General features: G+C 40.5%; 2 protein-coding genes across 4 annotated transcripts; both read right to left on the reverse strand.

The window, feature by feature from the left end:
* Nucleotides 1-4,127: 4,127 nt before the first annotated feature.
* Nucleotides 4,128-206,443, reverse strand: LOC124554956 (WD and tetratricopeptide repeats protein 1-like). Of its 3 annotated transcripts, XM_047128660.1 has the most exons (16): nucleotides 206,195-206,443; nucleotides 198,354-198,498; nucleotides 191,553-191,683; nucleotides 191,362-191,473; nucleotides 164,643-164,830; nucleotides 137,873-138,071; nucleotides 137,683-137,770; nucleotides 107,882-108,085; nucleotides 96,633-96,796; nucleotides 91,543-91,670; nucleotides 80,094-80,174; nucleotides 74,322-74,482; nucleotides 53,085-53,250; nucleotides 41,485-41,677; nucleotides 25,815-25,917; nucleotides 5,123-5,253 (listed from the first exon to the last, which is right to left on the reverse strand). In XM_047128660.1, exons 2-15 carry the CDS (start codon nucleotides 198,414-198,416, stop codon nucleotides 25,834-25,836), a joined length of 1,962 nt encoding a protein of 653 aa, XP_046984616.1. In that variant the 5' UTR covers nucleotides 198,417-198,498; nucleotides 206,195-206,443; the 3' UTR covers nucleotides 5,123-5,253; nucleotides 25,815-25,833. The 3 variants fall into 3 exon arrangements, with proteins under 3 accessions (XP_046984617.1, XP_046984615.1, XP_046984616.1); XM_047128661.1 differs by lacking the exons at nucleotides 5,123-5,253; nucleotides 25,815-25,917 and adding an exon at nucleotides 4,128-4,512; XM_047128659.1 differs by lacking the exon at nucleotides 25,815-25,917 and having other exon boundaries at nucleotides 4,749-5,253.
* On the reverse strand, nucleotides 198,585-224,387 carry LOC124556223 (vegetative cell wall protein gp1-like). Its single transcript, XM_047130214.1, has 3 exons — nucleotides 224,330-224,387; nucleotides 208,902-209,317; nucleotides 198,585-198,611 (listed from the first exon to the last, which is right to left on the reverse strand). Exons 1-3 carry the CDS (start codon nucleotides 224,385-224,387, stop codon nucleotides 198,585-198,587), a joined length of 501 nt encoding a protein of 166 aa, XP_046986170.1.
* Nucleotides 224,388-288,358: the final 63,971 nt, after the last annotated feature.

A 288,358-nucleotide genomic window follows, 5' to 3' on the forward strand; every position in this document is an offset into this window, starting at 1 on the left:
TTCTACTCACTGTCCATTTGTTCATTATTCATGTATGTGTGTTATAGTACCAGTAAGGTTGGATGCTTCAAACTGTGCAGATTGTGAGCTGATTAGTGACATCTCATAAGTTATATCTGCTGTCATTACATGTGTTGCTACTGATATTTCTGCTGCGCATTTAATCGCTGAGCTGCCATGATCTATCTGTTCCACTTCTGTAAAAGCCGGGACAGTCTGGACATTTGATATTATAGACATGTGGTTCCTCTTTAATGTATCCAGTCTCCTGCTCCACTGGGAAAAGATTTATTTTATTTTTTGTGAAGTCTGCTTTTATGCCTTATCTTTTAAAATCATCAGTAATTTTGTAGGTGCTTTTCTGATAAGGGAATATTAAAATAGGCTAGTTCTTTTTTATGTCAGTTTCTACCAAACGTGTAATATCACATTTGTATCATTTGTTATTTGCGACAATGTACATAATTTACTGTGAATGGCAGATACAGATTGTTTGTTGCTATCTATTTCATGAAATTTATTTCATACTCTTGATGTTTTTGCACCTACTGCCTATGTTCACTACTGTGCTTATCATGCTTCTATTCATTGCTAGCTAATGTATTGAGAGCTAGAATGAGTGTGGCACACACAAAACCAACCACATAAAATATTTTAATAATTTGGAAGAACCTCCAAAAAAATGGCTATGAGTTTTGAAGACATGGAACAAAAATGAATGCTTCACAAACAATAAAGGAAAACAAGTCTTGCCTCACACACAGTAGCAACACTGAATAAATGTAAGCAATCAGGTGAAAAATTGTGTCTGGAGAAGGTGTTTCATAATCACATACGTTCACTTGAAGTAACAGTCACAGTTGTCTAATAAAGATACATTTAATAAGTTATGCATGGTTCTTTTATTCTTGTTCTCTGAGTACTGACTTATTTCATTATCATCAGGCAAGCACAGTCAGTAACCATTCACTGTCATATTATAACAGTTTTCCCCCCAACACGTACAGTATTTTGTCAGCCACGTGACGTACTTCTTTCAACAGGTTAAAAATGTGACTCAGGAAATTTGATGTGCACCTGTACTGTTTCAGAACTTACATGCAATTTCTAAACATAAAGTTGCAATTAAAATCCCATTACTAATTTATTGGATTTTAAGCTCACTTGCCTTTTGCAACATGTTATAGTACGTAGGGTATGGATGAAACAAAAATATTTCAGATTGTTAATTAAATTAGTTGGCCTTAAAAGTATTAAAAATCAAATGGCACTGCTATGATGTGTCCTTCATGGTGCAAGAACAATTATGTTACCAATGTTTATATGACCACTATACCCTGAAAATTGCAAATCATATCACAATTATCAAATCTGTATTGCCTAAGGCATATTAAAAAATCAAATCAATTGTATTTTATCTCTTTGTCATATGATTTGCAGACTATGAAAGTGATTATTAGCTGTTATCAAAAGAGAAAGTAAAGCAAGAATAAAAAAGAAAAACTCACTTTTGACCAATATCAATCCCCCATCTCACAGTGCAAATTTGGACCTTATGCGCTGGGCGATAATATTTCAAGGATAAAACCTGCTTTAATGGATGGCAAACTTATCCAATTTTCAAGGATAACTTTTCTGAACATAGGTCCACCGGTGTGCACTACAATCAGATAACCGGTACCTTAAAACAACAACACTACTCAGTCTGTTCTCTGATGCACATCCCCCACCACGTCATCCCCTTGTCAGTTGTTTAATAGCTAAAGTTCATTTTATCTGTCATTTCCTTTCCAGTTTTCTCTTCTCTATAAAAAAGCAAACACGAACAGCAGCTACAGAAACAAAATGCCTCTATGTTCACAACTACAGCATAGCTTTATGCTTCTTACTTTTTAAATTTGTTTTGAAGAAGGATTCTCCCTTGAGCAAACACAATTTTTCTTGTTTTTCAACCACATTTGTTCTGATGAAGTTTCACTATATTCAGCAATTTTATTGTATTTTCTTAATGGGACATATTGTTGCTCATATAGGTGTCTCCTCATTTGCTGCACAGCTGACATTTTGGTATAGTCTGTAATTTGCAATTTTTGTTGTTTCATGCTTTTATGATTCTGTGAAACTGCACTCATTAAACACACACTGTATTACTGCTTACAAAAAATTTCATAAACAGTTCTCACATGGTCCCCCATGGAACTGTAATCGTACATGAACACAGCGTCACTGTTTATGAAACATGAAAACCTGGAATCCAAAAAATTTCAAAAACTGCAGATGACAAACAGTATCAAAATATCAGTTGTACTTCAGATGACCAATGGCTACATTAGCAACAATATAATCAACCCACTGAAAATACATATATGGAGGAGGAGGAGGGGGGAGGGGGTTTGGGGGGGGGGGGGGGGCAGAAAATTCAAATGGCTCTGAGCACTATGGGACTTAACGACTGAGGGCATCAGTCCCCTAGAACTTAGAACTACTTAAACCGAACTAACCTCCTTATGTGCACCGAGGCAGGATTCGAAGCTGAGACCATAGTGGTCGCGCGGTTCCAGACTGTAGCACCTAGAACTGCTCGGCCACTCCGGCCGGCAGGGAAGAAAATGATGTTTGCTTAAAGCAGAATCAATCTCATAATGTTCAAATAAAATATTAGTGGTGCACTTGCTTGACACTGTCATATCAATTAAATATTTAGGGATAACACTGCAAAGTGACATCAAATGGAATGAGTATGTAATGTATGTTGTAGGGAAGACAGATGTTGATTTCAGTCTACAGGGAGAATTCTACTAATGTATGACTCATCTACAAAGGAGGCAGAGAACAGAGCACTTCTGTGACACATTCTCAAGTGTTTGGGATCACCAATAGGTCAAATAAAAAGATGATATCAAAGCAATTTATACGTGTGCAACTGGACTTGTTACCAATAGCTTCAATCAACATGCAAGCATTTAAAAAATATTCCTTAAACTCAAATTGGAATCTCAGGAGGGAAGAGTAAGTTCTTTTCATGAGGAAGTTTAGAGAACCAGCATTTGTGACACAGTGGAGATAAATCCTACTACCATCAACATACATCCTGTTTAAGGACCATAGAGTCGATATATAAGAAACCAGGGCCCATATGGAAGCATATACAGAGTGGGTTTTTCCGTTGTTCCATTTGCAAGAGGAACAAGAAATGGAATGAACAGCAGTGATACATGGTACACTCCACCATGTACTGTATGGTGGCTTGCGGAATATGTATGCTGATGTAGAATCCTTCACCAAAACAATTTTTGTTTGAAAGCAAACATATAAAAAGTGATATTTAACCTCACAATGAATATACTTTGGAAAAGTCACCCAGAACATAATCTTAGGGGGGACTTACCATGTGGCAAGTCTCTGCTGAGCCGGGGTTCTGGGTGACTTTTCTGAACTCTCCTAATTTCCTACGCCTTATCAGTCCTTTTACTTCATCCCTCATCCTCCCCCTTCAACCCTTCTGTCAGAAGGAGCCAGTGGCTCAAGCTTGCATGTTCTTTAACCCGAGTTTTCTTCTGCTGCAGCTAGGTGAGTAGATTGTTTGATCTATCCAATAATAATATATTCTCAAAAATTGATTATTTTTGGTGACAAATCATTAACTGGGTCACATAACAAGAATACTATGAAATACTTGGTTTCGACACTGTTTCAGTGCAGTAATGCAATACGTATAAGTAATACTTTTAACCTTTTTTGTTTCAACAATGCTTGGCTATAATAGCCTAAAATCTGTCTTATTTACACATTCAAATGTTTGTGGTATGATTTTTAAATTATGTCCAATTTTTTTAATCATCCTGCAGGACCACCTCATGTATTATCTGTGGAAATATTATCATGTAGTGTTTTGTAAATGTGTACTATATATATTTTTTACTGATATGTTACACGTACATGAAGATCTCCTCGCACTGGATGCGTATAACATAACTGGGTGTATGTGTCATAATTTACACAACACAATAAAACACAGTGTATCAAAATTATACCTGACACCTGTTTTTGGGTGCTGATGACAATGACAACACAAAATAATAGAAACAGTAAGTAGAGAATTCAAGGACAACATATTTTGATCAGTATTCTTACATGTTTTCCTCAGCAAACAGAAAAAACATATACACAAATAATAAATAAAAACATCACATACATGTTCAGTCTTCTAGAGTACAGTTACACATAAAGGTATTTTGCACCTAGTAATTGACAAGATCTGGTAAAGACCTAGTAACAACTTATTAAATTTACCTGATATATTTATGGCCAAGAATTTTTAAGGCAGTTTAAAATTTTTCCATGTTCCTTGTATGCGTTTGTGACCCCAAATCCAAAATTACCCATTCTGTATAACTGCAAATAATACTGTAATCCTCACTGCATCGATCTGTCTTGGTTATAACTTCACCAACTCCTTTGCTTCTTGTAGGTGAATTAAATCATTAATTTCCACAACAGGTTTTCCGCCAGCTGCATTGGGGAGAAAATGATTTTTTTTATGAAATTATGAGCTATCATATGCAAGAGATGGCTAGAAAACAGGAACTCCTGATGCTCTCTCTGTCATTCATGAAGTATCAATTACCTTTAATGAAACAACAACATATACATATCTACAGGGTTTGTGCTAACATATTTTCAATGAAATTTCTGAATTTCAGACAACTTTACATCAAGCACACAAAAATATTAAAAGAAATCGCTTGTTCATTTCTCAAACATTTTTAATAAATATTTTTATGTAGATATGAACACTCATGATACCTCTTCAAAATATTCTCAAGCATAAACGCCACAATGCAAAATGTAGACTCTCAAAAGTCTATACAAATACACACTTTATATCATTACACTATTCGTGCAATTAAATATCTCACAAATATTAAAAATATGTGCATAATGTACAATACAATTCTATCAATTTAGTATAAGTTCAGCTTTTCCAACAGTTCCCAACAACTAATACTTTGGTTTGAGGGAACATTCAATCATTACACTGCCACATGTGATCTACTACTGTTAACTTGGCCGGCAATTAATTGTGGGATGATCTCCCTCATTACTAGACTCTGAATTTCCACCCCGCATCGCCTGGATACGATAACCCATATTTATAAGCATTACTTCAAATGGATCTGCATTCATTCGTTTTTGGTTTGCAGATGCAGCATCATATAGGTTTAACACCTCTCTATCATTTTTGGAACCATCCTGTAAAAGATGAAATATAAGAAATTTAGCTACAGTATTTTGCTGGAAAAAAAAACCATATGTTAGTACGTAACAGCTTCACACTGCAGGACTAATTATGTCTATTTATCTTTACTTCCCATGCTCGTTGGCTGATCCACCTTAAAAATTTGTACTTTTGTGGGACTGTGCTTTCAGTGGTCTAACGTGTGGCAAAAATGTAACTTTTAGATTTTTATGAAATCAAAGAGGCAGATACTTCAAAAAATTATTAGTATTATTACCACTTTAAATTCAGAGCAACTGCCATTTTTCTAAGTAGCAGAATATTAAAAACACATGCATTACGAAAAATACACAGAACTGAATCACTCAAAAATTTGAAACCAGTTTTGTCTGGTCACTTGTCAAGTCTCCCATATATCAGCTAACTGAAACACCACTATTACAATAAAAAATATTCCGAACTCTTACCACAGAGATTAATTCTCCGTGGAAATTATGAAGACATCACATGTTGAAGACTACCTTCAGGAGATTGCTCCCACGCTCAAAATAGGTCAACAAGACATCAATGACACAAAATGCAGTATACTGGCACAAGAGAAATGAGACTGCTCTTGCTAACAAGAAACTATTTGCCATGGAGTATTTGTGTGTGACTATTTGTTGATCTTGGGTTGAGCCTTTCTCTGTGACAAGTTTCATAAAAATTTTCTCAATGGTAGCAGATGAGTAGTTTACAACAGCTGTGTTCTTGCACTCCACCTGAGAGTGACAGAGAGTTCCTCAACAGCATAATGGAAAACATCATGTAGAAATCATGTAGAAATATTTTGAGCAGTGAAAGGAATTAATGCAGAGATCTGTCAATTTAAATCGGTCCCATTTTGATCACAACTACTACTACCTGGATGTATTTGGTAAGTACACAAATTTACATCATCAGTCTAGTTTATTTTGTGTCAGAACTTCCATATGACATTTTCTGACAAAGTACAAGAACACGCCTACAGTAAGCTGCTTGGCCACTGATACTGAGTTCATTGATTATGAAGAAATTTGTAACAAAGATTAAAGAAGTCATGTACTAATACACTATGACAAATAGTTCCTTACTAATGTACGCAGTATTGTTCAGTTTGTGCGAAGATAGTAAAATGACAGTGGGAAGAGGGAAATTGTGCAAAGCCTGAAAGAAGTGCTTGGGGTGGTGGGTGAGGGGTGGGAGGGGTGGGGGATGGGGGGGTGGACACCCATGGCCTTCTCAAAAGATGTGCCTCCAAATACAATTACTAGGTGATGGGTGCAACAGTTGAGAGACTGGCACCTCACTGTAATACACAGGCCTCAAATCTCAGACTAACTGTCCTCATATATACACACATTAAGAAAAGTGTTTCATCAGCCCATTACACTGTTCAGGTGTGTTGCTATTTTACCTGTTCCTGTACCGATAGGAAGGCCACTCCTGACACTGTTTGTAAAAAAAAAGCACGCGCGTGTGCGCACACACACACACACACACACACACAGTGTTACCATAAGCATTATCTACAAGTAAAATGCCAAATTAAAATTAATTGGAGCATCGCAGTTGAAAGTAAAGCACCAGAAGGGATGTATTAAAGATGTCTGCGGAACAGTGGAGTGAACATCCACCACATCATGAAGGACAATCGATCATCAGGTCAACTTCTTCACATTATGCGCAGAATGATTGTTAACCAGGGAATTTTCTTGACATGGTGCAGTCACAGAGTCAGTTCCACATTTGACAGGTGCATGGGATGACTGATATCTACAACTTTAAAGTCAGCGGAACTGCAGGCTGAGTGCTCTAGAACTGAATTTGGCATTCAGAGAGGCTACAGGATGTCATGTATCACATCAAACTATTAGGAGACAAATGCATGATGAGAATCTCCATTCCCAAAGACCATGGCGGGCACACATTGCACACCACAACTGGGTGATGTTTATGGGGTAAATTATGATGTATTTGTACACTGACAATATGTTTGAAGGCAACCTGGTAGATTGAACACCAGCAATACTGTATATCACATGTGCAACAAGGTGGTAGTGGAGTGATGTTCTAGGATAGCACTAAATGGGGCCACTGTACCATATCTCTCATGTTTGAGGGCAATTCCTCTGCTCTACAGCACAGGAACAAGGTTCTGCGACCAACATTTTGGTGAAAATTTCATCTTGACAGTTGATAACTTGTGTGCTAATCATGGTTGTTTTCATGAACACGACCTGTCAGCATGCAAGAATCAACAGATTGGAGTAGCCTACCTGTTCCCCGAACATGAGATAAACGAACCTGTGTGGGACTGATTGAAACAAATTATTTTTAAGGGTCGACAATGATCATGAACTCTGCATGACTTACACCGAATCACCATTGAAGATAGGGACAATTTGGACATTGTGTAATGGATCTGAATATGATCCAGTGTTTTGTCTCGAGCTGCAAACAGTGTCAAATCCATTTCCCACATCTAAGAGGGGCCAATTGAATGTATCACAATTTATACCAGTTCCATCTCACTGATGGTATGCCACGACAGAGTCAAGCCTATATCTGTGCAGTGGCACATTCTACCATGTTCGTTTCTTCAAAAAGACTGGTTACTTTCGTTGGCCTTGAACAAATAAAAATTTAATATGCCTGTGAGGACTGCATTACTGCAGAGATGTTACATTGTATTCTTTTTTCTTGTTTCCTTCCTTCCTAGTAGAATTTAAACCTTATCAAAACTGGAAGAGATTCTTATAAGGTGATATCAGCATAAGATAATCTTGTGTATAACAAGAGTTCAGTTATTAATGACAGAATGGTATCTTCTTAACCTACACCGAAAGTGACTAAGAAGCTCTCAAGAAATGAGAACATACACAACTATTCACAATTTACTCCAAGGATTTCAATAAACTCTGAGTGAAGCCAACATTAGATGAACAGCAACAACTTGAAAAGTGGAAGGAGGGTGTTGTTTAGAGCTAACTGTCAAGTACCATAACATTGTGTAAAGGATCTTAATGTGATCAGGTACTGTGTCTCAGCTGCAAACTATCTTAGATCCACTTCCCATGGGGCCAACTGAAATATCATAGTTTAAGCCAGTTCCATCTGTCCTCCTTAGTAATCAGCACTCAAACAACGACAATGGTATGTTCACAGTCATACCTCAAAAATACACCTTTGCCCGAGTTATGTCTTATTGATGAGTCTAGACATATTCACTCCTCATTAGTGATCTTGGACCAATCACACACTGTGTTTAGTACATAGCATCTTACTTTGAGATGCATGAAGAACAGTAATGGGTTCTGAGGTCCTAGTGTTCTAAACATCAGAGAGAACAATGCTCACTTTATCAACTTGCTGCTCACAGTTTTCATTTTATTTTTAACATCATTTCACCTAAAAATCAAACACTTTAAGATACTTCTTATTTGAAAGTTCAGGTGTGGAGCTTGGTGGTCTGTCGGAAAGTAGTTGTTCCTAAAATGAGGATCCTGCCTTGTACTCTTCTGGTTGGATACAATGTACCAGGTTTACCTCAGAATTTTTCCGAATACAGAGTGACAGCTTATGAAAATAGCCCACCATCAAATTCAACAATAAGAAACATATATGTTGCCAGTAAGGCATTGTTTTTCAGAGTTGTTTTCTCAGGACTACAAAAATGAACTATTTCTGTTGGTTGGTTCTTAATACTCCCTGCAAACTCACCATACTTGGTAGAAATTTTAGCAGGTTTTTTGTATCCCCAGATGCTAGGAAGAAAAGAGTGTGTCCAAGAAAGCTTGTGTACACCTAATACAACCGGGATGCAGCAAAAAGAACACCTTGATATTGAGTGTTTCTACAGCTCTGTACTTTCCTCACAACTGGAGTGGGTAAGTCCAGATCTCCACACACTGATGATGTGATGGTCCATTGTTATGTTTCAAGATTGTAGTAAAAGAGCACTTGTGACACTGATGTGCCAATATCTGAGAAGCCTATTTTCTCTACACCAAAATGCATTCAGCAGTGACCACATCCCTTAAACGTTCACTATTTGGCAGCAACAAAGTGCCCAGTGGACCAAGTCCACATTGGTGAATTCTGTAAGTGTGGTGCACATTATTCATATTAATCTTTATCATGTTGGGTGCCTTTTCTGAACTTCTTTATCCTTACAGATGCGTGAGCTAACTGTAAATGTTTTCAATCCAATAGCCTACAAATCTACATATGGAAATGATGATGTCAAATATGTAAAAATCATGAAGACACGATTAAAGAAAAACGGTAAGAAAAATGTATACTAATGTCAAAGACAGAAACAATCTATAGTCAGTGGTAATTTCAATGTAAATTTCCCCTATACTCATTGCAGAAAGAACAAATGTGCAATTAAAACTTACACTATGTAAATAGGATCATTTTCTGGGGACCCTCAACACAAAGCTCTATGAACAATTTGTGGCCTTAATAGATGGAGTCCTGTTAATCTCATTTTACTGGCTTGGTGTTCTCAATGTTCCAAGCTTGCTCATTTATGGAACTATCCTGTTCACTAGGGACTACCTCTTGAAAACAGGGAAATTACTACAAAACAAAAATGTACCCAACTATTGTACCAGAGGGAAATCAAATATTCATCAAAAATATCACAGAACTGCAGTGTCTCAGAGGAGCATAATTAACACTGGTGTAATACTACACAAGATGATACCAGAGGAAAAAAAACTTGCTACTTATCCAGAATTTAAAATTGAACAAAAGGGATTTCTAAGAAAGCACTGTTTCTATTCTGTAAAAGAATTCATGAATACGTAACAAAACAAGTTATTTAAAAATTAAATTGTAGGAATATGTACCTAACTTTAATTTGCTATTATTTGTTGTCCGCCCTCGGTAGCTGAGTGGTCAGCGTGACAGACTATCAATCCTAAGGGCCCGGGTTCGATTCCCGGCTGGGTCAGAGATTCTCTCTGCTCAGGGACTGGGTGTTGTGTTGTCCTAATCATCATCATTTCATCCCCATCGACGCGCAGGTCGCCGAAGTGGCGTCAAATCGAAAGACCTGCACCAGGCGAACGGTCTACCTGACGGGAGGCCCTAGCCACACGACATTTCATTTTGCTATTATTTGTTAAGATTATGTACTGCATCAACTTTTCTTTGGTCTGTCCAATATCAATTGTACAATTTGTGCTGTATGATATAACTGGACCAATAAAAAAAAAAATCAACCAATCAATCAAAATAACTCTTTACTTGTGATGCGAGGTAGGTATAATTTCTTGTAAAACACAATACACTAGTTTAGTTCTCAGGATACATTAACTCTGAACTAGCAATGTATAACAAAGTATCAGCCGGGCACAACTGTTGGCTAAGTATGTGCTCATACAATCGGGTTAAACTTTACCAGCCTACTGTTTTGGTTTTTTCCCCTCTTGTAACATATAAAATATCTTGGCATCATAAACGCTAAAACTAATTCATTCAAACATAGTAAAAACTTCACCATGTTTAACAAAATATGATAGTCTGTGCCATTAAATATTAAGCCACAGCTTACTTTATAACTGAAGCCGCCTTCCGATATTCATCTACCAGTTAGTATTACAGACCACGGTTAGCTTTTAAGTTGAAGTTTCGGTTTCAGATTTCTGTCAGAACTGATAATTTCATTTGCACATAATACTTCAACAACTTACTGCCGCACACATCTTCGGGTATACTAAGCAATGGTCTTACGCCCTCTGACACTCAGATCCCCTCCAAACCCCATATCCCTTCAGTGTTTAGAGGTTCTAGTAGATGACAAGACGGGTGAGCTTTTATTGAACTATTGGATCAGTGGTGGCTTTGGCTGAAAACTAAATATGTAACAGTCTTTTTGTTGTGACTATCTGCAACTCAACATTTCATCTTTACGAGTTTCTATCCGTTCTTTCTCTAATATACTTGATATTTCGATCTGGAGTTTCCATTGTTTTATTTCACTTGTTTCCATAGCCCACGTGACTGTTTTTGGTTGCCATGCCGTTTATTAGTGACTGTTACTACTTCAGCTAGGCTTTACAGTTTCGTCAACAATTCAGTGTGTTATAAACTCTTGCCACACCTGGAAATTTCTGCATTACCATCATCTTCCACAATTCCATCCCATCATATGATAACCTCAAGTCTATGAGAAATCCTCATAGGAACATTCGTCTAACTCTTGTCATTGGAATGTAATACCAAAAGACTTTGATACCAACCGTGTATTGTGTTTCACATGGTATACGCTTCACACAACTGTCATTGTTAATATGTAGCACGACACTGTGAGGAAGAAAGCAAAATATGACCCTCCGTTGCAACTGGCAACAAAGAACTGAAGCCTTAATATTAAAAGCTGGTCTAAATCCATGAATGTTCAAATATTTCAAAACAGTTCTCAAGACTTAAGGTTAAGAGACGGCTTTGTATCATTCAGCAATGATTATTTCACAGTAAAGGTAATTTCCATCCACAAGTCCTGACAGGCCCATCAGTACTGACCGACCACCACGTCATTCTCAGCCAATGGTATCACTGGGTGCAGTACGGAGGGACATGGGGTCAGCACACAACTATCCCATCCAATGTCAGTTTTTGTGAGTTACTACTCGGTCAAGTAGCTCCTCAATTGGAATCACAAGATTGAGTGCACCCTGTTCCACTCCTCCCACCAAGGAAAAATCACTAACAGAACCAGTTTTCAAACATGGGTTCTCCACCTGACAGTCAACAGTGCCCGTCACTCACCTATGGAGAATGACATCGTTTCACGGTACTGGAGAATAATTACCAGGTAATTTCTAACCAATTATCAAGTATGGGAAACATGATGATGATGATGATGATGATGATGATGATGATGATGATAGTTAGGTTGGGAGGGGGAGGCCTCAACTGTACGGTCATCAGTGCCCATATGAAGTCCCAATTTTTTCACAGTCCAATTTTTACACAATCCAATCTAGCCAGGGGCTCAACTGTGCCGTCATCAGTGCCCATATGAAGTCCCAATTTTTACACACTCCAATCTAGCTACTGTCACGAATGATGATGATGATGAAGAAGAAGAAGAAGAAGAAGAAGAAGAAGAAGAAGAAGAAGAAGAAATGATGAGAACAACACAAACACTCAGCCCCCAGGCAGAGAAAAATCCCCCACCCGGCAGGGAATCGAACCCGGTACCCCATGATCTGGAGGCAGCAACGCTAGCCACTAGATGGGAAACTGATATAATAAATGATTAGGATGAGAAGTTGGCAGTCATGAGTAAATACAACAAATTAATGATGTATACAAAGTGTACAGTTGTACGTAAATCAATAGAAAGAGTGTTAAAATATCTGGTCAACAAGTTGCTGGCACTTTGGGGAGTGTAAAATAGATCCTCTTCACTTGAAACAATGGATATGACTGTGAGGAAGAAAATGATGAAGTGAAGGAAGAATATTTTGTTTTGTAATACATGCATGCAGTCCTGCAGGTGTACAACTTTGCTTCCGCCGTTTGCCAATGGGTGGTGACAACGGTAAATAGTGGTCGAAAGAAACAGATCGCAGATGTCAGGCAGTTAGCTAGGATCTTGGTCAACATAACCCCATTCAAACATTAGTTGATTTGTGTATGCATCATAAAGTTGTTCTCGATTGAAAATGTCAGTTTACAAGCCTAATTCTCGTCATTTGTGGGAGCTGTTAGTATTTTGTTTCAGTATGAAGAAAACAGCGGCTGAGTCTCTTCGAATGCCCTCAAAGCTATGGGCATGATTCAGAAAGAAGGAACTTGGGTCCCGTGTGAGCTGAAACCAAGAGACATTGAACGGCATTTGTGTGTTTGAGAACAGTTGCTTCAGAGGCAAAAATGGAAGGGATTTCTATTTCGCATTGTGACCGGGAACAAAAAATGGGTTCATTATGGTAACCCTAAATGCAAAAAATATGGGGATATCCCAGCCATGCTTCCACGTCAACAGCCAAACCAAATATTCGTGGCTCCAAGATCATGCTCTGCATTTGGTGCGACCAGCTCAGCGTCATGTACCACGAGGTTTTAAAACCAAGTGAAACAATCACAGGTGCTCGTTATCAAATGCAATTAATGTGTTTGAGCATAGCACTAAAATACAAATGACCGCAATACAGCAAGAGGCATGACAAAACGATTTTGCAGCATGACAATGCTCGACCCCATGTTGCAAAAGAGGTCAAAACATACATGGAAACTTTAAAATGGGAAGTCCTACTCCACCCACCATATTCTCCAGACACTGCTCCCTCTCACTATCACCAGTTTAGATCAATGGCGCATGGCCTGGCTGACCAACATTTCCGATCTCCTGAAGAAAGTCACAAATTGGATCGATTCATGGATCACTTCAAAAGATGAACAATTTTTTTGACGCAGGATTCGTGCACTGCCTGAAAGATAGGAGGAATTACTGTCCAGCGATGGAAAATACTTTGAATGATACATGTGTAACCAATTTGTTTCATTAAAGCCTCAAATTTTGGGCAAAAAACGGCGGAAGCAAAGTTGTACACCTTGTATATACAGAGAAAAACGTATTAATATGGTCTTAAAATGGGAAGTCTGTAAAAAAAGAAGCAAGATGCAAATTTAAAAGCTGCAGCTGTGGAGAAAGACAAGCGTGCAATGGAATGATTACCAATGATTCAATTTTACCCACAGAAGGTATTCCAAGTGTTTTGGATAAGTACCTATAGAAGGGCAGCTTGACAAATGAGACTGCAATAATAATGAAAGATTGCTAGAGCACAAAAAGCATGATAAAACTGAAAAACACACCTGAAAATCAGTGGGGAAGTAAGGGAAATGAAACATCAGAACATGGACACAACAGGCAAACCACAGGGAATACAAGATACTGAACATATGTGAAATGATAGAACGTACCCAGTTCAATACAAGAAGAGAAATGAGCATCATTCAAATAGACCATGAATTTCTAGTTATACCTAATTTGTATGTCAATATTATACTGAGGACTGACTGACTGAGAAAATACCGGGAAAAAATAGACTGAGTGGAATATAAAGTGAATTTGATCCATGGTACAGTTGAATTTAATGAAAAAGTTATTAGTAGAGGTGAAACTGTAAAATATGGGTACAATTATGTAGGAATGAGAGCACAAATATTTCTGTGCCTTGTAAAGAAAGAAATAAGTTTAGAGAAGGCAGAGAGAGAGAGAGAGAGAGAGAGAGAGAGAGAGAGAGAGAGAGAGAGAGAGAACAGCAGGTATTGTCGGAAAGTCGATCACGATGTGAAGTTATGGGACACAGATATCTTTATTACAGACCATGTGTAAGAAAAATCACATGAAGGATCCCATGAAGTCATTGTAAAAATGTCTAAAGAAGTAATATAGGTTTGTTTGAAGTTGCAGGTATACTACATTAAGCTAATACTACATGTATTCAAAACCAAGGAAAAAGTTTCATTGAAGACTAATGTGAATTTAAAGTTATGTAATTGTTCCTTTAAAACACATGTGTTGGGCCACAGCACCTACAGCTTTCGTTTGCACATTAATAACAATAAGGGGCTTAGTTCCGCAGATTGTCATGTTGAAGGAATGAATTACCAATCATTCTGGTTCACTATCACTGGTCACTACGCATTTTAAAAAAAAAACTTATGGAGAACTGTATCAGTTTTTAATATGTCCCTAGTCCTAACCACACCACCAAATCTGTCTCAATAGCAACGATTGAGCAGTATTGTAGCCATGCCCAAAAGTTGGTTCTCTGTTCTACCCAGTATATTTGGGCAATTTCAGACAGTATTTGAACTGCTTTGTTAAATGATCCCTGGTCTCAGATAAAGAGCTTATCCAAGTGAGACATTATTGATTCAACTGTTGAGGCCAGTTAATTAATGATATACCAAACAGAAATATGCACATAATTTTAAGGGCGAAGATAAGTGTTCAAAATGAAACTCGCAATTTTACATGGATTACAGAAAAATGGATCCAATGATAAAATCTGTCTGCTATATTTGTAATAGCTTATTTTATTAAGCAATGTACAATTTGAAGCACAGCTTTATCTTTTGGAGTCAGCTGACTGCTTAAAGAGCTGGCTTTTTTTAAGGAGTTCCTTGCGGGCTGGGGGAGTGGCCATGTACGTAAAAAACAGTATTCCATTTGACTCCGTAAATGTATCACAGCACTGCATTGAACAGATATTTGAATGTTGTGCAGGGGCAGTTGAATTTAGTGAAACTAAACTTCTAATTGTCGTTGTCATTTATAGGTCTCCTAACTCTGCTTCAGAGCATTTCTGCTCAAGCTAGAGAGGGTTCTTGGTTCACTTTATAGGAAGTACCAGAAATTAGTTGTGTGTGGTGACTTCAATATTAATTTTGTATACGACTGTGCAAGAACAAGGATGTTAGCAGACCTCCTAAACTCATATGATCTCATGTAGATTGTGTTTTTCCCAACCAGGGTGCAAGGGAACAGTAGCACAGCCATAGACAATATTTTTATTCATTCCTCACTGCTAGATGAGCATTCTGTTAGTTAAAGCGTGAATGGCCTTTCAGACCATGATGCACAAATTTTAACACTAAAAGGCTTTTGTATTCAAACAAATGTCACATATAATGACAAACTATGTAGGAAAGCTAATCCAATGGCAATAGAGAGTTTTTTAAACCTTGTGAAGGAACAAGAGTCACAGGATATTTATAGTGCCAATAACGTAGATGACAAATATAACACGTATCATACAGTATTTAACAATCATGTTCAGAGCATTGCTGGTGAATTAAATAAAAACTTAAGTTTCTACAGGGAATCATATAACTCTCTTGGAAAATGCGTTTTTGAGATTAATGTCTGAAATAATACTCTGTGATACTGACAAGGTGGAGATTGAGTCAATAATTAAATCACTGAAGACTAAGGACTCTCATGGATATGATGGCATGACTAGCAGAATATTAAAGTACTGTGCTGCACATGTTAGCCCTATACTTAGCCATATTTGTAATTTTTCCTTTAAGAATGGTCAGTTTCCTGAGTGATTACAGCATTCAGTAGTGAAGCCACTTTATAAAAAGGGAGAAAGGGATAATGTAGACAATTTTAGACCTATTTTTATGCCATCAGTGTTTGCTAAAGTTATTGAAAAGGCTGTGTATTTAAGTATAATTGACCATTTTATATCATACAATTGCTATCAAATGTACAGTTCAGCTTTAGAAGTCATTTAACAACTGAAAATGCTATATTCTCTCTTCTCCGTGAGTTACTGGATGGATTAAACAAAATGTTTCGAATGCTAGGCACATTTTTTGATTTAACTAAGGTGTTTGATTGGGTTGATCACAAAATATTGCTCCAGAAGTTGGACCATTACGGAATATGGGGAGCAGCTCACAATTGGTTCACTTCTTACTTTAACAACAGACAGCAAAATGTCGATCACAGTGATGAGAATGGCTGTGATGCAGGGTCTGAGTGGGGTACGGTCAAATGGGGGGTGCCCCAGGAATCAGTTTTGGGGCCACTCCTGTTCGTTATATATAAATAATATGCCCTCTAGTATTATGGGGCATTCTAAAATATTTCCATTTGCTGATGACGCTAACATGGTAGTAAAGAATGTTATGTGTAACACTGGCTCTGTTTCAAATAGCATGACATAAGTTCATGGCTTGTAGAAAATAAACTAACCCTAAATCACAGTAAGACTCAGTTTTTACAGTTTTTAACACACAATTGAACAAAACCCACTGTTTTAACTTCACAGAACGGACATACGGTTAGTGAAACTGAACAGTTCGAATTTCTAGGTGTTCAGATAGATAGTAAAATTCTGTCGAAAACCCACGTTCAGTATCTTGTTCAAATACTTCATGCTGCCATTTTTACTATTCAAACAATATTTGAAGTAAATGATTGTTTGACACAAAAATTAGTCTACTTTGCTTATTTTCATTCACTTATGTCATATGATACATATTTTGGAGTAACACTTCCCATTCTAAATGGATATTTTTGGCTCAGAAACAGGCAGTTTATATAGAGGGCAATGTCAAAATACCCAGACTACTGAACAGGGGTCAACAAGAGATTTGCGAACTTACACTAGTTATTTGTTGAACTGCCTGTTTCTGAGCATATATATATATATATATATCCCAAGAATTAGCAGCTTTCACTCAGTTAACACTCGGCAGAAATCCAGTTTACATTTGGATCACACTTCCTTAACTTTTGTGCAGAAAGGTGTGCAGTATACTGCTGTATCCATTTTCAATAATCTACCATAAGAATTGAAAAATCTTAGCAGCAATCCACATGCTTTCAAATCAAAACTGGAGAGTTTCCTCATAGGTCACTCCTTCTATTCTGTTGAGGAGTTCCTTGAAAAATTAAGCTGACTTATGTTATATTGTTGACTGTGTTTACTTAAAAACTTATGGCTTGACTTTCTTTCAGTTAATAAACACTTTATTTTATCTGTTATTACTTTTATGTTGTAATTTCATGTACTGACACGTTCCATGACCTTTGAGATTTGCTCCTCAATTTGGTCCTACAGTAAATAAATAAATAAAAATAAAAAAGCTGCACTGAGACATCAATGATATTAATGTGTATCTGCATATGTTGTTTTCTAGCATATGACATCACAGTGAAGTTTCTTCCTCTGGAAAGATGGAGTGAAAGACAAAACAGTTGTAAGAGTGCTCTGATATTAGGAAAACATGTATATTGTGTAAGAAGCTCAGTTAATTTGATAAAAGGCTGGAATGCATCTGTCTTGCTATGTGTTTTGAGTCTGCTTTAGGTGATTTTTTTATTTCATGCTTTAATGTGCTACATATGTAGAGATTATGACAAAAATGATCGTTTTAGAGATCTCAATAGCAGGCTTATTACTGCCCTTCTGTATATGAATGAATGAATGAATGAATGGGGAGTGTGAAAGACAACCTCAGTTTGCAGAAGGCCAGGGTACACACTGAGGCGACTAAAGTCATGGAATACCTCATATTGTGTCAGACCTCCTTTTGCACAGTGTAGTGCAGCAACTCGACGTAGCATGGACTCCACAAGTCATTGGAAGTCCACTGCAAAAATAATGAGCCATGTGAATTGTTCAGCACATTCTTCAAACCAATTATGAATGTTTGTGGCCTGGTGACATGGCAACTGTCATCCATAAAAATTCCTTGTTGTTTGGGAACACGATGTTCATGATTTACTGCAAACGGTCCCCAAGTAGCTGAACTCACCCATTTCCACTCAATCATCAGTTCATTCCATACAAACACAGCCCACACCATTATCGAGCCACCACCAGCTTGCACAGTGCGTTGTTAACAACTTAGGTCCATGCCTTTATGGGGTCTGCACCACACACTAATCCTACCACCAGCTCTTACCAACTGTGATCACGACTTATCTGATCAGGCCACAGATTTCAAGTCATCTAGGGTCCTACCAATATGGTCATGAGTGCAGGAGAGACACTGCAGGCAATGTCGTTCTGTTAGCAAAGGCACTCGTGTCAGTCGTTTGTTGCCAAAGCCCACCAACACCAAATTTTGTGACAATGTCCTAATCAATATGTTCGTCGTATGACTCACATTTATTTCTGTGGTTATTTCAAGCAGGTATTGCTTGTATGTTAGTACTGACAACTCTACGCAAATGCTGCTGTTCTCAGTCATATAGAGAAGGCCGTTAATCACTGTGTTGTCTGTGGTGAGAGGTAATGCCTGAAATTTGGTATTCTTGGCTCACTCTTGATGCTGTGGATCTTTGAGTATTGAATTCCCTAATAATCACCGAAATGAAATGTCCCAGGCATGTAGCTTCAAATAACATTCGGAGTTCAAGCTCTGGTAATTCCCATCGTGCTGCCATAATCATGTCGGAAAGCTTATCACATGTATCACCTGAGCACAAATGACAAATGCACCAAAGCACTGCCCTTTTACATCTTGTGTACACGATACTACCACCATCTGTAGATGTGCACATCGCTACCCCACAACTTTTGTCACCTCAGTGTATCAAATCCCATGCGAATGTGACAAGATAAATATTGGACAAACAATGCATACCAATGAGATCGATGCTGAGAACACCAGAGACACACTCAAATAATGAACCCCAACAAGTTGGTACTCACAGAGCACTGACTGTCAGAGAATCATGTGATGGAATATAAATGTACCAGGGTTTTAGTGCTGACTTCCAAATATTGAGACAGTGTCATTACAGATGCTATCAAAATTTTCTATCGGGGATAATTAGCAACAGGAATTGTGGCTATAACCTCAGCAAGGCTTGGAAAGCAGCACTGAGTCTAATTAAGAAGATGCTCAGGAAACATAACAATCTGGCAACCAAGGTGGACAGAGCAACTACACTGATGCTACCACAGATGCCGACACAAGTGTCTCTGTGATTGCCAACACCCACTCTCGGCCATGGACTGTGGGAGGAATAGGTTGTGATGGAAGGGAATATAAGTTGGTTGTGCACCCTCAGGGGCTCAGTTCGTCAATGCACCTGATGATGGCCACATATCCGAGTGCTGAAATATTGTGCCAATTGGACACTATGGACCGGCAGTACACCCGTGGACTGTTTGCTGAATGTATGTGGTTTGTGAACTTAGCATAGAAGTCTTCCATTATAAAAAAATTAATGTTATGGTGCACATCGCGAAAATACATCGGCAGGCTTTTTTGAGAACGTGTGACAATGTCACCATTTTCGAGGCTGCATGGGGCCATCCCTCCAGGTAAAACTTGTGGGAACAGCCAACTCCTGTAGCCCCCAAAAATGCCAAAATTGCCTGAATCAATACTCTCTTGGGTATAAAATGAGCCTAAAACATACAAAAGGTTATTTTTTAGTAAGTAAAATTATAATTTAAAAATAATAAGTATATGAATGTAAAATATAGAAATATGCATATCTCTCTCTCTCTCTCTCTCTCTCTCTCTCTCTATCTCTCTCTGTGTGTGTGTGTGTGTGTGTGTGTGTGTGTGTGTGTGTGTGTCATCCCGAATGCTCAAGCACATGTCCTCACATTCTGACAGCTCTTCATGACACAGTAGGTAGCCTTGAGTTAAAAGGCAATGTCTTGTATGAAGCCAAGTTAAAATTATCTTCCCCCATCTGAGGGACTGTATAGAAGTATGCCATATAGATGGGTCACTTGCTTACAGCCACTCTCTTTCCCACATACCCACGACTGTTCTTTTCACCAGAGAACTCACATAATGCTACTGAATTCTCAACACAAACCTACTTGGCTGCTGTGTCTGCAATATTATTACTGTGAATTCCAAAGTGCCTGCACCCAACAAAATGACACCTGTTAAATCCACTTCTGCAGAGAAAATAGTGCATAATGTTGGTTTGGACAAGATTCTCTACTAGAAATAGTTGCTGCAAGACACACTGAGTGTCTGACGAGATGAAGAAACTATTCATATGACCACATTTAATCTGCTTGAGAACCATGAAGACTGAATATAACTCAGCATCAATGATGCTGGTAGAAGACTCAATAGGGTGTTGTCTGGCAAATCAACTGAACAGCCAGTTAGTCCCCATACAGCAAACTGTGTACATCACTATGTCATTACAGTGCTCATTTAAAACACTAATAATAATAATTATTATTATTTATTTGCTATTTTCTTTTAGTCTGTCATCTATATAAAATGACAGACCAAATGTTGAACATTATTTGGTAAGAATATAGCACATAATATTTAACATAATTTCACAAGTGTCAGAAAAAACTAAGCATTATGCTGTTTAAGTGAGGAAAACATCTACACAGAATACCTACATAAAAATTAATAATAATAATACTAAAAAAAATTAAAAAATAAAAAAGTCTACATATTACCATTTGGCCATCTGGCGTACAGATATCCGTTCATCTGGAATACATAAGGCACACACTACTGGTCTATTAGACTATGCAGCATTGGTGATTACAAATTTTGTATTTTATAATTATGGACTACACTACTATACAACACAACACTACACTACACAGCACTACGCTACACTACGCTACACTACACTACACTACACAAACTACACTACATTAAACTACTATACTTGGTATCAGAAGCAAACTGGATTTCTCATTGTCTGGATGGTTAGCCCCCACTGCTTTGAAATGCAACTCAGGATTCACAGGAACTGCGCTGCTGTGCCAGCGAAGTTGTAGAGATTGGGAGATGATTGTCAGCGTCTCAGGAAATCCTTCCTGGTCCTCCATGAGGCTCATCTCCTGACTGCTTCCAGAAGGTGGGTGTAGGTGGATGTTCTGCCATGGCACGCCTCGTTATCATGATGTATAGCCTCTTGTCTGTCTCTAGACCATGTAGGCTTGTAGTTCATAAGCTGGTAACTTAGCTGTTAGTGAATTCAGTTTATGCCACATTTCCTCATTCCTTATTATAAACAGTTGCATTTTCAAATGTGTTCCTGTCCTAGTCTGTAGCGCCTTGTCTAATGGCACATTCCCAGATAAGGTGATCTGTGGTGTCGACTGCTCTACATTTACACTGGTGTCCAAAATTAAAGTAACAAATGGAAAGTTTGCAAGGCTGCATTTATTTTGCCACAAAAACAGTATGAACAGGTCATAGTAAAGTAGAAATAATGTAAATAATACAAAATGTAAACAACTGCAACATGCATAATGATACACAAAACTGTCCTTTCTTTTTTCCACCTTAATGGATTTGCACACACACTTCCACAACTGGTTAATGTGGTCAGTATAGGGTATGAGTTCTTCTGGCAACAAAATAGGCCTGATGGCAGGGAATGCTGTAAATGATGTCATCAATCTCACATTGACGCCAAAACACCCATTGTTCCTGCAGAGCTTCTCACAAAGCTTGGAGAGTGGTTGGTGGATGCTGACGTGATGCAACACGTCTCCCAAGTGCATCCCAGGCATGCTCTATGGGATTCAAGTCAGGAGAGCATGCAAGCCATGCCATGTGTGCAATATCTTCCATTTCCAAGAGAACATCAAAAATCCGTGCTCTATGAGACTGATCATTATCATCCATCAATACAAAGTCTGGGGCCACAGCACCTCGCAGCAACCACACATGAGGTCCCAATATCTCGGCATGAAACCTGACAGCAGTTAGACCTTGCTGATTCACCCATACAATTTCATGAACAGGTGTTCGTGTGGTCAACAGATTCCCTGCCCACACCATTAGGGATCCTCCTCGATACTGCTCTCTTTCCACAATGTTTGGGTCCGAAAATTGTGTTCCACGTTCCCTCCAGATGCAGATCTATCGAGAATCACTCTCCAGACCAAATCGAGACTCACTGTGAAAAGAACATTAGCCTACTGTTCAACTGTCCAGGAGGCATGTTGATGACTGCATTCTAGATATTCCCTTATGTGAAGATGCGTCAGAGGTACACATACAGCAGATCTCCAACAATAAAGGTCACTCTACTGAAGCCTTCTGTACCCGTTTGCCTTCATACAACATATCCAGTGGATGCAGTGAGATCAGATGCCAGTTGCCGTGCAATACTACGGCAGTTCCATCGTGCACTTGCAGTCAAATAACTGTTGTCAATTTCTGACGTCACACATGGTTGGCCCTGCTCTGGTATTCAGCATACAGTTTCGGTCTCTCTAAACTGTTGACACATCCAAAAAACAAAAGAATGATTCACATTAAGCTATCAGACCACATCAGTTTGTGACTGCCCTGCTTCCATTCTTCTTATGGCCCTGCACTGCAGAGAATCTGGTAAGCGTCTTCTCTATGCCATACTGCACCGTCTGCGGCTGTGTACACGGCGATTGTGGTAGTGGAACTACCCAACAAACACTACCCCGTTTGACAGAACCCTGATGTTACCATTGGCATAGTTGTCTGTTTACCGGAATGTCATCTTCCGTGCAAAAGATGATCATACAAACATTTGTTGACAGTTTTATGATTATACTGTAAATTAGCGAAAGGGAAATAGCAGTTTGTTGCTTTAATTTTGGACAACAGTGTACCAATATCTGTGGTGTGGTGCTGTATTTTTAGTAAGTAGCTGGGATACTGACAATGTTCAGACAGGTACTGTACAGATACCTTGGTCGGAAGGAAGTATGTCATTCTTGTTCTTTCTTGTATGTTAGAAAGGAGCTGGTAGGTTGTCCTCCCTGTTTCTGTCCTGTACCAGATTTCTTGCCATTCTCAATCAATGCATGCCTTTTTTTCCTTACTCATTACAGTTCTTGTGCCCAGTATCTCCTTTACCTTGTCATGTTCACACTTTCCTACTGCTCTCCCTTCACTCTTTCCTACTGCTAGGTCTAGAGGTAGCAAGCCTAATTCCATCAGCAGCACCTCAGTGTTGTTCTACATGTGCCTGTCAGATACCAGAGAACACTTCTCTGTGCTTACCATACAGCCTGTGCTGTTTTTACCTTTCTGGCTCTATGAGCACAAGCTCCTAACAGCAAGTAAGATTGTGTCGTGGTACTTTTTATTGCACTTTGTGGCAGATGAAAACTTCTTTAGCCAATTGTTGCTACTGTATTTTGGATTTTAGTGCCTCTCTGGCACATGATTTCTATATGTGCATGAAAGTTTTGCTTTATAACTTATTTTCTTTTCATAGGCTGGTAATTTATTCTGACTGTGGGATTTCTCATTCTTGATAATGTTCCTTTTAGTAAAATAAACTGTACTGTGCACTGCTATCATTAGTTTGTTTTCTACGCACCAGCTGCTTAGCTGTCAAGAACTACCCACCTGTTTTCCTCTAATAAATTAAACACAAAGTAATATGAGCTTATACATGAAATCTAACGTATTCAACTATATCTACACAGGTAAATTAAAATTTTATCCTGGGTCTCTGTATCAGCCGAGGTGACTGCTTGCTCCAACACTGGGCACTTGTTGTTCCCTGTTACAAGTTGTTTTGGCCACATCCCTAATAGCTTTGTGACTTGTGGGCAGTTCTAGAATAGTCACTCTGCCAGAGTGTGAGCAATGATGATGGACACTGAAGCCTCTTTGACAAATTTCCTTTTAATGGTGTGCTGTAACATTAGCAGCTGCTATACTATAGTGCGTGGTTGCTAACTAGCTTTGGCACAAAGGCTACAAATAGGGCTTGTTCTGAAAGCTCCCCTTGCCAGTCTGATAAATAAAAATTGTGTGAGTGCTGACTAATATAAACATTTTAGGCAAATTTACTTTTGGCTGAATCATGAATGGTACACACACATTCTAGACAGGACCATGTGAACGCTTTCTAAAATTGCTGTAGACAAGACCTGTCTGTATACCATGCCTTTCCATAGATTCACTTTGAAACATCTAGAGCTTTAAGGGCTCCTATTCTAGTATTCCACAAATATAGCCATGTGAGCCTTTGATCAAATATGAGATGATGATTAAAATGGAAAATGGTGCTGTTAAAATGCAGTTCCAGTTCACTAATATTGTGTAATTGATAATCTCTGGATAAAAGATAGGAGGAGTAGTAGTAGTAAATAATCTAATTATCAGCACAGTGAAGTCTTTACTGGTCTCTTCACCATGCCAGTTATGCTTTTTGTAACCATGGAGAGGAGGGTAAAACTTAAAATGCTGCCTGAAGGGCCACCAATTTCCTGCGCAAAACTGTCTGAGAGCACGTCTCCTATTCAATGACTGCTCTGTAAGGAAATATTTTAATAAAATCGGCAACCTTCCATGGAGGACCTAGTTGTGAAGTTGTCTGAGTATGTTGTGGTCCCACACATTAAGAGTCAAAGAGAACAGACTTATTGCTTGTTCAGCCACGAAGGATCCTACAGTCCTCAAGTCATATAATGGGCTTCTTTGCAGCGTGACAAGTGTCCACATGGGCAGTGTGACATTATCTGGAGCAGCATGGATGATCAGCAGAATGGTTATTGTTGTCACTTCCCTCGACACAGCAGCAGACAGAGGCATGCCGACAGTGGTGCGCTGAATAATACAGTCTTTACAGAGCAGTTCCAGTTCTGTGTACAGCATCATGTTGGATATATCCATGTGTGGAGGCTCCGAGGAGACTGAACATTGCCAGATTGGATTTGTCATTGTAATAACAGGCCTAACACCTTCTGCAGTGGTATGTGGTGTCAACGTGTACGTAACATGATCACCTCTGGTTCACTTAAATAGTAATTTGGAGATTAAATATTATATCTAAGATGTTTTAGAGCCCATGGCTGTGGCCTACTTATGATGTCTCTGTGACATTATCCTTCAATGAGATAATGCTAGATTGTGGGTTGCACATGCTCTCCTGACCTACCTCAATACGGAGGATATTTGACTGTTGTCCTCGCCAGCAAATTCTCCAGATCTCTCACCCATTGAAAATATCTCATCGTGGGTTGCCAAAAGACTGGCACACAACCATTCATCAGTACAACTGATGACCTCTAGCATAGAGTTGAAGCAACACGGAATGACATACTCGTACCTGTCATCCAAGCTCAGTTTTAACGGAGGCCCATCCAGGTTAGAGCCATTGCTGCCGACAGGGGATGCAGCTCTTCATACAAAGTGTTCCACCCTGTATACCCCTATATCACCCAAAATTTTAATCATTCATGCTTCCTACTAAACTGCATACATACAAAATGTAAACTTTTGTTATTTGCTATTCTCCCGTGTATTGCAGTTTTAATGGACAATAGTATAGCTGATAATCCTTCCACAACCATCATGTTATCAGGTGGAATTATTTTTATACCAGGTCTAATAAGGAGAAAATGATTTTAATTGACTTATCATTAAGAATATTTGATGTTAAATGAATTGAACAGTATATTTACCATCTCATATTTGTTGAATTCATTATGATGGAAAACATTTCTTTCCAGTTTTTTTACAAAAAACAATCTCAACATGCACATTAAATGACCATAAGTAATTGAACTGTCATTGGTGTACCAAAGTTAGTTCCCGCTCCATCATTTCACCCACAAAAGACTTCTTGAGCTACTAGATCAGTCTTAAAAAAATATTTAATTTTAAAAACAGTTTAAGAACGTGGTCTTTCACCAAAGTATACCACTAATCTTAGTACTGGAATAAATAACAATAAAGACAACTTCCACTAAGGGAAAACATCAAACTGCAAAGTTAAGCCCCTTTAGCAACACAGTTTCATTAGTGAGAGAAATAATTAAATTTTACTGAACAAACCTTTCATGGGTGATAAGTTACCTTCTGTATATATGGTTCTCGGGCAAGACGTCGGCTGTCATAGTGAAAACTCCACAATATTTCATCAGCGCAACTGGCCGACATCTTCAGGTGCGACGAACACACTGCTACACAATGAGTAGAGCCCCCTATTTATGCCAGTCTTAGGCAGGAAATGCGCATGCGTGGAAGGTGCCAAATTCGATGGCCAATAGCGACAATATCAACCGATAGTTGGAAGGACAGCAATGACACCTACAAGATGAAGAACCAAAGACTTCGGCACACACATGTGGAGGCTACCGCTGCTGCTCTGCACTGCCAACGGCCACCCCAGCGACCTCTGTCAGAAGCCGCGAGCAAAAATGCGCGTCCACGCAAGACGCGTGACTATCCTCCCGTTGTCAACAGAATATTTATGTTGCTGCGAATCGTCATCCGTCGTATGACCGATAGTACTCCTCTCTGCTCGATGCGACTATAATATGGCCACTGCTGGATCCCAAGCTGTACTGAGCTGAAAGCCCGTGTGTCTGTTTACAAAGATTCATCAAACTACGTATTTCCACTGTTTCCTTACCGTGTCTCTGTTTACAAAGATTCATCGAGCTACGTATTTCCACTGCTTCCTTAATAACACTGTCCCAGTACGAACTCGTCGATGCGAGAATTTTGGTGTGTTGATAACTCATAGAATGGCCTGTACTGAGACAATGCTCGGCCACTGCAGACTTCTCTGGCTACTTCAGATGAGTGTAGTGTCGGTGTTCAGTACATCTCTCTTCTACAGTGCGACAAGTTTGTCTGATGTATGACATGCCGCAGCTAAAAGGAATCTCGTAAATGCCGGGTCTTCTTAGGCCAAGGCTGTCCTTAGATGAGCCCAAGAGAGCTCCGAGTTTTGCCGGCGGACAAAAGACACATTTAACTTTATGTCTCTTCTATAATCTTCCTATTTTTGAAGAGACACCGCCGATGTATGGCAAGATGACCATTCCCCTCTGTTCTTCGACTTCTTCCAGTTCCTCACATTGGGTAACCCGCTTCGGGTGTAAGGCATGATGAATTTCCCGTTTGGAATATCCATTTTGTTGGAAAGTGCTACGCAGATGGGGTAGCTCATTAGATGAGCTGTCTGAGTCTGATATGGCTGGTGCTCTGTGAACCAACGTCCTAAGCATGCCACTTCTTTGCGAAGGATGGTGACAACTGGTGGCCTGTAGGTATAAGTCCATGTGTGTTGGTTTATGGTACACTGCATGACCTAATGTGTCATCTTCTTTTCTCCGTACCAACACATCCAGGAATGCAAGTTCGCCATTTTTCTCCATCTGCATAGTGAACTTGATGTTGGGATGAAGCAAGTTAAGATGCTCAAGAAATACATTCAGCGACACAGTGCCATGAGGGCAGATAAAAAAGTTGTCGTCCGCATATCACCAAAAACACATAGGTTTCAAATCCAACAACTGGAGTGCTCTCTCCTCGAAGTCTTCGGAGTGCTCTCTCCTCGAAGTCTTCCATAAAAAGATTAGCCGCAATGGGTTACAAGGGACTACTCATTACGACAGCGCCAGTCTGTTCCAAGTATTGTCCATTGAATAAAAAGTACGTCAAGGTGAGCGCATGTTGGAATAAGTCTAAAAGTTCCCCATCCAGCTTCTCACTAATGAGCAACAACGATTCCTGCAATGGTACTCGAGTAAAAAGTGAGACTACGTCGAAACTTACAAGTATATCTGCTGGTGCGAGTTGTAAGTTCTTGAGCCGACGAATAAAGTCTTGTGAGTTACAGATATGATGGTCACACTTTCCTACTAAAGGGCTTAGTTGCGCTGCCAGATGTTTCGCGAGATTATACGTTGGTGCCCCAATATTACTCACAATAGGCCACTGTCGCACACTATCCTTGTGAATTTTGGGCAATCCATATAGCCTGGGAGGTACGGGCGCCTGTGTACGTAGTCTCTTAGCAACCACATCAGAGATCGTGCTGTTCTTGAGGAGCTCCAAAGTTTTTCACTGAATTTTGGCTGTGGGATCCTTATTTAGCATGCGATATGCGGAGTCGTTCAAAAGCTGGTGCACCTTGCTCAGATACATTGACGTGGAGAGGGTAACAGTCGCATTTTCCTTATCCGTCGGTAAAATCACAATATCAGGATCTTCTCGTAGGAACCGAACCACTGACCTCTTTGCAGCAGAACAGCACGATCTCCAATGTGGTTGCTAAGAGACTATGTACACAGGAGCCCGTACCTCCCAGGCTATATGGATTGCCCAAAATTCTCAAGGACAATGGGCCACTGTGGCCTATTGTGAGTAATACTGGGGCACCAACGTATAATCTCACGAAACATCTGGCAGCGCAACTGAGCCCTTTAGTAGGAAAGTGTGACCACCATATCTGTAACTCACAAGACTTTATTCATCAGCTCAAGAACTTACGACTAGCACCATCAGATATACTCGTAAGTTTTGACATAGTCTCACATTTTACTGAAGTACCATTGCAGGAATCGTTGCTCATTAGCGAGAAGCTGGATGGGTAACTTTTAGACTTATTCCAACATGTGGTCACCTCGATTTACTTTTTATTCAATGGACAATACTTTGAACAGACTGACGCCATCGCAATCGGTAGTCCCTTGTAACCCATTGCGGCTAATCTTTTTATGGAAGACTTCGAGGAGAGAGCACGCCAGTCATCGGATTTGGAACCTACGTGTTTTTGGCGATATGTGGACAACACCTTTGTTATCTGGCCTCACTGCATCGCTGAACGTATTTCTTGAGCATCTTAACTCACTTCATCCTAACATCAAGTTCACTATGGAGATGGAGAAAAACGGCAAACTTGCATTCCTGGATGTGTTGGTATGGAGAAAAGAAGATGGCATATTAGGTCACGCAGTGTACCGTAAACCAACACACACGGACGTATACTTACAGGCCACCAGTTGTCACCGTTCTTCGCAACGAAATGGCGTACTTAGGACGTTGGTTCACAGAGCACCAGCCATATCAGACTCAGACAGCTCATCTAATGAGCTACCCCATCTGCGTAGCACTTTCCAACAAAATGGATATTCCAAACGGGAGATTCACCGTGCCTTACACCCGAAGCGGGTTATCCAACGTGAGGAACTGGAAGAAGGCGAAGAACAAAGGGGAATGGTCATCTTGCCGTACATCAGCGGTGTCTCTTCAAAAATAGGAAGATTATTGAAGAGGCATTAAGTTAAATGTGTCTTTCGTCCGCCGGCAAAAGCTCACGAGCTCTCTTGGGCTTATCTAAGGACAGCCTTGGCCTAAGAACACCCGGTGTTTACGAGATTCCTTGTAGCTGCGACATGTCGTACATCGGACAAACTTGTCGCACTGTAGAATAGAGATGTACTGAACACAGACACTACACTCATCTGAAGCAACCAGAGTAGTCTGCAGTGGCCGAGCATTGTCTCAGTACAGGCCATTCTATTAATTATCAACACATCAAAATTCTCGCATTGACGAGTTCGTACTGGGACAGTGTTATTAAGGAAGCACTGGAAATACGTAGCTCGATGAATCTTGTAAAACACAGACATGGGCTTTCAGCTCAGTACAGTTTGGAATCCAGCAGTGGCCATATTGAAGTCGCATCGAGCAGAGAGGAGTACTATTGGTCATACGACAGATGACGATTCGGCAGCAACATAAATATTCTGCTGACAACGGGAGGATAGTCACATGCCTTTCATGGATGCGCATTTTTGCTTGCGGCTTCTGACAGAGGTCACTGGGGCGACCGACGGCAGCGCAGAGCAGCAGCGGCAGCCTCTGCGTGTGTGCCGAGGTCTTTGATTCTTCATCTTGTAGGTGTCATTGCTGTCCTTCAGCTATCGGTTGATATTGTTACTATTGGCCACCGAATTTTGCGCCTTCCTCAGATGCGCACTTCCTGCCTAAGACTGGCATAAATAGGGGGCTCTAGTCATGCCTTAGCAGTGTGTTTGTCGCTCCTTAAGATGTCGGCCAGTTGCGCTGATGAAATATTGTGGAGTTTTCACTATGACATCCAACGTCTCGCCCGAGAACCATATATACAACATGTCTGTTGGGAAAGCCTCAAGCAACACAAGTTACCTTCTCATTAAACAAATTATGCTGCTGTATGTCATGTCACTGATGTTCCTTGCTCTTTTTCCTAACTTTCCTGATCATCTGTCCAACATGAGTCATCCCCACTAAGTGGGCCAATGATCCCCACCTGACCCTCTTCGTTCTGAATGTAATTTTGTACAGATGCTCCTTACAGACGAAAAAATAAACTGTGCAAAATTTGATCTCAATGTACAAAAAATTCAAGATACAATAGGGAGCTGCAAAATACCATACAAGCTTTACTACAGTTTTTGTCGTATTTAGGATGAATTAAAATTGCAACTAGTAGAAATCCAAAGCAGATATTTGGATCACATGTACATTATTTGTGCTCAACATGATGTTAACTGCCATTCAGCTTTTTCGTGCTACATAAGATCAGAGCTGGGGTGGAGTCAATGTAAATTTCCACACATACATGCCACTGAAGGGTATGTAAATGATTAGAATTGCAATTCTCTGTGACACATAGAACGAAAACCAGAGTGCATCAGTGTTGTTGGTTTTTAGTGCTGTTATTAGGCCTGATACGTTACATAAGTAGTGCAAACAGTGTCAGATGTTGAGTGTCTACTGTGAAGGACACAAAGACATCACATGTTCGTGTGAGACAACGTTATCGGCACCTGACAAGAGTCTGAAAGGGGCCTCCTTGTGGGTCTCAGTTTGGCTGGGTCAAATCGAGGTCAAACCGTGCACTATCCCGATTTGTGGGAAATTAGGATTTAACATTGGACTGCACGGGAACATGAGGGCAGTACTTCTCTTCATCAGGATTCTGGTCCACTACATCTGCCACAACAAGCAAGGATTTGTGTATTGTGTACAAACTGTATTGTAATCCTTTCACATCTATGCCTGCCATTCAACAACAAATAATAGACTCCACCATTCTGTGTCATACTGCACCCACTGGTTGGAGACTAGCAGCAGCCTGACTGGAGAATTAATGTCCCATGCATAGGCTGTCATTAACACCACAACAAAAACAGCTGCATTTGTTGTATTTTCACAACTGGGAAGCATTGACAGCTAACAAGTCACGTTGCACTATGTTCAGCAATGAATCGCAGTTCCACGGACGACTATCATCGACAAGTATGGCAGTGACCTAGGGAAACTTCCCATTCTTCCAACATTCCGGAGAGGCATGGCGTTGTTACAACTTATGTAATGGTGTGGGGAGGCACCAGGTATGATTTCAGGTCATGGCTGTTAGTGACTGAGTGAACTTGGATGGCACAGTGGTACATCACAGACATCCTGCACTCTCATGAGTTACATCTCATGTGACAGTATCATGGTGCCATTTTTCAACAAGACAATGTTCATCTACACATGGCATGTGTCTATGAACAGTCTGCATGATACTGGGGTACTCCCATGGCCAGAAAAATCTCCAAATCAGTCCCTGATAGAACATGTGTGGAACCAGCTCAGATGTCAACTCCATGCCAGTGCCAACATTCAGGATATCAACAGCCCGTTACAAAATTTTTTTTGTGGGCCAGTTTGCCTCTGGAGAGGATACAACAACCTGATCACACCCTTCCCGACTCGGTCAGTGCATGCACCCAGGCCAGAGGAGATGCAGTATCATACTGGTAAGTGGGATCATATTACCAAGTTCTTTGTAAATCTGACTTAAATTTTGTAATCAATGAAATACAATTATATAACATCTCAGCCCATTAAGTTTAATTTTGTTTCCTCCTGCCTTTATGTGTGCTTCACTTTATTGGCAGGCAGTGTATACTGAGTACCCTTTAGTGCTTCCACAGTGAAGTTACTTGTATCTTGCTTCAACCTGCCATAAACAGCAACCTGTCTACTAATTTCATTTTATACTAGACAAATATTGTGCTTTATGTCTAACAGTGAACTTTTTTTTTTTTTTTTGAAACTTTTTGACATTTTAGAGGAGAACTGTCATTACATGACAAAATTGATTTGATCCTTACAGCAGTTTCCATTTGTTCGTCACCACGATCAGCATCTGAAGCCTTTGTAAGATAACAGAGCAGCAAATTTCTTGTGAATCTCACTCTGGTCTATTGGGCACAATTTTTGTGGTCTTCCTTAATTCAGCATCTCTTACTTTATCAAGAGCATGTAACACCTTTTTCATGACACTTATTTTGACAAAAGGATTGCAGCAGTGCTTTTACAGAGATTCAAACTAAGATGCAAGGCTTGTTGATCAGGTTGAAATTTGTTCAGTGGCACAAGTCTTATTTTTACCATTACTAAGAAGAACTTGATGGCACTTTGAACTGTCGAAACTACTAATAGTACAAGTTGACAAGTCTGTCCTAAGAAAATAATTTTAATTGGATGCCCTCATGTTACAGCAACTTGAAGCTGCTTAGTTTACGAGAATTACTCTTTATTTAAACTTAACAACTGTGATGGAAATACACAGCTCACTGTGTTCTTGAATCAAAAGTATTTAAGTTCTTTGTTTGCAGTTTTTAATGAGAAAAGGCTACCACTCACCTATAGACGATTTGTACAAATGTACTACTTCAAGTAGTACACATATCCACACAGACTCATTTCCAGACACACATATAGGATAATGTACACTATGTTTTAGGTGGTTGCAACCACTAACTATTGTCACGTATATTGTCTTTCGGAAGCACAGAGGACACACTTAATTTAAAAAATGTACTTCAGCCTTAAGTGTCATCAGCTTAATAATCAGGCAGTCACCAACAATGAAAATGCAGCATAATAATTGTGTGCCTGGCAACAATTATATTTGGACATGTCTTGCACTTTAAGTATATTCATAAAATCATCTACTGGTGAGTGGTAGCCTGCTCCTTTTTCATTATTTCCATCCCAGATTTCCAATGTGATAAAACTTTCTTGGTTGTGATTAGATATATATAAGTAGTAAATATATCAGAAAATGTACAAAATTACAGCACCTATAAATAACAGAAATGTATCAAACATTACATATAACAGTAGTTTGTGAAAGTCTGATGATAATATTTTCATGTTCATATTTAAACCTTATCTAGAGGATCTCCAAAACAAACAAAATGTTTCCAAGCACAAAAACATATGTTCTTTGAAATAAATATGAAGAAAATATGGGGCTATAATATTTAACAACATGATATCAGAGTATGCACATATTTGATGTTGAAGTTTTGATGGCATGTTTACACATTAATAACTTCCAGAATACTCACAAACTGCTGCAGTTTGGTAGAACTGGCAGTAAGTAAACATTCTGCAAAATCTACTAAAGGGCACTCAGTGTACTTCATTCTAAGATTACTGCAGACACAAAATACATAATTGAAAAACTGTTGTAATTGGTTTTTCCCCAACTCTGAGCTCCTGTAGAACAAAAACTTTGAATGATTCAGCTTTCTTTCTCAGTCTCAATTTCTTCCACAGATAATATTTTCTTCCACCGCAACCCCCTTTCAAAGTATTGATAAAAACTCCAATTTCTTTTGAACATTATTAAGAGAGTCTTATTTATCAGTTAAGGTTTCCTTTGTTTCATGTTGTATACAAACTCTGTGAGGAACAGTCCTCAGACTTTTTTTTTGTGACGTATGGTACAGATGGTGATAGCTCGAGTCATGGAGATAGAGGCTGGTGTATGTGGATTTTCCTACATACCATGCCTCAGACATCCTTAAGCATTTCCCTCAATACATCACGGAAAGGTAGTTGGTTTCTTTTAAGTTCCATCATAAATTTCATATTAGGAATATTGTCTTGAACTTAGCAGACTCTAATGCTTTTCTCTCAAAATATTTCATGTATAGGTACAATACAACCAGTAATAAGGCACTATCCAGTGCTATCCAATTAGATTGTTGATAATTTTTGCCATCAAAAATGAAGCTGATAATGCACAACGTCTGAATAGTTCTGCAAAACAATCATTTAACTTTTCACAAATTGCTTCCAGGGATTCCAGACTTCCCACCAAGAGGAAGACACCTCAAAACTAATCTTAAATATTCATATCCTGAAGACTCAATCATCTGAGGTACTGGACAAATTCAGAAGAGATGTGAATTTTGTGTCCCCACTTCCTTATGTACTCACTGAGAAAACATTTCAACTTTTTGTCAACTGCTATGTGGGTTTGGCAGTGTTACTAGTAAGTGATTTCAGAGGATGCTTCCTTATGTACCTAAGGAAGCCCATTCAATCCTGGTCCCACAGCTGTTAAAGATCAAAAATCTTTAAGGACTATGTGGCAAGCTTAACGTACTGAAAAGAGTGCTCACCACCACCACCACCACCACCTTCTTTTCCTTCTTCCTCTCCATTTTATTGTTGGTGGTTGAGACTGCCTGCAAGCATCATCATTGAACAGATTGAAAATTTTCTTTCTGTAGTCCACACATTATATTATGACCTTGTGTTGCCTTCCAGGCAAGTAAGATTACAGTTAATTTGTCCTCACACATATTTCTAGATATCATTCCAATTTTCTTGAAGACATGGAATTTAAACATTGACACACTGGTGAGTATTTTAGATGTTTCGTGGCAGCACTATGCTGAGAGTTCTGGTGTGAGTGAGGCAGCTATATGCTCCAGAGAGCTGAGATAATCTGTTATTGGTAGAATTCAGCCCTTTGCTAAGGACTTCTGCACTACCCCCTGTCCACATATTTCTTAGTGAAGTTAATTTCTGTAGACATCCTACTTCCTTTTTGGATTTTTCTGTGAGTGATCGGATTTGCCTCCTGCTGTCCAAACTCCTTCACAACTGCTATCTTCAGCTTGTCATGGTGTTGATTTGTCAACCCATTCCCAAGACTAGCAGAGATGATATATGACGTTGACGATGGAGGTGAAGAAGCTACTTTAAATTGATATCTTCCATTCTTTAGATGTCATGAAGCTTTTCTCATGCTGGTACCAGGTGTGTATGGTGTTTAATCCTCTGTGGCATGTTAATATGGTGTTTGAGTTTGGTGAACAAAGGTACAACTTTTTCGACCTAAAATCTTGTCAGTAAGATCAGGGGTCTCAGAATTCTTCATTTCTTCTCAAGGAGCTTATCCAACTTCTGTACGTAACAGAACATCTTATACTTAGACAGTAAGGTAATATGACTCCTGAAATTTTATCAACATATGAGGTGCTATTCAAAATTTTCAGGACTGGTGCTGCCCTCTGTTGAAAACGTTACCTTTGGACTAATGGTCACCATCACCCTCGAAGTAGTTTCCATTCGCACATACACACCAGTGCCAGCACTTCTGCCACTGGTCAAACATTTTCCGGAAGTCCTGTTCTTTGAGGGTGTTTATCACCGCCAGCGATGCTTCTTGAATCCTCTCTAGTGTCGAACCAGTGGCCTTTCAACTTGAGTTTCAGTTTTGGGAATAGCACGAAGTTGCAAGTTGCAAATCTGGCGAGTATGGTGGGTGGGGTACAACCGCCATGTTGTTTTTTGCCAAAAAGGTCCTGTTGAGCAAGGATTGTCATGATGCAGCAGCCAGTTCCCTTGATGCCCAAGTTCGGGCCATTGTTGGCGCACGTTTTCACGGAGCTGTCTCAAAACGTCAAAGTAGTACGCACAATTCACTGTTCGGTTGGGTGGGATGAATTCTTTGTGCACAATTCCCTTGGTATCAAAGAAAATGATGATCATGCTCTTCACCTGTCTTGCTTTTTTGGGTCTTGGAGAGCCCGGGCTCTTCCACTCAAACACACGCGTACGGCTCATGCTCTGTCCCCCAAACACTTGTTGAATCACTGCAAAGGTCTACGTAGCACTTTTCCCAAGATTCGCACAGAATTTTATACACAAGCGCTGATCTGTTCGCAGATCCATTGTAAAATCACCACACACCAAACAGAGCCTTACGGAAATCACTGTGGACACAGAACATGTCCTCCCAGCTGAATGCCACTCCGCACACTGACTCGTCAGATATGCAGCTCTCGTCACCTAGTGGTGCACAGATCTACTACTCCTCCTTTTCAGATGGCAGCACCAGTCCCGAAAATTTTGGATTCCACCTCATAAGCCATGTGTATCCTTCCTTCTTGGATGCCAATTAGACTTTAGAATTGTTGGCTTTGAAGTTATGAAAGCACAGCTCTATTTCTGGAACCTACAATGATCTTTTATGCACAATTATTTTCCCATGCCTGTACCATTATTCCACAAAACACACACCACTTCAGTGTTTTCCAGCTGTACCACATCTGAGACCTTTATAAACAAAGACACTGATTTCATTTTAAGCAATGCTTAGGATCAAACATTCCATTTATAATTATATCATCCCTCACCCCTTCACTCACAGTTGAAAAACACTAAGGACATTTCCATTTCACTGTAAAATGATGTTGGTGAAGGAAAACAACCTGGCTCCAAAGAACTGTAAGAGCAAAACCAACAACTCTTCACAGTCTAGTTGGAACTGAGGCATTGTGGGCATAAAAGATTATCAGATGAACAACCTGAAAATGATGACTAGACCAGTAGTTTAACTACTGTAAGCAAAATGGAACTGTTAACTTTGCCAGGAAATATTTCATTAATCAAGAATGCTGAGGAAACAAAAAAAATCACACAGTAAGTTTGCATACAATAATGCTAATCCTTGCTTTTCCGAAAGCTTACCTTCATGTCTGCTATGAACACATTCCTATAGGTTACATGTCTCATACTATTATATTAGGGAGTAGTGAGTGTGGCAGCTGGGAGGAGTAGGTCAGTTCTTTTACCCTTCATCTTCCCTCCATTTCTAAGTACCAATGAGAAGCCTTTGCCTTATTCTACCTTTGTCCAAGACTCTAAGCTTACACTGTTCCTACAGTTTCATTCCTGCCACAGGTGCCGCCAAGGTAGCATCACTAGAAGTAACAACTAAGAACTGAACATCTATCATTAACAGGGTTAATGTTGCAATACTGCAATTTATTCATCTTGTTACTGGCATAACTTCGTGTCTCCTGACTATAAAGAAAATGCTGATGTGTGTGCTGTATGGAAAAGTGCATCTACAAAGAGAGAGTAGTAACTTTCACCACATAATACATGACAGAGAAGTGATTTTCACCACATAATACTGTTATTTCTGTTCGCAAGTTAAAACAACTGAGTTCTGAGACACATGGAGCCAAACAAATGAAGTCATACATGACGTATGTCAATTTTTTCACAAGCTTAAAAATGATGCCAGAAGTGATAAAATTTTATTCACATCATACACTGCAACAGTAAAGGTGTAAGGTGTATTGCTGCGAAACTGTACAGAGAATAAATGCAGAAGCGCGAACAATGGAAGCCCGTGATCAAGAAATGATGTTTTTTCCATTTCTGAGAAAAGACATTAGTGGGAGAACCTCACTGATTTGGACGACTTCCAGGAAGACCTTATTCATCATAATGTATTGGAATTCTGTACACATAGTGAGTATCCTACAGGTTCAATCACATCCCAGATGTGTTCAATCGGGTTCAGATCTGGCAAGCTGAGGAGTCAGCCCTTCAATTGGAACTTGTCACTGTGGTCCTTGAACCACAACATCATACTTCTGGCCTTGTGACATGGTGCATTATCTTGCTGAAAACTTTCACTGCCGTCGGGAAACATGATCACCATGAAGGAGTGTACGTGGTCTACAACCAGTGTAAGATACTCCTTGGCTATCACAGTGCCTTGCATGAGCTACACTGGACCCATGGATGCCCACATGAATGTTTCTCAGAGCATAATGGATCAACCGCTGGCTTGTCTACGTCCCGCATTACAGGTGTCAAGAAGCTGTTCCCCTGGAAAACGATGCATTTGCACCCTCCCATCAGCATGATGAAGAAGGTATTAGGACTCATCAGACCATGCAACACACTGCCACTGTGTAAATGTCCAGTGTCGATGGTCACATGCCCATTTCAGCCATAGTTGGAGCTGTCGTGGTGTTAATATTAGTGGGTGCATGGCTCGTCAACTGCAGAGGCACATCGTTATGAGTGTTTGGTGCACTGTGTGTTCAGACATGCTTGTAATCTGCCCAGCATAAAAGTCTGATGTTAGTTTTGCCACAAGTTGCAGCCTGTCCTGTTTTACCAGTCAGCCCAGCCTACGACATCCGATATCTGTAATGAGGGGTGGCCTCTCAACCGCCCAATGTCTGGGAGTGGTTTCATCTTGGTTTCGTCACATGCTGAAGACACTCACCACATATTGGTCAAACTCAAACAGATCGCACACCTTCCTCATTCTACAACGCGGACAGCACACTCACTGATACTACACACATTGTGCATGTGTCTGACTAGCTGTCATTCGTCACCAGGTGACGCTGCTATTACCTGGACGGGTTTATATCGATAGTAGGTTGGTAAATGATGTTTCACATGACAAGATTGCTTTCACAGGGAGCCACCACTGGAGTTGAAAAATTCTGCTTTGTGATTCAGGTACAGAACATGTAATGATGGAAGATGCATTCTGTTGGAGAGATTCAATACTGTTGTGGATAGGACTACTTTCCTACAAAAAAATCCACAATATCAGGAAAGAAAATCATTGTTGCCCTATTATTAATCTCTATGAGACCTGGCTCAGTGAAAACCACACCAGAAAGCACATTCGGCTGCACTCTAAAAGCAATGGCGGGTTGAAAGTACCAACAGGCAAAGGAAACAGACCAAATTGAGTGATTACCATGAAGAAATGAATAGTAATGTATTTAAACACTGGTTTTTAGATTTGTTCCATGGTTCAGAAGAGAGTTGTGTGATCGTCAAGGATAACTCAACTTATCATTCAAGAAAAATGGAGAAAATTTCTAATTCGGATACAAAGAAGGAAGAAACTGTACATTGGCTAAGTGGCTAGAAGAGAAAACTATTTCAGTTTCAAACTGCTATAAAAAAGATGTTAAGTAAGTCAGGTGTCACAGGCACCTTAAAAATCAATTTTAACTTAATAGCTCAGCATTGTAAACAGGCTACAAAGTTGTGTAGCTGCCTTCTATCACTGCCAATATAACATGACAGAAAAAGTGTTGGTCCTAATGAAAGGAAAGATCACATGAAGTTACTTCTTGAGGAAGTAATTGATGTCACAGCGGAAAACTCAAATAAGCGTTTACGCTAAACTGAAAATCTGCAACAAAAGATTTTCTGAAGGAAGGCATCCAAGAAAAGTTCATTGAAAGCATCTTCACTGCTTTAAATGACATTTTCTTGGCATATGGCTTTTCACCTAATGAACTGTTGTTTAAAATAAGTTATTTCTGCTTCTCATCATAAAACCTTTACTGAAATGTGCTACCTGACAATTTCAGGTATCATATCATTTTCAAGCAAGCACCTTCTACCCTTGTCTCTCCAGCAACCACTTCCACTGCTCCCTAGTATAGTATATGGGTGCCCTTTATAACATTAAATAAAAATGTTTCATAGCCAGTCAATGCCTCTTGTAGGAACTCAAAATGACATACAATATTTGTTACTTTCATGTTTTGGAAGAGAAAGATATTGCATAGACCCACTTCTGAGTTGTAAGGCAGGTGCACAAGTGTGTCACTTTAGTGTTAATCGAGAAATCGTTATACTTCAAAAACCCTGTGAGCTGTAATATTTTAGCAGGCACACCTTTGCTTGCTGAAAGATTTCTTCTATGAGTTTAATAAAGGCACAGAGCAGTGAATCACTTCCAGAGAATAAAGTTCCTATCCATCTTTTACCCATACTGCTTTCTATAGTCAGTTTTGTTTGACTAGCAGTATTAGGGAGTAGCCAGTACATCTGAAACTTCACCTTTGAGAGAAACTGTAACAACTACATTCGTCAATAGGTATGGTGATTGATATTAATTCTGAATCACCATAACGGAATGGCCTACATCTGTTGACAACTCTAAACCTGGAATTGCCTGTTCCTTGGTTACACAGTGCAGTGTCTGCTAATGGAAAACCCCCCTCAACATAAACACTTACGGAAGTTCTTAGAAGACAACTGCCAATAAAATGCTAAGGTTTCACTAAACGTCCTGATTTATTCACTGTACATCCTCTTCCATCACTATCTGAACAGGACCTGCATCTTCTTCAACAAATTTCCATTTTGTTCAATCAACTGAAACATGTAGCCATGAAACAATAAGTTCCAAGTGTGAGTATTCCGAATCCAAACAAATGCGCTTTGAAATTTTAGCGAATCAGCATATGTAAAATTTCTCATTTCAGCTCCATGATTGATAATGACATTACACCCTGTAGAGTACAGCAATGGAGGCCACTCTATCATTTATAATAATCACTTGTAGTCAAAACTTGGAACTGTAGATGAGATGGATGCTGCCCTTGCATTCCTTTCCTGGATATATATAAAGTGATTTTTCCACCACTAATGTTATGCTCCACTACAGTAGACAATTTTATATATAATCAGGCATCCTCACACTGTTGGTGCCTTTAGAGTTGTAATAGATTCTGACTAGATTTCCTTCAAAATCTCATTCAACTTTTTTCAAGAACCACTTCATTGCTTTAGTTCACTTCCTACATTTTTCCTTCTGCACTAAAAGTTCTATCTACTTGTTTCTTTCTAGTTGTTTTACTTTCCCCATTTCTGTTTACATGTCACTAGCAACATATTAGAGAATTTCATCTCTCGCATCTAAAAATTGTGGGATTATATTATTCTTAAAGCTAAAGCACTTTCTCCTTAATTCACTAAATGTTCTGGAGTACTCCAGATGTACAACTACACAAGAAAACTGTTTATGGATAGCACAAGCAGCAAATCATGTGGTACAGAGGGGATATCAAACATACCTCAGGCTTAGGAGCCCACAACCTGACAACCGGATCAATTCCACTGGTAGCCAAAAGACAGTAGGTTGGATGAGGCTGCAAACAATTCACAATTGAGTCATCCCCACGCAGGATTCTAATGATATTTGTTGTTCGTCTATCCCATATAAAGAAAGATCCATCATCAGAACCTGCTACAACAAACTGGCCATCACTGGAAAAGAAAATAAATTAAAAATAATATCACATAATGGTGATGGAATCTACATTACAGGGAACTCTCAATCAGAAGAAATCAAATCTAATAAATCCAGAAATTGCAGTAAAATAATGTTTAGATAACAATTGGGTGCCTTTTCACATAAGACACAGATCTCACACTGTCTCCTAATATATGCCTTTACTTGCAATTTCTTTTGTGTCAACTCCTCAGATTTTCACTTCATTTTAAGTAAAAATCATGTTTATAATAAAGTAATACAATATGACAAAACAGACGATTTTATAAATGATTAGCTGAGTACCCTGCATTGCCTGGCTATATATTTACTCCAGTCCTGTTTTAGTCCTTCTCCTCCTCCCCCTCTCTCAGTGCTTATCCTGCTCCCCCCCCCCCCACCCCCCCACCCCTGTCCATCTCCTCCCTCTTTCCTCTCTCTGCCCCCTCAGCCTCATATACTGGATGGATAAAGTCTGGGCATTTGCACATTGTGGGTTACACCCCTTTGATAGGTAGGTGGTTCTTACTCCCACATGGATTCTTTCCAGACAGTAAATGATATGTCTATCAAGTTTGGTTTGAAATCAGTCCACCTGTTTTGAAGGAGATGAGGAACATAAATATATACACTGCAGTGACAAACCTCACAGGGTATCTCCCAATAGCATGTTGGACTGCCTTTTGCATGGCACAGAGCAGCAACTCGACATGGCATGAACTCCACAAATCGTTGGATGTCCACCACAGAAATAATGAGCCATGTTGCCTCTATAGCCGTCCATAATTGCAAAAGTGCTGATGGTGCAGGATTTTGTGCACAAACTGGCCTCTCAATTAAGTCTCATTAATGTTTAGTGGGATTCGTGTGGGGAGATCTGGCTGACTAAATCAATCATTCTTATCGTCTAGAATGTACTTCAAACCAATCGCAAATAACTGTGGCCTGGTGACATGGCACATCGTTATCCATAAAAATTTCATCATTGTTTCAGATCATGACGACCATGATTGGTTGCAAATGGTCACCAAACAGCTGAACACAACCATTTCCACACAATGATCAGTTCCGGAAGATCAGAGGACCCAGTCCATTTCACGCAATCACAGCCCACACCATTACGGAGCCACCACCAGCTTGCACAGTGCCTTATGACAACTTAGGTCCATTTCTTTGTGGGGTCTGCACCACACTGGAACCCTGCCATCAGCCCTTACCAGCTGAAATTGGGTCTCATCTGATCAGGCCACAGTTTTCCAGTCATCTCCAACCAATAAGTCACGAGCCCAGGACAGGCACTGTAGCAGAGTGTATATGTGGACAATTAAAAAAAAATCCCAGGTTTCCCGGTTAAAAAAGCACTTTTTCCCATGTCAAAATACACTTCTTCCAGAATGAAAAGTACACTTTTTCCATGATGAGTGGCAGTATACTTTCCCTTGGAGCTGTAAAAATATCAATCCTTTGAATGGTAAAGGTTTTATACACCAGCATAGAACTTCCCGGCACTTCAGAGAATGAAAAAAAAAACTACGAAAAACATTTTTTTTTTGGGAAGATGTTTGATCTGCAGCAACATTTATGCTGCATATTTTCGTATTCGTATTACGAAAGTATAGATTCAAATTCAACAAAACACAGTAAGTTAGTTTCTGAAGCACTGAAATCGAGAGGGAAATGTGCTTTTGTAAGCCAATCGTAGCCCACATCATGTGATATCGCCAGCCAATGACAGCAGATATCCAGAGCATAGGACACTTGAAGTCAGCCAATAGCAACATCACTGTTAAGTAGCATCAACAAACAAATAGGAAAAGTTAATGATTTAAATTAATGTACATAGTGGAGTTACAAGAAAAGTTAAGCTTTTGCATATAATATTGGCCTTTTTGTGTGTATTACACTTTATGGTACACCCCACAAATGTGCCAGTAAAATTTTAAATAATGATATTAATGTCTCATCTTCTGGGCTCAAAAATCTTCTAAGTAGATGGTCCTCAATATGTTAAGTTTTAAATGGGAGTCAAACGCTCTGTGATTTAAGAAATTCAGTGCACATTCACACACATAACATAGTTCATCCTGCATGAAAGGAAATTTGCTCTGAAAGTAACGTTTTTCAAAGCACCATTCACAGTATTTTCCCGCAACCTGTTAGAAGTAGTTCATTTCAGCAGTTGCCAGAAAGTGCCAAAAAACAGGTGTTACTGCACATGGGCAGCTATGATGATGCAAGAAGCTCGTATGTTCGTAAATATGTATACAGTATTAAGAGATCTTACATGATGTCATGAAAGACAGCTTAAAGTGCACATTCATGTGTCCAGATTCACAATGGAGTATGCCCAACCTGGTATTAAGTTTTTTGATGCTGTTTTTGGGATGCAAATTTTCTTGGAGTTCCAGTTCTGTATTATCTCATATTTGGTTCTTTATTATGGCACAGTGCCATACATGCACTTGAAATTCAGTGAATAGTGGAAACCAGCCAACAGTGTAGAATGAAATAAACTGACTGCCTCTGCCGGACAGATTAATAAAAGCCACATTTACTTAGCACACTAATAAAAATAACTTTATTGTTATGCAAGGAGATTAAAGCCTGACTGCCAAAAATGTGGAAATAAAATAAAATCAGAACACAGAAACTAATAACATATTTTAGCTTTCCGTAATTATGTGAACAGGGTGTATACGCAGACGAGGAAAAAAAATTCCCGGATACCCTGTTTAAAAAATATGCTTTATCCCAGGTGAAAATACACATTTTCCGTGCAAAGTAACAGGAGGTTTTCTGTAGATTTTCCCCTTGGAACTGTAAAACTTCTCAATCCTTTGAATGGTTAATGTTTTATACACTGGCCTAGAACTGCCCGAGAAGAGGGGGGGGGGGGGGGGGGGGGGGGGGGGGGGGGGGAAGTTTTGGAAAGACTTTTGAGGAAGAAAAAGGAGAGAAGTTTTGGAAAGACCTTTGATGTGTACCAGCATATACGCTGCATATTTTCGTATTACGAAAGTATAAATTTGAATTGCACCAAACAAATGACGTTAGTTTCTGGAGCGTTGAAATCGAGATTGCGATGTCCTTTTGTAAGCCAGTCGTATCTCATGCCACGTGATCTCGCCAGCCGATGACAGCAGCTATTCAGAGCATAGGACACGTGTTATAGTCAGCCAATAGCAAGATCACTGTTAAGCAGTGTGAACACACAAAGAGGAAAAGTTAATGGCTTACATTAATATACATAGTATAACTACAAGAAAAGCTAAGCTTTCACATATAATATTGGTCTCGAAGATTAATAAGCTACAAGAGAAACAAAGCTTTCACATGTAATATTGATCTTTTTGTGAGTGTTATACTTTAAGATACATCTGGTCTTCTGGGCACAAAATTCTTGTAAGTGCCTGGCCCTCAAAGTGTTCAGTTTTATACACTGTGTGATTTAAGAAATTCATCCCACTTTCTCACACGCAACATAATTCATCTTGCATAAAAAGAAATTTACTATGAAAGCAATGCTCTTCGAACCAACGTTCGGAATACTATCCCGAGACTGTTAGAAATAAGTACGATTTAGCAGTTGCCAGAGAGCACCAGAAGACAGGCATTATTGTGCGTGCGCAGTTGCAGTGGTTTAGGAAGCCCACACGTTCGTATGTATAAAGCACTAACAAAGCTTACATTATGCCATAAAAGAAACAGGATATCAGAGCATACTCCAAAAGCATCGGAATTCCGGAAACCATGCTTAAATGCATAATACAGCTTGAAGTGGACATTGGTTTTTTCGAGATTCACAATGAAGTAGGTCCCATCTGATATTAAGCTTTTCAGTGTGATTTTTGGGATGTAAATTTTCTTAGCGTACCAGTACTGTACTATCTCATATTTCGTCCTTTTTTATGGCACAATGCCATACATGGCAGAAGATGAAACCGTGCACTTGAAATTCGGTGAACAGTAGGAACTAGCCAATACTGTGGAATGAAACTCTTCGTTTCAAATAAATTGATTGCCCCAGCCAAAAAACTAATAAAGCCAAATCTCTTTAGCAAACTGACAAAAATAACTTCACTCTTCTGTAAGGTGATTAATGCTCAACTGCTAATAACTTGGAAATAAAATAAAACCATAAAACTGAAACTAATAATATATTTTTGCCCTCTGTAATTAAGTGAATGTACTTTAATTCGCTTGATAGCTCCCGGCCACAGAAACCAGTTTTGTTTTCATTTGACATGGGAGCTGTAAACGAAGAGGAAACAGCGAAATCACTTAACGCAAACATGGGTGACGTGGAGACTAACCCCCTCCCAACTACAACTCAAGACAACCATGTGCATGCGCGAATCTGGCAGCTAGGGCACGTGAGAAAAATTTTTCTCGTTAGTATTTGGCTGCTTGCCGCTACTGCTGATATAGCTAATAGCCACAATTCAAGTAGCGGGAAGCGCGAGAAGGTACTGCTCATACACGAGTCAACCGCGCATGCACATGAGCTCGCTGGCAACTGGTTAAATGAATCTAATGTAAATAGTTGTGACATCACGCTCATAGAAAGCAGTTTATTGCTACTAACTATTACATAGCCTTCGCCCTAAGGCCTTTGACATATTTTTACTGTTTGCAGACACTTGTGAATGCATGGTGTTTTTTTGTTGTAAATGGCTCATTTCCCCCAGGTTTTTCCCGGATTTCCCGGTTGTCCCTGGTCATATACACCCTGGTGAATGTATTTCAATTCACTTGACAGCTCCCAGCCACAGAAATCCATTTTGTTTTCATTTGACTTGAGAACTGTAAACGAAGAGGAAACAGCAAGATCACTAAACATAAACATGGCTCAGAGGGAGACTAGACCCCTCCCCACTACAACCTAGACTGCTCTGCGCATGAGCGAATCTGGCAGCATGGGCACGCCAGAAAAATTTTTCTGGGTAGCATCTGGATGCTTTTAACTACTGCTGATACAGCTAACAGCCATACTTCAAGTAGCCGGAAGCAAGGAAAGGTATTGCCCCTACGCAACTCAACTGCACATGCACGTGAGCCTACTGGCAACAGCTCAGATGAACTTAATGTAAACAGTTGTGATGTCATGCTTATCAGCAGCAGTTTATTGTTTCGAAGTACTCCATAGTCTTCGTCTTAAAGGCCTTTCACACATTTTGCTGTTTGTCAGTTCTTACCAGTCAAAATCACAAAAATTTAACTGAAGAATAAAAAAATGTGAAATTCCAGGAATTCTAAAAAGTTCCCAGGTTTTTCCCGGTTTTCTCCCAGATGAAAAAATTTCCGGGTTGTTCTCAGATTTCCTGGTTGTCCTGGAGTGTACACATCCTGTGTAACCAATGTCGTGTTGTTAGCAAAGCCATTCCCATCAGTTGTCTGTTCCAATAGCCCATTAACACCAAATTACACCGCACTGTCGTAACAGATAGGTTCATTGTACATCCCACACTGACTTCTGCAGTTATTTCACACAGTGTTGCTTGATTGTTCGCACTGATAACTCTACACATAGGCCACTTCTCTCGGCCATTAAGTGAAAGCCGTCAGCCATTGCATTGTCCATAGTGGGAGGTAATGCATGAAATTTGGTATTCTCAGCATTCGCTTGACACTGTGGATCTCAGAATATTGAATTCCCTAACAATTTCTGGAACAGAATGTCCCCCGTTTGTGCCTCCGGCTACCATTCCACATTCAACGTCTGTTAATTGCCATTATGCAGCTGTAATCAGGCTGGAAATCTTTTCACATGAATCTCTTATGTACAAATGACAGCTCTGCCAGTGCACTGCCCTTTTATATCTCGTGTACGCGACACTACCACCATCTGGATATGTGCATATCGCTACCCTGTAATTTTTGTCACCCCAATGTACATTTTTACAATGTGTCTGGGTAATTAAAAAGAATCTCCCCCCCCCACACACACACACGGAATGAAGTACATATAAATGCTTGTTATGAAAAAGCTTCATGAATTACTGTAATTTGTTAAGTCATATTTATGCATAGAAGGGCATTTCCCTCTGTCAGAGCATATTTTCACAAGTAAATGGTCATCTTCATCATATTGATCTTTCAAGAACTAAAGAAATTTTCTCATACTATTTTCTTTCTTCCGTGTTACATTTTTCATAATTGGGCATTTCATTTTGTTTCATGAGAAAGGGCATATATCTACATCCTTCCCTACTGTATTTGAATTTACAATATGGACTTCCCTCTCACACAACAGTGAGTTTGTGCAGTCCATTCTTACTGTATGAGAAGACAGTGGCTTATGCCATTCTGGACCCTGTACTGCAAAAAGTGTCACATTGTGCTATTCAATCTTGTTGAAGTCTGAAGTACGTTCAGTCTACTTCAGGAAAAATGCCTGAAATGAAGCAAAGTAGTCAAGTAAATTACAACAGTTCATGTCTTGATATGGTGAGAGAGTATTTAAGACAGATGGTAAAATACTATATTGGAAACCGTGCAATGTAATAGTAACTGCACAGAAGTCATGTAACACTCAGGAGCATATTGCAACAGGAAACCACAAACATGTAGTACAATGGATTGTAAATGGAAAAACACTACAAATAATCCCAGAGGAATCCCACGAATCTTGTTCATTCACTCTTTGGAGAACTTTGTGCAGCTTTCCTATGTGCTGACATTCCCTCAAGTAAATTGAACCATCCAAAATTTTGTGAATTCTTAGAAAAATACACGGGTGAATCTCTCCCTAATTATTTTGAAGCAAAAAAGGACTATTTAAACCAAAGCTACAAAAAAAAACAGTGCAACAAAATTGACAAGTTACAAATAAAAAAATATGTTTTCTATCCTACTCCGTGCAGATAGAACACAGTTTACGATAACTAATACTGTTGACATGGAGGGCAGTGAATCAATACAGGTGGTTCTGGAGGTACATGACAGCAAAGTTCACAAAACGAATGAATAACCAAAGACAACTGAGTTAACAAAGTGAATGAATTACCAAAGAAAGTCTAGAGTGTAGGAAAGTTGTCTTAATCGAATATAACAATCCTCGAAGCAATCCATATCACAAATGTAAATCAGGCAAAGTTACAGCGCATAACCGGAAACTTCAGAGATTAACAAGAGAGTGGCTAACAAACAATAGCCACGCAGTGGTATTTAGCAGTAAACACTCATCAGAGGGCAGCACCACTTCATGTGTTTGCCGTGGCTACAGCGTCTCACATGGGTGCAAGCTGCAGCTGTTATCTGTAGACCTAGTATCTCTGATGTGTCCTCCCTATCAATACTTGGTTAGGTGCGGAGTCCAAATCGCCACCGGATGGTAAAAAAATGACTCTAGGGGAAGATATATTGCAAATGTCACTGTGGAAACTTTGGAAGATGGTCCAGGAGAAAAGTTTCTAGTAACTATGAACATTTAGAAAAAGTAATTTTTTCTACCGTTAGTGAATTGTTCAACAATCTACACATGACATGTGGCCCAAAGACATTGAGCACGACAATGTGCTACTTTTCTTAACGGATGCTGTACCTTCTGTGGTGAAAGCTGCCAATTCACTAAAAGCATTATTCATACGCTCAAATGTTTCAGGTGACTTTGTTAGCTCACAACGTACACAGAGTTGCAGAAGAGATTTGTAGTAAATTCAGTGATGTTGATAAATTTACTGAGTGTATGAGAAAGGTATTTTTGAAAGCCTCTTCCTGTGTTGCAGCATTTAAGTTGTCAGCACTACACATTTCCTTACCATCATCTCCCATTTTGACAGGATGAGGTCCTGGATTGATGCCTGCAACTATTACTGCCACAGCTTCAATGATGGGAAAGCATCATTGATTCATTCAATAGCAGTGAAGCTGCTTCAATTGGAATAGCCCAAGAATTAATACGTAATGCTGAAATTCCAGGTAAACTTTCATATATAAAATCAAATTTTGTATTTATTCCTGTTGCCACAACTGCTTTGGAGCATTCACAAATGCCACTAGTGAACCATACAGAACAAGTGAGGGAAAAAAAAAAAACAGAATAAAATAGAAGCTGTTTGTGTTAAAGTGGGAGAAGAAGTGTCAACGAAAATGGAAACTGTGTTAGAAAAAAAGAAGGCTATCATACACTGAGTTCCATTTCAATGATATTTTGGGTGAAAAATTCTCTTTTAATCAGGTTCAAATAATACTGTGCATTTTAAACATGACACTCTTGTATCAGCTGGAGTAAAAAGAAGTTTTTCGAAGTACAAGGATTTGTTGAGTGGCAATAGGAAATCCGTTTTACTTTAAAATTTACACAAGGTATTCACTGTATATGCCAACTCACAAGGGGACCCTCCATACTGTAAATCACGGATTTTGATGAGCTTCAAATATGTTGTAGAGGCACTTACCCTGAGTACCCGGCCATACTGTTTTTTAGCGACGGGCCTTGGTATTTGAGAAAATTTGTTTTGAAGTTCGTTGCGTGATTTCTATGTCCATAACATTACGTACATTTCGAGCAAATCAGCGTAGCGCAGCAGTAAAAAGGTTCACTGCTACCACGCTGGAGGTACTGTGTTCCGTCCCGTCGCTAAAAAACCAGATAGCCAAGTACTCAGGGTAAGTACCTCTACAACATATTTGAAGCGCATCAAAATCCGTGACTTACAGTATTGAGGGCCCCCTTTTCAGACCTGAAAGAGGGAAGTAAAAATGAGGGTGTAAAAAAAAATATGGACATCACAAATTAACTATGTTCTAATCACGTTAATGGAGATCAGGAAAGAAATACTGTGGGGGTTAAGAACCACCAGAGTCCAATCAGGGTGAGAGTGACGAGATGGACAAGCATCATGGGGGAAGAGGTTGATGGACACAGACAGGTGGGAGGAGGAGACGTACAGAGAGCGGGGGGAGGAGGAAATGGACAGAGACAGACAGGGGGGGAGGAGGAAGAGATGGACAAACAGGGGGGAGGAGGAGGAGACGGACGGAGATGGAGGGGGGCGGAGGAGGAGACGGACAGAGATGGAGGGGGAGGAGGAGGAGACGGACAGAGATGGAGGGGGAGGAGGAGGAGACGGACAGAGATGGAGGGGGAGGAGGAGGAGACGGACAGAGATGGAGGAGGAGACGGACAGAGATGGAGGAGGAGACGGACAGAGATGGAGGGGGAGGAGGAGGAGAGGGACAGAGATGGGGGGGGGGGGGGAGGAGGAGGAGATGGACAGAGACAGGGGGGAGGAGGAGGAGGAGGAGATGGACAGAGACAGGGGGGAGGAGGAGGAGGAGGAGACGGACAGAGACGGAGGGGGAGGAGGAGGAGAGGGACAGTGACAGGGGGGGAGGAAGAGCAGACGGACAGAGATGTGGGGGGGGGAGGAGGAAATGGACAGGGAGGAGGGGGGAAGAGGAGATGGACAGACAGATGGGGGGAGGATACAGACAGGGAGTAGGGGGAAGGTGATGGACAGACAGATGGGGGGGAGGATACAGACAAGCAGAAGGGGGGAGGAGGAGACAGAGGAGGAGGAGGAGGAGGAGGAGGGGGAGGGGGAGGAGGGGTTGAGAGGAGGGAGAAGAAGAGGAGGATGAAATTGACAGAGTGGGAGGGGGAAGTGGAGGAAATTGACAGGGGGGGGGGGGAGTGGATGAGGAGGAGGAGGAGGAGGAGGAGGAGGAAACACACAGAGAGGGGGAGGAGAAGTGGACGAGGAGGAAATTGACAGCGAGGGGGAGAAGCAGACTAGGAGGAAATTGACAGAGAGGGGGGGTGCGGGGGGTGGGGGGGGGGGCGAGGGAGGTTGAGAAGGGCTAATAGAAGATTCAGACAAGTACATACCTGGGCAGTGCCGGGTACTCAGCTTGTAATGTTAATAAAAAGCATACAACATCAAATTCCACAGTTTCACTTGCTTCTCATGTGCATTTATTCTTAAATAGTTTATCATACACTGGCTTACTGCTTTATTTTATAACAGAATTTGAACCTTAGTTTAATAGCTATAGATCATACTTTTTCAAATGTTTGCTTGTGTCTGTGTATGTGTGTGTGTGTGTGTGTGTGTGTGCGCGCGCGTGTATACCTGTCCTTTTTTCCCCCTAAGGTAAGTCTTTCCGCTTCCGGGATTGGAATGACTCCTTACCCTCTCCCTTAAAACCCACATCCTTTCGTCTTTCCTGATGAAGCATCCGTTGGTTGCGAAAGCTTGAATTTTGTGTGTATGTTTGTGTGTCTATCGACCGGCCAGTACTTTCGTTCGGTAAGTCACACCATCTTTGTTTTTAGATATACTTTTATGTTATTGTGCATACTTTTGCAAATTTTTGGTTATACGATATTTCTGTTCATATAGTGGTGATGGAATGTAGTCAAATTAAATTGGGTGATGCTGAGGGGATTAGATTAGGAAATGAGACACTTAAAGTAGTAAAGGAGTTTTGCTATTTAGGGAGTAAAATAACTGATGATGGTCGAAGTAGAGAGGATATAAAATGCAGACTGGCAATGGCAAGGAAATCGTTTCTGAAGAAGAGAAATTTGTTAACATCGAGTATAGATTTAAGTGTCAGGAAGTCGTTTCTGAAAGTATTTGTATGGAGTGTAGCCATGTATGGAAGTGAAACATGGAAGACAACTAGTTTGGACAAGAAGAGAATAGAAGCTTTCGAAATGTGGTGCTACAGAAGAATGCTGAAGATAAGGTGGGTAGATCACATAACTAATGAGGAGGTATTGAATAGGATTGGGGAGAAGAGAAGTTTGTGGCACAACTTGACTAGAAGAAGGGATCGGTTGGTAGGACATGTTTTGAGGCATCAAGGGATCACAAATTTAGCATTGGAGGGCAGCGTGGAGGGTAAAAATCGTAGAGGGAGACCAAGAGATCAATACACTAAGCAGATTCAGAAGGATGTAGGTTGCAGTAGGTACTGGGAGATGAAGAAGCTTGCACAGGATAGAGTAGCATGGAGAGCTGCATCAAACCAGTCTCAGGACTGAAGACCACAACAACATCAACAGTGGTGATTTTCAGGCCATAAAAATTCTATTCTCTAAGAATAATTATAAACGTAGTTGTCACATGACACTCACTGGAATGTAATAATTTCAGTGAACATTATCCACAGTTTACACAAGCGCTACACAAAACACAAGATGTTTCAAACAGGGAATGGTATCACAAAAGAAATAAAACAGTACATACTTAAGAAATATCCTAATTGCCCTAATAGCAGTCTCCTCAGTCAAAATACGATATTAACGACAGCTTTGAAGTTGCTGTGTTAGACACACACACACACACACACACACACACACACACACACACACACACACACACAAGAACACACAAGAAAAAGCCAGCTAATTCTGTAATTTCAGAGTATAATATGAACTGAGTATGAAAGTACCTTCCAAAAAAGTTGGCCTCCTTAATATCTGTTGTCGTATTACAATGCCCACAAAATCTTGTTTCATAGTCATAGGCATTCTCTCTCCAGAACTTCTCTAATGGAGATATATTATCAGTTGATGGTATAGATGGGCCTGATGAATCATCGTCTGATGAGCCACTATCTGAAATAATTAATGTAATTTCATTGTTCATTAAAGTTGGAAACATCATGCAGTAGTACATGCATATTTGTGAACTACAATTGTTAATGCGTCCATAAGGAGTAATGGACGACTCTTACAATGATTATCAGAGTTTAAATTTATCCACAACAGGCCACAGCAGTCAATTTTTTGTTGTACACGACACTTTTGTCATCACAAAAAAAGAGCAAATGATGAAGGAAAGGCACTGTAGCAAAATTTCTTCCTAAATTAACTTAGTATTACTCATGTAAATGAATAGTTGAACAGTGCATAGTTCACAAATAAAAGAACTGCCAATTCTTAACTTACAAATCATTAGTCCTGCAGGGCAGCAAAGATACAATTTGTAATAAAGACACATTTTTATGATACAAAGAGTTATTCCTGGAAAATTCTTGTCTCTGTTTACACATTTCAAGTTTAATTTAGTTACAACACTCTGCCACAATTCATTATAAAATGATACAGTGTTTAAGACAGGCTGTTAGTATGACTTCATTATTTGTAATTAGTTTTGATTATGTCAATCACTGCAGAAATGTGTTTTTCATTGGCTGGTGGGTAGCTGATATGAACCAGTGCCCAGAAGCACACAGCTTGCCTTTATATATCTGTTTTTCTGGAAGTAGCTTGTAGCTGGCAGCCAAATTGAGGTGTGTGAAGATTATAAGACTGCAAAACATGAAAGTCACAGACTGAGATGACACTGATGTGATACACCTAAGCAAAAAAAATTATTGCTGGGAACTCCACCAGATGTACATCACGAGTATCAGCCAGATGAAGTTTTACAATACAGTAAAACACAAGAGAAAAGACAAAAAGTACGAAAGTTATTAATTTTTGAAATATTTTGGCTCTATGGAAATAAAAACAAAGGTAATGGCCACACCACTAAAGGTGTATCTCACACCAGATAGAAATTTTACACGTAGATGAGCAAGGCATAAAATCACACCAGCTAAATCGAAGTACTCTGTCAGGAAACCTACAGCTCCAAATTTTATCAAAGACCTGAATGGCACATTTTTATCCTCTCAGCTCCACCTCAATAAGTACTATCCTTGAAGTATTTGAGGACACTTGCCATTTATTTTCAAAGATAACTGCTGCAACTATATTTATTTATTAAAGCACTGAAACAGGAAAAGGGTCACAGAATCTAATGGAAACATATCTTTCCAAGCCATGAAGATTGACACGATTGCAAAATTGTGTTTTAGGTAACTTATTAAGCCCTAAGACATGTAACAGCACCTATCGAAAAGTTATAAAATTACACTAACAGTTCTCTTTCCATTCTTCCTGATAGTTTTTGTGCTGCTACTCAGCATAACATACAACTTTGTCCATTTACAATAAGATAACATGACAATATGAGACACTACATAAGTTAGGACACTGGCTTCTTACGTAAAACAGCTTCAGTTGTTCCTGAGAGGAACAATGCACAGACTTTCTGCCATTGTTAGAATGCTGGTGAAATATGAGTTATCTATGGAGATCTTTAGAGATCTACTGTGGAACAATGCTCCAGTGTGTGTCACTGCTGCAAATTTAAATCAATGGAGGCTTCTGAATGGAAAAGGAACAGTAATGTGCTTCAATTTGTTCAGTTTATATGAGAATGTTCTAAAATTGGTCTAAATAAATTTTAAGAGTGATGCAAATCATCTGACAATATAATTATATAATCATCTTCTACTGAATGTTCTTGAGTAACATGTTAGTGACCTGCATATTGCTCATTTTTGAATCTTAGAGGCAAAATTTGTTTATATTTGTACAATTTTTGTGTCAATAAGCCATCATTTTTCTCCACATGCACTCCATTAATGAAGAAGATCATCAACTGACACTATTCATACAATAAGAACAACACACTTCCCTACATTCCCCCAGGATTGCATCGGTTGTGCATTACAACAAGCATCTTGTGGTATTTGATACTGGTTGTTATGCTGTTTCTTATGGATCTCATCACTAAACTGTAATATACAGAAAAAAAAACTTGTAAACAGGCATATTTATGGGAAATATATATTAATCTTGCAAGATGACATGTTGACAACATATGACATTATGTTGAAATGAATTCACTAAATTCTCTGAAGCAATAGAAATAACTTATTCATTTAAAAAAATCATAAGCAATGATTACGACAATAAGAGGACTGTACTTCTGTACTTCATTGAACGGAAAACTCACAACATGAAAGCAGCAGAAACAAAGGTCACGAAGTATGGCAGCAAAAATGTACCTGCTCTACAGACAAAAAGCATATTCTCGTAATGCAACACAATATGCAGAGGTGTCTGATAAACAGAGGGCAGTTAACTTTAACAGTTAAAGGTGAGACAGCACTAACTGTTAAAGGACTGTGTGTAAATGTTTTAGAAAGTGAAAACAAATGATTGTGACAATGTACATAGTTTAGCAGTGTATATGTTTGTAAAACAAAGAAACAAATTTCGTATCTTATTATAATAAAAAGAAAACAGTGTGCTATCGACTGAGAAACACCAGTAGTGCCACTGCAGTCTCAAAGAAAAAGAACAAACTGTCAGGAAAAAGTCAACAGCAATTAGATATTCCCACCTGAATGTATGGAATCAATTTACAACAATAAAACTTTAAACTGTCAGCTTTATTTTAGTTCATGTGATAATGGCAGCTTCTTCAAATACCTGCTTGTACAGCACAAGGCACAGCGTGATAGCTTGCAAGGCAAGAAAGTGGACCAGGCCCGCATCGGATTAATGACTGTGGGCTTGTATTCTGGTCACATGGGCAGTTTCTATGGTTGTTTGGACAAACGCAGGCTGGTCCCCAAATTCTAGCTCACGATAGGCAAACAGTTAAAATATGATAAAATACAGACCAAAGTTTACACGCTTCACAGGCAGATGGTGTACACAACTTCCCTCCCTTAGATTACTACAGGAATTCCCATTTGAGTTCACGAAGCATCTCCGTAATACTTGGGTGCTGATCAAACCTACTGACAACAATTTAGCTACACACCTTTGGACTGCTTTAGTGTCTTCCTTTAATCTGAACTGGTGGAGATCCCACACTCTCTTGCTGTACTCAAGATGGTTTGCACTAGTGTTCTATACACTGTCTCCTTTATAGATGAGCCACAATTTCCTAAAATTTTCCCAGAAAAATCAAAGTTTACCATTCACCTTTATCAAAGTTTATCATTCACCTTCCATATTACCATCCTCCTACATGCTTGTCCCATTTCATATTGCTCTGCAACATTGTGCACAAGTATTTAATTGACATGACTGTGCCAAGCAGCACACTACTAATGCTGTATTCCAGCATTATGGAATTACCGTTCCTACTTATCTGTAATAACCTGCATTTTTCTACATTTAGAGCAAGCTGCCATTCATGTGGGTGTGATGACAGCAAAGGCATTCAGCCATGAACTTAAATAAAAAAAATAAAAATTTGCCAAATCCTCAAAACGTGGACCATACAATAAATGGGATAAATGTTAGGGACAAAACAAAGAAAATGGTAGCTTCTTTGAGCTCTGGTTTGCTCATTGGTGTAAATATTTGGCAAGCTTAAAAACTGTACATAAACAGAAGTGTACATTTATCATTTTAACATGGTCTCTGAGGCTAAAAGCAGCCAATCGCTGTATATCAATAAATTTTAATTTTCGACAAAAATTATTTAAAAACAGTCTTGAGCACATGGCTGCGATCAAGAATGTTTCTAAATAATTTTATGACAATAAAGATTGCTGTTCTCCAACAATGTCATATAAAATTATTTTTGCAAAAAGTTTACATTCACGCTGGAACAACACTTTTAACCTTTAGCAAGTCCATATTGATAGTAAACCTATCTTATAGTAATTTATTTCACCGCATTAAGTTTAATTTAACTGACTGTTCAGGAAATGTCCACAGAAATTAGTAAGCCAGGTGATCTAGCCCCACTGTTAGTAATTCCAGAATTAAAATTGAAACACTCTGCCTTCTGATAAACACACTGATCTTCTGAGCAAATGCAAGCAGTGTGGTAAGCCCTGTTTTGACTCACTGACAGACACTAGTGAAGATGCTCACTGGGAATGAAAACTGATACTGCCACTACAGAAGTAACACAAGAAAAGACTAGAAATTAAACATTATGGTCCCATCAACAAACAGGTTATCAGAGATTGAATATGTAACACACTTAGTTGCCCTGAAGGCACACAGTTAGCATCACAAGGAGAAAACAAGAGTAAGTGCAAGTTTTCTATGGGCAATGTCAATTTGAATAAAATTCTATTGGACATTAGGCCACATTATTTTGAAACTAAAACCACTATTAAACAGTCCCAAGATCAAGATGGGAAACTATTGTATATTGAGATAATACAGCAAAAACTGATCAGCTTGATGATGAATAATATTCAAAAAGTAAAGAAATAAATGAATAGTCAGGTCAGTACCAGCTCACACCACCTATAACAGAAGACTGAGAAATAAATCTATATGAAATTTCTCCATGAAACTGATGCAAAATGAAATGCCACATTGTGAAGTGGATAACAGCCACCACAAAACTATAATGGCATGACCAGATACATGTACAAGATGCAACAAAGAATGTTAAAACTCTTGGGCATGCCAATAAAGGGAATACATCAAAATTTGAGATTCCTGTTGCAACTGAAACAGACGTGGTGTCAGTTCACTGGATACCTTTTCATGCACACAAAAGTGATAGAACCTATTATGCTATTTCATTTGATGTATTAATGATGCTGAAGAAATGAAGTAATGTAAAATATTTGATTATCACCAGCTTAGAAAATAAGATTATTTATAATTTCACTTCTCTTCATTCATTCACAAAATTTACCGGAATATATTCTTAATGATCATATATTTAAATACAATTAGTTTTGAAGTTGCTAAAGTCCATAACTGGGATGCTACAATACACAAACATTCTTTATCAAGATCACTGATTTTTTATTTATTTACTTATTTATTTATCAATTTCGTGAGAACATGTGAGCCAAAGCTCTTTCCTCATGGAGAAAATCAGCACACAATTTCCAGAATGCTCATTAGAAAATTTGTACATAATCAAAGGAAAAATTGTGGTTGAGTAAACAAATAAAAAACACATTACAGAAAAAAGGTCTCAGCTACTGCGAGCAACTCCTGTAAAGTACCCAATGAGTGTGCCACAAACAAACCTTTTAACATGGATTTGGCTACTTTATGTTTATCACTACTTTTTTTCAGTTCTACTGGAAGCCCACTGAAAATGAAAGCAGCTCAATAATGCAAACCTTCTTGTACGGCACCTAAGGAAGTTTTATCAAAGTGCACCTAAGGAAGTTTTATCAAAGTGCATACAATTTTTCTGTATAGTGTTCACTGAACGGATATTGCAGTATATTCTTCAAGTCAATATTGTCAACTACAAATCCCAAGATGGAATGTGCGTGCAGGGTTGGCACAGTTTGATCCTCAGACACCTGAAACCTACAAGAAGTTTACAAATTGACACTGCAGATCAATCCGACTGCCCTTTTCTCGACTAAGAATGTTCTTGTTGAGCGCACAGTGTTGCCCCAAAATATAACACCATTACAGAAAATAACAGTTAAAGTAATTAAAGTAAACAAGCTTTTGTATTTCAGTGTGAGACACAGTACAGATCCCTCTTATAGTGAAGACAGAAACATTCTGTTTCTGCACACGACCTCGAGCATGATACCTTTGAAAAAGCCTTCTGTCTAACCTCTGTCCTAGGAATTCAAAATGCTCAACTTCGCTGAATGGTCACCTTGGGACAATAAAATTTCACTTCTACAATGACTCCATGACAGAAACTTCTGACTACTTTTTGTTGCAGTTAAACATTAATGGCCAAAAGCTTTATTTGTGGCAGTCTTTTTGTTGAGCCTATTTACGACTCAGCATCTCCGCTATATGGTGAGTAGCAACTTTCCTTCTCATAGTATTGTTACATTTCATCCTGGATTTTCCATTGTTTGATTTTGACCAAAAACACATGATTGGATGAAATATAACTTTGTATAGACGCGCGCGCGCGCGCGCGCGCACGCACACACACACACACACACACACACACACACACACACACACACACACAAATCAGCTTGCAATTCTCTGTGACAGGTAGAATGACCACCAGAATGCATTAGTTTTGTTCTGTTTAGCATTGTTATCAGACCAGGTAAGGTATCAGAGGGCAGTGTCAAATGTTGAGTGGTCAATATGATGAACACAGAGAAGCTGTATACTCGTATGAGACATCAATATAAGAAACTGACCGAGTTTGAAAGTGGTCTCACTGTGGGTCTCCACTTGGCCAACTGATCAAATCATGCAACATGCAGATTTGTGAAGCATTCAGATGTGACAGTGACCCAATGTTGAGTTGCATGTGAACATGAGGGCAGACATACTTGTCTTTCTGGCCTATCAAGTCTGACCACCACAAGGGAGGATCACCTTACTGTGCATCCCTTCACATCCGCACCTGCCATCCAAGAACAAATAAATGTGTGTTATCCAAGGTGTGGCTATTGCTCATGATTGTGACTGAGCCTACCTACTTTTTGTCACTCAGGCATGTGGTGACATGACCAACAGCCCACCGTGGCTGCTGCTGTTTCACAAAGCATGGCCTCAGCTGCATTTTGCAGCCACTCCAGGCAGTCAGCAATGGGATGGAGAGAAGCATCGCCAAATTGGGTTTTACTTTCAACTACTCAGATATTTTACTACAAGAAGAAGAGGATGACACAGTAATGTTATTTTTGTTCCTCAACAACAGAAAGTAGAAGAAGATTAATAATATTTTTGCAGTACATGACATTGATGACTGTTACAACATTTTGACTAACAGGCCCCTTCCAAACGACAATAAAATTCAGACCGTATTTTAGATTAAATGTCAGTCAGTTACCACACGTTTTACAACTTACAGAAAGTGATATATAGCAGAAAAAATATGTAATTGGTTGAAGAATCCCATTAGTGCAGCTGAAAAACACATAGGGACACTAATTTCCTTCTCAGTTCCACAAATTTTTTGCTAAAATTATTTTTCGCACTCGTAATAGTGTAACAACTCTTAACATTTTTACACATCATGGAACATTAAGTAATTCCTCAATTCTTATTAAGAGCAAATGTTTTGTGATGGTAACTAAAACCTTCCCAGAACATGGTCTCATATTTCTCCTTTAAGGTGAAGATGGTGAAACGTTTGGAAGCTTGCTATATATTGACACTCTTGCATATTATTTAGGTATTAAATTTTACACAGCACTGAATCACTGCAATAAAAGTCCTTAGTCATTCTCCCACCACTGACAGGTTCACAGCAATAAAGAGTGAAAGAGTATGACATAAATAGTATTCATTAAAATCCCCCAGCTGTTTTTAGGAAACTTGCAAAATGTAGTAAAAAATTATCCAGACACAGTAGAAATAAATGTACAAGGGGCAGCCAATAAGTAATGCAACACCTTTTTTTCTGAAAGCAGGTTGCTTTCATTCAGAATTCCAATACACCATATTATTCACCACTCTTCTGACCATGAAACCCTAGTTTCAAACATAACCTCTATTCAATGCAACAGCATTATGCCACCTTACTGGTCAACATTGGAGCCAACATCTTGCTTTATCAATAATCTCCTCATCATCCACGTACTGCTTCTTGTGGAATGCTTCCTTCACTGGGCCAAACAGATGAAAGTCACAAGGTGTGAGGTCCAGGTTGTAGCAGGCAGCAGTAACCGGCCGCGACACAAGCAGCAACATGGAAGTAACCGATTTTGTGACTTTTATGAGTTACAAACCAGGAGTGAATTTTATAAAATCATCTGTGTGCATTAATAGTTTAGTTTCTTGTATTTCTGTGTGTTTATTTAATATCTAATAGCCACAGTTCTTGCATTTTCGTTTGTGCCGGAAAGTAAATCGATTTTGTGACATATTACAAGTCCCTAATCAGGGGCAAATTATTTAGTTTCACCTGAGTGCTTAGGTAGTTATCTTTTTAAATCTCTGCATGTTAATCTAATTTAATAGACACAGTTCCTGCGTTTTCATCAGGGTCTACAGTAGAGTTGTGCAGCACATGCCGATAGTGCGTTTATCTGCATAATTTAGTTTTCCACGGTCTTTAGGATGGACAGGGACTGCAACTGTTGTGTACGGATGCGAGCTGAGTTGGTGACACTTCACTCTCAGCTTCAGGCTGTGATGGCTTCGTTAACACAGCTTGAGGCTGCAGTGGATAGGCACCATTGTTATGGGCCAGCCATGGGGACCTAACAGACATGCAGCACGGCCAAGTCCTCTGATTGTTCCTCACCGGTGGACAGCCAGTTACTGCTCGCACTGAGGTTTATCTCTCATCTGTGGTCAAGTGGGAGGTCGCCCCGTGGTGTAGCAGGTGGTGAAAGACTTCCCAGGCGGACGCACGTAACGCCTCCCCGGTTTGTTGGACAAACAGGTTCCAGGCGATGTCTGGCTGATGCTGAGCCAGTCGCCTGCCACGTTTCAGAGGAAACCTCTCAGGCTCCAAGATCCGGGCAATCACAGGGGGTGGGTGGAATTATGGATAATTGGGAGCTCCAAAGTGAGGCATGTTATGGGGCTCCTTAGGAACATGGCTGCCAAGAAGGGAAAGAAAACCAATGTAAACTCCGTGTGCATGCCGGTTGGAGTCATTCCAGATGTGGAACGGGTCCTCCCGAATGCCATGAAGAGCACAGGGTGCAGCCAACTGCAGGTAGTTGCTCACATCGGTACCAATGATGTGTGTCACATTGGATCAGAAGAAATTCTCTCTGATTTCGAGCAGCTAACAGAAGTGGTAAAGGCTGCCAGTCTTGCTTTCAAGATGAAAGCAGAGCTGACCTTTTGCAGCATAGTCGACAGGACCAATTGTGGGCCTCTGGTACAGAGCCGAGTGGAGGGTCTGAATCAGAGGTTCAGATGGTTCTGCACCCGTGTATGCTGCAGATTCCTCGACTTGCGCCAAAAGGTGATTGGTTTCCCGGTTCCTCTGAATAGATCAGCTGTCCACAATACTCAGCAGGCGGCTACACAGGAGGCAGGGACTGTGTGGCGTAGATTGGGCAGTTTTTTAGGTTAGAGGGTATCGGGAAAACACAAGAAGGGCTTTAGTCACAAGGAGTGCAGGCCGAACACAGGAAGAACACAGATACAGGAACCATTGGTTTAACAGTTGTAAATTGTCGTAGCTGTGTTGGGAAAGTACCTGAGCTCCAAGCACTAATAGAAAGCACTGATGCTCAAATTGTTATAGGCACTGAAAGCTGGCTGAAGCCAGAGATAAGCTCAGCTGAAATTTTTGCGAAGAACTTAATGGTGTTCCAAAAGGATAGGTTAAACACGGTTGGCGGTGGCATGACTGTTAATGTTATAAGTAGTTTATCTTGTCGCGAAATTGAAGTAGATAGTTCCTGTGAGTTAGTATGGGCAGAGGTCATTGTTGGCAACCAGAATAAAATAATAATTGGATCCTTTTACTGACCTTCCAATTCAGATGGCTGAAAGGTTCAAAGAAAATTTGAGTTTGATTTCAAACATGTACCCGACTCATATGATTATAGGTGGTGGTGGTGGTGACTAATTTACCCTTGATATGATAGCGAAAATACATGTTTAATTCCAGAGGTACACATAAAACATCATCCAAAATTGTGCTAAACACATTCTTTGAAAATTATTTCGAGCAGTTAGTTCATGAGCCCACGTGAATAGTAAACTATTGTGAAAACACACTTGACCTCTTAGCAACAAATTATCCTGAGTTAATATGACCATCAAAATGGATACAGGCATCAGTGAACACAGGGCTGTCATAGCGAGACTGAATATTGAGTATTGTAACCCCCCCAATCCTACAAAAATAAACGAAAAATATACCCATTCAAGAAAGCAGATAAAAATTCACTTGACACCTTCCTGAGAGACAATCTCCACTCATTCCAAATTAATAATATAAGTGTAGACCAGATGTGGCTTCAATTCCAAGAAACAGTATCGGCAGCAATTGAGAGATTTATACCAAATAAATTAACAAACGACAGAGCTGATCCTCCTCGGTACACAAAACGGGTTAGAACACTGTTGCAGAAACAAATTTAAACAGACGCAAAATCCCCAAGATTGACGATCCTTTACAGAAGCTTGAAATTTAGCACGGACTTCAAAGCGAGATGCTTATAACAGTTTCCACAACAAAACTTTGTCTAGAAACCTGGCAGAAAATCCCAAGAGATTCTGGTTGTATGTGAAGTATATTAGCAGCAAGAAACAATCAATGCCTTCTCTGCGAGAAAGCAATGGAGATACTATCGAAGACAGTGCTGCCAAAGCAGAGTTCCTAAACATAGCCTTCCAAAACGCCTTCACAAAAGAAGACGAAGTAAATATTCCAGAATTCGAATCAAGAACAGCTGCCAACATGAGTAACGTAGAAGTAAATATCCACGTAGTAGTGAACCAACTTAAATCACTTCATAAAAGCAAGTCTTCTGGTCTAGACTGTATACCAATTAATTCCTTTCAGAGTATGCCGATGCATTAGCTCCATACTTGACAATCTTATACAACCATCCCCTCGAGGAAAGATCCGTACCCAAAGACTGGAAAGTTGCACAGATCACACCAATCTTCAAGGAAGGTAGTAGGAGCAATCCACTTAATTACAGGCCCATATCATTAACGTTGATATGCAGCAGGATTCTGGATCATATACTGTGTTCGAACATTATGAATCACCTCAAAGAATACGTTCTATTAAGACACAGTCAATATGGGTTTAGAAAACATCGTTCTTGTGAAACACAACTAGTTTATATGAAGTGTTGAGTGCTATTGACGAGGGATTTCAGATCGATTCCGTATTTCTGGATTTCCGGAAGGCTTTTGACACTGTACTACACAAGCAGCTTATAGTGAAATTGCGTGCTTATGGAATATCGTCTCAGTTATGTTACTGGATTTGTGATTTCCTGTCAGAGAGGTCACAGTTCGTAGTAATTGACAAAGTCAACGAGTAAAACAGAAGAGATTTCTGGCATTCCCCAAGCTAGTGTTATAGGCCCTTTGCTGCTCCTTATCTATATAAATGATTTAGGAAACAATCTGAGGAGCCGTCTTAGGTTGTTTGCAGATCATGCTGTCATTTATTGACTAATAAAGTCATCATAAGATCAAAACAAATTGCAAAACGATTTAGAAAAAATATCCGAATAGTGCGAAAATTGGTAGTTGAACCTAAATAACGAAAAGTGTCAGGTCATCCACATGAGTGCTAAAAGGAATCAATTAAACTTCAGTTACACAATAATGATGATGTGGTGATGATGATGATGATGATGATGATTTGTGGTTTGTGGGGCGCTCAACTGCACGGTTATCAGCGCCCATACAAATTCCCAAGCTTTGCACAGTTCAAACTCACCACTTTCATGAATGATGATGAAATGATGAGGACAACACAAACACCCAGTCATCTCGAGGTATGTTACACAATAAATCAGTCATATATAAAGGCCATAAATTCAACTGAACACCTAGGTATTACAATTACAACCAACTTAAATTGGTAGGAACACACTGAAAATGTTGTGGGGAAGGCTAACCAAAGACTGTGTTTCATTGGCAGGACACTTAGAAAATATAACAGATCTATTAAGGAGACTGCCTACACTACACTTGTCCGTCCTCTTTTAGTATACTGCTGCGGATTGTGGGACCCTTACCAGATAGGACTGATGGAGTACATCAAAAAAGTTCAAAGAAGGGCAGAACGTTTTGTATTATTGTGAAATATGGGAGAGAGTGTCACTGAAATGACACAGGATTTGGGCTGGACATCATTAAAAGAAAGGCATTTTTCATTGCGACGGAATCTTCTCATGAAATTCCAATCACAAACTTTCTCCTCCAAATGCAAAAATATTTTGTTGACACCCACCTACATATGAAGAAATCATCACCAGGATAAAATAAGGGAAATCAGAGCTTGTAGGGAAAGATATATGTGTTCGTTCTTTCCACACGCTATATGAGATTGGAATAATAGCGAATTGTGAAGGTGGATTCAATGAACCCTGTGCCAGGCACTTAAATGTGATTTGCAGAGTATCCACATAGAAGTAGATATGGATGAGGAAGAACAGTGCAATGAAGACTTTGTGTGAGGCCTTGAGTTGTCACTAAGAAGGAGAAGTTTGTTTGCATTTTGGTGGTGATGAACACACGAAAGTCGTTTCTTCAATTTCCTGAGGCTACCACAATACCCTTCAGAGTTGATTGCTGCACCACGTGGGAGGACACCAAACAGAATACCCCTTCAGAGTCCTAGAAGGCTGTCATGACTTTACTGGCTGATAGTTTGGCTCTCAACATTTTCTTCAGAGGGGAGGCAGTGTAGCACCGCTCCACAGTTTGCTGTTTTGTCTCTAGTTCGAAGTTTGAACCCATGTTTCATCACCTGTGATGATGTTCAACAAAAAATTGTCATGATCAGCCTCGTAATGTGCAAGCAATTTTGAACAGTCTTCTGTTAGGCGGCAAGGAACCCAGAGTGCAGACACCTTCAAGTATACCAACTGGTGGACGAGTATGTCAGCACTTCTAACAGAGAGATCCAGCTGAACAGCAAAGTGTTTGATTGTGATTCATTGATCACGTCGAATGTGTGTGTCTGCAAGTTCCAACACTGCAGGAGTCACAGCTGCGTGCGGTCAGCTGGCATGCAATAGAGTGGACAGGTTTACACAATCATGTTGTGATGACAACAGATGTCTCATCCAACAACTCACCGTGCTTTTGTTCGCTGTCAGGTCTCTGCTGAGATTCTGCAAGTGCGTATGAATATCTGTGAGGCTCTGGTTTGCCTCCAAAAGAAACTCAATTACAGCTCTCTGTTTGGAAAGCACCTAACGCCATTTTGAAGACTATATATAGAGCCATCACCTATTCAAACTTCACGAAACTATAGGGGGCTGAAGGAAGAATACTCCATGATGTACGACGACAAATTCTTCATTTTTTCAACCAAAATTGGCCGAGAAAGAAAAGTATGTTGCATTACTTATTGAATGCTCTTCGTACATCATCTTCCTTCCCAGCTGCCTCTAGGTACTTTATTTTGAATTCTGCCTATGCTTTCTCCCTTTCCGTCTATCTTTTTTTCAGCAGAAGATACATCTTGCCCTCAGTACTCATTTCTTCCTCTTACATAAATTTGTGCTGCTGGCATTAGGAACTTCGCTTATCTGCGTGGAAGTTGTATGTTCATCTGATACATTTGATGGAACTTGCATGTCTTTCATCTCATGCTCTTCCAGATAAAATGATATGGATTCAGTCTCCGCATTGTCTCTGAAATCAGTCACAATGTCTGAAACAATACTGTCCGTCTATTCTTCCAACAGAAACAGTCAAATATTGGAGACAGATCTGCAACAAAATATTTACTGTTGCACGGCATAGCCCTGCTTTTACATTCCCAGAATTAACATTTTCCCACCGTTTACAACATTTTTTATCACTCCTGTCAAATTTCCTATGTCCACACTGGTAATCTGCACCAAATTTATAATTTACTCACAATTCACACTTTATGAAAAAATGTTTGTGGAGAAAAAAAATGATGTAAAATGACACCGGCATAGCACTGACCATCAAGTAGTGTTTACCAAGATTACATGGTTAAGTTTCTTGAAACCACAGCATTCTACTTAGTGGATCTGAACTGGGAGACATATAAAACTTCGCGTGGTGCCTGATGGGAGTAACTAAGTTCATTCGAATAAAGATATCATGACCAATCAGAACCATTTCCAAACTGTCTCTACTGCACACGTGCTGCTTTATGATTGTTGTGATCATCACGACACCTTTGTTAAACCATATTTAGCGTGTTTCGTCGTTTGGCCACTTGTAGCACTAGTTAATATCTTCACTCATTTTGCATTGCTCAAATGTTTTTTGGTTTAAACACAGTGCCAATTACATATATTTTCAGCTGAGCAAAACATGTCTGAGAATTTATCCTCATTCCCAAGTGCAGGATTTACATGTGTATTTTTTTGTGATGTACACAAACAAACAGTGTAAGTGATAAGTTGCATGTGTGTGCAAGAGGTGCAGAACAACACATATGCAAACACCGCACAACACACTATTGCAAATATTCGACTTGAGAAAGAGAAAAAAACTCTGTAAACATGTCATGCTAAGCATGAAAAAATATGTAACTGGTGCAGTATTTCATTACTTAAATAATGAATGACAGCTGCAGGCTTTCCAAAAACACCGATTACGATGTATGAAACTGAGTCAAAGATTTCTACTTCCCACACAGATGGTGTATGAAACTGAGTCAAAGATTTCTACTTCCCACACAGTTGTCAGTTCCTGTTACATTAGCGGTTTTTATTAGACAATAAATCTTTGTGTGGTTCAGCATGGGTCAATACCCAGTACCTCAAAACCACTTGCACTACTGATTTGTAAATGTAATCATTTCATATACACCATATGCACTGTTGCAACAATAAATCTCGAGCGAATTTTAAACCTATAAAAAGGGTGCACTAATTTTTCCCCTAGCAGTGCATTTAAGAATTCACGTCATTTTTGAGTTAACGATTGTTGTTCCTAGTTGATTAAAATAAGCTCACACCTTCATACCTCTTACAGGTGCCCTGTGACAAAAAAATTCCTGGTTAGGCAACATTTATAAACAGCTGATCATAGAAATGACATTAACAAAAATATGTCCATGATCCCAACAACCTTACCACCAATATTTCCTGCAGAAAGAAATGGAAATGACGGTAATAAACATCTCTTTGTGTAAATTAAATAATGCGGAATTTCAAATGTTCCTGGAAAAATTTCCGAACAAAAAGGTCCTGATGAATCAACAATCAAGAAAAACTACCATGCCAAAGTTCAAGAAGAGCAAGTTTAAAAATCTATTTATTGAAATTAATTTGTGTGCCAACTACCCCCCCTCCCCCTCCCCGCCCTTTTAGAGCGTTCTAAAAACTGATCAATTGTTTAATACTTTTAAACGCATCACAAAAAACATAAAATAGAAATATAAAATTATATATGGCCTGTAGTGCCATGGAGTTTTATTTGGTTTAGTTTATGATCAAGAAACACAATTTTTTATAAACGTTTTTAAGTTTCTCCTCCCAGAAGTGAGACCCTGATCTATGCCTCAATCTGTACTTATTTTCAATAAAATAATGCTGAAGTAATACAAAGAAAAGAAAGAGAGAATATCGGTGACTCAAACATGTGGTTATCTGTAGGTGAAACAATAGTCATGAAGGAGATTAACTGCCAACATCGTCGTGGGAAAACTGACGGAATCTGAACCAGGAACATACAACCTAAATGTCTCGAGGCTACTGTAAGAACCAAACATTGAGTGAGTGCTAGGGTAGTTCATGATGCATTACGTGTTCCGTGGCCTGCTCAAGAAAATGAGGGAAAAAATCTTGCTGATACTTATAGATGCAGCAGCATACATGCTTAATGTTGCTATAGCTTTGTAGTTATTTCATCCTAAGGCAGTTCACATGACTTGTTTAGTATATGTCTTTACTGGTTGGCAGAGGGAATTTGAGTGAACTTTCCAGAAGCAAATGCCATGATTTCCTCTGTGAAAAGTGTGTTTGTGAAGGCACCATCAAGAACAAAATTATTTACTGATATGAAGCAAGATAGTCATTTACCCTCAGAGCCAATCTTCACGAGACGGAGAACATGAATTAAGACAGCTCTAGATTACAGTGATCATTTAGAAAATGTGAAAAAGGTGCTAGACGTGATGGACAAAGCTGAAGCAGCAAATACCCTTGCTGCATGTAGCGCTTGCAATGGGATGAGTCTCCAGAGTAAATTAGTGTTTAAGATCTGTTTAAGTGAACTCCCAGCCACAACCACACATTTGGAAGAAAAAAGGATGCCTCTTATCTTCTGCCTTGCAGGTATACAGAAAGCTGTTGCCAGACACATACCAGGAGAAATAGGAAAGAGTCTTCACAATACAACTGAGAAAACTGAAGCAAAAATCCACATTTAATGTTTCTTCAGGATGTGAATAAAGTGCTACAAAGAGAATCTTAAAAATACAACTTAAGGTTTTTTTGGTATGTGACATAGCATCTTTCTCATACTGTTCTGTGACTTCAGGTGAAGAGAACTATATTTCTCTTCATAAAAAAAAAATAATAATAATAAAAATAAAAAATAAAAACATTTAAGCAACAGAAAAAAATCATTTCTTTGAGAAAACTGAGAAATACACTGACGGAAAAAGATCTTAGAGTAAGGAAATTTCAGGAATATATTTGGCTAGGCAACATATTCAAGTGATTAACATTTGAAGACCACAGGTTAATGTTAGTGCAACGTAAGCCTTTGCAAAATAGAATGTGAATTGCTCATACATTAATAACTGTTGTAACCACCAGATGGTTGAATGCAAGTATGCAAACATGCATGCACTGTGTTGTGCATGTGCCAGATGTCAGTTGTTGGGCTGTAGTTCCATGCCTGTTGCACATGGTCAGTCATTACAGGGATGGTTAAAGCTGTTTGTGGCTGATGCTGGAGTTGTCATCCAATGATGTCCCATATGTGCTCAAATGGAGACAGATCAGATCTGGTGATCGAGTAGGCCAAGGCAACATGTTGACACACTGCTGAGTTACAACAGAGTATGTGGGCAAGCATTATCTTGTAGGAAAACACCCCCTGTAATACTTTTCACAAATGGCAGCTCAACAAGTTGAATCACTATTTTGCAGTCAGGGTGTGTGGGATAATCACAACAGTGCTCCTGCTGTCATACAAAATCACACTCGCGACCCCAGCTCCAGATTTAAGTCCAATGTGTCTAGCAAGCAGGCATATTGGTTGCAAGCTCTCAATGGGTCTCCTCCTAATCAACACACAACCATCACTGGCATCAAGGCAGAACCAACTTTCATAAGTAAACACAAAAGACCTCCACCCTGCCCTCCAATCAGCTCTTGCTCGACACCACTGAAGTCGCAAACAGCGGTGGTTTTGAGTCGGGGGGGAATGCATGCTACAGGGCATCTGTCTCTGAGCTATGCTTGAAATAACTGGTTTGTAACAGTTCGTAGTGTCACTGTGGTGCCAACTGCTGCTCAAATTGCTCCTGCAGATGCAGTATGATGCACCAGAGCCACACGATGAATACCATTCTCATGACCACTGCTGCCAGCAACATTTACAGTGGCTACATTCCTACCAAGTCTTTCTGCAATATCACAGAAGGAACATCACTCTTTCACGGACCTATTACATGATCTCGTTCAAACTCAGTGAGGTGTTGATAATGGCATCTTTGTCACCTCAAAGGCATTCTTGAGTAACATCAACTCACCACACCCAATCTCATAGTAACTAATGCTCACAATCATTATGGAGTGTATTTAAAGCAAACCGGATTTGCATCTTCATAGTGGCGTTACTAGCATCACTAATGCAACTCGCATGGAATTTGAATAGAAATCATATTTCAGATGTAGAAACATGACTAACAACTTTTGTTTATATAGCAAAAGACTCCTTCTTGGAGTTGCAAACTTTTTCCCCATCAGTATATTTAACTATTTATTGCAATAAGCACGTGCAAACCCCCCCCCCCTCCCCACACACACACACACACACACACACACACACACACACAGAGAGAGAGAGAGAGAGAGAGAGAGAGAGAGAGAGAGAGAGAGAGAGAGAGTGGGGGGGGGGGGGGGGGGGGGGGGGGAGTTAATATTAATTTTGTTGATGGCTCAGTTTAAAAATAAATTTACAATTTGATTACTTCATCAAAGTTAAAACATTATGAGAAAGTTGAAATAATATATTTTATTTTTTAAGCATATATCAAAGTTTTTAGAGCATATTTACCAAATTTTTACTGCATTGATGCATGCATATATAAACACTTTAGGGCGCATATAAATCCTACCTTTCGTAATAATGCACAATGTATGGAATGTTGCACAACATTACATATTACTTACCAGTGACATTTTCTCCACTGGCTACCAGTCGTGGGGCATGTATAGAGTACATACTTTTAGTGGCTCTTGCTGGCTGCATTTCTCTCATTTTCTTTTAAATTTTATACTGCATGTTTTTTACTTTTTACAATATACCATTGCATTTTAGCTCAATACTTTCTGACTTTAAATTTCCTTTCTTACCATTTGGAGGCAATTACATTTTGTGTGAGCTTTGTGTTGTCACATCACAATTTCTCACTAGGTTTTGAACACTGTCTTTGCGCATTACTGATACGTGGTTTGACTCCATTTACACAGCCATTCCAATGTACAAACTACATGTATGTTGAAATTGTGACTGATCTTTCATTGGGGACATTGAGTGCTCATATGCAATATATTTTTTCAGAAGTGTAGCCTACAATTACCAACTCATATGAATAGATGATACATGGGACATCAGTGCTGACAGTTCCTTTTTCCATTTTGTTGTATGTTACTGTATGCCTCTTTTTCTTTGCTCCCAATTGGTGGGTGGATTGTGTAGGCATTGCTAGTCTGCTAACATCTTTGTTCAGATTCAGCAAGCTGCAGTTCTGTTGTTTCTAATTACCAATTGCATTGCATAGTAGTACTGTTAATTTTTGTAACATATTTAGCATTATATTTTCAATAAAGTCTCCTTCCTCATTACAATTTGTTTCTTCTGTAGTTCATATGTATAGGTGGTATGTGTGATAATAGTGGTGATTATGTACAAAGAAAATCATTTTTTCCATTTCGTGACACGTATTTGTGAACCATTTTGTGTGCCGATTTGGTAGGCAGTTAGTATGAGCACAGTATGTGCATTGAGAAAGTAGTAATTTCTGTTGTGCTCTATTAGCAAGCTGCAGACCTTTTGTTAATGAACAGTTACAGTGCACATTGGTACTGTACACTTTTTGTTGGCTAGTGAAAACCATACTTTTAATACACCCTCCTTCCTCTTTACTTTTCATTGATCTGTGGGCTATAACAGATGAAAGACAAATAATGCTGTTTATTTCTGATGACATTCATTCATTTTGTTTCATTTCATTGCCTGTAACTGAGCAGGTTATAGGTTCCTGTTTAGGGGACAGATTGCTTGAGCTGTGATGTATGTGCTTGAAGAGTGTTTTTTGTTCTGTTTCATTAAAGAGCTGCAGATTTTTTATTTTAATGACTAACTGTATTGTGCAATGATACTGTTTTGTAACATTTCAATTTTAGTTAACATTTTCATATAATATGTACACACAAGCATCTATGCTTTGGTATTTATTTGCACCAAATTCCACAGGAAAGAGAGTGTGTAACTAATTATAAAAAATATTTTTATTGAACTTAGGTGAACTGACATGTAGCAGTGACATACAACATGCCAGAATACACACCTGTCACTCGTTGCTGCCCAACAGTATAACCTGTTTCCTCAGAGTGCCAACATATACATTGCAATGGGTGTTCATTGTACTCAAAATGGTAAACTTATGACAAAGGTTATATGTATAATTATTGTGACTGTACCATCTCTACATGCAATGACACAATGTGTCTCATATACTTCATCCACTCAGGTCTGGTAACGTTGTCATATTTGCTTAAAATAATTTCTGAATCTGTATTTGAGTAGTTTGGAAATATTTGTAGGTCATGCTATCATCTTTATGCTTATTTTAGGTCTGATGATGTTCATCCTTGACCAACATCAATAACCTGATTGATAAACATTTGCTGTCTATGACTGGATTTACAATAAAAGAAAAAAAGTTTTGAATTGTATGCTTCCTCCATAGATTTTGTAATTTTTGGAGGAATCAATTTTTAATGTAATGAATGTTACAACTCTTAATCGCTGTTTACATTCATAAGAGAATCCAGGGAAACAGGAAGGTATGAAACTCCAGATGACACCGGTTCTGAAGTAGTTGCTCACCCCTGGCTCATCAGTCATATTTGAGGTAGTTGATTGGCAACTAGAATATAACATTCATTTCAGCAAAATGTATTCTTCTCAGTGTCACAATTTTCACAAATGTTAGCATTCAAGGCTATACAATAAGGACACGAATTCTTTCCCAAGTTGCCCTGCTCGTACAAAGATTGAATATACAAGTGTCTTACAGCAACAGGATGTGTTGCATGGATGCATATGACAGGTATCTAACATGATCCTTTCCTAAAAGGAACTGCAAGGTATGCACTTGTTAGCAAGAAAGGGATGGGGTGGACAGTGGTATCGAACAGGAAGAAACTGATTGCTAAATGATATTATGTTAGTAAGTATTACGTCTGCATCTCCTAATTATATGGAAAATGCTAGATATGTAAGCAGGCAATATCAGTCATCAGCTATGCTTTATTACTTTACTTATTGTGTCCTAACCAAACAGTAGCAACAAAATTTCAAAGCTCATGATCAAATAGTCTGAATGATGCCTCATATTAAAACATTAGTGGAGTGGAACACATTCTGTCCTAAAAAAACACCATGTTCCAAGTCATCCGATGATGAACTGTGGAACTCTGAAACCAATTCTGATTTCTGTGGCAAGAAAACACACAAACAAATAGATACAGTGTAACTTCAAAACATTATAATGGCAGGGGGAGGGGTTGGAGGTGGAGGCACTCATATGATAAAGATTATAAATCTTGAAGAAAAATAATAATGATATAATATTGTGGAAATTTAAACTACAGGTTAAAGCATGCATTAAACAAATTGAGTCTAATCAAGATGATTCATTGTGCAAAAACTAATATGGTAGTCTGGAAATGAGAGAAAAACATTCCCCTGTAATTTAAACATACTCATCAAGAAAAAAGAGAGATATAATCATAAATCACAAATGTAAGATATAAAATGTTAAAAAATACATAAAACTGAAAAACTAGCAGTATTACCTTCTTCTAAATCCCGCATGTAGCCTTTGGCAAGAATGACGTCTTTTGTAAGAGCTTTGCATGCTGGTTGATCTGAGTGTTCTGGGTATTTCACTTTAAATGCTTTTAAACACTTTGAAGCTTCGTTTATCCACTGTAGTTCATACAAGCACCTTGCAAGCCTGCAATATCACAATACAATGCAAAGTTTAATAAAAATATGAAAATGGTCACAACCAATTCTATTACGATATGTTTTTAAAAATGTATGAAAACTTAAAGAAAATCAAAGATGTAATATCACCTCACATTGGGAAACAATGGAGAAGGAAATCAATCATGTCCTTTCCAAGGTGGCTCATGAACAGATGAGAGAGAAATAGCACTGTTTTTATCCGATGACACTCATTCATTTCATTTCATTTCATTGCCTCTGACTATGAGTACATTGTAGGCTCCTTTTTAGGGGATGGATTGCATGGGCTGTGATGTATGTGCTCAAAGGAGTACCCTAAGTGAATAATCGATTACAAACACCTACTTCTGGTGGATATCATAATGCCGGCCTTCTGGAAGATTCCAAGATTCCAGTAAGTAATGGTTCACAGCAACTGGCGGGGAGTCTCCCATAACATCATGCACACTTGGGCCGATGCAGAAGTAGTAGTTCAGTCAGGGACTAGTGGCCAATGATGACAGTCGAGGAGTGACTTCAGTGATGGAACAGTTATGCTAATCCGAAGAAATGTCCACACGATTAAGATTTTGATGAGTTCAGTGGACAGATTAAGTAATTTCATAATTTTAAAAGACATTTTGCTAATGCATTGGCAAGGAATCTGAAGTCATAAGTGGAACTGAAATTTCTGAACACTATGTGTGTTGCCACAATTAATGGCACATGGGTGTTTCAACATTAATAAAGTGACCACTGATATTATCAGTTCTTGGAAGAAGTTATACTGTGTTTCTCTATGCCAGTTTAACCCTTCACGATGTACTTTCCAAGTTCAATTTTACATTGGAGCTAGACATAATGACTGCTGTGAATTTGCATCCGAGTCAGTCCAAAATTAACAAACTATATTTCCATTAAGAGACCTTTATCACTTCAAATATCATTAAATATAGATCCCTATAATCTTAGGAAACAGTGCAAAGGTTGGTTTCAGGCATACGGTAGAGTTCAACAACCGTCTACATATCTGGATATAATAGCCAACTATTAAATAACAAAGGGGGTGGTTAAAAAGGCAACCATCCTGGCATCTGAAACTGTTTTAGGAAAACCAAGGAAAACCTAAATCTGGATAGGTGTATGGGGATTTGAATCCCCATCCTTCCAAATGCAAGTCCAAAGTATTAAATATTGTGACATCTCATTCAGTAGGGCAGTTACACATAAGATCTTCAGTCGATGTTCATATGTCATATTAGTGATATTAACTGTTTGACGTAACCTGGTTGTTGGTAGTAGTATTGTGTAGACCCAAATGGATTCTATTTCGTAGCTAACCACCATTCGTTTAGTTTATTTGGTAAACAAGTAGATTTCTGCATAAACATATTTGTACTAAATTCCTCATCTAGTGTTCCTGAGTTCAATGATTTAATTAATTGAACTTGCAACTGCATAATGACCACCTTAAGGTTAAAAACCAGTTGCACTTTAATATGCCATAACGAATTGCAAACTGGAGGTGCAGCTCTCAAACGTCTCTCTGAGCATTCTGAAAATAATGTGTGCTATATTGAATTGTACTTTAAAATTTAGTATTTTATTCTAATTTCTTCACACACACACACACACACACACACACACACACACACACACACACACAAATGCAAAACATGGAATGTCTTCAAAAATTTCTTGCATGAATATAGTTACTATAAATTTGTGCTAGTATGAAATTTGTATATTTTAGCTACAGTTCTGAAGAGTGATTGACCTCACATCACCAACATGAGAATACATAACAGAAGGCACAATACATGGTGAGGCTCATTTAAATATCATCAGAAAAAAAAGACTAAGTGAAACTACAGGACTACATTATGAACAAAAAGAATGCCTCATTCAGTATCAGTTCATGAACAACACAATAAATTCACTGAGTAGTTTTAAGCAGCATATACCGCACAGAGTGCCCAACAAAGAGTATTGGAAGCACATCAAGTTTTATTGACTGATGCAAAAATAGTAGTTTCAATATGTACTTCTATGATTATAATATGACTCATACACTTATCAGTTCATCTGTGGCCGTAATTATGTAATTTAATTGTAAAATGACCTCATCGGCACCCTGTATTCATTTGTATTTAACATCACAGTTTGAATCAAAGGTCACACATATTCAGTAATAATGATTATTTTAGCTTTCAGAGCCACAAATGATATGCGCATGCAGGTTTTGCATAGAAATGCATGGCCTCATATTATAAAAATTAAGTTAAAATTCTATTTTACTTCTCAGAAGCTTTTGGTACAGTTTTGTAGCCTTTATTTTATAAGATGCGAAATATTGCCAAGAACCTCATATGCCTGCTGTGCTAGGGCATGTAGCAAACATTGTAATTCTGAAGCCCGTTTAAATTTATATGTACACAGTGTAGCAGAATGAACACCTTGATTTTTGAAAAGCCATACATATATACATACATCTGGAATATGCATGGTGCCCCCCCCCCTCCAAACTGCCCAAGTTCAACACTATTTCACAGATCATATGTAATGAAATGTACTTAAGACTGTGAAGAACAGTTTTTTATTTAAAAAATGTGAAAAAGGTCACTATGATGAATTAACATTATACAAATATGCATACAAAAAATTAATGTAATCTTCAGCACAAAAATATTATGTTCTTGTGTTCTAAATGTATACCTGTACTCAGATACTTCCACTTGCAGAATTCAAGAATGATTACCTTACTGCAGATGGAAGAACTGGATTTGCAGTTCGGTTCACTACTGAGGACTACAAATAATGTGATATTCTTGTTGTGTACAAATAAGACTTCGCAGAAAGGACTTGACAGCTCTTTTATTATTATTATTATTATTATTATTATTATTATTATTTCTGACATACCTTACTATCCAGTCTGGTTATGTTCCTCACATTCAATCCTTACATGCAGCAGGATCTTTGTTCAAGAATTTTTTAGCAATTCACTTTCTTAACGTCATTTCCCAGCTTTTAGAGTGGAAAGCTTGCTTTTGCAAAACATTTAATGGTTCTTTTTCCAAAATAAACTTTGTCCTATTTTCCTTTTTTTCTTTTAGCATTGCTTAAGTTTCTGATGTGACATTTTTTATCTTGAGAAGAAGCAGCATTTTCTTGCCAGAACACAGAACTTCTCCAATTTATATTTTTTCTCATCATATTTTTTCTTCCAATTATTTCAACAGTTACAAATTCTGCAGAACAGTGTTTTCAGTTCTGTGCCATATAAGCCCTGAGTAAGCAATGCTCAGATGTAACATATGTATTCATACCTGTGCAACTCACACATTTACAAATAACACCACAGATAACACCAAATCGATTTGAGCACATTTCTTTCTCTTATGGTGCCAGGTCCCACTGCCAAGTTGCCATATGAGTAAGGCAACTAAATAAGGTGACCAGACAGCCCATATTAAGTAGGACAGTCCCTAGTCCCTTTTTTCTTGTCTCTCCCTCTCCCTCTCTCTCTCTCACTCTCTCTCTCTCTCTCTCTCTCTCTCTCTCTCTCTCTCCCTCTCTCCCCCCCCCTCTCTCTCCCCCCCCCTCTCTCTCCCTCTCCCCCCCCTCTCTCTCTCCCTCTCCCCCCCCTCTCTCTCTCTTTCCCTCTCTCCCCCCCTTCTCTCTCTCTCTCTCTCCCTCTCTCCCTTTCTGTTTGTTTTTTGTTTTGTTTGTTTTTAAAGGTAGAATGGGATGCAAAAATATCCCTTGTTTGTGGCAATGACTTATAAGCATAAAATGCTGTTAACAATAGTACTCAAAATTTCAAAATGTCCTGTATTGCATCAGTTTGATGAATAGTTTAAAGATACCAACAACTGATAAAGAAAGGCAATTTTTATATTATGGGTCTACAATAATTATACACTCGATACCATGTGGAAACTTCACTTGGAACAGTACAGTTGCGGATGGCAACTGAACTGTGCCGGTATGTGCTATTAACTAACAAATCATAATTACTCATGTTTGATGTGAATGCCACCAACAATAATGACAACTTATTGATTGGCGACTCCATGGAGTTGTTTCAGTTATTGTGATCACTTCTCAGTTTTGGTTATTGATAACTTGATACCAGTGACTGGGTTTAATTTGTACAGCACTGAAAATGATCACTATGTGATCGAAAATAGATTCTGCTACCAATAAAACATCAATATTACAGCCAACGCTGACCTTCCTTTTAATTTTAATAATGAAAACTATAAACACACACACATGAGTGTGAGTTAAATGAAATTCATTACATTTATGAATTTGGTAGAGGTTAGTATTGTGCTCTGCATTTGTGAAATAATAAAATACAGTGAACTTCAAATACTGCAGACGATACTGGTCCATTCGATGAGTACGCGCACATTAAACAACATATATCACTGAAAATATTAGAAACATGGAAAGTGGAAAAAACATAACCCAGTGACTGTTGCACAGCCAAGTTTTTAAAATATTAGAATCCCTTCTTTGTTTACCTGAAACTAATGAACCCACAGAATGAGTGTTTTGTCATGTGAATGGTCTTGGACAAATGACAAGAACATTCCTTCAGTACAGACTTCAAATGCTATGTTGAGTGATAAGATGAACTTTATTCACACTTGTGCACATTTTTCAAACATCATATGTGGTAAAGCACTTACTGAAGAAGATCCATTCATCAGCAAAATATAAATGAGGAATGACTCTTGCACTAATAATTCTACAACATTATTGGCTTGGAGTGAATTCAGAGCTACTAAATATGTAAGTTACACATTATTTATTTATTTATTTATTATTTTCAAAACCTTCGTCTTTATGACTAAACAGTTTTATGTATCCCCTTTTGCCCTTGTTTCACTGAGAAAAATTTTAACTGTCACTTTACAACTGATGTGACACAAGAGCATAATTTATTAATTTACTGATACACTATTGGATTTATGCCAGTGATCTCTGATCCATGCAGAGGTACACTGTTTACTTGCAATTGTGTTACCAAAAATTGGTTAATTTGTTGATATTTACACCCATAAACTAAAGCTATTTAAAGCTATCAGTGGTACAATATTTCATTTAGATGTAATATCCTAAAAAATGGTATTCATTAGATACTTTCATATATAAGGCCAGAATTTGCATCTATGTCTTTATTGCAACTGTGAATTTTGTTTGTTCTCCAGCAATTACTCAGCAAGTTGGGTGTTTATTTAAATATTGTTTTTCTTAGTCAATTCAGTGACCATTTTCTGGCACCCAGAATATCAATATTTTATAAATAAATTACTTGAAGTCTGTTTATCAATCTTCTATATAATATTGACATCACTTAATTGAAAATAAATAGTGAAACCCAGTATATAAATTAAATAACAATGCTCGCTACAAGGACTTTGTCACAGAAATTATTTACTATAACAAATTATTCTGGAAACAATGTACATATCATAAACATTATGAATCAGAATATCACAACACTATCTCAATGTCTACACATTTATAAAAGGTAATTAAATGTAACTCTATTTCCACTTTGAGTTCTTGGCATAGTGTAACACCTACCAGACTTAATTACATACCTGAAATGTGCTTTAACATAATTTGGATCCAACTGAAGAGCAATATGGCAGTCTCGCATAGCAGCATACATGTCACCATCCCTAAAATACAATGAACTACTCATACAATGAATCTCTGAGCTGTCTTCAGATCTATATAAAATTAATACTGCAGGACAGTGATACAATAATAAGACCAGCAAACGTTTTTCAATTGTATAACAAATTTTCTGATCACCTCAGAGCATCATACCAATAAAAATAATATATAAGGCTGTCATATCTGGAACAGATAACAGCACTTCAACACACACAAAATTTAAAGCTAATTAGTAGCCAGTTACTTCTTTCTTGTTACATTTCTTATAAATGAAGTGGTAACTGATGAACAGATGACAACAGCAGTGAATTCAGTCAAATATATACACTGCTGTGATCAACTGGAAATTTTGACTTTTATTAGAATGGTATAAACTGTGGTAAGGATAAAATTTGCGTGTCACACTGAATAGATGCTTTCATCAGACACACGTCCTACCAAAACTCACCAACACGACATATATCCTATCAAAACCAACCAACACAGTCAATGAAACACAGCCCACATTAAATTAAAAAACAATTAGAAATAGGATATACAATGTTAGAAGAGCTGAAATCAAATATAATTTTTGCAGGAAACAGCATTTTATGATACTGGTTGCAAAAGAGGTCAAAACAAAAATACGAAAAAAAATATCTGAGGCACAAACTAACTGCATTTAATGAGTGAACACAGTAATGCAATGTCTCACTGCATGCCATTAAACAGACTAATCAAGTAATCAGTATATGAATACGTTTTCATTACAAAAAATTGTTCTATACTTTGGGGAGGCAATATAAGGCCAGCTACTCATCAAATCATGAAAACCAAACACAAGCTCCACAAGATTACGGTCTTATTAACTTGCTTACCATACCACACACTGGATATGGCCCTCCTCAAATACTGACTTAACACACATGTTGTTAATGCACAGGCATTGTTGTACTGGTTAATATCTATCCTATTTTTTTCGTGATGGACATTCTAACAAGAAGATTCCATCTCACTTCCCACCTCAGAATGATTCTGTCACCGTCGCTGTACATTTTGTGTTAGGATCATGAAGACAAGATAAGAGAAATTAGGGCTTCTATAGAGGAATACAGACTCATTTTTCACTTTGCTCCATTTGCAAATGAAACAGGAGAGGAAATGACTAGTATTGGTGCAAGATACCCTCACCATACACCATATAGTGGCTTGCGGAGTCTGAATGCAGATGCAGATATGCAATCCTAGTTACTCACAAATGCCCCAATATGTGTGTGTGTGTGTTTCTCATGGATTCCACTCTACATGGGCACATTTTCACCTCTATATGAGGCCTTTTCAACATTATCAAGTGGATAATGTTACATACTTTATTTTCTCCAATTCAGCGTGCTTCATGACCCCCTGTTCCAAGAAAACTGAAGACATGTGGAGAGGATTGACTCACTTTGTCAACAATATAATATTGCATGTATTCCATCCTACTGCAAAAGGTCAGCCAATCCTCTTCACATATGTTTTCAGTTTTCTTGGGGAAATGGTTCTTGAGACACAGAGAATCGGACAGAATAAAGCATGTAGTATTATCTACTTGATATTGTTGAAAAGGACTAATATAGATGTGAAGATGTGCTCATTTGGAAAGAAATCTCTGGGGATCAAACCAGTCTCTGAGTATTTATGTGGAACTAACACTGCATATGGGAAGTGGAATGAGATTGTGGATTTTCTTATCAGCATACCCACCAAAACTACTATCTACATGTGTTAATGATATCCTGTTTATATGCTGAGCTGAATCTTCCAAGTCAAGCCATTGTAATACATTCCATTATTATGACATATCCTACATCATTATCAGATAATGCCTGGATGAATAAATAATAATCATTTTAAAAGAATGCTGTTAGACAGCCAACATCTATGGTTTCCATTCATCTTTGTTAACCCAAGCACAAAAACTGATAACCTCTACTGTGGTATCCAAATCATTATGCAGTACAGAAACAATATTACAATACTTGGTACTGAGTTGTACACTGTGTGTGCTTCTTGATTGGTCAATCAAACATACAAAAATATTGTGGTGGAGGGGAGTGGGGAGGAGGGGCCAGGAGGGGAGTGGGAGGGAGAACCCAAAATATTAAGAAACAATTTTTTATCAGGTGAGAAAAGCAAAGAAAAATATATTCTGAAGGATTTGTTCAACTTGCTGAAGAAAGAAACAATTTACTGTTTGGCTTAGACAGAGGATATCATCAGTATTTTGTAACCATCTGAGGATTTCTGAGCTGGAAATAAAAGTGATTTCTTTGTGTCTCCAATATGCTCCCTGACCTCCTCCAGACCTGGGAATGACTTAAATTTTCTCAGTCACATTATTGTTAAGAGAGCTGACTGTGTCTTTTGAAAGACCATGTGACACATTTAGCCTTACAGGATGAGGTTACAATAGAACTGAATCGCTTCAAGGAGTTAAACGGTTCAAATGGCCTAACCTAAGGACATCACACACATCCATGCCCGATGCAGGATTCGAACATGCAACTATAGTGGTCACGCGGTTCCAGACTGTAGCGCCTAGAACTGCTCGGCCACCCCAGCCAGCTTTGAGGAGTAGAAAATGCTATCTTTATGAGGACTTAAAAAACACAGCAAATAATCAGTCAATCGTGGATTCATACCCCTTCTGGGTCCTGATGAATTATTTTCAAAATTGATGGTTGTTAGTATTCATATAAGATCAGTCTTTGAGAAGCATATTTTCAACTTCTGTTGAACAAAGCTTCCAAAGTCATTCTGGTATTAAATACTCATTTTGGGCTCTATTAACACAACAGGTCATCTCTTGGCATTGATAGTGCACCAGTAATTGTTCTGAGATTTAATCCCAACATTCCACAATGCATCAATTATCTGAATGATATTGTAGTGACAGGAAGAACTCCATGGCCAAGTTGGGCATTTTCTCTGCCCGAGGACTAGGATTTTGTGTTGTCCTCATCATTTCATCATCATGCATGAAAGTGGCTAGACTGGACTGTGTCAAAATTGGGACTTTGTACAGGCACTGATGACTGCACAGTTGAGTGCCCCACAAACCAAACATCACCACAGAAAGAACTCGTAAGGCGCATATGTCTCACGTCCAGCAAGTATTTTCAGTCTTTTTGAAAGCTGGGTTATAATGTACCTCATCAAAATGCTCATTTTTTAAGTGTTCTGTTAAGTACATAAAATATAATCATACCCTTGAAGGCCTTACACCATTGTCAGAGAATTTGGAAGCCATTTGCCATATTCCAATACCAAAGAATGTAAAGGACCTTTTTTATATGCAAGGTTACATACTATGCCCGATTCATTCAGTAGGTATAAGAGTTTCCCATTTCTACAAGATACGTCACAGATGTTAAGGATCCCCTCTTGGGACAGGTTTATCAGTTCGTACAAACCAGGTGGCTGCAGGCCCTTCCTTTGGCAGTCTCTTTAGAACTTCATTGTTTCTTTTCACAATGTCATGCCCTCCATCATTTTACAGGTGTCCTATTATTGAATCAAAATGACAGTCACTATCGAGCAGTGATTTCAGAGATTCTGCACTCTCATATACCATATTTATCCGATTATAAGACAAGGTTTTTCCCAGATTCATCATTTGGAAAATACAGCATCATCTTATATTCACAGAGTATGCAATTGCTGATGAGGTCAACATTTTTACATTCTTTAACAGATTAATATGGGGACACTCTTACATTAACAGATGAAGCTCTGGCTATAGAGGTTCATTCAATCCTGAAGGATAGGGCACAGCAAAGAATGCTTGAACTTAAATGTGCTTGAGATTTCCATACACGCTGAAGTGCTTGATAAAATGTCGACCTTGCTCGACCAGTCATGTGAAATTTGACTCAAGGCACTAGCGCGAGGGATACGTGAGATGCTATATATTAGCCACTATAAGAATCTCATGCTCTGCTTAAAAATTGATAGTTCTGTGTAACACTGGAAGAAATAACATTAAATTCTCTCAACTTACATACTTTTGTTGTATTTGAACAGGTCTCTAATGAAAGTTCTCATACATATGGATACCCATATACATACATTTATGTCCCTTTTTAAGTCAGCTTAACATACATGGCGAAGATCTTGATTCTGAACCCAAGTCAGTATTTTATTTGTTTACGAGAAACTGTAATGATTTTCCACTTGAGTTGTAAATGAGAAGTTTTGTCACTGTTCACATATTAGAATACTGTGGGAAAATGTTACCAGCATTTAATTAGCTTTGGAGAAAGTTGAGGACATTCAGATGAAATGAGAAAGAAAATTAATGTAGAATTAAATGTCTAACAATCTAAATAAATCACATTAAACTGATTGCAATTATTATCGGAAGAATAAATTACAGCGGAAAGACCTGTTTTGGAGATAGTATCAACAGACGTAACTACACCACAGGTTCAAGAGTTGGACTGAGTTGTGATTGCAGTCTTTTATTTACAGATTAGTTGCTGCTGTTATATATATAATTTGCAACCTGGAAGATATTACTGCCCAAGTTACTGCTCAAGAACACTACGGAATGTTGGATGGGGCACAGTGAAACAAGCTTGGCTGTGAGCGGGCAGAAATTACATCTTGTTGACCACCATGGGAATGTATAATGCATACTTTGGCTTTTTATGAACATCTATTATGTTTAAACTGCAGTTTGTCTGAATCCACTTGCATTTGGAATCGAACTGGCTTTAAAATTGAACAAATACTAAACAATAGTATACATTTCTGCAGGATACGCTTAAAGTCTAGGTTGGGGCCAGTGGCATACTTAGATATTTTGTGCAGCCATGTTGTCGACACTCACTGTGAGGTACGAGGGGAACAATTGGGAGTGTGTCAGCTGCTCGTTCCATAAGTGAAATTCACTGTTTTCAGGAGGAGGAGGGGTGAGGGGGAGGCTGTGTTCTCAGATCCCATTGGACTTGCAACCTCAGAAATTGCAACATATTCAGAAGAAACAACCAAATTTTTGTGACAATGATGATGACAAAAAATAGTGATACAACATGATACCACGAATGACTGTCTAAGTAAACAAAAAAAGGCAATGTAGATAAAAATTAGTGCAAACGGTTTCTTTTTGTTTATTTTATTTCTCTTCATATTATCAAAATGCAGACAATAAACAACTGGCATAAGATTAGAATAGGTGCATGTTAACTATTTAAGTAGAGAAAGTTTGCAATTTTGATTAATCAGAATATGTTAAAAAATAAATTTTTCTGAAGGAGCCTCTTAGAAAAAGGGAGCTCTTTTATATTCAGGGTTGTCTTATAATTGGGTAAATATGTTATTGTGACTACTTCATCAGTCCCAATGGGCCATTTTCAGAATGAAGAACTGGTCCAGCAACCTGTGTATTCACCATGGGTCAACCTGGATATTGCATTTGGGCCTCAACAATGCCAAGCTTGTCAGAACAGCAACTTGTACCATATTAGTTGTAACCTACACCAACCCAGTCACAAGTTTGGGTGCATGTGGACTTTGTAGGTCCATACCATGGGGTCATGTGGCTGATTTTAATAGAGGCTTATTCTCATTTCTCATACATCATCAAAATTCATTATCCACGACAGGAAATACCGTTATTGTCCTTGTCTCCATTTTTTCTACTGAAGTAGCCCCATCAACTCTGGATAGTGATAATGGACCCCAGTTTACTTCTGTTAGTTTTCAACAATTTTTCACCTGCATCAACCATATTAGTGCATTTTCTGTTCACACTGCCTCAACTGTCATGGCCAAATGTTCCCATTTAAAAAACAGATGGAAGAACTATAAACATCCAAGCCTATCAATTCAGCACTGCTTTTCTTTTTAACCTCTTACTACGTGATGCTGATCCACAATTGAGACCAGTAGAGCCCTTGTATGCACGCCCTCATCGATCCTCATTACATCCGTTGCAGCCTCCATTGGAAGAAGAAGAAATGACAATTTTAAGGTGGATGACCCCATCTGGGAGTGTATGATTCAACATATATCTGGCTGGGTATGGGGACCCCATAGCCAACGGACGCCACCAGCTGGTCCTGGTACCCACAACTCAAGGGATCCTTCACCAGCAAAGGAACCAGCTCCATTTGCGCCATCTGGGGGCAATGACACAATGGTCAAGGCACTGCACCTCACCCACCCTCAGGACCAACGGCAGTTGATTTGGGGGGGGGGGGGGGGGTCTGGGTCTAGGATGACATCTCAGGTGGTGGGCACCTTTCTCCAGCCACTGTCCATCACCTTTATGGATCTGAACCCAGATGATAAACAAGAGGGCTTTCAGTCTGTGCCAGGTCTGATGTAAGACCCATAGACCTGCACCAAGCCACGAGTCCAAACCACTGTCACCTCCAACATATCCAGGAGCAGCTCTTCTCCACTGACAGCATCTGAAGTCACATCCCCAGCCTTGGCAACAGAATACTCCCACATCACCTTCCACTGTACCGGCCAGGATGCTTCTGACCTTATCAGCTAACTCAAGGGGGGAGTGATCCTGTAATCCCATCAGTCATATTGACGGCTCACTCACTATAATTATATACACATCTGGTAAGGCACCTAGGCACGACACAGAATGATACATCTGCCAGCGCCAGCCAGGTCGCAGCAGGTGAAGGGCTGCCACATCTAACTTGGCAACCAGGCAATGATTACAAGCTCTCCAGTGTATGTATTGACAATGACCCTACACTACATGGTTTCTTCATGGATTGTGATTTGGACTTTGTTGTTATCTACCAACAGTGTTTGGCTGGCACATGGATTAGCCTGTCTGTTTAATGCAGGACTGTCTTTGCTTCCTGTTCAACTGATCCTTGGTTTTCAATGAACAAACTGATGTTATATGGGTGCACCAAGAGAATGGTTCATATTTGAGTGTTTCCTAGTTGAACCTACAGTGATCTCCTGCACTCAAGTGTGAATTATTCAGCTAACATTCAGAGTACCGTGTTGAACATGTGGTATCCACCTCCAGAAGTCTTTTGTTTTGTGTATTTCCAGATGAGTCAGGAACTATTACTTCCTGTGATTTTATTTTAAATATGTTGCACTTAACAAAATCTGTGTTGCTGAAGAAACAGAAATATGTTTGTAGTGTTAATTGAACCCATCCTTTTGCTCTTTCCTCTTCTCCTTCCCTCACTATTTCCTTTTCATGTACCCCACTGATCATTTTCCCGTTATCCCCCAATAAGTCATCTTACAACTTCTACATATTCTTCTACACCTCAAACTTTGTTCATTAATACATCATCCTTCCTGTTTAACACATTCTATACATTGTACCATGTATCAGAATCAAACATGCATTCTTCATATATGAAATCAGTGTACCCCTTTCCACAAGTGTACTCCACTTAGGGATAACTGGGTGCACATGACCCCAGTTGTTTTTGTGCCCTAAAACAAAACAAAACTTTGGGATGAACCTTTTTGTGTGCAAAAGTGTTGTATAAATAGGTACAGAAAGTTCTGGCAGAATGCAAATAATTTAAGAGTGAAGGTAACAACTCAACAAATAGTTGAATCACAAACAAGCACGTTAAAAAGGATGAAATCTTTGTGTACAGCTACATTGTGCCAGGTGATTACACAATGCCAATATAGCAGACATCCTTACGGAAGCAAATATCTCACCAAATCTGAGACATAATAATATGTGCTGCTTCCAAAGTAGTGATAGTAATTTCAGTCCCTCACATTGGCACGACTAGTAAGTAAAGGGGGGATGAATACTGTGTAATAAAATTTAAATATTTAAGTGTCAAAGACCTAAAAACGATTGTTCCACAGAAAACTTCCACAAAAGTTTTTCTTTATAATGAGATCTTGGCTGATTAAGTTAATGGAATAAAGGAACACATACTTTTACAGTTGAAAGGTCCTTAATGCATTACCTCCTATCGTGAAAAATGTAACGTCCATCAATAAGAAATTGCCTAAATACACAGCAATATATCAACTCCGCCAGTAACGCAAATCATTGAAAGAAAGCAGGAACTGACACGAGTGAAGAGATCTTATACTCTGTCCAATTTACCAAAACTGCTCTGAAGAGTACCATTACTCATTAAAGCAGTTACTGGGCACCTGAAACATTTGCCTGAAATTCTCCTCATGGTCTCTCGTACGACTGGCGGCTTAGCTGAATAATTAACAGAGTTAAGGAATTACTACCATTATCTCTTTTTGCTCTCTTCTATGGTGGAATTACCCTTTCATTACATGAAAAGCTGCAAGATTTCCAACTGATTATCTACACTTCAAGTTCTGCAGAGCCAACTGCTTGTTCCTGTTTGCAGAGTGGCACACTCTGCTCCACCAGACACCATGTTGTCTTCTACACTGTCCTGAAGACTTTGGTGTGCATGAATCAGTGGCATGGTGCACCACGTAAGAAACACTTTACAGTCAGGGCAACCACACCCCAGATAAATCATGATGAGAAATAAAACTGCTTCAGCTGTAAAATCATTTTATCCTTAGGTACTACCAGTTTCACAGCACTTACAGTTGCATCTTCTTGTGCAAACTGAAGTCAAGTCATGATATACGTAACATATTACAAGATGACCCAGCGTTCATAGTCAGTCCCATGGAATAGTTATCTGCAAAAAATTCATATGTCCTAAAAGAAATAAGATATGGTCAGGCTGTGCCACACTATGTAAGGACTTATCTCATTGCACTGCCGTTCTGCAAGAGGCAGCTGCACAGCCAACTGCATTGAACAGAACTACTGAGCCATGCTGCACTATGGACGTCACCGACATGCACAGAACTGTGCTACTGTTTTCCAGAGCATCATTAACATAGAAACAACGTGTGGCACTGAAGTGGGTATAACAAAAAATAAAGTGAAAGGAGTTGCTTCAACTTCTATTCTTGATGGCCCTTGTGTATTTGTTGGTTGTAATTTTAATTTTAGTACTGTCAATAATGATACCTTCAGTCATTGTAATGGTTGGTTTACTATTGCCACTGTAAGAAGTGGTAGTAGTGGTCCTGCCACTGTTGGGTTGGAGAGCTTGGATTCACATAATGTGATTCCTTACTGTCATGTCATATTGGTGAGGTAGCTAATAAGGATTTTGTAAGGGATATGTCCTCGAAGAAACAAGACATGATGCAGCTTTCTTTACAATATCTTTGTTTCTTTTAGGACATCTGCCTTGTTTCTGGATATCTATTCCATGGGACTGACTGTGGATGCTGGGTCTTCCTGTAATATGTTACACATATCATGACTTGACTCCAATTTGCACCTGAAGATGCAGCTTTAAGTGCTGTGAAATAAAGGAATTTTGCAGCTGAAGTGGTTTTATTCTCAACATTGTGGATCATGCTGCTGACATGAACAAACAATTCCTGGATGCTGCCTATACATTCTAACACAGCCAGCTGACTATTCAGCATCCAGCTTGCCTTGCTGAGCACTCATCTTGGCAGTTTGCTTAACAGCACTGCTCTGTTGGTAGATGTATCTAGACTGGAAGGTGGTCACTGGAATGTAGATCAACAGCAGTGTGTGTGAGAATGGAGAACATAACAAAATATTTGTTTTGGAGAAGAACTCTCTAGCTTTGCAGAAGCATGTGCTCTGTCCCATATTCAGAAGACACCAATCTTGATTCACATTTCACAGAAGAATTTATGACAAGAGCATATTAGTTCATCAACAGTAAATAAGTTAGAACTCCATGAGAAAGATTGGTTCTACAAGCAGGAGCAGTTCCTCATTTATATACCAGTTTACGGAAACATCAATTCCAAATATGACACAAAAGAAAATCACTGGTAAGACTTTTTGCAAAGGAGAAGATGTGGCAGAGAAGACGGTAACTCAGAAGAAGAATCTACCATGTCTGCCAGTATTTCTTCTGCCTGAGAAAATGCAGGAAATGAATCATTACCAGACACGGTAATAGTTCCATTAAAAACAACATTGAAGGAAGGAAAGGAATTCAGCAATCACTCACAAATTCAAATTTTATTTTTATTGCACATCTAGATTTCAGCTATTGAATAGCCAATTTGTGAATAGAGTGTTTATGTTGAGTTAATGTGGACTTGTAAAGCTTGTGACAACACATGATACTATGACTTTAAGACTTACATGGCCAGATTACAACTGGCATGTTAGAATCTGGCCATGTCCATCTTAAAAGTCATGTAGCATCTTGTACCTTCACAATCATGACAAGTCTGTATGACCCAATTTAAATGCACTGAAGACAGCTATCCAATAGCTGAACTCTAGATCTGCAATAAAAATACACATTGGATTTGCAACTAATTGCTGAATTCATTTTCCATTTTTGAAATATATTACACTCACTGCGAGCAACTGTTCCGATGCAATCAAATTTGGTTATAACATTGAAGGGGATGAAACTATGAGTAGTGCAATCACAATAAATACCAAAATCAATCTATTGTGAAAGCAGATCCCATATGAAAAGTGAAAAATTCTTTAGGGAAATAAAAGCTATAGGATTGGAGGGTATTGGCTCAATGGAATCATTCACAATTGATATCATCAACTTAGTGGACATAGATAAGTATTCTTTTACTAATGGTGCTTTGTATAAAAACTCAGACAAACATGAAATGTTAATGAAATCTAGAAACATTCTTGCCTAGAAAAGTAATGCCTCTGCTTTTAAAACATCTTTACAATCCATAAGAATAACTGTTGAATGTAACCTGTGTTATCTAGATCCTCCCCCCAACACCAGCTTCTCTGAATTATGAGGATGGGAGATGTCCTTGCAACGCATCCTTCAATGCCGTAATCCTCCCAACCTCGATATCTGCTAGCTCCTGCCTCACACCCACCTCCCCTTCCATTATGTGACCTTAATTTCACTTTGCCTGCACTCCCACAATCTTTCCCATGGTCTCCCTCCTTCCTCTGATTTATCTTCATCTCCCAATCTGCTTCTCTACACCGCCACGCACTACATTCAACTTTCCCAGCCTGCAGTCAGATCATCGAGGTCACCAGTGCCACAAACCTGCTGCCTCTCCCTCCCAGCTGTCAGACGCCACTCCCCAACCCTTTCTCCTACTGCCCACTTCACACAACACAACCCATCACCCCAGCTAATCTGCAGCGCTGGCATAATGCAGCCAGCTGGGCCAAGGTAGCCATACAGGAGGGTTTATGTGCCAACTGACAACTCCGTGCCTCCAGTATTTGAGTTGTTACTTTTATTCCTTAAACTATTTATATTCCACAAAGAAATTGCAATTACCATAATTCTCATTATTAGTTTTGCATCACAACAACATAGAATAATACAAAGAGAGACTTACCAGTCTCTCCTCATATAGGCAGCTGCCCTGTTCCCATATAAGAATGCATATTCAGGACACTGACTGATGGCCTCATTGTACATACTGATTGCCTGAGTGTACTGCTTTGCATCGTAAGCCCCATTTGCCTAGAAAATAAAAATGAGAAATCAATGATTTTTACAACTGATCCACATCCGAACACTTGTAAATGATTCATATTCCTCATAAATATGCCAAATTACTTGAACACAGTCGTTACACTCAGTGTACAAAGAATGTGTGGAAAATGGTTTTGTTTCATTTTGTTTGTATTTTCTTACAGTTTCTGAAATGCATGATTTTATTAAAAGTGAATGCACAGTAGTTACCTAAACAATTTTCCTTAAGAAAAAGAGTATGTCTATGTCCAATATTATAACAACAGAAACACTGTCATACAAATTACTGTTCACTCTTAGGATCACTATCTGGATGAAAATTTCAGAAGACTACAAATGATTACATTACCAACAAAACTTTATTTGTTTGGTTATCATTTGTTATATGCCAAAATATCTGAGCATTTGAGATGGTGTACTGAATATTTCACAATAGTATGATCACTTCATACACCTTATTAAAGATGTTTCCCTTTGGTGTTCATTGTTTCTGACAATAATTATCACAACAAAGCCAATCTTTTGGGATACTTTTATGTCAAATAAGCCATGAGTAACCTGTGTAAGGCTGACAGAAACAAAAAATCTGAATATTGAATCAGTTTTCCTCAAGAGAATTGACAACATGTGAGGTCCAGGTAAACGGAAGAGCAATGAAACATGGGGCGTTACCAAAGGCCACAACAAGTGACATGGGAACTGCTTGTTATGATCTACAGTAATAGAAAAAATGCATGAACATATTAAAACACTATTCTAGATGAGACCACCTGATGTAATCATGCTCTCTGATTAGAGAATCTAAGCAATTTTTACTAACTTGTAATGTAAGTTGACTTTTAGTAACAGCTCAACTTTGCTTTACCTTACCACGGCAGTACATTCATTCTGGATACAAAACCAGACTTCGAACACTCCAGTATTATATCAAAATACAAAAAAGTAAGCACTTGGTGTGTCAAAGTGTCCATGAAATTTAGGGCTTGTAGATAGCTTACAGCAAAATGGCGCAGGCGACAACTGCTTGGTTGAGGGAATCCAGAGTCCCCACAAAGAGTGTGCGGCTCTGCATGTTTTGTCCGCAATGGGTAACATCAGTTACAAGGCAGATTTGACAGAACAGAGAACAAGAGTATAAATTTTTACATTCAGTGGCAAACATCTCAATCTACACGAGATTCCCGTTAGAATGGTAGCCAAAGGAAGATGATGATTAACTGGAATCACCACCTTTTTTTCTGCCTAGGGGCTAAAAACTGCTTTCCTGTAGGAACTGCTACAGGACATGAACACAGCTCAGGGAACCTTCACTAAAGCTGTGTGGAGAAGTTGAAAAATCTTGCAGGCAGACCTATGCTGTATAGCGAGCTACTCCAATACTGCCCCACAGGGCATGTGCACCCATCAGCTCGCCCACTGGCAGAGACATAGTGTGGGTCACCAGCCAGGTGGGCCTACTGCAGGCTTTTTGCACACACGGACGAGCCACTGAGCCACTCTTGCCAGTGTCTATGCTCAGTACGGGCAGTAATACTGTGCATACTACTACAGCCCAGCAGCCTGACTGCCTGCCCATCAGTTGCTTGTCCAGCTGTCCGGGCCCAAGCATTCAAGCTCGAACAACCTATTGCACAGAGTGTTATTTACTGCAATATGTCCCTTCATGAAGGAAAACTAGTATTGTTTATTGCATCTTTTTTTCCTTTTTTCTATCCACTCAGCTATATTTATTGATTTCATTTTTACGCGGTATCGATTTCAGAGCCACTTGGTTCCATCTTCATGCACCTTATGAGAATGTAGGAACTGAACTAAATCTACAATCTATGTCATCTAATAGAGATCGAAACAATACTATTTTCCATTTATCAACAAGCCAGAATACACCTCAACTGACTGACACAATTTATTTATTTTATTTATTTATTTATTGTTCCGTGGGACCACATTTAGGAGAAGTCTCCATGGTCATGGAACGAGTCAATACATGAAATTATAACACGATTGTAGAACACATAAAATGAAACAAGTCGTTAGTTTAAATAAAGAAAATCAAGAATGTAACACTGGAATTTGCTTAATTTTTTATCTCTTCCAGGAGCTCCTCGACAGAATAGAAGGAGTGAGCCATGAGGAAACTCTTCAGTTTAGACTTAAAAGTGTTTGGGCTACTGCTAAGATTTTTGAGTTCTTGTGGTAGCTTATTGAAAATGGATGCAGCAGAATACTGCACTCCTTTCTGCACAAGAGTCAAGGAAGTGCATTCCACATGCAGATTTGATTTCTGCCTAGTATTAACTGAGTGAAAGCTGCTAACTCTTGGGAATAAGCTAATATTGCTAACAACAAACGACATTAAAGAAAATACATACTGTGAGGGCAATGTCAAAATTCCCAGACTATTGAATAGGGGTCGACAAGAGGTTTTCGAACTTACACCATACATAGCTCGAACAGCCCGTTTTTGAGCCAAAAATACCCTTTTTGAATCAGAAGAATTACCCCAAAAAATAATACCATATGACATAAGCGTATGAAAATATGCGAAGTATACTACTTTTCGTGTTGAAATGTCACTTATTTCAGATACTGTTCTAATGGTAAATAAAGCGGCATTTAGTTTCTGAACAAGATCCTGAACATGGGCTTTCCACAACAGCTTACTATCTATCCGTACGCCTAGGAACTTGAACTGTTCCGTCTCGCTTATAACATGCCCATTCTGTCTGATTAAAATGTCAGTTCTTGTTGAATTGTGGGTTAGAAACTGTAAAAACTGAGTCTTACTGTGATTTAGCATCAAATTATTTTCCACAAGCCACGAACTTACTTCATGAACTACATTATTTGATAATGTTTCAATATTACACACAAGATCCTTCACTACCAAGGTGGTGTCATCAGCAAACAGAAATATTTTTGAATCACCTGTAATACTAGAAGGCATATCATTTACATAAATAAGGAACAGCAGTGGCCCCAGCACCGACCCTTGGGGAACGCCCCATTTAACAGTGCCCCATTGGGACTGAACATCATTACCACTCTCAATATTGTGGAGGATTACCTTCTGCTTTCTGTTCTTAAAGTAGGAGGCGAACCAATTGTAAGCTACTCCCCTTACTCCATAATGTTCCAACTTCTGCAGTAATATTTTGTGGTCAACACAGTCAAAAGCCTTCGTTAAATCAAAGAAAACACCTAACGTTCTCAACCTTTTATTTAATCCGTCCAAAACCTCACAGAGAAAAGAGAATATAGCATTTTCAGTTGTTAAGCCATTTCTAAAACCAAACTGTACATTTGACAGCAAATTATGTGAATTTAAATGCTGCAGTAACCTTGTATATACAAGCCTCTCGATAACTTTAGCAAACACCGATGGCATAGAAATAGGTCTATAATTGTCAACATTATCCCTGTCTCCCTTTTTATAAAGTGGCTTCACTACCGAGTACTTTAATCGGTCAGGAAACCGACCACTGCTAAAGGAAAAGTTACAGATATGGCTAAGTACTGAGCTAATATACGTGGAACAATACTTCAGTATTCTGCTAGATACCCCGTCATATCCATGAGAGTTCTTGGTCTTTAGTGATTTAATTATTAACTCAATCTCCCTCTTGTCAGTATCATGGAGGAGCATTTCAGGTAACAGTCTCGGAACACTTTTTTCTAAGAGCGCTATATGATTCCCTGTTGGGACTAGGTTTCTATTTAGTTCACTTGCTATATTCAGAAAGTGATTATTAAGTACTGTACATATATGCGACTTATCAGCAATACGGACATCCCCACTACGCACTGATTCTATATCCTCGACCTGTCTCTGCAGACCAGCCACTTCCTTTACGACTGACCATATGGTTTTAATTTTATCCTGAGACTTAGCTATTCTATCTGCATACCACATACTTTTTGCCTTCCTAATAACTTTTTTAAGCACCTTACAATACTGTTTGTAATGGGCTGCTGCATTTAGATTTTGACTGTTTCTAACGTTTTGATATAATTGCCACTTTGTTCTACAAGATATTCTTATCCCTTTAGTCAGTCTGGATTGATAGTCAAACCAGAATATTTATTTTCCTCCAAAAAGTCTTTTTCAGCTGACATTCCCACCGTCCTCAGTCACCATGGGAGCTAAAAGATTTGGCATACGTAAAAATGTATCTTTAATCAAAATGGATGCATCCAATTTTTGAATAACCAAGTTTTGCTGCATTCTTTCACCCTGACAAGGACCATCCAGTCCTAAAACATACTCCTCTTGTCCAACAAGTTATAACTGTGGCTTCTTGTTTTGAATAACATTCAAGAACAATGACTCATCTGAACTAATATCCTATGCAACCTGAATTAAACCTCACCAAACACCTCTCGGAGCTCCTTTAACAATGAGCCAAACTTCATGATAGCCTTCACACAATTTGAGCAATCTTTGTTCATTGTTATGGCACAACTAGTTGCACAGAGTCATCTCCTACATTCATAATCTTGTCCACACCACACTGCATAAAATCTCAGGTACCATCATGACTTGAGGTGGCATTAACACACATTTTGAAAGAACAAACATGGTAATAAAAATTACAACTGACTTCATGGAAAGACACAAGACAGATGACCTGCTAAAATCAGGCTGAAACAACTATAAAGATTTTATCTCATGGAATTACATTTTCCTTGAGACCTGTCTAGAAAAATTATATCCCAGGATGTCACACAACAACCTCTCAGCTTTCTATGATGCCTCATCAGCGGAATTTCCATGTTCTCATCAGAACAAAAAGTTAAAGATTATAAGTAAACTCAAATAATAAAATTTAATTTAAATAATTCATAACTATCATCACTCATTTATATGATTAATTAAATATCTCAACAATTCTGCTACATAGAAACAGTTTAACATTTAATACAAATTTAAGCAGTTAATAATGAACTAACAATCATCTTTAGAGACTCTATCCTATGAGGTGGTGTAAAGCCTTTCTGCGTTGGAGCTGTTTGAAAGGAGAACCCGTTTGTGCGGTTGAATTCTTTGCATTCTTCCCCATATGCGTAAACGTCAAGATGCATCAAATCCTCTGTGAGGCGCTCACAGCCTTCATCTGTAAAGTGAAAACAAATAAATATATACCATAAAAAGACCAAATGAGAACAGCAGCTCTATAAGTCTTCTTTACATGTAGTACATGTAAATTTATAATACACACTAAAATTCTGACAGGGGAGATATTAGTCTTTAAAGTTAAGCATAATCAAGAAATGATTGCATATTTTCTCAACAGGATGTCAAAAGGCTTACACAGCACAATAAAGCTTAATCAAAAGATATTTAGTATCCAACAGTGTCCAAAACCGTTACGAGAGATTCTAAAAGTGAACACAAACATGTCTTGTATGATCACCAGAAGAATCTCTTCCATGGCATCAAAACAGTGAATACCAGACACAGGTGCCATAAGTGCTTGGCAGCAATGTGGTATGTTCTACATAAACACAATTGCCAATCAAGCTCATTCTTGATAATTATGTGCAGAAATATGGAAGAGCCCTCAGTGGTGGCTCAGTGGTGCAATCCATCTCCCCATTTCATTCCACAAATTCTCAACAGGATTCAGATCCACACACTTCACTTCACTAGCCAGTCCATGGCATTGATACCTTTACCTGTCAGAAATTCAAATTGATTAGACATTATCATCCACTAAAATGACGTTTGGAGCCAACAATATCTGTAAGAAGTTGTACATGTAGTTTTGGTACTTCAGCTCTGTACACCTACATGTTAACAGTATTCCTTTGGCCACCAATGAAGACTTGAAGCTCCACAAACTATCCAAAATGTTGCTCTTTAGATCCAGACCCACCATTACTACACTGATTTCTTTTTAAAATGTTCCTCTGACTGCACTAGCTACCACTTTTGATCCAGATGAATGAGCACAAGACACATTCTGCAAACTGACGTCAAACTCACGTGTAATGAGCATATTTCCTGCACTCATTTGTGGTCCCATCTTGATGCTGCCGACTTCACAATAAACATATCCATCGCTACACTGCTACGAGTGGGATCTACACGGCTGAATATAGACGCACTGCTTCGACCCTCATTGTATTGGTCTTTTATGAACATTTCTTGTGTTCCACAACTGTCAACTGAGTTTTGAGATGACTTTGGGATGTTGAACATTGCAGACATCTTATCAAAGTGGTTGGAAATAAAAAGAAGGGTGCTGGGCATGGCAGACATTTTATCAAAGCATTAAGGGACTTCAGGGAAATGTCAATGGACTGAAAGTACACTTTTGATCCTCAAATATTCTCTCTCTCTCTCTCTGACCACCATATTTGAAGGAAAGATATATTAAGACTACTACTGTGGTGATACATGTGAGTCAATTTTTTATCTAGGCATTCTTGGCTGATAGGAGGAGTTGCCATTTATGATAGAGCCAACACTTCCTTCTAACAATCTGATGTTTCATAATTTTGTTATGAAGAAGTGTTACAGTGATGTGTACCACAGTCTAAATTTGCTGGTGCAGAACTTCTAGACAGAATGATTTAGAGAACACCAATTCTAGCTTCAGGCAATTACAAGAGTCTCCATTTCCATGCATGATCACTAAAATTACAATACCAAACAATTCAAGATTTTGTATTTACACCATCTGGGCTGAAATGAGCAGATGACAAACAAATTAGTCTGACAAATAATGCAGAGTTTCGAGGCATATTATTATGCTTGACACTTGTAAAAATTCTGAAGTTATTTTGATAGGAAAGTTCTCATCTGCTAATAAGCAGCAGTATTTTATTTCATTACTACTTAATGTAAACATATCTTAATACATAAAAATTCCCTTTATGTTTTCAAGGTTTTTTTCTGAGATTAAAACTGTGAATGATAACATCAACTCTCTTGATCATCAAGAAACTTCTTTAAATCTATGGCGAAACAAACACTTATGACAGATAAAAAAGAGAATATGCCTTCTGCAGGCAGTGTTTGACTCCAGAACAATTTTTGTAGATCTCACAGCAACACAGCTCCACTAAAGACCTCCTAATAACCAATAATACAATATATGTGAAGTTTGCAATAGTACAGTAAAGACAGTAAGATCCCAAAACTTAACATGCAACCTTGGGGTGTACTCACACAGCAGAATGCCAGCAGTTAATGTTTATGTCTAACCGTGGCATAGAGGCTCAAATCAATTAATAAACCAATTTCTGCAAGTTTCATTGTTCTGGTGGAGCTTCGTTGCTATCTTTACAACTCTAAACGGGTATCTATGGCCATTCCTTTACCATTAAACACTTTTGATGCACAACTACCATGATTCTATAAAACAGATTTACAGTGACTATTAGAAGCATTTTCTAGTCTGAACATACTGTTTCATCCAACAGACACAATCACAGTTCTCCCTTTATCAGCTGTTTGCCGTATATTCTGAAAGATGTTATTCTGTGGTCTTATACAATTTTTGACGACACTAATCAAATCCTGGGTTGAAATTCAAAAATGTCAGACTCATCAACTGAGTAACATCCATCTCACTCACTTCATTCATGGGATGAAGAGCACCACAAACAACAGCATTCAGATAATGTGTTTCTGGGTTTTCAGATGGTGGATTAAACAAGTATGTAGAACCGTACTAAACGCCAAGAACATACATACAAAATATGTAATCTAGTGCATTTCCCAATCTTGAATGGTTTTCTTCTTATCTTTGTTCATAGTTTGAATTATTAACACAGCATATCTTATTACTATAAGTACTGAAAATGTTAAGGTACTGTCCAATCAGCTAAACCTATAAATATTTTAAAAGAAGAGTTATCAAAACCATATCATCACAGGCATCCCAGTACAGGCAAAGTTTAAATTTCAAGAGCTACAAGTGATTATGTTAGTTCTGTGTCATCAAGATAAGAATTTGAAATAATTTTAACGTTGAATCAATTCACATAGAAATTATGAAACACATATTTAAGCAATGGGATACCGAGTGTAAGAGAAATGGATTTAGAGCACAGATTACTGGTAATATCATGGAATAAGTTGTTTGAAATAGTTAAAACAAAGCAACTAAAAGGGCAAATAATTATGATAGCCCACACTCACTCTTACACACAAATTCATTTAATTCTTTTGCAATCTTACACAGTGGTGGCTGGTTATCATGTGCTAATGTGCCACAACACACTGTGAATGCATTAACATTACGCCATTTCACATCGAATGCAAGCTGGAAACCACACTAAAATTACACCATTTCTCTTCAAATGCATGCTGGTATGCAAACAAACTGGAGGAAAACATGTTTTGTAGCACTCACTCTGCAATAATTAGAAACGTGTGTCAGGTGCTGAAATGATGGTCAGCCAAGCTACAATCAACTCAGGTAAGTGACACAGCTGTCTGTTTTCTACTGCTCATGCTCTGATGTGACAATATCCCTTCCGGTGCTATTTTGCTCACAGCATCTGGTCAGTATTTTTCTTTGAAACTACATGTAGCATATTGTCCAGGCATTCAGTATAAAGAATTTATAATGTGCTGTTGTCGTGATGGCACTGTGGTCAAGGGCTCTAAACAACAAACTGGTAACTCTCCTATCCAGGTTCAGTTCCTGCTGTCGCCAACTTTTTCCTTCTTTCGCATTTCTACTCGCAGTGTTTATCTATTAATTACAAAATTTAAATATATTTAAAAAGTTCAAATTATTTATGTAAAATTAATATATTCAAAAAAGTTACAATTACTACCCTTGTAAGTCAAAAGGCTATAGACTTGATGGTGGTAAATCAAGGGAGTATATGTTTGGTTGGTTGGTTGGTTGGTTCGTGGGATTGAAGGGGGCCAGACTACTAGGGCCATCAGTCCCTTTTTCCACAAACTTGAAAGACCCACAAAGAATAAAAACAAACAATGGAGATGACAAGAGATGACACAGGACAAGAAACACACAGACGGAGACCAGAAAAAAGGAATTAAAATCACACCAAGTGTGACAATAGTTGGCCGACCACAGAAACAAAAGGAAAAGTCAACCACCTAGAAACACACTAAAAACCCCAGTCTAAAATCGTAGGCCAAAGGCCAGACTCAACACAAAACGACAAACACTTACCAAGCAATAAAAACCCCCCTGCACGAATAAAACTCAAAACTAAATCTGCCATCGCAACGTCATCTGATAAAAGTGCAGGAAGCGTATCAGACAGCGCAAAACATCTGCCTGAGCGGAGTTAAAAGCGGGCAGTCCAACAAGATGTGGACCACCGTCGAAGCTGACCCGCAGCGACATAAAGGTGGGTCCTTGCAGTGCACTAAATAGCTGTGTATCATCCACGTGTGGCCAGTGCACAGCTGGCAGCAGACAACAGAGTCCTTGCGAGAGACCCGCAATGAGGAGCGCCATGCACCGGTAGCCTCCTTGATGGCCCGAAGTTTGTTCGGTGAAGGAAGGGTACGCCATTCTTCACCCCAGGTGCGAAGTACCTTCTGCTGCAAAACTGACCTGAGGTCACTCTCCCAAAGGTCAATCTCCAAGGCTGGTGCACTGACAGCCTGTTTAGCCAGCGTGTCAACACATTCACTTCCTGGGATGCCGACATGATCCAGGGACCACACAAAGACCACAGAGTGGCCACAACAGGCAAGAGGATGGAGGGACTCCTGGATAGCCATCACCAGATAAGAGCAAACGAAACACTAATCGATAGCTCGTAAACCACTCAGGGAGTCACTACAGATAACCTGAGCAGGAGCGGATATACTCTAGGGCATGAGAGATGGCGACCAGCTTGGCAGTGAAAACACTGCAGCCAGCCAGCAATGAGTGTTGTTCATAATAATCCCCTAGATTATGACCATAACCGACATGACCAGCAACCATTGAGCCATCAGTATAGACAACGTCAGAGCCTTGAAACGCGGCAAGGATTGAAAGAAAGTGGCGGCAGAGGGCCCAGGAGGGACTGAGTACTTTGGGCCCTGTGCCAAATCGAGCCAAAGGCATGGGCGGGGCACACACCATGGGGGTAAATGCAGAGAGGCCAAGAAAAGAGTTGGAAAAGGAAAAACCTCAAGCCCAGAGAGAAGAGCTCTGACGCGAACCGCGATCGTACACCCTGACCGGGGCTGCCGTTCCAGGAGATGGACGACCGACTGAGGAAACAGGAAACGATAACTGGGATGCCCGGGCAAGCTACAAATGTGTGTAGCATAAGCGGCCAGTAATCGTTGGCGCTGGAACGGCAATGGAGGGACACCTGCCTCCACAAGTATGCTGTTGACTGGGCTTGTCTGGAAAGCTCCAGTGGCGAGTCGGATCCCGCTGTGAAGGATGGGGTCCAACAACCGCAATGCGGAAGGAGATGCTGAACCGTAAGCCAGGCTCCCATAATCTAGATGGGACTGAATTCACGCCTGGTACAGCTGGTGCGACTCAAGCAACAAATAGCGTTAAGATGCCGCCAGCACATCTGTTTAAGCTGCCGAATATGAGAGACCCAAGTCAACCGGGTATCAAAAACCAATCCCAAAAACCGATGCGTCTCCACCACAGCAAGAGGTTGGCCGTCAAGATAAAGCCATGGCTCAGGGTGAACAGTGCGTCGCCGGTAGAAATGCATAACGCAGGTCTTGGCAGGTGACAACTGGAAGCCATGCGCTACAGCCCAAGACTGGATAGCGCCCTGCAGCTGCCATTCAGCAGCTGCAATGGCAGTGGAGCTAAAGTATAGGCAGAAGTCGTCAGCATACAAGGAAGCTGAGACAGACATTCCCACTGCCGCAGCGAGCCCATTAATTGCAATTAAAAAGAGGCACACACTTAAGACAGATCCTTCCAGTACCCCATTCTCCTGAACTCAGGAGGAACTATGAGAGGCTGCAACTTGCACGCAGAAGGAACGAAGCGACAGAAAATTTTGTATGAAAATCGGGAGCAGACCCCATCCATGAAGTGTAGAGAGGATATGATGTCGCCATGTTGTATCGTATGCCTTCCGCATGTCAAAAAAGACGGTGACCAGATGCTGACTGTGGGCACAGGCCGTACGGATGGCAGACTCCAGGCACACCAGATAAGGGCAAGCAGCTACGGCACTTTGGAATTCCCACTCACTGAATGGAGCATTACATGATTCAGGGTGTCGCGTGTGAAATGAAAGGCTCCAATGTTCCAACCGCTCTTTCAGGGAGCGGAAGGCCAGTGGGTAATTCGCAGAAGCGGAACACTGGGCAAAACGCTCTGCTAAGCGGTTTGCAATTGTGTCAGAGTCAGTACAGACTGCTCCATTCAGTGAAAGCACAGATACACTGACAGGGGTCTGATAGCCATAGAGTCACCTAATCTTGGCCCAAACTTGCAATGGAGAGGTACAGAGGCCAATGGTGGAGACATACCTTTCCCAGCACTCCTCCTTGCATTGGCAAATGAGGCAGCAGGCTTGCACACAGAGCCGTTTAAAGGCGATGAGGTGTGCCAATGAGGGTTGCAGCTTGTGACGCTAGAGTGCTCGCCTGCGATCTTTAATCACTTCAGGGATCTCAGGCGACCACCAAGGAATAGTCCTCCACCGAGGAGACCCAGAAGAACAGGGCATGGCAGATTCTGCAGCAGTATCGATGCCGGTGGTGACCGAGTGAACCACCGAATCAATGACGTCAGTGGAAAGAGGCTCTATAGTGGCAATGGAGGTGAACAAGTCCCAGTCAGCCTTATTCATAGCCCATCTGCAGGGGCACCCAGAAGAGTGACGCTGTGGCAGTGGCAGAAAGATCAGAAAGTGGTCACTACCGTACAAGCCGTCATGCACACTCCATTGGACAGATGGTAATAGGCTACGGGTGCAGATCGAAAGGTCAATGGCTGAGTATGTGCCATGCGCCACACTGAACTGTGTGAAGGCACCAGTATTTAAAAGAGAAAGGTCGAGCTGTGCCAAGACTTGCTCAACGATGCTGCCTCGGCCTGTTGCCACTGATCCACTCCACAGAGGGTTATGGGCGTTGAAGTCGCCCAGTAACAAAAAAGGTGGCGGTAATTGGGCTATCAGTGCAGCCAGGACATGCTGCGGGACATCACCATCTGGTGGAAGATAGAGACTGCAGACAGTAACAGCCTGAGGCGTCCAGATCTGAATAGCGACACCCTCTAAAGGTGTTTGTAGAGGGACAGGCTCGCTGTAAAGAGAGTGAAGGACAAAGATGCAGACCCCACCAGATACCCTCTCATAAGTTGCCCTGTTCTTACAATAACCCCGATAGCCATGGAGGATGGGGGTTTGCATTACCAGAAACCTAGTTTCCTGAAGAGCAATACAGAGGGAAGAGTGAAGGCTGAGAAGTTGTCAGAGCTCAGCAAGATGGTGGAAAAACCCATTGCAGTTCCACTGCAGGATGACATTGCCCATGGCCGAGAAAGGTGTGAAGGGACCGAGGAGGCAGTTACGCCACTGGGTCACCTGATGCCACCAATTGGGTACCGACAGGAGCAACATTCATCATGTCTGAGGGACCGGCGAGATCTAGGTCCTCAGAGGACGCCAGAATCTGCAATGCATTCTCAGATGCAGAGTTTGTAGGTAGCGGTGGAGTGGGTGGCACCACAATTTCCTTGGTCTTAGGGGTCTTCAATTTCGATTTCTCATGCTGTTCCTTTGTTTGCCCTTGCTGGGAGAGCTTCATTGATTCAGTCTCCGGGACTACACAGAGTACGCGAAAGAACTTGCCCCCCTTCTAACAGCCGTGTACCACAAGTCTCTGCCGTGTACCACAAGTCTCTAGAGGAACGGAAGGTTCCAAATGACTGGAAAAGAGCACAGGTAGTTCCAGTCTTCAAGAAGAGTCATCGAGCAGATGCGCAAAACTATAGACCTATATCTCTGACGTTGATCTGTTGTAGAATTTTAGAACATGTTTTTTGCTCGCGTATCATGTCGTTTTTGCAAACCCAGAATCTACTCTGTAGGAATCAACATGGATTCCGGAAACAGCGATCGTGTGAGACCCAACTCACTTTATTTGTTCATGAGACCCAGAAAATATTAGATACAGGCTCCCAGGTAGATGCTATTTTCCTTGACTTCCGGAAGGCGTTCGATACAGTTCTGCACTGTCGCCTGATAAAGTAAGAGCCTACGGAATATCAGATCTGCTGTGTGGCTGGATTGAAGAGTTTTTAGCAAACAGAACACAGCATGTTGTTATCAATGGAGAGACGTCTACAGACATTAAAGTAACCTCTGGCGTGCCACAGGGGACCATTGCTTTTCACAATATATATAAATGACCTAGTAGATAGTGTCGGAAGTTCCATGCGGCTTTTTGCGGATGATGCTGTAGTATACGGAGAAGTTGCAGCATTAGAAAATTGTAGCGAAATGCAGGCAGATCTGCAGCGGATAGGCACTTGGTGCAGGGAGTGACAACTGACCCTTAACATAGACAAATGTAATGTATTGCGAATACATAGAAAGAAGGATCCTTTATTGTACGATTATATGATAGCGGAACAAACACTGGTAGCAGTTACTCCTGTAAAATATCTGGGAGTATGTGTGCGGAACGATTTGAAGTGGAATGATCATACAAAATTAATTGTTGGTAAGGCGGGTACCAGGTTGAGATTCATTGGGAGAGTCCCTAGAAAATGTAGTTCATCAACAAAGGAGGTGGCTTAAAAACACTCGTTCGACCTACACTTGAGTATTGCTCATCAGTATGGGATCCGTACCAGATCGGGTTGATGGAGGAGATAGAGAAGCTCCAAAGAAGAGCGGCGCATTTCGTCACAGGGTCATTTGGTAACCGTGATAGCGTTACGGAGATGCTTAGCAAACTCAAGTGGCAGACTCTGCAAGAGAGGCGCTCTGCATCGCGGTGTAGCTCGCTCGCCAGGTTTCGAGAGGGTGCGTTTCTGGATGAGGTATCGAATATATTGCTTCCCCCTACTTATACCTCCCGAGGAGATCACGAATGTAAAATTAGAGAGATTCGAGCAAGCACGGTGGCTTTCAGACAGTCGTTCTTCCCGCAAACCATACGTGACTGGAACAGAAAAGGGAGGTAATGACAGTGGCACGTAAAGTGCCCTCCGCCACACACCGTTGGGTGGCTTGCGGAGTATAAATGTAGATGTAGACTGAAGAGGACTCCAAAGCCTTATGACCAGCTACCTGGGGCTTCTTCAGCCCCTGGCGGGTGTCTAGTTTGCCACTGGTAGGAACCTGGGAAGGGAGTGACCCAAGAGATCCCTTCCTAGCGACAGAAGCCAAAGAAGACTTACGCTTCTAAGGCTTAGAAGTGGGGGTGGGGATGTGCTGCTCCGAGGTAGGTGGTGCGGGATCAACAGGGAGGGAAGTGTCCCCCACCATCAAGGTGGCAGGTGTGGTCCTTAGGCCCTGAGAGCTGACTGTATGTGGTGCAACGGATGGAGCTGTAACAGGAGTGACAGTGGCGGCCTAACATGACGTCATGCGCACGGGATGAATCCGTTCAAATTTCCGTTTAGCCTCAGTGTAGGTCCAGGGTCTTGTATTCCATTATTTTCTGTTCCTTTTGTAGAATCTTCAGTCCGGCGAGCACGAGGGATGGTTCTCTCCGCAGTTGACACAGATGGGAGGCAGGGCACATGGAGTATCAGGATGGGATGGACGACCACAATCACGACATATGGGGCTGGAAGCACAACGGGAAGACATATGGCCGAACTTCCAACACTTGAAGCACCGCATGGGGGGGATGGATATATGGCTTGACATCACAGCGGTAGAACATCACCTTCACCTTCTCGGGTAATGTGTCACCCTCAAAGGCCAAGATGAAGGCGCCAGTGGCAACCAGATTATCCCTCAGACCCCGGTGGACGCATCTGACGAAATGGACACCTCGTCGCTCTAAGTTGGCGCACAGCTCGTCATCGGACTGTAAAAGGAGGTGCCTGTGGAAGATAATGCCCTGGACCATATGTAAGCTATTATGGGGCATGATAGTAACTGAAACATCCCCCAGCTTCTTGCATTCGAGTAATGCCCGTGACTGGGCAGAGGATGCTCTTTTTATCAGGACTGACCCGAACCGCATTTTTGACAAGCCCTTCACCTCCCCGAACTTCTCCTCTAAATACTCTACAAAGGATTCCCCATCAGCTCTTGTACAGACTAGATACCAGGGCGAATACGTCTCGCTGTCATTCATAGCTTTCCGTTCCTCCCATGGTGCGGCCAGGGAGGGGAAAGATTTGGGGTCATACATTTTTGCATTAAAGTGAGCCTTCGAAAGCGTAGAGACTGCCAGGGGTTCGCCACCAGTAAGAGAAGATGTGCCACTCTTCATTGCATGTCATCCACCCTGCTGCCACCTACTTCGACCAAGGGCCCTCCCCACGGGCACCACCCAGCCACAGCAAGGGCCACCTGGCAGGATGGCCATTGCCGGCAGTCCCGATGCCCCAGGGAGATAGGCATCAGTAGAGTGAACCCTGTGTTGTCAGAGGGCTACAACCAACCGGGTACATGGCGGCCCCACCACAATGGACTGGCTACCGTGCTGGATATTAGGTGGCAAGTGATCCATGGTCGTCGTCAGCGCAGAAAGCGACACTGCAGAGTACATGGCAGAAATCGCACCCAATTGTAATTGAAGGTACTTGAAAATGGCGATTAAGCCAAAAGAGACTGTTATAAATAAAGATTACTTATTATAAACAGCTATTTGGTGTATCTACTCTAACAATCATGTCACTATCAATTTGAGTAGATTACATAATGCAGTCTAAAATAGGGTATAGCTGCCCAATTGTCCACCACTTTCTGTCAGAAAACGAAAGTTTGAAAACATGTAGCAATGTGAGCAGCATATCAATCATACCCTATGCAAGACAACTATTCTGTCCTTCATGAACCACTCCCTTGCACGAGGACTGATCCACCTTCCTTTATCAGAAAACTTGGAGCACTAAAATAATACTCCCTGCATATTTATCTTAGCAGTATTATTTGAATTACCAAATATCATTAAGAGAATAAAGCATTCTCAATGAAATGAATATCAGCAGTGTAACATTAAGTTCATGTAGGTTTTCTTCAAACCTACATGTCCTCAATAGTATTCATGCTTTTATAGATGACAAGTTAGTTTGATATACAATTAAGACGCTTACCATCATCTGGTTTCAATTCATCAAGTCCAACATCAGAAAATTCAAATCTCTTCGGACGTCTTTTGTTGCTAATATCAAATATGTAGACTTGTTCTCCTCCCATATTGGCCAATAAATCTCGTCCATTTGGTCCGAAAGTGATGTATGTTGATACTAGATTTCTATAATTCTTCCTGTAAAATCTTTGTATTGATGGGAGTTGACCTGAAACAGTACAGAAATGAATGAGCAAATGGATAACTGCACTAATCCAAAAACTGAATGAAAAATTTATTATATTTCTTTCTAATGCATAACTTCTACAGCTAGATCTAGACTCTGCAAACCACTGACAAGTGCAGAGCTGACATTCCATGTCTTTGTATGAACAACCAGCATTTCTTCTCATTCCATATGTGTATGGAGTGTGGGAAGAATGACTTTTTAATTGTCTCTTATCTTGTACATGTACTACCTAGGGCAGTAAAGCATAGGGGAAAGTGGGGAAAAGACAGAGGCCGCTGCATATTCCTAGAATCATGGCATAATACTGGTTCTTTAAACATTTTAAGTAGGCTTTTGCTGGATAGTGGATATCTTTGTTCAAGTGCTGCCAGTTCAGGTATATCAGCAGTTCCAAGACCCTCTCCCACTAGTCAAACAAACCTGTGACCATTCATACCGCCCATTTTTTTTTTTTTTTTTTTTTTTTTGTATTCATTCAGTATCTAATGTTAGTACTATATGGTATGGGTCCCACACACTTCACAATACTCTAGGAGCAGTAGCATGAATGTTCTTTGTAGACTGTTTGCATTTTCCCAGCACCCTTTCACCAAAAGATGCAAGATGACTTACACAAAATTTCTGGATGGTGTGATGAATGGCAGCTTGCTCTAAATGTAGAAAATGTAAGTCAATGCATATGAGCAGGAAAAACAATACCATAATGTTTGAATACAGCATTAGTAGTGTGCTGTTTGACACAGTCACATCGAATAAATACCTAATCGTGACGTTGCAAAGTGATATCAAATGAAACGAGCATATAAGGACGGTAGTAGGAAAGGTGAATGGTTGACTATTTTATTGAGAGAATTTTAGGAAAGTGTAGTTCATCTGCAAAACAGAACACAAATAGAACACTAGTGCAACCTATTCTTGAGTACAGCTCTAGTTTTGGTATCCCTACACCAGATTGGATTAAAGGAAGAATTGAAGCAATTCTGAGGCATGCTGCTAGATGTGTTACCAGTAGGTTCGATCATCACGTGAGTATTAAGAAGAAGATTTGTGAACTCAAATGGGAATTCCTGGAAGGAAAGCATTGTTCCTTTGGAGGAACTCTATTAAGAAAATTTAGAAAACCAACGTTTGAAGCCAACAGCAGAATGATTCTCCTCCTGCCTAGGTACATTTTGCAGAAGGACCATGTAGATAAAGTAAGAGAATTCGTACAGAGACTTATAGATAGTCATTTTTCTTCACTCTGTCTGTGAATGGAACAGGAAATGAAATGACTGTTAGTGGTACACAGTGCCTTCCACTATGTAAATGCAATGGCTTGCAGAGTGTATATGTATAAGCAGATGCAGAACCCAATTCTACTGTCAACTTTAGCTATGACTGAGCCTATGTTATCATTCCATTTCATATCTCTGCACAATTACATCCAAGTATTCGTACAAGCTGAATGATTCCATCTATGATCCATTAATACCGCAGCCATGGGATACTAGCTAGGTTTGTGTGTTTTGTGAAGTGTCAGTTTTACATTTCTAAACATTTCAAGCAGTTTGCCAACCTTGGCATTTTGAAATCTCAACAAGATCCAACTGAATATTTGTGCAGCTTTTATCAGAGAGTAGTTCATCATAGATAGCTACATCACTTGCAAAATGTCTAAGGTTATCTGTCATGTCATTAATACACAACATGAACAGTAAGTATCACAACACATTTTCCTGAGGGCACACCCATAGTACCTCTGGATCCATTGATTATTCTCCATCCGAAATAACACGCCACGTCCTCCCTTCCACATAATCCGTAATACAGCCACAAATTTAGTTTGAAACCCCAGAATTGCACTCAGTTTAATAAGTTTTGGTGTGGCACTCAGTCAAATGCTTTCTGGAAATCAAGAACTACTGCTTGACTAATGTTTTCAAAATCCATGTTGGTTGTCATCGAGAAGGTAATGATACTCAAGATACCTCATTACTCTCGCACCCAGCATATGTTCTAACATTCTACAACACACAGATGCTGATGATATTGGACACAAGTTTTGTGCGTCACTTCCACTACCCTTCTAGTAGATGGGTGCAACCTGTTCTTTCTTTCCCAGCACTGTTAACAAAGTTTACTGAATGCATGTATCTTTTTACTTGTTTTGATTGCCCTTTCTGCTTTGGTTACCATTGTTGTTATAACTGCTGCATGTTCACTTCACTGAGACAAATTTCAATAAAGACATTTCCTAAGACTGTAAGATCTATTTGTTGGTATTAGATCTAATATATTTCCATTATGAGTGAGCTTCTGAACTATCTGTTCCAAATAGTTTTCAGAGAAGGTATTTGGTACTGTTTTGCACAATGAATAATGAAAGTATGACTAAGGAAAATACTAGCAAGCTGAAAACTGAGGTTTTCTTTTTCTCTTTAAAGTTTTCAGTTGCATCTAAGATTTTTTTTTACAGTTTTAGGGTGCAAAACTGCTACGGTCATTAGCGCCCATTCTGTGGCTTAGGGAATGGTTTAAAAAAAAAAAAAAAAAACAGAAATCAGCCGCAATGGGAGTGAAACTCAGAAACTGGGGAAACTAAAAAACAGAAGGAAAGCTTAGAAAACCACTACAGAAGGGGGAGTTGTTTTCCCCAAAAAGAGCTTCAAATGACTGACGTCATCTCACTGACCCTGATTAACTCAAGGACGCGATCGGCTGAGCGCATGTCATCTGCCAACATGGAAGATATATCAGGCGACAGCTGTAAACGGGCATGTAACAGAGTAAAATAGGGGCACTGAAGTAAAAGGTGTCTCACCGTCCACAGTTGAGAGCAGTGGGGACAAGGCAGGGGAGGATCGCCACTTAGAAAATGTCGATGGCTAAAAAGACAGTGCCCTATCCGGAGTCTAGTTAAAATTACCTCCTCCCAACGACGAGTTCAGGAGGAAGAGGTCCAAGCACAGGGAAGAGCTTTCACATCCCACAATTTATTATCAAGAAGTGTAGACCAATGTGTGTGCCATACAAGAGCAACACCACGACATAAAACACACCGTAGATCGGTGAAGGGAACCATTCGAACAGCCGGCTGAGGAAGAGAGACTGCAGCCTTGGCCGCTATATTGGCTGCCTAGTTTCCACGGATACCAACGTGTCCTGGGATCCAGAGGAATGCCACATAGACACACCCCCCCCCTCCCCCCCAAGTGTAGCAAGTGGAGGCAGTCCCGAATCCGGTGGACCAGAGGGTGGACAGGATAACGAGCTTGGAGGCTGAGGAGGGAGCTGAGTGAATCTGAGCATATAATATACTGTATCTGCTGATGGCAACAGATGTATTGGACAGCCTGGAGAACAGCGTAAAGCTCCGCAGTAAAAACCGAACACTGGTCGGGAAGCCGAAATCTATTAGGGGTGTCGCCAACAATATAGGCACTCCCAACACCAAAAGATGTTTTTGAGTCGTCAGTGTAAATAAATGTGGCATCCTGTATTTGTGCACATAGACCAGCAAATGCCTGACGATAAACAAGAGAAGGGGTACCATCCTTGGGAAGCTGACAAAGGTCACGGAGCAGGCAGGTCCGGGGCTGAAGCCAATGTGGTGCTGTACCCCCAGCTGTCGAGAAAGTTTTAGGAAAGTGGAAGGAAAGAGAACGTAGCAGTTGACAGAAGCAGACTCCCGGTGGTAGTAGAGAGGAAGGGAGGCCTGCGTACCCTAAATCCAAGGAGGAGTTGAAAAAAAAAGTCATGGGCCGGATTAGCAGGCACGGAAGACAGACAGATAGCGTAACAACTCAGGACAGCTCGCCGATTGGACAGTGGAGGTTCAGCAGTCTCAGCATAAAAGCTTTCCACAGGGCTGGTGTAAAAAGCTCCAGATGCTAAACACAATCCATGGTGGTGTACAGAGTCGAGATGACGAAGAATAGATGGCCGAGCATATGATATAGGCAGAGAATGACCACTAGGTCTGCTCCCCAGGAGGTACCATTCAGAAGACGGAGGGTGTTGATGGATCACAGACAGTGAGCCAAAAGATAGGAAACATGAGAGGACCAGCTCAGTTTTCTGTCAAACATAAGTCCCAGGAATTTACCGACGTCCGTGAACGGAAGGTCGACAGGGCCTAGATGTAGGGAAGGCGGAAGAAACTCGTCTGACGCCAAAAATTTACACATACTGTCTTACTGGGAGGAAAGCGGAAGCCAGTTTCGATGCTCCAAGAGTGGAGGCGATCGAGACATCCTTGAAGACGTCATTCAGGAAGGCTGCTCCATTGTGAGCTGTGGTAGATCACAAAATCGTCAACAAAGAGGGAACCCGAGATATCAGGAAGGAGACAATCCATAATTGGATTTATGGCAATGGCAAACAGTACAACACTTAGCAAGGAGCCCTGGGGCACCCCGTTTTTTTTGGGAGAAAGTACAGGAGAGAGTAGTGTTCAACTGCACTTTATATGTGCGCTCTGTCATAAATTCATGAATGAAAAGGGGTAGACGACCTCGAAAGCCCCAAGAGAACAGTGTGCGGAGGATGCCTGTCCTCCAACAGGTATAGTATGCTCTCTCCAGATCAAAAAATATTGCTACTGTTTGGCGTTTCCTGAGAAAATTGTTCATGATAGAAGTGGAGAGAGCAACAAGATGGTCAACTGCAGGACGACGCTTTCAGAAACCCCATTAGGCCGGTGCTAAAAGGCTTCGGGACTCCAGCCACCAGGCTAAACGGCAATTCACCATACGCTCCAAAACCTTACATACACTACTTGTGAGAGATATGGGGCGATAGCTAGAGGGGAGATGTTTGTCCTTTCCAGGTTTCGGAACAGGAACACCAATAGCTTCCCACCATCTTCTGGGAAAGGTACTGTCAGTCCAAATTTGATTATAAAGGCGAAGGAGGTAACGCAGACTGCGGTATGATAAATACAGCGACATTTGAACGTGGACACCATCCAGTCCTGGGGCGGAAGAGCGAGAAGAAGAGAGTGCGTGTTGGAGTTCCCAGAAAACAGTAGTACAGCTTTCGCTATTTTGAGAGGAGTAAGCAAGAGGTCACATTCCACTGCACATTTCTTCGGGAGAAAGACTGGTGGGTAATTTGACGAGCTAGAAATCTCAGTGTTGACCCAATGAGTTAGAAACTGCGACTGGGCCCACTAAGGTATCATGCACAACAGTGACCCCAGAGATCGGGGAGAAACTAGATGCACCAGATAACCGTCAAATTCAACTCTAAACTAGTGGGGAGGGAGTGAAGGTGTTAAAGGAGTTAGTAAAGAAGTCCCAGCTTGCCTTCTCGCTAAAGCGGATGACGCGACGTCATCACACACGTAACTGCTTATAGCAGATACAATTGGCCAAAGTAGGATGGTGGTGGAATATGTGAAAAGCACGTCTCTACTTGCGTATTGCATCACGATATGCCTCGTTCCACCAAGGAACTGGGGGGCGCCGGGGCAAATCAGAGGTGCGAGGTCTTGAACGTTCTGCGGCTGTAAGAATAACTTCTGTAACATGAGTGAGCTGACGGTCATCGAATGTTGCTAGAGAGGAGAAAAGTTTCCAATTAGCTTGGGCAAACTTCCAGCGTCTAGGGCACATAGATGGCAGCTGTGGCTGCAATTGAAGTACACATGGAAAATGGTCACTCAAGTGTGTATCAGCAAGAGTGAACCGTTCAAAGCACCGAGCTAGCTGAACAGTACTGATCAAAAGGTCCAAATGAGAGAAATATGTCGTGGAGGCAGACAAAAATGTAGGTTCCCCAGTGTTGAGGCAAACAAGATCTGCTTGGTGGAAGAGGTCAACAGATAGAGAGTCTGGCGGACAAGGACGCGGAGATAACCCAAAACGGGTGGTGGGCATTGAAGTCCCCAATCAGCAAATAGGGGGGGCGGGAGCTGATCAAGGAGATGAATAACATCAGCTCTTGCCATCGGTGTGGATGATGGAATGTATATGGTATAAAGATAGAAGGTGTATCCAGAAGGGGAAAGATGGGCAGCGACAGCTTGGAAGGAACTGTTTAAGGGAATTGGGTGATAATGGACAGTATCATGGAGAAAAATCGGAAGTCCCCCGTGTGCTGATGTGCCACCAACAGAGGGGAGATCAAACCAGACCAACTAGAAATGAGGGAAAACAAAGCAATCGTGTGGATGCAGCTTTGTTTCCTGAAGGCAGAAGATGACCAGGGAGTAGGATCATAAGACGATCAACAATTCATCCCGATTGGCTCGAATGCCACGGATGGATAATTGACATAGGGTGGACAGAAAAGGGAAGAATCTTACCACGGTTGCTCTCAAGTCAACAACTGCTGAGAGCTGTTGGCCGACAGCGTGGAACGGCATTCAGCCAAAGGCAGAAGATCCTGATCCATTGGTTGTTCAGGGGTAGCTCCTGCCACCAGTGATCGGCTGGTTGATCAGCCGCCAGCAGTGCGCCTTGGCGACACGGAAGACAGTCGAGGGCAGGTGGCGCTGTAGATGAGACACCCCGTGGCGGAGAAGGAGAGGAATTTTGTTGCTTATGAGCCTTCTTGGAAACAAGATGATGAGATGAGGGAGGAATCGATGGTTGTGAAGTCAGGGTACGTAAAAAATCTTCGCAAGTAGGCTCTTTTTTGGAAGTCTTAGTGTCTGATTTTGGGGCTCGTGATTTAGCAGGAGCCAATGAAGGGTGAGTCGTAGAGTGAGCAGGTGATAGTGGGAAGGTTGAATGGGCGATCTTTGCACTGGCCACTAAAAGTGAGATCACAAGTCTGCGCGGCTGCCTCCTTAGTAGGCCAAGGAAATGCAAAGACAGTGCTATATTTACCTGCTGGGGGGAGGGGGGAGGGGGGGGGCACAGTGAGCTTTCGACTGGTGAATAACTTACGAGCAGCAAATGTAGATACCTTTTCCTTCACTCTGATTTCCCGAATAAGCCATTCATCTTTGAAAACGGGGCAATCTCTAGAGGAAGCAGCGAGGTCGCCCATACAGTTGATGCAACGAGGGGATGGAAGTGGACAAGCACCCTCATGGGCATCTTTGCCCCATGTAGTGCATTTGGCCGGATTGGAACACGACTGGCTGGTATGATTAAACCGCTGACACTGATAGCAACACATAGGTTTGGGGATGTAAGGGTAAACTGGAATTATCTCATAGCCCGCTTTAATGTTCGATGGAAGTTGAACTCCGTTAAATGTCAAGAAGATAGTACGGGTTGGTACCAAGTCCTTGTCAACCCTTTTCATGACTCTGTGAACAGCCTTTACGCCCTGGTCAGACAGGTAGTTTTGAATTTCCTCGTTGGACAATCCGTCGAGTGAGCATGTATAAACCACCCCACGTGATAAATTTAAAGTGCGTTGCGCTCCACCCGGACAGGGAAGGTGTGTAGCAGTGGAGTTTGCAGCAATTTTTGTGCCTGGAGGGCACTGACAATTTCTAACAACAAGGTGCCACTTCGTAATCGAGAACAAGACTTTACAGGACCTGCAATTGCGTTGACACCTTTCTGAATAATGAAACGGTTTACTGTGGAGAAGTCTTGACCTCCGTCTGACCAAAAAACGACATGGAGCTGTGGCACTGATGGAAGAATTTTCCATGGCTGAGACTCCTCTAACTTTCGCTCGTGAGCAGAAATTGTAGACGTAGAGGAAACCATTGCGAAAGTATCCCCCAGGATTACCGGCGTCTCCAATGGTGCGCTCCTTCCTCGTCGGGGCCCTCTCTGAGGGCACTCCTGCCTTAAATGATTGTTCACACCTCAGGTCACACCTCCCGAGAAACGGATGGAGGGACCAATCAACACATTCGGAAGGTACCAGCTCAGGTAATCACCCCTACCTTGGCCTGGCCGTTACCAGGGAGTACGTACATGTCCTACTTGTCCGAAGCGGGGAATTACACATTACCCCGTCACCGGCTATGCGTGCAAATGCGTGGGTTGGCCTTCAGAGATGCACAGGGAGGAAAGAAAGAGAAATAGAGGAACAAATAAAAGGAAAGAAGAGAGGTCTCAAACGCTGCAACAGAGAATAGGGTAAAGAGAAAAGGCAAGGAAAAGAGAAGGACGCATTTAAACTGTTTGGTTTTCCAATTTCCATGGAAGTTAAGGTAGTTTCCACAGCTGTGCTCTGCTTTTGTGTCGTCATTTGCAATGGATCTCAGATGTGCTACTGATTTTCAGGCATACATCACACTTCGGCCGGATGAGCAGCCTTGCTTTTTCCGGGCCTGACCCCTTCCGGCCAGCAGTCAAGCAGGAACTTGATCCGCTCCAGGCCGCTGGCATTCTGGAGCCTGTGACATACAGTACCTAGGCGACACCATTGGTGGTCATACGGAAACCCAATCGGCCTCTTTGGCTGTCTGGGGACTTCGGTGCTACTGTCAATGCTCAGTCCTTTGTAGACACTTACCCCATTCCCCAACAGGAAGATCTTCTCGCCAAGCTTGCCGGGGGAGAGTACTTTTCAAAGATCGATCTGGCTGAGGCATACCACCAGTTAACCTTGCATGCCGATTCCCAGAACTTCTTGGTTATCAATACACCTTTCAGATTGTACAAGTGCAAGCGCCTTCCATTTGGTGTCTCTTCGGCGCCGGCCATTTTTCAGTGGTTCCTGGAGCAGCTTACACAGCCTATCCCCTCCTGCATGAATTATCTGGATGACATCTTGGTCACTGGGCATTCCCGCCAGGAACATTTGCAAAACCTCAGTGCCTTATTTCACGCTCTGCAATCTGCAGGTTTACGCTGTTGGCTAGACAAGTGTTGTTTTTTTTCAACCGGAAGTGGAATACTTAGGCCATTGGCACAGCACAGCTGGCATTTGCCCTTTGGGTCATAATGCTGTGGCTATTTCTGGCCCTTCCTCATCCCAAGGACTTCTCTAAACTCCAGGTGTTTTTGGGCAAGGTTACTTATTACTCAAAGTTCTTAACCCAGGCTGCCTCCATATCTCAAACCCTCAATTATTTGCGTCACAAAGGGGTACCTTTTGATTGGACTCCTGCCTGTGACCAAGCTTTTCTACGTTTAAAGGCAATGCTGAAGTCCGCTCCTTGCCTTACTCCCTTCTCTCCGGACCGCCCCTTGGTTGTGGTGGTTGATGCGTCGACATACGGCATTGGGGCCGTCCTCGTGCATCGGAATTCCAATGGCTCAGAACAGTCCATCGCTTATGCATCTAAGACTTTGACCCCCACACATCGGAGCTGCTCCCAGACTGAAAAGTAGGCCCTGGCGATCGTTTTCACGGTCCAAAAATTTCACACCTATCTGTTTGGGGGCAAAGTTCAGCCTCCTGATGGACCATAAACCCTTATTTATGCTTTTTGGACCCCACTCTCACTTTCCAGAGCGGACGGCTCACCGTCTCCAACGCTGGGAATTATTTTTACGAAATTAAGCTTACACTATCCAGTATAAGCCCACCGGCCACCATGCTAACGCAGACGCTTTGTCACGTCTCCCAGCAGGTCCCGATTCTGCGTTTGACGAACAGGAGGTCCTCTCTTTTCACATTGATTCCGCCCGCCGCAATGTGCTGGACGATCTGCCTCTTATGACTGCTCACATTGCCACAGCTACACACCAAGACCCTATCTTACAGCAGGTTCTCCACTATGTAGTCCACATGTGGCCTTCCTATATTACTCGTCAGATGTGGACCGATTTCAGCCCCTGACGCCACCTGTCCCACAGGCTCTTAGTGGTCGATGATGTCCTTGTGTTGGCCACGGAGTCAGATGCCCATCAGATGGTCATCCCTCCGGATTTGTGGCATCAAGTGCTGGGTTTGCTACACTGCGGGCACTAGGGTATGTCCCACATGAAAGTTTTGTCTCGCTGGCACGTGTATTGGCCCAGAATCGATGGCGATATTGCCCGCCTGGTCCGCGGGTGTGCTGTGTATGTGTTTCACCAGTCAAGCCCCCCCAGTCATTCGCACCCTGGCCTGTGCATCGCCGGTCCTAGGATCACATCCATCTCGATTTTACGTGCCCGTTTTTGAGGTGCATGTGGTTACTTATCGTTGATGCCTGCTCCAAATACCCATATGTCATCCGCATAGTGTCCACCACCACAGAGCCCACACTCACAGCACTGGCCCAGGTCCTCGCCATAGAGGATCTGCCTAACACATTCATCTCCGATAATTGCTCCCAATTCATGGCATCCTCCTTCCACGACTTCTGTCAGGCCGACAGTATAAAACATATCCCTAGCCCGCATTTCCACCCTTCCTCCAATGGCATGGCGGAGAGGTTTGTCTGCACATTTAAACAACAGTTGACAAAGGCGGTCCACACATCACCAACCACGTCGGCCCTCTCCCTGTTTTTGAGCACCTATTGCATCACGTCAATTGACGGACGTAGTCCGGCAGAGCTCCTCCATGGCAGCGGACCCTGCTCCATTTGCTGATGCCGTCCCCCTCCCAGCCATTTCAGCGTTACGCCCCTGGCGCGCCCGTGTGGGCCTGCGTGTAAGGGAGTAAGGCAGGTTGTGCGCTCGCCATGGGCGGTGTGTGACGTCGGTGCAGATGTCGAAAGGGCTGGAGCCCCAAAATCATAACCAGCTCCGACCGCGTGCCCCCGCAGGACTCCTGCCACCACCTCCTCCTCTTCTACCGCCTTCAGGTTCAAATGTGGTCCCCGAGTCGAAGCCACTGCCCCTGGTTGCTGCCTCCCCACGGACCTGCCACCGGCCCTCCCCACCTCCAGGTGGATCGGCGGCTCCCTCCACCGTCCAGGCCTCTGGGTCAGCCATCATGGACACCTCGGACATCCCATCCTTCCCACCAATGGCAATTGGCGCGCCCGAGTCTTCTCCCATCTGCTGACCACCTCGGCATTGTCCGGGGCATTTCCGCCCCTACACGCAAGTTTCAGGGGGGAGGGATCTGGAACCGAGCACTGCGGGTTTCGAATCTGCACCTGACGGCATGGACCTCGATTACCACTAAATGTCCCTGCAGCCATCGCGCTGTAAGCACCTGCCTCTCGCTCAGCGAGGCAGTCTGATATTCACGTGAGTCTATCAACATCTCGCCTATAGACAGCGTGTTTACTTTACTTTGTTTCCGTGAGCGAGTGGACATTGTGGATTCGTTAGGTTGTCACTTGTGAACCCGTTGCTTCTTTCCTGTTGTTGTTCGTAAGGTCTTGCTCGGTCATCCGCCGTCATTCATTTCCGTCCTTTCCCATTCGTTCGTTTGTTCGCAGGTCGCTCTCGTTTGGTCCCACCACGCTTTCTTCTCGGCAACCCCGGGAGCAGAACGGTCGCAGTTACAATACCCACCATGACTATCCCTGGGTAGCAAAAGTGTTTTCAAATGGCTGTAGCATGAAAATGGTATGTTTCTGGGAATTGGTTCCAGTTCAAAATACTGCCTACCCTATAAAAGTCGTAAAAGTTTGTATGGGAAATTTTAGAGCAGCCTGTATACATTGTAAACAGTAATGGTCCTATCACACTTTCCTGGGTTACCCCAGAAATCACCTTTGCGTCTGTCAATATCGTTCCATTAAGAGCGGCGTGCCGAGTTCTACCTGCAAAGAAACCTTGAATCTAGTCACAAATTTGGTCTAATACTCAGTTAAGCTCGTATTTTTATCACTAAATGGCAGCACGGGATGATGTTGCATGCATTCCTGAACTCGAGGGACAGGTCATCAACCTGAGTGCCGATGTCTACCTCAGAGCCCAAATTACTGGCATTATTTGTTACAATGGGTGACACAATTTACTCCTGGTTGCACCCTGTTCCCTCAATGGCTGTCAGGCATATGCACTGTATACACAAGATGATTCGTTTTAAGCCTTGCTGCCATTTCTCAAGTGGTACCATTATTCACCATACGTTAGAACTGCCGACAATTAACAGACCCTTACCTTTTGGGTTTGATTCCCCTGACACAGGTCACAGCAGGCTTCCCAACATGTAAAGTGATCACACTAGCTCAATATTAGTTTCAGTGAGAAACAGCACCTCACACTTGCTTGTAATGAGGGTGTGTGTAGTACTCTTTAATTCTCCCTGGCCCCTGTCCTCTCTATACAGCGCCCCCTAGGCATACTACTGACATGCCACCCACAGTCAAATTGAAGTGTATTGAAAGTGGAGACTACCCAAAGGACAAAAGAGAGGATAGTACTTGTCATACCTTCAGTATCTCAGATACACGACCCTCAGCAGCAGCTGCCAAATGACTGACGGCAGTCAGGGTGATTTACAGCTGCTTACAAACAGTAACTAACTCATCCTGACTCCCTGAAGATTATTGGAAACTGTGCCTCAAAAGTTTCTTTTGTCAAGATTCTGATCACTAACAGACTTGCATAACAAACTCAAATATAGTGGGAATTTACAACAAACGTGGTCAATATACTCTGCTGTTGAAGGGTGAAGCACATCTCATCACAGTATGACAAATCTCATCACAGTATGACAATTATAATGTATGCGGAACACAATATCATTTTACAGAAGTTGACTTCTTAAGAGCTATGGCTATATAATGACTAAACTTCTGCACACTTCCTTATAATGAATTAGTCTATGAGTGGAAAAAGGCAGAAATACTGTACTAATTAGCTATGTACCTACATTGTAATTACAGGGAAATGATTTTCTGAATGCGATATTGCTGCCAAAATTAAAATCTTTAATTCTTGAAATAAAATAGATCAAAAATTTTCAATTTTAGTTTTTTGACTGAATATTATATTTAAGTTAATATCCAACTGTTTGGTACTGAAATGAAACATGTCATGGTCCCATAAATCGTAGAAATGAGGGTGCACTTTATGCTGTTTATTATTGAAATCAAATATGCCACTGCCTTATTTCATTTCAACACGTGTTGCTCATACATGCATGGAAACTGTTCGTTTCCAATACCACACAATGTTGAAAATTTGAAATTTGTGGTAAGTTCCTATGGGACCAAACTGCTGAGGTCATTGGTCCCTTGGCTTACACACTACTTAATCTAACTTAAACCATGTCCTCTTCTTTTCTTGTGGCACTAACAGCCATTGTTAGTGTTCATTGTCTTTCATTTTAGCAGCAGTTGAAATATTACTATGGCTCCAGAAAGGAAGAGTAACAATGCAGACTGTAATAGAAATAAGATAAAGGCAGATGTACAAATGGACTAAAGAAGATTACACTCCAGGGGAAGCAGTTCGAGAATCGCACAGGTAAATATTAATCTTACTTGAAACAACAGTACAGAAATGCAAGAGATATAAATAGGAGTAATATTCATTTTTATCTACAACACCATACTTTTATTATTAATTTCCTTTCAGCTGCAGACTGAAATGTTACAATGCTATTGACGTAAATTGATGTTATGATATTTTGGCAAAATTTCTTGATCTTCCTACCGAAGATGCCCATGACCTGCATCTTCAGTGCCTTATTGAAGTAAAGGAAGTCAAGCAGAGGCATCCACAGAAATCTGATTCCGAATGTGGTGAAAAGGGTAGGATGAAATATTTCTTTACCATGTGAAGCATGGAAGTAAAATGAAACACATTTACAAGAAAGCGTTTTTGGATGTACATGCAGTGATGAATTCAAATGTGTTTTGTATCTGTTACTACTTAACGAAAAGTCAACTGTTGATAAAAACAAGAAAAATCTGAATTCCAAAAGACACCAGTACAGAAACCATTTACTCATTTAAGAGCATATAATGTCTCTTCCCACAAAAACCTCACATTACTCAGAAAAGGAAGCAACATATTTAAACTCTGTTGTACGAATAATGCACAGTATGTTCAATGAGAAATATACAGATTGTAAAGCAAAGTATGATGTTTATCGTAATTATTAACAGGACAATTTTAATTATTCCTTTTACAGACCCCATGTGAATGTCTGTTGTAAATATGAAGAGCTTGAACTCAAACTGAAATGCCCACTTTTAAATGAAAAAGTGAAGCGTGTCATTAGAGCAGAATTACCTGTTCATAGCCCCCCCCCCCCCCCCGGTTGGCTGTGCAGTCTAACGCACGGCTTTCCGGGTGGGATTTGTGTCGAGGTCTGGTGAGCCGGCCAGCCTGTGGATGGTTTTTAGGCGGTTTTCCATCTGCCTCGGCAAATGCGGGCTGGTTCCCCTTATTCCACCTCAGCTACACTATGTCGGCGATTGCTGCGCAAACAAGTTTTCCACGTACACATACACCACCACGCAAACATCGGGGTTACACTCGTCTGGTGTGAGACATTCCCTGGGGGTCCACCGGGGGCCGAGCCGCACAATAACCCTGGGTTTGGTGTGGGGCAGCAGAGGGGTGAAGTGGACTGCGGTAGTCGTCGTGGGGTGCAGACCACTGCGGCTGTGGCGGGAACGGAGCCTCTCCGTCTTTTCTAGGTCCCCGGTCAACATAACATAACATAACATAACATAACATATCCTGTTCGTAAGTGCCTAAGTTGTAATTTTACAACTCACTTTGGGATGCCAAGAACATCAAAATCTGCTGATCCTTTGGGAGCCATTCTACCTGCACCAAATGTGGATATACTGTTTCATTATACGTGATTTTAAACTATACACTCCACTGTGTATTTGTATCAAGAGGGGTTAGGAAAGGCAGGTGCTAACAAAGTAGCAGCTACTGTTTCTCATTACACAGCAAAAGATCTCAGTAAAAGTGTGACTGAACTTCCTTTGTTCTCCAAAGACTGTCAGCCATAACAAAATTCACACACTTACATGAATGTGTATGGGCATGGTTCAAGCAGAATTACTCAAGATGATAACACACAAATTACCAGAAAGGTGCCACTCATTCCTCCCATGTGATCGCAATTTTGGGCAATGTAAGAGGAAAATAAAAACTCATGATCACATTTATACCCTCTATGACTGCATGGAACTAATAGTAACCACCAACATGAATGTGACAGTAAAATAAATTAATGGGAAGGAAATACTACATCTGGTGGCTCACATGTTTTAGAAAAGTGCTGCTTCGTACGTGACAGTGAGAGAACAACACAATAAAAAAATCTCATTTGCTTACAGTAGCTTCAAAGAAATACAATATCCTGAGAAAGGAGAAGTGGTTGGGATTCTGTTTATTGATGGATTAGTGAGAAATAACTTTTGTTTAAGCAAAAGACATGAGGCCAACATTCCAAGATTAGTGGACTGTGTTCCACAGGCCTATCCAACTTAACAAGTACTGCAGAGTCTTGATATTTTGAATCTTGATATTTCAAGTTTCCTAAAAATTAAAATCTATTGTACAGCTTATCAATCATCGATACCTTTCCCTCATCCACTAATAGCACACCACCTGTCGAACCACTCACTCCCCTTAGTTTTGTCTGTCTATGACACCACACATATACTTCTTTTTAATTTTTTACACAAGCAACCCTTTTGTGTTGTTGTGTTTTAGGTTTGTCATTGTCAGTACAGTACACTGTCTGTTTCGTTTTCTTTTTCACTGTTTTTGTTTGTACACTTGATAAAAATGAGTGATGCAACAAAGAAAAGGATGTTTGTACCTTTGAATGTAACAACGTGACAAAGGGGAAACAATAAAAGATCTTTCTGTCAAATAAAATGTCTGAGAAGTTACTGTTGGTGACTGGCAAAGAACCCAACACATTGGAACAGTTTTCTTCAGAGAAATGCCCAGAAGAATCTCTAAACCAAAAAATTATAGAAAAGATGTAGTTCAAAAAAACAAGTGAGACATCTGTTGTTCATGCGGTTTACCCAACAAAGTCAGGAGGGGGCTCCGATTTCTGACCTAATCTTGCACGAGAAAACCTTGTCTTTTAGAAACAAGCTCCAGGAGAGAGATGACAGTTTCACCGTTAGCATGAGCTGGCTCAACAAGTGGAAGAAGAGGTAAGGAGTGCCTCAATTAGGTGTATGTGGAGAAAAACTATCTGGTGACTCTGAGGGCATTTTGCAGTTTATTGTAAAGTTTAAAAAAATCATGACTGAACAAAATTTATTAATGAACAAATTTACAACAGCGAAGAAACCAGTTTAAATTTCAAAATTTTGCTGCCAAGAACACCTGCTTCTCATGAAGAAAAAGGTGCTCCTGGGCACAAAAATGTAATGAGCAGCAGACAGTTATGGCAACTTCAAATGCAACTGGAAACCACAAAGTAAGACTGGTTGTGAATGGGAAGCCTGCCAATCCAAGAGCATCCAAGACTATAACCACAGCAGCACTTCTGATTATCTACACACATCAAAACAATTCCTGGATGAATCGGGAAACCTTTAAGAACTAGTTTTTGAACTCATTTATACCAGAATGCAAAAAAAAAAAAAAAAAAAAAAAAAAAAAAAATGGACTGCCATGTAAAGCTATTTTGAAAATGGACAACGCGTCCTCACATCCAAGTGTATAACTAAAGTGCAATGGGATCTGCCCCTTATTTCTCTCACCAAAAGTTACCAGTTTCATTCAGCCAACCGATTAGGGCATTCGGGAATGCTTAAAGAAGAAGAATCTCGGCAATCGCTACAATCAGTCTTACATTCGGAACGTACCAAAATCATTGTACGAGCTATAAAGGAAGTGATTTCGAAGGACATTGTGTACTGGATGGCTGAATCTTTGAATGAGATAAAGTCAGATACAATTTCTAAGTCAAGGAGATCTCTATGGGAAAGTAAGCCTAACACAGAAACAAAATTTTCACAATGAGGATGATCATCTGTTGTGTGATTTAATCAGAAGGTTGACAGGCTGTGACAAGACATAAAATGTGGAAGTAACTGAGAAGTTAAATTCAGACAAGTAGTTGGAAGTTGCAGAGTTTTCTATAGTTGACATGGTTAACATCCCAACACAGTGCAAGACCGATGATGAGGCTGAGACTGTACCAATGACAAGTCACAACAAGGCTTACGCTATGTGTAATGCAGCCATGCACTGCATGGACCACCACCAACCGACATCCTGCTTGAGATTGTGGTATGATACTGCTATGCAGAAATGTTGCAGCTTCACCAAACGAAAGATACCCCACCATTATTTCATGAAGTAAATTGTTACCAGACTCAAGTTAAAACCTTATTCTACCAACGCAAATGCCTATGCAAACACATTGTTTTAATAAGTTCATATTTTGACACCTGTATTCTCTTCAACAGTGTTTTAATTCTCTTTGCCAGACAAACTTCAATAGTCTGAGTTTTCAATAGTTCAAAGGGGTTGCAGTCATGATAACCTTGAACTACCAAGACTCTAAGGTACCTATTTCCAGAATGAAGATTGAACATGTTAAAAAAGTCACTGAATATGTGCCTGCTACAATGACATTCTACGAAGAACTGCTTTCTTGGCCAGTGACAGACAAATGTCATACCTAAGGCACACTTAATTATTAATGTTGTTTAAAATAGTTTGTACTGTTTTATTACAGCATGCCTATATATTTTTAAGTGTTTCTGCAATTAAATCATTAAAAAAGAAAAAAGAATTGATGTGTTTGTATGGTATGTCAATTGCTGAAACGTAATAAGTTAACAAATTCCAGAACAATTAAAAATCGAAATGATGTACACTAAGTTGCTTATTTCTCTTCTAATAAAAGCAGAATAAAGTCAATTTCATTTTTAAAGATCCCAGTGAAAACTTAAATAATACAAATGGTAGTATATAGTTTTTTGTTCTTCCTGAAAAATAGAAAAATATGCCTTATTTGGTTACAACAATTAACGGTTCATTTCTAGATCACACAGCACCAATGCACAGCCATCAATTTATTATGAAATACGTTGTGTGTGACATTTATAAGCTTCTAAAAATTTTATTCCTAGCAGGAATAGTCAATATTCATGGATATGACAGGAATGACTATTCAAAACAAAAAGGTCTAGTAAACATGGTCTCTAAACCGCGCACATTAAGAGCCATGAGCACTTGTTCAAGAGAAGAGACGGTTTCATAGCAGCAAAGATGAAGAAGTGCTCATAGTTCTTGAAGTATGCTTACTGGACATTTTTTCTTTTTTGGGGTTTGAAAATGCTAGCCTGTTAAGAACCAAAATATCTGAAAGAGCCAAAAAAATTTAGAAGGTTTCTGATAATATAGGAAAATAAAATTACTAAAATCTTCCGTGAATGAGTTATCTTGTGGCAGATTATCAATGACCTACTGTTGAAATCTCATCATAGACAGGTAGAAGTGATGGGAGTGCTCAAAATGAAAGCTTCCAGCTAATTGCCCACACTTATGGTCACTAAGTTTCATAAAAATGTCTGGAGAGACATCTGTCTGCAATTTCTGAATCACTGCAAGAAAGAAAATACATTTTTAAACAAACCAATAACTTTGAAAGGGTCTGTGTTTACCACTTCACCATAGAGAACAAGAGGATTAGTATAATGTCCAGAAGGAGTGATTAAGCTGCACAGTTAAGACACCTACTCACTGCACAGCATGAGTAGTTCACAACTATGTTTTGATATTCAGAAATTAAGTTCCTCATTGATACCTTCACAGAAGGACAAGGACGAATGCAACATACTTTGCAAGCTTTCAACCAAAGTGAAGAACACTTATCAGAAAAAAAGCTATGCTGGAAACCTACTCATGATGGTAGCTTCTGTATGAAACGAAGATCTGCATTCATTAGCCTTAATCCATGAACAAATTAATGAATTTCTCTGAAAATTTCTAAAACCTCATTCCACTATGTGAATTTCACATACTCACGAACACAAAAGAAGTGTTAGATACAGTGAAGTCCAACAGTGAAATAGCAAGGAAGGAATATTAGAATTAAATGTTTCACTATCACTGTTTTCAATGGAGATTGAACACAAACTCAGATAAAAAGAAGATGGTAAATGAAATTGGTCATATTTGTTTCAAAGGAACCATTTTGACATTCACCTTACCCAGTTTAGGGAAAAAATGGATGATGGGACCGGAATTAGAACCCATCACTTCCAAATGGGACCTTAATCACTGTGCTGCTTCACCCAGTACTGACATATTCATTGAGCAATACATGTATAATAGGCTGTTTACGTACCTGTCTTCTGTTTTTGTTGTTGAGGCATCAAAAGCCTCCATATATGAAAAATAAATTCATTTCCATTAAAAGTGACAACATATAAATACTACATTTATTTGTAATTTTGTCTGTTTCCAATAAATTTCTAAAAGCAACAACAATACAGTTTATAGTTGAATGTCGATGTCTAATTATGTTGATCTTCATTTTTCGATGTGTCCTAAGCGACAGTTTCTTTTATGTTCAGCTAAGCGAGTGTTTACACTTCTTTTCATTGTTCCAATATATACTTGTCCACAACTGCATGGAATTTTGTATACCCCAGGTGTTGCTATGGGGTGTTGGGCGTCTTTTGCAGTTCTTAAATATTCCTTAATCTTCTTGGTGGGTCTGAAGATTGTTTCAATCCCATACTTAGCCAGAACTTTCCCGATACGGTCCGTGACTTTATTAATGAATGGTAGGAAAACTTTTCCAGTAGGTGACCGTTGTTGCTCTGGACTTTTGGCTTCTTTTCTTCTTTGATGGAGGGCTCGATCAATTTCTTTGTTGGTATATCCGTTTTTCATGAAGGCTGACTATAAGTGATTTAATTCATCTTGTAAGTAAGCTGGCTCACAGATTTTGTTGGCTCTGTCCACCAAGGTTTTCATGACACCTCTTTTTTACCTAGGATGATGGTGGTGGTGGTGGTTGGGATGGTTAAGGGGGACTAAACAGCTAAGGTCATCAGTCCCCCTCTTGGGATGATAGTTAGATTCCTTGTGGAGGTATCGATCTGTGTGAGTGTTCTTTCTATATACCTTGTGGCCCAGCATCCCATCCACCCATTTAATTACCGACACATCCAGGAAATTGAGTTGACCCTTGCTCTCTTTCTCCATCATAAACTTTATCTTCAGGTTAATACTGTTCAGATGCACCAAGAAGACATCCAACTCTTCTTCACCATGAGTCCATACAACAAATGTATCATCAACATAGTGGTACCATTTAGCTGGCTTCTTACTGGCAGTCTCCAGAGCTTGCTGTTCCAAGATCTCCATAAATAAATTGGCAACAGCTGGGCTGAGAGGGCTTCCCATCGCCACCCCGTTGATCTGTTCATAAAACTCGTTGTTATACTGGAAATAAGATGTCGTCAGGCAGTGTTTAAATAAAGCCACTAAGGACTTATAAACAGTGTTAACGAAATTTTTGTTTTTTTAGATGATCCACAAGAGATAAAGGATACCGATGTTTTACGCTTTAGTGAACACCACACGAGAAATGTTGAAATGTTACAGCTCAGTGGTTACTGTCTAGCAAAACATTACTGTAGATCTATCATGAAGAATGGTGGAGTAGTAATTTACATTAAAAAATAACATATCACATAGCACATTGAATTTAAAGAGTCACTGTATTGAACAAGATATTGAAATATGTGGTGTACAAATTATAGTCAGTGAAAGTACAGTTGTAGTGTTAGCACTATACAGAGGTCCCTCAGAGAACATAAAGGTGTTCCTGAGTTAGTTAGATTCTGTCTTATCACAAGTGTACTCAAAATACAAAGATCTAATAATTACAGGTGATTTCAACGTAGATTTCCTAAATGAAACCAATGGTAAAGCAGATCTAGAACATCTAGTTGATTCTTATAATCTGACGACAGTAGTAAATTTTCCAACTAGAGTTACCGAGAACTGTCAAAGTCTGATTGATAACATATTTATAGATAAGTCAAGAGTCAACAATATCAGTGTACATCCAATTCTTGGCCTTTATGATCATGGTGGTCAATTGCTTACTCTCACTGACATCCATCTGAGCAACAGTTCTGAAAAATCTTGGAAATCTTTTAGGATAATAAATGATGAAACCCTCCAAAATTTCAACACCAGCCAGCAAGAGATAGACTGGAGTCCAGTTTTCAATGAAACAGATGTGAACAAAAAGTATAATACATTTCTGAATGAATAAAAACATCCTGCAGAACAAAGAGAATGCTATATTATTTCCTCAGAACTTGTAATGATCCAAAGAAATGTCAGCACTACAAACTTTACTGTAGCATCCTAAAGACGGATAAATAAGTCAAAAAATATGTGCATTAAGTCTGAAATTGCTAAGTCTGACAACAAAATAAAAACAATTTGGAATGTAATAAAGTGGGAACTGGCAAAAAAATGGGGAACAGGACATCCATTGAAATTAAGCAAGGTACCAATATTGTAAAGAAACCTGAAATGGTTGCAGAAATCTACAACAGGCACTTTTTGTCAGCAGCAGAGAAGACAGGCTTAAAGTTTCTGTGGACGAGTCATTGGCTCTTCTACAGAAATCTATCAATAATAGACCCCCACAACTATCCTTACCTCATGTTACAGTAAAAGAGATTGGAAGAATTATTACCTCGTTAAAAAATATAAAAAGTCTGTTGGTATGGACAATATTTCCTGTAAAATTGTGAAATATTGCTATAAATACTTAAGTCCAGTATTACGCAACATATTCAATACATCTCTGCATGAAGGAATAGTCCCCAACAGGCTAAAACTAGCTGTAGTGATACCACTCTTTAAAAAAGGTGAGAAAAACAATGTTACAAACTATCACCCAATCTCCCACTTAACCATATTTTCAAAAATTCTTGAGAAACTCATGCACAGGTTGATTGTCAATCACCTTAGCTTCCACAATATCCTAAACAAGAGTCAGTTTGGATTTCGTGCTGGTCTTTCTACAGAACAAGCAGTATTCTGTTTCACCAACCAAGTTCTAGAAGGCATCAACAAAAAAATGTCTCCAGTAGCTATTTCTTGCGACCTCTCAAAAGCCTTTGATTGTGTAAACTATCTAATCCTTTTGAAAAAGGCAGAATGTTATGGTTTGGATGGTACCATTGGTTCGTGGCTCCAATGATACCCGAAGGAACGAAAGCAGACTGTAATGCTGAATGGCCAATCCAGAGAACCTGCCTCATCTGAGTGGGGCTCAGTTTAAATGGCTCTGAGCACTATGGGACTTAACTGCTATGGTCATCAGTCCCCCAGAACTTAGAACTACTTAAACCTAACTAACCTAAGGTCATCACACACATCCATGCCCGAGGCAGGATTCGAACCTGCGGCCATAGCGGTCGCGCAGTTCCAGACTGCAGCGCCTAGAACCGCTCGGCCACTCCGGCCGGCAGTGGGGCTCAGTACGTTGTGGTGTGCCACAAGGCTCTGTTTTGGGTCCACTGCTATTTGTCATCTTCATTAATGATCTACCACTTTGTTCTGATACAAACAGTAAGTTTACACTTTTTGCAGATGACACTACAATTCTAATTGACAATTTTACAGACAACAATCTTGTACAAACTACGAATAAAGTTTTCAATGATAGTGTAAACTGGTTTTCTTCAAATGGTCTCTCACTCAATACAGATAAAAAAGCACACATTCTTCATCTTTATAAAACACTTAGCTCAGCAATATTTGCACTACAGGTTATGGCTTCAGTGGATGACGTAGACACCATTAAGGCTTTGTGCTTCAATTATTTTCATTCATTAATGTCATGTGCTATCATATTCTGGGGGAACCAACCTCTTGCAAAGAAAATTTTCACTGTACAAAAAAAAAAGCCATTAGAATAATGAGTGGTGCCCATCACACGCACTCTTGCAGGTGCTTGTTTCGAAAGATGGGGATCCTTACCACCTCCTCACAATGTATCTTTTCTTTCTTGGCCTTTGTCTGTAAAAACCCTTCTATCTACAAAGATAACAGCCAATTTCATGACTATAACCCAAGAACCAGTAACAGTCTGCACACTGAACTGAAAAGCCTCCCTGCGGCTTAAAAAGGGAGCTTATTACTCCAGCATTAAGCTGTTTGATGCTCTCCCACCACACATAAAATGCCTTCACAAAAGATTGCCAGCATTCAAAAAAACTTTGAAGGTGTACCTGACAGAGAAATCTTTTTATACAGTTGATGAATATGTGAAAGAAAATGTATGTAATCACCAAATTTGTAAGTGTTGTAAACTTAGAATAATTAATTTTATTTTGAGTACTATCATAGGCATATGACAATGATTTATTGGTATTCCTGCATTTCCTTTGGAATATTTATTTTACCTTGACTCCTGTACACATCCTTAACATGTGAAATAAAAATGTTCTTTTAACTGAAGGTGCTGTTGTTTAGCTGATATCTTATTTACATTGTATCTTTTTATTGTATTTACACAAGTTATATTTGAACTATGTAGAATCTGACACGTTCCATATCCTTGCGATCCACTTGCTACCAGGATCTACGGAACATGAAATGAAATAATAAATACATTTCGGTGACAACTCTGCCAATACTGGAGAAGATAGAATATTCAAAATTAGGAACATTGATGATGAAACTTCCTGGCAGATTAAAACTGTGTGCCCGACCGAGACTCGAACTCGGGACCTTTGCCTTTCGCGGGCAAGTGCTCTACCAAATGAGCTACCGAAGCATGACTCACGCCCGGTACTCACAGCTTTACTTCTGCCAGTACCTCGTCTCCTACCTTCCAAACTTTACAGAAGCTCTCCTGCGAACCATGCAGAACTAGCACTCCTGAAAGAAAGGATATTGCGGAGACATGGCTTAGCCACAGCCTGGGGGATGTTTCCAGAATGAGATTTTCACTCTGCAGCGGAGTGTGCGCTGATATGAAACTTCCTGGCAGATTAAAACTGTGTGCCCGACCGAGACTCGAACTCGGGACCTTTGCCTTTCGCGGGCAAGTGCTCTACCAAATGAGCTACCGAAGCACGACTCACGCCCGGTACTCACAGCTTTACTTCTGCCAGTACCTCGTCTCCTACCTTCCAAACTTTACAGAAGCTCTCCTGCGAACCATGCATGGTTCGCAGGAGAGCTTCTGTAAAGTTTGGAAGGTAGGAGACGAGGTACTGGCAGAAGTAAAGCTGTGAGTACCGGGCGTGAGTCGTGCTTCGGTAGCTCATTTGGTAGAGCACTTGCCCGCGAAAGGCAAAGGTCCCGAGTTCGAGTCTCGGTCGGGCAAACAGTTTTAATCTGCCAGGAAGTTTCATATCAGCGCACACTCCGCTGCAGAGTGAAAATCTCATTCTGGATTGATGATGAAGTTTGTACAGCTTTCCATTGTGCATTTAATCCACATCAGAAACTCCGCATTGATGAAAGTTTGTTACTATCTTTCAGACAATTCACTCCATCGAAACGGAGTGGATACAGAATAAAAATATTTGTGTTACGTGATTGTAAGACTGACTATGTCTTCGATTTCATTGTTTATACAGGGACATCAACAGAAACTGAGTTCCACAATTTGAGGAACAGTGATGACATAGTGGCAATACTAATGAAGCCCTATTTAGAACGGGGACATACCCTCTAGCTCAGTAAGTGGTATTCAAGCCCAGACTTATTTTCCTGGTTTCACAGTCATCAGACTAATGCATGTGGTACTGTCCATAAGAACAGACATAACATCCTGAAATTTCAGAAGAACTGAAATGACATGATATTCATTTTATGTGTACTAATATTATACTTACTATAAAGTGGTGTGACAAAAAGGGAAGTGTGGATGTTGACCACATGTAACACCACATGAATGATTGACACGGGAAAGACTGACAAGAAAACTGGAGAGAAAATTGCGAGACCGCAAAGCATTGTAGATTATAACTTGAATATGGGAGCAGTTGCCCATCTGATGTGCTGCTTAGCTCTGTTGGATGTATAGGGAAAACAACAAAATGGTATAAGAAGTTCTTTCTTTGTGTTCTCGATCTGTGTGTTTTAAACACTCATGTCCTGCGCAGGTCACTAACACATCGTAAAATGTAGATAGCAGAGTTTCATCTGTCTCTGGTAAGAGAACTTACAGAAATGTATGGATCAGAGCACAGAAAAGCTGACAGGGGAAGGTGTTCTGATGATAATCCTCTAAGGTTTGTGGGAAGGCATTTTCCAAACATTATAACAAGTGAGCATTCCAAGAAAAGTACGCTAACACATACATGCATGGTTTGCTGGAAACGGAAAAGTGCATTGAGAAAGCAAGTATGAATGCAAAACTTGCAACGTACCATTGTGTGTCATCTCTTGTTTTGAAAATTACCACAAAAAAAAAAAAACAAATTACTAATCACAGCACAGAACAAATACAACAATGCTACCAGCAATTTAACTTTGCCAGTGCTGGTCCAAAGCCCGGATCAAAGAGAAGGATGGAACACACATTCACAAAGTGTAAAAGGAACTCCCAAATTTACAGTTCATGACTTTGAATCTATAAGTGAATTTAATGTGCTAACAAAAAGACAGAGATTTCACAGCTCTCAAAAGTTGGAAAATGTGTTGAATTCTTATGTGCAATGATTAAAAATAGAGCACAAGAAAAAAGATCTGTGGCAGACAATCAATCATTTCCTGCTATTCCAAATTATAAGAACACTGATTACCACCAGCAAAGGACAGCTGCATCTGTTCCTGGATGGAACACTTTACACAGTGTACCCACTACAGGTAAAGTGTCTGACTGCAGCCGAGTAAGCACTCAGTTTGTTGTATTCTCAGAAACAAATAGTAGGCCATATGAAATTTCTAAACACATCACAAAACAAGTTTAACAAAATGAAGTAAAATTGTTCTCACCGTTGCTCGCAGTAAATTCTGATGTTGTCGTGCGATATGAATCATCCTAGAAACGACGAAATACGTCATTTTGAACAACAAAAACAATGTACAGTAATCTGTAATCTATGGCTTATTTTATTCGTTCTTGAGTTTGTAGAGTGAGGGACCCATAGAGAAATGCAGATGTTTATTTAGGTATGTAAGAAAGAACAGCACAGTACTGAGGTAAATCTAACGATAACGTGGCTTTCGGCATAAGCTACAAAAATCATGTAAAAAAACTACAAGCAAGATATAATTCTTAGTAACGGAAAATAGTTTTAACAAATCAGTTTGATTCTGCAGTAATTCATCCACATAGAAGCATTTATTCTGTATCAGCCATGAGAGGACACAGTAGTGCTTCACCTGGAGTCGTAGTCACACCAGAAATATTTAGCACAGGGCAGGTGGGACAGCACAGGCCGCTCCGACTCAGGTTGCGGCTCGAGGAACAGGCACTTGGCACAGGTAGCCAAATAAGGGCGCAGGCTGCAGCGCGCCAAGCAGAGGGTGCACCTCCAGCAGTCAAAGGGTTAACAAAAACATAATCTAAACTTACGATTCAGTTTCAAAAAGGTGCGATAGGTGGATTTTCCTGGGTATCGACTCCTATATTACTATTTAGTTCATCTTCAAAAAAATAAAGACTTTTTCTTTTGCTGAATGAAATCACTCACCATGCTCTAACATTTTTTTGGAATGCAGCTAACTCTTACAATCTGCCTAGATTAGTTTTGATTTTCAAACAGTGCATTATATTCAAGGACCTACACACATAGAAATGAGGGTCACTGCGTGTTAATAACTTCATAACATTTCCATTAATTCCACAAATTCATGGCAAAGGTAATGTGCAACTGATGAACACACAACTAATAAGGGTGATTACATAAACTTTTGTGTAAAACCATAAGAAAACTGCTGTATACAAAGGGCATTCAGAAAGTTTTGCATAGTCATCTCTATTTTTTTATTTTTTGCAGGAGGAGAATGAAATTCTTTGTGAACATATTTGGAACATTTAGCTATAAGTTGGTATGTAAAAGTATTTCCTTTTATTTACAGGTGAGCCATAATGGGCCATGAAGTAGATGTCAGGTTGCGACAACGGTCGGGGATGGAGTTCCCCTTCAGGACCGGCGATGACTCTGCCACAGCGATTCACAGGAAGTTGCTCCCTGTTTATGGGGAGGACACAGTGGATCGTAGCAGTGTGCAGCGGTGGTTGGAGAGGTTTAAAGACAGTGATTTCTCTATACTGGGCAATCCACAATTCAGCAGACCATAGATGGCAGTGAGTGAGGTGAATGAGACCACTGATCAAATCATCCAAAATAACAGATGTGTGATGACACGACAGCTTGCTGAAGTGACTCGTTTGTCATTGGGTACTGTGGTATCACTGGTACAGTTACTAGAATACAGAAAAATCTTTGCACATTGGTTGCCTAGATTACTGACAAGAGAAAGGAAAACAATGAGGAAGAATGTGTGCGAGGGTCTCATGACTGAAGAGTGGAAACAGTGTTTTGACAGCGTCATTACCAAGGATGAAACATGGTTGGTTTTGTCTGAACCTGAGAGCAAAACCCAATCCATGGAGTGGTGTCATATGGGTTCCCCTCGTAAGAAGAAACCATGACTTTCACAAACAGCAGGCCGAAAGGTGACGGCCTCCTTCTTCTGGGATCAGTATGGTCTCATTTTCATTGACTTTTAGGAACCTGGCTCCACAATTAACTAGGACAGTTACTGTTTGTCACTGGACAAGCTGCGACATGCCATCAAGACCCACAAACCACAGCTTCAGGGTCAGCTCATCAGACTACACCATGACAATGCAAAACCCCATGCAACCCTTATGATGCAGGAGAAAATCAAGAAAATGGGTTGGAAAATTGTTCCTCATTCTCCCAACAGTCCGGACTTACCTCCATCTGATTTTTATCTCTTTGGTCGTCTGAAGGCCCACCAGCACGGTAAAACATTTGATAGTGAGACAGACCCTATTTCCTGTGTCAAGCGATGATGTAAAAGTCAATCCCCAGAATTTTACCGAAGTGCATTTACATCATGGAAAGAATGCTGCATCAAAGGTGATGGAGGCTACATTGAGTAGGCTCAATGTATAGCTACATGTTCCAAGTATGTTCACAAAAGATTTCATTTTCCTCCTGCAAAAAATAAAAAAACAGAGGCAACTGTGCAAAACTTTTTGAATGCCCTTTGTACAATACCCACAGCAACAGTGTAACGATCAGTTGGTTTTTAGAGTTACATAAGAGTGTGTTGATCGACAATTTACAAGAAATCTTGTTTCTACATCTACATCAATACTCCACAAGCCACCATTCCGTACCTAATTCCTCGTATCTTATCTTTGTGGTCCTTATGTGCTACGTATATTGGCGGCAGTACAATCATGTGGTAGACAGCTTCAAATGGCGGTTCTCTAAACCTTCTTGATAGTGTTTCTCGAAAAGAACATCACCTTGCTTCCAGAGATTTCAATTTGAGTCCCTGCAGCACCTCTGCAACACTTACATGTGGTTCGAACCTACCAGTAACAAAACTAGCAGCCCGCCTCTGAGTTGCTTCAAGGTCTTGATTCAATCTTACCTGGTACAGATCCCAAACACTTGAGCAGTACGCAAGGATAGGTCTCAGCAGCATCCTACATGCGATCTCCTTAACAGGTGAAACCACTCATTCCTGAAATTCTCCCAATAAAGCGAAGTTGACCATTTGCCTTCCCTAGCACAATTCTCACATGCTTGTTCCATATCATATTGCTTTGCAATGTTATGCCCAGATATTGAAATGACTTGACTGTGTCAAGCAGGACACTAGTAATACTGTACACGAACATCACAGGTTTGTTCTTCCTACTCATCCGCATTAACTTACATTTTTCCACATTTAGAACTAGCTGCCATTCATCTCACATTTTCCTACAGTCACTCAACTTCAACACCTTACTGTACACCACAGCATCATAAGCAAACAACCACAGATTGCTGCTCGCACCGTCTGCCCTCCTGATGATACCCTTGTCTGTGATGAACACTTGCCGTTAAGGACGACATACTGGGTTCTATTACTTAAGAAGTCTTTGAACCACTCACATAACTGTAAACTTACTTCACACACTCGTATCCTCATTACCAGCCTGCTATGGGGCACCATGTCAAATGCTCTCCAGAAATCTAGAAATATGGAACCAACCCATTGCCCTTCATCCACAATTCATAGAAAATCATTTGAGAAAAGGGCATGCTGAGTTTTGCATGAGTGATGTTTTCTACAACCATGCTGATTTGTGGACATAACCTTCTCAGTCTTAAGAAAGTTTAATATATTTGAACTGAGAATATGTTCAAGGATTCTGCAGCAAACCAAAGTTAGGGATATTGGTCTGTAATTTTGAGAGTCCATTCTTTTACCCTTCTTATATACTGGAGCCACCTGCACTTTTTTCTAGTCACTTGATATTTTGTGTTTGGTGAGAGATTCACGATAAATGCAGGCTAGGTAATGGGCCAATGCCATAGAGAAATCTTTGTAAAACCAAGTGGGATTCTGTGAAAATAGCAGAAAATGCAGACATTGTAAGACAATAGTCAGGCACTCAAACAGCAAAAAAGTGTTGGCATGTGTCTACCATTAGGCTAAGTGGTATTGTAAAATGTAGGCAGTAAAATGGAACAAGGGTAGTTAGAATTACTTGCTATGTTTACAGTTTCTTTCAGTTACAGCTTTCAAATCTAGCACCCAGTTGTAAAACACCATTAATTTAGTCATATGGTGTAACACATTTACTGATTCATTCAGTCATTGTATTAAATTTCCTTCATGTGCTGGTCTACAAATTACCTGCAACAAAGTACGTCACACATCCTTGTACAAGATTATCTGGAACCTCTGCACCTGGGGCCCGATTTCCCATCGGCACTCGAACATCCTGAAATTGTAATAGTTCATTTTTCTTTTTTTATACTTATCACAATGCAACTCACAGTAGAAAGCATGAGTACTTCAGAGAAAGTAGCAGAGGGAACCTGACCTTATTTAGCAATTTGATCATTCTGCGATCGTAGACTCTAATGAATGGATCATTTGCTCCTACAGCTAATAACTCTTCCCTCAGAGGATTGATAGCTACACATTTAGCTTCAGCTTCACGACCAACATGGTTGGCAAGATTGATTAACAGATTATTAACTGTGCCACTACAGGCATGAGATGTGCGAAGATCAAACTGCCTAGAAAATAAGAAAATAATATCAAAAAATCATTTCAATCTTTTGATTTCACAGCATTATGTTGTTACATATTCAAACAACTTTGAAGTTCAGGGTCTAATATTGTAATAGTGCTCATATCATTGTCACTAGTCCAATTTTGGTATAACTTATATTGTAATATACCAATCAGTTTGATGGCAGGCTGAAATACAAATTCTACAAGTTAACACTTAAAGTCCAAATCTGACAATTCTAACAGTTAGTGTTATTTTCTTAGGTCATTGAATCACAATTGGTTTACTAATTATGTATTAATATTCTAATATTTTTGAAATTATTAAAAAATTACCTATCTTACCACTATCTTTTTCTGTAATGCAGTCTAGCAGTAACAGCACTCATGGGGTTGACAATAAACTAAATGTAACACTTAAACTTAAATTGGATGAATTCTGTGCAGCTGTAGCCACCTATTCCCAAATGGTAGTTCTTGGTCCAAACTGACAATTCACAATTCTGTTAAATTTAAAATCTACTCACTCACATTTTACAGTGTAACCTGTGAAATATATTATTCAATAAGTCTCATAATATATTACTAAGTCTGTACATAATGGCACCAATATTGAAAATAATCATGAGTTTGAATATGTAAAAATAGCTAAAATTACTGACAAAAACTATTTACAAAGGGGAAGGGAAGGGAGGAGAACAGGAAGTGGTGTGAAGAAGTGCTTCAATCTCAGTGAATTTACCCTGGTTTAAGTCAAGCTATCCTAATCAAGGTATCCCGAAATTGCTTCAGGCAAATGTCACAATGGTTCTTCTTGTAATGTTGCATCAGACTTAATAAAGGGTGGCAAAGAGAAATGGGCAATTTTGAAATAATAAGATAAAATAAGGAAAAAAATTAAGGAACACTACAAAAATTTATTTGAAGTTCAAAATATGTTGAACAGGATTGGAAATTGCATTAGGTATCCTTTTTTTTTTTTCAAAAATTACATCAGTTAAATGCTGTCCATTTTGGTGTCGACATTCTGTAAGCCAAATCTGTAGGTTTTACAAAGAGTAGTGAAATGTGTTACCTGGGATAGTGGTGATATCCTCTTTAATCTGTGTCTTGATCTCATCTACTGTTCCCTATCTAATGTGGTAAATGACACTCTTCAGATACCTCCATGAAAGAAAATTACAGACTGAAAAGTAAGGAGACTGAGGCAACCAGACAATGTTAGCATTCCTTGAAATCACGTCATCCTCCAACAAATGTTTCCCTGCTGCCATAGAGAGCAGTTTGCAAATAACCCCATCTTGTTAAAACCAGGCGTGCTGGACGTCAAGTTTTGAAAATGTATGGAGTCTTGGAGCTGGAAATGTTTATTAACATGTTGATATAACATTCAGATATTACAGTGACAGCAGCACCTTGTTCATCATCAGAAATGTAAGGCACGAGACGTGAGATAGAAGTAGGCTGCCACTGGAGGTTCCTGTTGTTCCTTCTTACTACAGCTGACACGTGTCTTTCAACTCCTTCCCACAACAGATCAATGTCAGTATAGAGGTAAGCAAAGTGTTTACAACAGATGCTAAAGTATTAACTGTTCTGAATTTTACACATAACCCTTCACTATCCACAGTTCTTGAATTTGAAGATTGAAGTGTTCTAACATATGTCTGATCATTATTGAGATCACACAAGTCAAGATCAAAGGGGTACCAGAACTTGGCACATGTCAAATCAATTCCTAAGACAATATTGTTAACAAAAGTTAATGAAGAGAAACAGGAAAAACGTGATGGAAGCCAATGACCTGGCTCAGAAAACATGAAAATAACAAAACAGTTAACAACAGTGTTAATGTTGCACAAAGTATTTTCAACAGAAATGGTTGTGATTCAGGGAACACCATGCGAAAATAAAATGAAAGCATACCATATTTTGCAAAGTATCTGATATGCAACCTAGGAGAAACGCTGTAGAAGAAAGAAGAAAACTACATATTAGGTTTGGAGTTAATAGAAAGGTTGACAAGTCAATAAAACAACCCACAGTTTGTAGTAAATGAGAAGTACAGGGAAGATAACTTTGTTTTGGATGTCAGCAGTAACAACCAAATCTTAAAGGTGGAATGTGATGATTTGGAAATCTAATAAAAGATAGGGTAACATCTGGCAAGTTTAATTACTGCATACACAGATGACATCTGATTGTACTGGAACATGGGAAGAGAATCTGCAAACAATTATACAAGTATTAACAGATTGTGGTCGCAGTGAATCTAAAGAAATCTGAACCTAGGAGAAAAAAAGACAAACAACTTGGGTCTTATTATTACACAAGATGGAATAGTACCTAAACTTGATAAAATTAGTACCATTTGAGAATACTTTACATTAAACTGCCACAGCCAGTTGAGTTTTTCAGCCTGTGTGGTTTCTATAAGTATGAGTGACCAAACAATAAATATAAAAGTGTGATTTGTAGCATGGCAGCAGCAGCTGACCAAAACACAAGCAACAGCAGAGAAGTATCTGATTTTGTGACATTTTACGAGTTCCTAACCAGGAACGAATTATATAGTTTCATCTATGTACTCTGGTAGCGTAGTTTTAAATTTCAGCATGTTAATTTGATATTTAACAGACACAGTTTTCACACTTTCGTTTGTGTTGGAAAGTAAACCTATTTTGTGACATATTATAAGTTTCTAAATGGGAGCTAATTATTTAGTCTTTGTAGTGCTTTGGTAGTTTGGTTTCTGAGTCTCTGTGTGTTAATCTAATTTATCAGATACACTTCTTGCATTTTTGTGGGTGTCTACAGTAGAGTTCTGTACTGCATTTGATAATCCTTTGTTTGTCTCTGTGGTATAGTTTTCCACAGTCCTTAGTATGGATAGGTATTGTGATTGCTGTGTGCGGATGCTAGGTGAGTTGGTGAGACACTTTGCTCTCAGCTCCACATTGGTCACACAGCTTGAGGCTGCAGTGGATGGGCATCACTGTTGTGGGCCGACTGTGAGGATTCAACACACGTCCAGTACTACCCATGACTTTGCCGATCAGTCCACACTGGTTGCCAGCCCAGTAACTGCTTGCATTGAGGCTGATCCCTCACCTGTGGTTGAGTGGGAGGTTGCCTTAAGGCATGGCAAGCTGTGAAAAAATTCCCGAGGGGCCAATGTAAGGCCTCCCTGGTTAGTCTGACAAACAGGTTCCAGGTGCTAGCTGTGGTTGACACTGTCGCTCAGACAGATGCAGTCACTTGTCCTGCTTCAGAAGAAACCCCTCTCAGCCTGCAAGATCCAGGCAATCACAAAGCATGGGATTATTGGTCGTTGGGAGCATTGACAGTTAGGCACATTATGGGGCCCCTTAGGGACATGGCAGCTGAGGAGGAGAAGAAAGCCAATGTGCACTTCGTGTGCATATGGGTGGAGTCATTCCAGATGTGGAAGTGCAGCCAACTGCAGGTGGTGGCTCATGTCATAGCAATGACGTGTGTTGTTTTGGATCAGAAGAGATTCCCTCTAGTTTTGAGTGACTATCAGAAGGGGTAAAGGCTGCCCGTCCTGCTAGCGAGATGAAAGCAGAGCTCACCATTTGCAGCATAGTCGACAGGACTGCTTGCAGACCTCAGATACAGAGCCAAGTGGAGGGTCTGAATTGGAGACTCAGACAGTTCTGCGAATGTATAGGCTACAGATTCCTCGACTTATGCCATGGAGTGGTGGGGTTTCAGGTTCCACTAAATAGGACAGGAGTTCATTACATACAGGAGGTTGTGACCAGGGTGGAAGAGGCTGTGTGGTGTGGACTGGGTTAAGAGGGTCAAAATGGAACACATACTGGGCTTCAGTCTCAAAGGGTACTTACTGGTTGAACAGAGGAAGAACATACATCTAGGGGCCACTGGTATAACAGCTGTAAATTCTCGTAGCTGTGTTGGGAAAGTACTAGAGCTCCAGGCACTAATAGAAAGCACTGGTGCTCATATCGTAATAAGTACTAAAAACTGACTAAAGCCAGAGATAAGTTGAGCTGCAATTTTTGCAAAGGTCCTAACAGTGTTCATAAAGGATAGGCTAAATGCAGTTGGTGGCTTGTTTGTTGGTGTTAGAACTACTTTATCTTGTAGCAATAAGAACTAGATAGTTCCTGTAAGTTATTATGGGTAGAGATCATTCTCAACAACCAGAATAAAATAATAATTGGATCCTTTTACCATACTCCCAACTCAGATATAGAAATTGCTGAAAGGTTCAACGAAAACTTGTGTCTAATTCCAAACACGTACCCGACTCGTACAATTATAGTTGGTGGTGACTTGAATTTATTTACAGTATGTTGGTGAAAATACATATTTAAATACAGAAATATGCATAAAACAACTTCCAAATCTGCACTAAACGCATTCTCTGAAAATTATTTCAAACATTTAGATCATGGGCCCCCTCTAACAGTAAACGATTGTGAAAACACACTTGACCTCTAAGCAACAAATAATCCTGAGCCAATAACATGCATCAAAACAGATACAAGGATTAGTGAAACACAGTTGTCTAGCAAGACTGCATAACTTAACTCTGAAATCCTCCAAAAATAAATGAAAAATATATCTATTCAAAAAATTCAGATAAAAATTCACTTGATGTCTTCTTAAGAGACAATCTCAACTTGTTCCCACATTAACAAGGTAAGTGTAGACCACATGTGGCTTGAATTCAAAGAAACAGTAACAATAGCAACTGAGGGATTTATACCAAATAAATCAACAAACACAGGAGCTAATCCCTCTTGGTACATAAAACAGGTCAAAACACTATTGCGTAAACAATGAAAAAAGCATGCCAATTTAAGCTAATGTAAAATCCTCCTTGATTGGCAATTTTTTTTACAGAAGCTTGAAATTTTGCATGGACTTCAATGTGAGATGTTTATAATAGTTTCCACAAATAAACTTTGTCTCGAAATATCCACAGAGATTCTGATTGTACGTAAAGTATGCTAGTGGCAAGACACAGTCAATGCCTTCTCTGCATGACAGCAATGGAAATACTATCAATGCCAGTGCTGCTGGAGCAGAGTTACTAAGTCTTCCAGTCTAGGCTGTATACGAATTAGGTTCCTTTCAGAGTATGCGGATGCAACAGTTCCACAATTAACAATCATGTGCAACGGCTCACTCAATGAAAGAACTGTACCCAAAGACTGGAAAGTTGCACATGTCACACCAATATTCAAGAAAGGTGTAGGAGTAATCCACTAAATGACAGGCCCATATCATTAACAAAGATATGCAGCAGGATTTTGGAACATATACTGCGTTTGAACACTATGAATTGCCTCAAAGACAATGGTTCAGAGGAGTCACAGTTCATAGTAATTGACAAAAAGTCATCAAGTAAAACAGAAGTGGTTTCTGGAATTCCCCAAGGTAGTTTTACAGGCACTCTACAGAAATGATTTAGGAGACAATCTAGACAATCTGAACAGTCATCTTAGGTTTTTCGCAGATGATATTGTCATTTATTGTCTACTTAAGACATCACAAGATCAAAACAAATTGCAAAATGATTTAGAAAACTTATCTGCATGGTGTGAAAATTGGCAGTTGATCCTAAATGATTTAAGTGTGAGGTCACCCACACTAGTGCTACAAGGAACCCGTTAAACTTCGGTTACACAATAAGTCAATCAAATCTAAAGACAGTAAATTTAACAAAATACACTCCTGGAAATTGAAATAAGAACACCGTGAATTCATTGTCCCAGGAAGGGGAAACTTTATTGACACATTCCTGGGGTCAGATACATCACATGATCACACTGACAGAACCACAGGCACATAGACACAGGCAACAGAGCATGCACAATGTCAGCACTAGTACAGTGTATATCCACCTTTCGCAGCAATCCAGGCTGCTATTCTCCCATGGAGACGATCGTAGAGATGCTAGATGTAGTCCTGTGGAACGGCTTGCCATGCCATTTCCACCTGGCGCCTCAGTTGGACCAGCGTTCGTGCTGGACGTGCAGACCGCGTGAGACGACGCTTCATCCAGTCCCAAACATGCTCAATGGGGGACAGATCCGGAGATCTTGCTGGCCAGGGTAGTTGACTTCCACCTTCTAGAGCACGTTGGGTGGCACGGGACACATGCGGACGTGCATTGTCCTGTTGGAACAGCAAGTTCCCTTGCCGGTCTAGGAATGGTAGAACGATGGGTTCGATGACGGTTTGGATGTACCGTGCACTATTCAGTGTCCCCTCGACGATCACCAGTGGTGTACAGCCAGTGTAGGAGATCGCTCCCCACACCATGATGCCGGGTGTTGGCCCCTGTGTGCCTCAGTCGTATGCAGTCCTGATTGTGGCGCTCACCTGCACGGCGCCAAACATGCATACGACCATCATTGGCACCAAGGCAGAAGCGACTCTCATCGCTGAAGACGACACGTCTCCATTCGTCCCTCCATTCATGCCTGTCGCGACACCACTGGAAGCGGGCTGCACGATGTTGGGGCGTGAGCGGAAGACGGCCTAACGGTGTGCGGGACCGTAGCCCAGCTTCATGGAGACGGTTGCGAATGGTCCTCGCCGATACCCCAGGAGCAACAGTGTCCCTAATTTGCTGGGAAGTGGCGGTGCGGTCCCCTACGGCACTGCGTAGGATCCTACGGTCTTGGCGTGCATCCGTGCGTCGCTGCGGTCCGGTCCCAGGTCGACGGGCACGTGCACCTTCCGCCGACCACTGGCGACAACATCGATGTACTGTGGAGACCTCACGCCCCACGTGTTGAGCAATTCGGCGGTACATTTACCCGGCCTCCCGCATGCCCACTATACGCCCTCGCTCGAAGTCCGTCAACTGCACATACGGTTCACGTCCACGCTGTCGCGGCATGCTACCAGTGTTAAAGACTGCGATGGAGCTCCGTATGCCACGGCAAACTGGCTGACACTGACGGCGGCGGTGCACGAATGCTGCGCAGCTAGCGCCATTCGACGGCCAACACCGCGGTTCCTGGTGTGTCCGCTGTGCCGTGCGTGTGATCATTGCTTGTACAGCCCTCTCGCAGTGTCCGGAGCAAGTATGGTGGGTCTGACACACCAGTGTCAATGTGTTCTTTTTTCCATTTCCAGGAGTGTATCTAGGAGTTACAATTACAAACAACTCAAAGTGGAAAGAACACACAGCAATTATTGTGGGGAAGGTAAACCAAAAACTGTGTTTTATTGGCAGAATACATAAAAGATGCAACAGATCTACTAAAGAGACTGCCTTCACTACACCTGTCTGTACTCTTTTGGAATAATGCTGCATGAGGTGGAATCCTTACAAGACAGGACTAACGGAGTACATAGAGGAAGTTCAGAGAAGAGCAACACGTTTTCAATTATTGAGAAATAGGGGACGGGGAGAGTGTCAAGGACATAATAAAAGATATGGGGTATACATCATTAAAATAAAGCTGTTTCTCGTTGGGGCAGGATCTTTTCACAAAATTTCAATCACCAACTTTCTTCTCCAAGTATGAAAATATTTTGTTGGTGCCGACCTACACAGGGAGAAATGAGCCATCATAATAAAACAAGGGAAATCAGAGCTCACACGGAAATATATAGGTGCGAACATTTTAGATTAGGCTTTATCATGACTGTTATTGACATCGACTGAAACAACAAGTTTACTGTTACCAGACACTGTTTATTTATCTCCATGACACATTCTGGAGGTTTAACTGGATTTAAATTTGTTAGTATGACAAATGTGTGTGGTGTGATTTTTGGAGGAACTTGTGGCACTGTCTACAAAAAAACTATTTCAGAACACGTTTTGGGCAGCTTTTTCACTAAAAACAATACATATCTATCTAACAGTGAAACTAAAACAAGTACTATAGAATACCTCCAGGGGTCACAGCTTCCTTTCATTGTCTTAACATATCACGTGTAACCTGTCATATTTTGTAAACAAAGATGGCGTCTGGGTACTACTAAGTGCAAAGAGCATATAGCAAAAGAGAAGCATTATCAAAAAGTACAAAGAATATACATCATAACAACATTATTATTTTGGAATAAGTTTTGAAGGATTGTACAGATCTTTGTTTTGAGGTGCAAAATACATACATTGGAATAAACATTTCAGGTGGTGTATAAATCCAATTCTGTCATGTAAATAGAGCTTAAATTGCATACTCTTTTAGATAAATTTCAAACTTTAAGTACAATAATTATGTTGGCAAGAATGGTAAAATTATACATAAATAACAGTTTTGTTTGGAATTCAGAGATAAGGATGAAAGGCTCGAGGTGGAGGGAGAGGAAGAGAAAAAGAGAGAGACGTGGGTTAATGCTTTAAAATATGCAGATAGCTGTACAATTTGTGCTGTTGGTTGATGTACATTTAGTTTCAAGCTGACAGGGGGTCCAAACTGTTGCATGCTATTGGTGTGATCATATATTTGTAACATTAAGGTAGGTGCATATGTATATATAATGTATATATGTGTAAACAGATATGATACTATTGTAAATGTTGTCATTTTTGTCATTTAAGATGGATTCAAGTTATTTTCTTTGGTGTTTGTATATTTGGAGTGTTTCAAGGATGTCTAGTTTTTCGCCTTAAGGTTGGATGTGTAGGATGCTGATACTTGTGTTGTTAACATGGTGTATTGTTTCATACAAGTGGGTGGCTACTGATTATGTGTTTTTTAGTGCTGTCATGTGTTCTTTGAATCTAATCTCAAACGATTTCACTGTCTGATCTATGTGGAACAGTTGAGACCTTCAATGTTATAAACACCTATGTGATGAAGTGGGTTTTGTTTGTTGCTGTTGTGAGGTAACTTCTGTTCAATCTTCTTGTATGTTTATGCCTTTTTGTTTGAAGACACTGGCAATCTGATATGTCATTTTTAAGGTGCCTTCTATGGAGCTGTTATAGCCATTTGCAATAGCTGTTTGTTTTATTATTTCAATTTCTTGTTCACAAAAAACAAAAAGAAAGTAACATCTTTCATACAGTCCCATTTCTAGGTAATATTTCAAATCAGACAGCCAACTCTTCAAATGAAAAGGCATAAACATATCTCTTACCACAGACAACAAGACTGAACAGAAGTTACCTCACAACGGCAACACATGAAACCCACTTCATTACATGGGTGTGTACACGATTGAATGTTTGGACTGTTCCACATAAACCAGACAGATAGATAGATCATTTAATATTAAATTCAAGGAACACATGGCAGTACTATAAAAACAACAAATACCACACAACAATAAGTCACCCACCTGTATGAAACAATACACCATGTTTACAACAAGAATCAGCATTCAAGAATCAGCATTCAACATATACAACATAATGGCAAAAACCTCGACATTCTTGAAACACTGCAAATATACAAACACCAAAGAAAACAACCTGAATCCATCCTAAATGACAAAAATGACAACATTTACAATCTTATCGTCTCTGTTTTCAACAGCCTATGTTATTTAATTTGCAGTGTGCATGCACACATGGAAGCAGGCACAAGCACCTACCTTAATATTTACCATAAACATTTAGTTATGTTATCATGACATTCCCCAAATGCACAATGGACTGGACTCATTTACACCAACAGCTCATAACACCTGTCAGCTTGGAAGTATATGTACATCAACTAACAGCACAAACTGCACAACTATCTGCATATTTTAAAGGATTAAGCAATCTCTCTCTCTCTCTCTCTCTCTCTCTCTCTCTCTCTCTCTCTCTCTCTCTCTCCCCCCCCCCCCTCCCCCTCAATCTCCCTCTGCCTCCAGCCTTTCATCCTATCTCTGAATCCCAAACAAAAATGTTATTTATGTATAATTTTACCACTCTTGCCAATATATTTATTGTATTTAAGGTTTGCAATTTATAGAAAAAGAGTATGAAATTTAAGCTATATAAACAGACAGAATCGGATTTATATACAACCTGAAATACTTATTCCAGTGCATGTATTCATCATCATCAGTTATCTGCTATATTAGCAGGTCCCTCGCCTCTCCATTTTCTGCGATCCATTGCTTCCTTCTTAAGACTGCTGTGTGTTGTACCGTCTATCATGTCATCCAGTATCTGGAATCTCTTCCTTCCTCGCTTCCTTTTCCCTTCTACATAACCTTCTAAAACTGCATGTATTAAAGCACCTCAAAACAGAGAACTCCACAATCCTTCACAATCTATTCCAAAATAATAATGTTGTTGTGACGTATATTCTTTCTACTTTGTGATAATGTTTCACTTTTGCTACACTCATCAAAAAAAGTTTTGCATCACCTCAATTCTGATAGTTCTGGAACATGTAAAGAAAATTGAAATAGAGATCAATATAAACATCATTTCCGCCCTTTTTATTGATCGTCCATAAGCAGTTTTATTCAATCTACCCCAGACATGTTAGATAGGGTTCATTTCTGGAGAACATGCTGGCCACGCTAGTTGAACGATGTTGTTATCCTGAATGAAGTCATTCACAAGATGTGCACAATGGGGGCACGAATTGTCGTCCCTGAAGACGAATGCCTCGCCAATATGCTGCGAATATGGTTGCACTATCGGTCGCAGGATGGTATTCACGTATCGTACAGCCGTTACAGCGCCTTCTATGACCATCATCAGTGGTGTACGTTGGCCCCACATAATGCCACCCCAAAACAGCAGGGAACCTCCACCTTGCTGCACTCGCTGGACAGTGTATCTAAGGCATTTAGCCTGACCAGGTTGCCTCCAAAGATGTCTCCGAAATTGTCTGGTTGAAGGTACATGCGACACACATCGGTGAAGAGAACGTGATGCCAATCCTGAGCGGTCCATTCGGCATGTTGTTGGGACCATCTGTACTGCGCTGCATAGTGTCGTGGTTGCAAAGATGGACCTTGCCATAGGTGTCGGGAGTGAAGTTGTGCATCATGCAGCCTGTTGCGCAGAGTTTGGGTCGTAACACGATGTCCTGTGGCTGCACGAAAAGCATTCCTCAACATGGTGGTGTTGCTGTCAAGGTTCTTCCGAGCCATAGTCTGTAGGTAGCGATCATCCACTGCAGTAGTAGCCCTTGGGAGGCCTGAGTGAAGTATGTCATAGACAGTTCCTTCTCTCTCTGTATCTCCTCCATATCCGAACAACATCGCTTTGGTTCCCTCCGAGATGCCTGGACACTTACCTTGCTGAGAGCCCCTCCTGGCACAAAGTAACAATGCAGACACTATCAAACCGCAGGATTGATCATCTAGGCATGGATGAACTACAGACAACACAAGCTGTGTACCTCCTACCTGGTGGAATGACTGGAACTGATTGGCTGTCAGACCCCCTCCGTCTAATAGGTGTTGCTCATGCATGGTTGTTTACATCTTTGGGCGGGTTTAGTGACATCTCTGAACAGTCAAAGGGACTGTGTCTGTGATACAATATCCATAGTCAATGACGATCTTCAGGAGTTCTGGGAACCAGGGTGATGCAAAACTTTTTTTGATGTATGTATATGCTCTTTCCACCTAGTAGTTTCCAGACACCAGCTTTGTTTACAAAATATGACAGTTTACATGTGATGCATTACCCATGTTCTGAAATAGTGTTTTGTAGACAGTGTCACAAGTTCCTCCAAAACACACACACACACACACACACACACACACACACACACACACACACACACACACACACACATCATACTAACAAATGTAAATCCACCTGATGATGGAAGTTAGTTAGTTGGTTGGTTGGTTTGGAGAGAAAGGGACCAAACTACAGAGTCATCAGTCCCCTTCCCCACATTCAATGGCCCCCATTTCGTGTCCTCTGAGTTCGAAGCATTCTGTGCTGCTAATGGCATTCGCCATCTGACCTCAGCCCCGTTCCACCCCCAGTCAAACGGCGAGGCTGAACACTGTGTGTACATTTAAGTCACAGATGAGCAAGTTGCGCACCACGCACTCTTGCAAGCGTGCTCTCTGGACTTTCCTTGCTTCCTATCGCTCTCAGCCACGCGGCACCCATTCCCCAGCGGAATTGTTACACGGCCGCGCCCATCGGTTGCTCCTGCAGTTATTGCACCCACTGCCGCACACTCCCTTTGCTTCGCCTCGTTCTGGCTTGGCGCCACATGATTTGGTATTCTATCTGGGAGCAGGGGCGCATTCTTCGCGAGCTTGGCCGTGCCTTATTTCTCATTTCTTGTCCCTCCGGCACTGTCAAGCGACACCGGAACCAGATCCATTTGTGCCATCCCCGGCTTTCTGCTGCTGGTTGTTTTCCGGCAGAATTGGAGGCTTCGCAGCTTCCACCACCTGAGCCCACGTCTCCACCGACGGCGCCTCCGCCGCTTGCACCTCCGCGGGCACGCCTGCCGTCATCGCCGCTGCCGGTCTGGTCACCTGCACCGAACAGGGGCCTCTCGCCGCCACTGTAACGGCCCCACCTCCGGTTGCCGCCACCATGCTCCTCCGTGGTGGCAGAACCGATGGACACTGTGGCTGATGTCACACTGCTGCCGCCCATGGAGGTCGTTGTGCCGCCTCCTCATCCGAGCATACCCAGTAGTGGCGCGCGGCCTGAGCAGGTTTTCCATGGGGCGTTTTCCTCACGCCCTCGCAAGCAATTCGGGATCTTGGATGGACAGCTTGCCCCGGCAGTTCCGCTGTCCGCCCCCCCAACTGTGCAGCCCCTGGGTCTCTCCACCCACCGTCAGAAGCTATACTCAACGACAGTCCGTCGTTTCAGGGGGGAGGGATGTGGTATCAATAGCTCCGAAGCCACAGCGTAGGTTGGCACTACAACACCAACACCGACGACAGCGCCCTAGAGCAGGCGCTGTCCAGGTCTACGAGCTCCGTTACAGATGCAACCCATTTGATCAAGAGCAGACAGCCAGGACACTTAGCTTCAGCTTGAGACTGTGCTCATATGTACAAGTTATGTATGCCTCTGTATATGTATTCAGGCTCCAGTAAACCACTTTTACTTACGTGCAGTACCGACATATTTTTCCTGCTCCCCTGCTCCCATGCGCCGCCTTCCAGGCAGGATACAAAAAGGAATACCTCGAGCCTATTCTAACCCCCAAACCCCCATGGGGCAATGATGGAAGTTTAAACCTCAGAAATGTGTCGTGGAGATAAACAAACAGTATCTGGTAACAGTAAACTTGTTGTTTCATTTGAAGATATGGGTGTTCACTTTTTCCATGAGGTGTTCTAGAGTGGAATAATAGAGAATCATCGTGCAGATGGTTTGATAAACCCTCTGCCAGGCACTTAAGTAAGATTTGCAAAGTATCCATGTAGATGTAGCTGTAGATATAGAAAAGAAAAATGTGTGGCAATAGAATGAGGAATGCCATATTGGTTTTGGGTGGATCAGAGATCACCTGTGTGAGCCAAAGTGATTTGTGCACCTCAAATTGGACAAGGATTTTACCAGAGATGTACCAGATAATGAGGAAAGTCAAGGGAGTGGAGAGTAACACCATAGATTTTGTGAGTCGCATGTTAACAAATGGAATATAAAATTTAGTTCTTAAATATCTGGTCGGAAAACAGATTATTGGGTATTTATAAGTTTTAACTGTAAGTGAATTCTGGCCTTACATAATACAATTTTGAAGTGAACAACATTCAGGAATTGCCATCTGGAATAAGGACAGAAGCTAAAAGATAACCACAGTAGAAGGGAATTATGATCAGCATCTGTTGTCATATGACTCCATGTTCAGCCATCTGGTAGAGATGCATGATGTAATCAGCTTCTGCAAAATATATTTACTAAACTATTCCATTAACTTGTGATAAGACATTCATCAGTATCACTCTGCAATCATGAACTAGCTAAGTCAACTACAACTACAGAAAAGTATTCTCATTCACACCTAGTCAGCCCAAACTATTGCCTCAGCAGGAAAGAAAATAAAATAAATGTAGGGGTCAGGTAATTATACATAAAAACTGATTACACCACTCATTTGTAACAGTGGAGTCATATATATCCAAAATCAAAAAGTACTAAGTTAAATAAACAAATACAAAGAAAAGAAAACAAAACTAAACTAAACAATTTTTAGTACCAAACAGTGAAAAGTATAAGATAAAATAACAACAATATTATGAAAATGAGAGACTGCTATTCACCACCAACAGGATACGCCGAGTCACAGACAGGCACAACAAAAAACTGCTATACATTTAAGTACCACCGTCTCTGACCACTGTGGCCTGACTGCTGCCACAGCAGCCAGAGACAAGTAGTCAAACATGTGTGAGATGTGCTTGTGTGCATGTGTGTGTGCGTGTTTTCTACTTCAGAAGAAGACCTTTTGACCTAAAGCTCAAACGTATAGCAGTCTTTTTGTTGTGCCTGTCTGTGACTCAACATCATCTCTATATGCTGAGTAGTAATCTGTCCTTTTCATAATATAGCAATTTTTAATATGGACTTGATGATGAATCATGTACTTTCACACAATAGTAAACAATGGACCATTTGCATGATTTGTCACACAGGATTTATGGTTTTTTTTTTTAATTTTCTTTATTGTTTTTCACGTCTTCTTATTGTAATCTCTGCTATAATGTGGTGGTCACATTTAATCATTATTCTAATCAGTTTTATTGTGTAATTATTGTGTAAAATGATACTAGATGGTGTGCTTTACAAAGTACTGCACTTTGTCGTGTAAATTGTTACCAAAAACACTATGGTATATGGTAAGTCTCTTACAGATTGCATTTCGGTGTTCATCATAATTATGTGTAAATGTTTTTTCTTGTAATTCTTTATCATAAAAAACATACTTTATAGAAAACAATACAATTTTTGACAAGCCACCTGTCTGATAACTATCACTGAATGAAATTTTGCATTGTAATATGATAATTGAGATTTCCTTTTTAAGATGAGTGAACAAAGTTCTTCAAATAAAAGTGGAATGTGTAAATGTGTGAAGGGATAACTGAGTCTTAACTAACTCTCTGGAGACTAAAGCAGAAGTTGTAAATGTAAATGTTTCATTCATTTTTTATGGTTTTACAGAGAATTCTTAAAAAGTGGCCTGCGAGCTAAAAGTTTACAGCAACTTTGAAGTCATATGAGAATCATTTTATCCAGAAATTTCTGGTAGGTGGTTTCTTGAACATTCATGTTTCCCAGTAGCAGGCATTCAATTTTAGCCACTCTCAACACTACTTGGCAGATTGGGCATGTAAGTACACAGCACACCTAGCTCAGAAAGCAAGGTGCCAAGATGGCACCAAAAGGACAGTACAGTAACACTTTGATCTTCAAAAAAACATATGTAGTACAGCAGTGCACAAAAAGTGAGAGAAACGTGTGATAAAAGGGATACTGTGCGTCAAATGCAAGTTCTGCATGCATGAAAGATGTGCCAAAGCGAACCTTAAGTTCATAAATGACGATTCACCTTGATCATGTTGTGACTGTGTGGGTGACAAATGGGCATAACTGTTAAACACAATAAACTCAAAAAATGAAATAACAATAATGAAATAATAATAATATATAGTGACACTGAAGCACTTAAAGAGGAGATAGTTGCCTTAAATGGAGGAAACGCAAACCTTGCATGTGGTAAATGTGCACAGAAGTGCGGAATTAGTGTGTCTTTGAGTGAACAAAGCCATGACAATCGGCATGTTTCCTATTCCGAAAATGATGCAATAGAAGATATATCCGATGCTCCTGAAAAAGTGATAAATAATTCTAACTGCACAGAAACTACAAACCATTATAAATGAACTATCGTACAGCACAAGAAGAAAGACAGGCATCAAACAGGAGAAAAACGTAGGGTGGAAAATGACTTCCTAATAATCAGTGATTCAATGCTCAAAAACGTTATGATTCCAAACTGTGAAGTCAATGTGTGCCCAGGAATCAGAATGCATCAGTTAAATAAACATTTCAAGAATATTCTGCAGGTACAGCAAAACTCAAAAAACGTAATCAACAGTGAATACTACAAAAGTGTGTTTGTACATACCGGGAAAAATTCATTTCAAAGTTGCAGCAAAGAGGACCTCATTAACGCAACACGGAATGTGATTCTACCGGTGAAAAGCATTTATTCACATTCAAGAATCATAATAAGCTGCTTACTACATGGATGATCGGTGAGTGACAAATACATAGACAGAATAAACTGCAACCTCTGTGATCAGTGTAATGGACTAGGAGCAATATTTGTAGACTCAAACAAGTTGATCACCAAAAATTGTATAGCACAGGATGGTTTGCATCTAAATAGGTTAGGTTCCATAACTTTCAGCAAAATCTTTATTGATAAGTGCAAAATTATACGAAGCAACAGAAACTAATAGCCAGTGATGGGGGTGAAAAACAAAAAACACAGTAAAAAAAGAGAAACAGTGTTCAAGGAAAGATGTATTTAAAACTATACAAGTAAGTATTCATTCTTAATGCACTGGAACATGGACGGCCTCAATGCAATGTATCCACAGGATAAAATAACAAAAATTGACAAGCTTCAAATTATTCTTTCAGAAGGAAGAAACATCAAAGTCATTTGCTTACATGAACAATGGCTTAAGAAAGACTCAGTCATAGTTTTAAACAAATTAAAAAACTTTACAGTAGCTAACAGTTTTTGTAGGAAAAACAGAACCCATGTTGGCTCATGCATACTGGTTAACAGCTCTTTAGAATGTAAAGAAAGAGAAAATTTTAATTTTCTTAACAAAAAACTTATATTTGAAAGTTGCTGTGTAGAGCTAGAACACAACATGATGATGATAATATTACCTCAACATATAGGATTACTGCTAGTGTTGTGACTAAATTACTTTTACAGAAAGTCCAGTGTCTCCTACATAAAATCACAAAAGAAAAGAGGAAGGAAATAGTAACTGTTGCTGATTTTAACACAGATACGGCAAGTGAAACAAGCTTGTCAACTAAGATTGTTTAATTAATTCAAAAATATGGCTTTAGACTAAATTTCACCAGAGCAAATGAGCGAACTGCAATGTGTATGGAGAACATTTTAAGCAATTCTACATTTCATGACACTGTTAAATTCTCTTTAAACCTAGGTATCTCAGATCACTCTGCTTCGCTTATTGAATTACTAAAAGTAAGTAAAGATGTTTCATGAAAAGATAGTTCAGTGAAGAAAACATGCACTTGTTCTGTTGTAGACTGAGTGAGATAAATTGGTAACATTACAGCGTGAAAGCCCATGTTCAAAATTTTTGATAAGCTCTTAAACAGCTTTTTGGATGTTTTCAATTAAACTTTTCCATCTATAGTCTATCACAGAAAGGCAAGTACTAAACTACAGTGGATTACTAATGGCATAATAATACCTATTAATAGAAAGAGCCCCCCCATGAACCATGGACCTTGCCATTGGTGGGGAGGCTTGCGTGCCTCAGCGATACAGATAGCCGTACCGTAGGTGCAACCACAATGGAGGGGTATCTGTTGAGAGGCCAGACAAACGTGTGGTTCCTGAAGAGGAGCAAAAGCCTTTTCAGTAGTTGCAGAGGCAACAGTATGGATGATTGACTGATCTGGCCTTGTAACACTAACAAAAACAGCCTTGCTGTGCTCGTTCCGCGAACGGCTGAAAGCAAGGGGAAACTACTGCTGTAATTTTTCCCGAGGGCATGCAGCTTTACTGTACAGTTAAATGATGGTAGCGTCCTCTTGGGTAAAATATTCCGGAGGTAAAATAGTGCCCTATTCGGATCTCCGGGCGGGGAATACTCAGGAGGACGTTATCAGGAGAAAGAAAACTGGCGTTCTACGGATCGGAGTGTGGAATGTCAGATCCCTTAATCGGGCAGATAGGTTAGAAAATTTAGAAAGGGAAATGGCTAGGTTAAAGTTAGATATAGTGGGAATTAGTGAAGTTTGGTGGCAGGAGGAACAAGACTTCTGGTCAGGTGAATACAGGGTTATAAATACATAATCAAATAGGGGTAATGCAGGAGTAGGTTTAATAATGAATAGGAAAATAGGAATGCGGGTAAACTACTACAAACAGCATAGTGAACGCATTAGTGTGGCCAAGATAGACACAAAGCCCACGCCTACCACAGTAGTACAAGTTTATACGCCAACTAGCTCTGCAGATGACAAAGAGATTGATTAAATGTGTGATAAGATAAAAGAAATTATTCAGATACTGAAGGGAGACTAAAATTTACTAGTCATGGATGACTGGAAGTCAATAGTAGGAAAAGGAAGAGAAGGAAAAGTTGTAGGTGAATATGGAATGGGAGTAAGGAATGAAAGAGGAAGCCGCCTGGTGGAATTTTGCACAGAGCATAACTTAATCATAGCTAACACTAAGTTCAAGAATCATGAAAGAAGGTTGTATACATGGAAGAAGCTTGGAGATACTGGAAGGTCTCAGACAGATTATATAATGGTAAGACAGAGGTTCAGGAACCAGGTTTTAAATTGTAAGACACTTCCAAGGGCAGATGTGGACTCTGACCACAATCAATTGTTTATGAACTGTAGATTAAAACTGAAGAAACTGCAAAAAGGTGGGAATTTGAGGAGATGGGACCTGGATAAACTGAAAGAACCAGAGGTTGTAGAGAGCTTCAGGGAGAGCATTAGGGAATGATTGACAAGAATGGGGGAAAGAAATAAAGCAGAAGAAGAATGGGTAGCTTTGAGAGATGAAATAGTGAAGGTAGCAGAGGATCAAGTAGGTAAAAAGACGAGGGCTAATAGAAATCTTTGGGTAACAGAAGAGATATTGAATTTAATTGATGAAAGGAGAAAACACAAAAATGCAGTAAATGAAGCAGGCAAAAAGGGATACAAACGTCTCAAAAATGAGATTGACAGGAAGTGCAAAATGACTAAGCAGGGATGGCTAGAGGACAAATGTAAGGATGTAGAGGCGCAAATCAGTATGGGTAAGATTGATACCGCCTACAGGAAAATTAAAGAGACCTTTGGAGAAAAGAGAACCACTTGCATGAATATCAAAAGCTCCGCTGGAAACCCAGTTCTAAGCAAAGAAGGGAAAGCAGAAAGGTGGAAGGAGTATATGAAGGGTCTATACAAGGACGATGTTCTTGAGGACAATATTATGGAAATGGAAGAGAATGTAGATGAAGATGAAATGGGAGATATGATACTGCATGAAGAGTTTGACAGAGCACTGAAATACCTGAGTCGAAACAAGGCCACGGAAATAGACCACATTCCATTAGAACTAATGACGGCATTGGGAGAGCCACTTCTGACAAAACTCTACCATCTGGGGAGCAAAATGTATAAGAGAGACGAAATACCTTCAGACTTCAAGAAGAATATAATAATTCCAATACCAAAGAAGCCAGGTGTTGACAGATGTGACAATTTCCGAACTATCAGTTTAATAAGCCATGGCTGCAAAATACTGACACAAATTCTTTACAGACGAATGGAAAAACTGGTAGAAGCCAACCTCAGGGAAGATCAGTTTGGATTCTGTAGAAATGTTGGAACACGTGGGGCAATACCGACCCTACGACTTACCTTAGAAAATAGATTAAGGAAAGGCAAACCTACGTTTCTAGCATTTGTAGACTTAGAGAAAGCTTTTGACAATGTTGACTGGAATAATCTCTTTCAAATTCTGAAGTTGGCAGGGGTAAAATACAGGGAGCAAAAGGCTATTTACAATATGTACAGAAACCAGACGGCAGTTATAAGAGTTGAGAGGCATGAAAGGGAAGCGGTGGTTGGTAAGGGAGTGAGACAGGGTTGTAGCCTGCCCCAATGTTATTCAATCTGTATATTGAGCAAGCAGTAAAGGAAACAAAAGAAAAATTCGGAGTAGGAATTAAAATCCATGGAGAAGAAATAAAAACTTTTGAGGTTCGCCGATGACATTGTAATTCTGGCAGAGACAGCAAAGGACCTGGAAGAGCAGCAGAACGGAATGGACAGTGTCTTGATAGGAGGATACAAGATGAACATCAACAAAAGCAAAACGAGGATAACGGAATGTAGTGAAATTAAATCAGATGATGCTGAGGGAATTAGATTAGGAAATGAGATGCTTAAAGTAGTAAACGAGCTTTGCTATTTGGGGAGCAAAATAACTGATGATGGTCGAAGTAGAGAAGATATAAAATGTAGACTGGCAATGGCAAGGAAAGCGTTTCTGAAGAAGAGAAATTTGTTAACATTGAGTACAGATTTAAGTGTCAGGACGTCATTTCTGAAAGCATTCGTATGGAGTGTAGCCATGTATGGAAGTGAAACGTGGACAATAAATAGTTTAGACAAGAAGAGAATAGAAGCTTTCGAAATGTGGTGCTACAGAAGAATGCTGAAGATTAGATGGGTAGATCACGTAACTAATGAGGGGGTATTGACTAGAATTGGAGATAAGAGAAATTTGTGGCACAACTTGACTAGAAGAAGGGATCGGTTGGTAGGGCATATTCTGAGGCATCAAGGGATCACCAATTTAGTATTGGAGGGCAGCGTGGAGGGTAAAAATCATAGAGGGAGACCAAGAGGTGAATACACTAAACAGATTCAGGACGAAGGTTGCAGTAGGTACTGGGAGATGAGATGAAGCTTGCACAGGATAGAGTAGCATGGAGAGCTGCATCAAACCAGTCCCTGGACTGAAGACGACGACGACGACGACGACGACGACAACAACAACAACAACAACAACAACAACAACAACAATAGAAAGAGACAGCTACATACTGAGCTGAAATCCAATAACGGTCTTGAGTTCATTAACTATGTTAAATCATATAAAAAATATTTAGGAAGGCTGTACAAGCAGCAAAGAAAATGGTAAATACTAAATTATCAACAAGCACAGAAATAAATCCAAGGTTGTTTGGGCAGTTTTCAAGTCTGAACCTGGAATCAATCCTAGCCACCAGGAAATTTATTAAATAAACATACAAGACAAAATAATTGTAAATCCTGCTCAAACATCAGAAAATTTTAACAATTTTTTTATAACAGGCTAACATTTTTTTTATAATGGTAGCAAAATGTGATGTCAATGTAGATGCAGATTCCTATCAAGATAGCATAAATTTATTTGTATCAAGTCCGAGTGTTCAGAGTATAATTAAATGTGACAAAATAACAGTAAAACATGTAGAAAAAGCTATACTAAACCTAAAAAATAAAATTCTATGGGATGGCCTGAAATACTTGTGAAAGTCATCAAACCAGTCTCAAATATAATAGCACACTCACTGTCTGAAATAATTAATAAGCCACTTGAAGGAGGTTACTTTCCAGACATTCTAAACTAAGTGGAAGTGAAACTATTATTTAAAAAAGGCTCTCTTTATATGGGAAAATGCCGTCCAATTTCCCTTCTTCCTCTGTTTTCTAAAATATCTAAAATGATTGTTGCAATCCAGATTCACAATATTTGTCACAGGTTTAACACAATCTCAAAAAATCAATATGACTTCCAAAAAAGTAAAAATACAATTTACGCAATTAACAAATTCATGAATAAAGTTAGTTCCACCTTTGATAAATCACAAAAAGCTGCAGGAATCTTCTGTGACTTATCCAAAGCGTTCAACTATGTGAGCCACTCACTATTATTACCTAAAATGCAAAAATACCGAATTACAGCAGTGCCTTAGAGTGGTGTAAGTGATATTTGACAAAGAGAGAGCAAAGGGTAGTCACTACATCACACAAAGGAAAATATTCATCAAAATGGAGAACTATCTCACAGTAGGCACCACAAGGTTCAATTCTGGGCACTATACTGTTTTTTCTTTTTACATAAATGACTTACCCATAAACATAAATCATCATTCATTTTTATTCACTGATGACACATCAGTACTGATAGAATATGAAAATGCAGAAGGAATTCTCAGAAATGTCATAAAAACTCTAGAAAATCTAGATGTGGTGTTCCATCTAAATAGCCTAGAACTAAATATTTAAAAAACACAGCTTATGCAGTGTAAGACAAAACAGTCAAAAATAAATGATATTCAAATTATGCAAGGAAGTCTGGAACTAAACGAGGCAGAATGTGTTAAATTCTTAGGAATGCAGTTGGATAGAAATCTGTCATGGTCTTGACATACAGACTATTTAAAAAACAAACTGAACAGACTGGCATTTGCTATGTCAATCATAGCCAGTGTCACTGTAATAGACACGAAAAAGATAGTGTACCATTGCTACTTCGAGGAAATAGTGAGATACGGCATGGTCTTTTGGGGAAACACCAGCAATTTTACACAAATATTAACTTTACAGAAAAAGATTATAAGGAACAAGTGTAGCGCAAAGTCAAGAGAATCTTGTCTGCCACTATTAAGTGTTCCCTCACTGTATTTATATGTAATAATTCTTTTCACAAATAATAATCCGAATTTGTTTGCTCCAAATATCTTCTGACAGGGATATTAAACCAGAAACAAAGAAAGATTCATGCTTCCTACACATAGACTCAATCTTTTTGCGCAGACTCCACAATATATGGGGACGAAAATATACAGGGCTATTACAAATGATTGAAGCGATTTCATAAATTCACTGTAGCTCCATTCATTGACATATGGTCACGACCCACTACAGATACGTAGAAAAACTCATAAAGTTTTGTTCGGCTGAAGCCGCACTTCAGGTTTCTGCCGCCAGGGCGCTCTCGAGCGCAGTGAGACAAAATGGCGACAGGAGCCGAGAAAGCGTATGCCGTGCTTGAAATGCGCTCACATCAGTCAGTCATAACAGTGCAACGACACTTCAGGACGAAGTTCAACAAAGATCCACCGACTGCTAACTCCATTCGGCAATGGTATGCACAGTTTAAAGCTTCGGGATGCCTCTGTAAGAGGAAATCAACGGGTCGGCCTGCAGTGAGCGAAGAAACGGTTGAACGCGTGTGGGCAAGTTTCACACGTAGCCCGCGGAAGTCGATGAATAAAGCAAGCAGGGAGCTAAACGTGCCACAGCCAACGGTTTGGAAAATTTTACGGAAAAGGCTAAAGCAGAAGCCTTACCGTTTACAATTGCTACAAGCCCTGACTCCCGATGACAAAGTCAAACGCTTTGAATTTTCAGCGCGGTTGCAACAGCTCATGGAAGAGGATGCATTCAGTGCGAAACTTGTTTTCAGTGATGAAGCAACATTTTTTCTTAATGGTGAAGTGAACAGACACAATGTGCGAACCTGGGCGGTAGAGAATCCTCACGCATTCATGTAGCAAATTCGCTATTCACCAAAAGTTAATGTGTTTTGTGCAATCTCACGGTTTAAAGTTTACGACCCCTTTTTCTTCTGCGAAAAAAACGTTACAGGACACGTGTATCTGGACATGCTGGAAAATTGGCTCATGCCACAACTGGAGACCAACAGCGCCGACTTCATCTTTCAACAGGATGGTGCTCCACCGCACTTCCATCATGATGTTCGGCATTTCTTAAACAGGAGATTGGAAAACCGATGGATCGGTCGTGGTGGAGATCATGATCAGCAATTCATGTCATGGCCTCCATGCTCTCCCGACTTAACCCCATGCGATTTCTTTCTGTGGGGTTATGTGAAAGATTCAGTGTTTAAACCTCCTCTACCAAGAAACGTGCCAGAACTGCGAGCTCGCATCAACGATGCTTTCGAACTCATTGATGGGGACATGCTGCGCCGAGTGTGGGAGTAACTTGATTATCGGCTTGATGTCTGCCGAATCACTAAAGGGGCACATATCGAACATTTGTGAATGCCTAAAAAAACTTTTTGAGTTTTTGTATGTGTGTGCAAAGCATTGTGAAAATATCTCAAATAATAAAGTTATTGTGGAGCTGTGAAATCGCTTCAATCATTTGTAGTAACCCTGTAGAATAAGTTAAAAAAGCCAAATATTCAAAAGATTGAATCTGATTTCATAAAAAGAAAATTCTATAACACTCTGGTACAAAAATGCTATTACTTTACTGATGACTCTTTTAATCATGACCTGACCATTTGAGAAGGATAATATATATGTTGTATTTCATGTAAAACCTATTATAGTTATATGCTTGACGAGTCTCCTGTACTTTGACATGTATGTTATGAGCTAATGAAATTCTGATTCTGATGCCTGCCTTTAATATGGCCATGGTAGTAGAGTTTATATAGGTTACAAATAATGTTAACTGGAGGAAGTCAATCTGTAAAATACGTCTAAAGGAAAGAACAGCCCAGGAGCCACCAGCACCAGCCACAGGGGGCTCACATTCTGAAGATGACTTTAGTTTAAGTCGAAACTGCTCATAATAAATAAATATAATTGCGATCTAGACTTATTTTAAATAACAGGAATTATTGAGAAACAGAATTTGCTTTGTGTTGTGAAACAGTGAAAGCCGAATGAATTCTTGGGATCGTAAAGTTGAATTTATATTTTCAAGAATCCACATTTCTGAAAGATAAGGAAATAAAGTGATTACCAAAAATTGAAGAAATATTGTGGTGAGTTATGCAAGAATGAACCTTACTGTTGTTCATCAGCAACGATGTAAGTATGGAGAGATTATAAACAGTGACGTTCAAACACAATGACTGAAATAAAATGGATACCCACTGAACTGACTTAATTTCAAGAACTAAACTACTTTAATAACAGAAAAATTTGCAAGTCTTTGAATTAGAGACCAACATTAAAGTTAAATCACTGTCGGCTACATTACTGATAATGGACTATAATTCAAAATTTTTCACTGTTCACACTTGGCATACATGGATATCAATTGCTCCCATTGCATCTAAACCCAAGCCACAAAAGAAATGTTGGTTTCATAAGCAGCCACCCCTGGAAAAAAGCTAGTAACCATATGACAGGAAAGCAAAAGTCTATGTCCTTGCTATGTCAAGAAATTAGGGCTGTTGTTTTATCTGATGTCTTAATGGAAAGCACATATACAAGTACATACCGTAGCTTTAATACAAATTATCATATCTCAGATCAGTAACAGAGGTATTAATCTGCAAGAAATATAAATGAAATGCACATAAATCATAAAATGGTATGGTGCTTATCTTCTTAGCAAAAACCTACAATCTAAAGCTCTATGGTTAATTTCCTGCCAACATCAAGATTGTTGGAGACTGCACCACCCTTAACCCACACACTACGTGGTTTTCCTTTGTTGGATAACCGATTGTTTAATTTTGCTCAAAATAGAAATGTTTTCAGCAATGAAAAGGGGGATTCGAAACATTACAAGAGCATTTAATTTCTACTCCACCATCCATCACTCTCAGCAATCTAACACAAAATTGGACAGCATATTTTGCTACATATACTATTAATATCTTGTCATGAGGACATCTAATCAGCATTTGTCAATTCATTTAGCAAATTCATCTAGTTTTTCTCTATTCATATGCCCTCTTGGTCTAAGACCAGTATTCTGCTTTCCATTAAATAGGGTGCCAATTTTTCAAGGCTGAAATTTATGTCGGAAAGGGTTAAAAAGAGCTAAAATGAACCACACAGTGACTCTGGCATCCAAACATCAACTTCAAGAAGAGCCATTAATGAAGTAAGTGGATTTTGTATAGCTGTGAACAGAACAGTCAGCTACTGTAAACAATAAAGTGAGAAGATTCTTCTCAAAATTAAAAATAAACCAGATTCAAGACACAACTTTCAAATACATACAGCACACTAATAAGCAGTTGATGACAAAATAACTGACAAAATATCCACAGGACAAACAATGGGAAGAAGCTGATCAAAGACACAGTGTGGATGAGAAATATAATTATTTTGTAAAAATATTCCTTCAGCACTATGAACCCAGTTTTCCTTTACAACAGATCAGAGATACATGGAAGACAAGAGAAAGGGTGGCTAACACCTGGCACCAAAGCATGTTGTGCTAAGAAGATGGCGTTCACATTACACAGACAACTGGTTGTAACGAAGACATATAGGTGCACTACAAGCAATACTGCAGAATTTTTCACTGTGTTTGAAAAATATAAAAGATTCCATGAACACAACAAACACAATCTGCAGCAATATTAAGCAGGATATTACTAAACTCTGTAAGGTAAATGACATTGAACTCCCAGATGACACAAACAGGAAAACAGATGTTAAATTCAAACCATCATATCATAAATTCAGGGAATCCTTCCTAATAATAGCAAACTAAATGGGCAAAAAAATGGCTCATAAAAAGTGGATCCATTATATTTCCTCCAACAAGCAATGCATATACCACCAACACACAACAGTCTGGCAACTTAGCTGTTAAAGATATCGTGGAAATATTTATGGTAAATGCTGTTTAAATCATTTAATGTTTTTTTTATTTATTACATTATTTCATTTAACATGTTTCAGCTTTGGAGACCATCAAACCAAACTAAGAAAAGCATCAACTGTATAAGAGCAAAGTATAAGTTTAACTTTAGTGTACACAGCTGCTGTAATTTTTTTGTTCGAAGTTTTTTCTAAGCTAAATAAAGAAAAAATAGGAAAAGTGTAGGATATAAACAGCACATCTCACAAATATTGCCTACTTGTATGAGTTTTAGTCTTACATCACAGTTCCATCTTCTGAAGCACTCCAGAACATATAGGGCACGGATGGTGCAGTGGCTATTCTTTTCACTCTTGCAGTATGACAACTACAAGAATGTGTTGTCTCATTTGATGTTATGTCATGTACTCTAATCAAACAGTCACCCGCACCAGTGACAAGCACTCTGTCATTAGTCTTTGGTAAAAACTAAAAGAAAAAGGAAAAATGAGTCACTTAACATATAATCTTTCTGTAAAAAAAGAAGAAATCATTAGCTTCTAGATTACTGTTCTACATCTCATATGCCATGTCAATCTGCTCTAACAAGTGTTTGCCATGAATAATGAATGAGCTACACATTGCACAGACACATGCAGTTTATACTGTACAACTATCAATAATCATAAGAACTGTTTTCGGGTAATATTTTTCTTTATCAGTATTTTAGTTGCCCCCTACAGTCTCCTGCACTGCCCACCCTGTTTGTATAAGTATTTTACATCTGAATGTCTTCAGGACTTTCAGGCAAAGAATTGGTCTAGTGCTGTTTTAATGTATTGCTACCAAAAATGTTTTCTATTCCACTAAAACCACTGCTGATATGGCAATGAAATAATCAGATGCAACAATAAGTTATGGAGGTTTTGCTTGTTTCTGTTTTTCACAGAGTTAATCCATTTGTTCCACCACTATGATTATATGACACTCGATACACAAATAAAACAGTTGAAGTCCAGGTTGGGATATCAACAATTTATGAAAAGGATAGATTGCTACTCACTGTAAAGATGAGTCAAGTTACACAATCAGCTTTCAATCAAACCTTCTTGAGGAAAAAAAAAAACACACACACATCTTTTTATGTATTTGTTTGTGCATATTTTTACATATTCTCACACATTTGTGTGTACTTTTTTGTGTTTGTGTATATTATAATGTATCTTTGAATTATTTTATGTATTTGTGTATATTTTTGTGTGTCTGTACACATTTTTTTAAACATCTTTCTGTTATCCAGCTCCCCTCACAACCACCTAATATCCGCATTTGTCCATTTCCTACATCATTTCCCATTTCTTCAACACATCCCTGCCACAACGGACCCCTGCTCCCATTTTCTGCACCAGTTCAGAAAAGTACCCCTTTCCCTGGTTAAAACCAAGTCCCACATACTGTTCCTTAAAGTCTGCTTAAACCATGGAATCCCCCTCAAATGGCCTAACCATAAGAATTCTTTTCTCTGGATCCAACCCCTCTTTTCACAATGGCTTCACCGTTTCAGATTCTGTCAGTCCCTGTCCCTCACAAACCTGGTACTGCAAAAATGCATCTCCATGGCATAGGAGTCCCAGAACCACCTCAGCTCTCTCCACAAGATACAGCTACTGTGCAATCCCTACTACATACACCACATCTCTGATACTGAATACTTTGCTCTCCAGTACCTGGAAGAGTGTTCCAGATACTATCTCCATAAGTTATCCAACCTCCTGACATCATACTGCCACATTCGGGCACCACTCTCCAATCCCTATCCTATCCTCCTTGTTCCTCCTCAGACTCTGCCAAGCTGATATTTCAACCTGTCACATCCTCCAAAACTCCCTGACAAGACTCAACTAAATCCAGAGCTAAAACAATTCCAGAACACTGTTGTTAACCTTTCCATGAAAATCCTCATCCCTACATAAGTTTCAGTTCTATCCAAAGGCCTCACCTTCAGCCCTACACTCAAATGTAACCATGTTGGACATGTTGTTGGACATGTCAAAGACCTATTCTCGTTCTTTCAATCCCTGCTATGGAAATACTTCTTTGTTAACAATCCCTCCATCTGCAGCCAACCTACTCCCAATGTTGAACCCTGTCTCTCCTACTTCACACTACCATCCAACTGTGATTGTTACCCCCCTCACCTAACAACCCACTTTGTCACATTCCAGGAATTCCTTACCTCCAACCTGGCCTCACCAGCCTTCTCTAAGTCCCTTCCTTTCAGCAGAAGAAAGGACATCCAAACAGATCCATACCAAATTATCCCACCTGCAGACAAATATTCCACCACTGTCATTATGAATCACAGAGACTACCTGGTGGAAGGCCTCTACTAATTGTGTGATTTCTCCTCCTCCTCCTCCTCCTCTTTCAGTACTACAGCCCTAGTTGTGCCTTAGTCTCCTCAACAATCTTCCTATAAACATCTATGTTCTCTGCTGTTCTCTTCCATTCTCACATTTCCATCTTGGAAAGGTCAGCCAACATATTGTCCAGCGAACTAGTTCTTGATCAGTCCTTCCTTTTGGTGGAGTACAATCTGCCTTTCAGTATTTGTTTGGGCATCCTGTCAACTGTCTCCTGTCATCCTCTCCATGTGTCCTTAACAGTGCATCCTTTGAGATTTAACAAATTTCACTATATCTTTCCCTTGTATTTATGTTTCTACCCCATTCTCCAAGCTACTCCCTCTCTCATGGGGCCATACATTTTTCACAGGATTTTCCTTTCAAATGCCTTTACGTTGTTCATATCTCCTACTGTCATTGTCCAAGTTTCTGACCCATATGTAATCTCTGGTTGCACAAGGAAACAGTATACTGTTTAATTTGGTTGATCTTGTAACTAGAGAATTATTGAATACCTGTAATTTGCATAATAGGCACTGTCTCCTGCTTGTATCCTTTCTCTAATGTACTGTCTCATATTACTATCACTGGTTAAGAGTACACCTAAGCAAAGGAAGCAGTTGACAGCTTTAAAATTTTTACTATACGCCTTCAGGTCATATGATGTTCTTGCCTTAGAATTGGATATTACCATGTATTTGGTCTTGTTTTCATTTACTGTTAACACTAATTTTTGCTCCTTCTGCTTTCATTATTTTGTACAATTCTTTAAGGGTGTTTACATTTCTTGAAACAATTGCAATATCATCTGCATATGCACATATCTGACTGGATTTCATCACTGTAATTCCTCTTGTCTATTTTTTGTATCACAGTATGCAGGGCTCCTGAGGCATGTTTTCATTTTCACACATGTTATTTATTAATACATGTATTTCATATAGTAAAAGATGAACACTTAATTTTATAAGTTCTGGAACAATTCAACCTTCACCAGGTGCACAGTTATTTTTCAATTTGTATATCACCAATTCCACCTCCTTCAGTGTTGGTATTTTTGTTTCTTCCCTTTCATCCTCTCTTGCCTCTATACTCTCCTCCTATTCTTGTGGATCTCTTAATACCTGATCTAAGTTGGTACTGAGCATATCTTTTAAGTATTCTCCCCATCTCTGCAATATTTTTTGTTCCTCTCTGATTATATCATCACTTCTATTTTTACATGCATTTTGTGTGTGCTGAATTTTTTTTCTTATCTTTCCTATTGCATGATAAAATTTTCTCATCTCATTCTTTTCCTTTAGTTCCTCAATCTCTTGAAATTTTGCTTTCAGACATTCCTTTTTCTCTTTCTTAGATATCCTATAAGCATTAGACCTTAATTCTTTACACACCTCCACATTTTTTCTTGTCTCTCTCTGTATCATTCTCAGTCTTGCTGCATTTTTATGTTCTATTGCTAGTCTACATTCATAATCAAACCATTCATTTCTCTCCATTCTTCTTATCCCAACTGCTTCGTCTTCTGACTCACTACTTTCTGGATCCTATTCCACCTGTCTTGATTTCCCACTGTTTCCTTGCCGGCTGTCAGGACATCATTAACTTTTATTTGGTATGCTTTTACAATTTCAGGATCATTCAGTTTTGCTACATTCCAATTTGCTTTTTTCCTCATTTTTATGTATTACTGCTAACTTCTCTCTTGCTACACCTTTTACAGCATAGCAGTCTGAATCATGGTTTGGACCCCTGCAGTTCCTGATGTGGCATATCATATCATTCCATTACTGATACATGGTCCATTTGGTTAACTACTCCATTTAGACTTGCCCCAAGATATATTCTTTTATGTGGAAACTCATACTCTTAATGAGTAAATTATTTCTAGCAGCAAACTGACACAATATACCCCATTCTCATTACTTCTTCATGTAATATGTATCTCCCTGATAGTTTCTGTATTTATTTCGCCCAAGCTGTGCATTAAAATTTCCCACAACTGGCAGTAAGTTGTAGTTTTGTACTTTATTACATGTGACTCTTCCACCTATAAACTCAGCCAGAGTGATTCCACATGACCTCCAATTCCTGCTTAAAACAGCCCATTGTAGCAGATTATTATGCCCACACTGGAAGAATTTAGGCCCTCATTGATCAACACCTCCCCTCCAGCCAATTGCCCAAAATCTAGCCTCCCACATTCAAGATACCAACCACTTCCTTCATCAACTCTCCGCAATCCCCCACCCCTTTACCTCCTGGACCCCTACTCGTCACTGTTGATGCAACTTCCCTATACACCAACATCCCTGATGCCCATGGTACTGCTGCTACCGAGCACTATCTCTTGCAATGTTCTTCAGACTCTAAACACATTTATTCATTCCTCATACACGTTAATGTCAATTCAATGTCAAATCAACACAAAAAAGTAAAATTTTAAACCCGAACATCCCCATTTTTTATCAAATAGTGTGTGCTCATTGTACATGTTGAGAGAACGAAAAATGCCAAATTTCATAACAGTAGCACAAGTATAACAAAAGTAATGGGCACCTGAAGTTATAAAAATGTGCAGGAAATTCGATGCACGCTGCCAACAAAAAGGGCTGTAACTTCTGTTTTAACAGAGATAGAACCATGAACACTGTAATTTTAGAATGGGGTAAGAATAAGCTTTCAAATTCTGTCCATCATGACCATATTCAACAATGTATATAATTCAGGTCAGTGGCCTTGTCCTTCAACCTTGAGTAACTCAAAACCTGTTACCTTCAAAATTTCTGAAAATATACAGGGTGATTCAAAAAGAATACCACAACTTTAGGAATTTAAAACTCTGCAACGACAAAAGGCAGAGCTAAGCACTATCTGTCAGCGAATTAAGGGAGCTATAAAGTTTCATTTAGTTGTACATTTGTTCGCTTGAGGCGCTGTTGACTAGGCGTCAGCGTCAGTTGATGCTAAGATGGCGACCGCTCAACAGAAAGCTTTTTGTGTTATTGAGTACGGCAGAAGTGAATCGACGACAGTTGTTCAGCGTGCATTTAGAATGAAGTATGGTGTTAAACCTCCTGATAGGTGGTGTATTAAACATTGGTATAAACAGTTTACAGAGAATAGGTGTTTGTGCAAAGGGAAAAGTTCTGGACGGCCGAGAACGAGGCGATGGATCGGCCGCCAGGCAGCCCGTGACAGAGCACTTCATCACTGGCCTCCAAGAAGCCTTGATCTTACCCCCTGCGATTTTTTCTTATGGGGGTATGTTAAGGATATGGTGTTTCGGCCACCTCTCCCAGCCACCATTGATGATTTGAAACGAGAAATAACAGCAGCTATCCAAACTGTTACGCCTGATATGCTACAGAGAGTGTGGAACGAGTTGGAGTATCGGGTTGATATTGCTCGAGTGTCTGGAGGGGGCCATATTGAACATCTCTGAACTTGTTTTTGAGTGAAAAAAAACCTTTTTAAATACTCTTTGTAACGATGTATAACAGAAGGTTATATTATTTTTCTTTTATTAAATACACATTTTTAAAGTTGTGGTATTCTTTTTGAATCACCCTGTATATTCGCTTTTTTATGCTACATTACACAACATAGTAAAAAATTCAAGTTGGGATGATATTTGGTTTACAAGATATAAATTAATGTGAAACAATAAAGCAATACAAACTGTATGCAAACTGCAACAAAGTGACGAAGTACTAAAAAACAAGTCAACTCTTAAAAATATGGCATGATAGCAACACACAGTCAGGGAGCAATATGAACAGGTCAGTAGCAAGCATTTGTAATAGGGAAAGTGCAAATTTGTTCAGTTGATATTATCAGTGGCATAGCAACAGATCACAAAATATGTGATAGATACAGGAAAAAATTTATGCACAACCTAGGAACAGTTTATGATCCAACTACATTGAAACAGGCAGGAATCACAAATCTTCGTAGCTCCTCAGACAAGTCAGACACATCTGTAGCCCCAGATATTGATTTAGTTGTATTAAATGACAGTGTGGTACCCCTTGGTGGGTCACTAGTGAAAAACACTAGACAGAGGGAAAACATACGTGCATAAAAATTTTGAGAAAGTGTTTGTAGTATTCAAAATAAATAACAGAAAATGCAGAGAATGAAACAAATTTGAAATCTCAACTCATAATAGAACTGAAAGAAAATTTCAGTACACGCAGTGAGAAGCTCCAAATATTGACATGTCTTCTGAAAAGTTGGAGCATTTGAAGGATTGAAAGCGAATTTGGAGCATCACACTATTTAGAGAGAAAACCAGAACAATTACATCACAGAATGTGGTATCTTAGCAACTCCTAATCCGAGACTTATCCTAAGCAAACATATAGTGAACTGTATCACAGAATTCTACAACACAGGTGATATAAACTGCAGTTTGCATGGAAAGAAGGATTTTGTTAATGTCAAAGAAAATGGTTTCAGGGTTCACTGACAAAAATGTCAAGTGCTGGGAAACCTGAATGTGTTGCATCAAGTAATCTAAGATAAACATCCCAACTAAAACTAGCATTACCCAAATTTTGCTATTCAAAACCCAAGAATTTTGTTGTGGCTGGTGCAACCAGTGCCCATAGAATGTATATTTACAGTACTCCTGAAAATGTGAAGCTCATCTTGGAAGGTTCAAAACTGAGAGAGTTGACGTGATGCTGACTGTCAACTTAAATGTACAAACCGTACTTCACACAGATCATTTATAATCCCACCCAGCCAAAGTTTTGTATGTCAACATGTGTGAACTTCCCAAGTAAACATTCTCATGACATACCTAAAGGAGTTGTTCAACAAAATAGAACTGATGTAATAATATAAACTGTGGACATCTACAGATAGAACAACTCTCCAGACATGTCTATCCTCTGTGGAAGTGTTCTTAGGAAACATCAAAAAACTAAACAAAAGCTTCCGCAGCACTCCTTCATAGCCTCTCAAAAGCCTGAATTTCTGCAACATAGGAAACAGACACTTCGTGACAATGAACAGAATGTTATATGTGATTTAGCAGGGAATTATCAATTTGTCCTACTGGAACAATGCACAGGCCATTCATCCATTTGTTGTTTATTACAGACATCCGTACACCCATGCAACTGATCACATTTCATTTGTAATAATATCAGAATGCCTTAAACATGACATTATGATTGTTCATCTTTTCCAACATCATTTGGTTAACTTAATGATATTCTATTTTCATAAAACACCTAACGACTTTTGTTACTTCTCAGATGGTGCTGCAGCCCAGTACAAATACCACAAGAATTTTGCAAACATATCTTTTCATCAGAATGATATCAGCATCTGAACAAAGTGGGATTTCTTTGCCACATCACATGACAAAAGACCATTTCATGGTGTCACTGGTACAATCAAGAGAACTTCTTACCATGCCAGTCTGAACTGCATCTATGTACTCTCAGATGATGACACCGACAGAGTTACTTGAATGGTGTTCCTAGGACATTACAGTGTGTCACTTTCATTATAAAACTAACACTCAGTATGATGAAGCATTTCTCCATCAAGAGCATTTACAGGTATCTCCCCCCCCCCCTCCCCCACTCCAAATTCCACTGTGTTATTTCCACTGGCTGGTTTGGATACGTTTTGAATGTTAGTGAACATACAAATGGGGTTACAATTGGCTACCTATGCCTTCACAGCCCTTCACCATCATTTATACACCCCAAGAAACCAGACATCTTTACTGTGGAAAGGCATTCTTACAAAGGCTGACGTAAGAACAGCGACAGGCCAAACGTATGTCCTTTCACCATAAGATGCACAAACAGAGTTATATCTTGCTAGGCACTATCAGGGGACGATAAGTCCTGAGGATACTTTTGTCATTGCATTTGTTTGTGTACAAATCATACTGAAACTTCCTGGTAGATTAAAACTGTGTGCGGGACCAAGACTCAAACTCAGGAGCTTTGCCTATCATGAGGAAACACTCCACCATCTGAGCCACCCAAGCACGACTCACAGCTCATCCTCAGAGCTTTACTTCTGTCAGTGCCTCACCTACTGCCTTCTAGACTTCACAGAAGCTCCCTGCGAAACTTGCAAGACTAGCACTTCTGGAAGAAAGGATATTGCAAAGACATGGCTTAGTCACAGGTTGGGGGGTATAATGAGATGTTCACTCTGCAGTGGAATATACACCAATACTAAACTTGTTGGTACATTAAAACTGCGTGCCAGACTGAGACTCGAAATTGGGACCTTTGCCTGCCGCACACATGTGCTCTACAGACTGGACTACCCACACACTACTCATGACCTGTCTTCATAACTTTACTTAGAGCCAAAATCTCATTCCAGAATCATATCTGAACATGTTTTCCATGGGCTCCACTTATTTAACTGGGATGGTTATATCATGTTTTGGCTCACTGAAGGTCAGAGATCATAGTCTGTTACCTTGGATATTACACATGCTTACTATTGGCCAGCTGGTACCTTACTATGCATTTACATCACACGATCTCCTTGAATAACATGGTTTCAGTACTTTATGTCATTTTGTTCAAGCTTGCTTTCCATTTGCATTGCTTTTATTTTTTTCACATACCTGTCAATATTAATTTATATCTCCTAAACCTAATGTCATCCCAACTTGATTTTTTACTATGTTATGCAGTGTAACATCAAGAAGATTAAATTTTCAAGGAGACTTGGTTTGAGTTATTCGAGGTCAAAGGTCAAGGTCACTGACCTTAATTATGTACATTATTTGGGTATGGTTATGTTTGATACAACCCTTACTCCTTTACAAAAATTTCCTCATTCATGTTTCTGTCTCTGTTAGAACAGAAATTACAGCTGTTTTTGTCAGCGGTGTTTGTCAAATTTTCTGCACATTTTTATAATTTCGAACAGCTATTACTTTTGTTATACTTTTGCTGCAATTCTGAAATTTGACATTTTTCATTCTCTCATCATGTGCAATGGACACACAAAGTTTAATGCAAATTGTAGATGGTCAGTTTTTTGATTTGGAGGAGGGGACCAAACAGCAAAGTCATCAGTCCCATGATCTAGGATGGCAGAAATCAAGGGAGGAACAACACGAACAGTATAGTCCAGTCAGTCAAGGGGAAGGGGAAACTGCGCGAACAAAGAGAGAAGAGGGACATCAGGGCAGCAGGAACAGGAAACAACAGGAGCAGGGTAGGTGGAAACAGGGAGAGCAGGGGTGCCCCAGAAACGTATGTGCGGTGGAGCACCAGCACCGCCAAAAAACCACCCGACACCCACACCACATCATACCACCATACCATTATAACAATACAATGGGGACAAGACAGGGGAAGAAAACACAAAAAAGGGGAAACAAAGCAGCATAATATACAAGACAAAATGTAGGGAAAAGGTGGGAAGAACCTGGCCGGTGCAGAGGCAAAGTCAATGACTCCATAACAAATGCTTACGCTTATGTTTATGCTTACTGAGGAACTCAAATGCCAGAGGAAAATTCAAGGATGTATATCTCAGAGTAAAAACCACTTTTGCGAAGAAAACTGAGGATAGACATATCCATGTGAGGGTCCTCTGCTAACACACATAAAAAGGAGGGTGGGAGGACATATTTAGGGTGAAGGGAATAAAGATGGGGGCAGTCCAACAAAATATGGATCAGCGGGAGTGAAGCCCCGCAATTACAAACTGAGAGGGGGTTGGGGTGGGGAGGGCAGCTCATTGCGGAGCAAAAACCCATGGGTTAACCTAATACGGCCAATACAAAGACTTTACACGATGGTAGATTCCTGCCAGGAGAGGCAGAGGGAAGAACTCCACATGGTGGGAGTCTCCTTGATCACACAAGGTTCATTAGACAGGGAGTAGCCTCCCACGAGTCACCCCACAATTGAGCAAACCAGGATTTGATATAAAGCCGCAAATCCGACCCCAGAGGGGTCATGGAGAACGAGGGGTAGGTTGCCATATCATGCCACCCCCCCCCCCCCTTCCTCCCCAGCCAGGTGATCAGCGAGTTCATTACCCGGGATACCTACATGGTCAGGAACCCAAAGGACGTCGACCGAACATGCAGAATCACCAAGCTCAGCAAGAAGATCATTGATGGCAGGAAAAACACCGAGATATTGCCTGAAGGCCACTCATTGAGTCCATACGTAACAAAACTCGAGTGAGGGAGCACCATTTAATAAAACGGGGGGCTGATAGACAGCCATCAGTTCCACAATAAACACCCCACACTTGGCAGGCAAGAGATGGCGCACCATAACAACAGAAAACGTGAAGGCATTTCCCACATGAACAGCTGATTTAGAGCCATCAGTGTAAAAAACAATGGCATGCTGAAACTTCTGTAAGAACGTTTGGAACCAACAATGGAATACCACTGGAGCAATTGAGGCTTTCGTACCCTGGAAGAGAGCCATCCAAATCCGTGGCCACGGAACTAACCAAGGTGGGGTGGTTGAGATAGAGCATGTGGAAGAGGACAAAAAGGGCAAGATGGAAGTCACGGTGGGGAGAAGCAATGGGGAACCCAACTGGTGCGCCCAGCCAAATGTGGGCAGTGGGCAGGCAATGCCCCAAAAAGAATAGAATGGGGGGAAGTGGCCGGGTAGCAAGGGAAGAGCAGACAGTGACGACTAGGAAACCAGGTGCTGGGACCGCCAAATGGAAATGGGAGGGGTCCCAATGTCAACCAGAAGATTATCAACAGGGCTAGTGCGAAAGGCACCATTGGCTAGATGGACACCTCGATGGTGAACCGCATCCAGGAGGAGCATCGTGGAAGAGGCAGCTCATCAATAAACTTGACAACCATAGTCCAGACAAGACAGAACTAATGAGCGGTAAAGATGGAGAAGGGTCAAACAATCCACTCCCCACGAGGTGTGGACAAGAAAGCAAAGAACATTGGAGTTTACACAAACAGCCAACCTTCAGATGACAGATATGGGGCAACCAAGTAAGCTTGTTGTCAAAAAGACGACCCAAGAAATGGAACTGGAGGATCACAGTCTGACATTGACCATCAAGGTACAGCTCCGGGTCAGGATAGGCCATAGTACTGTGACAAAAATGCACCACCCTCGCCTTAAGGGGAGAGAATTAAAAACTGTGCCAGAGTGTCCACGTGGAAATGTAGTTCCTGGAGAACTGATGGATCTGCACAAATTCCATCTGGAAGGGCAAGCCCCAGAATGAAAGACTGCCACTGACATCCGTGGAAGGTGCAGAGTGAACCTACAACTTTGATGAAGGGGGAGAAGAACCTAGAGAGGAGACAAAGCATTTCCAACACACCCATTTGCTCTGTTTCATTAAGTAATGAGCTTTGGCACGAAGACTTTTAAAGGTAATAAGACCAGTGCAGGACAGATGCCTCTTAAGATGTTGCAAGGTGTGATGACGATCACAGATAACAGTGGCCGCGGTCATGCTTTCCCATGGAACTGGACAACTGCGAATGGGGCCTGTCAAGCGGGAAACGGCAATGTCGGCAGCGTGGATAGTCTTATCGGGCAAATCATGGATGACTTCATCAACACAACCTGAAAAATAAGATGAAAAGATGCCCTGAGAGGTATATAGAGGCCAATCAGAATAATGGAAAGTGCAGCAGGGAAACCTGGTCAGCAAGAGGCAGGAAGGGAATGAGGGAATGAATGGGGAGTGGTCACTATCCCAGAAGTCATCGTGTGGTAACCAATGTAAGGAAGAAAGAAGGGGAGGGGGACAAGTCGAAAGATCAATGGCAGAAAAAATGCCACATGTGCCACTGAAATGAGTAGGGGAACCATCATTAAGAAGGCACAGGTTTCAGTCCACAAGAAATTGGCCAATGAGGAGCCCCCGACTAGATGAAGAAGCACTGTGCTACAAGGGGTGATGGGCATTAAAATCTCCAAGGAGGAGGAAGGACGGGGGAAGTTGGTGAAGGAGGGCAGTTAGGGCAGCAGATTAAGGTGGCCTGTCAGAAGCAGCAACTGCTTCTAACAGGGTACAAAGTGGGATCCATGTACTAAAAATATCGTATGGACCAACGTGCAGATACCACCAGAAGCGCTCAAAGGGCCAACTCAGTTCCTAAAGAAAGCATGGAACCCACGAAAGGTCAGTAAGTGAGCGTCAGTAAAATGACATTCCTGGAGAATGGCACAAGCTGCCAAGTAAAAGGCAATAAGGGATTGCAACTCTGGGAGTGATGGTAGTATCTGTTAAAGTTCCACTGAATAATCATGTAGCAAATATCCAAATGGGAAGCTAATCACGCCACCGGCTCACCATCCATCGGGGTGTCATCAGTAACTAATAAGTGACACTTAGGTTGTGATGGAGGATGGAGGTGATGGCACCTCTGGGGGCACTGGGGGGGGGGGGGGGGGGGGGTGCTTGTCCTGAGACTTTGTGTTTCTTCTTCTTCTCTTCCATTAAGTGAGGAGGGCAAGGCACAGAGGGAGAGCGGGCTTCTACAAGACCCAGAACCAAAAGAGAGCAGGTGAGCATGGGACCCACAGGCTGTGTCCCCCACGCCTGCAGCCTGAGAGACAGGGGGAGGGGTCCTGGGAGGGAGATCTATCATCGGTGAGTGCCAAGGAAGGGGGACACTTCTTCATACAGGGAGTGGCAGTGGCATCCAGAGAGGAGGGTGTGGGAACCACAGGGGGAGCGGAGAGGAGGAAAGGGAAAGGACATAACAGGGGCAAAAGCAGACGGATGGAACTGGTCAAATTTCTGACAAGCCTCAGTGTAAGATAAGCTATCCAGGGCCTTACACTCTTGTATCTTCTTTTCTTTCTTATAATCCAGGCAATCTGATGAGCGTGGAGAGTGATGTTCATGACAATTTACACACACAAGTGGTGGAACACAGGGGCTCCCATCATGGAATGGGTGTCCACAGTCACCACATAGAGGGTCCACCATACTTCGGGAAGACATGCCTCAAATGCAAGCACTGAAAGTACCTCATGAATGGCAGGACATATGGCTTCATATCGCACTGATAACACACAACCTTGATCTTCTCTGGGAGGGTATCTCTGTTATAAGCTGGGCAATCTGATGAGTGTGGAGAGTGACATTCATAACAATTTACACACACAAGTGGTGGTACACAGTGGTTCCCATCATGGAATGAGTGTCCACACATAAATGGTACACTGTACATCAGGAAGATGTGCCTCAAACACAAGCACTGAAAGCACTTTATGGGTGACAGGGCGTATGGCTTCATGTCGCACCGATAACACATAACCTTGACCTTCTCTGGGAGGGTATCTCCCTCAAAAGTCGCAATAAAGGCGCCAGTATAGATATATTTGTCCTTATGACCTTTCTGCACATGCTGAACAAAATGAATGCCCCATCATTCCAGATTGGCCTGGAGTTCCTCATCAGCTTGAAGGATGATGTCCCTATAAAAGGTGACTCCCTGGGCCATATTCAAAGGCCAGTGAGGTGTAATGGACAAAAATGATCACAAGCATGAAGAGCTGCAGACTGGGCAGCAGAAGCAGTTCTGATCAACAGAGAACCTGACTGCATCTTACTGAGAGACTCCACTTTGCCAAACTTGTCTTCAATATCTTCCACAATAAATAATTGCTTTGTGGCGATGAATGTGTCCCGTCCGTCCTAGAACAGACCAGGTAGCGGAGAAAGTGTTCCACCCCAAGCCAGCGAGCCTGGCCCTCCCTCCAGGGTGTAGCCAGGGAAGGGAATGCCTCAGAGACATAAGAAACAGCAATCAACAACCCGACACCACTTGAAAAGATGGCCGTAGGAGAACAGCCAGATTTTTGGCACTTCATGCACAAAGCATGTGCCTTGTAACCACCCACTCCGATCTTGGGCTCTAACCATGGGTGGCACCCATCCACAGCAAGGGCTGTCTAGCACGACGGCCACTGCTGGGAGTTCCAATGCTCCACAATGACAAGCACCCACTCCTCGGCATACATGGGGAGCCATCAGCTCAGGTATCAGAAATGTGATCCGTGTGTTGTCAGGGGGCTCAATCACATGGGTACATAACAGCCCCACCACACAGACTGGCTACACGTGCCAGTGACCAAGTGGGGCAGAGGGGGATCAGCAGGGAAGGACGAATGGAAGGAAGGAGTGAGAGGAATCCACGCTGTAGATGCTAGGGAGGGAGCTCTTCCCCAAATGGCTCACACTTGGGAGAGAAAATTTAGAAGTGGAGGTCAAATCCCAAAGGGGGGGCAAAAATGCCAAAAATGACGGCTGACAGAGAAAAGGCAAGGGGAACAAAACTGCAAGAAATGTAGGAAACCAGGTGGATAGGCAGGTTGACATAAGTAAGAATACCAATGAGAGGGGAAGGAGGGGGAGGAGTGGAGAGGGAGCAAGGATGGGGAGGGAGGACACAGAAAGGAAATGCAGCAGGGAAGGAAGAATGTGCTGCAATAGCTCGGGACCACATGGGCGCCACGCAAGAGTTCACACAAGAACTGTGAGCCCCCTGCGGGTGATGAAAATCGGAAATGGTTGGGTTGGCAGCCGTGTTGATTTGACATGGAATAACTCCTTACTAACTTTATCCTAACACACAACTACTACTACTACTCTGAAGGAAATGTATACAAACAAATCCACTGCACAGCCATGGCCACCCATATGACACCCTCCTATACCTTCCTGTTTATGAGTCACCTAGAGCAAACCTTCCCGGACTCCCACAATCCCAAGTCTCTGGTCTGGTTCACATTCATTGATGATATCTTCATCATCTGGACTCAGGGCTAAGGCAACCTACCCTCATTCCTTCACAACCTCAACAACTTCTTTCCCATCCGATTCACCTGGTCCTCCTCAATAAAGCATGCCTCTTCCTGGTTGTTCACCACCTCTTCTCTGATGGCTCCATCGAAACCTCTGTCCACATTAAACCTACCGACCACCAACAGTACCTGCAGTTTGACAGCAGCCATCCCTACCACACCAAAAAATCCCTCCCTTACAGCCAGGCCAATGGGCGACAGCGCATCTGCCATGACAAGAATTCCCTTGCCCAGTATGCTGAAGGTCTCACAAAGGCCTTCACAGACAGATACAATACAAAAATGGATCTCCCATGTCATATTCCCCACACACCAATTCTCCCACCACCCCCTAGAACCAGCTACAAAGGAATATCCCCTTAGCCACCGAATACCACCCCAACTGGAACAACTGAACCTCATCCTTCATCAGAGCTTTGATTGTGTATCATTGTGCCCTGAAATGAGGGACATCCTACCCAAGATCTCTCCCACCTCTCCTAACCTCCACAATGACCTAGTGCATCCCTATGCCACTCCCAGTCCCTTGCCACACAGATCATATAAATGTGGAACACCCAGGTGCAAGACCCGCCCAATCAACCAACCCAGCACTTCCTTTACTAGTCCCATCACAACTTTATCCTACACCTTGAGAGACTGGGCCACCTGTGAAAGCAACCATGTCATACCAGCACTGCTGCAATCATTGCACAACTTTTTTATATTGGTATGACTACTAACCAGCAGTCCACCAGGATGAACAACCACCTGTGGCCAAGTGCTAAGTAGACCGCCCTGTGGCACAACATGCAGCAGAGCATAACATGCACCATTTCGATGGCTACTTCAACATCTAGGCCATCTGGGTCCTCCCCTCCACCAGTATCTTTTCTGAACTACACAGATGGAAGTTACCCTGACGACACATCCTCCACTCCCGAAAGCATCCCAGCCTCAACCTATGATAATCTTGTGTCCCCATATCCTCCACCCAGCAGTTTCTGCCCCCTCTGTTCCATCAACTCCTCCCAATTCACACCTCTTTACCTTCACTGTGTGCCACTCTCTGCCAACACACCAACCAGTCTTTTCCCTGCCTGCCCCTTTCCTTTTCCACTCCCCATCCCCGCATTCCCTCCCTCCAAAGCCTCCCAACACTGAACCTGGCAGCCTGGTCCTGCCACCTTCTGGATCTGCACACTCCACCAGACAATGCTCTTCCCTCACCCCACCTGTACCCTGCTATGTCTCCCCCTTCCTTGTCCCACTCCAGATTGCTCCTTTCATTCAACGCAAAATTGCAGTCTGGCCAGAGAGGCTGGAGATAGCAGTCAAGTGTGTGAGGTGACTGCTTGTGTGAATATGTGTGTGTGTGTGTGTGTGTGTGTGTGTGTGTGTGTGTGTGTGTTATCCTTCCTTTTCTGAAGAAGGCTTTGGCCGAAAGTTCAACGTGTAACAGTCTTCTGTTATGTCTGTCTGGAACTCAACCTGTCATCTTCACGGTGAGTTGCAAGCTATCCTTTTCATAATTGTTGTTGTCAGTACACAAATGGTATCTTGTGAACAAATCCTTTGGTACTGATCCATTTACAGGTATCTTATTCTTATCAACATGTCATCTGAATAAAACTTCACAAATTGTATGTTTAGGCAACTTTTTAAGTGTGTGTGTGTGTGAGAGAGAGAGAGAGAGAGAGAGAGAGAGAGAGAGAGACGGCAGCAAGATGAATGAAGTGTAGTAAAATAATACAAAACTCAAAGACTGAGGTACAAATAAAAAACATGAAAGAAATTATGGCAATGTGCTCTCTGATACAATGCAGCAGTTGCTCTTCTCTTACATGTTCTGGATGGTGTCCAAGTGGATTTTCAGGAGGGGATTACCTTGCTTCTTGGCTCCCATGAGCTTGCAACTGCTCTTTTACTGATTCTAATGCAGAATCCCATGCTTTGTTGAGCTTTTAGTATGCATATGTGTTGACAATATTTCCTACAAACCTAGTCTCAATCATATTTCTGATAACAAAAAAAAAATGTTCAAATGTGTGTGAAATCTTATGGGACTTAGCTGCTAAGGTCATTAGTCCCTAAGCTTACACACTACTTAACCTAAATTATCCTAAGGACACACACACACACCCATGCCCGAGGGAGAATTCGAACCTCCGCCAGGACCAGCCGTTCTGATAACATTGTCACTAAAACTCAGCATACACTTATAAGCCAAAACATTACTGCACACTACAACATTGGATGCCACCTGGTGACATTGCGAGCACATGATGCGGTAACAAAGTTATGTGAGCGGATAAGACATGGACAGGGACTCACCCTCGCGACGATATGGGCTGCAAATTGGGAAATCCATTGAGGTAAGCAACTCTGACAATGGACAGATTATTATTATGCCGAGCCTATGAAAGAGTATCTCCAAAATGGCGAAGCTGGTCAAATGCTCCCATGCTACTGTCGTGAGCCTTTATGGAAAGATGGATGTCCATAACTGTTCAGAGAATGTGGGGTTCAGAGGCTTGTTTGCTCTGTAAAGTAGGATACATGGTGATCTTTGGCATCCCTGCTGAAAGTTACAATGCTGGTGCACATACAGGTGTTTTGGAGCACACTGTTCATTGTACACTGTTGAACATGGAGCTCTGCACCAGACAAAAACTACATGTTCACATGTTGATCCAGCAACAGCATCAATTATGACTGCAGTGGGCATGGTACCATTGGGATTCAACTGTTGATCAATGGAAACATGTCAGCTCTTTGGGTGAATCAGAGTTTTGCTACATTAGGTTGATGGTCGTCTCCACAAATCCTGTTATCAAGATGAATGGTGGCGCTAAACATGCAGCATGCCATGGCCAAGGCTATTGGTAATGTTGTTATGCTATTCGTGACATCCTCCTGTGCTTGCTTGGGACCTGCGATAGTAATCGAAGACATGCCGACAGCTGTGAACCACCTGCATCCCTTCATCCTTGATGCCTTCCCCGACGACAATGTCATCTTTTAGCAGGATAATTGTCCATGTCTCAGAGCCAGGACCATGCTGCAGTCGTTTGGGGAGCATTGCAGTGATATCACGATGTGTCACACGACGATCCGCCGCGAACGATACTGGCCTATCGCGACAGCCATCTAGCGGTAGAACGGGTGAAACTACGTAAATTAGCAGACAGATTATCTGCACGTAGGAATAGAGAGCAGTTCTAAACTGCCGTCAATTCCAAAGTCTTTATTTGCAAATTCAGTCACGTGATATGTTCGATAGGCTATAACGTCACGATCGACGAAGCTTTCCAGTCCTGATACATTGGGTACGCCTGTACCACCTCGTACAATAGCGACTGTTAACCAGCCGTTACCATGCGAAAATGTATCATTCAGATCAATACTGAAGTTCAGTCTACATCCACAGAAGACAGATGGTCCGTCTAGTAGAGAGTGTGCAGCGACACATTTGATAGTATTCTTTTTCTTGTCGGCAGCAGATGTTGTCATTTCCACGTCTTCAATTGTTTTATATATTGTATGTCTTGCACGACGACGGTACCTTCTGTACGGCATCTTGGCAGCGTTCAATGCAGTTGCCTGTGCAGCAGCAGCAGCGCGAGTGAGCCGCTGCGCGGCGCTCGCTCGCTTTTATAGACGCACGATAGCGCATCACCAGATAAGGGACTTAGAATATTTCACAGTGCCAGCCGCGCGTTATCCCGGACGGGAGCACTAGCCGTACTAGGTGCTCCCGTCCGCTGTGCACTAAGTCTGCGGCTGGCGCGCTGCCAAGATTGCGTAAGCCAGCGTCGCGCGCTGGGGTCAAAGGTCAAACTGATAAGAACTTTAATTTGAAACATGCTGTTCTCGCTCTATGCCACTAACTTTAGCATTGACATTAACGATTCTTTTACTCATGGTAATGGGTGGCTTACAGTAGCCATTGTACGAGGTGGTACAGGAGTTCCTAATGTTCCTGGCCTTGAAAGTTTTGTAGACAGCCTACCGTACCTATCATATTGGTGAACTGGGAAATAAAGACTTTGGAAAATCTGTGTATATGTCCCCATCCCCATTATCTTTGTATACCCGTAATAAGAGAAAAATATCTGTAAATGAGTCTGTATTCATTTGGATTAAAGGCAAAGGTGTATGTGAATGTTTAAAATTTGTTGGAGACTGTACTTTGTATTTTCATAAATAAAGTGAGGCAGCGATAATTCGCGCATGCGCAGAAGGGTGTACCATGGTGCTTTCTGCTTGTTGTTTGGTTATTGTTAGGCGGCTAGTGGCTAATTTCAGACATTCGTGTTGGGGATTTTTCGCGTTGGGGATCTTCTGCATTTTGTTTTCAGTAAACAGGTTTCACAAATGCAAAAAAGAAACTTTTTTGCAGTAGACTCTTATATACTAGCTGTTTGTGAAAGGATTTCTTCTATTGATAGCTTCGTATTCTAGAAATGAAATGGAACAGAGAGGAATTAAGCGTCTGAAATCAGGCATACAGCGAGGAAAGGTGTATGTATGACCCACTGTATCATAATAAGGTAGTCGGAAATCGTTTCTTTCTGAGGAATATGCATATAACGTTATACGGTGATTTTCGATTTGTATCGTAATGCCTTAGTTTACGAAAGTTCAGGTTTGATTTAATTGCACCTGTTGCTTGATTTCAACATGCCAGAAAAGAGAAACTGGCAGTGAAAGGGAGAAAGTCCTTGCAGTTTGCCCCAGTGCGACAGACGAGGACTGCAAAATTCTGAGTATAGGCCAAAATTGGAAAAATAACACAACGTCACTTAAGTATTGGTCATTTAATGTGTTGGAAATTGCAGTGCATGCATCCACAACAACTTTTGAAATGGTGGGCTGTGCTATTCTGTGGCTAAAAGCCAGACTCTTAAAAGATTCCCCATTCGCCAGGAAACGTAATGTTACAACCAGCCAGCAACATAACAGGGCGTTCACCAGTATTTTATTAGTGATCCAGGCTGGTATGATCACAAAACATAACCATATAATTCTTACTCTCTAGAAGGTGAAATAGCCTCCCTCATGACTGTGTCACACTTCCTGTTTCCATCTTCTATCATAGACAGCAGCTTCTCGAAACAGGCCATGTCCATCCTAATAAAGTTCCGAAATTCTTGCGGATCTTCGGGCCTCAGTTGTTTCATTAACGTTGAATATATTTCCCTACCTGCCACCCTTCTTGTCAGCCAGGGTCGAACCCAACAACGTTTGACTTTTCGTTTTCGTCTCCGTTCTGCCCTAATCCGAAGATTTATTGTCACTGCCAGGGCAATAGCTCCAAAAACAAGTGGATCCTCCATGTGCAATATGCTGCATAAATGTAAATTTCGATATACATATACACGCGTAACCAAGTGTCGTAATATAAAACTGTTGGGTCTGTAATTCAGAACAGTATTGACCTACGTTAGAGAAAAACTACTACTTAATACAATGGTAGAAAACAATTTCTTTATAAATAGGAACCTCGAGTTCACAAATAATTTGAATGTACGATGCTTCAGTATATCATACAGTTGCCCTCGAGTTGCGCGCGGTAGAACAAACGACTTTACAAGACGTCAGGACATAAGACATCTATTTTCTTTTTGCGCATACAGTCTGCTGCTGCGCACGCGGGCTAGGTATATCCCGCGTGGACGGTGTAATAGGTCGGAAGTGAACCAGTCTGTAGTTACAGTTACGCACGTTAGGGGCGTCGGTGCACAGGTATACGGTTTAGGCACATCGTGTAATACAGGCTTTACATGTCCTGTGCCCACACACCTAATGTCACATACCTCCACAAACCTACCGACAAACTGTCAGATCCCTGATATGCTGACCCAGAGATGCATTTCATTCCAAAGACGGACAAACAAGCTATTATGCAAGTGATCATAACGTTTTGGCTCATCAGCGTCTATGCTAGGACTTTTGTTGCACTGTAATTCATAGTCAACAATGCTGACATTGGTCCTCCACTGTCCGAGACGTTTGGCAGTTGTATTGCACACCATACTGAGTCTTTAATTAACTCAGGAGTAAAAAAGACCATAAGCATTGAGTCACAAACAGGCACACACTAATGAGAATAAATTTTCATTATCACGTGTGTGTCAGTCAACAACTAATGCTTCCATTGTTCGGCGAGTGGTCTTCTTTAGGAGTAAATTATTTACCCTCTGCGAGAATTTTCCTTACAAAGACAAAGACAGACAGACAGACAGACAGACAGACAGACAAACAAACAAACAAACAAACACACACACACACACACACACACACACACACAAAGCAGTAAATTGCAGCCTTTCATAAGTCTGAGTTACCTGGAGCATTTCCAAGGAGGTCATTTGCTTGCACAGTAGGTAAGCAATAGCCCTGAACCCCTGTTGCAATACTCCTTGAAGGAGAAGGGCGGGAGTGTTTCTTGTCAGAATATGAAGCCACGTGTAAAAGGACAGAGCCGTACGTGGAGATGGATCAATGTAACTATGTTACTGGCTATGATATCACAGGTGTTCAGTCCACAATGTTACCACCCTGCTTCTGTTGCGTCCACTTTAACTCTGTAACTGCCAGTCCCTTCAAATGACTGGATGTGAAAATTTTGGTAGACTGACAATGCTGGCATTTGATGGGGTACAGCTTCTCCTGGTTTTTAAATCAGAGACCACATATGTTGATAAGACTTACCAGTCTTCACTGTGTTGTAATTTCTCAAACAGCAGGCAGGTCGAGGAAATGTAGTTTCTAAATCAGCCAACAGATCTCATTTGTTGTAAAGAATTGAGTTGCCGGAGGACAAAAGCAGTTCATCCAGTATGTAACGATACAAAAGCTATGGCTTCGCATTTTCTCCTGGACGACAAAATTTTATAAGAATCGGAGTGAGATTTTGTCGGCAATGACAGTGAGAATGACGACACAGACAATTCGTACGACGATCCTGACTTTGTGCGAGAAGAACTGCGTCCAACGTCCAGTGATTATTTCTCATTTCGATCTCCTAAATCGTTTGTTGAAACAACTTTTTATGTTCTTTTTGCCTTTCATTTTCTTAACTATCAAACATTTTTTTTTTCTTTATTATAGGTTTAAAAAAATGAAGTGAGTGTAGGGCATGTTTCAGAATACATCACATCAAAAAAACTGTACTATGTGAAAATAGTGTTTAATAATTTATAATTACGGTTTTAAGGTTAGAATAGTAATAAAGAATTATTCCGACTTTAGTAAACTTTCATAGTTTTGCAAAACCTAACATTCATCAAAAATATAAGGAAAACAACAAAACATTACAAGAAGCTGAAAGTATGTAATCCAGTAGTAGTACTTTCTGATTTTCATAATAGGTTGATACCACAGTTCAATGTTGGCTCTTAACCTTAATAAAAATATTTAAAATTCATAAAAATGGCTGGCATTCTAAGAAACAGAAAAAGTTTACATGGGCAGCAGTGAAACTGTTAACCTGGTTATGGCCACACTTCAAGCAGTCCTCAGCTATCAACTGTTGTCTTTGATGGTCTTCTCATATATTTTAATATCTACAGCTTTTTTTCATTATACTATCCCAGAAACAATGATAGCAGTGTCACTGAATGCAATTTTATGTCCACCTTCTAATACATGTCCACCTATTGCAGATTTTTCTTGACGGTGTAATCAGTGACATCTCTCATATTCTGTCTGCTAATGTTCTATCGTATGCACGGTCTGCTAGACTTAATACTTTCCACACTTACTCAGTATTTTGTAAGCACTGGGAATCCTGTAGGCTACATTACCTCATCTGCATATTTTATGCCGAAGGCCTAAAGATTGACTCGGTGTTATGTCCCTTCAGAAGCCGGCTAACCTTTCCCGTCATTCGTCCACAGAATGCCAAACACTCGACATTTTTACTCTTCTTAGTGGCCTCCTGTTTACCGATACCTCCTGAAACTGTTTGCGGTATCTGATCGCGGAATTTGCAGTGAAATTAGCTGGATACTTTCGACATTCGAACCGTCAGCTCATAATTTGATAAGTGCTAGGAGCAAATATACCTGCACCAGAATAACAAAGTGACTGATCTCTAGCTGTTTACAGGGCTGCTACCACAGCAGCAGCCAGAGAACGCACTCGGTCGTGCCTTATGTGCCTGTCCCCATTATCAAATCTCTTTGCTATAGCTACTGTCAGGTTGCAGACGACACTTGTGGCCGGTAACCTAAACAGTTGTAAGAGATTTCGATGTGTGCACCATTTGTTTGTGTGGCGAGTTTATTTTGCACTTCAGAATGTCTGGAGGTTACATCGTTAAGTGTGCAGAAAAGTACGGTTCCTAAGCTGAAAGTTCAGTGATCCATTCACGTTTTGTGTGGTCAGACACACAATTTTATGTGCTCGATGCAGGACTATTTCGAGAAGGAGACAGACAATAATTTGACTCTATTCCTTTATCAAAGGTAGTCTAAAGAACTGTAGATGCTTTGAAGATGCACAGAAACACTGCCATTAAAGTTTATAAGGAAAAATACTCAGCAGAACAGGAAGGGGCCGATTCGTCTAAGCTACAGATACCCGGTAAAGGAGGGAGGACAGAACAAGAAATAACAAACTTGGACTCATTCCAACAATACACTGCTTGTTGTCACATATATGGATATTACAAGATAGAACATCCAGCTATAAAAAGAAACTGCACCCTACTACTTAGAGGCACACTTAGTGGCAGCAAGACTTTTTTGTTAAAGGTTGTCAGAGCACTATGTTTTCAGTACAACAAATTAACAAACACAAAATAACAATGAAGGGAGGTGATATCGTCAAGTGGCATTATCGATTTTTAAGACACTGCTTGAGAGCCATTTGAAGACATTCTGTGGCTCAACAAAACCTGGATAAACAGATGTCATTTCGTCAGAAAAGACTGGGTAGATGATAGTATATATGGAAGTTCTGCTGTTCTTGGGGGAAATGGTACAAAAATTATTGTCTACCATGCTGGCACTTCATTTGGTTTCATGATGTACTGCCTCCTTGTTTACAAATCAGGAGAAACAGGTGAATATCTGGACGAGATGAATCATGATGGTTTTCTCATGCTATTCACAGGCAACTATTGGAAAACTTTAATTGGCTATCTGTCACTCTGATGGATAATACCCCATACCATTCAGTTATTAAAGATAAAGCTCTGACAATAAATACAAAAAAAGGCAACACTGTTGAACAGTTGAAACACAATAACGTGAAAGTTCAGGACGATTTGTGCAAGGCACAGCTCATGGAACCAGTGAAAAAAGATATGACCAGAGTTCCAACAATATGTTGTTGATGAGGCAGCTAAAGAACATGGCCACAGATTTCTAATTAGGGAATGTTCCAATTCAACATGTCAAAACCTACCCTGAAACTTTTTATACAGGAAGAATCCATCGATAGAAACACAATACCAACATTTTAGCTGTCAAGATACACTGAAAGTAATTTTTTGGAAATGTTGAAAACTGCTAAATTCATAGCTCACCAGGCAGCTAGAGCTGGAGCAGACACCATGTGTGCAACATGGAGGACATATACCATACGTTGACATTACATCGATAAACTGGCACAAAACAATCGTAACCTGTGAAGTGAATTTCAGTTTCTGTTGATAGTTTCTCTGACACAACTGTTCAGTGTTACTATTTGCTCATTTTGCAACTCATTTAATATCCATAATAACTAGCTGTGGCTGCTAATAGTGTATGTCTTTCTGCAGGTTCCAGAGTTTCACAGCAATTTGGAATTCAATTAACGTTTTCAACCTTGCAAAGATGAAATATGAAGAATGTGGTGTGCAATCAAAGTCACCTACTTCTCCTGAAAACCTACATATGTGTTATTTATTAATCAACTTCTTGGACATTCATTTGAATGATGTTAACATTTCATTAGAAATTGTGGAAATATCAGTATTAGAAGACACAGGAAATAACACAGATGACTCCGTGAATTTTAGTTCAATCAATAATTGTTGTGCTAGTTAGAAGTCCAGAACAAACATAGACTACCATTAAAGCAGAAAAAAGGGGGGCAGTAATAGCTTTCTGTGACAAAGAAAAGGTTGAATTTTGGTTAAACGAATTTTGGTTAAACAAAGGAAGGAGAAAGTGCTTAAACTTAAACAGTGTGCAAAGCCCTGAACATGAATTATATAAATCTGATAGATTTACATGAAGTACGAAATACGTGCCAAAAATGAAACACACAAAAGTGTGAAAGAAAAACTATTAGAAAGATTTAGCAATGCTCATAAGAGTCAGTGCACCATTAGTAAAGGAGATCTACGAGATTGGGCACTCTGAATTACAGGTGAGATTACCATTACCAATTTCCAGGCTTCTTCGGTCAGGGTACACAGATTCGAGAAATCATATGAAAAGAAAGTAACAAAATTACAAAGTTTACCTCAGGTAAACATGTAGAGTAGATGTCATTAATAGGTAATACCACAGAGAAATTCGCAGCTGACATGAAAGCGAAGCTCCTTGTTTTCCTCTAAAACACTGTGTATGAAACCAGTCAGGGTTTGTGCAAGAACTGTGTGCGAGCAACATTTGCATTTCAGTGGAGGTGGAAAAAAAGGAAGAAAAAAGAAGGAAAGAAAGAAAAAAATAGTCATTTGTGCTTTCAATGAATGCTACACCACACTCATCAACAATGCCGGTGACAAGTATACGCAGCTTTATATCTGTCTTCATGTACATCACGCAAATTTAAAAAAAGGACAAAACTGAAGGAAAAAATTACTGTTTACTTGCAAAAATCTTGTATTCTATACAGGAAAATGTGGAAAATGGGAGAGAATAATTTCCAACAGTACATCTGAAACATCTGATGATTTGCGGAAAATAAGTCATTCCTTTTGTTGTACTCCTGGCCTGGACATAATGACATGTCTGTCTTTAAACAGCGAAAAGTCTGTCAATATAATTCAAAATACAGCTGGAACTAATAGTGTGATTCAGCTTCTTGATAAAAAAAAATTTCAACAGTGTAAAGCATTTAATAGAAAAGTGTTGAACAATGTAACTTTTGATAGCACTTTGTCATCTCAGGTTTATCAGTGGGACAGTATTATTAACTTCATTCATTTCTGCATTAGCAATTTACATCACCATATTTTACGAATTTGATCAAGTATGCTCAGTATGTAGCACAGTTTTGTATAAATAATACTAGTAATTACTGTACAGTAACTGGATGCATTAATATATTGCCAGGTGTGTCTGGTGTACGGAAAATATCTGTTTTCATCATCCAACAGCCACTTCACTTCACATTTTGTGACGATTACGTGGAATAAACAAGGAACTGTTTAATTGTTAGTAAAATTTACATTATTCAAAAATTATAAGATTTGTGCTACAGGAATTTTTACAAATATTTCACATCATCTTTATGTTGTATGCAGTTAAGCTTCTAAAGTAAAGAGGTATTTTGTATAGGGAAGTTGAATGGGTAAATACCTCATGTGTGCGTGTGTGTGTGTGTGTGTGTGTGTGAGAGAGAGAGAGAGAGAGAGAGAGAGAGAGAGAGAGAAAGCATGCTGAAAAGTATTCAATCAAAATCCTCACACACACGCAGGCACAAAAGCTGCATGACTGGTGCTACTGCAGTCTGTTGCCTGTAGATACTTATGGCACAACGAAAGTTTTCATAGTTTCAGTGGATTTATTATTATTCTAGTTGGCTAATCATGTCACTATTTAACTTGTTAGCTAAATCTGAAACACTATCTCAAAATAACATTTACCTTCACAGTAAACACATTTCCATGATGTCCAGAGGGAAATGAATGCAGCTTCTTGTGTTTAAATGGATCCCACAGAATTATCTGGACATCATCTGATGCTGATACCAAAACACTTAAAAAGAAAGAATTTACCAGTGAGCACAATCACTTTTTCATATGTATGTTATAAACAGGTTAAGATTGACAACTACCTTCCAGCTGCATTCCATTCCAAACAATTAACACAACCATTGTGGCCTTGCAGCGTAGCCTCTAACTCTAATCTTCTGACTAGCGTGTCTGTAACATGTAACTTTTGTTGGAAATGACGTGCCACAGTTTCCTGTAGAAGAAATTGAAAAACTGTAATTCACACACAAGCATAAACATTGTGAAGGTAAAGGGTAATATTTTGTTCTTTTCCCTGTTGTTCACTCATTCTCATTTTCTCCAAATTCAATCATTTAATTTACACTCAATAAGAATATTACTAAAATAGAACTTTGTTAAAATTAAAAGAACTGATACTTTACTGTACTGAAATAAATATTAAATTGAGAAAATTTAAAACTAAGCACACAATGGATGGGCAGTACATGTCTCCAGGAGGAGAAAGCCCTAGTACTCTTGAGAATGATGCTTAAAGCTGAAAGCAGTAATCCTAATGTTTGAAACAATATGCTCTTTCTTCATAGAGGGAGGAGGGATTGCTTGGACGAGGCTGGAAAGGGAAGGAAGGGGATCATGGTCACTCAGACCACAGGTTGAGAGGAAGCCACCTGTTTTGAGGAAGGAAGGAAGGAAGGAAGGAAGGAAGGCAAAGATGGAGGAAATGGTGTGATAATAGGAGAGTATCCTCCTAGTAGAGCATTTCTTTGTCTACTAGAACAGCACTCTTCTATTCTTATGCCATCTTCACCATACATATCCTCACAACAGGTGGTTTCTCTTAATCTAGGGTCTGACTGACCTGCCACTCCCTCCCCTTTATGCCTACACCCATACCCAGGGCAAGTCATTTTTCAGGTGAATTCTTTCAAGAAAATGATTTCAAAGTCATTATTACACAGGTTTTTAACAGGATCAGAACCGGAACTTTTTTATGGCTACTTACAAGCTGCCATTAGTCTTCCAAAATATTAAAAATACTCCATACCACCTCCAGGTCCAGGCCGCCTCCTTCAAACTATAATACGTGCGTTCTTGACACCTTCCCCTTTCCAAGCTATTACAACCATTCCTCATCCCTCTTTCCTCTTGCCAGGGTATGATGCTGTGCATTAATGGGCAGTGTCCTATTTTCAAGTGGGTCAAGTTTACTTCCACCAATTGGGAGTGACTAGTATGGATTGGCAGTGAAGTACGTGAAGTTGGTGCCTACTTCTGGAGCACAGAGGAATCTCTTTAGAACATCCCTCATTACCGTGTGTTCCTACAGCTCATTTTTGGTCTCCGACACAGAGGCTCGATAGCGCTCAGAAATCACATTTGCGTTGGTAGATAACACACCATTGATGCCAGGGACACCTATTGGGGTCTGATACCCACAAACACATCTGATCTTTGTCCAGGCCTTGTGAAGGTGACGTATGGCACACAATGGTCAAGACGTATCTCCCTCCCCTGCTTCCGTCTTTTGATAAGCTGGCGAACACGGGCATGGAGCTGCTTAAAGGCTATGAGGTGCTCCAAGAGAAGGGTGCTGCTTATGCTGCTGTAGAGCTCGCCGACACTCTTTAATTGCCTCAGCGATTTCCGGCAACCACCAAGGGACCGCCTTTCACCATGGGCACCCTAAAGAGCAAGGGATCGCGCTTTCCGCCACAGTAACGATTGTTGTAGTCACCTGCTAAATGATCACATTGATGTTGCCATGTGGGGGAGAGTCAATAGTGACTGCAGAGGTGAAAGTTTCCCAGTCTGCCTTGTTTCAAGCCCATCTGGACAGGCGTCCATGGGCCTGATGCTGGAGCAGTGACAGGAAGATGGGGAAGTGGTCACTACCACACAGGTCATCATGTGCTCTTCAGTGGACAGATGGGAGGAGTCCTGGGCTGCAAATTGATAAATCAATGACCGAGTAACTACCTTGAGCCACACTGAAATGTGTGATGGTCCCAGTATTTAAGAGGCAGAGGTCGAACTGAGGCAGTAAAGTTTTGACATCTCTGCCTCGGCCAGTAAGCTGGGTGCCACCCCACAAGGGGTTATGGGCGTTAAAATCTCACAAAAGTACTATAGGTTTAGGGAGTTGATCAATCAGTGCAGCTAATACATTCAGAGGTACTGCACCATCTGGAGGAAGATATGCATTGCAGACAGTTACTTCCTATGTCATCCTTATTCTGACAGCCATAGCTTCAAGAGGGTTTGAAGGGGCACAGTTTCACTACAGACTGAGTTTAGGACATAAATGCAAACTCCACCTGACACTCGATTATAGCTGTTACGGCTCGTGTAATACCCCTTATAGCCACAGAGGGCAGGGGTCTGCATTGCCGGGAACCAGGTTTCCTGGAGGGCAATGCAGAAAGCAGGTGTAAAGCTTAACAGTTGGCATAACTCAGCCAGGCAGTAGAAAAAACAGCCGCAATTCCACAGGAGGATGACGTCATCATGAAACTAGGAAGGCATGGAACATTCAATGAGGCAGTTTACACCTCAGGGTCACCTGCTGCCACCGACTTATTGCTTGAGCAGTCTATATCCATTGTGTCTGAGGGTCCGACGAGATCTAGGTCATTAGAGGACTCTTGAATCTCCACCTTATCCCCAGATGCAGAGCTTGTAGGTAGCAGTGGTGTGGGTGCCACCACAGTTTCCTTGGTCTTAGGGGCCTTCTTTTTGGACTTTTCTCGCTGCTCCTGGGGTTTCTCTGGCTGGATGCCCCCACCATCAAGGGGGCAGGTGTAGCCTTCTGGCTCTGAGAGCCGACTGGAATTCATGGAACTGATGGGGTTACAACAATTCTCGTCGCAGCGGCATATGAGGAGGTTATAGACACAGGATGTAGGTGCTCATATTCTCTCTCAGCCTCAGTAGGTCAATCGGTCCAGGGTCTTATATTTCTCGATTTACCTGTCTTTCTGTAAAATCCTGCAGTCTGGCAAGCAAGGTGAATGATGCTCTCCACAGTTGACACAGGTGGGAGGTGGGACACACAGATTATTGGGATGTGATGGACGTCCACAATCTCAACATGTGATGCTGGAAGTACAGCGTGAGGACATATGGCTGAACTTCCAGCACTTAAAGCACCACATCGGGGGAGGGATATATGGCTCGACATCACAGCGGTAGACCATCACCTTGACCTTCTCGAGTAAGGTGTCACCCTCAAAGACCAAGATGAAGGCACTGGTGGAAACCTGATTATCCCTCGGACCCCAAAGGACGCACGGCATGAAATGAACACCTCGCCACTCTAAATTGGTGCCCAGCTCGTTGTCAGACTGCAAAAGAAGGTCCCTGTGGAAGATAATACCCGGACCATATTTAAGCTCTTATGTGGTGTGATGGTAACAGAAACGTCCCCCAACTTTTTACAAGTGAGTAAAGTCCGTGACTGGGCAAAGGATGCTGTATTTATCAAGACTGACCCAGATCACATTTTGGACAAGCCCTCCACCTCCCCAAACTTGTCCTATAAATGCTCTACAAAAAACTGTGGCTTCATCAAAACAAAGGAGTCCCCATCAGTTGCCCTACATACAAGGTACCATGGGTGAATAAGGTTCACTGCCCTGCTTAGCCTGGCATTTCTCCTATGGTGTGGCCAGGGAGCGTAATGATTTAGGATCATATTTCCTCGCATTGTACTGAGACTTGAATGCTTATAGACTGTTGGTGATTGATCACCAGAAAGTGATGATGTGGTATGCTTCATCGTGCATCATCCGCCCTGATGCCATCACCCCGACCAGGGGTCCTCTCCATGGGCGCCACCCAGCCGCAGAAAAGGCCACCTGGCAAGATGGCCATTGCTGAGAGTCCCGATGCCCCAGGGGGGGAGGGGGGGCTGAGAAACCAATGAAAAAAAAAGTCCTACGGCACTTCACTAACAGGATGAAAGTAAACATTGCAGATGGCAATATCCTTATCCAAACAGCCACAGCCATCAAGGTGTATTAAGAGGCCCATGTTCACTATATACAGTGTTCAGAACATACGTGAAAACTCCTCCCAACACCCTGTCGTAGGCAGCTCGATTCTTATTATATTCACAGTATCCACGAAGGGCCAACATCCACAGTGCTGGAAACTAATGCAGAAGGCAGGGGAAGTGCTTAAAAGATGTCGTATCTCAGCAAGATAAAAAAAAACACTATAATGCCACTGGAGAATAATGTTGCTGGCATACATGAAGAGGCAGGTTATGCCATTGGGTCACCTGCTGCCACAGTTGAGGGGTTATGCCATCAAAATACATAGGTTCTGGGCTCCATTGTGGGGCGTGGATTGGGGCCTCACGGGTTGAGTTGTAGTGGTCAAACAATAAACCAAATATTTATTAGTGTATAACTTAGTTTTTGGTGTTCTTCGTTCATGTTTAGCCTCTGACACTTTCAGTCCATGATTTAATTTGTGTAGAATGATGTACCAGTACATCATGGGCCAAAGGGCAGTGAGACAGTTAACAAACAAAGAAAAGCAGAAAATTATTCATAAAGTGGACAAAAATTTACATATGAAGCATGTTAATATTGCTCAAAAACTGAACATTCCTGCATCAACACTAAATACAATTTGTGATCAAATGGAAACAAATTGAAAACAGTATTTTTGGGAGGAGGAAATGGCAAATAAAAATGAGTGCACAGCGGGCAGTTTCCAGAACTGAAAATAAAGAAAAAAAGAACATGCCATTGAAGTGGATAAAACAAGCTTGAGCTACAAAAATTTCAGCTGATGGTACTGTGGTTCAAGCTAATGCAAGTTTTTTGGCACAAAAGGAGGGACTCGCAGATTCAAAGCACTCAATGTTTGGATTGGAGAATTCAAGAACCAACATAATTTGTTGTATAAAAGTGTTTGAGGCAAGGCTGGAAGTGTAAACATTGACTGTATTCAGCCATGGAAAAATACTCCCCCACAAATCATAGAACGGTACAGTTCAAATGATGTTTTTAATGCAGGTGAAATGGGTTTATTTTATTCTCCTTCTGCCTGATGAAACTCTGTGTGTTCAGAGGGGAGAAATGATATGGCGGGAGTTTAGTAAAGAGAGACTTACTGTCTTCTTACTTTGAAATGACAGTGGAACAGAAAAGTTGGTGCCACTAATAATTGTAAAGGCATGGAGACCTCAATGCTTTAAAAATGTGCCAGCATTTCCATGTATATACACATCTAATGCGAAAGAATGGGTGACAACACATATATTTGAACAATTCTTGTGTTCCTTGGATGCAAGGTTGGGTGTTAGAAATAGTAAAATCAATATGTTTATTGAGCAGTGTGTGACACATTCCCATGAGACACGAGATGTCTTATCTATGTAATATGAGTGGAATGCTTTTCCTCCCAACTGCACCAAGTCACCTTCAGGCACTCAACCAAGGCAATGTTATAAAATGCCTGAAACAGGAAGATTCTTGTACAGAAGAAGCTTGCCTGCCTTCACACTATCAGAAAGTCAACCATCTTTGGTTTTCATTCTGTAGTAAGTGCCTGGGATTCCGTGCAAGAAAGCACAAGCTCAAACCGCTTCAAGAAGGCTGGATTTTATCGGATTCTTTCGAAAGACGTCATGCCAGAAAAAAAAGGAATTGCAGCTGAACAATGTCAGCAAATAATGGGCAAGAAGAAAACACTGATTACCTTAGTCTCAACGCATATGCTGAATGTGATAAAGACGGTGCCATCTGCAAGTCCCTAACAAACGATGAAGTCTTGAAGGAACAAATGGAATAGAAACAAGAAGAAAGTGTAGACAAAGATGAACCAGAACCTTTGTCAGTTACTAAAATATCAAAAGGCTATTGAAGCAATGGGCGCAGTTAAGCATTTAGTGCTAATTTTTGAAGTTGACAAGGAGTGAGGAACAAACCAACTAAGAAGGATAACACAGTATTAAAATTGGGCCAAAAGAAACAGTCGACCATTGATGTTTTTTCTAACCTCTAGAAGACAGGACTACACACTGTGCCTTATTGTCTTATAGTGCAGTTATGCTAAGATGTACGGTATACTGATAGTTTGTTGAAATAACAACCCCTATTCAATTACTAGCTGTGATATTCCAAATATGTTCTTCAAATTGTGAGTTTTGAATTATAATTTACTGAGATAGCATGCCAGGAAATGTGGCATTTAGAGAGTGCATACTAGGTCCACTCCAAATCCCCAAATATTGTACCCTCACTTCCACATTTTCACTCACAAAAAAACTTAAATCATTGGCAAATTAGCTATTTTCAGGCAGTACAGTACTTTTTCCTGTATTTGGCATTCAAAATAATCTGTGGTCTCTAAAATACCCCGTTAATGAGATTCCATTGTATAATGAATGGCATTACCCCCCCCCCCCCCCTCCCACACACACACACTACTTTCTTTAAATTAGTAAAATTTCAATATTTTTAATGTGAGCGTTTTCAAACTCTACTTGAATTCCTTCAAAAAACAGTAACCACCTTGTACATAGAAAAATTTGCATCGCAATTTACGTAGGTGTTTCTCTTCTTTTGTTATGTGTACCACTACAGAGTTGGCATTACGTTAAATACATCTTTGAAAAAATTAAAACTCTCACTCAGTTGCTACTTAATAGTAGTCTTTAAGTCTCTCAATGATGTAATGCCATAACACATTAACTCTGGTTGGCATAGTCATTATGAATAAAATTTACAAGCTCATCTAAATAGTTTTCGTGAAGTGTTCTTAATAACAGAGTATTTCATTTAAGACTGTATGGATCAACTGTCACAGTGTAAGCCCGTATCTTGGTAAGTAGTAAACTAAAAATATTTTTAAAATAACAAAATGAATCTTAAATTTTAAAAATGGCTTACTCTGATTTCCCTCTGGCGAACAAACTGGGCAATGTTACGCCCACTGACCGAATTCCTCTTCATTGCTTTATTCTCAAACTGCGTCACGTGACAACCACTACCGTTGAGTTATAATGTTCCTTTACAGATGTCCATGGTGTAGCTCCTACAAGTAAGGAAATATTTCTAAATTTGTACGCAGTATTAATTAAAACAAGACAACTATATACACTACTGGCAAGACATGTAAGTTCAGATGACAGCATGAAACAGTCTTCTCTGTAAGTCACACATGCAATATTAAACCAGTTACTTATGAGCAGAAATGATAAAATATTTAAAAGTACACTCATATAATCCGTGATTGAGACCTCTAACACTTTCCAGAACAATCTTCAACACATATCAGGCAGCTCTCTTGTAATGCTGATGATATCTGCTAAGCTCGAAATGACAAATCTCACTGTGACGCAGATGGTCGGAGTGAAAGAAAGGAAGCTAAGGGGTTAGTATCCCACTGATGATGTCATTATTGTACAAATATGAACAGAAAAAAGATGGGGAAGTTAATCAATCAGCTGTAGCCTTCTCTAAGTAACCATGCCAGTACTTGGCTCAATTGATTGAAGGATATCACAGAAAACTTAAACCTAGGTTTTGCCAAATATTACTTATCCCCACAGAGCAGTTTCCCACTGTGCAGTGATTATTAATAAAATGGTAATCCAGTCACACTACAGACCTTCCACCAATTCACTTAATGCTTCACACTCTTGTTACCATCTGCAATTTCGCAAATCGAACAACATTTTTTACAGAAAAATCATAAACAGTAATTACATGCAAAATTACACAGTAAATTTACATCAATTTTTAGAATCTTGTTGCCACTTATATCACTCCCCTATACAAACCAGCAGTGTTGTAATTAGTTTGTCATATTGGTCTATAGCAAGTAATTACACATTGAAGCAGTGAAACATTCATACCAATACCACCTGTTTCAGTCTGCTGAAAGTTGAAGATCATGTGGGATATATCGAACATACCGATATCACTCACCAGTTCTGAGGCACAATGTTCTAAAAGTGCATAAAATTTTAATATGTGTAAAATACACTCCACAACAGTAGTTACTGTATTTTCGTGGTATCACATTCAGTAGCTTCACCAACCCACAGTCAACTTTCAGTCTAACCTAGACTACATATCAATGTGTCACTGCAGCTATGATCTCTCATTCACATTCACTGGTTTCACGAACCCACAATGAAACTGTCAACTTTAAAACTAACCTAGATCCCAGGCTATACTACAGTCAACTCTCTCACCACATTCTGCATTACTAAAAAATAACACAGCAGGAAAATAAATATTGCAGTGCTCCACCCTGTCTCAGTTCGTGTAAATACGATGGCATGCATCAAAATATCATTGCATTATAGGCCAAGGACAACATCTAGGTTTGATAGGTTCAGCCACTCAAGAGGAATACTCGATACTAGTCATCGGCTTTGTCCAGTGACATTATGTTCACAGCTACCATGTATTTTCATAGTTTGAGTGTTAGTTGAATATGTCAACAAATGTGGAAGCAAAAAATGTGATTGTGGTGACATGATCCGCAGCTTAGCCCATAGTGCAGGTTAGTTAAAGAGGTGACAGTCTAAGAGTGAGTTGGTGAAGCCAACAAATGTGAAAGCTATTAAACCTGGTTGTGGTGACAGACTGATTTGTAGCTTAGCCTCAGGTTTATGTTAGGTTGGAACATGACAGTTTGGTCTTGATTTGGCGAAGCCAACAAATGTGTTACCAAGTAAACCTTGTTGTGCTGACAGACATATGTAGCTTAGTCAATTTGAAAAAATTGCCACTTACATCACATTATGGTCACCACATTGTTTAAGACTTTTTTGCATGTTTCCTGAGCCCTGCACAAGGCCGCACGTACGGAGACAGAACTCTCGTGAAAGATAAGTAATTTAGGTTGTAATTAATTGTAGTTGAACACTTAACTAATTAAATACATTCTTTGGTGTACTCTTCAAGCTCACCATTAAAAGTTTTTCTCTTATTTGCGTAGTGTTCTAGTAATTGGGAAAAGTTCATTTGTTTACTTACTGCTGCTCAGGCCTAATTTTTCGAGTGTGCGTATTTAGCGTTATACCGCAATTGGAAGTGCATTTGCTGTAGTTCAACTGATTAAATACGTTCATTAGGGTGCTTTTCAAGCTCACCATTAAAAGTTTTTATTTTATTTGTGTATTGTTCCAGTAATCACGAAAAGTTCCTTTTGTTCATATTTCGCGGCTTTGGCTTACATTCCGAGTGCACATACTTGCGTTATACCACAATCTTAAGTGCATTTGGTATAGATTAACTAATTAAATACATTCATTAGTGTGCTCTTCAAGCTTGCCATTAAAGGTTTTCCTTTTATTTGTGTATTCTTCCGCTTGTCGCAAAAAGTTCGTTTTGGTTACATTTGGCTGTTTAGGCCTAATTTTTGATCAAGCATATTTAGTGTTATACCACAAATTAAAGTGCATTTGGTAATAGTTTACTTACATATTAGTTTCCAAAACATATTTAGCGTCCTTTTGCATCTGTATTTAATATATTATCGTTATCTCTTAGTAAATCTCTTAACTAATTTCCAAACTACCATGTATACTAAGTGTGTGAGCTGCAGTAGGAAAGTTAGTTCAGAGGTTTTGTGCAGCTGTTGTGACAGGTGGTTTCATTGGGGAAATTGTAGCGGCATGGGAATTGGGGAAGCAAACGAGACTCTTCCATTCTTTTGCAGGGTTTGCTCAAGAGAGAGGATTATTGCTGAACAGGAGGATTATAGCTAAACAGGAGGAGAAAATTAGAGCCCTTCAGGCTGATTTGGACAGGGCGAGGGAGGAACTGAAGAGGTTAAGGAGGGAGGAGGGCAAACAGCGGTGGGAAGTGGTAGCTAGGAACAGGGGCCACAGAAACAGGACAGTGTCTGACAGTTTCCCAATTGGCACAACCAATAGATTTGCCTTGCTACCACAGTTAAGTAAGGAAGAGGCTCCAGTAAAAGTAGATGTAGTTAAGATGCAACAGAATCTCACTAGGAAACAAACTATTTCAAAAAAGTAGAAAGTAAGAGGAAAGTTCTGTTGCTAAGTAGCAGCCATGGAAGAGGTGTCGGCCAGATTTTGCAGGAAATATTAGGTGATAGGTACCAGGTCACAAACTTTTTCAAGCCAAGTGCAAGTCTTAGCCAAGTGCAAGTCTTAGCCAGGTGGTAGAGGATATAGGTTCCTTGTGCAAGGGATTCACAAAGCAGGATCATGTGATGATAGTGGGTGGAGTGGGAAACAGTATTGATATGGATCAGGGCTACAGTATTGAGTATGACCTGGTGAAAATTGCCTCAGCAATGACCCATACCAATGTTGGGCTGGTGCCTGCTTTCGTGCGGCATGATCAGCCCCAGTTGAACCGCTCAGTCAGGATGGTAAATATGAAGTTGGATCAGTTGCGTAGGGCAGCCACTCTGTCAGACATTGGATTGGTTACTGTCGAGGCTATTGATAGGGGGGATTTCACAAGGCATGGCCTACATCTCAATAGGAAAGGGAAAGGTAAACTGGCAGGGTTGTTAGCGAAATCCATAAGGGGGACACTAGTACTCATGGATGTACATCTTTTTTAGACTAATATCAGTGTCCAATGTGAAATTCAGGCAGGCAGGTGCTAAAGAGGTCCGAAACACAGAAAATTCTCACAACAGGAAAGTAAATAATAATGTTACCATATTTAACCAAAATATTGGTGGACTAAAGAAAAAAGTAAATTTTCACAAAAGTAAAGTAAAAAATAATGTTACCATTTTTCACCAAAATATTCCTAGATGACATTGAATCTGATAATGTAATTGATATACTATGCCTGTCTGAGCATCACATTGTGTCTGATATGGAAAAGGTAAATATCAGTGGTTATAAACTAGGTCCACATATGAGTAGAGAGAATAAGGTGGGAGGAGGAGTTGCCATATATGTCAAAAGTTATCACTGTGTAGAAAGCTTAGATACAAAAAAGTTTTGTCTAGAGCAACATATAGAAGCATGTGCCTGTCAACTTAAACTGAAGGAGGGCTCTTTTATAATTGTAACAGTATATAGATCCCTTTCAGGAAACTTTCATTTATTCCTGGAAAACTTGGATGCCTTGGTGTGCTATCTGTCAGATAGGGGAAAGCATATTATTATTTGTGGGGACTTCAATGTTGATTCACTGAAAGAGTGTAATAGGAAGAATGGCCTGGAAGTCTTGCTCGGTTTTTTTAATTTGACATCTGTCATTAATTTTCCTACTCGGGTACTAAAGGACAGCAGCACATTGATAGATAACACTTTCATAGACCAAGATAAGTTTAAAAACATAAATTCTTGTCCTGTTGAGAATGGCCTTTCTGATCATGCTGCTCAGCTGTTTACAGTATATGACATAGCTCCATTCAGTAATTCAAAACTACCCTCCAAAGTTGTGCGTTCAATTAATGACTCAACAATTAGAAATTTCAGAGAAAATCTTCAACAGTAAGATTGGGATGAGGTGTACAAGGAACCCGATGCTAATTTAAAATATAACATATTTCATGATACACTTGTAAGAGAATTTTAAAACTGTTTCCCCAAGAAAGTAGTTAAATCGAATTATAAGAAACCATGCAAAAAACCTTGGCTTACTAAAGGAATAAAAATATCTTGTAACCACAAAAGGGAACTATATCTAACAACAAGAAAGAGTAATGACCCAGAAACAGCCAAATGTTATAAAAACTACTGTGCTACATTAAGAAAGGTTACTAAAAAGTCCAAAAGCATGTGCATCATGTCTGAGATTAATACCTCTGATAACAAAACCAAAACAATTTGGAATATTATTACAAGGGAGACAGGGGAACCAAGAGTACAGGATGATGGCATCACTATCAAAGCGAATGAAAACTTGATAAACAACAAGCCGGAAGTTTTGAATAATCATTTTTTAAATGTTGTAGACAAAATAGGATCTAATCGTTCATTAGAAGAAGCAAGGCAGTTAATGGAAGAGGCCTTACCCACACCATTTGATACAACTGAAATTCCACCCACCTCTCCTTCTGAAATTAGGAAAATAATAAACTCTCTCAAGAATAAAAGCTCACATGGAATTGATGGCTTTTTCAGAAGGATAATAAAAGCTTGTTCCCAAGAAATAAGCGGGATTCTTAGCCACATATGTAACAGAGCTATGAAGCAGGGTATTTTCCCAGATAGACTGAAGTATGCCATTGTTAAACCATTGCATAAAAAAGGGGATATGTCTGATCTCAAAAACTACCGCCCAATCTCTCTTCTGACTGCCTTATCCAAAATTCTTGAAAAAGTAATGTATTGTAGAGTAGCTTCACACCTTTGTAAAAATAAAGTTTTGACAAAATGTCAGTTTGGTTTCCAGAAGGGTTTTTCAACAGAAAATGCTATATATGATTTCACTAATGAAATATTAAATGCTCTGAGTAACCGGAAATCACCCGTTGGGATTTTTTGTGATCTATCGAAGGCTTTTGATTGTGTAAATCATGGAATACTTCTAGATAAGTTCAAGTACTGTGGTATGAGTGGGACAGTGCTCAAATGGTTTAAATTATACCTAACTGGAAGAGTGCAGAAAGTTGAAATAAACAGTTCATGTAATATGCAAAAAACTGGTGATTTCTCAAACTGGGGAACAATCAAGAATGGGGTGCCGCAAGGTTCGGTCTTGGGTTCTCTGCTGTTCTTAATATATATTAATGACTTGCCATTCTATATTCATGAAGATGCAAAGCTGGTACTTTTTGCCGATGATACAAGTATAGCTATCACACCCAACAGACAAGAATTAACTGGTGAAACTGTAAATGATGTTTTACAGAAAATCATGAAGTGGTTCTCTGCAAATGGGCTCTCATTAAACTTTGACAAAACACAGTATATACAGTTCCACACAGTAAATGGAATGACACCAGTAATAAATATAGACTTTGATCAGAAATCGGTAGCTAAGGTAGAATATTCAAAATTTCTAGGTGTATGCATTGATGAGGGGTTGAACTGGAAAAAACACTGAGGATCTGCTGAAATGTTTGAGTTCAGCTACTCATGCTATTAGGGTCATTGCAAATTTTGGCGATATACATCTGAGTAAATTAGCTTACCATGCCTATTTTCATTCTCTGCTTTCGTATGGCATCATATTCTGGGGTAACTCATCATAGAGTAAAAGTGTTCATTGCACAAAAGCGTGTAGTCAGAATAATTGCTGGAGCTCATCCAAGATCATCCTGCAGAAACTTATTTAAAGAGCTAGAATTCTTCACTGTAGCCTCACAATATATATATTCACTTATGAAATTTGTTATTAACAATCTGAACGAATTCAAAAGTAATAGCAGTGTGCATGGCTACAACACTATGAGAAAGGATGATCTTCACTACTCAAGGTTAAATCTAACTTTGGCTCAGAAGGGGGTAAATTATGCTGCCACAAAAGTCTTTGGTCACTTACCTAATAGCGTCAAAAGTCTGACAGATAGCCATATAGCATTTAAAAGGAAATTAAACGAATTTCTTAACGGCAACTCCTTCTACTCATTAGATGAATTTTTGGATATGGTAAGTGGGTAATTTCCCAAACCCCCCCCCAGAAAAAAAAATAAAAATCATATTGAGTGTCACGTAATATTTTATTTAATGTAATACCTTGTATAGACACCTTTTATTAACCTGACACATTCCACATCATTACGAAGTGTTGTATTCATGTACTAAGGAACAAGTACTAATCTAATCTAACCTATGTCACTAGTAAAGCCAATGGCTAGTGTCAAATATTCCTCTGGTACACCATCATTCTGACTGAGAAATTCTTATCAAACAGAATTGTTTGTCATTCACAATGGACAGACAAGAGCAACTTATCACACTGATATAACTGAGAGCTGCAGATGATCAGTATTTGCTACACATACTATCCGCCGACACGTTAAACAAACAAAGGTAATGTCACATGCAGAAATGGGCAAAAACCTGATATTATGCAAAAATACAATATCAGAAGAGTACTGAGGAAGTGGGATTCGTTCATGGAGGTTGCCTAACAAATACAGGTCTAAAGTAATTCTCCTGTACTGATCACAAATGTAAGACACTTACCGGACAGAACAAACAAATGAGTCGGAGACTGCAATACGTGACCGTAAATGATGTGTGGAAAAACACACACACACACACACACACACACACACACACACACACACACACACACACACACACGTTGCTTTAGACACAATATACATTTCCAAATAATGTACAGCATTATGCCTCGGTTAAAGTTGGTTCGAAATACTGTCAGGAGAACATTGGCCTATGCAATTTCAAACAATACCATACACCATAAACACACATGAAGGGCAGATTTTTTAAAATTTCAGTCTGCTCTTCTCTATCCTGTTTCTGGTGCTACGACAAACTGTAATCAAATTTGCTATAGTCAGAAAGTAGGACTTAGCTGCACTGTCCGTGTACTTAACGAGACGAATCCGACTGACAATTACGAAAAGAATATTGGTTAACGTAACATCAAGTTTCGACTCACTACATCAGGGTCGTTTACCACAACACTCACGAGCGAAGGTGCTTTTTCTGACTTCTGCAGCCCCAGGTTGTAGTTACATTAAATGCTTCTAACGCCCACAAGTAAACAAAGGGTCATATTATTTCCGACGTTTAAATGGTAGAGCACATTCACTATAGCACTGTTAAAAAATGTGTACGCTAATATCTAGACGCACTTACCTGCACTTTTGATACTAATCCACTTAAGAGGTAGTAATGCCTTTCAGTCAGCAGTACTACAATGACGCTTGTATGTTTACATTCACTGCCTAAGAACGCGGAAAAACATTACCACTACCATATTGGATAGCAAGAAAATATTCAACAAAAGTTACTTTTTCAGCACAGCAGCGCTTAACAATATTACCACTTATGTGGCAGTTACTAAACATTGCACTGACATTGACAAACACAGTCTTCGGCATTATGGCAAAGACTCTCCAGTTGCTGCCAGAAGTTTCCTGCACGACGATTCAATTCGATCTTTCTGATCGAATCAGCAACACTTATCCCTGTTTACAACAATTCACAATAATGCACTCGAGAAAGAGTGTAATGTATTGTACGGATTTTCTCATCATGGTACTTTGTAAATAACATGCACATGTGACACAATATTAACGCAGGAGCTTTATTCCATCATTTAGCGTCTAAATCCTTCCAGATACCGCGATTACATTAATTCCGCTAGTTATTACGTAAATTAAAATATTATGGCGTCACTGGTGGTGCTGCAAAGTGGTTTCGCTCATATCTTACTAATAGAAACCAAAGGGTGTCATTATGTAACACTTCAGCAGTAGGCAATCAGTCATCATCTGACTGGGAAAGAAATTACGTGTGGTGCTCCCCAAGGTTCCATACTAGGTCCACTACTTTTTCTTGTGTATATTAATGACCTGTCATCTGTTACATTACCAGATGCCAAGTTTGTCTTATTTGCAGATGATACAAACATTGCAATAAATAGTAAATCAAGTATAAATTTAGAAAGGGCAGCTAATCAAATTTTTACTGACATTGATAAGTGGTTCATAGCCAATTCACTGTCATTAAACTTTGAAAAGACCCACTATACGCAGTTCAGAACATCCAAGATCTTTCCTTCTGGTGTGTGTATAAAATATGATGACATGGAAATAGGAGAAGTTGAGAGTGTAAAACTCTTGGGATTGCAACTTGATAATAAATTCAGTTGGGAGCAACATACTAACAAATTGCTAAAGCACCTAAACAAGTCTGAGTTTGCAATATGAATGATGTCAGACATAGGAGATATAAATATTAAAAAACTGGCACATTATGTTTATTTTCACTCCATTATGTCATATGGTATCATATTTTGGGGTAACTCCACAAACAGAGAAAAAAAGTTTAGAGTGCAGAAGCGTATAATAAGAGTAATGAGTGGTGTAAATTCAAGAACACCATCTTGAAACCTATTCAAAGAATTGGGCATATTAACCACAGCTTCTCAGTATATTTATTACTTAATGAAGTTTGTTGTAAATAATACATCTCTTTTTCCACCTAACTGCTTAGTACACAGTACCAATACTAGGAATACGAACAATATACATAAAGATTTAAAATCACTTACTCTTGCCCAGAAAGAAGTCAAGTATTCAGCAACACATATTTTCATTACCAGCAACCATGAAGAGTCTAGTTTCAGACAAGGTACAATTTAAACATAATTTAAAAGAATTTTTGGTGGCCAACTTCTTCTATTCCATCCATGAGTTTCTCAACATGTGCGGTAGACCATTTTAACGAAAATGTATTACACTTTAATTTTTGGCAATACTTGGTTGTAATAGCCAAGAAACTAGCAAATGTCTGAATGATGGATTTAATGAAAGCAGATGTAAATATTAAACCTGTAAATATTAGAAGTTTAAATTTAATTCATGTACATAATTTTACTGTTTATTGACTGAGGATCATTGAAATTAACGAAACTCAAGTTTCTCTAATTACATTTTTGTAATGTGTTTATCTGACATGTTCCACACCCAGGAGGATTCCCTCTTTTATGGGTCTATGGAATGATTAATTAATCCAATCTAATCAGCAAAACGGATAGAGGTGATGAAGCAGTTAGATGATCAAGACTCTTTCTCGCCTTCTTGGAGATACTACTGTGGTGATTGGCCCAAATTGCGTCCAGGATTTTGTGGCGGCGTTCGTAGGGACAAACAATTCGCTGTAGAAACGGCTTACGAAGTCACTGCCACACTTTTAATAGCGGGCCGACCGGTCCGCTGGAACAGTGAACAGAAAGATGAAAACCCAAACACTCTGATTAAATAAAAGTCGGTACTTATCTTTATTAACGAAGATAAAGCAACACAGTAGTGAACTCCGTGTCTACAGAAATCTGTCTAGTTCGAGACGGAGCGGCTAGGTCAGCGTCGGCTGACGACAAACAACAACTCTGCTGCGATGAACACACAACTGACTAGCAAGTACACAATTCGGTGGCGAGTATACAACTGAGCGGCGAATACAGAACTGTCCTAGTGCTCGCGACTCCAGCGCTTAAGAACCCAGAAGCCAGCGGTGGCGCGCGCAGACTTGCGGCGATTTCCTGTCTCGCTGGCGCTGCTTATGCGGACGGCGTCCGGACTTTGATGCTGCCAGCCTTTTGGCAGCGGGCTCGGGTGGCATTACTGGCTAGGATATAACACTCCTCCCCCCCAAATCGCCGCACCGTCGTTGAATAATGACGTGGCGAGCGTCGACGGCGGGGGAGGGGTCTGGCCGCAGGCGTAGCAGAAGAGACCGGGGCGGAGACTGTTGTCGGTGGCAGTCCCCGGTCCGCACCCCAGCATTGGCTGCGCGGGGCCTCGGGAAACACCGACTGAAAACCGAGGTCAGGGTGCACGCCTGTGACCACGGGCGCAGCTTCTGGTACTGGACGCGACGAGGCGTCGGGACCCACGAAGAGAGGCAGCGTCCCCTGACGCCGCGTCGACGGCTGCTGAGTGGGCGCCGGACAAGGCGCTGCGGGGTCAGACTCCTTGGGGGTGCCCAAGGAAAGCGGCTGCAGGACAGGCTGCACAGCCACCGCTTGGGAAGGTGGCCCGGCTGAGGGGTCGACGTCCATCAGCTCCGAAGGCGGTGGCGACTGAAGAGGGACCGCAGGCGCTGGAGCGACCACCTGGGGCGCTCCCGGATGAAGCTGCGCGGGAGGCAGCAACGGGACGGGCTGTCGGCGTGGTAGCGGCGACGGCTGCTGCTGCTGCCCTGGGGGTGGCAGCGAAGTCGGAAGACGTGGCTGGAACCCGCCGCGGACCAAATCTGTGGACAAAGAACGAGCGGCAGAATCCGGGCGGCCAGCGCGGCGCAACTGGTTCTGATGCCTCCTGTGCACCCCAGTAGCACCTTGAACAGTATAAAAACCGCGACCCTGGACACTTATCACGGTACCACGTTCCCAACGACGGCGACCGTGATAAACTCTGAAAAAAACGGCGTCGTTGCGCTGAAAACGCGTGCGATGCTCAGAAGCGGCGGATCGATCCGGGGGGTGCAACAACCGTAGTAGGGTGCGATGACGACGGCCGTGGAGAAGCTCCGCAGGCGAAGGGCCGTCGCGTGGTGTGGTCCGGTACGACGACAGGAACGTGATGAGGGCCTGCTGACGAGAGTGCGTAGCACGAAGGCGGTCCATATGATCCTTGAATGTGCGTACAAAACGTTCCGCTGCACCATTCGATTGAGGGTGGAACGGCGGAGTAAGAACATGGCGAATGCCATTGGCAGAACAAAAACTTTCAAATTCAGCAGAGGTAAATTGTGGACCATTGTCAGACACTAAAACTTCTGGAAGACCCTCAATACAAAAAACTGAAGTCAACGCCTGTATAGTTTGTGCAGACGTTGTAGACTGCATGGGCACAACAAACGGAAAATTACTAAATGCATCTATCACGATGAGCCAACGAGAATTCCAATATGGACCAGCGAAATCAATATGTACTCGCTGCCAGGGACCGGCAGGGCGTGCCCACTCAAAATAGCGTTGAGGCGGAGCAGCTTGGTGTTCGGCACACGTCGAACAATCTGTAGACATCTGCATAATCTGCTTATCAATGCCGATCCATGTACAATGACGGCGGGCAAGCTGCTTGGTGCGGACCACTCCCCAATGACCTTGATGCAACAAGGCAAGGACCTTGGATTGGAGCACTTGGGGAACCACGACACGAAGCTGGTCATTCTCAGTGCGTAACAGCAAAACTCCGTGCGAAACAGACAACAGATGACGTTGCGGATAATAGCGACGAACCACAGGATCCGGATATGTCCTTTGCCTTGGACGGCCAACCACGTTGAACAAAACGTAATAGTAAACTCAGATGAGGATCCGTAGCTGTCTCACGTGCCACCTGACGATAATCAATCGGAAAATCCCGGAGGGATTGATGCTCATCGGCGTCAATCTGATGGCAAGAGTCGTCAGAGGAATCGAAGACATCATCCGCAGCAATCGGCAATCTAGAAAGCGCGTCAGCGTTTGCATGCTGAGCGGTAGGGCGATACAGTATCTCATACTGGTATTGTGATAACAAAAGAGCCCAACGTTGTAGTCTCTGAGCTGTCCGCTGAGGAACTGGTTTAGACGGATGAAACAGTGACGTCAGCGGCTTGTGATCTGTTACTAAATAGAATGCTCTACCATAGAGGTAATGATGGAATTTTGTGACACCGAACACAATAGCCAACGCTTCCTTGTCCAATTGGCTATAATTACACTGAACTTTGTTTAGCAATTTAGATGCGAACGCAATAGGACGTTAGGTGTTACCAACTCGGTGAGACAACACAGCACCGAGGCCGAAAGAAGAGGCATCACAAGCTAACACCAGAGGCTTGTTAGGGCCGTAATGGACCAGACAACGATCATTCAATAAAGCCTCTTTAAGCTGCTGAAAGGCTGATTGGCAATCAGCTGACCACACAAACGGAACATTCTTACGGCGGAGACGATGCAACGGTGCAGCAATCTGTGATGCATTAGGTATAAACCTAATATAATATGTCAATTTGCCAAGAACTGCTTGCAATTCATGCAGATTGCGAGGGGCGGGCAAATCACGAATAGCTGCTAAATGTGACTGGGAGGGATGAATGCCTTGAGCATTAATAACATGTCCCAGATACTCCAGCTCCGTAAGGAAAAATGAACATTTATCGATGTTGCAACGTAGGCCTGCCTGAGACAACACTTTAAACAAACACTCCAAATTACGGAAATGTTCAGCAGGCGTCCGACCGGACACAACAATATCGTCTAAATAGTTGCAACACGATGGCACATTAGCCAGAAGTTGTGACAAAAAAACGCTGAAAAACAGCTGGAGCTGACGCACAACCAAAAGGCAAACGCAGAAAACGGAACAACCCCAACGACGTGTTTATGACAAAATACTGTTGGGATTGCTCGTCGAGGGGCAATTGCAAATATGCTTCAAGGAGATCAATTTTGGAAAAGAAACGAGCTTCCCCTAACTTATCCATCAGCTCGTCCGGTCTAGGCAAAGGAAAAGAATCAATGACAGTCTGAGGATTAACTGTCGACTTAAAATCAGCACACAAACGTAACTTGCCAGACGGTTTCTTTATAATAACTAAGGGAGAAGCCCACTGGCTCGCTGAAACGGGTTGAATAACACCGTTGTTTTGCCAACGACGAAGTTCATCTGCTACAGGTGCCCGGAGGGCGTGAGGCACTGGACGAGCACGAAAAAATCGAGGCTGAGCATTATCTTCTAACGTAATATGAGCGGCAAAGTTCGCAGCACAACCTAGTTCGTCTTTAAATATGTCACTGTACTGTTTACACAAATCGGTTATGCTGTCTTGAGGAACAACAACAGAATTAATTTGCAACACATTGTCTTGGATAGACAGGCCAAACAAGTCAAAACAGTCTAATCCGAAAATATTTACACTGTCTGTAGCGCGGAGCACTGTGAATGAAACTGTTTTTGTATTGCCACGGAATGTGGCTGGCACGCTACATACACCTAACACAGGAATTTGTTCTCCACTATAAGTAGCCAAAGAATGTTTTGCCGCCGAAAGTTTAGGGCGGCCGATAGCCGCATACGTAGCACTATTTATGAGAGTCACAGACGCACCAGTGTCTAATTGAAAATTGAAGGTCTTATCCTGGATGCGTAGCTTCACAAATAGTTTATTACACTGTCTCTGGATCGGTGCAGTGGAGGCGGAAGACACAAAATCAGCGCGTTTAGCGCGTGTTCGCTGCTTACGACAACTCGTGGGTTGGGCGGGTGGAACAACAACTCCCGCGTCACTTGCAGTCTGTACATTACGTTTTACAGCGTTTGGATTACGCTTGGGTCGCATAGCAGAGGGCTGGGTGGGTGGCTTATTGCGAACAAGTTTATTACCCACACGAACCGTGGAAGAGTCTTTAAACGCGACCTTCTGGGCGGGCTGGCTTTGAAGAACATGAATATCCATGGGCTGGGCAGCACTAGAATTGTTCTTGCGTTTACGCAAACAAACAGTCTGGATGTGTCCTTTCCTTTGACAAAAGTGACAAACCGCGTTTCTTAACGGGCAACGTTCACGAGGATGAGCAAGAACACACTTAGGGCAAGACTTAACTCTATCATTTTGCACACGCAGCTGACGAATGTGTTTAACATGACGCGGCCGGCTAATGTTTACAGTCTGACTCTGCCGGTGGGGCCGCGGGCGTGACATAACTTGCTTAGCACAGGCAATTTGAGAAATACACGGCTGATCTAACTCACACTCAGCATAGTCAGAAGTATCTTGGGCTTCAATGATGTTCATCACAGTCTCTAATGACGGGTCAGGCAACTTTAAGATAGCAGCACGAATACGAGAATCTGCAATGTTTTGAGTAATAGCGTCTCGTAACATGACATCACTGTAGGAAGCTCCACACACACAATTAAATCGGCACTGACGGGTGAGGCCCCGTAAATCTGTTAACCACTGTTTATTAGATTGATGTGGCAGTTTCTTTAATCTGAAGAACTTGAATCTGGCTGCTGCCACATGAACTCGCGACTCGAAATACTCAGCAAGCTTGTTAACAACAACGTCATAGTCTAAAGCTTCTGGCTTGGATTCCTGGAACAACTTACAAAGTAGTCGATAGACTTCCACGCCTGCAGTGGAAATTAAATAAAGCTGCCGCTCAGTACCCGTGATTTTGTAGACTGTCATGTGCGCCTGCAACTGCGCGAAATATTCTCGCCATTCTTCTCGTGATGTATCAAAAGCACGGAAAGGTGGTGCTGCCTGTGCTTGTTCCTTTTGTGTTGGAGGATTAGCCGCTTGTTTGGCGATTGCGTCCACCAGACTTTGTATTTGCTGACTCTGTAACAAGATCAACTGTTGTAATTCGGCAGACATAGTGAACACAAATTAAACCAGCCCCCAAAATTTTATCGCTATAATTAGTATAACCAGAAACAAGTTGAACCAGCCCTGCACACGAGTTTGGAAGTCCTCGTCGCCAGTTTTGTGGCGGCGTTCGTAGGGACAAACAATTCGCTGTAGAAACGGCTTACGAAGTCACTGCCACACTTTTAATAGCGGGCCGACCGGTCCGCTGGAACAGTGAACAGAAAGATGAAAACCCAAACACTCTGATTAAATAAAAGTCGGTACTTATCTTTATTAACGAAGATACAGCAACACAGTAGTGAACTCCGTGTCTACAGAAATCTGTCTAGTTCGAGACGGAGCGGCTAGGTCAGCGTCGGCTGACGACAAACAACAACTCTGCTGCGATGAACACACAACTGACTAGCAAGTACACAATTCGGTGGCGAGTATACAACTGAGCGGCGAATACAGAACTGTCCTAGTGCTCGCGACTCCAGCGCTTAAGAACCCAGAAGCCAGCAGTGGCGCGCGCAGACTTGCGGCGATTTCCTGTCTCGCTGGCGCTGCTTATGCGGACGGCGTCCGGACTTTGATGCTGCCAACCTTTTGGCAGCGGGCTCGGGTGGCATTACTGGCTAGGATATAACACAGGATATAAAAGAAATAACAATGGAACAATGCACAGGAGTAAGTGATATGGTCTAGAATGATATATTGATTTTTTTTGTCCTATTTGACTACATTATTTACAGAGTATGTATTTGTAATATAGAAGAGATCAGCTTAATGTCTTAAAACATTTAATCTAAAAGTTACAATTTAAAACAAAAATTGACAAATATGCTAGTAAGTTTATACATACATTTAACTCTTTAAATCAGGTAACTACAGTACAGATAAATAAAAACGTATATACTTACAATAATTTAAATGTGACTGTAGCTTTATACTTAAAAATAAATATTATTTTCACATAGGTTATTACAATACTTACATCAGGACAATAGATCGTTCCAAATTATTGACATATATGGCCTCTATATTGTAAAATTCTTTTTGCACCAAATAATTGCTTAAAAGTTTTTGGAATTTCTTCTCAGTCTAACTGTCAATACATTATTACTTTGAGTTACTTAGTTACCGGTAGTTATTTGCATGTCCTGTGCATCGACTTTGCCGCAAAGAGTGAGCAAACCTATCACTGAATACATAGAAAGTGTATTTCCCGCATTCAGCATGCTTACAGCCGTTTTCTCTTCTTCTGATTTTGTTCTTGTGAGAGCACAAATAAATGTAATCTGTTAAACAACTTAGCAGTCATTTTATGAGGATAATACATGATAAAAGTCATGGGATAGCGACAGCACGTACACAGATGGCGATAGTACCACACACACGGGCGAAACTTTGAACGAAGAATGGTAGCTGGAGCTAGAACCATGGGACATTTCATTTCGGAAATCATTACGGAATTAATTATTCCGAAATGTACAGTGTCAAAAGTGTGTCAAGATTACCAAATTTCAGGCATTACCTCTCACCACGGACAACGCAGTGGCCGACGACCTTCAGTTAACGACCAACAGCAGCGGCGTTTGCATAGAGTTGTCAGTGCTATCAAACAATCAACACTGGGTGAAATAACCGCAGATACTAATACGGGACATACGAAGAATATATCCGTTAGGATAGTGCGGCGATATTTAGCCATAATGGACTATGCCAACAGGTGAACGACGCGAGTGCCCTAATATTTTGTCCAGAATTCCACAATATTTCTGATTTCAATCATGCGTCTTGGCATGGAATCTATGACGCGTTGGACGTAATTGCCAGAGGAAGCAACTTCCTCCCAGGCTTCAAGAACGCAGTCCCTAAGGGCGTCAGCTATAACCAGTTGGTTTTGTAGCCAGTTCTCTGACCGTGTTTGTGCTACTTCTGTCCTCATCTTTTCCAATGAGTTCATATCAGCAGCCCGTGGTGGCCAGTCCATGATGTTAATGTCCATATTGGACAGCTGCTGCTGAACGATTGCAGACGCACAGGCGAATGATTTTCCCGTAGCGTGAATTCTCCTTCACTATATAGCATTCGTTTTAAAGGCAGCACCACGTTCGTCAGTATGTGGGACACTACCTGCTATCAAGGGTTTCCTCAATTCTATGAAGCATTCCTGGTCCTCTCGCTGAAATCCAACCCCAGAAGGAAACCGACAGCCAGCCACTTCTTCTCATAGTCGCTACAAGTTCTTCGCCCCGTCTTGTCCCTCGTGACCAGTAAACAACTCCTGAGCTGTCGTTGCTCGTGGAAAACACCTCCTCATCTGTGAAAAGTACGTTTCTCCACGCCGCATTCAGGTGCAGCTCCGCAGGTGTCTGCCAGTATAACACATTTTCCTTGCTGAGTTCCTGTTTTACAGAGGATTTGCGTAAGTGCAGTCCAACTACGCTCAGCCTTCGGCGAACTGTGTCACTGAAACCGGCGAAGTAAGTCTCTCGCCGCAACTGCTTCGCGTTTATTAAGGGAAACTGTCGGCTCTTACGCACAAGCTCTGTGTCGTCCTACTGTGTGCTCAGTCTCTTCCTGTCTGAACCAGGAATTCTGCTGGTAGTGCCTCTTTCAATATAATTCTTCCACCAGCTCTCTGCAGTAGTGGGTGGCACGCTACATCTCCTGCCTGCATCTCTAATCAAAAATTTTGCCTTCTTTAGTCAAAGTGAAGACTGTCTCGAACTGAGCGCTCCCATTGAGCCACTGAAACTGACTGCCCGCATTGTTGCTTATGCTTGCCACTCTAATGCTGATGCTTGGGGAGGAAGAAAACAGACTTACGGCATTAAGTCTGCCTGTGAACCTACGTGACTCCAGCCACAGGGGCCCGCATACGCCAAGACAAGGACTTTTTTTCATGGGTCATCGGTTTGAATCCCACCCATGACAGGGACGATTTTGTCTTGAGTTTATGTTCATCTACACATACCTGTGTGTGTCCCTGAATAAAAATGTTTGAAGTAGCTCTTTAAAATTTGCTTGAATGCCAGCTCGTATTTGGTCCAAGGTTGAACCACTGTAGCACACATTTGTCCGACATCAAATTCGTAAGCAAAAGGAAAAAGAATCAGGTATACTGGAAATAGCTACAGCAGACATATATGTAATGTATGTCAAGTCGTTGTTGATTTGTTCTGAATACAATGCGTGTATTGGGTCCAGAGATTGAGTCTAGGGGTAGTCTTTTAATATTTCTAGATTCCCTCCATCACATTGGTCGATATTTAATCCAAAGTTCCCAATACTCAGACAACTTCCATTCCCACAGACATCCTTGGGATGAATGTGCATTGCTCTAACAATAGACATTACTGACACTTAATAGTTATTGTGTGAATGTGAGATACCTAAAGAATCGAGAACATGCCAGATATGTGACACATGTGATGGTAAGTCGATTCATCCGCATACTGCAGATGTTTGCTGAATCTCGTGCAGCTTCAGCTAGGCTTACATTGTAGGACAGGCTATGTGGCCGAAGAAAATTGTAATTTAAACGCCTTCGACAGCATCAGCATGACAAGAGAGATAATTGAACATCAGATCGATATGCTATGTCTGACGTAAGTCATAAACACCTTTGCCAACACCTCACAGTCATCCATTCACAATTAGCACCATGAGCATATTACAGTTAAGCAGAGGTCAACAGTTCCAGTTGAGTCCAGGACATGAGTAGTGACATAGAGTGGTGTATTCGTTTGTTTATCTACGTTTATTTGTTATGTTTATTACTAGCAATTAGAGTTCTGCTATTGTTCAAAGGCATGTTTGTCATGATGGTCCATCACAAGATTGCAACTCATCTCGTTGAATTGAATTGAATTGAATTGTTGTTCCTTTTCAGGACAGTTAATCTGTTATTAATTTGTTTGCAAATAATCGCAGGGCCATCCATATGACATGCAGTGTGCCGGTGTTCGTGTTCAAGACATAAATCGTGTATGACGAAAACCTGCATTAGGCTCTATACTCCGTCGAGATATTGGAGATATTTTTGCCATAGAAAAGTTTGTCCAACTGCTTTTCACAGCGTTGACATTGTACTGGATCGTACACAAGCATGGTAATGGAAAGTGAAATAATAGTTCAGTACATGTGATGGATGAGATTCCTTGGTATATAATCGACCACTGTGATGTAACATTTCACTCAACTAGGCCAGCGTCTGGAAGATGGAGCGAATCAAGAGTTTTACTGTTTTCATTCTTTATCACAATGCTTTGTTTGTGTTCAACGAACTATTCTGAGCACTTATGTCACAACTCGAGATGCCAACGTCTGAGTTCAAACTTCTCTGAAAGCTTTTAATCGTTGATAGTACTTAACAGACTTAACAGATTAAAGTTAATATTTTCTGACAATTAGGTGATCCAGTAATGTTGTGTTATTGATTTGATAGTGTCGCACATTTATGAGAGCTTTATTGGTTGTATGTAGGTGGATAAACACTTGTTACATACAGTGTGACAATTATTGAACTATATGAAATAAAATCGTCATAACTTCTAAACGGTTTGCGTTGTTGTTGTTGTTGTGGTCTTCAGTCCTGAGACTGGTTTGATGCAGCTCTCCACGCTACTCTATCCTGTGCAAGCTTCTTCATCTCCCAGTACCTACTGCAACCTACATCCTTCTGAATCTGCTTAGTGTATTCATCTCTTGGTCTCCCTCTACGGTTTTTACCCTCCACACTGACCTCCAATACTAAATGGGTGATCCCTTGATGCCTCAGAACATGTCCTACCAACCGATCCCTTCTTCTAGTCAAGTTGTGCCACAAACTTCTCTTCTCCCCAATCGTATTCAGTACCTCCTCATTAGTTATGTGATCTACCCATCTAACCTTCAGCATTTTTCTGTAGCACCACATTTCGAAAGCTTCTATTCTCTTCTTGTCCAAACTATTTATCGTCCATGTTTCACATCCATACATGGCTACACTCCATACAAATACTTTCAGAAACGACTTCCTCACACTTACATCAATACTCGATGTTAACAAATTTCTCTTGTTCAGAAACGCTTTCCTTGCCATTGCCAGTCTACATTTTATATCCTCTCTACTTCGACTGTCATCAGTTATTTTGCTCCCCAAATAGCAAAACTCCTTTACTACTTTAAGTGATTCATTTCCTAATCTAATTCCCTCAGCATCACCCGACTTAATTTGACTACATTCCATTATCTTCGTTTTGCTTTTGTTGATGTTCATCTTATATCCTCCCTTCAAGAGACTATCCATTCCATTCAACTGCTCTTCCAAATCCTTTGCTGTCTCTGACAGAATTACAATGTCATCGGCAAACCTCAAAGTTTTTATTTCTTCTCCATGGATTTTAATACCTACTCCGAATTTTTCTTTTGTTTCCTTCACTGCTTGCTCAATATACAGATTGAATAACATCGGGGAGAGGCTACAACTCTGTCTCACTCCCTTCCCAACCACTGCATCCCTTTCATGCCCCTCGATTCTTATAACTGCCATCTGGTTTCTGTAGAAATTGTAAATAGCCTTTCGCTCCCTGTATTTTACCCCTGCCACCTTCAGAATTTTAAAGAGAGTATTCCAGTCAACATTGTCAAAAGCTTTTTTTAAGTTTACAAATGCTAGAAACGTAGGTTTGCCTTTCCTTAATCTATCTTCTAAGATAAGTTGTAGGGTCAGTATTGCCTCATGTGTTCCAATATTTCTACAGAATCCAAACTGATCTTCCCCAAGGTCGGCTTCTACTAGTTTTTCCATTGGTCTGTAAAGAATTTGCGTTAGTATTTTGCAGCTGTGGCTTATTAAACTGATTGTTCGGTAATTTTCACATCTGTCAACACCTGCTTTCTTTGGGATTGGAATTATTATATTCTTCTTGAAGTCTGAGGGAATTTCCCCTGTCTCATACATCTTGCTCACCAGATGGTAGAGTTTTGCCAGGACTGGCTCTATCAAGGCTGTCAGTAGTTCTAATGGAATGTTGTCTACTCCCGGGGCCTTGTTTCGACTCAGGTATTTCAGTGCTCTGTCAAACTCTTCACGCAGTATCGTATCTCCCATTTCATCTTCATCTACATCCTCTCCTATTTCCATGATATTGTCCTCAAGTACATCGCCCTTGTATAGACCCTCTATATACTCCTTCCACCTTTCTGCTTTCCCTTCTTCGCTTAGAACTGGGTTTCCATCTGAGCTCTTGATATTCATGCAAGTGGTTCTCTTATCTCCAAAGGTCTCTTTAATTTTCCTGTTTGCTGTATCTATCTTACTCCTAGTGAGATAAGCCTCTACATCCTTACATTTGTCCTGTAGCCATCCCTGCTTAGCCATTTTGCACTTCCTGTCTATCTCATTTTTGAGACGTTTGTATTCCTTTTTGCCTGCTTCATTTACTGCATTTTTATATTTTCTCCTTTCATCAATTAAATTCAATATTTCTTCTGTTACCCAAGGATTTATACTAGCCCTCGTCTTTTTACCTACTTGATGCTCTGCTGCCTTCACTACTTCATCCCTCAGAGCTACCCATTCTTTATCTACTGTATTTCTTTCCCCCATTCTTGTCAATTGTTCCTTTATGCTCTCCCTGAAACTCTGTACAACCTCTGGCTTAGTCAATTTATCCAGGTCCCATCTCCTTAAATTCCTACCTTTTTGCAGTTTCTTCTGTTTCTGTCTACAGTTCATAACCAATAGATTGTGGTCAGAGTCCACATCTGCTCCTGGAAATGTCCTACAATTTAAAACGTGGTTCCTAAATCTCTGTCTTACCATTATATAATCTATCTGAAACCTGTCAGTATCTCCAGGCTTCTTCCATGTATACAGCCTTCTTTTATGATTCTTGAACGAAGTGTTTGCTATGATTAAGTTGTGCTCTGTGCAAAATTCTACCAGGTGGTTTCCTCTTTCATTTCTTAGCCCCAGTCCATATTCACCTACTATGTTTCCTTCTCTCCCTTTTCCTACTACCGAATTCCAGTCACCCATGACTATTAAATTTTCGCCTCCCTTCACTATATGAATAATTTCTTTGATTTCATCATACATTTCTTCAATTTCTTCGTCATCTGCAGAGCTAGTTGGCATATAAACTTGTACTACTGTAGCAGGCGTGGGCTTAGTGTCTATCTTGGCCACAATAATGCGTTCACTATGCTGTTCGTAGTAGCTTTCCCGCACTCCTATTTTTTATTCATTATTAAACCTACTCCTGCATTACCCATATTTGATTTTGTATTTATAATCCTGTATTCGCCTGACCAAAAGTCTTGTTCCTCCTGCCACCGAACTTCGCTAATTCCCACTATATCTAACTGTAACCTATCCATTTCCATTTCTAAATTTTCTAACCTACCTGTCCGATTAAGTGATCTGACATTCCACTCTCCGATCCGTAGAACGCCAGTTTTGTTTCTCCTGATGACGACCTCTCTCGAGTAGTCCCCGCCCAGAGATCCGAATGGGGGACTATTTTACCTCCAGAATATTTTACCCAAGAGGACGCCATCATCATTTAACCATACAGTAATGCTGCATGCCCTCGGGAAAAATTACGGCCATAGTTTCCCCTTGCTTTCAGCCGTTCGCAGTACCAGCACAGCAAAGCCGTTTTGGTTAGTGTTACAAGGCCAGATCAGTCAATCATCCAGACTGTTGCCCCTGCAACTAGTGAAAAGGCTGCTGCCCCTCTTCAGGAACCCTGCGTTTGTCTGGCCTCTCAACAGATACCCCTCTGTTGTGGTTGCACCTACGGTACGGCTATCTGTATCGCTGAGGCACGCAAGCCTCCCCATCAATGGCAAGGTGCATGGTTCACGGGGGGAGGACGGTTTGCGTTAGGACGTTCAAACTGCACGGTTGGGCGCGGGTCATGATGGGAATTAGTATGAGCATACTAGTTTAGTTTAGCGACGAAGCCCGCTTTCATTTGGATGGGTTCGTCAATGAGCAAAATTGGCGCATTTGGGGGACTGAGAATCCGCTTTTCGCGATCGAGAAGTCCCTTCATCCTCAACAGGTGACTGTGTGATGTGTAATGTCCAGGCACGGAATAATCGGTTCGATATTCCTTGATGGCACGGTGACTATGGAACGGTAAGTGATGGTTTTGGATGATGATTTCAGCCCAGTTATCCAGAGTGACCCTGATTTCGACAAAATGGGGTTCGTACAAGACCGAACTCGACCTCATCGAAGCAGGAGAGTATCTAATATCCTCTGCGGACCGCATTCTGACTCTGGGGTACCCAGAGGCCACTGGCATAGGCCTCGTTTCGCCTCTATATTCTCCGGATCTGAATATATGCAACTCCTCTTTGTGGGACTATGTTAAAGACAATTTGTACAAGAATAACCCAAAAACCATTGCTGAGCTGAAAAAACCATTCTGGAGATCATCGACAGCATCGATGTTCCAACACGTCAGCGGGTGATGCTGAATTTCGGCATTCGTCTGCACCACATCATCGCCATTAATGGCAGGCATATCGAACATGTCATAACCCAAATCCGAATACCTGTATTGACGTTTTCATGCTGAATAAAGTGGGTACACGCCATATTTTGTAACTATTTTATGTTCTTTTCATACATTTCAATAATTGTCACCCTGTACTTACTTCGTCGAAGAACTCTGTCTTTAATTTAATAGAAAATTCTAACCACTGCTTTAAGCAGTTTTGGATATTGACCATTAGGTGCAGCTGTATTAATTTATAACATTTCTTACGCTGAATTGGTAATGGCTTCACGTTCCGTTCCCCTTTTTAAGAATAGCTCTCCAAAATTGCTTTTGTGTATCAGTATTTTCTCTGTCATAAGACACCACATCTTTCGCGACTTCAGCTACCTTAAGAAAACTATTTGAATTATAGCGATGCCGATATGCAGTAAGACTAGCTATTTCATTTCTCTCACACTATGTTTCATAATTTGGGTAAACATTGTCCGAAATATTGCCATCTCTTTCTGTGTAGTGAATTCACACAAACGATAAAAAGAAAATGAATCTGGGTTTTCAGGTTACTACTCCATCATTATGTCCATAACCCCACGATGAACAGAAGTGAGAGTAGTCTCTCTGAACACATGACTCCATATACTCGTATAATGTAATTTTGTGGTTTTAATCTTCATTCCAAACTTGCAAAATTATAATTACAGTTTCAAAAGATGAATACGGGCGGCTATATAAACTAGAAATCTTGTTGGTAAAACTGGTCTTCCATTCCTGTTAGTTAGCCTGAATGGGTAAATAGTAAGCACTTACACTTACATTCTGAGACGTTTTATAACAACTGTGCTGAATATTTATCGGCATCCATATTCTGTCACTGCGATTCGAACATTCAGTCAGGTTCATTATCTGTATCGTAAATTAAAAAATCATTATCATATGTGGCATAGGTGATTACAGAGCGGACGTTGGAAATCTCGCATTTACTGAACCATTGACTCATTTCGTCTACCTGAAGTCACGCCGCGGCCCGGTTTTTATGCCGCTATTGCCAAATGAGCAATTTTTCAGCCTTTTGTTTACTGTGACTCTTTTTTTTTTTTTTTTTTTTTTTTTTTGGAAGTTGAGTGTACATTGCAGTCCCTGAACTTCTGACTGAAGAATTTTTAGGTGGATTATGGTTTTAGGAACTCCCAGACAACATTAACACTGTCATTATGGCACAATCAAACTTACTGTTGCTTGTCTCTGCAATAAAGACAGACACCACCGCAAACAATTTAATTGTAGTTTCTGTGCAAAAATCAACAACAGCAAAGATACATGCCCCCAAATGTGCATGGTTATGGAAGGTAACGTCACTGCTCAGACAACATGCATAAATACTTACCATCAGCACACGTTGACCAAACCCACCATCGAGTAGGTGTCAGCACAAGTGGCAACACTCAACGTGCTTGTAGCTACACGTCAACAGCAGTTATGAAGTCACAGAAAGAAATGGAATGATGCCACCCCACAACACTTCTCAGAGCAATGGTGCTGGAACCACAGGCATTTTGGCAACTCTGTCTGTCATTGTACTCATCCCTGTAACTACCTGAACTTCAAAGATGGGGTTAAAGGGCTGTAATCTCCATCTGCAATATTATAGGCACCTACATCAGATTGTGCTATTTACATGAGAAAATGCCACGCTGTTTAGAGTCAACAATCACACCGATTATTCATACAGGACCAATCACTTTGTGAAGAGTTTCTGATTGACGTGGGTTCAGAGGTCGTTGTCTATCCAAAAATGTCAGCAATGCAACATGTGCCTACTGTGTCCAACAACTCCAGAATTCGTAGCTACAGCGTAAAGCAGTTAGCGCTACACCTGGATTCAAACTTACCTTCCACACGACATGGACTTTTGTGGTTGCAGACGTGTCTGAGCCTATAATTGGAGCAGACGTTTTACGTAATTATCGACTTATGCGTGGCGATTGGTGCCATGACCCACAGAAAGGATATTGCCTACTGCGTCTTCCGCATCTAGTCAAGTGCAGTGCGATGTAACCGTCGCTTTCCACCTGAAGATCTTCGGCTCATCTACTACGTCATTGGAATGGTGCTATTTTGAAACGGTGTCTAGCACACACACGTGCATCATGCAAGAAGAACCCCCCCCCCCCCCCCCCGAGTCGTAATGATTCGTATACAGTAAGTAATATCAAAGCACTGTCTGAGGAACGACTTTTTTGTAATGTGCTTCAAGACTTCCCAGCGCTCACCAAACCTGCCATTGCTACCAAGAAATGCATAAATACTATTCAATGCCATATCTGCATGGCACAAGGGCTACCCATCACTTTCCACACACGGTGTCTGCCTCTAGTGAAGCTAATTGCGTTGTTAACAGAGTTCGACTGACTTCTGAAAGCAGATATTGTGATCAGGTCTGATAGTCCGTGGGTCTCTGGAATCCACATGGCCCATAAAAAAGATAATTCATGGAGAGTGGGGAGACTAAAGGGCACTCAGTGATCGCATAATCCCAGACTGCTGTCCCGTACCCAAAGTGATTGATTTTAACGGTAACATTAGCGATGCTGAAATATTCGACGTGGCAGACTGCATCAAGGCGTTTTCTCAAATTCCCATGGCTCTATCTGAATAAAAAACAGCAGTGATCACACCATTTGGTTTGCTTGTGCTTGAGTACAATTTTATGTCATTTAGACATAGAAACGACACTTGAACTTGTCAATGTTTTGGGCACAAGGTGCTTCGAGAATTACCATTCGTGTTTTGCTAAATGGATGATATTCTCTACTTCAGTAGAACAGCATGTCGAACATTTGTGGCAGCTTTTCCTCCACCTACAAGAGCGCGGTATAATTATAAATGAAATGAAGTGCACATTAGGAAAACTTGAGGTTGAATTCGTGGGCCTGTCACCATTGTCCAAGCTGGTTGAAACAGTACAACAGAAGTCCCTTCCCACAACCTACAAGAGGCTGAATTTTCTCATTTTAAGGATACTGAAGGAGCGAACTGTTTTATTTGCTAAAAACATTCGACAGTCTAGGTCACATAAAATGTTTCTTTATTTAAGACACCTGGCTTCGACTGACTTCACTGTTATGTTCAGATCTTGAAAACTATTTTGTTGTGAAACACACTCATTTTACGTTGGATCTCACACAAGGTTTTTATGTGGATATAAATTAGCACATTATAAATTGTCTGTCATAACTAAAATGTAGCGAGTAACTACCAAGGAATGAAAAAAAACCTTGTCATTAGATTTTGTAACAAATTTTATTTTTGAAAATTTTGGTTCTGCACCTTTCCTCAATGGAACCACGTTTCCTGACCTCTATAAACGGAGTAGCCGTTTCAAAATGGTCGCTTACAGCGTGGTTACTCTGGGTAGATTGCATTCTTTGGTACTACTTAATCTAGTTACTAAGTTTGATTTCGTTATTACGGATAAAATTTAGGGAGCTTTGAGTAATCTTTCTGTGTGTGATTCTTGAGTTTCTCCCGGCGCATTTGATAATCAAAATATCCACGGGTGTACTGCCGGTCTACAGTGTCCAACGGGCACAATATTTCGGCGATCATACATGTCGCCATCATCAGGTGAACTGACGGACTGAGCTCCTGTGAACGTGCCGGCACGGAGATCCGTACGCTATGGCTGCTCAGAGGGAACTGGGTTCGGTCGCTGCGGCGGCCGATTTAAATACCCTCCGCCCGCGGCACGCTCCCTCCGCTGTCCGCGCCCCGCGCCGCGGTCACGCGGGGAAACAGATTGCGACAGCGTCTGAGATGACGTCGGTGTGATGGCTCTGTCCGCCGTGGTCGTCACAATGCAAGTGGAACTACCAGTTTCCTCTATTTTTTTCGAGTTTTCACGTGAAGATCTTCTCAGACGAGTTACTCAGTGGTTTACAGCACGTTCGAGCTGCTGCACCACGCTTAAGTTTCGGGTTTCTAGTGATGAAATTTCCAGTCTGTGTCTTCGGAGTTATATTGTGCAAGCGATCGGTAGCATACTACTATATGCCTGATATGGAGAACTATCACGTAAGTGGTATGATATTCTGACAAACCATGCGAAAATACATGTGTTATTGTAATCCCAGAGTATGGAGATGGGTGTAGAAAGCAAGAAAGCAGGTCGGGTCCAGAAACAGTAACATTTTTGTGCCAAGACGAACCAACCCAGCCTTTGTACACCAGTTTGGTGAGTGAGCGCTATCTGTGGAAGGGCACTCTCATCACAGGGCAGCCAGTGGGAGGTAGTTGACTCGTAACCCATGCAGTGGATCACCCACTGAGCTTGCGTGAAATACCTAGTGCTGCAGTTATATATACAGTGCATGTGCTTATGTTTTTTGGGATCTGCCTGTCCTCGCAGTATATGTACGAATGTCTGGTAGTCGCTAGCTATATGCAAGATGCAGAAGTGATGATTTTGTATGATGCAGGATATGAATTGCGTTTACTACTACATCGATATGGTATGTGGAGATATAGCCAGGTTGGAGGTCGGTTTCTAACCCAAAAATTCAAGCCTTCCTCGACAACAGCAGAGCAGTGTAATTGAGGAAGTGTCATTACATGTTTCATGATCTGTAGACCACTTTTGCAAGGTTTAACTGTCGGTGCACTATGAATGCGGTTAATTTTGTTTTGACTCATACAAAATACACTCCTGGAAATGGAAAAAAGAACACATTGACACCGGTGTGTTAGACCCACCATACTTGCTCCGGACACTGCGAGAGGGCTGTACAAGCAATGATCACACGCACGGCACAGCGGACACACCAGGAACCGCGGTGTTGGCCGTCGAATGGCGCTAGCTGCGCAGCATTTGTGCACCGCCGCCGTCAGTGGTCAGTGTCAGCCAGTTTGCCGTGGCATACGGAGCTCCATCGCAGTCTTTAACACTGGTAGCATGCCTCGACAGCGTGGACGTGAACCGTATGTGCAGTTGACGGACTGAGCGAGGGCGTATAGTGGGCATGCGGGAGGCCGGGTGGACGTACCGCCGAATTGCTCAACACGTGGGGCGTGAGGTCTCCACAGTACATCGATGTTGTCACCAGTGGTCGGCGGAAGGTGCACGTGCCCGTCGACCTGGGACCGGACCGCAGCGACGCACGGACGCACGCCAAGACCGTAGGATCCTACGCAGTGCCGTAGGGGACCGCACCGCCACTTCCCAGCAAATTAGGGACACTGTTGCTCCTGGGGTATCGGCGAGAACCATTCGCAACCGTCTCCATGAAGCTGGGCTACGGTCCCGCACACCGTTAGGCCGTCTTCCGCTCACGCCCCAACATCGTGCAGCCCGCCTCCAGTGGTGTCGCGACAGGCGTGAATGGAGGGACGAATGGAGACGTGTCGTCTTCAGCGATGGGAGTCGCTTCTGCCTTGGTGCCAATGATGGTCGTATGCGTGTTTGGCGCCGTGCAGGTGAGCGCCACAATCAGGACTGCATACGACCGAGGCACACAGGGCCAACACCCGGCATCATGGTGTGGGGAGCGATCTCCTACACTGGCCGTACACCACTGGTGATCGTCGAGGGGACACTGAATAGTGCACGGTACATCCAAACCGTCATCGAACCCATCGTTCTACCATTCCTAGACCGGCAAGGGAACTTGCTGTTCCAACAGGACAATGCACGTCCGCATGTATCCCGTGCCACCCAACGTGCTCTAGAAGGTGTAAGTCAACTACCCTGGCCAGCAAGAACTCCGGATCTGTCCCCCATTGAGCATGTTTGGGACTGGATGAAGCGTCGTCTCACGCGGTCTGCACGTCCAGCACGAACGCTGGTCCAACTGAGGCGCCAGGTGGAAATGGCATGGCAAGCCATTCCACAGGACTACATCCAGCATCTCTACGATCGTCTCCATGGGAGAATAGCAGCCTGCATTACTGGGAAAGGTGGATATACACTGTACTAGTGCCGACATTGTGCATGCTCTGTTGCCTGTGTGTATGTGCCTGTGGTTCTGTCAGTGTGATCATGTGATGTATCTGACCCCAGGAATGTGTTAATAAAGTTTCCCCGTCCTGGGACAATGAATTCACGGTGTTCTTATTTCAATTTCCAGGAGTGTAGTTTTGCCGCTGGAGGTCTCGTTTGCAGAAAATGGCGGACAGTGCTCCCACACCGGCAGCAGCAGCAGTCTGGCGTGTAAATTCAGTAAGAGCCAATAAGATTGCTCCATTAATTGACAAGACATCCTTTCTGCAGGGTAGAAATGCCTCTAAAGACTGGTTCGAACAAGATGGGGTAAAGGTGTCTACAGGAAGTTGAAAGAGTAACTTGATGTCTTCTTTGTTCGAGTGTTCAGAGGTAGTTCAAGCAGACCATCCACATCTGGTTTAATGCTATCCCTCATCCGCCATTGAGGCTTTAGAACATCTCCAGACCAGCAGCAGTAGCACACCAAAAATTCCAGCCATTTTTCTCATTTGTAGGATAGTACTTCGAACACTGCAATTTTGTCATGTGATGACATGATGGAGACCGTGGCTGTTGTTTGAAGACAAATGTTGATGATGTTAGGACAGCAACCAGCCACAAATTTACATTCAGACCCTTTATTCAAAGGGCACTGTTACCAGTTTCGAATCGTTGTGATTCATCCTCAGACGGTTTACATGCTTTCTTTGTGATATGTGGTGTGTTTTTTGCAGATTAATTGTCCTAAAACATAAATAATACATAATTGTAAACACGCCACACACAGATGGTTGCGTTACAGATTTTCGTTGCATGTAACTTACGTGAAACGTCGGTCTGGAGTGTTTGTTTCCATAACATTCGTTCAACAGATGTAAATGCATTCCCACTGCTTTCTTATTGTTGCACACGTAAATTGTTCTCACTGAACTCTTTAGATTTGTCACTGAGAAGATTTCTACCACGCACCACATGTTTTGATGCATACAAAGAGCTTACAACCATATGAGTATCACAGATGCTATGACATATCGTAACATTTGACGATGATGTCCTATGTTTGGAAAGGATCATATATTCAGTTGCGTAAATGAATATATGATCCTTTCCAAACATAGGACATAATCGTCAAATGTTACGATATATCATAGCATCTGCGATACTGTGATACTGTAAGCCCCATACTCCCCACAAAAAAATTTACAAATTGTTTTGGGAAATGGCCACTACATATTTGCTTGAAAAAATTTCATATTAACGCTAATAAATATATCAAATGCAAACACTTATTGATACACTGTTGGTCAAAAGCAAGAATTGACTTCACAGTCCATAAAGACAGTCCTGATCATTCATCACAGTAGTAATTGCAGTTTTTTTTTTGCGTGAAGTCTGAGCAGTAAAAGAAAATACACAGAAGGTGTGGATTTCCATGCAGTCTTGAAGAAGTAGTGTTGTCCTTCCAACGAAAAGACAGTGCTGACTCTTTGACATGCAGACAGGTAAGGGGCCAGAACGGAGCAAATCGACAGCAGAGTCAGTCGAAGTTTTGAAGAATATTGGTAGGTAGGTCATCACAGAGCAGACCCACAGTATTTCTTGTAGAGATAATGGTATTGGTGGCCCACCAAAGGTGCAGACCCACTGTAGTCCTTGTAGAAATTATAGTGTTGGTGGGCCATCAAAGGTGCAGACCCACTGTAGTCTTTGTAGAGATGGCTAGCAGCCATCCATTGCGACTGTGCAGGTGCACAATCACCATCAAAGAGTCTTGTGGATAATATACGAAGTCCATAAACCACCACTTGTGCACTCACAAACTTTTTGGAATGTCCTTAGAACCAGCAGTGCTGTTAACCAGTCCCTTGCTGAATTATCGGCACATGTGTGAGCACTAACAGCTCCTTTTTTTTAACTTCTTACATATTGTGCATATACTATGACCAACAGAAAGTGTGCAGTGAAATGAAACTTAATTTGAATATCTGGTGTCTTTACAATTACAAATTTACGACATGAGAATACAATTACCAAAGATACCAAATACACCATTAAAGAACATAATAATACAGATAACATTTGTACTAATACAATCTTTACAAAATAATAGAAATAAGCATATACGTGAGTGTTACAGGAACTATGACATAAGTAAATAAATGAGAATAGTCAAACATTAAGTTGACATATGGTCATTAAAGGAAAACATAACAGAGTAAATAATATCTAAGCATTTTTCCAAAGTGTTTGAGGATAACACTACTCCTCATCCTAGTGAATGTAGCTTAGTATTAGAAGATTCTACAACATAACTTCTATCAGATAAACACATAAAGACAGGAAGAACACCAATACACAAGGGTACACAAACACATAGTGGAATAACACAAAAGGAAATTACAGGGTTTGTTTTCAGTATAACATTTGCTACTGCAGTCCAACCCAAAACTTCATTCCACAAATCTTTCCTCTTATTTCAACATTTGTTCCTGCAAGAAAAATCCTATCCAGGCATGCTTTGTGTATTTATATGTTCACGTATCTCTTACGGCATTATTTATTTCCAAGAAAATCCTACCTAAATCTGTTGTCCCTAAACCCTGCTTTTTTGTTCATATCCTCTTTCAAAACAGTTTTTCTTCATTGTATACTACTTTTTTTGGCCAAATCTTTTTCTTATAGAATCTCAATGCATTTCTTCCACTTCATCACAACTCATTCTCTTATATAGCCCACCCCCTCTTAAGCTAACTTAAATCTACTGAGATCAGATATATATATTAGAGAATGAGGCAGTGCAGCAGTATAAAACAATTAACACTAACAGCAATGACAAGAAAAATGCAAATTGACAAAGCAAGCAGCACTATATCAAAATTAGCAAAGCAAATGCAACATTACAAGTAATATGAGCCAATGTGCAGGAACAAGAAAAATAAATCAGTAGTGAAACTGGCTTAACAGAGTAATACAAAGTGAAATACAGTAGGACTATGCCTGGCAAACAGCAGCAGCAAATGCAATAACTTGCATCTAAACATGACAAAGCTCAAGCAGAAAAAATTGTTACAGTAAAGATAGGAAATGTGTAATACCTATGTCACACTTTAACACTAGAGTGATGCATCACAATAACTTACTGTACCAATCAAGTTACCAAGTCATTGAAAAAATTATGTATTGAATTCCTGTGAAGGGAAATGTGTATTTGTGCTCCCTTTTTTTAAAGAAAGTAGATCATAAAATAATTATTTAATGCATCTGTAGACAGAAAATATTTATTTCAGTACATCTATTAAATTTTATTTTAACCAATGCTTCTGTGCACCTAGAAACTAGATATTAAACAAAATGAGCAAATGTATACATAAAGCAAGGCATGAAACATCATTCACTAGCCATATGGCATTTCATAAGGCAACAGAAAAATCTCTCAGCTAGACAGTATTCATAGTTGGATGTGCAGACATAAAATATTTCTGATCATTTCATTAGGCATTTTAGTAAATATCAGAAATTACGAGCTCCAAACCGTAATCATATGTCTCCAAGTATGAGCATGTCATATTTGCGATGCTTTCTACAAAGAAATGTCAATAGCGAGGTTAATGGCCTCTTTTTCCTACACCTGTGCCTCTGAAAGGCATACACTAATGGCTTCTTCTTCCAGGCAACTGTCGCACAGCTGGGCGCCCACAGTGCATTATGTCAAGGTCACCTACATTCTTTACTGAAATATTTATGACAGCAGTTTCCATTACAGTGACAGTCTCATATAAAAAAATTCACAGGTTGAAAATTTGCGTTAGATGTGTGTAGAAACAAAATCTCATATATAATAGTGACCAAAATTTCTGTTAGCATAGTGTTACTCACATGCACTCACCCTTCATAATGATCACAACCACGCCTCGACATCACAAGACACATCATAGTTGCAATAATAATATCATAACATCTCAGTCAAATGTCAAAAACGTCGTAGCTTTCTTCAATAATATCAAAACCTTCCAAAAATGCTCTCTGCTTGTGTCAATAAAGTCATTTACCTCAAACGTACTACAAAAATCATGATCCCTTACCAAATACGTCATTCAAAGCTCTCATGGTATCACAATGTTTCCGAAAAATATGAACAGTTCCCAAAGTACAGACAAAATACAATTTCATAAGTGTGAATTAATTTGTGTAATTATGTAAATATGTGTCACTGACATAGTAAAAAAATGTTTGTCTGTCTTAAATCATCAGATAGCTGTGTAATTCTGTGTTAGAGAAATATGGTACTGATGTGTAAAACTGAATAAGCAAATACCATGTTAGCTAGGGATCCTAGCGCTTGCCACACACTTAGTACACAAAGTAGGCGTGTACCCCATGAAGATTAATGTAATTATACCCTCAGGTGTTAGAGTTTACAGCAACGGAATGAAATGTATCACCTAAAACCTTCTTTGTATCCTTGTAATTCAATAATTTTTCTAAGAATGTTCCAAGTACAAAAATTAATCCTTCAAATACGTGTACTGTAGCGCTAAACTGTGAGTCTTGTTGTAAGATAATCTCTGTCATTATTTAATGGTAAAAATGTGCCAAGTGTCATAGCTGTCATCATCCACAAGCAAAGTTCTGCAGAGGTCAATGTACTTACCTCATCATAAACAAAAGTGAAATGCTATGCGTATAGATATCGTAGTTGTTACGTACATTACCAAGACCAAGAAAGTATTGTACTGTAATGTATTGTTGTGCTATAGAAAAACCTGTCTCATTGTAGCTATACCACAAACGTTACTACTAAATCATGTTTTACTTTCCAGAAGAATACAGAAAATCTGTGCAGATATAAAACAGATACAGTGCAAAAGTGACAATGTAAATTGTGTCACTAATTAGCAGCATCGTGATATAATCGTGTAGCTGTCAAACAAACCAAATACTAAGTCATCTGTAATCTCTCAGAAAGTACTTTAAATAAAGTAGGTCTTTTTGAGTAAACAAAAATTATGCATTAAAGTCTCATTAGCAGTATATGTTCTAAGTATGTAAGCCTTATAGTCGTTACGTAATTGTGCAACCAACAAGCAAGATGTACACACAATAACACTGTGTTGTCTATTCACTATAAAAATACATTCGTAATTACTGTTTAAATAAGTTCCGTAGGTCCTTGACTGGATAGTTAACTTCAAAACATTTTTGCATGTTAACAGTTTCTAAGTGTGACAAAGTGTACTAGTAACGTGAAGTGAAAAATTTTATGGCAAAGACTAAGTTTAAAAGCAGATTATCTCCCAATAAATGGTTTTACATGTGAAATGTGGTGTAAACCTTTACTCTTCCTAGTACACAGAATTTCAACTTCAACGCAATTATCATGTGGTATACATTGGTAACGAATGCTAAAATTTTTCTCAAGGTTAGCGTCTATGTTATTTTTCTCTTAGCCAGCCGGCGCACGTGGCTGTCTGCGGTGTGAGTCATTGTCTACTGTCTCTTTGTTGTCACACATCGTTATTGGGGTTAGGAGACCCAACTTATACAATTTCGACATGTCGAGAGGGCCCTGCCCTGTTTGAATCCCGCCAGTTCTGATTAAATTCTGATCTGTTGTTAAGGTTATATCGTCTGTCGTTATGTCGGTAATTTCTGTAATTTTATTCTTGTCGGTCATATGGTGGAGAATTTCTCCCGGAATCATAACTGCGCGGTGGCTGTTGCGTCTGAAGTTATTCTGTCTCCCTTGATAATAATAGTTCTGGTTCCCATATTGTCTGTGTCAATGACTGTCTATGTCATAATCATTACCGTGGAGAGGTAATTATTATTACTCTGCCAACGGTTGTCACATGTGTGGTGTCTGTATTGGTCACAATTTGCATTGTAAGAATAGACTTGACTTGTCCAGTTATTATTTCTGTCGTCACGGAATTGTGTAGGATTTGCCCTTTAATTGTTTTTTTTCCTGGTTTCGCGTCCTGCTATTGTCAGTGTCAATCTCCAATTCTTTTAAGAGCCCCTGAAAAGCTTCGATATCGTCTTTGCAACGTCCTGCCAAACTAATACGTCTTAAATTTTCCGGCAATTTGATTAAGCAAATGCAGATGAGATCTGAGGGGCTGTATGGGTTTGACAGGTACTGATTCTTGTGCAACGTGTCTTCAAAATATTTGACAAGACTGGAAAATTCAGATTGTTCGAAATGTTTCATCATTAAGATGCTATGATTTACGCGATCTTGAGTAGCTTGAGACCAATATGCTGAGAGGAAGGCATGATGAAATTCTCCTTCACTGTGACAATCGTGAATGACCAATTGCATTCTTACAGCTGGTTCATTCTCTAAGTAGCCACACACGTATATTCTAGTCTGTGCTCTAATGACCAGTTCGGAGGAAAACAATGAGAGAATTGATAAGCCATGCTTGTGGATGAATGTCGTTGCTAGAATTCTTAAATGTTTTGAATTTACGTATAGTAATGAACAGCTTGTAGTTAAAGTCATTATGAGGCGAGTCGCATATCGGTCACTGTGTCGGCGGTTCCATCTCAAAATTCAGTGCACCTTGCCAATTTCTTTCATAAATTCCGAAATGCTCTGTGTTATTATTTTGTGGCAGTATATGTACGAATGTCTGGTAGTCGCTAGCTATATGCAAGATGCAGAAGTGATGATTTTGTATGATGCAGGATATGAATTGCGTTTACTACGACATCGATATGGTATGTGGAGATATAGCCAGGTTGGAGGTCGGTTTCTAACCCAAAAATTCAAGCCTTCCTCGACAACAGCAGAGCAGTGTAATTGAGGAAGTGTCATTACATGTTTCATGATCTGTAGACCACTTTTGCAAGGTTTAACTGTCGGTGCACTATGAATGCGGTTAATTTTGTTTTGACTCATACAAAATACACTCCTGGAAATGGAAAAAAGAACACATTGACACCGGTGTGTCAGACCCACCATACTTGCTCCGGACACTGCGAGAGGGCTGTACAAGCAATGATCACACGCACGGCACAGCGGACACACCAGGAACCGCGGTGTTGGCCGTCGAATGGCGCTAGCTGCGCAGCATTTGTGCACCGCCGCCGTCAGTGTCAGCCAGTTTGCCGTGGCATACGGAGCTCCCTCGCAGTCTTCAACACTGGTAGCATGCCGCGACAGCGTGGACGTGAACCGTATGTGCAGTTGACGGACTTTGAGGGAGGGGGTATAGTGGGCATGCGGGAGGCCGGGTGGACGTACCGCCGAATTGCTCAACACGTTGGGCGTGAGGTCTCCACAGTACATCGATGTTGTCGCCAGTGGTCGGCGGAAGGTGCACGTGCCCGTCGACCTGGGACCGGACCGCAGCGACGCACGGATGCACGCCAAGACCGTAGGATCCTACGCAGTGCCGTAGGGGACCGCACCGCCACTTCCCAGCAAATTAGGGACACTGTTGCTCTTGGGGTATCGGCGAGGACCATTCGCAACCGTCTCCATGAAGCTGGGCTACGGTCCCGCACACCGTTAGGCCGTCTTCCGCTCACGCCCCAACATCGTGCAGCCCGCCTCCAGTGGTGTCGCGACAGGCGTGGATGGAGGGACGAATGGAGACGTGTCGTCTTCAGCAATGAGAGTCGCTTCTGCCTTGGTGCCAATGATGGTCGTATGCGTGTTTGGCGCCGTGCAGTTGAGCGCCACAATCAGGACTGCATACGACCGAGGCACACAGGGCCAACACCCGGCATCATGGTGTGGGGAGCGATCTCCTACACTGGCCGTACACCACTGGTGATCGTCGAGGGGACACTGAATAGTGCACGGTACATCCAAACCGTCATCGAACCCATCGTTCTACCATTCCTAGACCAGCAAGGGAACTTGCTGTTCCAACAGGACAATGCACGTCCGCATGTATCCCGTGCCACCCAACGTGCTCTAGAAGGTGTAAGTCAACTACCCTGGCCAGCAAGATCTCCGGATCTGTCCCCCATTGAGCATGTTTGGGACTGGATGAAGCGTCGTCTCACGCGGTCTGCACGTCCAGACCGAACGCTGGTCCAACTGAGGCGCCAGGTGGAAATGGCATGGCAAGCCGTTCCACAGGACTACATCCAGCATCTCTACGATCGTCTCCATGGAAGAATAGCAGCCTGCATTGCTGCGAAAGGTGGATATACACTGTACTAGTGCCGACATTGTGCATGCTCTGTTGCCTGTGTCTATGTGCCTGTGGTTGTGTCAGTGTGATCATGTGATGTATCTGACCCCAGGAATGTGTCAATAAAGTTTCCCCTTCCTGGGACAATGAATTCAAGGTGTTCTTATTTCAATTTCCAGGAGTGTATATACTTATATACATTGCGAATCACAGGAGTTAAAATTATAGTTATTCTGTTTTGCAATATTTCACAAATAGTTGTCTTACCTGTGCCTCAAATATTCAAACTTATAGATTTTATAGTTATGGGGAGAATAGTAACGTACTTTGGTACTGCATGAACACATGAATTTGTATACCGTACTACGTCACTCAATGAACATTACGCTCATGCACATAGCTAGTGACTCAGCCAGGTTGTTGTAAACAGTAACGCACTGTCTAGGTCACATATGATATATGAATGATATAAATAGATGCACGAGTCTTCAGATGTTAATTCCACCATTACATCTCCATTTATATCGATAAAGGACACCTTACTGCCAAACATATGGACGTCCATAGGAGGATGACATGGGTCGTACTTGTCATCATTTAACTCTCAGAGTACGCCATCATGTCACAAAGATAGTCCCACTCATACCATGTATAATGCATCTTAGCACAGCCACACTGAACGTTCTTAACTTCTATGATAGCTTCGAAGTCTATGTCAGGTGCAAAGCCTATATTCACACGTTTTGATCCACTGGCAGACATGTTATAAGTAATGGCGAAGAGTAGCGCTAGTGCCACATCAGAGGTCTGTTTCGCTGCTGGAAAATGGCTCATCTCTGATGACACTTTATCATGATAATACTTTCATTGCAATGTACAGCACTCGAATGACTATACTCGTAAAAGGCCTAGAGAGTGAAGGCGTGGGGAAGGCGGATTGACTTTCCCGCCATTTTTAAGTCATCCTATTTGCCTAGATTAATGAGAGAGTGACCTTGATTTTTGTCCTCATGTGCCCACACTGGATGGGTGACGTTCATTTTCCCGCCATTCTTATGTCATACAATTAACCAAGAGGCGTGAACGGCGGAAATGGGGGAAGGGTTATCTTGACACTTGATAGGTGTCAGATTACAAAACCACCTTGAATTTGCCACACGAAATTGTCCTAGAGAGTGCGGGGGTGACCCTGACTTACATCGTAATCTAGGCTTGTACTGGCATTGAAACACTCCTAATGAAATGAAATGAAATGTCGTGTGGCTAGGGCCTCCCGTCGGGTAGACCGTTCGCCTGGTGCAGGTCTTTCGAGTTAACGCCACTTCGGCGACCTGCGCGTCGATGGGGATGAAATGATGATGATTAGGACAACACAACACCCAGTCCCTGAGCGGAGAAAATCTCCGACCCAGCCGGAAATCGAACCCGGGCCCTTAGGATTGACAGTCTGTCACGCCGACCACTCAGCTACCGGGGACGGACAACACTCCTAATAAGGAAACATTATTTCCATATGAGTATTTAACTGGCGAATATGTTTTGTCGGAAACAATTGGCACCATGTGAAGCATACATACATACATTACATCTATTAATCCTTGTTCCATAGACTATGAATACGATATTTCGTAATGATGTGGAACGTGTCACCTTAACATAAGATTTCTTTACACAAAATAATTAATTAATAATTTTTTTACACTTACTACTTCATATCTAAGAATTCATCTATTGAGTAGAAGGAGTTTTCATTCATAAATTCTTTTAATTTGCTTTTAAATGTTGGTCGGCTATCTGTCAGACTTTTAATACTATCTGGCAAATGACCAAAGATTTTTGTGGCAGCATAATTCACCCCTTTCTGTGCCAAAGTGAGATTTAACCCAGAACAGTGAATATCATCCTGTCTTCTAGTGTTGTAGCTATGCACTTCGCTGTTATTTTTGTGTTGGGATGGCTTATTAATGACAAATTGCGAAGGTCGTCGTAACTGCCGTCTGCTTCACATCTGTTGTGCAGCAAGCTACGTTAATTTAAGTATTAATTGTATTTTTCTTACTTGTCACTTCTTTTTCCGCATGTTTTTACTTTTAGGAAGCTTTAATTTTCGAGTACTAGTAATAGTGTTCCACCGATTTCGTGTTTATTTTGAATACAGTCAGAGAGTCCCTTTAGTCAGCTGTAGTGCCAGTACTGCTAGTGTTTATTTTGATAACAGTCCAAAGACAGGTAGTGCTTATTTTCATTGTTTCCAACAAGAAGTGTCTAGTAACCACAGTTTAGTCAGCTATCAGCCGCCTTTAGTGAATTAGCAGTCTAGTTAAAAGTTGATTAACTCTCTACAGTAAATTGTTGATTTCTTAGGATGGATAGGACGTGTGACTGCTGTGTAAGGACACAGGAGGCGCTGGACACTGTTCGCGAACAGCTGAATGTGCTGATGGCCGCGGTCAGCCGTCTTCAGGCTGCTGCCTCGGAGTGTAGCGGCAGTGGGAAGTCTGGTGCGTCGCATGGTACACCCCAGGTGCTACATGCTTCACCCACTGTCCCTGCTGTGAGACATCTTCGCGGGTGCCGGGCGAGGTTGGGTCACCCTCACCCCAAGGTGAGTGGCGGGTTCAGCGGCGTTCGCGGCGCACGAAGCGGAGGGTCAATGTGGAGGCTGGCCGTGTGGCATCGCCCGCTCTGCCTGTGAGTGGACATGTGGCCACTCCTTCAGCAAGGCCCGCGCAGGCACACGGGGGGAGGGGTTTATTAGTGATTGGGAGCGCCAATGTTAGGCGGGTGATGGAGCCCCTTAGGGAAATAGCGGAAAGGTCGGGGAAGAAGGCCAGTGTTCACTCTGTCTGCTTGCTGGGGGGTCTCATCCGAGATGTGGAGGAGGCCCTGCCGGCGGCGATAGAGAGCACCGGGTGCACCCGACTGCAAATTGTTGCTCATGTCGGCACCAATGACTCCTGCCATTTGTGTTCAGAGGTCATCCTCAGTTCATACAGGCGGTTGAAGGACTTGGTGAAGGCGGAAAGCCTTGCTCGCGGGGTGGAATCTGAGCTAACTATTTGTAGTATTGTTCCCAGAACCGATCGCGGTCCTCTGGTTTGGAGCCGAGTGGAAGGCTTAAATCAGAGGCTCAGACGATTCTGCAGAGATCTGAGGTGCAAATTTATCGACCTCCGCTATCGGGTGGAGAAATGTAGGGTCCCCCTGAATAGGTCAGACGAGCACTAAACGCAGGAAACAGCTACAAGGGTAGTGGAGTATGTGTGGAGTGCACATGTGGGTTTTTTAGGTTATAGAATTCCCTCCCCAGGCCCGACAAGACGCCTCCTGGGACGCGACAAGGTAGTAGTAGGCAAAATGCAACGGGAAATAACAATATTAATGTGGTAATAGTAAACTGCAGGAGCGTCTATAGAAAGGTCCCAGAACTGCTCTCATTAATAAACTGTCACAATGCCCACATAGTACTAAGGACATAAAGTTGGCTGAAACCAGATGTAAACAGTAACGAAATTCTAATCTCAGATTGGAATGTATACCGCAGAGACAGGCTGGACAGTGAAGGGGGAGGCATGTTTATAGCACTAAAAAGTGCAGTAGTATCGAAGGAAATTGACGGAGATCCGAAATGTGAAATAATTTGGGTGAAGGTCACGGTTAAAGCAGGGTCAAACATGGTAATTGGATGTCTCTATAGGCCCCTGGCTCAGCAGCTGTTGTGGCAGAGCACCTGAAGCAAAATTTGGAAAGTATTTCGAGTAGATTTCCCGACCATGTTATAGTTCTGGGTGGAGATTTTAATTTGCCAGATATAGACTGGGAGACTCAAACGTTTATAACGGGTGGCAGGAACAAAGAATCCAGTGAAATTTTTTTAAGTGCATTATCTGAAAACTACCTTGAGCAGTTAAACAGAGAACCGAATCGTGGCGATAACACATTAGACGTTCTGGTGACAAGCAGATCCGAACTGTTTGAAACAGTTAACGCAGAACAGGGAATTAGCGATCATAAAGCAGTTACTGCATCGATGATTACAGCTGTAAATAGAAATTTTAAAAAATATAGGAAGATTTTTCTTTTTAGCAGACGTGACAAAAAGCAGATTTTAGAGTACTTGACGGCTCAACACAAAAGTTTTGTCTCAAGTACAGATAGTGTTGAGGATCTGTGGACAAAGTTCAAAACCATTGTACAGTATGGATTAGATGAGTATGTGCCAAGCAAGATCGTAAGAGATGGAAAAGAGACACCGTGGTACAACAACCGAGTTATAAAACTGGTGTGGAACCAAAGGGAACTTCACGGCAAACATAAACATAGCCAAAGCCTTGCAGACAAACAAAAATTAAGCGAAGCGAAATGTAATGTGTGGAGAGCTACGCGAGAGGCGTTCAATGAATTCGAAAGTAAAGTTCTAAGTACTGACTTGCAGAAAATCCTAAGAAATTTTGGTCTTACGTGAAAGTGGTAGTAGGAGCAAAACAAACTGTCCAGACACTCTGTGACCAAAATGGTACTGAAACAGAGGATGAAAGACCAAAGGCCAAAATACTAAATATCTTTTTCCTAGGCTGTTTCGCAGAGGAAGACTGCACTGTAGTTTCTTCTCTAGATTGTCACACAGATGACAAAATGGTAGATATCGAAATAGATGTCAGAGGGATAGGAAAACAATTAAAATCGCTCAAAAGAGGAAAAGCCGCTGGATCTGATGGGATACCAGTTCGATTTTACGCAGAGTACGCCAAGGAACGTGCCTCCCTTCTTGCAGCGGTGTACTGTAGGTCTCTAGAAACCGGTAGTGTTTCAAAGGATTGGGAAAGGGCACAGGTCATCCCCGTTTTCAAGAAGGGACGTCAAACAGATGTGCAGAACTATAGACCTATATCTTTAACGTAGTGTTCCAAAGGATTGGAAAAGGGCACAGGTCATCCCCGTTTTCAAGAAGGGACGTCGAACAGATGTGCAGAACTATAGACCTATATCTCTAACGTCGATCAGTTGTACAATTTTGGAACACGTATTATGTTCGAGTATAATGACTTTTCTGGAGACTAGAAATCTACTGTGTAGGAATCAGCATGGGTTTCGAAAAAGACGATCGTGTGAAACCCAGCTCGCGCTATTCGTCCACGAGACTCAGAGGGCCACGGACACGGGTTTCCAGGTAGATGCTATGTTTCTTGACTTTCGCAAGGCGTTTGATACAGTTCCCCACAGTCGTTTAATGAACAAAGTAAGAGCATATGGACTATCAGACCAATTGTGTGATTGGATTGAAGAGTTCCTTGATAACAGAACGCAGCATGTCATTCTCAATGGAGAGAAGTCTTCCGAAGTAAGGGTAATTTCAGGTGTGCCGCAGGGGAGTGTCGTAGGACCGTTGCTATTCACAATATACATAAATGACCTTGTAGGTAACATCGGAAGTTCACTGAGGCTTTTTGCGGATGATGCTGTAGTATATCGAGAGGTTGTAACAATGGAAAATTGTACTGAAATGCAAGGGGATCTGCAACGAATTGACGCATGGTGCAGGGAATGGCAATTGAATCTCAATTTAGACAAGTGTAATGTGATGCGAATACATAGAAAGAAAGATCTTTTATCATTTAGCTACAATATAGCAGGTCAGAAACTGGAAGCAGTTAATTCCATAAAATATCTGGCAGTAGGCATTAGGAGTGATTTAAAATGGAATGAACATATAAAGTTGATCGTCGGTAAAGCAGATGATAGACTGAGATTCATTGGAAGAATGCTAAGGAAATGCAATCCGAAAACAAAGGAAGTAGGTTTCAGTACACTTGTTCACCCACTGCTTGAATACTGCTCACCAGTGTGGGATCCGTACCAGATAGGGTTGATAGGAGAGATAGAGAAGATCCAATGGAGAGCAGCGCGTTTCGTTACAGGATCATTTAGCAATCGTGAAAGCGTTACGGAGATGATAGATAAACTCCAGTGGAAGACTCTGCAGGAGGGACGCTCAGTAGCTCAGTACGGGCTTTTGTTGAAGTTTCGAGAACACACCTTCACCGAGGAGTCAAGCAGTATATTGCTCCCTTCTATGTATATCTCGCGAAGAGACCATGAGGATAAAATCAGAGAGATTAGAACCCACACAGAGGCATACCGACAGTCTTTCAAAATGGTTCAAATGGCTTTGAGCACTATGGGGCTTAACGTCTAAGGTCATCAGTCCCCTAGAACATAGAACTACTTAAACCTAACTAACCTAAGGACATCACACACATCCATGCCCGAGGCAGGATTCGAACCTGCGACCGTAGCGGTAGCGCGGTTCCAGACTGTAGCGCCTTTAACCGCTTGGCCACCCTGGCCGGCGACAATCTTTCTTTCCACTAACAGTACGAGACTGGAATAGAAGGGAGGACTGATAGAGGTACTCAAGGTACCCTCCGCCACACACCGTCAGGTGGCTAGCGGAATATGGATGTAGATGAAGATGTAGATGTACTGTGAATATACCGAGTTCCTTAAATAAATGTCAGCAAGGTGATTTTTGGTGGGGTCCAGCTATTATTCTGATTACACGCTTTTGTGTAATGAATACTTTCTCTCTTAATGACGAATTGCCCCAAAATATGATACCATACGAAAGCAGTGAATGAAAACAGGCATAGTAGGCTAATTTACTGATATGTTTACCACAAAAATTTGCAATAACCCTAATAGCATAAGTAACTGAACCTAACCGTTTCAGCAGATCATCGATGTGTTTCTTCCAATTCAATTTCTCATCAAAGCACACACCCAGAAATTTTGAGTATTCTACCTTAGCAACAGACTTACGTTCATAGTCTGTATTTATCAATGGTGTTATGTCATTTACTGTACAGAATTGTATAAACTGTGTTTTCTCAAAACTTAATGAGACTCCATTTGCAGAGAACCACTTAATAATTTTCTGAATGACACTATTTGCAACTTCCTCAGCTGATTCTTGCGTCTTGAGTGTGATTACTATACTTGTATCATCAGCAAAAAGAACTAACTTTGCATCTTCATGAATATAGAGTGGCAAGTCGTTAATACATATTAAGAACAATAAGGAACCCAAGACTGAACCCTGTGGGACACCATTCTTGATACCTCCCCAGTTAGAGGACTGTGCTGGTTTTTGTAGACTATCTGTACTGTTGGTTTCAATCTTCTACACTCTTCCACTTAAGTATGAATCAAACCATTTGTGCACTGTCCCACTCATGCCACAATACTTAAGCTTCTCTACAAGAATTTCATGATTCACACAATCAAATGCCTTTGAGAGATCACAAAATATCCCAATGGGTGATGTTTGGTTATTCATTGCATTTAATATTTTTTCAGTAAAAGCATATATACCATATTCTGTTGAAAAGCCTTTCTGAAAACCAAATTGATGTTTTGTTAGTACTTCATTTTTACAAATACGATGCTACTCTTGAATACATTACTTTTTCACGAATTTGGGATAAAGCTGTCAGAAGTGAGATTGGGCGGTAGTTGTTAGCATCAGATCTATCCCCCTTTTTATGCAATGGTTTAACAATAGCATATTTCAGTCTATCTAGAAAAATTCTTCGTTTTAGTGAGCTACTACATATGTGGCTGAGAATCCTTATTATTTGTTGGGAACAAGCTTTTAGAACTCTGTTGGAAATGCCATCAATTCCATGCGACCTTTTACTTTTGAGTGAATTTATTATTTTTCTAATTTCAGTAGGAGAGGTGGGTTGAATTTCAGTTTTATCAAATTGCGTAGGTACTGCCTCTTCCATATACTGCCTTGCATTTTCTAATGAATAGCTAGAACCTATTTTCTCTACAACACTTAAAAATGATTATTAAAAACGTTTTCTACTTCTGACTTCTTGTTAACAAACTTTTCATTATGCTTGGTAGAAACACAGTCTTCCTGTGCTCTCGGTTGCTCTGTTTCCCTTTTCACAATATTCGAAGTTGTTTTAATTTTATTATCAGACGTGCTAATCTTAGACATAATGCACATACTTCTGGACTTTTTAATAACTTTTCTTAATCCAGTGCAATAGTTTTTATAATGTTTCATTGTTTTGGGATCATTACTCCTCCTAACTATCAGATACATTTCCCTTTTCTGTTTAAAAGATTTTTTATCCCTTTAGTAAGCCATGGCTTTTTACATGGTTTCTTACAATTACATCTCACTGTTTTCTTAGGGAAACTGTTTTCAAATATACTCAAAAAGGTATCATGAAATAGGTTAAATTTTAAAATTTCCTCAACACCTCATCCCAGTCTAACTGTTGCAAGCTTCCCCTAAAATTTTGAAGTGTTAAATCGTTAATGGAACGCACTATTTTGGAGGATTGTTTTGCATTACTGTATGGAGCTATATCATATACTGTAACTAGCTGAGACAGACCATTCTTAACGGGAAAAGTTTTATGCGATTGAATTTCTCTTGGTCTATGGAAACGTTATCTATCAGTGCGCTGCTTTCCTGTACCACCCGAGTAGGAAAATCAAAAGCATTCAAAAGCTTCAGATGACTACACCAACTATCAAATAAAATAAATAAAAAAGAGTTTAAGCAAGGTGTGGCGTTCATCTGAATGCAAGGCATTAGGAGATTACTGCGACTTGTGTTTGGAAAACGATGTATTGCTTTTTGTCGAGGTGTTTTAAAATTTACGCATACTCTGTGTTGGAACATATGAACTGAGTTAAGCCCAATACGTTACGTCACTTGCTTTTCCATAGCTTTGCTGAAAACTGGTAATGTAAAGTTGCTAGTTATCACAGGCATAGAACAACTACAATTTGTTGTGAGTAGTGTCAGAGGTGGTATGTTCACTGTTCGCATAGACATACTATGGCAAAAAATAGGTTCGCAGCTGAATATAATGAAAATAACAGTGAGGCTTACATTGAAGTGACAAAAATCATTGGGTAGTGGTAGGCACATATACAGATGGCGGTAGTGCACTGGCAGAGCTGTCGTTTTTACGTGAGTGATTTATGTGAAATGGTTTCCTACATGATTATGGCCGCACGACGGGAATTATCCTACTTCAAACACGGGATGGTGGTTGGAGCTAGATGCATGGGACACTCCATTTCGGAAATCATCAGGAAACTCAATATTCCAAGATCCACTGTGTCAAGAGTGTGCCGAAAATACCAAATTTCAGGCATTATCTTCCATCACGGACAAGGGGATATAGAGGTTTCACTTCACAACCGAGAACAGTGGTGTTTGATTAGAGGAGTCAGTGCTAATAGACAAGCAACATTGCATGAAACAACCGCAGAAATTAATGTGGGACCTATGACGAACGTATCTGTTAGGACAGTTGACGAAATTTGGCGTTAGTGGGCTATGGCAACAGTCGAGCAACGGGAGTGTGCTTATTTGCAGCACGACATCGCCTGCAACCTGGGCTGATGATCATATCGGTTGGACGCTAGACGACTGGAAAACCGAGGAATGGTCAGATCAGTCCCAATTTCAGTTGGTAAGAGCTGATGGTAGGGTTCGAGTGTGGCGCAGACCCCACGAAACCATGGACTGAACTTGTTAATAAGGGCATTGTGCAAGCTGGTGGAGGCTCCATAACGGTGTAAGCTGTTTTTGCAAGAAATGAACCAATCATTGACTGGAAATGGCTATGTTCAGCTACTTAGAGACTGACTATTTGCAGCCATTTATGGACTTCATGTTCCCAAATAACAACGGAATATTTATGGATGACAATGTGCCATGCCACTGGACCACTCTTGTTGGCGTCTGGTGTGAAGAACATTCTGGACAATTCCAGCGAATGATTTGGCCAACCAGATCGCAAAACATGAATCCGAGTGAATATTTATGGGACATAATCGAGACGTCAGTTCGTGCACAAAATCCTGCTGCAACAACACTTTCGCAATCAGGTACAGCTATAGAGTCAGCATGGCTCAATATTTCTTCAGGGGACTTCCAACTACTTAATGTGTCCATGTCACGTCGAGGTGCTGCACTACGACGGCCAGAAGGAGGTCTGACACGATATTAGGAGGTATCCCATGACTTTTATCACCTCAGTGTATATTGTATATTTTGATGTTAATAGCGTCTGCATCTGGGTAATGGTTCAACACCTAACACTCTCTGATTCTGCATGGTTGCCTACAGAAATGATGGCCAGTTTCGATGTAATGACCATATCAGATAATTCCGACATAGGTCACATTTTAGAAGTTGTAAGCAGGGCTAATAAGTCTTTTGGTTCCTATAATAATCTGTGCTGGTTTGGCCGACCATGAGACACATTGCTCTGCATAAACTCGGATACGAAATTGAATCTGTCATGCAACAGATTGAACAATATGAATAGAACGGCCCTTGCAAATCAGTCTCAGGTGTTGGTTCTTGCGAATAACTTTAAGGATGTAATGATTAGAAGGGTGTTAATACTCAATTAAAAATCTTGACCCAATTTGACCCCATTTGTTTAAAAACAATGCACTGAAAAGTGCTCAATGCTCTCCTTCCTTGGTAGCTCGTGCTTCCAAATATTCTCACCGTAATTGAGGAGTTAAAGTGTTGAGTCCTGCATAAGGCCAAGCCACTTTCCAACTGCTACACATTAGCAAAAATCCAATTCCGCCTTCTGGTGCTTCCCCAAAGTCAGAGTATCTTCTTCCGTGTATCTGTTCCGGAGCACCCACTCCTCACGTTTTCAAAACCCGAGTGCCCCCTTCCGAATCAGTATCCAGAATGAGACGAAAATTCTATCTTCCCTCTCTGCTGTGCACGAAATTCACACAAAAGGTATATCATCAGTCACAAGGCTTCGCCAAGCATTAGCCAATGATTTTTTTTTTTTTTTTTTTTTTGAAGAGTCATCCAGCTCCCCGTCTGGCAAATGTCTTATAAGTTATCCAGTGAATTACCTTCCTGCGTATACAATTCGTAGAAAAACAAGTACCAAGCTCCTACTTCTCAGATATCTTTTTATGTCACCCAGTGGGCTGTCTTCTTGTGTTGGAAATTTCTAGAAAATAGCATAACAAAGTCCCACTTCATCGTCATCATAATCATCATCATCGTCATAATCACTGTCACAACAGCCCTCTGTGACCTTGGCCATCTGTAGATTATTCCACTCTTCCCTGTTTAGCGTTGAATTCCACCAATTTTGAATTCCGATTTTCCTTATGTCCTCTTTGATACCTTCTTCCCACCTTAACTTTCGTCTTCCTACTCCACTGATTCCATCAGGCACTGCGCTGAATATCTTCTCAATCATTCTGTCGTTTGCTCTCAGTACACGTCCTGCTCATTCCAGGCTTTTAATCTTAATGTAGCTGGCAATGTCTGGTTCAGAAGAGAGATTATATAATTCATAACTGAATCTTCTCCTCCAGACACCATTCTCTTCAACTGGCCTTAGAATTTGTCTCAAGACCTTTCTTTCAAATACACCCAGTTGCCTTTCATCAAATTTTGTTAACGTCCATGTTTCAGCACCGTATGTTAGCACTGGCCTCACTAAAACTTGGAAAACACTCGTAGTCAGATTAAAATGTAGAATATGTTATCAGGTCCTGTGATCACAAAAAACGAAGTACAACATGGAGACGCATTATCCTGCTTTCCATTTTTTTTATTTACACGTCAAGTTCCGTAGGACCAACTTGAGGAGCAAATCTCCAAGGTCATGGAACGTGTCAGTACATGAAATTACAACATAAAAGTAATAACAGATAAAAATAAATGTTCATGAACCTGAAAAAAGTCAATCCATAATTTTAAGTAAACGCTATCAGCAATACAATAAAAATCAGCTTAATTTTTCAAGGAACTCCTCGACAGAATAGAAGGAGTGACCCATGAGGAAACTCTTCAGTTTGGATTTGAAAGCGCGTGGATTACTGCTAAGATTTTTAAATTCAAGTGTCAGCTTATTGAAAATGGATGCAGCTGTATACTACACACCTTTTTGCACAAGAGTTAATGAAGTCCGATCCAAATGCAGGTTTGATTTCTGCCGAGTATTAATCGAGTGAAAGCTGCTTATTCTTGGGAATAAACTAATATTGGTAACAGGAAACGACAATAAGGAATATACATCTTGAGAGGCCAATGTCAAAATATCCAGACTCGTGAACAGAGGTCGACAAGAGGTTCGTGACCTCACATCACTTATTGCCCGAACGGCCCGTTTCTGAGCCAAAAATATCCTTGTAGAATGGGAAGAGTTATCCCAAAATACACTCCTGGAAATGGAAAAAAGAACACATTGACACCGGTGTGTCAGACCCACCATACTTGCTCCGGACACTGCGAGAGGGCTGTACAAGCAATGATCACACGCACGGCACAGCGGACACACCAGGAACCGCGGTGTTGGCCGTCGAATGGCGCTAGCTGCGCAGCATTTGTGCACCGCCGCCGTCAGTGTCAGCCAGTTTGCCGTGGCATACGGAGCTCCATCGCAGTCTTTAACACTGGTAGCATGCCGCGACAGCGTGGACGTGAACCGTATGTGCAGTTGACGGACTTTGAGCGAGGGCGTATAGTGGGCATGTGGGAGGCCGGATGGACGTACCGCCGAATTGCTCAACACGTGGGGCGTGAGATCTCCACAGTACATCGATGTTGTCGCCAGTGGTCGGCGGAAGGTGCACGTGCCCGTCGACCTGGGACCGGACCGCAGCGACGCACGGATGCACGCCAAGACCGTAGGATCCTACGCAGTGCCGTAGGGGACCGCACCGCCACTTCCCAGCAAATTAGGGACACTGTTGCTCCTGGGGTATCGGCGAGGACCATTCGCAACCGTCTCCATGAAGCTGGGCTACGGTCCCGCACACCGTTAGGCCGTCTTCCGCTCACGCCCCAACATCGTGCAGCCCGCCTGCAGTGGTGTCGCAACAGGCGTGAATGGAGGGACGAATGGAGACGTGTCGTCTTCAGCGATGGGAGTCGCTTCTGCCTTGGTGCCAATGATGGTCGTATGCGTGTTTGGCGCCGTGCAGGTGAGCGCCACAATCAGGACTGCATACGACCGAGGCACACAGGGCCAACACCCGGCATCATGGTGTGGGGAGCGATCTCCTACACTGGCCGTACACCACTGGTGATCGTCGAGGGGACACTAAATTTTTATTTGATTCGCCAGCAATGTTCAGAAAATGATTGTTAAATACTGTACATATATCCGATTTATCAGTAACAGAAATATTTTTACTGCGAACTGACTTTATATCGCCGTATATCGCTGACCTTGTGCTGCTGACCGTGGAAATTAGTTCATATAAGTTTCATGTTGCGTGTAGTTTCACACTTCCTTCACAACTAACCATATGGTTTTAATTTTATCCTGTGAATTAGCTATTCTATTTAATATATCCTTGGAAAAGGTTATAAGAGATGAGGCCATCAAAGAAGAGAGAGTACCCTGCGTAAATAAGTTCAGCTGCTGGTATATGCAAAAAAATGGTTCAAATGGGTCTGAGCACTATGCGACTTAACTCCTGAGGTCATCAGTCGCCTAGAACTTAGAACTAATTAAATCTAACTAACCTAAGGACACCACACACATCCATGTCCGAAGCAGGACTCGAACCTGCGACTGTAGCGTATATGCAGAAGATATTGATATAGTTGCAAGAACGCCAAGAGCAGTAAAAGAAGCCTTTACAGGTCCTGGAAGATCTGCTATAAAGATGAAACTACATATAAATGAAGCAAAAACTAAGTGTATGTCTGTTACTAAGAAAGATTATCCAAATGAGCCCCCCATCCATGGAAATTAGTTCATATAAGTTTCATGTTGCGTGTAGTTTCACTTACCTTGGGTCAGAAGTAAATTGTAAGAGTATCAGCTCTGAAATCCAAAAACGAATATTGTCCGCCAAAAAGTGCTACAATGGCCTCAGAAAATATCTGAAATCTAAGTTACTGTTAGCAACACTAAAGTTATGATGTATAAAGTTTTAGCAAGGTCAGTGCTAACATCCGGCGCTGAAACATGGACATTTAAGTCCCACTTACAGATCTTTTTAGATCACCCAATGAGCTACCTTCCCACCTGTCGAACTCGGCTATTCCAGGGGGTTGGTCGCTAGTGGCCTCCCACCCCCTCTTACCATGGGGCTATCCAAGACTCCATCAGATTCGTAAATCGCAAGAAATATGCGACATGTAAGCAATTACAGTAATAGAGAGAAATTAAGAAGTGTTAGTGGCAGAGGAATTAAAAAGTGTTAGTGGTTTCATCTTTGCAATCATTGGTATCACCCACATCATCATGCTATGACAATATTTCTTTAATCACGTCCCATTACTCAACCTTAGAACTATCAACGCTCACTTAGACTTAACACTGGCGTATGTGCTCACGGCTTTATTTCAATTTGCACAGTAAGAGACAGGAGGGCAGAACATTTGTTAAGACATCACGGAATATAGCTTCCACACCACAACACTTCCTGCTTGCAATGAGCTCCAGTTGCAGTCAGTTTGCTGTCCTGTTTGAGCGTTGCGCCCTGTGTCTTACTGTGTGTTCGTTTTTACGGTTGTAGGAGTTAGTATTTTATTTGCTGTTTCTGTTATTTGTTATCATCCATTGTTACTGTTGTACGTTGTTACTGTTATTCGCTGTAAGGTACTCAACGATGTCATAGGGAAGTTCGTCAACATCTGTAAGTGGAAAAGTTCGACCTCGTCCTCTTGTCCACGGGATTGCCGAACGAGGGCAGTCGAGAGAACTGGTTTGCTTGTTACGTGCATACTTTGAGCATGAAAAACCATATGGTATGCCTCTGCTTTCCATCAACAAGGTAATCGACAGAACTACTGCAGCTTTGAAAATATAAAAAAAAAATAACACTGTTGTGAAGATTGGGAAGGAAATGTTCAGCAAAAAAAAAAAAAAAAAAAAAAAAAAAAAAAAAAAAAAAAAAAAAAAAAAAAGAAGCTGAAGAACCATGGAAACTTAAAACCACTGGGAAAAAACCCCGTATGGATAAGCGGATTACTAATACGATTCCCATCCAGAGGATGCGATTCGTCCTCAAGTTTATGATTATCATGGCAGAAAGGAACAACCAACACTCAAGAAGTTACTGGTCCCACTTAAGGAATCGAGACTTTTTCAAGGCAGTCGCACATCGTTGTGCACAGCTTTACACAATCTAGGATTTCTCTATGGACATTTCTGTGGTCGTAAGCTGTTGATGGAGATGTGTGACACAGCTGCATGCTGATGCCGATTTTTAAGGGACATCTGTAACAAAAATATCGACGAAGTGGTGTGGCTTGACGAAATGTGGGTCAGTTCTGGTCCCACTGACAAGCAGGGCTGGACAGACGACACAGCTAAAGGAGCAATGGCTATGCTTTCTGGCTAGGGGGGCAGTTTTATTCTTCTTCATGCAGACGCCTCAGGTTTTCTCACCAACAGCCTCCTGCTTTTAAAAGCAAAGAAAACAAGAGATTATCACGAATAAACGAACCACGTTACTTTTACATAGTGGTTCGAAGATTCACTAATAGGCTTAAATAGTTCTAAGTTCTAGGGGACTGATGACCTCCGATATTAAGTCCCATAGTGCTCAGAGCCATTTGAACCGAAAGGTGGAAATGACTGATTGGCTTCAGCATCATAACGTCGATGTAAGCAATATCTCTCCATAACCCACAGTTCCCCCTATACGAAATCGGCGAACTGGCCATAAAACATGGGCATACAGTCTTTAGGCTACCACCTTATCGCTGTAATTTCAATCCAACAGAGTTAATAGGAGCCCAAATTAAGGGTTATGTTGCCAGGAACAATAATAAATTTACTCACTCTACAGACGAAGCACTGACAAGAGAAACTGACAGGAACGTCACCTCTGAAGTTTGGATAAAGCCGTGAAACATACTCAGAGCATCATGGAAAGGGCATGAAAGAACCTGTAACATTCAGTGGCGGAGACGATAATTTCATTAAATGTCAACAGTGACAGTGATAGTAACACTTCAAGAATCAATCATAGCGACGAGACTGGTATCAGTGGAGTCTTTCAGTTATCCCTGTAGAAATGGAGCACAGGCGGGATAGCTACACGGTTGGCGTGCGCAGTTTACATCTGTAAGTAACGACATAACAAAATTATATCGTCGTGCGATTTGAAATTGTAATAAGAAGGCCTTAATACAAATAATTCTAGTGGAAGTTCATCGCAGGAATTCAGTCTATAATCACACAAAATAAATATTACTGTTTATATTATAACAGCTGTAACAGAGAGGTCCTGTTATTTGTGTCACTTTCGTTCGCAACTGCCGGCCGCTGTGGCCGAGCGGTTCTAGGCGCTTCAGTCGGGAACCATGCTGCTGCTACGGTCGCAGGTTCGAATTCTGCCTCGGGCATGGATGTGTGTGGTGTCCTTACGTTAGTTAGGTCTAAGTAGTTCTAAGTCTAGGGGACTGATGACCTCAGATGTTAAGTCTCATAGTGCGTAGAGCCATTTGAACCATTTTTCGTTCACAACTAATTCCAGTGGAAGTTCATCTCAGGTATTAAGTATATAATCACACAAAATAAATATTACTGTTTATAGTATAACTGCTGTAACAGACAGGTCCTGTTATTTGTGTCACTTTTGTTCCTTCTAAACAATTTATGGCCTATTTAAGACACAGTTCCCACCTAGACAAACATGCTTAATCTTATTTTTGTCATGTTAGAATTAAATAGGCGGAACAGAAAAATTATTTCGTATTAGAGATCTCCCACAGAGTTCTGGTTTCGAGCATGTGAAAATATGATGTATTCTCTAGATTTCATTTGAATAATGTGTTCACCTAACTTCAATAACAAAAGAGTTTCCCAAATGTCGAAAATTAGGCAACGTCGTGAGGAAATGCATTTTCGTAAGTTGCCCGTATATCGTCTTAATAATTTGTTGCCGCAGGTAAAACTAAAATCCAAACGTTTTGTAACTCCTCGAGAACACATTGATGCAATTACCACAATTATAAAGTGAATAGTTTGACTGAGTTGAATGAAAGACTTGGCGCCTCTAACCGCGCGGCCACTCCACGCGGCTGTTCCTCCCTCATTCCGCCCTCTGTCTATCGATCTCTTACGCCTCCTCTCCCTACCGATATCCACCTCCCCTCTCTCTTCGCCCCCCTCCTGCACCCTCTCTCTGTCTATCCCCTTCTGTCCCCACATGAAAATCAATACTGTATGATTGCTTCCTGTTCCTTGGACATGAGTTCTAACATTACAGAAATCTGATGAAATCTATTCGGGTCCAGGGAGTATATGGAGCTGTACTGATTCTTTTAGGTACCAAATAGAAACCGAAGCACCGTGTCACACTTGTCGCTAGCGACCGAAAAGGAACCGCAAACGAACCGAACGGGGTAGGACCGCGTACGTGTGAAACAGGCCTAACAGTGCATCTGAAGCGGTATTCTATTCAGTGTTTTCAGTTCTAAGGCTTGTAAGATTGTTATTAAATACCGGTAATAAATAAAACATGGTCTTTCCCTTATATCTGGAGCGGTTCTAGGCGCTACAGTCTGGAACCGCGCGACCGCTACGGTCGCAGGTTCGAATCCTGCCTCGGGCACGGATGTGTGTGATGTCCTTAGGTTAGTTAGATTTAAGTAGTTCTAAGTTCTATGGGGCTCAGGAGCTCAGAAGTTAAGTCCCATTGTGCTCAGAGCCATTTGAGCCTTATATTTGAACAAAATACCGACAGTCAGAACAACCCTTGATGTAATGATAGCTGAAATCATCTTACAAAATGTCCGCCTGCTTAGCTCCGTGGTCAAGCGCTTGCGTCCCATGCAGTGGGCCCGGGTTCGATTCCCGGCCTTGTTGTACATTTTCTCCGGTCGTGGTCTGAGTGTTGTGTCGTCCTCATCATCATTTCATACTCATCACCACCACGCAAGTCACCCGATGTAGCGTCGACTGAAGTAAGACTTGCACTCTGCGGCCCAGCTTCCCCGGATGGGGCCTCCCGGCCAACAGTGCCGCACTCTTATTTATTTTTGTAAGATCTTACAAAGCCAGCATATCCTACAGAGTTGTGTGACGTATATATTTATCATTACTACATAATATTTAATCTAAGAAGAAAGAAAATTACTGTTTGTGAATGAATTCACTTAGTAAATATCTAGTCATATTGTAATGTTTTCTGTTAAACTATGCATCTACTTAACTTCGACTACGTGACTCTATAGGTCACGGAATATATATGGTTATATTTTCTTTCAGAATACTTGTCAACCCAAATACTCTCTCCTAAAAAATTGTACTCTTTACCATTTACTAATACTCATCAGTCATTATAGTGAGAGCATAAACAGCTATAGTAAAGAATGAATATCTAGTATCTCGTGTATACTTATTTATAACAATTATAATTATTTTGTACAATCCTAACGTCTCTCCTCGTTGATGTAAATTAGAACTGTCCTGACGCAAAACCAACTACTCAGCAGCAGAGTTCAAACATTCTATGCAATTATATCTTTCCTATTGCTTTGAAATTATTCTCGCTATAAATATTTCTAATATTTCTTTCTTGATAAGTGCAGTTGGGACTATTTCTCATTCACTTTTTATGATCTTCCCCTTTTATGATCTCCATTCACTACTTGCATTGATATTCAAAATAGATTATGAAATTATTTTGTCAGTATTGTACAGGGGCCGGCCGCTGTGGTAGAGCGGTTCTAGGCGCTTCAGTCTGGAACCGCGCTGCTGTATGGTCGTAGGTTCGAATCCTGCCTCGGGCATGGCTGTGTGTGATGTCCTTAGGTTAGTTAGGTTTACGTAAGTCTAGGTGACTGATGACCTCAGATGTTAAGTCCCATAGTGCTTAGAGCCATTTGAACCATTGTACAGGGGAAAATGACGAAGTCGGAAACCTTGGAGTTTATTTTTTGTAAATAACACGTTCTTTATTTCTTAAAGTGCCAGAGTAATCGATCAATGCCATTCATAAACGTCCGTGTGCCCCAAAAGAATTAGCAAACACTGGCGGCCAATTATCATGTGCTAATGTGCTACAGCACACTTGAAGTATCACGTTAAAATTATGCCATTTCTCTTCGAAAACGAACTGGTATGCAAATGAAATGGACGAGAACATGTTTTTTAGTGCTCGCTGCACGATACATAGAAACAAGTGTCGAGTGCTGCAGCGATGGCCAGCCACGCTATGATCAGCTGAGAAGGACCGCAGCTGTCTGTTTTCGACTGCGTGTGCTCTGATGTCATGACATCCCCCCTGGTACTATGAGGGCTATATTGCTCACAGCACCAGGTCAGTATTTTCCTTCGAAAATGCGTGTAAAGTATTGTGCAAGTCTAGAGCATAAGAGATTCTTCGGGAACGCTTGACATAATGGTGCTATGCGCAGTAATAGGCAGTTCCTCAGCTCGGGTTAGATTCTATCTGCTGCCATAATTCTTTTTTCACTTTATTCCTCACAATATTAAACGATTAATTATAAAATTTAAATATATTTAAACCGTTGAATTCGTATACTTAAAATTAATGTAGTCAATTTAGCGATTTAGTCACGATTACTACCCTCGTGAGCCAAAAGCCTATTGATGTGGTAATAAAAGCGAGTATAAATGTAAACTTAGTATAAAAGTGTCTCAGTAGATGATTTGCTAAACAGGTTCTTACCCAGGAGAAAGTGGGACTTAAAGAGTTAGGTACAACTACCCCTAGTGTAACTCTAACGACAGGAGGGCATGGGACGAGGCTTACCGATTTGGCTCGAACTATGTGAGTAGATGCAGGCAGATGCTTCTTCCAAGTTCCTACAATATTTCGCCTGAGTGGGCCATAGAAAAATGTAAAACGTTCTCTCAGGATTTATACATATACTATAAGGAATTCTGAATAACTGCTACCATAATTTTTCATTTTCTTTTATACCTTGGAGTGTTAAACGGTTAATTAGAAAATTTAAATATATTTGAACATTTCAACTTACAGCTTGACAATTTGTGAACTATAGGAAAAAACGTAAATTAGTTACAAACTACGGCGTGCACGCACTGTATTCAACATGTAAATGTCATTACAAATATTCGGGTTTAGGTTAAGACATGTTCGATATGCCTGCCATCACTGACGATGATATGGCACAGACGAATAGCCAAATTCTGTGTGACCCGCTGAAGTGTCGGAACATCGATGCTGTCGATGACCTCCTGAATGCCTGTTTCCAGCTCAGCAATGGTTTTGGAGTTAGTTATGTACGCCTTGTCCTTAATATAGCCCCACAAAAAGGAGTCGCCTGTGTTCAGATCCGGAGAATATGATAGCCAACAGAGGCCTATGCCTGTCGCCTCCGGGTACCCCAGAGCCAGAATGCGGTCCTCAAAGTGCTCCTCCAGGACATACGCATGCGCATACTAATTCCCATCATGTCCCGATGCCAACCGTGCAGTTTGAACGTTCTAACGCAAATCGTTCAGAAGTTATGACGATTTAATTCATATAGTTCAATAATTGTCACTCTGTATATGCATAAAATTAATGGAAAGGCTATAGGCCACCACATTTTAGCACATTTGTAAACCTCTGCACAAGGCACCACTGTTACCCAAACTCTCAGTAATCACAAAAAAATGTGCATCGCCACTTTGACATTATATTTAGCATTAAGTAGAAAAAAACTCAGACTCTCCAGGTGTTGGTTTCTGACTAACGCTTCTGACTAAGAATGAAATCAGGCGAGATTTTTTACACAATTCTGGGCTAGTTATGCTGTGCTACACAATGATAGTTCCACAATCATAAAGAATAGTGCAAGCCTTTGCTGTAATAAGCGAATGAGTCATCATTACACACTTACTGCAAACGCATTCCGCACAATACAATCTGACACGACTCTTCACCATGAGAGGGTCCTGCGCCAGACCACTATTGGAACATCAATTAGACTCCATGTCGATTAAATAATTCCACAAAACGATAACTAATTCGTTAGCATACAGCCAATTCACGACGAAATCCTTAAGGATTCCGTTATTCATCTGCGCCCTTTTAATCATCAATGAGTTGTGTAAGATATCTCCTGTGGTTTAATACCGACTTAAAATCAAAACTATTGAACACAGCTTTACATCCGGAACCAATGCTGATCTTTGAAAAATTAGCACATAATATCTGTACCGCCATGACTTTCGATGAACATTCACCACTCTCGCTGACTTACCCCAGAAACTTCGAGCTCAAGCACATAATATCTCTACCGCCATGACTTTCGATGAACATTCAGCACTCTCGCTGACTTACCCCAGAAACTTGGAGCTCAAGCACATAATATCTCTACCGCCATGACTTTCGATGAACATTCAGCACTCTCGCTGACTTACCCCAGAAACTTCGAACTCAAGCACATACTATCTCTACCGCCATGACTTTCGATGAACATTCAGCACTCTCGCTGACTTACCCCAGAAACTTCGAGCTCAAGCACGGTCAGATAATCTATCTCTCACATGTTCCAAGCCATTCCTCATTCAAAACTGTATTGAGTATTTAGATCGAAAAACTCATTGAGGAACCAATAAGAACGAATAAACGAAAAGCATTAGTAGCACTTTTAACAGTTTCAGATTGTCGTGGTGTGCCATTGTGACAACTTTCAATACAATAATTGCTGCTCAGGATGCTGCTTGGCTAGAAGATTCGCCACCACCAAATTAGCCGCGTCCTTTTCACCCCTTGCACTTTTCTACAACATATACACACAACAACTTATAAACATAACAAAACATTTTAAAATGACAACACTTCTTTATTCCTACAGCAGTTTGTAAATTATTTCCATAATGACTTTGCATGAGAAATTTTCCCTTAAAGTCTAACACAGAATTACAGCACATTAAACGTCCCTCTGCCCATTCCCTCCTGCTTCCCTCTCTCCCTATCCATCTCATTCTGCTCCTCCTGCTTCTCTGCTCATCCCCTACTCTATCCATCTCAATCTTCCACTAGCCGTGACCATGTGCACATGAAGCCCTTGCACAACAGATCTATTAAGTTGGCTGGTACTACTCTCTGAACACAACTGGTGTGCAGGCCAGCTTACACATCAGAGGTTTGGAATCAGGCTTTTTGTTTTTGTTTTTATTTAATTTTATTTATTTATTGCACCTGATGTATAGGCTGCTCTGCAAATAAAGTCGATAAAGCAGGTCGACATGGCTTTCATGCATGACAGCCCACATAACAGGTACTTGTAAATTATTATGTGACCCTAACATGTGTGTTGCCTTGTCTACCAGAGACGAGGCACGCCTATACTATTCCCGCACAACACACCTGTCATGCAGGCCAGCCCATACGGCAAAGGCTAGAGAAACACGATGTTCCTATTGGGGTTAGTAGATTATAAAACTTGCAGTACTGTTACTTGTGAATTTTGCTGTTTGTGTGCGAAATATGGTTGACATCGGTCCAGAGGTTTGGAAGATCCAACACGTTCGTGCATCTCCGTAAATATTTAGGTGATAAGTTTGCCCGTCTGTAAATACATACATACAGTCTGCTTTACATCTATTACTACTCGCTGTACAGAACATTTTCATAAATTGTAGACAGTTAGGTGAAAATTCTTGTGCACAGATGCGTGTTTTTACTGCCGGATCTCTAACAAGGAACCCCCAGAGTGCGACATTGCAAGTTCAATCTTTAGGAAGGCTCATTTGAAAGAACTGTGTTAACAATTATGACAGGAAATATTAGCTGCTAATGACTCACCATCCGCATCAGGTAGGTGACAGAAAATGATTGTGCGGCAGGTATAGAGGTCAACTTTCTATAGGATGTATGTATTACAATTCATAAAATGGACATCGTCGGATTTTAAGAAATGTTCGAAACAAACCATTAACTTGCACCATGAACACCAAATGAAAAATAACGCGTCACAGTATCACAAAGGTTGGCTCCACCAAGATTGAAGACGAGCTCCTTGGCAGTTTCAAACCGTGCAGGACGTTCACCTAGGTATCCACTTTTAAACAATGTATATAAAATCTCATTGACGTGACGGGGTAATGAGAACTGATGGAATGTGATGGCATGCAACCCAATGCGAAACAATCTGTCGTGGAGCTTATCGTGAAACAGGCTGGCCTACAAAGCGTAGCTGCATATAGTGCCATAGTATGTTTTATGGGCACGGAAAAAAAGAGCATTCAGAGGCTGAATTTGTCCAGTGGTTTCAGGTGGTATGAATAACAAAAAAATGTGTGTGAAATCTTATGGGACTTAACTGCTAAGGTCATCAGTCACTAAGCTTACACACTACTTAACCTAAATTATCCTAAGAACAAACGCACACACACCCATGCCCGAGGGAGGACTCGAACCTCCGCCGGGACCAGCTGCACAGTCCGTGACTGCAGCGCCTAAGGCCGCTCGGCTAATACCGCGCGCCTATGAATAACAATACACGCACTTTTCAGGAGGGGTAGTTTGCTCTAAAGGCGCGTGAATCTTATAGGCCGACCAGGAATCAGGCAATAACAAGTTGTTTTGACCAGCTATTGGCCAAAAGCAGTGCTAACACCAAAGTCGTAGTTCTCTTACGCCCATTTTCCCTCTCTTGCTTGCTGTGATGTTAATATTCCCTGCTGCCCATCCAAGATGACGCACATAAGGAAGAATCGTAGGGGGAAGAGCACCTCCAGCTTCTCGCAGCAAATAAAGTAACTTTCCAGCTAATTTACCCTCCAGATTAAAAGTCGGCATAATTCTATAGGAATGGTTAAGGCACTGATGTTAGTTGATTTTGACACAACTCTCTCGGTACCTCTAACTTCCAAGGTTCCTTTCATGTATATTTCCTCTTCAGTCCCCGATTCGTCGGAGCTGAAAACAGATTTCTTATCGAACGATTGGATAAGTTGTTTTTTGTTTCATCTACAAATTTTCGGACAGATTGCACAGTTGGTTGTGCCTTGTCAAGTTGAAGCTTTGTTTGAAATTTCGCTATCCTGCGTCTTCCAATCGTGTAGCACTGTTTGAAGCTGCGCAACCATCCATTGCTTCCCTTGAAATCACGGTAATCTATGCCCCACGCAATTTGATGTGCATAACGTAGTAGGCCACTATCATCGTGTAAACTTTATCGAGCATCCTTGAAATGTGCTAACACCTGTTTTTGTAACAAGTGCGCCTTGCCGTCCCTGCAGTATCCGTAGTTTTTCTTAAACACTACACTGTCGTATTGCTGTGGACTTCTCGAACTCTGTTCTCAACTGTTTTTTTTTTTTTTTTTGCTATGCTGCATCTTCCATGTACGCAATTATGTTTAGTACCCGCTCCTTGGACAACATCGTCCGTTACTTTGTTTCACTGGAGACAGGATTTTTGGCTCCCTGTCAGAAAACGATGATGAACTACATGACTCGCAGCTGTTTCAGTATCACTTTCACTTGTTAAGCATGTATCGTATCATTGTGCTCCTTGTGCGCACAGTCGAATGTAAACGACGCCACACGTTCCACTTTACCTACTTCCAGAAACGCTAATATTTCCTCTGCCACTTCTTTCTCACTCTGCAAAATTCCTTGGGTTCCTTTCTGTCTTACGACGTCCGCCCCGAGCAGATTCAACGAACGAAAGCGAACAAAATGAGATTAAAAAATAAAAAATAAAATGTTTGACTGCGAAGGGAAAGGTTTTGAGTTCAAACCTTGTTAGGTGCTTGATGTTTTGTTTATTTAAAAACAATATCGAAGTGTCTTACTTCGTGAATTTTATTCGTTTGAATGCAATTTCTTGAAATTTCTAGTTCTTTGTCTCTTCATGATAATCATAATAAGTTTTCGGTTTTCCTAATTTTGTCCTCTAATATTTCTTTTCACAGCAATTAAAAACAATGAAAAGGCACACATACAATATTCATGTTATCTGTTTTGTTTGTATATCTTCTCTTCCGCAGTCACTGTTTTACTATTCATATTGAAATATATTCTTTGCGACAGTATTAAAAGTATTATTTAGAGCAGAATTTCAGCTCGTACGTTGCCGAGCTACTTGATTGTCTGACGCAATTCTTTGTTTCGCTGCTTTGGCAACATCATCATATTCAATGTTTTCGTCAACTGATCTGTGTTTTGGCAAGTATTTGCTGTCCGTTGTGACAAACACAATTTTTTTGCACATTGCGCCTCACTGACAATATATTTTAATTTCTATGTTTAATTACGTGCACAATTCAATTTTGTGTACTTCGCCAATTTTAATCAGAACTTTTTAGAAAAAAGCGAAATGACTCTGGTATAAATGAAACTTTTGTTACAGACACGAAAGACGGAATATTTCTCAATATTACATACGACACCTATCTGGTACTTAAATGAGATATCGTTATACAATAAATTTTATATGAAGTTTAGGTATATTGTCCACATTTCAATCTCAACATTGTGGCAACTAAAATCGACCATACGGAGAGTATACGCTATGGCCTTTTACCTCTGCAAACTCTTCAAAACTTCGTGCAATGGTTTACTACATTTAATGCTGCACAATAACTGTATTGAACATCGAAACAAAATTAAGTCATTTACGGGGGGAAGGTATCAGTCAAGAAGATGTGCAAAAATAAAATTTTTGGGCCATATAGTTTTTGTGAAATCGAATGATAAGTGTGTCAAAGCAGTCGGAACACCATGTATCAGCACAGGCAAACAGTGCAGTGATGACAATATCGTGCACAGCGCGGAATGCGGGGAGCACGTCTCTGTAGCAGCGAAAGGGTCAATGCGGCTGTGGTGGCTTTGCTTCATAAACTGCGCGCTCCCTCCTAAACGTAAGTTTAGGAACTATGGTGCTGCTTCTCTTGGCGCGTGCGTCGTTTGCAACTGGCAACGCAGCAATCTCCGGCGTCTGGGCGGGCATGCGCGAGCCGCCAAGATAAAAGAATTCAGCTATAAGCAGTTCAGCTACAATCTATAGCCCCAAGCTTTGCTGACATAAGACACCTCCAGTCCCGGCCCCCGTTGCCATTAGCAGCCAATACTGTGGTTGCAAGGTAGACAATAAGTGGGGCGTCGAATGCCGTAAAGATCATTGCCTTTTCTGACCCCGCGCTCAAAGGGTTCCTCGTAAGTATGAAACTATCATACCATTACACTGTGAAAGGAACCCAACTGTTGTACAATCTGGACCAGAAGACTTGGCTTTGTTAAGTAATTTAAGTTTCTTCGTTACACCAAATATATCTACTTGTAAATTTATAATGTTTGCAGCTGTTCTTGATTGTAATTCTGAAATACTTACTTCGTCTTCTTTGGAGAAGGAATTACGGAAAACCGTGTACAGTAAGTCTGCTTTAGTGGCACTGTCAGCGGTGACATTCACATTGAGACCGTGCTGTGAAGATAGTGACTGTGTCTTGCCGCTAGTGTACTCTACATACAAGTAGAATCTCTTTGGACTTTCTGCCAGATTTTGTTATGGAAACTAGTAAAAGTATCTCGCATTTAGTCCACACTTTCGAGCTGTAGTAAAACGTCTGGGGATGTGCATTTGTGAAACAAATTTCAATTTCTCTGAGTAAGTTGATTCTTTTACTTTTGTTGGCCATGTCACGTATTTCTAGGTTGTGTGCTATGTCTATTACTTGATGTTCATCTTCAGCTATATGTAAGGCAAATGTCGATTTGCTTATGTTTTGGTAAATCAAGAGCATCCTGGTGTCCACGGAACTGCATACTGAAATTTCTTTCTCTTTGGCTAATGTATATGTTCCAACATGAAATGCAGTTAAGTTTGTATATTTTTCGTCGATTGTATGACTTGCTGTTATTTTTAATACCGTAGGCGACTTTGTCCTTTATTTTGTTATTTGCGTAAGAGCTGATTCTGATATTAGTTTCTTGGGAAATGTTTCCTTCATTATTTGCATCATTGGGCCCTATAGATAACATGAAATATTTTCAGTGAAGCATCGATCGGTTACACGTGTATCAACTGTTGTATGCCTTATGCTATATCTCATACCCTTGTTTCTATTATTCATTAATAATCTTTAATTTGCAAATGTAACAGTGATGACCGTTGTTGCTTCTCGATCGATACGAGTAGCAATACAACCTCTGTGAGGTGCAACAATGCGTGGTTGAGCCCCTGTGGGCTCAACGAAGCTTCCTTTTGGGTGGAAGTCATCATAGCAGATACGGTCGGTCATGAACAATCGGTCGAAGGAAGTATTCGAAAAGCAGCAAAGCAGTTTAGTGAATTTTACAAAAAAATGGTTCAAATGGCTCTGAGCACTATGCGACTTAACTTCTGAGGTCATCAGTCGCCTAGAACTTAGAACTAATTAAACCTAACTAACCTAAGGACATCACACACATCCATGCCCGAGGCAGGATTCGAACCTGCGACCGCAGCGGTCACGCGGTTCCAGACTGAAGCGCCTTTAACCGCACGGCCACACCGGCCGGCTGAATTTTACAGTTACATCGTGGAAGAGCACTAAAGAGTAATCTGCACTCTGGGAATGCCGTCCAAGACTGAAGCAATTATGCAAGCTAAGTTCTATTCGAATCTCGCGGCATGATTTTGTTACTATAGTTCAGTTATGAGTTTCAATAAAGGTTATAATAAACCAATAGCGACTTCTAAATCCATTGTGCTTAATGATCTCCACCCAGCCGATTATCAAATAATACTAATGCTGAAACATTCCATAATTAACAGGGAGGGGGGGGATTATGAACAAAGTGAGCAAGCGTAGGGTGACTCACGACTGGCAATGCGTGTCAGATGGTGACGTCATCACAGTCTTCGGAGATGAGTGATGCAGCGGAAGTACCGTAAATGGTGACTGGGTAGCATTCCAGCATAGCGGCACTTCATTTTCATAAAAATAAAGTTGGGAACGAGTGATAATTTGTGAACTACGAACTGAGTAAGTGCGACTTTTAGAAACAATAGCTCTCGTGCTACCCGCAACATTTAACGCTGACAGTGAAGATACTACTGTAAATGCAGGAGACATCACCATGCAGGACAATTTAACCATAAAGGTTGATTCCGAAAAAGGTTCGGGAATACAGTAAAATAACAGAAGCTGAAACTGTGGTAGTAAAGAACTTGGGAAACTGGTATACAGCTCAACAGTGGAGGCTACCACATCAATGGTTAGCCATTAAGCAGTAAAGTTTAGACCAAGTCAATCGTCTGAGTACTTCAAGGCAATAAATAATGACATTTAACAGGAAACTGTCGATATTAAACAGCAAACTAATAAACTTAAACAGCATATTAAAAAGAAAATTGATGGTCCTAATTGTAAATTAAAGCAGATGCAGTTTCAATTCAAAGAGAACGTACAAAAATTTTGAGAAGCGTTAGAAAAGTCGCAAAACGGACTCATGGGCATCTTCACGGAAAAACTGGATTAACTACATAGCGAAGTTATGATGGAAAAAGCCAAGCCCAACTCGGAAGTTGATGCATTAAAATGTAAGCACGACGAAGATCACGTGCACAATAAAATCGCACTTCATCAGGTGGAAGATAAAATCAATGGAAACAGTAGGGATATCGCAATAGGAAAGAGCGATTGTTCACAGCGTGAGTAGTAACTTATTAAACTGGTCTCTGGTGTACAGGAAAAACCCATAAACCAACCCGATAATTGGTGCATGTGGAACAACCTGCTGTAGTCCACTGTATCCTAGGAGAAAACGTCAATAATACTCTACAAGAGAAATATCGCAGTATGCCGAATGCAACTCCAAACTTAATTGTGGATACTAGTATTGGTACATTCAAGTTCAGACTTACTCAAGGGTAGCATCTCGTTGCTTTCATACGCCAATTCAGTCATCTTTCTCAACACTCCATCCTGAGAAACAAAAAATACAGGGTGCTACAAAAAGGTACGGCCAAACTTTCAGGAAACATTCGTCACACACAAATAAAGAAAAGATGTTATGTGGACATGTGTCCGGAAACGCTTACTTTCCATGTTAGAGCTCATTTTAGTTTCGTCAGTATGTACTGTACTTCCTCGATTCATCGCCAGTTGACCCAATTGAAGGAAGGTAATGTTAACTTCGGTGCTTGTGTTGACATGCGACTCATTGCTCTACAGTACTACCATCAAGCACATCAGTACGTAGCATCAACAGGTTAGTGTTCTTCACGAACGTGGTTTTGCAGTCAGTGCAATGTTTACAAATGTGGAGTTGGCAGATGCCCATTTGATGTATGGATTAGCACGGGGCGATAGCCGTGGCGCGGTACGTTTGTATCGAGATAAAATGTGGACATGTGTCCGGAAACGCTTACTTTCCATGTTAGAGCTCATTTTAGTTTCGTCAGTATGTACTGTACTTCCTCGATTCATCGCCAGTTGGCCCAATTGAAGGAAGGTAATGTTAACTTCGGTGCTTGTGTTGACATGCGACTCATTGCTCTACAGTACTACCATCAAGCACATCAGTACGTAGCATCAACAGGTTAGTGTTCTTCACGAACGTGGTTTTGCAGTCAGTGCAATGTTTACAAATGTGGAGTTGGCAGATGCCCATTTGATGTATGGATTAGCACGGGGCGATAGCCGTGGCGCGGTACGTTTGTATCGAGACAGATTTCCAGAACCAAGGTGTCCCGACAGGAAGACGTTCGAAGCAATTGATCGGCGTCTTAGGGAGCGCGGAACATTCCAGCCTATGACTCGCGACTGGGGAAGACCTAGAACGACGAGGACACCTGCAATGGACGAGGCAATTCTTCGTGCAGTTGACGATAACCCCAATGTCAGCGTCAGAGAAGTTGCTGCTGTACAAGGTAACGTTGACCACGTCACTGTATGGAGAGTGCTATGGGAGAACCAGTTGTTTCCGTACCATGTACAGCATGTGCAGGCGCTATCAGCAGCTGATTGGCCTCCACGGATACACTTCTGCGAATGGTTCATCCAACAATGTGTCAATCCTCATTTCAGTGCAGCTGTTCTCTTTACGGATGACGCTTCAGTCCAACGTGATCAAATTGTAAATTTTCACAATCAGCGTGTGTGGGCTGACGAGAATCCGCACGCAATTGTGCAATCACGTCATCAACACAGATTTTCTGTGAGCATTTGAGCAGGCATTGTTGGTGATCTCTTGATCGGGGCCCATATTCTTCCACTTCCGCCCAATGGAGCACGTTATCATGATTTCATACGGGATACTCTACCTGCGATGCTAGAACATGTGCCTTTACAAGAACGACACAACATGTGGTTGACGCACGATGGAGCCCCTGCATGTTTCAGTCGAAGTGTTCGTACGCTTCTCAACAACAGACTCGGTGACCGATGGATTGGTAGAGGCGGACCAATTCCATGGCCTCCACGCTCTCCTGACCTCAACCCTCTTGACTTTCATTTATGGGGGCATTTGAAAGCTCTTGTCTACGCATCCCCGGTACCAAATGTAGAGACTCTTCGTGCTTGTATTGTGGACAGCTGTGATACAATACGCCATTCTCCAGCGCTGCATCAGCGCATCAGGGATTCCGTGCGACGGAGGGTGGATGCATGTATGCTCGCTAACGGAGGACATTTTGAAAATTTCCTGTAACAAAGTGTTTGAAGTCACGCTGGTACGTTCTGTTGCTGTGTGTTTCCATTCCATGATTAATGTGATTTGAAGAGAAGTAATAAAATGAGCTCTAACATGGAAAGTAAGCGTTTCCGGACACATGTCCACCTAACATATTTTCTTTCTTTGTGTGTGAGGAATGTTTCCTGAACGTTTGGCCGTACCTTTTTGTAACACCCTATATATGTGTGTGAGCAATTTGAATTACAGTGCACACACGTGCGGCCTGAGAGAAGCTGACAGTTACCATAATATCAGTGAATTTCAGGGCTGCCATTTCGAATAAATTTTGGTCTATCGAACAACATACGTGTGCACTGGCGGTCTTATAGGCCGCCCAGCCGACCTCAAAATAGTGGGCGCTCTACCACTCTCCTCGGTGTGGCGGGCGGGGGAGGGCGGGTGCGAGGGTGTGCAGAGAGGTAATATAGGGCAGCGCCGACTTCCACTGAAATATTTATGTTTCATGTTATGCTAGAAAAAGACTTCAGGTGAACCAATATTGCTAGCGTCACGTTCTCAATTCCATGAATCGATTTAGGAAGCTGGCCTATCGTTATATTTCTGTCGTGTTGCACAAGAACTGACCAGTACATCCTGTCAAGAAGTCACCAGTAAAGCCTGTCAGCAGGAATGGTTACAAAAGTCATAAGTCTTCACGCACTCCCTGTCACAGATCACCCGCTGGGTTACCTGCTTACCAAACATTTCACAACCACTAATGTCAATAAGCCGCTCGACAATGCGATAGCCACTGCCTTGCCACAGTAGCTACAGGAACTAATTGTTAATCATAGCCATTTTGACTGTCCACCAGATTTCAGAGAGGCTTCCAGAGTCAACTCGAAGGTAGTGAGTTAGCTAGAAGTTGTCTTCGTCTAAGTGTGTGTGGCCACTGAACAATGTGTGTGTTTTGTTTGCACCTTTGAATGTCAGGTGGGGAGCTGAAGTCTGTTATGGAGTCAGTCATCTGTTTGTGAACACATAATGCTTTGCCGAGCTGTTTTAAATTTGTATCGATTCTTTGCCCAGGCTTCCCTTCAAATATTCTGTAGTGCTGTGAGTCAGAGATGTTTGTATCTGTAAATCGTGCCTCCTGTAACGATAGTATCAGGATGTTCATTTTTTCCATCTTATCTAGATTCCTTTCACTTTCCCTGTCTGAACTTGAATTTGTATGTTTACATTCTTCAAAATGGCGCCACTTTAAGTCGTAAATTGTACTTGGTTACATTGTCTATTGTCTTAGTCTCACTTTAACCAGGAGAGATTTTCTTATATTTATTTATTTTCCAAAAAATATCATTTCATGTAATTTTGGAAAAAGTTTAGTGGTGACGTGTAAGGGTACGATTGTCGATACCACTATGATGTATCATATCTTGCTCTAACTCAGGTTGTTCATGGACGCCATTTCAGCTGCAGTAAGGGAGTGAGGTGAGCTTTTAGCACTTGTAGAACAGGCGCGCTAGTGGTTAGTGGAATCATTTCATTGATTGAAGATGTGCGAGTTGAGGGATTGACCTCGTTGGTCAAATAGGGGCACAAAGTATTTATTTCATGAAAAATATTGTGAGATATGAAACAGGATTGTTTTTATTATGGGGACCGAGCGGAATCTAAAAGCGCAATGGCTAACTCAAGTGATAAACATGAATGATGTGTGCGTGTTCGTGTAAGCTGAAGGGACTTTACCATGGTGTAGACAGCATTTTCGGGAACTGAAAAGATAATAAACTCTATATTGATTATAAAATGTACTTCAAGATCTTCTTTCATCATAATATGTTTATTTGTGTAAGTTATATTCAAGAGAGGAAGTAGCAGATAGCAGTGTTGCCAGGTCCTCAGAATTTTCTGAAGATCTTCTGATTTTTTGAATTATTCCAGAAAATACAACATTTTGTGTAAATCTTGCGAAATTTTCCTACCTTCCTGTAACTTGAGTGAATCTTCCGAATTTTCCCTATCTTCCTTCGTCGATAACATCTGCTGCTACATAACACATACTTATCAATTCGATCACAACCAAACATTGCGCTAACAATTACTACCGCTGTACTACTACAGTATTCTTTGGACGCAAGGGCCACAGAGCCATGAAAAGCGACTGCTGCCCAGCTGATGTACGAGTATAAACCAATGCTGCCCAGCTAATGTATTCAACGTTTTGCCGATTCAACAAAGGAGAATACGGACAAAAAAGTGAGTGCAGAGGACTGGGCAGTTCGTGACTGTTGGCGAGTATCATCACAAACTTGTGAAAAGTAGTGGAGTGCTGTACTTGTTTAAGTATGAGTTCGAAGTAGGATACTGAATCTGCGGTGACAGCGCCCAAAATGCTACAAAATATAATCCCCAATGGAAAACAAACAGTGTGTAGTGAGTCGCTCAGAAGCAGCAAGGAAGGTACTTGAAATGCCTACTACTTTACATTACATTTACTGCTGTGCATGTGATTGTGGTCTACAAATTACGTCTGGAAAAAGTAATATAGTAAAGCACGCGAGTGGTAAGAAGCATGAAAGTAATTGTGGTGCCTAGCAAAGGCAACCTAAACTTACCGATATGTCATCACTTTTTGGTAACTCAAGATCACATGACATAGTTAGCATGATTTATCACTTTGGGTTGCTGTACAGTTACCGAAAGTTATCCACGCAGTGTGTCCTGATTCACAAGTTGCAGAACATATTAATTGCTGCAAAACAAAAGTATCTGGACTCATAAATAATGTTACAGGCAAGGCAGATTTCGTGAAACTAAATGACACGTTTAACACAAATAAATTTTGCCTCATTGTTGATGAATCAACAGATAAGAGGTGCATAAAACATTTGTGTTTGGCAGTACGTGTTCTGAGTGAAGGAAACGAAATAACTCTAACCTCTCTAGGGCTGATTCCACTTACTGATACTGCTTGTGATACATTGTATCAGGAGACTGTCATGTTCTTCTTTGACAATAATATTCCTTACAAAGAGAATATGATTGGTTTCGCAGCGGATGCCATGTTATTGGCCCGTCATTCCTTATCCACTTTGTTTAAACAAGATATTCTAGATATGTTCGTGATGAAACGCATTTTCCACTCATTTGCACTATGCGCATCCTACACTTTCTTAACCCTTTTTCGTGGCATAGAAGGCTTAGCGAGGGACGTGTATAATTACACTGCGCAACAGTGAAAATATAAGTCGAATGAAAATAACCAATTCCTAGCAGTTCTAATGCGCTGATCGCGAATATAACAAAGACAATTAAAAATTAGGTCTAGTTTTCATTTTACACTGTTTTATTGTGGTGAGATAATTACGGATTATATACAGATTTTTATGTTAAGTTTGCAATCAAGTATTATAATGGTTTGTGAAAGCCATAATTACTGGTAGCAATGGATTATATTATTGTCCCTTGTCTTACTTGTGTGCAATATTTTGGATATAAACATTTTGATACTAGTTTTAGTAATCTTTTTGTCTCCCTCCTCTTAAACTTCAGTGACTTTATTAATCCATGTAATAATTTTTGCACATTTGTTTCCAGATTAACTACCAGTTGTTCAAGTTGACTGCTACTGAAGTGAACAAAAATGCCACGAGTTTGTGGTAACAGTGCTGACACATTTTGCTATGTGTGTGAAGAAGTGACATTTGTTACACAAAAACAGCAAATGACTCCATTGATCCAAAAGGCTTACAGTTATTATTTTGGGTGCAAAATAGGTGATCAGGATAACCCCTGGGCTCCACATGTAATCTGCAACACTTGTGCCAGCAACCTCAGGAACTGGATGCAAGTGAAAGGACGTTCAATGCCCTTTACAGTGCCCTACCATGTCATTGACTGCTACTTTTGTATGGTTCCTCCTATCAATAAGGGTATACTAAATATTGCTGCTTTCTCTGTGAATGGGACAGCAGAGTTTGTGCATCTCATTACAGTAAAAAAGAATGACCCACCAGAAAATATCTTCAGCCAGGTGTAAAGAACATTTAGACCAAACCGCTACTAGACCCTTAAAAGATTCTGCTCCCACTCTCGCACATCAAGTTGGTTGTCATGAAAAGCTTTGGCATGGGAATGAACAAAGTTGGTGACGCCCACAGATTCGAGAGCGTTTTAGAGATCATACTTTTGATGTAATCATACAAGGTGATGAGAAGCATCCATGGGAATGTTTTAAGACAGTCTGTTTAAAGTTCTCAGGGGACAAACGAGCAATAAATTACAAGGAGATTGTAGATAAATGTTGTCATCTTATGAAAAACTTGGTTGTGACATGTCGTTGAAAATGCATTTCTTACATAGTCATGTTGACTTCTTCCCCAAAGACTGTGGTGCAGTACATGATGAACACGGAGAGCGATTTCATCAAGATATTGCCACATTTGAGAAGAGGTAAGTGGCAGATTACTGCTACTGTCATAAGGGATGTTCCCGAGTATGTGTATAAACGTCAAGCAAAGTGAAAATGGTCATCTTCTGAATTTATCTCTGAACAAAGTATGTAACTGTATATACTGTACATATGGAAATTTAACATTTGTAATCCTTTGTATACATTTGTGACCAGTTAATCTATATATTTTATTTCCTGCTTTACATAGTTCTGGTACAAAGTAGACTTACAAAGCATTTTCATTCATGTAATATTATCTTCATTTTTTCTTAATATTTTACTTTTGTACTTTCAGAATGGCCCTGAAATTTATCAATGTGTAATACATAACATAATTCAAGTAATTATTCACTAAAAATTTTTATGCTGAATCTTGGAACATGAATGCATCTTTAGTTAGTCAGTTGTTTATACAAAAATGTAGATTACTTTGAAAAAACTAGAGCTAAATATTTATGAAGATGATGATTTTTTACCATTTCAGTTTGAAATAAACATAACTATATCAAAATCATGACATTTACACACTTTCGCTTCAAATTTGTTGTTCAGTGTTATTTCCTGTGCAGCTCTACATGTAATGGTCACTGAAAGAGTTTCAGAAACTTGTAAAAGTGAAACTGCAGAAATTGCTACATCCCAGCCAGCCCCCCCCCCCCCCCCCCCACCTGTGAAAGAAGTTCAATATCGGAATCACACTAATTTTAAATCTCTTGGTAAACTGTATTTAAGGGCAAAGGTTTCGTTGAACATTGATAAAAAAGATCTGACTTGTGAACAATTGAAGAACTTAAAATTTCGATGGACAGACTTTTTGACTGAGAGTGCTCAATAGATATTCAAATGGTTTCCTTTCAGTGCTATTGTACTAGAAGATCTGGAGGCTATTGATCCAAATTGCATTAGAGACAAGAGAATTCGGACTGTTGCCAGTGTTGCACCAAAGTTTCCAAGTTTAATTGAAAATTACATTCAAGAAATTGACACTGAATGGAGGCTATTGAGAAATACAGAGATAGGATCGAAGAGTACAGATCAGGATGAAATCTGGAATGTGTAAGTAAACTGAATAAGGGAGATAGAACACCTATGTTTTTCTAGTTATTAGCCATGACGATGTCGCTGTTGTGTTTACCCCATTCGTCCGCTAGTGTGGAAAGAATATTTTCAGCAATAAACAGAACGAAGACCAAAGTAAGAAACAGACTGAGCACTAGAACGATAACACGATTTTTACATTCCAAATGGAATACGTGGTTTGTGCCCTATTATGACTTTCCTATTGACACTGTATTTCTACGTATGATCACTAATGACGGTGGAGAGGCAAAATTAGAAGCCTAGATTGGCGAGTGAAAATAATATTATCGTCTCTCAACTTTTCTGTTTGTAATGTTAACTCGTAATTGGAATGATGCGGTCATGTGCACTGGAATTTTGTTTTTTGTTTAGCTTTAATGTTTGTGTCACAGCAGTGCTGCATGTCTCACAAGGGAATGGTCCAGTCCTACATGTCGAAATCAGTCCATACAAAAATTTTATGTGCCGGAAGAACGCAACAAAATAAATGCACTGTAAAAATTTTAGCCGATAAAATTATTACAAGTATTTTTTAAGAAATTGTTTAAATTACTCGTTTTTGCCTCGTGAGAGGCAAGGTCCTGTCCTTTGCTGTCACATTGTAGTCAGCATTGTTGGGCACACTAAATCATGAGGCACGTGCATGACTGGAATAACTTTCATGAACATGTGCCTATGTGATACCCATCTCCTCTGTCTGGCAACATTGTCAGGGACAGGTCCGAAATTTCTTTCCGGAAGATGGAGCTTAAAAATTTCGGATGTTAGTATATATATATATATATATAAAGACTTCCAATCCTTATATATACTCCACCCATAGCTATGCGAATGAAAATAAAAAATAATCTTTTTAATCTTAATAAATATTAATATTTTATGATGAACATACTTAAAAAATTTGACTTACTTACATTCTCTTCTTAAATAAATAATTTAAAGCAACAAATATTCTGTGTACAAAGAACTGGTATGTGTTTTACTGTCACAGAATTGTTGAGTCAGAAATTATTAATGCATTATCAGCTAAAAGAACTTATTTAAGAGGAAATAGTGTCAAATTTAAATTTTCTTTGTTTCGTATACTTACTGTAGTGTCCGTTCTTGTCATACAACTGAGTATGAGCGTCCCAACAAAGCTTGTTCTTGAAAAAACTTCGCGCTACCTGAAGTCCCGATAATCGCGACATAACCCGAAATTTTACATGACATAAACACAAATAAATTTCTATTCAAGTTTTCTTTATATTGCAAAATTCATTGAAAAAAGACAGCTGTTAGTTTCATCAGTGTCTATTGTTGCCATAAAAGTATAATTAAACGTTTCTAAATCTTATTCAACTAACGCACTTCGTATTGTTTACTGGTCAGATAGACGCGATCTAGGCCTAAATTTTCCAAGTTATGAACGTTTAAAAACCTGACCAAACACTCTTGATACGTAAATTCTCTAAAAGGAAAGTATTTACTAATTCACTCTTCTGTCATTGTATCTCTAGATCAGTACGAAAACAACAACCACACATAAGATCTTTGTGTCGTTTTTAATTTACATACGGCCAATCTAGCGTCCCTGACATATTTATAAGATTCTTTGAACTTAATTATTCTTTCGAAACTGACCATCAGTGAGAAATGTGGGAGCTGTTATAGGGTAGTGAGTAGAGGTATTTGTTGCCAGTCTTGTAGGAAATATTTTCAGTGGGGGGGGGGGGTGGAATACGTTGGGGAGAACGTTGGGAGAATGGGAGAACAGAAGAGGCTCTCTCCTGGAACTGCAGAGTACGTAGTAGAAACATTTGGGGAACAGGAAAGGAAAATCTGTGCATCTGTGTCCTTCAGGCACAGTTGGAGGAAGCAAGTAAGGAACTGATAAGAATCAAGGGAGATAGGGGGGAGGATGGTGGTTGGGAACTGGCAGCTAGTAGGAGGATAGGAAGAAAGAGAATGCGATCTGACAGTTTTATCATTAACACCAAAAAGAGGTAAGTGGAGAAGAGCGTCATGTAGAACAAGGAGCAGAAAATGTGCAGCACACTTCAACTGAGGCCAAGCAGCCTAGGAGTGTACAAAATGTTAGGAAAAAGAAAGTGTTGTGGCTAGGCAGTATCCTTGGGCGAAGTGTAAGCCCTCAGTTACAGGGAAGCTTAGGGGCAGCGTACCAGGCCACCAGTATCTTCAAGCCAAATTCAGGGCTAAGTCATGTGATAGAGGACTTAAGGGCTTTATCTAAGGGCTTTACGAAAGAGGACCATGTAATGGTAGTGGGTGGGGTGGGAAACAGTTTGGACAGGGATGGGGCATGTGACGTAGCTGGTGACCTAGGCAAGATATCTTCCCTGACTCGTGGCACCAACATACACTTTTTGAGCTTTTCTGGCGTCATGATTGGCCACACCTTGATGGAGCTGTGAGGAGAATCAATGTGGGGTTAGGGATGACTCTGAGGGCAGCCAACTTTGCTCGTGTTTCTCTGGTGCCTGTCGGGACTATCAACAGATGGGGTTTCACTAGGCATGACCTACACCTAAACAGGACTGGGAATGAAAGATTGGTACAGCTGATTCATGAAAGCATATGGGGTGGATCTTGGGCCACACATGGTCAAATACCTGTTGTCATGGGTAGGAAAAATAAGTCTTTTTTGGGATAAATCCAGACAACAGGTTCCCCTCCTTAAAGAATATCTCCATCACTTTAAAAAATACTGAAACAATCACTCACAAAACAGATTTTAACACTCCAAATATCACACATACCAGATGTCACTAAGAAAAACAAACATTGGAAAGAGTAACATGGGGCATTTCACAGAATTAATAATCCTCCTTCAAAACATGCAATCAATAAAAAATAAAATACAACTATTGGAAGTTGAGCTCCAACCATTGACCTGCACAGTTGTTTGTGTTACTGAGCACTGGTGTAGACAGACAGAAATCCAACATGTAGTGTTATCATCATATGAAAGGGCAAACTTACTGCAGAACTGCTGCAAGTGGCAGAGTATCATGCATTTATATCAGAAAAGGAACATAGTTCAAATCAAGACACGACCTCAGTACAGTAAATGAAGACAAACACTTTGAAATATCAGCTATTGAATTAACAAGGCTTGATATCACCAAGAAATTAATCGTTTTATGTGTGTATAGATCTCCCAGTGGTAGTGTGGACCCTATTTTCAATAAATTAACAGAGGTTCTAGATAAAGTCTCAAGTGCAAAGGCCAACATAATCAAGACTAATATCATAAATGAATCCAGCTGCACTCTCATAAATACCCTCCAAAGTTTTGCCATGTCCCTATTGGTCAATAGCACAGCAAGGGATACTACAATGACTGCATCAGTAATTGACCATGTGACCACAAATATGGACACGGAAAAATGTGATGCAGTTGCAAAAGATCTCGGACTATGAGACCATCCCTGTCAAATAACAACAGTAAAATCAGGCATCGAATCATTCCCTAAACTACAAGCCTACAAATAACATCTATCAGAATTCAAAATAAAAGATTTTTCAAAGGAACAAGCAAAACAGAGCTGGGATGAAGTGTATTAGGAAACCAATGTAAATATGAAATTCTCTAAATTCTCCACGTTATTTAAATTGAACTTTGAAATGGCATTTCCAAAAGTATGCATGTCTGTATCAACATCTCCCAAAAACAGATGGATAACAGCAGGTATTAAGAAGTCCTTCCAAACACTTAAATACCTCAGTTCCATGAAGAAGAGTCGCAATGATCCAGAATTCTTAAATTTCTATCATAGATTGAAAAAGATCTATAGGAAGGTGCTGATTGCTGCAAAAAAGTCATTTAATGACAAAATAATATATAATGTAGAGAATAAAAGCAAAGCAGCCTGGGATGTTATTAAAAAGGAAACAGGGAGAGGCAAACAAACCTAAAATAACATACTGCTAAGGGAGGGGGATAAGGTAATAAATGATCCACAACACTTGGCAAACTATGTAAATGAGCATTTTTCAAGTATTGCAGAGGAGTTAAGGCAAAAATTCCCCCCCTAAAAAATACAATAACACCTGTAAATAATGGTGCACTAAATACTGTGATGTTACTTCCAACCACAGAGAACGAAATCAATAAAACTGTTCAAAAACTAATAAGTCACTAGGCTTAGATGAAGTACCAAAGCCGGTTGGTGTGGCCAAGCGGTTCTAGGCGCTTCAGTCTGGAACTGCGCAACTCCTACAGTCGGAGGTTCGAATTCTGCTCCAGGTATCAGTGTGTGCGATGTCCTTAGGTTAGTTAGGTTTAAGTAGTTCTACGTTCAAGGGGACTGATGACCTCAGATGTTAAGTCCCATAGCGCTCAGAGCCATTTGAACCATTTTGAAGTACCAATGTGTGTACTGAAACAATGCATAGATATTATACAAGCCCCTTAATAAATATAATAAATGAATCCTTCACATCAGGGACATTTCCAGAGCAGTTAAAACAGGCAAGAGTTCTACCTTTGCTTAAGAAAGATAGTGCAGAATACATAGAAAATTACCAGCCCATTTCCATGCTGTCACCATTCTCAAAAATAATAGAAGCACTTATGAAAAAATTACCAGCCCATTTCCCTGCTGTCACCATTCTCAAAAATAATAGAAGCACTTATGAAAGACAGATTAATGAATTACCTGAATAAATACAATCTTTTAAGTGAATCACAGTTTGGTTTCCAAAGTGGCAAAAATACAGAATCAGCCATAATAGAATTCACGAAGGTTCTACTTGATGCTCTTGGTAAATATGAGTTTGTCACAGGCATATTTTTTGATCTTTCTAAGGCATTTGATACAGTTGACCACAAGATTCTATTAAATAAATTAGAAGCATTTGGAATGAGAGGGGTAGTTAATGACTGGTTTCGATCATACGTAGCAGATAGGGTACAAAGAATAGAGATACCAGATACTTCAAATAGATCTAAACATTTAGTAAAACACTTATCAGAACCAAAATACATTAATATAGGGGTTCTGCAAGGTAGCATATTAGGACCAATACTATTCCTGATATACATCAATGACTTTCCCAGTAGTGTTACTCATGGTGAAAAAGTTCTCTTTGCTGACAACAGCAATATTATAGTCACTGAGAAAACAACAGAACTCCTTACAGAGAAAGCAAATGAAACTCTCAAGGAAGTTTATGATTGATCAATAAGAAATAAAGTGATACTGAACATAAAGAAAACTGGTGCCATGAGCTTCAGTTTGAAGAGGGAAAATTACAATATTAAATTAAATGTAGATGGCACCTTTATAGACAGTAACAAATGCAAAATTTCTGTAACTGATTCTCAGCTGAAGTAATGTGAACACGCAAAGGTAGTTGCAAACAGAATTTCATCAGCATGCTATGCCCTTAGAATCCAATCACCAGTATGTAACATGCAGTGTCTTTTAGTTACATACTATTCATATATAAAGTCAATTCTTATCTATGGCATTCGTTTTTGGGTAAAAAATGCACAAAATATGAACACGATTTTCAAATTCCAGAAAACAGCCATAAGAATCATATCCAAAAATGGTAGTCGAGCTCATTGTAAAGATCTGTTCAAAACACTGGGGTTTTATCTGCTCTGTGTGAATACATTTACCAGTCAGTTGTACACATCAAAAATAGCATTGGTAATTGCTACACGAACAGTTCTGTCCATGACCATGGAACAAGAGATAAACTCAACTTAAATTTGCGAAGAAAAAATAAACATAAAACTCAAAACAGCATTTTCTACCAAGGAATAAAACTGTACAACAAATTATCAAGAGAGATAAAAGAAATTGCAGAAATACACTCATTTAAAAAGGCGGCCAAAAAGTATCTGTTATGCAATACATTTTATACATTGAAGGATTACTTAGATGAAATGGAGTAGGGGTTTGATAAAAAAGTTATATCAATAAATAATAATAATGATTACAAAACATCCAACATTCCACATAATACCTTCACATTATGTTTTTCCTTCTTTTATCCTTTTCTAGAAAAACTTACACCCAAGATATGCATTGCACAATACTAAAACCTCTTCCTCTTTCTGAGCTCAACTTCTCACTCATTATACTGACTCAGTTTTTCAGGATAGCAAATGGGAAGTTGTGGTACAGAAAATGGCCCAGAGATCCCCCTTGTGTGTGTTTGTGTGTGTAGTGAGTGAAGTGTTATGAAACAATGTGTGTATAGTGTGTGCAGTGATTGATAGTGAGATACGAGTCAACAGTGTGGCATTACATTATTTAATAAGTTATTTATAATGAAAATATTGTATACCAGGAGTAAATCTAATGATGTCTCTAACTAGATGTCTGTAAATGTATGTATATACGAATTAGCTTATTTTAAATTGCTCTAAACTTGTAAATACTTTGACATGTCCCATATCCTTGTAAAAAGAGATCTACAGATCAATAAAGCTTCTACTACTACTACTACACGTATTGAACCACAAAGTAAACAAAACCAGAGTTTTATACACAGTTCCCAAAAACTTTTTTTAACAGTCACTGCATATTGGGGTGCCACAACTAAAACAGTAAGCTTTAGTTTTCCTCTCTTTTGACGTAGTTGCTTCTAACATCTCTTCATTTTCCACCTCATCTTCATTTTCCTCTTTATCGCCTAATTCTGATTCATTGTCAAGTTTGCTTCTATAATTTTGAACGAGATGTGAGTCATCGCTGAAACTGAACTCACTCTCTACGGCATCAATAATTCATTGTACAGGTTCATCGAGTTTAGGGTCGAATACTTTTTTTCACTGCGAGAACGCAACGCAACTCAATCTAGGACAGAAGAAAATACTTCGTTAGAAAAATCTCATACTCGATATAGTTTGGTAAGTCTGGAACCAACTGAAAGAAAAATTGGTGTACTATCACAAAATATACAAGGATTTTTCAGTTTACTGACACATTCCAGATTTCATCCTGATCTGTACTCTTCGATCCTATCTCTGTATTTCTCAATAGCCTCCATTCAGTGTCAATTTCTTGAATGTAATTTTCAATTAAACTTGGAAACTTTGGTGCAACACTGGCAACAGTCCGAATTCTCTTGTCTCTAATGCAATTTGGATCAATAGCCTCCAGATCTTCTAGTACAATAGCACTGAAAGGAAACCATTTGAATATCTATTGAGCACTCTCAGTCAAAAAGTCTGTGCATCGAAATTTTAAGTTCTTCAATTGTTCACAAGTCAGATCTTTTTTTATCAATGTTCAACGAAACCTTTGCCCTTAAATACAGTTTACCAAGAGATTTAAAATTAGTGTGATTCCGATATTGAACTTCTTTCACAGGTGGGGGGGGGGGGGGGGGCTGGCTGGGATGTAGCAATTTCTGCAGTTTCACTTTTACAAGTTTCTGAAACTCTTTCAGTGACCATTACATGTAGAGCTGCACAGGAAATAACACTGAACAACAAATTTGAAGCGAAAGTGTGTAAATGTCATGATTTTGATATAGTTATGTTTATTTCAAACTGAAATGGTAAAAAATCATCATCTTCATAAATATTTAGCTCTAGTTTTTTCAAAGTAATCTAAATTTTTGTATAAACAACTGACTAACTAAAGATGCATTCATGTTCCAAGATTCAGCATAAAAATTTTTAGTGAATAATTACTTGAATTATGTTATGTATTACACATTGATAAATTTCAGGGCCATTCTGAAAGTACAAAAGTAAAATATTAAGAAAAAATGAAGATAATATTACATGAATGAAAATGCTTTGTAAGTCTACTTTGTACCAGAACTATGTAAAGCAGGAAATAAAATATATAGATTAACTGGTCACAAATGTATACAAAGGATTACAAATGTTAAATTTCCATATGTACAGTATATACAGTTACATACTTTGTTCAGAGATAAATTCAGAAGATGACCATTTTCACTTTGCTTGACGTTTATACACATACTCGGGAACATCCCTTATGACAGTAGCAGTAATCTGCCACTTACCTCTTCTCAAATGTGGCAATATCTTGATGAAATCGCTCTCCGTGTTCATCATGTACTGTACCTCAGTCTTTGGGGAAGAAGTCAACATGACTATGTAAGAAATGCATTTTCAACGACATGTCACAACCAAGTTTTTCATAAGATGACAACATTTATCTACAATCTCCTTGTAATTTATTGCTCGTTTGTCCCCTAAGAACTTTAAACAGACTGTCTTAAAACATTCCCATGGATGCTTCTCATCACCTTGTATGATTACATCAAAAGTATGATCTCTAAAACGCTCTCGAATCTGTGGGCGTCACCAACTTTGTTCATTCCCATGCCAAAGTTTTTCATGACAACCAACTTGATGTGTGAGGGCGGGAGCAGAATCTTTTAAGGGTCTAGTAGAGGTTTGGTCTAAATGTTCTTTACACCTGGCTGAAGATATTTTCTGGTGGGTCATTCTTTTTTACTGTAATGAGATGCACAAACTCTGCTGTCCCATTCACAGAGAAAGCAGCAATATTTAGTATACCCTTATTGATAGGAGGAACCATACAAAAGTAGCAGTCAATGACATGGTATGGCACTGTAAAGGGCATTGAACGTCCTTTCACTTGCATCCAGTTCCTGAGGTTGCTGGCACAAGTGTTGCAGATTACATGTGGAGCCCAGGGGTTATCCTGATCACCTATTTTGCACCCAAAATAATAACTGTAAGCCTTTTGGATCAATGGAGTCATTTGCTGTTTTTGTGTAACAAATGTCACTTCTTCACACACATAGCAAAATGTGTCAGCACTGTTACCACAAACTCGTGGCATTTTTGTTCACTTCAGTAGCAGTCAACTTGAACAACTGGTAGTTAATCTGGAAACAAATGTGCAAAAATTATTACATGGATTAATAAAGTCACTGAAGTTTAAGAGGAGGGAGACAAAAAGATTACTAAAACTAGTATCAAAATGTTTATATCCAAAATATTGCACACAAGTAAGACAAGGGACAATAATATAATCCATTGCTACCAGTAATTATGGCTTTCACAAACCATTATAATACTTGATTGCAAACTTAACATAAAAATCTGTATATAATCCGTAATTATCTCACCACAATAAAACAGTGTAAAATGAAAACTAGACCTAATTTTTAATTGTCTTTGTTATATTCGCGATCAGCGCATTAGAACTGCTAGGAATTGGTTATTTTCATTCGACTTATATTTTCACTGTTGCGCAGTGTAATTATACACGTCCCTCGCTAAGCCTTCTATGCCACGAAAAAGGGTTAAGAAAGTGTAGGATGCGCATAGTGCAAATGAGTGGAAAATGCGTTTCATCACGAACATATCTAGAATATCTTGTTTAAACAAAGTGGATAAGGAATGACGGGCCAATAACATGGCATCCGCTGCGAAACCAATCATATTCTCTTTGTAAGGAATATTATTGTCAAAGAAGAACATGACAGTCTCCTGATACAATGTATCACAAGCAGTATCAGTAAGTGGAATCAGCCCTAGAGAGGTTAGAGTTATTTCGTTTCCTTCACTCAGAACACGTACTGCCAAACACAAATGTTTTATGCACCTCTTATCTGTTGATTCATCAACAATGAGGCAAAATTTATTTGTGTTAAACGTGTCATTTAGTTTCACGAAATCTGCCTTGCCTGTAACATTATTTATGAGTCCAGATTCTTTTGTTTTGCAGCAATTAATATGTTCTGCAACTTGTGAATCAGGACACATTGCGTGGATAACTTTCGGTAACTGTTCAGCAACCCAAACTGATTAATCATGCTAACCATGTCATGTGATCTTGAGTTACCAAAAGGAGATGACATATCGGTAAGTTTAGGTTGCCTTTGCTAGGCACCACAATTACTTTCATGCTTCTTACCACTCGTGTGCTTTACTATATTACTTTCTCCAGACGTAATTTGTAGACCACAATCACATGCACAGCAGTAAATGTAATTTAAAGTAGTAGGCATTTCAAGTACCTTCCTTGCTGCTTCTGAGCAACCCACTACACACTGTTTTTTTCCATTGGGGATTATATTTTGTAGCATTTTGGGCGCTGTCACTGCAGATTCAGTATCCTACTTCGAACTCATACTTAAACAAGTACAGCACTCCACTACTTTTCACAAGCTTGTGATGATACTCGCCAACAGTCACGAACTGCCCAGTCCTCTGCACTCATTTTTTTGTCCGTATGCTCCTTTGTTGAATCGGCAAAACGTTGAATACATTAGCTGGGCAGCATTGGTTTATACTCGTACATCAGCTGGGCAGCAGTCGCTTTTCATGGCTCTGTGGCCCTTGCGTCCAAAGAATACTGTAGTAGTACAGCGGTAGTAATTGTTAGCGCAATGTTTGGTTGTGATCGAATTGATAAGTATGTGTTATGTAGCAGCAGATGTTATCGACGAAGGAAGATAGGGAAAATTCGGAAGATTCACTCAAGTTACAGGAAGGTAGGAAAATTTCGCAAGATTTACACAAAATGTTGTATTTTCTGGAATAATTCAAAAAATCAGAAGATCTTCAGAAAATTCTGAGGACCTGGCAACACTGCTATCTGCTACTTCCTCTCTTGAATATAACTTACACAAATAAACATATTATGATGAAAGAAGATCTTGAAGTACATTTTATAATCAATATAGAGTTTATTATCTTTTCAGTTCCCGAAAATGCTGTCTACACCATGGTAAAGTCCCTTCAGCTTACACGAACACGCACACATCATTCATGTTTATCACTTGAGTTAGCCATTGCGCTTTTAGATTCCGCTCGGTCCCCATAATAAAAACAATCCTGTTTCATATCTCACAATATTTTTCATGAAATAAATACTTTGTGCCCCTATTTGACCAACGAGGTCATTCCCTCAACTCGCACATCTTCAATCAATGAAATGATTCCACTAACCACTAGCGCGCCTGTTCTACAAGTGCTAAAAGCTCACCTCACTCCCTTACTGAAATGGCGTCCTTGAACAACCTGAGTTAGAGCAAGATATGATACATCATAGTGGCATCGACATTCGTACCCTTACACCTCACCACTAAACTTTTTCCAAAATTACATGAAATGATATTTTTTGGAAAATAAATAAATATAAGAAAATCTCTCCTGGTTAAAGTGAGACTAAGACAATAGACAATGTAACCAAATACAATTTACGACTTAAAGTGGCGCCATTTTGAAGAATGTAAACATACAAATTCAAGTTCAGACAGGGAAAGTGAAAGGAATCTAGATAAGATGGAAAAAATGAACATCCTGATACTATCGTTACAGGAGGCACGATTTACAGATACAAACATCTCTGACTCACAGCACTACAGAATATTTGAAGGGAAGCCTGGGCAAAGGATCGAAACAAATTTAAAACAGCTCGGCAAAGCATTATGTGTTCACAAACAGATGACAGACTCCACAACAGACTTCAGCTCCCCACCTGACATTCAAAGGTGCAAACAAAACACACACATTGTTCAGTGGCCACACACACTTAAACGAAGACAACAGGGGAAGCCCTGAAGAAGTAGACATGTTCTGGGACCAGCTGGAAAGTGAAATACAAATGGAAAAAAAACTCGTAAAGTCAGAATTCTAATGGGAGATTTCAGCACACAGTTTGGGAATGAACGACAGTTTCGGTATATCGTTGACGACTACCCTACCCACAACAGAACCTATAAAAATGGCAGAAGGCTTACTGATGTAAAAGACACCCCAGAAAACAGTAAACTTAGCATTCTCCAAGAGAAAATCTTGGTGAATTTCAGTTGGCCCACATCGAAACACAATATTAGCAAAATTATGAACGAGCCGATCTTGACTGACTCAGAATAAAGTTATAAGGATCGACCCCGAAAAGCTAAAGGCAAACAAAGCTAATTTTCAAGAGCTGTCACTGCAAAGGAAAGCAGAGACCTCAAAGGATATTCAAAAAATATGGCACATACTGCAAGAGAAGTGGTACCTTTCCAAGGAGGCGCAAACACTCTTGCTGGACTGAAAATTGTGATAAAGCAATCGATCGAAGAGCAATGGCCTATAAAACATGGCACGCTGAATCCTCTGCTAAGTCAAAACAACCTAAGTCACAGAAGAAATCGAGCACTCAGTCGGAATTTTTAAAAACAAATCTGCAACTTTTACAGGAAATTCAAGCAGCATGTAAACTGCTATCAGCTACTTAGTCTGAACTTCAAGGGAAACCACAGGAATCGGTCAGTGAACAATAAACAAAACTGTGCGATCCTAACCAAGTACTTTGCAACACTGGTTAACTGTGAAGAACCCAGAGAAAAATGACTGAGAATAGATTCAGAGCAAAGAAACAACAATTCAGCTCCTCCTACTCCTGATGAACTTCGGAAGATTGTAAGTGGAACTGAAGAGAAACAAAGCAGCTGGGGAAGACTCGATCACAGCAGAAATGTTGAAAAGTGGAGGAGAAAGTACCATTAATACCCAAAGTCAAAAGAGGTAAAAGGTCTGAGAAACTGGAATAACACGTGGTGAACAGAAAACAGCACTGCTCCACCCTCTAAAAAAAAATGACAGAACTGATGTCAGCAATAGGGTACTTGACTGTTTTCTAGAAATTTTCTTAATTGATTAATTATGTAATTTTATGCTCCAAACATGCTTTTTTCCTTCTTGAATTTCAGTATTCTTCTCTAAAAACGGAAATGAAATTCAAATAATTTAAGAGCCCACTAAAACGCTCTATTCGAGTCATGTGATGCCTGTGACATCACTGGCTAGCTCGTTGCTCCTATCATAATGCTAACACACAGTGCTGTCTTGTTTTGGAATTTACGTTTCGGAAAATGGGTTGCAAATGGTGTGTAATACTATACTGTACTGTCTACATAAACTCCTGAGAAGTTATTCTTGAATGTTACAGATGATGAGAATATACGTAAAATGTGGTTGCACTGTACAGGCAAGTTGCCACCACGTCGATGGACTATTTCATTAACTTAATTAAAATTGTGTAGCGTTTTACCCAACTGCAGCTCAGTTGTTTGGTAGTTTAGTTGTTAGAGCAGCAGACTGTCGAATTTTACAAGTTGATGTCCACAGGTAGCTGGTTCGAATGTAACCCGAAAGAACTTGTTAACTTATTTTTAAAACGACTCGCCAGTCCTCTCATATGGAAACGAAATCACGATTACAAAACTTCACCACGCCGATCAGAAACAGAATACTATTGTGTTTTCCTTGCTGCTTACATGTGCTTGCATTTGCAATCGCTGTTCCCACACTTTACAATCAAAACGATATTTTCTAGTCAATGTGACCACACACTTTTTCCTTTATTAGAAACAACGTTTTCATCTTCGGATTGTCCAGCTAAGATCCTTATTGCTTGAAGTTTTGCAGTTTCATTATCTTACATAAAGATGAAGTAAGTCTGCTTCAGACGCCATCATTAGTTTACAATCCCAAACATCACAGCCCTTACGTTTGTGTAACTTGCAAGTTGTACACGCTTTATGTCCCTCCGTGAAACCTCACTGTTCTGCACCTCGTGGTACAGCGGGCGTATGATGGTTTCTTCACTACTATAGTTCAATTCTTTTATCTTGGCGGCTCGCGCATGCCCGCCCAGACGCGGGAGATTGCTACGTTGCCAGTTGCACACGACGCGCGCGCCAATAGAAGCAGCTCCATAGTATAGCATAGTTCGCAAACTTACGTTTAGGGGGGAGCGCGCAGTTCATGAAGTAAAGCCACCACGGGCGCATTAACCCTTTCGCTGCTACAAAGACGTGCTCCCTGCCTTCCGCGCCATGCGCGATTTTGTCTCTGCACTGCTCGCCTGTGCAGACACATCGTGTTCCGACTGCTTTGACACTCTTATCAATCGATTCCACAAAAACTATTTGGCCCAAATATTAGATTTTTACACATCTTCTTGACTGATACCTTCCCCCCATAAATGACTTAATTTTGTTTCGATGTTCAACGCAGTTATTATGCAGCATTAAATATAGTAAACCATTGCACGAAATTTTGAAGAGTTTGCAGAGGTAAAAGTCCATAGAGTATACGTTCCGTATTGTCGATTTTAGTTGCCACAAAGTTGAGAATGAAATGTGGACAAGACACCTAAATTTCATATAAAATTTACTGTATAACAATATCTCATTTAATTTAAGTACGACATAGGTGTCGTATGTAATATTGAGAAATATTCCGTCTTTCGCGACTGTAATAAAAGTTTTATTTACACTGAGCACGTTTGGCTTTATTTTAAAGCACTTCAATCAATCAAAAGGAAGTAGACAAAATACATTAAACAAAACTGTGGACTTACAAAAACATTAGGACTTGAATATACCGTCTATCAGTGAAGTGCTCTGAGCTATGTCAAATATAATTTTTGTGTGTGGCACACACAAACATCATTTATTTGCTAAAACACTGATCTGCCAACACAAACGTTGAATATTGTGTTACCGCAGCACAAAACTACGAAAGGTGACTTGGCAATGGAGGAGATAAAATACTGTCCACTGAAGATGCGTCAAAAGAGAGAAACGCGTCTGGTCTAAATAAGCCCCTTATTACAGTAGCAGAAGAGGAATATATTTCAGTACCATTGGTAAAACTGCGACTCTGGAACAAAACAAGAAAGAAAACATGAGTACCATTGTGTATGTGCCATACCTTTCCTTGATTGAAGTGCTTTAAAATAAAGCCAAACGCGTCCGGTGTAAATAATACTTTTATTACAGTCGCGAAAGACGGAATATTTCTCAATATTACATACGACACCTATGTCGTACTTAAATTAAATGAGATATTGTTATACAGTAAATTTTATATGAAATTTAGGTATCTTGTCCACATTTCATTCTCAACATTGTGGCAACTAAAATCGACCATACGGAAAGTATAGCTATGGACTTTTACCTCTGCAAACTCTTCCAAATTTCGTGCAATGGTTTACTACATTTAATGCTGCATAATAACTGCGTTGAGCATCGAAACAAAATTAAGTCATCTATGGGGGGAAGGTATCAGTCAAGAAGACGTGTAAAAATCAAATTTTTGGGCCAAATAGTTTTTGTGAAATCGAATGATAAGTGTGTCAAAGCAGTGGGAACACTATGTGTCTGCACAGGCGAGCAGTGCAGTGATGACAAAATCGCGCACAGCGCGGAATGCGGCGAGCACGTGTCTGCAGCAGCGAAAGGGTTAATGAAGAGACAAAGCACTAGAAATTTCAAAAAATCGCATTCAAACGAATATAATTCGTGAAGTTAGGCACTTCGATATTGTTTTTAAATAATGAAAATATTAAGCACTGCACAAGGTTTGAATTCATAACCTTTCACATAGCAGCCCAACACCTTAACCATTATGCTAACGCACCTCGTTTGACTACATAGCACCATGAGGATTGTAACACGTCACGCAAAATACTGACAAACACTGTTGGTATGACTATGAATTACTCACGCTTCGTCGAAGTACAATAGGAAATAAACAATTATCGCTGTTCTTTATTGCGAAAAAGCAATTCGTGAGAGTGATACAAACACCTTTCCTTGCTATTGCCTGAATACGGAGTCTTATTGCTTGTTTGGTTTAATTAATTAATAGAATATGAAGCAATTGGTATAAAGAATGCTTTTTCCAAACTTTCTATAAAAGAATGTCTACTATCAAGACATTGCTTTTGCTCTATTACTTTATTTATGACTGCACGTTTCTAAAACTGAAGACACTCGTCCATGCTCTGCACTGCAGTCGAAATGTGGCAACGTCGTTCTCTGTTCATTGGCTGACTGTGTTTTGTGACGTCAGATGCGCAGAACGAACCTAAACTCGGCCGCCAAGATAAATGACGCGCACTTTAGCAATGCTTTCCAAAAAAATGAATTCTTTGTTCGCAAAGTAAATGCGTTTATCCTCTGTTGTCCATTTCTCGGACTAACACTAATGTGAAGTTCTATATATAACACATCTCACAATCGAAACAACTGCTACAATTAGTTCTTGCTGACGCTATTTTCGTACTTCGTGTAAAACTTTAAAAACATATGGCCCTTCCAGGATTCGAAAATGCGACCTCTTGATTTGCTGGCGGAACGCTTGCCAGAAACAGATTTCTGCTGAGTGTATTCTACGGCGGAAATCAACAGTAAGTTGTGTCAAGAATAATTT

This window comes from Schistocerca americana, chromosome X (genome assembly GCF_021461395.2).
Source record: "Schistocerca americana isolate TAMUIC-IGC-003095 chromosome X, iqSchAmer2.1, whole genome shotgun sequence".
Taxonomy (NCBI): Eukaryota; Metazoa; Arthropoda; class Insecta; order Orthoptera; family Acrididae; genus Schistocerca; species Schistocerca americana.

What these genes read in the sequence shown, in the direction of transcription:
- LOC124556223 (XM_047130214.1), bottom strand. Translation starts at nt 224,387, where the DNA reads ATGTGGATTCCAGAGACCCACGGACTATCAGACCTGATCACAATATCT. An exon ending in CACAATATCTGCTTTCAGAA is followed by an intron (nt 209,318 to 224,329) that starts GTCAGTCGAACT and finishes CTTTGTCCACAG; the next exon opens with ATTTGGTCCGCGGCGGGTTC. An exon ending in CTGCGCCCGTGGTCACAGGC is followed by an intron (nt 198,612 to 208,901) that starts GTGCACCCTGAC and finishes TGTGACTTACAG; the next exon opens with AGAAGACTGTTTCATGCTGT.
- LOC124554956 (XM_047128659.1), bottom strand. Translation starts at nt 198,416, where the DNA reads ATGAAGAGGAATTCGGTCAGTGGGCGTAACATTGCCCAGTTTGTTCGC. An exon ending in TGAATTGAAACCAGATGATG is followed by an intron (nt 96,797 to 107,881) that starts GTAAGCGTCTTA and finishes TTCACTTTACAG; the next exon opens with ATGAAGGCTGTGAGCGCCTC. An exon ending in TATGTTAAAGCACATTTCAG is followed by an intron (nt 74,483 to 80,093) that starts GTATGTAATTAA and finishes GTGATATTGCAG; the next exon opens with GCTTGCAAGGTGCTTGTATG.